Genomic DNA, 288,358 nt, shown 5'->3' with positions numbered 1-288,358 from the left:
TGTTGAAGAAACTGTCCAGTCATTAACAGCTTGATTTGTTGAGGTAACACTGACAACATGACATTTGATATTAGACAAAAATTGTAAATTTGATGTTAGAAAGTTTTGCCAGGTAAAATATATCAGTGCTATACTACTGAAATAATCTGTAAATAGTTCTTAAAACTGATATTAAAAAGTTATGACAGTGTTATGCTGGCCACAGTGTTCTAAGTGTCTTCTCTAATAAGCAAGGAAATTCATAGTTTAATTTAATAGTGTAGCATGCCCTGAGGAGAGAAAAAGTATTTTCAACAAAGAGAAAACATCTGCAAAGACACTTATTTATAGAGCCATGTGATAAACAGACTCATGTGCTCATTAAGTTAAAAAAAAATAACATTCTTTTCTGATGAATTAACAAAGCTACCATGTATCGTAACTTAATAAATCTGAGTTTCAAGATTTCTCATTTCAAGATTTCTCATGTATTTCTTTGGCTTTCCTTTCCTTTATATATCAACCTTCTCCGTACTGTAACATAATTCACTATTCTGGTTTGAAAAGCAGTCAGACATGTTTTTAATTTCCACCACAAGCAAACTAAGCTTTGTTAACAAGTGGACTTTCTTCTGTATAGCACTTTTAAATCAAAGATTGCAAAGGTTAGCAGGAGGAGAATCTACAGAGTCAGAGAACTGAAAAAAACCAAAATGACTATTTTTTATTTTATTTTCTTATGCAAGCTTCACGGCTGAGATCCAGTTCTCCTACTCTGAAAGCTATTCTGAGTCAACAACACAGTAGACATTTTGGAGAAGTTACAACAAATGAAAAATATGAATTCTTATTACTGCATCTTATACCTTACAAAAAGGTTCTGTTTCAAGAAAATTTTCACCAAAAGTTATTCAGAAAATACTTGCAAAACCAGAATAACTAAGAAAATATGCTTTTTCCTTTGACTTTTTTGGACACCAAATATGCTGTCAGAAGGCAACTGGCTAAGCAACAACTAGCAGGGTCATACATGTTTGCAGATATAATGTTTAGAATTGTAGGCAGGAAAAAATAGAAGAATTCAATAAAAATAAGGTAGATAATTCTCAGTCTGAAGAACAGGAAAAAGTTTCTCACATGTTTGGACTTCTGCTAAGGGACAGTTTGTCAAGGAATACAATTGCAACTCTCATCCTGGGGCATTTAATGTTCAAAAGCTGAATTACTCACAGTAAAGCACAGGCAGGGAGAGGGACTGCAAGGCCCAAAGACCCATCTTGTCTTCCATGACTTTACAGCAAAGTTACTAGATGTGAGTTCCAGCTCATCTCCCAGGTTTAATGAAGAATCAGAATCAACTGTTACAGAATCACCAGTTTTTTAGACACGTTCCTCCTTCAGACATACCATAGCTTTGGTGAATGCAGATCACTCAACAGGAAAGTCAGGCAAGTTTTGTGGGACAAGTGTTATCTTCTACAAGACCACCTGACGTAGCTGGAAAAAAAAGAAAACAACCAAGTTTAGGGCACACCATTATTTCTTCTGGTTTGAAAGGGCAAATAAAGGTTTGAACAAATGGATCCAAGTTTATTTTACCTATTTTTTAAAACTGCGCAATTTCGAAGAAAAATGTGATTCCTCTATGGCAAGGGAGAGCCAATGAGGTAATTAATATGGCAAAGAACAACACAGAGAAACAGAACTACTACTGGTAATATTAGAGGTTCTTGTGAAAGACAAAGAAAGAAATTATGTGGAAATTATTACAGATGTTAAAAAAAATTAAACACAAATAACCATCATGGAATTCAAATGTCATGAGACACAAAATTGATTACTGTTTCCAAGAAAATATCAAGAGAAATAATTTTTTTGGTAATTCCATTCCAGATGAAAGAGTGATTTATTAACACTGAAGAATTGTACAGTAACTGAGCCCTGAAACCACTCGGTAAATCATTTAACAGAGTTTGGCAAATAGTATCAGGAAATGCTTAAAAAATGTCTCTCCCCTTCAAGACACAAATCACTGCATTATGAGTCTGAGATACTAAAAAATTCTTTGTGTTAGTATTATTTATTATAAATAATAAATATGAACTATTCCAAATTTTATTTAATTTCAAGTTACTAAAACTTTTTCTACATTTTAAATTTATATCTTTTAATCTTCTTGTTTTATTTATTTTTCCCAGAGTTAAACAGTTGATCACATACCAACTACAGGAGCTGACATGGAAATGTAAGGTACAGCAGGAAGTGACATATGTAATTCCTTAGGTAATCTCTGATCCTCTATCAGGGTCAAAGCATGAAATTTCTAATAAAACACTATTTCAGAAACTAACATTTTTCAGATGAGACTAAGATTCTTGTCCTAACAGCTTCAGTAAATTTTAAGAAGTTATTGGAAGAGATACCCATTCCAATGTCAAGATGTGAATCTCATGTAAAGGTGCATTTTTTGTCTCTCAGATCTTTGCACTGCAGTATCAACTAGGCATTATGCATTAATTCATGTCCTAACAAGTCATGTTGCTGACATACAGCAGTCTGTTCCACCCCAAAGGGGGGGGCGGCTGGGGGCAAAAAACCTCAAGTGCATAATAAATTATTTAATAAATATATCTTGAGATGAAAGGTACATACAGAATGCAAGATAAAGACACATCTTAAAGGAAAAATGGCTTCCAAGATGTACTGTTACAAGTATAATCAAAGCCCAGCTAGGCCTTCAAAGACTGAAGTCATACAAACACAACCCCAGAAAGTCCTTCGGCACTGTGTAATGGAGGTATGCTCCATGGTAAATCTTACTTTATTGCTCTGTAATGGCAGTATTTTTCAATGTTGTACTTAGCAGTGCTAACACCATTCAATAAAATCATTTAGTACTAAATAGAGCTGTGTGAGAAACACCAAATAGCACCATGACCAGGAAGGACACCTGTCAAACATGTCACACTGTTCCCCTTATATATTCATCTTATAATGTGAACTCTGATTGTATTTATATTCTGTTGCTGTAAATTAGTTTCCTCTAATCAATATGAAAAGTTGAAGTTTTTCTATGACTTTTCTCTTTCCACAGAGCTTTGCTCAGACAGCCATTGGTCCATTACTGATATTATTCCACCGAAAGCACATTATCATTGAATAAACATGAGCTGCCAGAAATTGTGGATTTGCACAGAGGCATTGGGAAATCTGTGAGTAGGTTTTATTATATGTAAGACAGACTGCACAAAGGATCACTACTCAATGAGCCAAAACTTAAAATCTTAAGAGTTGCTTAAGAATACTTTTTGAGAATACAGATCTCTAGGCTTTGCTAATATGAAAACCTTATTTGAAGTATAGTTTAGCTATGATAACTTTATTATGAAAAAATGTTTGTTTTATAAAGATTAGGTATTGATTAAAAAGAGTTCTTTCGACAAGTATCAAATACATATTTGTATTACTTAAATAGACTGTAAACCAACAATGTAATTTTTCTTACTAAAACCAGGTTAGAGGTACTGTAAGGGTCCTGCAAGACACTCGAGAATACCTCAGCATCTTAATTCTTCTTTTTATTCTTTTCCAATTCTTCACTGACACGCTCTTGCACAACAGCCTCCTATTTGCCTTTTTTTTTTCTTTGTTATACATTTTCAGCTTGTACATCTCTCTGTAACTGAGTCAACTGGTTGCTAATACGTACTTAATTAATAATGTGAGAATGATGGATGCAGTTGCCTTTTACAAGTTCCTGGAAAGCTGTGGAGTTTTGATGACCTAACATTCATCGCAGACCTACACTTCTTTTGGCATTAGTTTTCTAACCAGAACTTGTTGGATAGGATTCCAACAAGCAGAGTGAACTCACATTGCAAACATCACCCTGAAATTCGTGCTTGGTAGTTAGCATGTCATATGTGTGGAATAGACAGTATTTGTGTGGTGAAAACAGTTTACTCATTTGGCACAAAAAGAGATGATAATGCCATTCATCAGAAAAACATACAGATGGCAGTTGGATTGTTCATATTCTATATTCTCTCTCTCAAGTAAAGTTGTCTTGTTTGCTTTTCATGATGATTCATCTGATGCTGCCTGGTGGGCAACTACAGTGCTAAAAGCCCTGTGGGCATAGAGAACACAGCCTGGCAGGCATTCCAGGACTTCTCTTATGTCCAAATTCACACTTTCAGTAAAAGTGAACACATTTCCAAATGCATTCTTGTCTATTCTGACTGCCTTTCCTGAGATGTCTGTGACATCTTTAATCCTATTGTCATCTGGAAACATTTTATGCTTCTGTTCGAACATCAGTTCATAAATCTCATAAATCTCTTTTGAAAGAAGGATCATTCTGAAGACATTTCTTGAATTTACTGTATCTGTTCTCTTGCTTGGTGTATGTTCAGTATGAGATCAGGAAAATCTGGAAGACTGACTGATTGACAGACTGACAAATTCTACCTAATTAGTACTCACCAGATTTAGCCCATCATCTTCAGCACTACAAGCAATATTCTACCAATGCAAGATCTTCCTTTTCTAATTCTAACTACCTGAAGATCTGCAAGAGTCAAAAAGAATTATTCAATGGTATTATGTCTCTCAACAAGTTTAAAGCTAAATCAAACCTGAAGTGAAAAAGGGATAGGATATAAACTACTCAAAAACTAAGCATGATATAAAAAAAGAGTGGATGTACAAGAAAAATAACATTATGGAGCACAATTTGCATTCTGAATACTATCTTGGAAAAAAACCAAAACTGTGAAAGATTATTACAGTCTAAAAACATCTGCCAAACAATACGAACAAATTACTTATTTAAGATAGGTTCACTTCAGAAGCGGTTTATCACCACCTGCAGTACTAGACTAAATAGGAGTAAATTTTTTTTAAAAAACCCACACTTAAAAAGACTTTCTCCCAGTTAGTTCCAACTAGGGTTTTTTTTTTCATGAAACCAAAACAAGAAAAAAATTGTTTTAATACACTGCCATATAACAAATAGGTAATGTACCTATTTGTTAGGTACATTACCACGCCCACCACCACACAAACTATATTGTTTCAGTATCAGACATACAAAAACATATTTGCAGTGGTTAAGCCAGAAATCAAGCCACAAAATGGCTTGTCCCATACAGCACAGGAGATCTACAAGAAAGGTAGGAATAAAATTAAATTCTTGCAAAAGACCCTGTTATAATCACATCATCCCCTTTCGGAACTGCTGTAGTAAAAAAACTTAATACAGACTCTTTTTTTTCTTTTCAAAAAAAAGCTCTAACGTAGGAGCAAACACTTCTGAGTTTTTGAAATGCTTTCAGCTTTATGCTTGCCTAAATGTGAACAGAAGTTGCCCTATAAGTTTTAGAAATACTTGGCTAGATACCAAACACTGCACTTATGTAAGACCATATAATCACCTGACACTTGTAGCTGCCTCGCTGATTTTCCAAGAATTTTAATCCTCTTTTCCTGAAACTATCCCTTTAGTGAGAAAATATGTTTATTCTATTACTTATATGCTTGCTTTGCAGACAAACAGTTTAATTTATCAAACAGGAGAATAATATTTTCCATTCTCAAACATCAGAAATCAAGAGATTTCTTTATACAGCAAAGTAGGAAGTGTGGCTTGTCATATACAAGGGCCATTCCTCAACTGTGCACTCCCAGGCTGCTTTTACACACTTAAAAGCCTTTCTACGGAATAATGAAGCTTCTCAGCTCTTCCCTTCTGCCAAGCAGCCCGACCATTCATGCCAGGAAGTAATGCACATGGCTGGTGCACTGCAATTAGGACACTATGCAAAGAGCAGACCAGAGACAGCTGTTTGATGTTTGGAGGCAGAAGTAACTTGAACTTTTATTATCAGAGATTTTGGGTTTATAGAATGTTTAAATATATAACTAACCTACTCACTTTGCTTTAATTTGATTTTTATGTTAGATAAAATCCTTAGCCCCATGAAGTCAATGGAAATTTCAACTTCAGACTTTGCAACTCTGTGACTATACAATTGGAGCTGTTAATTAAAAATCATTCTGGTGTCTGTTTTTCACATTTGTAATTTACACTTACATCCTTTTTAATAATTAAATGTCTTAAAGTGACAAAAAAATGTATCAAGAAGTGTATAAACCATGAATTGCAGGAAGTTGGAACAATATTCCAGGGAATTACTACTTCAAAAAGGATTATGGCATGCTTTTCTTACAACAATGGAATAACAGATTGGTTTAGACTGGAAGGGACTGCTGGAGGTCTTTGGTCCACTCTCTGATCGAGGAGAGTTACCTACAGCAGGTTGTTCAGGCCATATTGGCTCAGGTTTTTAATATTTCCAAGGATGAAGGCTCAACAAGCCGTCTGGACAACCTGTTCCAGAGTTTGACCACCCTCAAAGTAAAAAATATTTTCCTTATTTTTTATTTCAGTTTGTGTTCATTGCCTCTTGTTCTGTAACTTCTTTTCAGTGGTATCACCTTGTACGTATATTGGCAGAATATTTGGGAATCTCCACTGGTGCAAAACCACCAGCATAACTCCACTTCAGCTGTACAAAAGATCACTCAAAACATAATTCACTGTCAATAACTAGTTTGTCAAGGCAAATTTAAATTCCCACCATACTCCTACATAAGCACTTCCTACTATTACTCCTGCAAGCAGTTTTTCCCTAAAAAAACATCTATCTCATAACACTTCTACACTATCTGAGATTCCAGAAACCAGAAAGGGCTTGTCATACAAAAGGGGTGGAGGGTGGGTGATGAAATAAACTGTGCCTAGAAAGTCAGAGAAAATTCTTAGAAAAGTTTTACTTTTGTAGCAGCATGATCCATCAAGTAGGAGGAAAAGGAGGAGAGCATGAAATCAGTGGCTGGGAAGAGCTACTGAAAACTTTCAAGCAACTACTATTCTGTGCTTTCCAACACTTTCCTCCCTTAACATCAGCAAAGCAGCAAGAGGAAGGTACTACAGGCTGTACACGGTGCTGCAGCTCTTGCACAGATGGAACAAAGCGACTGCTCCCAGCAGTCACTGGTATGTGCTTCCTTTGCCTGTGTCCAAACGCAGACTTCCGTGGAAATTTCTCTAGTGAAAAAACAGCTGGTAGTTTATGGCTACACCAGGCCTTTCAGTGTCCTAGCACTTGTGCAGATACAACAGCTGAGGTAAGACGAGAGCAAAAGGCACAGAATAGTGCATAGGGACTTAATTGCCACTTTGTCCCATTCTGCTCTGACACAACTAGAAGCCACCAAAGGATGTGTTAAGGAAGCTTTCCTGTCTGACCATCCAGAAGCCACTCTGGCAGTCACACGTGCAACAGCAGAGCTGGGATCGAGGTGTCTTCACAGCTACACACCCCACATTCACAGTCAAACCAAGTTTCCTTACCAGCTCGACTCCAGGTTTTCCCATAGCAGAATCTCAGGCCTCTGGGGATCCCTAAAATATTTTAATCATGGTGCAACAACAGAATAACAACTCGAGCTGGTGCCTCCAAGGAGGGGTCCAAACAAAAGAAACCCTGGGCTTTTATACCCTTCCAATCTAACTGTGATATAGTCTGGGGTCTTCCAGCTGTGCCTGCAGCTCTTGCTGTGCCTCCAAGAGTCTGGTCACCTGGCTAGGCCACAGGTCCTCCTGCTCTTTGTTATGCAAAGGGTCAGCAGTTCAGGGCCTTTTACCTCGGGCTCCCCCCACCCAGAGCTCAACCTGCAGCTCCCACTGCAGCTGCTCACCGAGCTACCGGCACTGAGTATATTCCTCAACATATGGAGTACGTAAGGACAAAAGTCAGTCGCTTAAAAGCAAGTTACAACTGCAGGAATACTTCTCTGTGTGAGCATAAGAGAGTCCATATTCTTGTCTAACACCCACAGTCTCTAATACGGTGGAAGCTTTGGTGACCCAGAACTCAGCTGCCTTCCATGGGGATTATGCAGATCAAATATGGAAACCGTCCCATGGTACTTGCAAAATTCAAACTCTGATGACAAACAAAAGAAATTAAACTTGCAGTTATTTAGTAAAATTCCTGCCTAATTGAAACAGTTATAGGGTGAAAACAGTAAAAAAATTATTCTGTTGCTTCCTGTTACTAAAAAAATGTTTATTCTTTTTGCTGTGTTCAATAACTACACTGTTCTGCTGAAAACTGAATCGCCTTGATACCATATGCAGTTTTTTAAGCTTCATGGCCAAATTTACCATACTAAATAACTATTTGAAAAGTTGGCAACAATCTCCATTTTTGTCTGTAACTTCACTTTCCTATTAGTGCAGTTCTTCTGCATTCAAACATGTTGCTTCTGCGATGCACTATGTATGACAAGGAGTGATTAGAAAATTGTTTGCAACATAAGACCATTAGTTTTGTGCAAATAGAGCTGACTTCAGTTTCTTGCTTGAAAGATTTTTTTCACAAAAAATGCAGTTGTTAACTGCCAATTTTCTAGTGGGAAAACTAAACATAATTTCAAACTATGATATTTTGTTTTCTCCATCTCATACGAAACATTATTCCCAACTAGTTTAGTAAACACTAAATAAAGCATATTACATCAGCTGTTTCTAAATAAATATGAATAATTCCAATTTTAGGGATGTGTGTTTGCGTGTCTGTCTGTATCTTGACTGAGTGGTCAAAAATTTAAAAAAAATAACTTTTCTCTACCTGGAATAAAAGAAAAACAGAAATTGGATGCTGCCTTAGAAAAAGAATTTCCTCATCTCGTTCAGCACTACCTAACACCTTCCATGAAAACAATGGAATTTTTAATAAGCATCATGAATTTGCTTCACAATTAATTTTTAATTCGTCTTGAGCATCTTCACAGACTTTTTTTGTAGGGCCTGATCCTAACTCCAAGAGCCAAGGAGTGGAACTACAAGACTGTCTCTCCACTACAGGAGAAATAGCAGCGTCTTCTCAAAGGAGTATGTACTTTTTGATAGGGCAGTGCTAGTAGTTTGCAATATGGATTAAAGCAGGACTACAGACAAGCACAGATAATCATAATGACACTAACACTGATTGCTTTGGAGGAAGTTCACACACTCTATAAACAGTTCAAAAATTTCTCTTCTATAACCTCTAATATGCAGTAGTGACCCTGACCAGAAGACCCACTGCACACCAAGAAGCCGGTGACCCACACAGCAGTTAAGCAGAGTAGGTCCACCAGTGCCGTGCTGCACACCCAGTTTGGTCTTCAGACTTCCATTGTGCAGCACCTTCCCCTTGGCTGCAGGACAAACTCAACCAGCACACTGCAACCAACAGCTCCTACTTGGTACCAGTGATTCCACCACCTGCATGTCCTTCCCCTTATCTAAAAGTGCAAGTAGTTTCTGTTTCCCTTCTGTCAGACAATACAAATTATGAAGCAATGAATCAAGCTGCTAACTTGTAAGAAGAGCCTATAATAGCTCAAATAACTAAAAAGGGGCAAGCCTTTGAAAATAGGACCTGCACAGCACACTTCTCACCAATCACAGGGAAGATAATCCACTGACATTTTTGGAAGGCAGAAAAGCACACTGTACCACTTTTACAGACAGAAGTACAAACAGGGGTAAAAGCAGTAATTTTTTTTTTAATTTAAGGCAGTTATTACTCTCTTCATTTAAAACTCTTCTTGATTTTGTTTCAGAAAACACTAAGCCTTAGAGAAGCTAATGCAAATGTTTTTAAAAAGGTTATAAATACATTGTTCTGAGGTATAATACACATTTTCATGCATATATTTTATTTCAATAGGATAATCATATGAGAATTGTAGGAATGAGGTAAGCAGTGGAAACAATAGTGGAATCTAAGGTAAAACCCAGTATTCCAAAAACCAAAATTAAAAAAAAAAATCAAGTGACTCAAATATCTAAGACAATGACATCGTACAAGTCCTTACTTAAAAGCAACAATCAATCATTCTATAGGCATTGTTATTTCTTATATAAATCACATTAAAATTATAATTTTAAAGCAAGATTTCTTAATATAGTCATTCTGGGGAGAAGCTGTTATTTGCAGTAAGAATTGATAAAAGCATTATGCTTTCTATTGAGATCTACAGAAAGGAGGCCATTGTTGCAAAATGAAGCAGTACCAAGATTGAAGACTTGTTTCAGATTTACTGGTGCATATTATCATTCACATGCTTCTGTTTAGGGCAGGAAAGGAAGGATCGGAGGTTCCTTCCAGTTAACATTGCACTTCCAAAACAGTTGTGGACACAGGGAAATCTAAACTATAGTACAATCTGAACACAACCTATATTTTGCTTTAGGTGACAGCAGAGAGTAGAAAGCAGCCACATCCATGACTTTCCATCTTTACACCATCTGTAAAGAGGTGATTTCAGTGAGAAGAGAGACAGCTCAGTCCCACTAGTGTAACTACAATCAGAGATATGCAGGATGACTTTGGAAATGTACATTACCTACCTTCCCTTTTGCTTCCTCCTTCCTAATAATTACTTATTCTACCTAAAACTCCCCTCTACAAATACCTGATATTTCTCTTACAATGTAAGTCTTTTTCAATGAGAAAGACACTTGAATAAATGAGACTATAGGCTGACGCCTTCTTTGTTCCTCATTCTTAACAGGCAGACTCTGCTATGCTATAATCTATCAGCACATAGCTTATTCAGAAACCTTTCATTCTGATGTATTATTGTTTATTTAACCATAACAGTTTACTTAGCTACTATGTCTAAGATATGACTCAGCCCTACAATCATTATAACCTGCTTTTAAGGTTGGAATCAATTACTGACCAAACTATTTTGTTAATGATGTTGCAGAACTCAAAAATTCTGAGAGACTGTTACCCACAGGCACTAGTCCTGTAACCACCAGAGTTTTACACTAATCATTTTTACTAAGGTCATCCAGGTACCAAGAAAAAGAACCTCTGAGGGGGTTTGTTTTTTTTTAATAAATAACAGTATCATTTAGGTTAGGATAGACCTCTGAGATCATAGAGTCCAACCTCTGACTAATAACCACCTTGTCAACTAGACCATAGCACAAAGTGCCACATACAGTTGTTTCTTGAACACTCCCAGGGATGGTGACTCCACCTCCCTGAGTAGCCCATTCCAATTCTTAAAAACACAAAAGTTTAAAAAGAATAAAGAAAAACATGTTGCACCTTCTATTTCTACAATTAATAATAAATATTTACGTCTAGTCTACATAGTTAACTTTTGGCTTAGATCTACGTCCAGGAATTAAGGTGTTAAAGCAGTAGCAGCAGAAGGATGAAATATTACAGGAGCCATGAAACTTGACAGAGTGAGCAATACATCAAATCTCCACGGCTGAGAGCCCCAGGACACAAACCAAGCACTTTGTAAGATGAAGGCTCTGCGGTGTGTCACAAAGAAAAACGATGGTAACAGCTGGTCGGGTTTTCAGCTCTTCAGTGAAGGGTAAGTATGAACTGAGTGTAAGGTGGGGCTCTCAGGTGGTCTACCAATACCAGCATAGCAAAATGCAAATGTGAAACAGATCCAGCATGTCAGCAAATCCCTGAAAAACAGCAGGATAAGCTGTTCACTTAAAATATCATGATATTTTTTTATTAGAGGTAGAAATATGAACATAATAAAATATGTGAGTTTAAAAATACTCTCATATGCATGGGCTTATCACAGTCTTTCAGCTCTTCCTGGAAAATCAGGAGTTAAGGGACACAAATCATTAAAAAAGATCCCTAAAATGTAATGCTTATATATAGTATGACAAGGACAGAACATGTAAGAGACATGGGATGGGCTACTTACCACAGAGCCATCTGTGAGAAAGTGTGATCAGCCAAGACTCAATACGACTGAAACTTAGTACCACTGCATGGACAAATTACATCCAATATATGTTGGAGGAAAAAACCTCCAACTTGTATTGCTTTTTCAGGAACGAAAAAGAAATTAAGTGTTCCTTTGTCCCTGCATAGAATATTTGTGGACAACAGCCAAAGACCAGGTACTCAATTATCTTCTTGTATAAATATGGTGAAGGAGAAAGATAGATGGGAGAAAGACTGAAACACAATGTTCTTTATACAATCATGCTGAAAGGAAGAATTTGAGTGTTCATTTCTCTCCTGTAAGATCTTGTGTTCCACTGAACACAACTGATGTCTTTGGTAAAAGTGAAATAACGGTGTATATTTCCTGCAGCACGCCTGTAGAAAAGGTTGAAGAGATGTGGTTGTGATATCCTAGCCTATAGTGCACAGTGTGCTGCTGGGTGATGCTACTAATGCCCAAGCAGCAAACAGGACATAAGTAACAGTAAATAGGTACAAGCCACAGTAGAAAGGGGATACTGAATATTCAGAATAAGTTATTGCCAATTAGGTGATTTAACAAGATGTCTTCTGCCACCTTGACTAAATTTAAAGTAATCACTTTTTGTCCAGCTCAGATGTTGTGCACATAACACTACATTTAGTAAAGAGTACTATTCATAGTTTGGGGAAAAAAAATAATGTATTGTCTATTCTCATTGACATGAAATATTTGCCAAGTGCTCTAAAACCTCTGAAGAAAGGACACCCATTAGATAAGAAAACACCCATTAGATAAGGAAAAAGTGGATATACATGCAAACTCTATGGAACTCTACGGATAAGAAATATCTACGACAAGGAGTAGTTGCTCCTCTGATCCCAAAGACCTAGTCTAAGAAAAATAAGTAAACCCGAGTTTTGTAACTTTAACAACTCCTTTTGAATTTTAAAAGACTGATAACAATTTTATCATTATCTAGAAACTCAGTGATCTATCTAGTACTAACAACACTGATGTACACTATCTGGTTGTAGGCAAAGATACTTGACAATCATGGTCCATAGTAGGACACCCTTTTCCAGCCTGAAGTCCAGTCCAGTAGTAACAAATAAGGGGCTTTCCCTTTCACTTACCACTGTAAGTAGGCTGCCAAGTATTTTCTGATTTCTATATGCATTCCTTAAAATGTATTTAATTTACTGAAACTCTGAATTTAATTCTACATTTATTATTGACCACCCAGAAATGAGAGGTTTTTTTCAAGAGGCTAGATATTAGCATAATAAGCTTTTTTCATTCCTTCTCCCTTGGTTTAAGATTTGGTTTTACAACACAGGCATACTTTTAATGCAAATATGATGTAATGACTTTAATTCTTCTCTTTTTTTACTTTCTCTTTAAGAAAAAAGAAGAATAATTATTATAAATTAAAAGAGACTGCTTCTATTTGGCAAACTATATTCAAAACCAAATATATCTCAATATAATTTATCTCAGAGGATGATCATAAATAGATGCAAACATCCAGCTTGATAGGAAGGGATATATTAGAGAGCATATATATTCTCTCAGGGAATATATTAGAAAATATTAGAGAATATATAAACAGATACCAACATAAATTGTTCTTTAAATATCAAATTAGAACACAGAACACATACCTCAATTATTACCTTTTCTTTTGCTATACATTATTTTTAAAACAATCAGTTTGTACTTTTTCTTTAATGTTACTACATTAACACACAGAAAAAAAAGGTAGTATATGTAACATAACTGTTAGCCAGCAGCTTTCAGCTGAAGGAAAACATCCTGATAAGCTGACTTTTTGCTTTTTGCACACTTTCTTAGTGAGCAATTTTTATTAAAAAAAATCTTCTTTAATTGAAGACCTTTTAGTACTTCCTTCACTATTATTCTGGTTTTTGTTCATTATTCAGTTACAGTCCTGCACCAATAGCTCCTGCACTTTATCTCTTTAAATTTAGTACTTCACACCATAAATGCAATGTTATTTGAATAACTTCAATTAATATTAATAGGAGCACATATTCCACTGAATATTTAGCTATTTTATAAATCTGGATATTACATGCAACTCTCTCACCAGGCAACACTGGCTGAAGGAAAGAGTCCAATCAGTCCAAAGTTTCACTTCTTAAAAAAGACAGGCAAATATGACTTATATCTGCAGCTAAATTACTTTTTTAAACTGGAAAAAATTAAAACAAAACCTTCTTATCACATTTTTAAGTTTGATGCCCTGCACATGTAGAAACATTCAGCTATATTTTGGAATGCACAACCACATATCATCACATATGGGAAAAAGAAAAATACAATGAACATGAATAAAGGGAAATGAGTGACTTCACACATTGGTGTTTCCAGGATAGTCAGTGTATTTCCACAATTTCAAAGTATAATTGACAGACTTACCAAACCCCAGGAAGGCAGCAGCATTATTGCCACTCCATAGGAACTTAATTCAGATCATAACACAGACAACACCATGTGCTTAAAATTCACAGTCTAGAGTCCTCTTAACTGTAGAATCCAATTACCATTCTGTTAAAAAAAAAAAAAAAAAAAAGAAGAAGAAAGCATCAGAGCTTGTGGTATTCTGTTAAATCACAGCCAGGATAACAGAAGGAAGTGAGAAAACAAACGCCTCCCATACAGCAAACTATTGTTGCTGTGTATCCCCATTAAACAAAAAAGATTCAAATCAACATATGGCAGAAAAGTGAGTCTACCCAGCAAGAGACAGGGCTATTGGAAAAAAACACGATTCTGCTAAAGCTGCGCCACTGTGAAGCAAAGAATTCTGTCCTTTGTAGGAACAGAAATGATGTGTGAGAATTAGCCCAAGGAACTGGGCATTTAGCAAGGAGTGACAGATCCTCATCTCTAATTCACACTCCCAAGACTATTTAAACTCCTGCAGTCACTCTTTAAGATACACTACTTAGAGGAAGGTGACAAGTTTGAACACGGTTAGACAGAAACAAACTGAATCTTCTAACTCTCATATCAGTAATCTAACAGATAGGTTGTTAAATAAAAGGTTATTCAGTCTCTCCATCCTTCATGTTAAAAGCAAGCAGCTACAGCAAACTGAGAATCTCTGAATATGAGAGTGCCTGTTGTGGCCTGAGAACACTGACAAAAGAGTGTCCTTGGACATTTCAGCTGAGGACTGAGGCTGAATGGGAAATAGGTGCTAAACTGCTCTAGCTGCTGCACACTGAATGTGCACACAAGTAAAATCCAAGACACTCTAAAGATACAATTAGAACTAAGTGAGAGCCTTGTGATTCAAGGCACTTCTGTGTTAGGCAGCAGCTGTGTGAGCTGTCATCACATTTTTTAACTTAGGCACCTGAATTCTTCCTAAATCCTACTTTAGGTATTTAAGTCCTTTATAGGATCAAGCCAATAAACTCTCTCTCTGTCTTTACCTCCTTAAGTACTTTAGATCCTATTATGTTTTGCCTCCCTTTTTATTTTAATAAGATCTTTATTTTTTTATCATGTAGTTAATTATTTATCCCATGTATGGTCATTTTTTCTTATACTCACTAATGCATACATAATTACTAAGTGGAATTAAATAACTTACTATGGGCCTTTCTCCAAAAGTACTGAGAAACCATCACTCCAATTTTCCCAAAGGGAATTAGGATCCCTTGGAAAATCCACACTGCAGTGTTGTACAGAAATGATACAGTGGTAGCAGTCTATCTTTGTTCAGCTCACTTGAACTAACTTTTGAGACCAAGCTACAAATGCAGCTTTGTGGCCTTTCATACCTAAAAAAAATTACTCAAAGCCAACTTCTGCCCAACACTGTGTTGCACAAACAAGGATTAGTGTTTGTTTTACTGCAGTGATGTTGGGCATTTTTCCATTTAAAAATCTGTCAGCTGGAACTATCTCACTAAAGCCCTAAAAGTCTACTAAGCAACAGAGAACAAACTGAAACAAAACAAAACCAAGTTGGTTCTGAGCATTATTTCTTAGGCAAGGCTGAAGTGACTCAAACATCAAACATGAATTTTAATGATTTTTAGCTATTTTAGGACAATATAAATATGATAAAGCTGAGGCAAAATATTTTTATTCATAGATATTCACAGATGAAAAACAGAAAAGGTTTTTCTAACTAGATCTGTTTTTAAAAGTTGGAGATTACTGTAGGCTTTCAAGAAAAACTTGATTTTCTCTAATAATGCATATATATAATTGTTAATTTTGCATATCATGATTTATGTAAGGAGGGTTGGAAGCCAGAGCTGGTTTTGGCTGCTGATTTAATAGGAATTTGGAAGTTTTGCAACTCCAGCTACAGAAAAATGGCAGGAAGCTAGGCTATTGCTATGGAGCCAGGAGGTGACCTTTGACAAGAGATGGATTTCTCAAACTCAGTTTCTTGTTCCACAAAAGGGGTTTTACCAAATGAGAGTCGTGTGGGGACTACTCCCATGGTGGAGCTATTCTGGAACACACAGAAATCACCCATGCTATCTTCCTGGCTATTTGCAAAACACTTCTCATAAAAACCTATTCATGTTTTGTCACATTATCTGAACAAATACTGTCCTACAAAGTATTGCCTTCCTGATCAATGGGTAGGGCTAACTTTTTTTTTTTTTAATTTGAAAAAGTGTTGTGCTGGAAAATTTCAACTAGCTGTAATAGAAACTGCAAATTCATTTCACATGTGCTACCTCAGAGTCACCAACTGCATGCTAAATAAGTAAAAATTTATATTGTGAAGAAATCCGAGGCCATTCTCTAGCAGTTAACACATAGAAGGCATGAATACCCATAAACCATTTGCAAGTTGTTATGTTCATTTTCATTCTGAAACAATTACAAAAAATATTATTACAGTGATATTAAATGTGTCAGAGAAGCATTTCACATAGCTATTTTCATGGGACTGTTTATTTTGGTGTTTTGCTGTTTTCTTGTGTATGGATTTTTTTAAAAAAAACCCCAATAAAATGGCATTTAGCAAAAATTTTATGAGTAGTAATAAGCTGATGTCCCATGAGAGGATTCAACTTAAACTCAACCAGTCTTTCCCATTTAAAGCCATCACGAAAGGTTAAAGTATGGTCTGTTCTGTGCTTCACTGCATCCACTTAAAGTAAAACATGCTCAATTCAGCTAAAGGACTGAGAATGCCATTTAGTAGTGAAAAGTAAAAAAATAGTGGTTTAAATAGTCATAATCTAGCCCCATGCACAGGACTGAGCAACCCCTCTTGCAGAGATGCTGGTATTGCTTTCAGAGGACAGGGCAGTAGCTGTAAGCACTTCCTCTGTTGAATGCCAGCAGAGAAGGCTCAAGGTGGCTAAATTTGGATTTTGCTGCTTTCTCTCCCTATCCCATTTTTGCAACCACATAAGTAGTGGCTAACATGCATCTCTACTATACATGAAATTAGTATGGATATTTTGCTGCACTGACAACAGCTGCCTTCCCTGTCAATCCTGCTGGTGTGTCAGGTATTCTAACGTGGGCACGGGGTTAGGTAGATGCCTTATTTCTGTTGTCTTTCAATGAGAGAGATTCCCTCTCCTTCCCTCACACTTCTCCTAAAGTCTTCTTCTCAAAGTGAGCTTGTACTTTTTCTCAGGGCCTGGGAGACCTAGCAATAGTTCCTTTATTACCTTGCTGAAACCTTCACTGTGTAATAACAACTAAGTGGTGGACTGAATATTCAAAAAGTTTAGATAGCAGTTTGTCAACTGTTTTTCTCTTTACTAACTTGTTTCCTACTGATTTCTTCTGTGCTTCAGACTGAATCCAGCCCCCTGCCGCAACAGCCTAGCGTGTCAGGTAATCCCTGTCCTGGCATTAACAAGCACTGTTTCACAGTGTGCAAATCCTCCCACTGCTTCTCAGAAACCATCTCATAATCTCACTTCAGATTCTCAGAAGCATTTTCTTAATCTTTAGTCTAAATTTCTTCTGGTCATTAACTTTTTTCTCATGTTTCACTTCTTATCTGTCCTTATAGATCACTTACAGAGAGCAATCATGTTCCCTCTCCATCCTCCTTTTGGTAAGACAGTGGGGCAGCAAGCAAGTATTTCTCCAATTCTTGTTGTACAGTAAATCTTGTGTTCCCGATTATAATTTTGTTGCTTCTGTTAAAGTTTGTTTACAAATAACCTGACCAGAATCGTATGTTGTGTGCTTATTGACAGTTCACCAGTCATGTATAGCAAAATTAATAATTCCTTATCTCAACAGTAAAAAAAAAATGTAGTATTGTATCAGCTTTTTTATAGCTCTTTCTCATCTTCTATCATTTCCCATTAATAAACTCTCAGGATCCAGCAAAAATTTTTCTCAATAGATGTACATGCTTTGGCACTTGCACAACTACACTTTTTTCATTTCTATTATCCCAGTAATTGAGCAGGTCTGTTTCTTCCTGTCTGACATTTTTCTCTTCAGTTTATTGACAGCACTTTCTTACTTGCTGCCAAACCAAATGATCAGTTTCCTACCTTTTGTGCAAGGGTCACCGATGAAAATATCAACTAAAATTAGTACCATGGCTGATCCTCAAAAAATGCATATGAAGTGTGCTTCCAGACACAAGAAGCTCTTCCTATCGCATGATCCATTTCCATATGCCTCTTAATAGCATCTTTCAGATTTGACAACTTTTTACCAACTGAATCTTAACTGTTTTGTTAAAAAATTTCCATGTGGCTCATTGTATTAAATACTTTACTTAAGTCCAAAGAGACAAAAGCCTGAGCACTGCCTGTCTGCAGAATATAATTTCTGTTACAAGAACAAATGCAGACTGAGTTAGGTTAGCTTAGTCTATGTTCGGTAAATTCATGTTTTATTTTATCCTATAATCCATTTAGCTTCGTGTCTTTCATTAATTTTTCACTTGAAAATGTGTTCTACATCCCTAACACAGTATTAAGATCAGCTTAATTGGTCTGTACTTGGTGAATTCCATTTTCTTCCTTCTTGTAAGCAATACTGTGATTGCTGACCTACAGTCAGTGTCACAGATTTTTGAAAATCTGATGGTCATGGCTGTCAATTCTGTCACATTTGGAAACCTCCCCTAGCTGAGATTTTCTTCTATCTTTGAACAAAATCTGTTACAAACTTTCACACCCTTCATACATTTTACCTTTAATGCCAGAGGTCCCTCTTTGTCCTTTGTGTTTTTAAAACAAAGTATTGTGATCATAATCATCAAAGTGAGAGAAATCTCATTAAGATAAATCTCAAAATAAGTAGTTCCTGGATGGAGGAAAAAAAAGTCAGTCCATAACATTGGTATGTTAAGACTGAAAACAGCTGTTTTTGGAGATGAGCTGAGACTTCCCAGTACCACAGGCAAATTAGCATTCTCCTAACTGGGAAGAAGGGCTGGGGACCAGTATCTGCTATACAAATGGGAGGAGAAACAGAAAAGAGCAGTTTTGACACCACTCAGCTATGTCTCCTGCGCAGCTCAAATGACTCTCAAGACCACAACATGTGCTCAACTGGTGTATTGCCATTCTTGCAGTACCCAAAGGTTTCTTTGAGTGCCATAATAGAGCTGGGGAAGGAGGCTCCTATTTTTGCAGATGTCTGCCCAGAAATGAGTCAGGAGTTGTCTTGGATATCCCTAGCGCTCAGATGTCCCCCCATTTTACATCCCCACATCCTTGAAGTTCTCTGAGATCCATAAAGAGAACTATTTCTGTAAGTTTAAAGGAAGAAATTCCATTTAAGACATGTTTCAAAGCTTAGATAATTTAGTAAGCCCTCCAGATATGATAAGGAGTAAAGGCCAGGAGTAATGCAGTGGAGTAGAAAGGAGGGACTTAAGCTTTCCCTTTACCACTAGCAGTATGCATCCCTGGAACAATTAGAAAATATCTTACCCTTGTATTTATTCATAGAATCATAAAGGTTGCAAAAGACCTGCAAGATGAAGTCCAACTTCTGACTTAAAACCACCACGCCCAGTAAACCATAACATGCGTGCCACGTCCACATATCTTTTAAATACCTCCAGGGATGGTCATTCCACCACTTCCCTGGGTAGCCTCTTTGTCCTGGGTTACACAAAAATTCTGGTATCTACCTTTTCTTTTCTCTTTTCTCCAAAAATGCCTTTTTTTGCTTTTTGGTGTTCTGCCTTAGAAGGTGTCAAAGACTCCTGAAATGTCCCCTGATCCAGTATGACATCATCCAGTGCAGAAATCCCTGCGCCAAGGGAGGTACTTGGCATTGCTCCCACCTAGCCTAATCCCAATAAAAGACCACACTTGGATTTCACTCAACACTTGGTTTTCTTCCCTCACCACACAGGACTTTAATGACTACCCGGGACTTCCACCACACTGCCTCAACAGACCTGGACTGCGACCACCACTTCGACCAACAAACATGGAAATCGTGACAACCAAGTCTCATCTCTGGATCTAACAGGTGTCTTGAGGGTTCTTCCAGTCCCCTGGGGGGTCTGCAGCTCTGCTCCCACTGCCTGTACCAGCACTGCAGCCTCACTCCAGCGCCACACAAGTGTCTGCTGGTATCAAAACCCAGGTATCTGCTGTTTCCTGCCAGCACTGACTTTCCAACCATTCCTGTCAGGTTTTCTGGGTGAGAGAGGCAAACCACATGGAAGGGCAGCCATCTGGTGTCTGTCCAGTGGCCAGGTGTGTTTTCTCCGTGTGGGGGAGGCCAGGTGCCATCTCGATTTGGTTCAGTGGCCAGAGCTTGGAAGTTTCTCCTCACCGGTTGGTTTAACCCAGTTTTATCAATATCGTTATTAACATTCTTCTTGGTAAAGAGTTATTTTTGCTCTTACATCTGGGCCTATTTGGTCTCTGTCTATATTGGAGAAACCAGGGGTATTGAATCAGAGGGAGGAGACTTCTGTCAAAGTCTGCACCCTCCCAAACTGCCTCAAACCAAGACACTGTTCCAATGCTTAACCACTCTTTCAGTGAAGAAATTCTTCCTGGTATCCAACCTGAATCTCCTCTATTGCAACTTGAGGCCATTTCCCCTTGTCCTGTCACTAGTTGCCTGGGAGAAGAGGCCAACTCCCACCTAACCACGACCTCCTTTCAGGTAGTTGTAGAGAGAGAGAGAAGCTCTACCCTGAGCCCCCTTTTCTCCAGACTCTAGCACCCTCAGCTGCTCCTTGTAGGACTTACATTCCTTCCCCAGTTCTGTAGCTCTTCTCTGGACACACTCCAGCACCTCAATTCCTTCTGTGTGGAACTGGACTGGGTATTCGAGATGCAGCCTCACCAGTGCTGAGTACAGGGGGACAATCACTTCCCTGGTCCTGCTGGCCACACAATTTCTGATCCCACCAAAATCACACTACCTTGCTGGCAAGCCCCAGCCTTCATTCCCACCTGCCCTGCTCAGCAGGTTCTGGGCACCATCACCCCAAGCACAAAGTCACCCAGCAGGAGTAAGTTCCCAGGGCTCTCTTGACAAAGCAGGCAGACGCCCCCCAAAACTATAACTGAAATGAAAACAGGGCTGTAGATGCATGTCTCTGACTTATCTGGAGAGGTGCAAAGTTTTCTGGGCCAGGTGATCTGACTCCCAGTTGCCTTGAAAAGGAGAGCTACATGCCCCTGGGAAGAGACAAAACTCCTCTTCCCTCTTCTCCTCTTGGATTCCATCTGCCGGGGTAGGATTTAGCCCTCCAAACTCTGACAATCAAACCAAATGCCAACTCTGTCCTTGGCACAAGTGGGAAAGATCCTGCAGCTCCTGTCTCTGATGAACAACTTGCCCACTGCAATGCCAGTGAGAGGACTGGGGAGGCCATTCTGGGGCACCTGTCTCAACACTCCCCTGAGGTTTCCCCCCGGTTCAGAAGAGCCCACTGTACAGCACACTGGAGCACTCTACTGCGGATCATGCCTCCCAGAAACACGGCCTGTACTGCACGAGGTGTCTGGGTCTCAAAGCATGTCCTCAAGCTTTCCTTAGCCTTGCTGAATATGTGCCAGGACTGATATGGTTGACATACTTCTGTCATTTGGCATATGCAGAACCAATGTGCCTTCTTGCTGAAGTCTTCTGGAGGCAAAAAGAGGGAGCAGCAGGTAGATGCATGCCCTGACATCTCTTTCTGTGTTAAGTCTCTCTTATCAAAGTGGTGGGGACCTGAGGTCCCGAGCAGAGGGAACACAAAACCATAAAACCATTTAGGTCGGAAAAGACCCTTGAGATCAAGTCCAACTGCCCAGCACTGCCAAGGCCACCACTAAACCATGTCCCTAAGTGCCACATCTACATGTCTTTTAAATCCCTCCAGAGATGGTGACTCCACCACTGCCCTGGGCAGCCTGTTCCAATGCTTGGCTACCCTTTCAGTGAAGAAAGTTTTCCTTTAAGCCAATTCCACACCTCCTTTTGGGCCATTTGAGGCCATTTGCACTTGTCCTATTGCTTGTTTCTTGAGAGAAGAGACCAACCCCAACCCCCAGAGCATTGATCGAGATATGAAACCAAACTTGTCCCAGCACTGAGCTCTGGAGAATACTACTAGTGACTGGCTGCCAGCTGGATGTAACTTCATTTACCACCACTCTCTGGGCCTGGCCATCCAGCTTGTTTTTAACCCAGCAAACAGTGCACCAGTTCAAGCCATGAGCAGCCAGTTTCTCCAGGAGAATGGTGGGAAATGGTATCAAATGCTTTACTAAAGTCTAGGCAGACTGGATCCACATCCTTTTCCTCATCCACTGGCAACTGCCATATTATCATGCTAAGAAGTAGAATTCACATTTCATACTGAAGGAAAATCCCAACAAGCACTTGACTATTCAGTGGTTTATTTAGACAGTTATGGGTTTGTGCAGCAGAAGTCACTTCATTTAAAAAATGTCATAAAAATGCTAAAATTCTTGCCTTTGCCAAAAGAAAAAGAGACTCTTAAATAAGTTTTGTTTGTTTAAATTTCTTTTCTTTTTGGAAAGACTGGCCTCTGGGATGAACTCTACTACCCTCAGCTGCTCATTATAAGACTGATGTTCCAGACCCTTTACCAGCTCTGTTTCTTGGGATATATGTTGAGGCACTGTAAAAATGGGGCTCTGCTCCAGATTTTCAGTATGCAGGTATTAATTTCTCGGTCCACTGCTTATTCCCTTAGCCTGGCTTGGGTTTCCTTCATTTTGTTTATACTGCTCTTGATTTCTGAATATCTTAAATCAGAATCATTGCATATAATTTACCTAAAGCAGAGTCAAACACAATTTGAATCACTAATTTATTGTCATCTCATGTTTAACTGGGTTGCACACACTGCTCACACAAGGAATTGCTTGGGAAAACATCCAATCAATAGCTTAAAAAGGGTAAGAAAGGAATGTACATCTGCCTCACTGAAGGCACAGTGCTTTGCAGGTAACTTTCTGAATGAGGACAACCAAGACTTCCATAAGCAGTAGCACCATACTGCTCTACGGCATGAAGAGAAAGGACAATCCCTGACATCTTTCTTAGAATGGCCCATGTGAACTGCACAGTCGCAAGGTTTTGTTGCTTTAAAGTACCACTCATCTGACCCTGCAAGGGGGGGAGCGGAGATTTTTGTGTGCACTATTTTTAATGCAGTGGTGGTGGAGCTGTGTGTTATCTAATCTAGTAAAAAGTTGCATATCTTTTTTTCCTCTCTTACATAACCATCACATTTGATGGTAACACAGTGAAAGATGTGAAAACTGAGGTGGCTTTTTTCTTCAGTTAAATATGCCAAAGGTAAAATAATAAACCAAAACCAAAGCTTGAAGAATCAACTGTTACTTAAAGATATAAGAATGTCAGCACTGGTTAATACCAAGGTCCTACTAGGATCAGTACCATTTCCAACAGGGATAAAAATTAATGTCTAGAGAACAAGGACAAGGTGAATATATAGTCGGATTTCTCCCTAAATAATCTCCCAGATTCCTGACATCTCTACGGCTGGTTAGAGCTGTGTAAAAGGCCAGGTTCCCATCTATTCATCCATCCTACACCAAATCCCTTCTTTCACTGTTTCAGTTTTGAAGAGAAAGATGGGAAAAACCTCAACTCTCCCACTCCAAAACCTCAAGGCTGACAAAGCCATGAGTATTTTGCTCACTAGAAATTAAGAAAAATAGCTGATTTTGTTCATTATACTCATAACTGCTTGAATCATCAGTGTAAATGCTAACATATGAACTTTTATAGGAATCATCGGAAGTAGCAATGGTGGAAACAGGTTTTCATTTCTATTGTTCTAAATTTTTCCTGCAGAGGACAACCTGACTATCCTAATTCCAGTCCCCCAAGCCCTTGAACTTTGTCCTGTTTTATTTTTCTACTCTACTTCCATAGGTAATGTAATCTGAAATGCAAAAATAAAACTATTGCTCTCTTTAACAGTTCAGGTTTTACTTCTGTCCAATTTCTCTGGCTATCTCCCTGATACTTTTTGAGGGGTCAACTCACACTTGCATGTCCACACCAGAATCCATAACCCATTAAAACCATTTATAATAATTCAAAGCATTTTACATCATCCCATCACCATTCAAGTTCATACTATAAACATCTTTTCGATACTTAAGAGTGTAATTTCTTAACTCACTCCATTTTTTAATTAATTACTCTAAGAGACTATCTCTCCTGTCAGTGTTTAAAATATACTCACGGTCTCCTCATATTTCAATTACCATTACATCTTTTATCTTTTACTTTAGGAACTTGAAAGACACTGTAAAGGCAAAGGATGTAGCTTGGAGTGGTTGAATTCAGACAAAACACCTGGATGTAAATCCAGATGTGTCTGGTTATTTCCAGTCATGGCATCTTTGCTATAGCTCTCTTAACAACATTCAGCATCATCTTACAGCCTGTCATAGATGGAATACAAATATAGCTTTGTTCCTTTCAAAAGACCATAAATTAATTTAAAGGTACTGCTATATTTATCTGAAACGTCTGGATTTATGACAGCCTTTTAACTTTAAAAAAAAAAGCATTGTAGCAACTATAAATACATCGCACTTATGCAATAGGCTTCAAGCTTTCATTAGAGGCTGACATACACCTGAAAAGCCTAAACATTTCCCCCCTGTGACTACTTTAGGCGGAACAGATGAGGCACTTCACCAGAAGAGCTCGACTTGCCGTTCCACACTCGCGGAAAGCCCAAGCCTCGCTGCCCGGCCAGGCTCTGACAGGTCCGCGGCAGCGAGCGCATCGAGCCCGACCTGCGAGGGCTGGGAACAGAGGGGATAATGCATAAACCCTAAGGACAAACAACTTTTCCTTAACCTTGTAACTTTTATCGTGTCCTCCATTAAAAGGCTAACACAGAAGGGAAGGGGGCCAGCCTAAGCGGCCCGAGACGAGTGCGGGCACCCGCCGGGCGATGCCTTGGGGACCACGGCAGCTGCACACCCCCGTTCCCCGCTGGAGACCCCCCTCCCCGCCCCGGCGGCTCTATCCCTGTATCCCTGCCTCCCCCACAGCCCTGCTAACGCCCGACCCTCACCACAGCAGCCGCTCCCCAGTAGCCAACCCGAAGCTCGCAGGGCTGTCCCTCTTCCCCGGCAAACTCCCCCGTCCCCACTAAGGCGCTCACTGCCCGCCTCCCCCCGCCGGGCGAGGCTGTGGGAGTTACGTGGGAACCGGCACCCTCTGGACGGGCGTTCCCGACGGGCCCGGCCCGTCCCCCCCACGTGACCCCGCGCCGTTGGCGGCGGCCGCGGTGGAGCGGTGTTTTGTAACCTCCTCCGCTCCTCCCGCCCCCCGCCCGCGCCCAGCCCCGGAGCCGATCCCCGGCGTCCGCGAGCCGGAGCGCCACAGCCCCTTCGCCGCGCCGCGCAGCCGATGCGGCGTCCTCTCCCGCCGTCGCTGTGGCTCGGAGCTGCCGCGGAGCCGGGCGGCAGCGGGGGCCCTGGCGAGGGGCGCGGACGGGAGCGGAGCTGCTGCTGGCGCGACTGGTGCCCGCGAGCCGCCTGAAGGAAGCGGTGGGCGCGTCCCTGGCGTCGCTGTGCTCGGCCCCTCGGCGGCAGCGCAGCGTCTCGGGACCCTCGTTGGACTGCCTGGTGACTAACTACCGCTGCGGCAGGGGCCGGGCCGGGGCAAGGAGCGCGGGCCGAGGGGCCGCCGGCGCTGCTGCGGCTGCGGGAGGTTCCTGGGCGAGCCGGTGAACCGTCCCGTGCGGGCACACCTACTGCCGCCGCTGCCTCCGCAGGGAGCTGCGGGGCCCGCTGCCGCCGCTGCCGGGACTGGCTGCTGCCGGGGGGGGCACCAGCACGGCGCGCCCCGATGCGCACCAGCGTTGTCCTCACCGGCTGGCCGAGAAGTTGGTTCCCGGGCGAGTGCGAGAGGGGCGAGGGCGGGAGCCGGCTGGAGGAGCTGCTGGCCCAGGGCCGCTTCCGAGAGGCGCTGGGCGCCGCCAGCCAGGCCCTGCGAGCAGGTAAGGCTGGAGGGGAGGGGAGCGCTCCCTTCCTCCGCCCGCCGGAGCCGCGAAGTTCCGCCCGTGTCTCGGCGGGACCGGGACGGGCTGGTGGCTGGGCACGGCAGGCTCAGGGGGCTGGGAGTGTAGTGGAATACGTGGGTGTGCCCTCCCTCCCCTGCTTCGAGTCCGTCATGGACCTAAACGGGCCGGTAAAAAACGTCCGAAGTTTTCTCGAGTTTGAGGGAATTCGAGGAGCCTCTCCATTGGGAGAGCGGAGTGGAGGGCACGCGTAGCTGGTCGGTCCTTGGTGAGCGCCCGGCCTGGCAGTGGGGTACGCTTACTCGCACTTACTCCGGAGGTGAGGGGGAGCGTCCCACATGCGCTGCTTCGTGCCTCCCCCCGCACGCTTGTGTGGGACTTGTTTACAGAGGAGCTTGTGGGCTCAGCTTCGTTTTGTGTTTGGTAATCGCTGTGCGCGGTCAAGGGAAATGCAGTTGGTGTATTTAACCTTGTTTCCTGAGAGAGAGACCTATTTTCAGTCTTAAGTGTCACCAAGACAATTCCCAGCAGGCCGGGCCCAGTTGCATAAGCAGACAGGCATGGAGGGGGACAGGTTGTGTAATGGCAGTGACATCATAGGTGGGTGTGGTTGGAGTTTTATATAGTGTTGGAAGAGGGTGCAAAGAGGGAAGGTAGAGGCATGCTTTTAGGCTATCCTATATCCGTCACAATATATGTGTCTGGTGCCATGGACACTTGAGATACCGTCAATTTTTCAGAGTTTAGTCTTTGTAGAGGGAGTCAGATTTGTGTGATTGATATACCTAGATGGATCCAGTGACAGGTTCCTCTGTTGTTTTTATTCGACTGAATTTTATCACCTGGTGACCTGAGGGGTTCCATTTTGATTTGTAGCCGTTTTTTTTCCTGTTCGTTAATTTAAGAATTAATATTTTTGCAGGTTAAGCATATTACATTTATACAGTTGTCTGCAGCGGAGGGAAAAAACCCAAAAGCTTGCATAAGTCTAATCCTTCCAATCTGTTCTGGGGAGATACATTAGATCTAGTTCCAGAATAAGCTGTTCCTAATGTCGGTGAGATTAAATCGAAGATCTATTTTATATACTTTTTGGCAACCTGATTTAAAGAGGTTCACTTCTGACCACCAAGTCTATTTGCCAGGGTGTTTCTAAAGTGTAGGATATAGGATGGATGTGACCTGAGAAAATGGCTGATCTATTTTAAATCTTGGAACTATAAGATGCAGACTTCTTTCCTGAAGTTCAACATTGAGTCATAGAGGTCGCTCAGTGGCCTTCAGGGTAAAACTGATGAATCCATTATTGATCTCAAATGTTTACAGGGGTCCTGCTTCATGTTTCAGCATTGCTTTGAAAGAATAAAAGAGGCAATTAATTATACAGTTTTTGTTACTATTTCTTTTATGGATTTAGCGATATTATATAGATAACTGTGGGGAAAGAATTTTGATTCCTTTTTATGTGAATCTGCATCTTTAATTTTGGCTTTAAAATGGGTTTAAAATGTAAGAACAATTACCAGCTGTGAAGCTTAATCAAAATTTTATTATTTAAATTCAGTACACGTGCTAGAATTAAGTGCTAGAAGCTCAGTTTAAGATCTGTTGTACAATTCTTTCCCGTATCTCCCCTCCTGAGAACTATCAATATTCCATATATTCTGGTAATGATATTAAAGGACTTCATGAGTCAGAGTGCAGACATACATTAAATGTGAATTTAGAGATGTGGACTCACAACTACAAATCGAAGGTGATTTCAGGCCAACAGATAACAAATTAATAGCTGCTGATACACTTTCAATCTTCCTCCAGAACATGAATCTTGAAAAAACTTAGAGATTGAAAAGATGTGGCTTAAGAAATGTATTAATGTTTAAAATCATTTATGTTCTGTTTCAGTGTTTCCTTACTGCTGCTTCATCTATTTCTTTTTAATGCAAATAGTCAAAAAATTGCAATAAACATAAATCTGATGTCTTAAATAAGGCATTGATGCTAAAAGTTTACTCAAAAAGGTATCTTTCATAACTCTTCTACGTTTCTTGAAACATTTGAAAGAGACCTGTTTCCCATGGTACAGAAGTGACTTTTGAAAAACATGAGTAATGTTAACATATTCATGTGGTTAAAATATTCCTTGCAAGGTTTGAAACAAAATAGTTTAATTAAAGGAAGTATATTGAATTAAAATACAAGTATTGCTTGCCTTTAATCAAGCGTCCTGAAAAATGCAGCTAATGGGCTTGAGTTTGGTCTGAATCTCAGACTTGTTCCTGCTGGAGTGGGCCTCAGGAGGTCTGTTGAGCAATCAGTCTCCTGTTCAAAGCAGAACAAATACTGAGATTGGAGTAGCGTGCTCAAGTTTTTTGAGTTTTTGTATTGAATCATGAAAACCTACAGGCTGAAGATTCCACAGCCTCTCTGGGCAACCTGCTCAGAGGGTAATTATCCTCATGAAAATTTTTCTCCTTATTTCAAGTCTATTTCAGTTTATAACCATTGTCTCTTGTTTTTCCACTGTGCACTTCAGAGTCCTCTAGGTAACCCACTTTTGGATTCTGAAAAGCTGTTGTGTTCTCCTGATGCCTTTGGGAATTGTTTTCTGCTAAACAAACCCAGTTCTCTCAACCTCTTCTTAGGGGTTGTGTGTTCCAACCCTGATAGTTAGGGTGATCCTGTAGTACTGTGTTAATAAATACTGTGTCCTAAAGTTTTTCTACATAGTGGTTGTGATGTGCATGTCTTTTATTTTGAATAATTTGGTATATTATTAAGAACCATATAAAAAGCAGACAGGATCCACCAGAGGTAGTCCATTTGTTGGTAAGTTTATACTGACATTAGCTAGGAGCAGATGCTTTGGAAATAATATTAAAACCAAGAATGCATATTGAGTGACTTTTTGTGTGTACACCTCTTTACACTTTCCTATTAATGTAATAATAACAAGTAATACAGTTCTACCCTACAAGTACTTAGTGTCTTCTTTTCATTAAAATCGTTTGTCTTCAGGTATGCTAAAGTGAGGCATTTCAGGATTTACGATATATTTGGTTACTGAAATTGAAATTCAAGCACTAGTTGTGCTTCTCCTGTTTAGTCTTTGGTCTAGAGATTTGAAATTAGTTTACATCCTCTCTTTGGGTGGCAAACATTAAAATATATGCTGAAACATTGTGAAATGTTTTTATCATGGTTACAAAGCCTAAAAATTAAATTATGTTTACAAAATTGGATATATAAATTTAGATAGAACCAGAGAATTGTTTAGGTTGAAATTGTTAGAATTGACCTTTCAGATAATGAAGTCCAAGCGTTAACCCAGCACTGCCAAGTCCACACTAAACCATGTCCCTAAAGTGCCACATCTGTGTGTCTTTTAAATCCCTCCAGGGATGGTGACTCCACCACTGCCCTGGGCAGCCTGTTTCAGTGCTTGACAGCCCTTTTGGTAAAGAAATTTTTCCTGATAGCCAAACTTAAAGTCCCTTGGTGCAACTTGACACTGTTTCCTCTCATTTTGTCAATGTTACCTGGGAGAAGAAACAGGCCAGCCCTCACCTTGCTACACCCTCCTTTCAGATAGTTGCAGAGAGCGATAAGGTCCCTCCTAAGCCTCCTTTTCTCCAGGTTAAACTCAGTCGCTCTTCATAAGACTTATGCTCCAGACCCTTCATCAGCTTTGTTGCCCATCTCTGGACACACTCCAGACCCTCAATGCCTTTCTTGCAGTGAGGACCCCAAAACTGAACATGTTTCAAGCTGTGGCCTCACCGAGGCTGAGTACACGGGAACAATCACAGCCTGCTGTCCACGCTATTTCTGATACAGTCCAGGATGCCATTGGCCTTCTTGGCCACCTGGGCACACTGCTGGCTCATGGTCAGCCAACTGTCAAACAGCACCCCACGTCCTTTTCCACTGGGCAGCTTTCCAACCACTCTTCCCAAAGCCTGTAGCTCTGCATGGAGTTGTTGTGGTCTAAGTGCAGGGCTCAGCACTTTACCTGGATGAACCTCATACCAGTAACCTTGGCCCATCGATCCAACCTGTCCAAATCTCTCTGCAGAGCCTTTCTGCCCTCCAGTAAATCAACACTCCCACCCAACTTAGTGTTGTCTACAAACTGACTGAGGGTGCAGTTGATCCCCTTGTCCAGATCATTGATGAAGACATTAAAAGGACTGGCCCCAATACCAAGCCCTGAGGAACACGACTTGTCCTCATCTGGCTTTTTTTTCTTGGAAATATTTAGCTCCAGTTTGTTATATGTATTGATCATTCAGCGACAGTGTTTGTATGTTCAGCAGCGAGTTGGGGTTCCAGCTAAACTCCTTGGTTTAGTCTGTGTTTCGTACCAGTTCAGTTGGAATCATGCATTTGCCTTTGAAAAGGAAGTGTATAAAATGTCCACCTGCTGTAAACTTGAACTCACATTTTTATCTTCAAACCACCCCTCATTCTTCCCCTAGGAAAAAAGGATTGGAGTCCCTCAGGTCATGTTCTGCACTTGAAAGTCTGAAAAAGATGCGCTTCCTCTGATTCTGTATAAATAGGCAGCTTATCAGAGAACAAAGACTTGTACTTACTGCTACCTTTGAAGAAAGAAATTTGGTTTGATACTAACTCTGCTGGACACCAGAGCCAAATACACATAAAAAAACTATCTGAAGAGTTTGATCTGAGCTCTTACCTTCCTAGGCTATAGCAGTCACAAAACACAAAGCCACAGGAAACCAGGCCTCAGAGTTGTTCTGCTTGCAGAATTAGTGTTTGAGTTAGAGAGTTTCCCAGACTTCTGTTAAAACAAACATTTTATTATGTCTAAAATAAAAATGAAACAAAGCAGGTTTGGCAATATTTATATTTCAAGGGAAACTAACAACTCCAAAGACAGTTAAGGAAGACACTTTATTTTCAGCTGTGAATTCTTCTGTGATTTTTTTTCTTAACCCTTTCTCTTCCATTGAGATCTTTTTACATGTAGCACTGTGGATCTAAATACAAAGTGATGTGGTGGAATATATGGGAACATTGACCAGGCTGACTTTTAAATGTAAAACAGGCTAATGTTGGAAATTTATGAAAGTTTATACTAGACATTTAGAATAGGCTAAGATAGAATATCAAATTGAAATGATCGCCTCCCAGGAAAGCCTTGTTGAAACAAACTTCAAGGACTATTTGATTTTAGTATTGTTTACAGTAGACCAAGGTTTGGCTTGTTTATCTCACTCAGTGAAAAACAGGTGCATTTTTAAAAACAATAACAAAGTAGTGTGCTGGCATATTTTCTAAGCAACAACTGCACTTAGTTGTGTTACAAAACCATAGTTTTAGTGGCATGGAGATGGGTATGCTTCCCATTTGGAGGTTGCTATACTGAAAGTGCAAAATGCTGTATGTTGGACATGAGAACTTGTCCATACTGAACACGTTCTGCCATTTCCCCATTGTAGAAGTTCCATTAGTGCAGCTCCTTTCAACAGGGCTGCCAGCTGGTGTTAAAGGCTTTCTGGTATTGGCTGTCTCTTTTGATCACATAGTGATAAAGCCTACTTCTGGTACTTCCTAAATGGATAGTGCTGGGAAAGTGGCATCTGTATCTCCAGCCATAGTTGGAGGGGATTGGGCATTATAAAAACAAATTACAGTCTACAGCAAAACTTGGGCATTTGAAAATAAACTGTGTAATGCTTAGGCTTTTAATACAAATGTGCTGAATTCCCAGATTCCTGTGGTTTTGATTAGATGTATTGACTTGGTCTGCAGTTTTTGTTGTCACAGTAGTGCAGAGCAGTACTTTATCAGCCTTTCTGATATTTGAAAATATATTTTCTTGTTGCTGCAATATACATTAGAGGATCCAAAATTTGATTCTTAGCTTAAAAGACATGAACCTGGAATTACTGCCCCTTCTATTACCCAAACACTAGGGGTTAGGGGAGAATGTACTCCAGTAATTTTGGAAGTATTGTACAAAAAATTGTAATTATGTGACATCGCTATGAAAGCAAATCTAATTACAAATTTCTGATTTTTTAAAAATGTTATGTAATTTCTGTCTTCAGATTCCAGTGACTTGATGCTTAGGATTTACAGAGCTGAGTCATATGTTGGCCTCCAAGAATATAAAACAGCCATAGAAGAACTAAATTTTGTTATTTCTAAAATGCCAAATTGGCCAGAGGTAAGTTGGTATGAGCTCGTCATTTTCCAATACTGGGTTTATCTATAAAATTAATAAATTCTAAATTATACTTGAATTGTTTAAAAACCTGTGTCAGCTTCTTTAAATGTTATTTTGTGAGACGTGCAAAATGCTAAAAGGCACATTGAAAATAGTTAACTTGTATGAGACAAGCTACTGATGAGTATGGCAGGTTAGGGCTGGTTGATAAATAGAGTTGGGATGGTTTATGGTAATGTAATCAGTAACAGCTGGGTTGTGGGGCTTGTTTTGTTTATCTGTTAATTTTTGTTAATAGAAGGATGCTTTTCTTGGAAGTTTTTCTTCAAAAAGCCCAAAGAATCTCAGTGGGCACTGAGCTTTGCAAATAGTCCAGGCAACTGGGGAGTCAGTGGTCTTCAGAACCCTTACGATGCTGCATATTGTAGCACTGTCTAAACTGAGCGCAGCAGGAGCAGCAAGATCTTGCCACATGAGGGGACATTGCTGCTGTCTTGGTTTGTCCTGTCTTCAGCAGTTCAGTTGCTACTGCAAATTCATAAAGCCCTCCTGCTTTTCACCTCTCAGTGTTGGTAGCATTGTCTACTTTTTTCTGTATGTTTGGAAAGAAGCCTCACTTTGTTTAACTGAGCTTGGTTTGATGGATGGATTCCTATAACAATCCTTATCTCTGAAGGAAAATTAACTGTAAGAGGAGGATTAGCATGCTTCCCTTCTTCAGAATACATCTTAATTGAAACTGCCCAAATCCATCAAAGAGGATGCATGCCCTCATCTCACAGTCTTGTTGAACAGATGCTACTGTTCATACTGTCAGTCATCCTGTAGAAACTGCACTCTGGGGTTTGTTTGTTTGTTGTTTGGTTGGAGTTTTTTGTTTGTTTGTTTGTTTTTGAAGTTTAGTTTCTGGCCCATTATCCAAATTCTCGTGTACAGATAGATATTGTTGTTTTAACTAACTTTTATTAGATAACTGTTTTATCTAACTATTTATATTACTGCCAGTGCAACTTTTAAAAACTGAGATAAGTTCTTAGTGCCAACATCATCTAGTTACAACTAAGTTTAGCAAAATTCAGTAGTTTTTCTTCCACCTTTTTTTTCAGACCAAATAATATACAGATTTTTTTTTTTTCCTGTTGCTATCTAGTGCTCAAGAATAAAATATAGTTGGAGGAAGCAACTCCAAAAATGCATTGTTTTGTGTTAAGAATGTTTTGTGTCAAGAATGTAGATTGAGATGAACGTAAGGGATGTAACAGTTGTGTGGGTTGTTTTGTTTGTAGTCCATCTTTTCCTGCATGCTGGAACCATAAGGCTTTTAATGAAAGAGAGGCAAAAAAGGGTATCCTGTAAGCTCTTATGTGAGGTTATGTAATAATTTGCATTTCTCGTCCCCCTTCTTCTTCTCCAGAGGGTCCCAGAAGAGGGAAACTAAGGCCTTTTGTGCATTAAGCACTAGTCAGGTTTTTAACCCTTTTGTATAAGCCAAAGCAAATTAACTGGAAGAAGGCTATTCCAAAAAGCAAATTAACACCAGGCTATTCCATGACTCTTTTCAAACACTAGCATGTGTATGTTAGACAGGGCATATGGATTATCCACACTGTGCACTGTTGAAGAGCTACATTCTTTTTGTTGCGGCAGGTTCTAATTCTAACTGTTGCAATGCCTGTAAGATCAGTACTGCAGTTCAACATACTCTCTAGAAATGTCTTCGTGGTATCTGTTTCTCAGGTCTACTTCCGGAAAGGAAAAGTGCTGCAAGACTCTGGCTTTGTAGGTGATGCCTTACAGCTGTTTCTACAGTGCTTAGCCCTTGATGAGGACTTTCTTCCAGCCAAGCTAGAAGTAGAAAAGGTATTCATGATACTGGATTCCTATCTCTGGTTTGATTCCTTTATAAAGCTCCCATTGTGGTAGACTTTGAGCATCTAAAATGTTCATTACATACAGAGACGGTTTGGATGGCAGATTACTTTTAAGCTATATCTTAAATCATACTACGCTGAAGAGATATTCCCAGTGTAGGCATTTTAAATACATGTTTAAAAGTACATATGCTTTTGAAGTTACTATATGAATATCTAGAAAACTGCAAAGTAGGCAGCGTGTTAAAGTTTCTAAGTCAAAATCTTTTGTGCCCAGAGCACAACAGTTTTTCTTTGATAATAAAAATTTATAATGAAAAAAATGCATAATACTGAATTGATAATGTATAACTCTGTTCGAAGAGCTCACTAGCTTGTAGTAGAAAAGATTTCTAAGTAAATTTCTTTTTATCAGTGTAGGTATGTAGGTTTCTGCTTGTTTTCAACTCTGCTTTCTCAGTTACTGCTTAAATAAAGATCTGTTTATGAGGATAACTTCATAGAGATTTACTTCTTACTTTTGGTATGTAGTTTTATAACAAAGGTATGTCTAGATTATTTTTCTCTATTATTGACATTTAGCTATTTTTTCTAGACATTGTGTGATGTTTTGTCACCAGAGAAGCTAGGTGAGAGTCTGAAGGAATCTGCTTGGAATTCAGTCCATATTCGAAATAAACCTTTTCTGCTTGGTTCTGAGGTGACTGCATCTTACTGCAACTTACAGTTTTGTCCTCAGCAGGTAACAAAAATTCTAGGATAACTTTTGTTGTTGACTGATATGCAAACATTGGATGTGCTGATACCCTGATACTTTCCAGTGTAAATACTGACTTTCTGTGATTGAATTGGAGGAAGAGAATCATGATTTGGGAGGAATGTATTTTTATTTGTAGTGTTAAAACTCCTCATTCTAGTGAGCTGGAACAAGTAATAAAGTAGTACTTAAGTTTGATATTAGGGACTTCAAAATAAAGAGAAATACAATTTTTCTTCTCTTTGAAGCAGATGAAAATTGTTAAATTGGTAATGCTAAGCCAATTTGAGTACTGTCTTGACTTACAAGTTTCTCTAGTTAACTAATGAACTAACTGTGGGTATCAGTTTGGCTTATATATCTTTGCGTGGTCACATCTTACATACCTAGATTTGTGTTACTCTTAAAATACAGTTCAGTTCATCTCACTATTACAGAGTTCAGGAGGATCAGATGTACTGAAGCCTGTCAGTGGAGGCTTAAATCGTGCACAGTCTGCCCATGCTCTTAATTCAACAAAAGACCTTGCCAAGGAAGATGGCTTAAAGAGAGTGTCTTCTGAACCTCTTCTCTCTGGCCAAGGAAAAAGTGCTTTGTTAAAAAGAAAGCTTTCCTTTTCAGAACAGGATACAGTTGTATGTGAAGATGGAAGAAACAAACACAAAAAGCAAGGAGGTAAACAGTCACTTACTTTGAAATTTAAAGTATTTACTGCCTTGTGCCTTTCTTTGAAAGAGTATTTTGTCTTGCTTTTCTTTAGAAAGTACAAAAAGGGATGTGACACTGGCCTTTGGAACAATTCCAGGGGATTTGATTGATGTATCAGATTTTGAGTGCTCTCTATGTATGAGGTAAGATTTTGTCCTTGATGCAGTATTTCTGTTACAGATGCTTGGCACATATCTGTTACGTGTATGAACTGTAGGTTGTTATGAATTCTGCTATCAGTCAATAATTGCACCTTTTCTCTATCCCTGAAATTAAGTGTTTATTTAAATGTCACCTGCTACAACACTGTATACTATAGGACTATTTTAATCAAGTTGCCTTCTAAATTAAACTTGGCATTGTTAACTGGTAACCATAAAAGTACAGGGTCTTTTGTTGCTAAATGTTAGGGGGTTTTTGAGTCAATAAAAGTGTTATTTTGGAAAGGCTAATTCTCAGAAGCATTGCCTGTGAACCTCTTATTTGTCTGGGAGATGTAGATGCTTTAGAATGTTAGTTTACTTAAATGTAGCTGATGTTGTATTTGAAACCTCTTATTGAATTGTCTTGCTTTTCAGAATAAATTCTGTAAAACATATGGCGTATACTAAACTATCCATAGTTATGTTACTAGTATGTAAAACAACTTAGCTTTTCAAAGAATCACTCCATTTCGTGTATTCTGAGTCTCTAGCGAGACCAAAAACTTTGTGTTTTGGGATAAATGTTTAGGTACTTAAAGTGCTGGAATGTGTCCAGATTCATCAGAAAACAAAAAAATGAGTGATGAAGTAAATAGAAACAAACTGCAGTATAGAGGAAAAAGTAGAATAAGGAGACATGGAATTAATTTTTCTCTGCTTTATTGTAGTATACCTAGTCTTTTAAAGAGGTTAATCACTGACTCTTTTAGCAAAAGACATGCTGGCCATAGGATCTAAATTCTAATAATTTTGTTTCAGGCTATTCTTTGAGCCAGTTACAACCCCTTGTGGACATACTTTTTGCAAAGGTTGTTTGGAACGATGTTTAGATCATGCTCCACAGTGTCCACTCTGTAAGGAGAGCTTGAAAGAGGTATTGTTTCTCAGTAAAGCTTACAAATACAACTGTTGTATAATTTTAAAGGCTGCTTCACTTGAACCCAATAACTTGGTTTTGCTTGGCTTTTGGATTGCTCTAGAATGGAAAAACTTGAGACAAATTTTTTCAATACAAGTTGATTAGATTTACCTCAGGGTCTTAGGGGTTTTATGTTTCTGTGACCATCTTCTTTACTGGTGTAATTAAATCCTGTGTATTCATAAACTTTGGTAAGTATTCGGTTAAACCTCTCTGTGATTTCTGTACACTTCCCTTGTTTGTATGTCTGTATATCCTAGGAAAACAGTTCTGTCTCTGGTAAGCACAGAACTACAAATCAAGTTAGACACTAAATGTGTCAGACACTAAGAACTCACGAAGAGAATCTAATTTTCAAATATTGGAGTATCCTTAGGTGTTAAGCAATGAAACATAAGAACTTCAGAGCTGTAAGTTTTCATGGGTTTTAAGACACGTCATAGATCATATTTTTAAATAAAAGCTGCATTTTCTGAAATGTTTTTTTAATATATATGAAAAGAAATATTAATGTGTTTTTTGAAATTGCTTACAGTACCTTGCAAGCAGAAAATACAGTATCACAGAACTGCTGGAGGAATTAATAATGAAATATTTGTCTGACGAATTATATGAGAGAAAAAGAATTCATGCTGAAGAAACTGCTGAACACTCCAAGTAAGCTTACTGTCTTGAGAAACTTGAGAAATTAGTATGGAAATCCTTTATAGAAATGTTTTCTTATTTTTGTGGTTATTAATAATGGTATATTATGGATGCAAGAAGGAGTTTGAAGCTTGTCCAGGTCCTTCTGGGTGGCATCCCATCCTTCAGATCCGTCAACCACACCACTCAGCTTGGTGTCATCAGCAGATTTGCTGAGGGTGCACTCAGTCCCTTCATCTGTGTGATTAATGAAGATATTCAACAGTGCAGCTCCCCATATGGATGCCTGAGGGCCACCACTTGTCACTGATATCCCCTGGGACTGAGCCATTGGCCACTATTCTCTTGATGCAACCATTCCAACCACTTTCTTACCCATCTAACAGTGCACCCATCAAATCCATCTCTCTCCAGTTTGGAGAGACAGATGTTGTGGGGGACCATGTCAAAAGCTTTACAGGAAGTCCATATAAATGACAGCTGTAATCTTTCCCTTGTCCACTGATGCAGTCACTCCATAGAAGGCCGTTAGGTTGGGTTGGGCCAGATAGGATGGAGCTCTGAGCAACCTGGTCTAGTGGAAGGTGTCCCTGCCCACAGCAGAGGGGTTGGAACTAGATGATCTTTAAGGTCACTTCCAACTCAGGCCATTCAATGATTCTGTGAAATACGTTTTCCCTTCCATTCCTCTTTTTGCATGCACTGTCATGGAGCTTTGGTTTTAGCTTTGCTGTTCATGGAATTGTCCTCTTCAACTGACTGCAGAGTCTTAGAGACTTGAATTTCTTGCAAACCAGTTCATGAAGAGAGATGTGATCAAAAGAAATAGTTGGGATTTTTTTGTAATTGTGGTATTTATCTCACGAGGGAGAGTTCTTCAGATACATAAAGCATTATGTATTGTAGATAGGAATGTTGAAAAACTATTTAAAACTGCAGCTCATGCAACTTACATAACAGAATCCATCCAGTAGAATTATTTTTTACAGTCTGAAAGGTATTAAAATTAAATCTCTGGTAATGTTTTAATAATAATTTGTTTGTATCACCTATCAACTATACATACCTGATAAAATAGCATGAAAAAAATATTTTGTTTTTCAATTACATCTGCTGAAGCATATTGCAAGGTACAGAGTATACCCTCCTTGCATTTGTGATCTGGAGTCCCTCCTAGAGAATAGTCTAAATGGTGACTGTAGCTACTGTGTGGTTACTGCTACATCTTTTTCGTTCCAGGAGTAGTATGTTTCTGAGAGCATAATGGCTTGTATGGCTCAAAACAAAAAGGAAAAAAGTACCTAGCACTCCTGTCCCCAAAACTGAGCCCTTCATTCACTGACTAGATACTCTACTCAGTAGCTAGATAACTGTGAGGCTTACTGTCCAGTGTGTATACAAATCAGTATGTAGGTATTGAGTCACTGTTACATGTTTTTATTTTTTATGAAAGTTTCTACAAAGTGCTTAAACTTTGAAAGTTACTACCCATGCTTTATGACCTCACACATAGCAAACATACTGAAAAAAATGTTTTATCTTGGCATAGCTCAGTGTTTAGATTTTGAAGCCACTTATTTCATTTGATGTTCTCTTGAAGCTTGACCAAGAATGTTCCCATGTTTGTTTGCACTATGGCATATCCTACTGTGCCTTGCCCTCTACATGTATTTGAGCCAAGATACCGACTCATGATTCGCAGGAGTATGGAAACTGGAACTAAACAGTTTGGGATGTGCATAAGTGATTCTCAAAATGGGTAGGTTTACATTCTAAATGTAAGCTTCTTATCTCTTATGTCTTTTTAATTAAAAAAGTGTCCTTTCAGAAGTGTGTAATTGAATTACTTACAAGGTCTCTTTTGTAGTTTTGCAGATTATGGTTGCATGCTGCAAATAAGGAACGTTCATTTTCTACCTGATGGACGGTCTGTTGTTGATACAGTTGGTGGAAAGAGATTTAGAGTTTTACGGAGAGGGATGAAAGATGGTTATTGCACTGCGGACATTGAATATTTGGAAGATGTTAAGGTATCCAGAATGCTGTCTAAATATTTAGTAATATTAATATATAAAGATTTTTGCTTGATTTGTTCTTAAGAGCTCTGTTTCAAATTTTTCAGTCTCTAGACCGCTGGAAGATTCAGTGCCAGCACGTGGAATAAATGCTTAATTTTTTATTATAAAGCAACTAAGAAATACTATAGTTTTTTGTTTAAGCAGTAGTTTGAAGCTGTAACTTTAAAAATATTGCAAGATTTCTTTACTATTCAGTCATTGGTAATCAAGGTTTAGGAGAAAACAAGAAATGTATCTAAATATAGTTGAAATTGAATGGTTTTTTGATGTTAGTTTAAACACCTTATTGTTTCTTTATCACTAATCATATTTTCATAACTTTCCTCCTATAGGTTGCTGATGAAGAAGAACTAAAGAAATTGACAGAGCTTCACAATTTTGTTTACAATCAGGCCTGCAGTTGGTTCCAAAACTTAAGGAACAAATTTCGCACTCAGATTCTTCAGCACTTCGGGCCAATGCCTGACAGGGAGGAAAATATACAGGTGAGACTCAAATAATATCAATTATTAGGTGCTTATTTCTAGAAATAAAAACCCTGTTAACAACTGCTAAGCATTAAAAAAAAACAACCCACCACTTTTTTCCCAGCTTCAAAGGTGTTAAGGCTTGCACCTCGTTTCTCTTTTGATGAGCAACAAAAAGCAATTCTGTCACTGGTCGTCAGTTTTTGCAGGAAAAGATGGTATGCTGCAGTGGAGATAAAAATAAAACTAGTAAACTGAAAGCACTTTAAACTCTAGTAACATTTAAACTGTTTGTTTGTGTAAAGCTGTTAGAACTTAAAGTGAAAAAAACCTTGAATTTTCTTCCCTGTGAAAGTCAGGGAAGAAACTGAAACTGCCATATGCAGGCAAAGAGTTAATCACAAATAACACTTTCCTCCTTTCTAAGCTAGTGCCATAAACTTCTGAAGCTGCTAGGATTTGACAAATGTTTCTTAAGAAACTAGCTGCAGCAGTCTATTTTAATGGTTATAATGCAACAATTACCGAAGGTTTGTGACATCCTGAGAGACTGGAGGCTGTAGAAAAGTAATTAAAAACATGTAAAATTTGACCTTCAATGCAGAATTATATGTGGATTGGGATCTTATGGGAGCTTGTCCCTCACCCATCTGCTGTATACTTTTATGAGGCTATATTAACCAGTCTGGGAGGACTGTAGATGCTCTAGAGGCCAGTGCATGAATTCAGAAGTGATTTTAGAACAATTAAATAAAAAAATAGATTGGAAACAACATACTAGGAAAGAGGAATATATGTACAAAACTGCGGTAACTGGTAGGGCAGCAATACTGTGGGTGTGTACCTGAGATTTATAATAGGACACAAGTCAAAGCTGTGTGATACAGCTGAAAGTGAGGAAATATCATCTTGGAGTGTACCACTATTAGTAAATCATTTGAGGTGATTAATCTTTTCTGCAGTGATAAGATCTCTGCTGAGGAGTATTATATCCAGTTCATGGCCTGACATCTAATGCTTCGTGTTGGTAATTAAATAAAGTACAGGAAAAAGTTACAGAGTATGTTTTAACAGCTTAGAAGAAAGTGATTAAGTAGTGCTGCTCTGTGTAGGAGCTAATGAAAAAGGGAGTGGAATTGGGAGGTGATCGAATAAAGATAATTTTAATGAAAATATTAAGCTTCGTAAATATTCAAGCCTTAAGAATAGTAGGACAGGTATTGGGTTTAATTTTTATCAGAGAAGTTTGTTATTAGGTGACTGTCTTATACCTAACCATCTTTTCCCAAGGAAGCTGTGAGCTTCTGCTTCCTATGTTATATTAGAAATTATTGCTCTATCCAGCCTAGTTTAAGTGTACTTTATTTGACTTCTCAGTTGAGGAGGGATCAGAAGAGACCCCTTGAGCACTCTTCTTATCTCACGGATCTGGAATTCTGTAGTTAGTATCAAACTTTAAAGTAGTCTTGGTCATTGATGACTTTATCTTTTGATGTTTTCATGGTAGTCAACTATACAACATCGGTTATGGGTAACCAACTTATCTTTTATTTTTAGGCAATGCCCAATGGTCCTGCTTGGTGTTGGTGGCTTCTAGCTGTTCTCCCAGTAGACCCCAGATACCAGCTGTCAGTTCTCTCCATGATGTCTTTAAAAGACCGTCTGATAAAAATCCAACATATACTCACATATTTTTCTAGAGACCAGTCCAAGTGACTAACCGCCTGGGTCTTCCTGAAAAGTTACTCTGTTCTGGTTGTAGTAGCAGCTGGAATTTTTGCTGCCTTTGCACATTTAGTACTGGTTTGAGAAGTGTAATGGAACTGTTTTTTCTCTCCTCTCCACCCTCCCCACTTCCTGAACCACGTGGTTCTTTGAATGCACACTTTCTTCAACTATGAGAGAAGACCACTGACGATTGCACAAAGTCAATCCAGCTAGATACGTTTTTCACATTATCTACATTAAAATTTGCACTATGTAGAAGAGAACCTTTTTGAGACTTGATCATTTTAGCAACTGACTTTTTTAAGCTGTGGAAGTGCAGGACTTAAGGCTGACAGTCCAAGTTTACAGCACTGAGGAGGTATTAAAGGTTTTGCAAATGTTTGCCTCATACAACTGTTCTTTTGCTGTTTGCACAAATATTTGAAATATAGTATTGAATGTTACAGTTGGATATTACTACTCTTGTTGAATTATCTTGACCAGGAATGAGGCACAGATTTTTAAGTTTCTTGTAATTGTATGCATCACAAAATAGGTGACGTTATGAACTGTATGCTGAACTGGGAGCCTATTTTAAGGAACAAATGCAAAAAAAAAAGGTACTTCTGTCTAGAAATACTTAAACTGTGAATATGGTTTACATACTTAGGCCTGTACATGTTGAAGAGGAAACTGAAATCTAAATGCTAGTACCAGTTACATTTCTACTGGACTTTTCAGGCTGGCAGTTCTTCCAGAGCACACACTTAGTTTGTAGAGCTTAGAAGAAGAAATCTTAAGAGTGTGCGTGCGTGTGTCTGTTGGGGGTTGTGCATCCAAGATTCAAAAGCTTAAAGTTTTTATTTGAACTTTTTAAGTTGGTGCAAATGTGAGTTCTATGCCTTATTCATATCAATAGTAGAGCACACTGCAGTGGCAAGGTTAGCATCATGCTGCCAATAGGTACTTTTTGTAATTAAAGTTTGCATATTTGTGAATATGTCTGATACTGGCTTTCTTGTATGTAAATCATTTGTAAAATATTTCTTAAATCTTGCTTTTGCTAATATATTTAATTTTCAATAAAAGCTAAAAGTTTGTAATATTTTAAACTTTATCAGAAACTAAAAATCACTTTCTTTTTTCATATGCTTCTATTCTGGGATCTTAAGTACATCCAGAAGCTGCTGTTTAACCTACATTAAGGTTGTGAGCACTTCATGACGTAACTGGTATGTACATAATCTGTTTCTGATTATAGTACCTGTCTCAGACTGATTATTGGTCAGACAAGTTTTTTGCTGGTGGCCTGCTTTTCTATCTATTTTGTTTAAATCAGGTATGAAGTTTGCATTTCACAAAACTTAGAAATTGTGGGAATCTGTTCTTGCAGAGCAGTGAGGTATTTCACAGACCTGTTAGTCAGATGCTCTGGCCTTATTCTCTTCAGGGGTCCAAGGTTTGAGATATTACAGGCAGCCCAAAATCTGCTGGATCATTTCTAATGTGGTTTTCTATCTAGGGTAAATTTTCCGTTTATGGTACGAATAAAGTCCTGGATTAATATTTAGAACACTTTATTTGCATAATAAAAGAAGAAATGGAATCCTCTATTTCTCCACTTCCATATGTTGTAACTTTAGAAACTTAATCTTTGCATCACCATGATCTTCTTAAGAATGTAGGTGGCAGGATTTTTTTACCTTGGTGGCAAAAAGTCCCTGTAGCCAGGCTGGAAATACCCAAATAAACTAGTGGTAATTTTTTTTTTTTCTTACCAAGAGCTTGAGTTTTGAAATTCAGTATTCCCTACTCTGCTGGAAGATGTGGTTTCTAAATGTTTTTATACATTCCCATGACTTTTTAATAAGGTAAAAATTCAGATAAAGTATCAGTTGGCTTGCACTGTCCTGTGCCTAAGTGTGTTCTAGTTCTGGAATTGTATCAACTACGTAAGGTAAAACATTATTAAAAGGAAACAGCAACAAAATAAAAAGGAAAGTAACTGTGTTTAACACACGGTGCATTGAGGCTGGTTGTAAGTATACTCTTTGGTAGCTATTCCACGGATGTGATTATTGTATGTGCTCTTGGGAATGATAGAAAATTGAGAGTGGGGACGAAAGATTTTTAAGAGGTTTTTCAAGTTGGAATTTTTTTAAGTGAATGTTTTGTGGACCAGATGTTATCACTTTGTGCAGTTAGAATGAGACAGTAAAACAAGCTTGACTGAATGTTTGCATAGCCCTTTCAGTAAGTATCTTGGAGAGACACTATGTTGTACTTTGTACATCATACTTTGAATTTTGGGAGTATTTTCTTATTCTTACAATTATTTCTTTTATCCCCCCCATCACACAGCAAGGGTTCTTTAGCTGTCAAACAATAAATAGCAACTAAGGATAAAGTTTGATCACGTTTTATTATTATAATAAGGTTGAAAATCAGTGTAATTAGACCTGAGCAGAATGCAAGTGAACTAGGCATAGGGAAAAGGGGAAAGCTCACTTGCTGTGTAGGCAAGCTACAACACCTCTAATGATTAGACTTACCTGATGAGGAGCAACAGCCAAGAGAATTGTCAAGCTCTCGTTTTCTCTCATGACAAAAGGTTTCCTTCGCTGGGCAGCACCCTTGGACCAGCCAACGAAAGCTACCCCAAGTTATTGTTGGGGCACCTTATTTACAAGATTGTGCTTTCTTTCAGTCATATGATCGACAAGTTGATGGAGAAATGTTCTTTATGTAAGTGTGAGAACAAAACTAAATGTGTCTCAAAAGATTGGTGATCTGTAAATAGCTATAAGTGAATTGAATGTGCATGTATGTTAGTATGAGAAAGGTCCTAAACTTCAACATGAGGGTTTGGAGTCACTGTACTGAGAACTGTCTGCCCAGAAGTGATGTGTATTTTTCAAATGTTTCTGGCAAGGACCTGTTCCCAGTTTTGCTAAGTTGTGGCCAGAGATCTCGCTGAAATTCTTAGTTTATGATTAATGTTCACCTCTAGTCTCATCACTCTTACCAAATTTGTGTCATTTTCTGTAACAACTTTGAGCCCTTGGAGAGAACCAATGAACTTTATGTTTAGAAACTTCAGCTTTCTTGGTATGAAATGGCAACTTCACGTTTCTCCATCTAACTTGACTTTTCTTTTGGCAATTGGCAAATATTTGTCACAGTCATTCTAGCAAATCATTTCTCCATGGGCCTTTTACTGGTCCTAAGTTTCTTTAAGGACAGTATGCAAAGATAGTTGTAAGATATTGGTGGGGGGGAAACTTGAAGCTATGCTAGAACATTAGTTCTCTAGGAAGAAGTGTTTGCTCTGAACCCCACGAAAGATGAGGTCAGATTCAAACGTTGCTAGAGGCTTTAGAAGGCTTGTCATCTTTTTGGTTTTATAAGTGATCTAACCCATTCCTTTCAGTATGTGTGGGGTGGGGTAAATATCTACTAAATACTCAGATTTTGCTTTAGACTCACAATAATTACACGTGAGACATGGTAGAGTTGATCTGCACAACTGAGTCTTTTGGACAAGAGCATGAGGGAGCCTCGTAGTGCAAGGCTCTGCTCGCTTGACATTGGGGCAGCAGCAATTCCCAGAGAGAATGGTTAAATTTCAGCTTTGAGCAGGTCCTCAGGAGCAGTAGACAAACCACAACTGCCCGGCCTGCACCTGTGCAAGGCTAAAATGTTTCTTTTTCAGTACTGACTTTGACTGTACAGACCTGGCTATTTACAACTGGATTTATAATGGGAAGAAAGTCACTCCACTTAGTAGATAGGAGATACCTGTACAAGGAAGATTGTATCCATGCCACTTGGTATCACACTGAAATCTGCCCATTGTCTTCTCATTTATATGCTTTTCTAAAATTAAAAAAAAACAAAACCAAAAACAAAAACCAAAAACAAAAACAAAACAACAAAAAAACCACCAAAAAACCCACAACAAACAACAACAACAAAAAAACCCCAACCAACCAAACAAAACCAAAAAACCCCCAAAACTCCAAAGCTGTAAAACATTCAGTGCTAGGATATCAATTATTCTCAGGCATTTATCAAAACAAAGCAAAACAGAGTTCACTGAGCCTTGATTTTTTTTGTGAAGTTATACTTTCCTGGACACTCATAACTGTGACTGCTTTTACAAGCAAAGGCCAATAGTGGGATTTCACCATAGATTTAAAAAAATAATTGCACTAGTGATTGTATGATATAGCTTCATTGCAGTCAGGAGCGCTTATGAGGATGTGGCAGGCTCTCTAGGACAAAAAGTTTTGAATATTGGAGAGAAAGCAGTTGCTAAAGAAGTTGTTACACTTCTAGTTGAGGGGTTTGATTTCGTTTGGTAATTAAGATGGAAGAATGTCCTATATTGGAAATAACTTTTGAAGCAGACTGAATATGAACCTGTACTAGCTGGGAAGCTGGCCATTTACTAGATGTTTAGTGTGTTAGAAAAGGGAAATGATGTAATGGGAAACTGGAGGCTGTGCTGTATTAAGACAAATACAGTCACTTTCCAATCCAAACAGAAATTCTCTGGAGCTTGGCATCTTAAAATACTTAATTATATTATCTATTTGAGTGACTGTTGGTTCCTTGCACTCAAGAACTTTCTGGTCTGTCAGCTCGGAATGTTTTTATCAGCATAAAGAGTTATACAAGAGGCTTGGCAAAGTGGGCTACTACCTTGTTCCTAACAGTGCTGTAAGGGGAGGGGAGAGCGGTGATGTTTCTTTTATCCTTTTTTTATATTTTTATTTTTTCCCCTCTTGCATCAGACCTGACTCAGTTCTGACTGAGGGCTCCTTGTGGGGACTGCCACAGCCCCTCCTATTTCCCCTGCCAGTGTATCAGAACCATCTATCAGACGTTTCAGCCGACTGCTGCCTGCTAGATGAAGTCCCAAAGTCTGGGAAGCAATGAGTGCCTGTGAAGGACAGCCCGTTCTTTTCTGTGGAAAGCTCTGTCCTTGAAAAAGACTTGAACTTGATGCTTGATATTCACAAGCATCTGTTGAGCTTCTGGCAACTTGTTTGCTGTACTGTTTTTCAGTATCTTTTGTGAAGATACCCTCCTACTGGTGATGACATCTGTCAGCAGGAGGGGAGAGAGAAAAGCTGTTACACTTAATTCTTTTACCAAGTTCCATGCAAATACATCTTCATTCCGTCTTAAAAGACACTTCGAATTTTACCTTCCACATGGAACAACAAGTCTTCTAAGATCTTTACGCTCAGAGTACACTCTTCAGGAAGTAAATCCTGCAGAAAGCTCCCCACTCTAGTTGAACTGACATTTCGTAGTCGTCATGGTGTCCATACAGAAGAAAGTTAACAGAACCTGTCTGAGGCCTGCTACAAGACTCCTGAGGCAGAAACCCAAAGCTCTAGAGGCAACCTCTGTTGTGGTTATTTAAGGAAATAAACTGAGACAGTGTGGGGATAAAAAGGGAAATTAAGATCTTCCCTTGCTACAGGTCTCTGCATGCCTGTGGTGGTAAAAGCACTCTTCTAAGAATTAAGGGAAAGGTTAAGTTTTGTCCTTTCCCCCAGCAGAAAGGGGACCAAATTGCTTATAACCAGGATGTCTGTTCTAACATGTAGTAGAGTGCAGGTTATGTTTTGTGTATATGGGGGACTTTGTGTATCCTGATAAGGCTTTGATGAGTACCAGGCTGTTCTGCCTTGTTAAGACCTAAAGTGCTTCTGCAAAAGCAGAAGACTGCGGGTGCTTAAGTGACTTTAGGTCCCTCTTGCCCAGGGAGCCATTGCACAGCAACACTGAGGAGCTTTGAATGCACACACTTAGATCTGAAATGGAACAGGGATTTAGGAACTGGAACTGCAGCATTATTCTAGAGGTAATTAAACTATGCCAGAAATTCAGTGTTTGTGTTGGATTTTTTTATTTTGCTTTTTATCAACCATCTATGAAACTTGAAAGCTTTCTCCTCTTGTATGTACCTTGAAACAAGTCTTGATTGTTCAAACAACCTTTACACCTTATTTTTGTCTGAGCCCAGAAATTGATCATTCTCATGTGTGTGCTTTTGGAAGTTTTGAACAAGAAGTGTGCTCTGAAAATGCATGACATGCCAACTGCAACACAATCCAAATACAGTGCAACTGGCACCTCTGATTTTATTTTAAAACATGGCTCAAGATTTCCAACACTATTTCACAATTAAGTTGCATGGCTAAAGAAATCACTGGGGCTGTGAGAAAAGGTCCAAATGCCCACTCTAGTGAGGGAAGAGTCATGATTTTTCTTTGAGTATGAATTAGTTTAAAACAAAGACTGCCTTAATGCCATCCCCAAGAAGCCTAAAGCACATCCTCGGCCTTCAACTCACTTTTACAGCTCCCCCCAGGCAGTGGATATTGAAACCATACTTTCGGTCTTCCAGATAGGCACTTTGAGCTGTGGATGGATGACAAACCAGTGGGAGCTGTGACTTGATTTCCCCCTCATTTTCCTGAATGTTTTTTTGGGGGATTGGATTTTTTTGGAAACAAAGTGATATAAAAACTGAGCACCAGGTGCCACTCACCTGTACCTGAAGTAATGTAGGATGTAAACCAAGTTCTGCCCTCAGCACTTCCCTCTGCTAAGTCCAAAAAGTTCTTTGCTAATATCTTTAAAGAACATACACTGTTAAGCAGGCAACTCTGCTAATTAGGACATGATCTAATCCAGGGTCCTAGGTTCCACAGCGGATGCTCAAAAATTAGACTTCCATTACAGGTATTCCAACTCAATTTACAAAATACAAATAAACTTCGGTAACTGCTCTATGTAATACTTTCTGTGAAGATAAAAGCACTTTTTAAAGTAAGAATTTGCTGGGATTGTTTTTAAAATCCAAAAAAAGCGCAAGGGCTACAAGAGCAATTTCTGACTGAAGCAATTTTCAGGTTATTGCATCAATGTAATAGTTGAAATGCTGAATCAAGGGGAATTATGTTCATTTCACAGCAAAAACTTTGTGAAGAAGTTCCAGCTGAACTAAATCACTGAACATTTTGGCCTTTAGGACAACTACATTAAGTCCTTGCAGATATGATAGACTTTGCAGGTTTTGTCTGCTGATCACAGCAACACACAGTTTATGTTGGCTGCTGTCTTACTGCTTCTTTGCAAGGCAGCTGCTCAAGCAAGGATTTGCTTCCGAGAGTTCAGTACAGACTGCACAAAAAAAAAAAAAACAACAAGCAACCCACCCCATCCAAAAGCTGAAGAATGGCCATTTCTATGGCAACTAAAGCACTTGCATGCTCATGCCCAAGATAAATTGGCACAATCTTACAAATGAAGTTTGTATAATCAGAGTGAAAGTAATTTGAGAAAGGTAACTAGAAACTGAACAGAATATTCCAGGTGTAATACTCAAATCATCATCTGTTACTAATTTTTATTACATGGGGGAAGACTGTACAGAAAAAGCAAAACAGCACAGCAATGTAAGGTGGAAGAAGAGAGCAGTGGCTGGCTGCAGTTGTCTATCTCACCATGGTGGTAGGGTGGTCAGGTGACTAATAAGCTTGTCAGGTTGATTACCCATCAGAGCCAACACCCAGTGTAGTGCTGGCTAGACAGGAATAGGAAATGACACCTTCACCTCTTGTGTAACTTCACCCTCAGGCTGTGTATTGTTTTGTTATGTAGCTGAGCTAGCAGACTGCTGCCACCCGGAGAAAGAAGTGCTGCAATCTCCTTTAGAGTTGTTGGCTTTGGTGCTTGTCTGATTACAAGATAAGATGATCCAGTTCACTTACCCAAGCAAACTAAGAGCATGGAGTCTTTTCACCCATTAATTCTTCTAATAGGCAAAGTTAATACCACTGTCTTGGTAGGAGAGCTAGCTGACAGCATGCTTTCAGCTATGCCACGGTTAAGTATGCAGGCAAGTACAAACTTGGGAATAGTTTGCTCGCTGAAAAAAATTAGTCTTGAGGATCTTCACTTCTAAGTCAGTGATAGTATGCCACTAAGGAATTTCAACCTCTTTGTTCAGCACTAGCTCTCACTGTTATTGATACTTCACTTAAAAATTTATTAGAAAAGCAACTGCCCTCAAGCCTAAGAAGTGTTTTAGTTGTTTTGCTTTAGTGTAAGCTTTGACCAATTTAAACCCCTTGCATTTAAGGGAGCACTGCTCAGAGCTCTTCTATACAAATATGTCTAAGATGCAGTCCCTTCTGTGAAGAAGGCCAGCAGCAGCATTTAATCCAGTTTCTCACATTAGGGGTAAGCCTGAAGTACTACACCATCATAGAGCAGTACTTTAGGAACAAAGCAGTGCAGCTTCCTGTAACACTGAGACACTTTATCAATAGCAGAGTATCTTCCAGAAGGCTGTCACACAATAGTATTCCTGGTAGGTTTTAGTGCATAAGCTTTTTATCATTAACTTGAAGTCCTAAAGCCATATACCAGAGCTGATGGCTACTTCTGAGTGTACTTTTCAAGAAGTCTCCAGAAGGCAGCTTTGCATTCAGTAATTTATTTATAATTGTAAAAGCATAAGTGTTACATACGTTGAGTAATTGCATATTTGTTAGAATCGTACCTACTCATAAGACTCGTGTGTGCAAAGACAAGTCATGCTTAGATTTCCCCCCAGTAGTTTGTTGCTTTAGTATTTATTCCCCTCTTCAGTTCAGTAAAGTTTCCATAGAAACAGAGTGAGGAAATAGAGATATATAATAGCTAGAGTCATTGAAGTGTATGAAGACATAATCACATAGGCCCTTTAGAACTACTGAAAGTAGAGATCTACCTAGTATTTAAAAGGGCAAAGCCCAGACTAGGCAAAAGTTACAGCAAACAGGCAACAAGCCAAATTACAGGTCACTTAAGCCAGTTGTATTTATAGCTTCTTATGAACATCACATCATTCCAAAAGATAGCAGTGGGGTACATATACACACACATATTTTAAAAAGATACATGTATGTATATACATTTTTTAAATAAGGCATGTATTTATTTCAGGCTCTTAAAATATTTTTCCACCCCCTTTTCCTATTAATACAGCAGATGTTGCCATTTTATTGCTAAAGAAAGCATACCATCATTGCAAGCAGAACAGCATCAGCACTGGCTTTAGTCAGCAGTCCAGTTGAATTAATAAGGTTCAAGACATATTAATAGTACGGAAGAATATTACTGTTACAGAAATACAGAAGACTAGCTGAATTCTATTTGAGAGCACACCAAATCAGTCTCTTGACATTGTAGTATAAACTACAAAGCAGAACAGCACCATTTTGGAGCAACAGAAAGAGATACCTAAAGTACTACTTCCCCATCTCTACTTAGTTGTTATATTAAAAAAATACACAAGGGAAGGATGAGGACACAGACTTCATCTTCTGCTCTAACAATGCTTTCTTCTGCAAGAAATGATGCAGGACTTTTGAGCTCATTCAAATATAAATCCTAATATGAATGAATATGCACGCCGTTTTCTTTGTGTAACTAATAATAGTCACTTGTTAGTATGATTTACAAAGAGCACTCTCTAAGTTTTTTGTCAGCCTGCTTCAAGGAGATCCAGGTGTTTAACATGCTTGATCGCAGTTTGGCCCACACCAAATGGTTGTTTAACCCAAATATCTGGGCAGCAAACTGAGCAGCTCCTTCAGGTGACAGAGTAGTAGGACAGCTAAGACCTGCAGAGAAGAGAATGCCACTTATTAAAGCACAGCTTATAGTCAAAACATTGCCTCTGAAGAACAACTTAAGATTTGTTTCAGCCTCCAGGTGCAATGATCCAGTTTTAAAGCTAGTGAAGTACCACATGTTCCACTACTTCTAACATGACTGCTTCATGGCATTTTAAACCAAAAGCCATCAAACCAAATGACTCCCCTTATACCGAGGTAACGGACTTCTGGGTCCCCTGTTTGCCAAGCATCCATTCAAGTCACCAACAAAGTTAAAAATCGTAGAGGTAGCAATTCACTGAAGTAATATTTAAGTGTTGAGGTCTCACCTATCCTAGGTATTATTTGATCTTTGGTAATAAGGAAAACGCAACAAAATTCAAATATTTAAATTCCCATTAGTACTATTTCCAATTTCGTACTGGAATATTTAGCAAGGATAAGTCAAGGTTTATATTTTTCTAAAGACTATTCCTATGTAATCCTTGCTCTGTCTATTGGGCTTTTTGTCATGAAGAAGTCCAAAGACTACAAACAACATATTTTTAAAGACTTTGCTCAGTACTGGTCCAGCTACTTTTCCACATGTGTGTACACCAGAACAACAAAAACAGAGCTAGATCAGAGCAGGAGCGTAAGTTGAAGATCATCTTACCACTGGGTAGTCTGAGAGAGGACCACACATCCTGAGTGCCCCAGTCAGCTGAGAGTGGAGGGCAGTTGACAACTGGGTAAGCAGTATTACCAGACATGACTGGCCCCAAGCCATTGCTTCTGCCAGCGACTGCAACAAACACTGTTGGGATTCCATCTCCTGGTGGGCAGGAAGACAATCAGTGATAAGCAATCCACCTTGTTGTCTACCACCTGCTTTCACTGGAACTTTATCCAAGTCCACAGTTCTGTTTGCAGTTGTTTTGTCAATTCCATTACCTGGTACTAGAATTTTGTGTTCACCTCCCCCCTTTACAGAAATAGCTTCTAAATCTTTCAGCCTTAAATCCCACCAACTGTTTATCACAACTGAAGTTAGTATTTCTTACTCTGCCTCTGAGGGGAAATCTCAGTATCAGAGAAAGAGGTGCTGCTTAGCTTTGTAGAGAATATAGCCATTAAACCTCTGGCATTGTTCAGGTGTTCCTCTCCTTAAATCTTGAACTCGCCTCGAGTGTTTCTCAACTATGGTTACCACATTTGTAGTTTCGCTAAGTAGAAAGTATACTCGCACAAAAATAAATAGTTCATATCTGCTAGGCTATAAACAGTTTTGAAGAGATGTCAAGTTTTCTTGGCAAAGACAGTAATTTAAATCAAGCATCTTTTTCTCAGGACATCTAAAGTAATAAGCAAGAATATTTTCACAAAACAGGCAGGAAAGCATAGTGGGAGCAACATCTGCTTTGTAAATAACATAATAATATTCAGAGTCAACTAGAGAAACTGTCATTCCTCCTTGTTTCAGAAGGGCTGGAATCATCAACAAGATGCTACAATAAATGCATTAATGTGATCAAGGCTTGGGCAAAGCAGTTCTGGTACTGAGAAAAGCAGAGGATGGAAGCTATGGCTGGGCAGTAGGACAACACATTACTCTGAAACTGCTTAGAACAGTCTGTCATTATGCAATTAGCAAGTGTGAATCAGCATTGTAACAGCCTGGTGTTCTGTTTAACAGAAAACGGAAAAACCCCACATAAATCCTCAGGTTGCCAAGTCATTCTGGAACATGATGCTGTTTCAATTCAAATCAGTATTTCTTTGGCATTTACCTTCATATTCTGCTTTGATCCTCAAGGTTTCATCCGGCCCTTTATGAGCAGAGGTCACTCTTAATTCACAAGGAATTCCAAAGGTTGCACATGCCTTTTTTATTTTTTCACAGTGACTGAGGTCAGAAGGAGATCCCATCAACACCACAACTCTGCCCTGGCTCTTTGATTTCAGAAGCAGCTAGGGAGAAGAGTGGAGAGGGAGAAGAAAGAAAAGCAGTCAGCAGAATTGAAGACATGGAATTATCAAAGTCTAAATGTGTTGTTCATAAAAACAGGTACCTCCACTCTCTCTGAAACCCATTCGAAGTTTCTCTTAACCATTTGCAGTGCTTCAGGAGTCACTTCTTTCAGGTCCCGATAGGACTGAAAAGAGGAAAATAAAAATACTGAAGTGTTGTGGTTTAACCCCAGACAGCAACCAAGCCCCATGCAGCTTACTCACTCTCCATCATGGGATCAGGGAGAGAACTGGAAGGGTAATAGCAGGAAAACTCATGGGTTGAGAATAAAGACAGTTTAATAGGGAAAGCAAAAACCACGTATGCAAGCAAAGTGAAACACAGAATTCATTCACTGCTTTCCATGGGCAGGCAGGTGTTCAGCCATTCCCAGGAGAGCAGGGCCCCATCACATGTAACAGTTACTTGGAAAGACAAACACCATCACTCCAAATGTCTGGTTTTTCCTTCTCCTCCCCAGCAGTATATACTGAGCATCGTGTCATATGGTATGGATTATCCCTTTGGTCAGTTGGAGTCACCTGTCCAGCTGTGTCTCTCCCAGCCTCCCACACACCCCCAACTTCCTCACCAGTGTGGCAGTACAAAAAGCACAGAAGGCCTTGGCTCTGTGTAAGCCCTGCCCAGCAATAACAAAAACATCTCTGTATTATCAACACTGTGTTCAGCACAAATCCAAAACACCAGCCACTGTGAAGAAAATTAACTCAGCCCCAGCCAAAACCAGCATATGAAGTTAATGTGGTTTGAGTACACAAAGCACTAATTTTGCTACCATAATAGATAAGAATTATTATTACACCTCAACTGAAATATTTATGCAGTTTCTAGCCATTCCACAGGAAGGAGAACAGAGATTGGTACAGATATGGGAAAACTGAATATGGAAGACACTGGAATATATAAATATATTGGATATATAGAATATGTAAATATATTGGGATATAATTAATGAAGAACTATCTCAACAGGTATAAACAACCTCCTACATTACAACTTATGGCCATTTGCAACACAAAAGACTTTTAGCCATGAGGGCATCAAGGTTTTGGAAGCTTTCCAAAGGGAAAATGTAAGGAAAGACATACAACTTCTTTAATATTGGATTTGTAATGACATGATTGCCTGTACCAGCCAACCTACGTTCTACATCATGTTATCATGGACCTTATTTTAGGGAGTTGAGCAAAAGCACCAAAGCAATTCATTCAAGCATGCTACTACATAATTCAGGTCAAGTAAACAATAGAGTAGTTCTACTTTCCAGTTTAAAATTAATACCCTTCCTCCCATACACACTTTGGAAATTGTCCCCTGTGGCTTACAACCAGTTTCTCTCACAGTGTCTCTGTGAGAGACTATCTTAACATTGAGAATTGTCTTAACAACCATGACAAACTCCAGGGCAGAAGCATTCCCAAACCAGTTCTTTCATAAACTACTTACCTGGTAGTTCAGAGATATTTGAGAAGTATAACTGCTACAAGTTTAAATATAGGACAAGTTTTGTTTGAAATTTAAGTTTGCAGTCCTCATATGTGGGCACACTCTATCAGTAACACTTTTAGAGGCAACAATATTGAATTCATGGTTAAACAAAAATAAATAATGAAGAAAAGTATCCTCCCTGCAGTTCCCTCTTTTATGTATCACCAGATCTCTACTAGTAGAGGATACCACTCTGAATAAAGAGAGAAACTTGGAGGCAGATCTGGGAACCAAAGCTTCTATTCTTCCCACTGATTTGTTATCCAGATAATATTATTATTATTATTATTATTATTATTATTATTATTATTATTATTATTATTATTATTATTATTATCTGCACAAGTCATATTCTTATCATCCCTGGAAGCTCCACACTTTATTACAATAGCTCCAGTCAATAGTGCTGTTGGGTATTTCAACTGAAGATATACAGAGGATTTTTTTTCCTACCACAAACCAGATAAACTATTTAAATGAGAAGAAACTCAGACATTAGGTACCATATGAACTACTCTGCAACAAGATAAGACTATCTAGAAAAAGCCATACTGAAAAAAGGAACTCCTACAGTTTAACATCTGCTTCTATTCTCCCTCCCGGTTGACTTAGAAGGTAAAAAGATTAAAGCATTACCTGTTTGTCCTTCTGCTGGCTTCTGTCTCCTGCTGGCCACAGTCTCCATGAATCATTATCAATAACATCAGCAAGAACTATTTCTTTTGTCAGCATATTAACACCAAATTCAATCTAAGAAGACCGTAAGAATCCTATTTTAGTAAATATACAGTGACATATTTCCTGTCAGAACTGGGATCATAAAAAATGAAATTCTTATACCTTGAGGTCTACCAGAGTACAGTTTTGGGGCTGCCATGCTTTTTCCAGGATCTCAAAAATAGCTTGAGTAGAACGAGACATAATATCCACTTCAGTCTGGCCAATAGTAAGTCCAGCAAAACAGAATTTTGCTTCAATTATTTGCTCCTCAGACCACTGTGGATCGTTATTAGCATCATCCTTTTAAGAAAACCAGAACAAATACATCACATAATTTAAGCTTGCTATTAGAGGAAAATAACCATTAAAAGATACTAGGTTTTTCAAAAAGAAAATACAAGTTTCAAACTACTATTTTATGATTAGCATTAAAAAAAGTGACAGGATACAACAAAACCAACATTTTAGGTCACAATTCACAAGATACTTCTTTGAGCATGCATTTCCAAAGAATTTCAGAATCCTAAGTGACTAGCTAGCTACTTACCCTCACCGTGCAAGTAGTGTTTATTTTAATTTCTTCAAATATATCAACAGATCTGTTTCAACTGGTGCAGCTTATGCCTAAAAAGTTCTTATACCTACGTTTTTCTATTCTTACGTACAGTTTGGCTTGTTGTTCTTTGATGGCCCTGTAAGCCAGCATTGTATGCACTTTAGACAAAATAGCTGTTGGACAAGAATGCAAGAAAACATTAGGATGGCAAAACTACTGATACTGAGAGGGTTGGTCAGACACTAGCACTACTTGCTTCACCTGTCAGCCCTTTAAAGGAGATAGAGTTCTACTTCTGTTTAAGTTTGATTAACATCACAGGAAAGGAAACTTACCTTGTAAAACATCTCAATTTTGGGTGGGTAAAACTTATATCCTTCTTTGACACCAGGGTTTCTCTTGAGGAAGGAGCCAGTAGCAATTCTTCTGCACACCCATTCAATTGGGATCATTTCACAGTGAGCTGCTATGAATGCTGTGTCACTCTGTTTCCTGACAAAAGCTGTTTTGATTCCTAAATATAAAGACAGCAGCTTAGTTCCATGAGTAGGCACATTCCACACTTGAAACAAGGGTCACAAAATGATCTTTAATTTTAAGTACATCTGAATCTTGTTCCTCCCTGGATTTAAGGCACATACTGAATCTTTTGAGTATTTTAAACCTACCCTGGCCTTGCAAAAGGCAATCAGTGCAGTTATTTCCCACAAGTCTTTAGTTTTGCCAGTTTTATCATAGTACACTCACTTGTAGTTCAGAAATCCTGTTCTTGCAAATAATTTTGTTCACAAAGCCTTTTTTTTCTAATAAATCTATCCTTCACAATGTTTTTGTTTGTTTAAAAAGAAAAAAAAAATTAGCAGCAACCAAGTACCCAACCATGCTCTCTGGTGGAACATTCATTACACATTGAATTGTGTAACTGGAGGGTTTCAAAGTAAAGGGAGCATGGTAGTCTTCACTATTTTGCTTAATGAAGGAGGATGGGGCAGAGGGCAGAATGGCTTTGTCCTCCCTTTCATTGCAAACAGTTATTTAGGGCACTAGATCCTAAAGATTTCTTAGGCAAAAGACAATAAAAACCAGAAGCTTGTGTACCCAAACAAACCTGTTGCAGCAAGTCAGCATTTCTACATGGTAAGATGACCGACCCCATATTAAACAGGGACAGCCAACATGTTCAGATCAGCATTTTAAGTGCAAAATGGCTCTTTTTTCAAATTTAGCTCTTGAGGAAAGTCCCACCTTTCTCCCCACCCAAGAGCAAGACAACTGTCAAGCCCAACTGGCATCTGCCAGAAACAGAAGGCAAAGGAGCTGCATTCAGTCAAACTAAGGAGTACCTCTAATCCACACTACTTCCAGAGCCATAAAGAAGGAACTAAAAGGTCTTAAAATATAGTATTAACACTGACTCTTCACATTTTGTTGCATTTCCTTCAAGGGCAGAATGATTTAAATAATCAACTGCACATTAAGGCACTTCTAAATCCAGGCATTACAGACCCTGTATGGTTCACTACTACATTTTTCATCAGTGCAGATGTGCTTTTGCTGGGATGACATTAGCTCTATTATAAAAGGGAGAGAAACTTTAACAGAACTTCGTAAATCATCAACTCTGAAAGAGCAGGTTAGGAAGAGTTGCACAATAAGGCAGCCATATTATCTGCCATTTACACTCAAATAAGCAAACTGGAAAAGAACCCTGAAAGGTCTTTTGTTGCTTTAAAAAGCAGCTGTAGTTTACTCTGCATGTTTTTCCACAGCACCTGTGGAAGGTATGAGCACAACCCATTTATGGATTTTTGACAGGTCTACAGAATGGCTTCTTCATGTTAAAAGTTCACATTTCTAGGAAATGAAATATTTTCATTGTTATCTTAACTTGCCATTCAAAAGCTGGGCAAAACATTTCACTAACTGTTCCTAAACAAAAATTGGTAGTTTAAATCAACTACAGATATGATCAGATACCTTGGAGGCTTTCTTTGTACTCCTAAGAAAGCCAGTGACTGAGGATTACACTGAATTACTTGATGTATCTTTGTCTCAGTCCATATTTTAGGAACCACACACACAAAAACATGCAACTCTACAGAAACCATCTGTCTCTTCCTCACATATGAAACATACTAGGACTTCACTGTTTGTCTGAGAGCCATTACCACACCTTATAACAGATAATACAAATTCTAGACTAACTCAGATGGTACCCAAAGCAATCTTCATGTGAATGCTTCAAAGCGCACTGAGCACACAACTATAAGCAGTCTTGACCAAGTTTACTGGTGCTTGTACTACAGTACTGTTTGCAGACTCACCACCAGCACAAATTCCTCTTTGCAACCTGCAAACTTCTCAAAGACATTCCAAAATGCTTTCTCAAAGCAAAGCTACTGGCTCCATTTTTGGAAATGCAGTGCAAAACTTACCCAAGTGACTCAAGTTAGTTATGTATTCTGTGACAGCTCACTTTTAGCATCAGAGATATTTTGAGTTTAATTTTAAAGTAAGCTTTAAGCTTCTGACACATTCAATACAGACTGATAAATGTATTTGCAATGTGGTCCTCACATGCGTTGTAGAAATGTACAAAACTAACAGAAACTTTATGTTGCTATAACACAACTGAGAGGGGAAAAATACACTGTAATTTAATGTTTTAACATTCATACACAAATTTCACACAGCCTAGACGTAGTCTGACAGTGCCACTAGCTAGCAGTGACTTCTATGCAGGCAGATGTATGCAGAGGGGAGGATTAGGGGCACGTCCAAACAAGTAGGAGAAACTACTGTAGTTATCTGCCAGACTAGATTACTGCAAATACTCTCATGTTCCAAATGAACAAGTCGTCCACCCATCTCTGAAGTACAACAGAGAAAAGCATAACTAAAAACTAATAAAAAAGAGACTAAAAAGCCACCAGAGCCTCAAGGCAGGATAAACCCTTATATAGAAAAAATGCTGTTTTGCAACAATGTCTGGAACACACGGGTATATACTCTACCTTTAAAATACTTACCCGCTTCCTGAAGCAGCTGAAACACACAGCTAGTTGTTGTGTTGGAAATGGCAGCCTTCCCTTCCATTCGGTCCTTCCTGGCCGCATTTCCCGCCGTTATTTGGTCTTTTGACTGCATGAGAACACATCCCGGGATGTCTGGCAGCTCATACACTTCTTTCGTTTTACCTTCATTAACTTTTTTACCAAGTTTCAGGTCTACAAAAATTAAAAAAAAACACAAGAAATCAGTTTAGCACTGTTTAGACTTGTTTACTTCCGCACGCACGCCCACAACCTTCTCGTCCAGAGGGGGACCCAGCAGGACCCCGCGCTGCGGTCAGAGATCACGAGGAGCTCGCTAAGCCCCCACCCACGGTGCGACTTGGTCACGTTCCCCCCGATCAGCGAGGCCGAAAGCCATCGCTCCCGGCTCCTGTCCAGGCGGCCCCGGCTCGCCAGGGACGCGCCGGTTGCAGGCGGGCAGGTCCCGCGGGAGGCGGCGATGCTGCCCGGCCGTGGGGAGCCGGGAGCTGCCGCCGGAGCGCTACAGGCAGGACCCGCGCCGCTTTCACCACCTTTTTTTTTTATCCTTGGGACAAACCCAGAGCTCCCCGATCTGAGCGGCGCGGGGTGGCAGCCGCCCGCAGCATCCTCCACCTGGAACTGCCCGTCGCCGTCTCTCTGGCGGGACGGGGGGCAGCCGTGCCCACCCTCGTGCTACGAGCGGGCACCACAAGAAAAATTATATAAATCAGAACTACGCGAGAAAAAAGTTGGCTCCGGAGCACTTACATCCCGAGCCCGCTAAGCGGACACTGGCCCGCGGGAGCGGCGCCCTCGACCCACCCCCGCGACGGCCGCCCGGTTACCTGATGCTGCGGGGGCCATGGCTGCGGCGGGAGCGGGCGCGGGCACCTAGAGCACAGAGAGAACCTGAGCGCACGGCGAAGGCTCGGCCGCTGGGGTAAGAAGGGGCTGGCGGAAGCGGGCGGGCAGGCCGGGCGCTGGAAAAGCGCCGCGCCCGGCCAATCGCCGGCGCCAACGCAGCGGGGCGGCCCGCCGAGCCCCCGGCGAGCCCCGGGGTGGCAGAATCTCTCCCGCCGTCCCGAGCAAAACACGCCCGCGGCCCGCTGCCCAGCCAATGTCGACGCCGCACCGGCGCCCGGCCCAGGCCCCCCGCGCCCCCTGCCCCCGCGGGCAAACATCCCCGCCTTGGTCTGGAGCGCCCGCGGGCAACATCCCCCCCCGGCCTGGAGCGCCCCGCGGGTCGCGGGGCCCGAGGGAAGCAGAGGGGAGGCGGGGCTGAGCGAGGGGCGGTGCGGGCTGGGTGCGGTGCTCGCCCCCCCCGCATGTAAATGAGGCGGGAGGTTCCCGTGGTGGCCGCCGGGAGCCCCGGGCGGGAGGCCGCTGTGGGCTGAGCGCGCTGCCGGCATCAGTGCGCGAGGCCGCCGGAGCGGTGGCCGGGACTGAGAGCGGTGGCCCGCCACGTGCTACCCAGCGCACATGGAGCTTGGAGGAGCTGGGCATCATGGAGGAGTGCGGCGTGTTCGGCTGCATCGGCCTCCGGCTCGTGGCCCACGGAGCTGGACGTGCCCCATGTGCTCACGGCTGGGGCTCCTGGTGGGGCTGCAGCACAGGTAAGGAGCGCCGCGGGGGGGTCGGGGTCGGCTCTGGCCGGACGGGCCGACCGTTCTCGGAACCGGCGGCTCGTGTCGGGGCCGGGGCCGCAGGCGGCGTGCCCCGGGGGCCGTCGGTCCCGCGCCGGCACGGGCCCTGGGAGGTAGCGGGCGCGGAGCGGCTGGGATGGGAGAGGAGCGGGCTGGTACAGGAGTGGGGAGAACAACGCGGCCCGGGGGCCTTCCCGCCCCAGCCGGTCCCTTCCGCCCCGCGCTGGCGGGGAGCCCCGGCCGTATCCCGGAGGCGAAGCGCAAGGAATGCCCCGGCGCCTCCCGCCCCCTCGGGCCGGCCCCGCCGAAGAAACAGCTCTCGGATGCCTTTGGACCTCGGCTGCATCTCGCTTGGGTCGCATCCGCTGCCGGGGCCGCGCCGCCGGCCCGGGCGTGCGAGCGTATCTGCGCGGAGCCCGCGGTGTCGCCGAGCCTCGGGCGGCGGGGATGCGCCCCCTGCAGCGGGATCCGCTGCGGGATGCGCAGAGGGATGCGGGAAAGCGCCCGCCGCCCCGTCCCAGCCACGCTGGGCGCTGACCTGCCGGCGGCTCGGCGAGGCCCTGCCATCACTCTCGAGATGCTCTCGTTAAAAGTGTAACTCACAGAAATCGAGGTTACCGAAACCGAGCAGTACTTGAACGTTTTTAGGCGCCTGCTAGCCATAGTGGATGGATCTATCACCATAATACAATAAAACTTCTACCTAGCATGTCTACGGCAATGTACAACAGACCTGACTCGCTGTGATCCATGTGGATGCAGAGTGCAGAGTGAAGTTTGGGTTCTGCTTCCATTTGGTTGGCATCCAAAGTAATAATGTTATGGTCTGACATATACTAATCATTTTTTTAGTGGTGCCAGAAAGGGATATCCTCCTTGTGGGAACACGTGCACAGACAAACACACACATGCTCGCTTAGTGTAGTACATGCTGGGCTTCTGTTTTACACACAGCCTGTATACTGTGCTTATCTACACAGTTGCAAAAAGTGTGCTAAATAAACACATTCCTGACAGTCTGCGTAGGTGGGCTTCTCCGAGTACACATGCACTGAATAGATCAAATATGTTCTTTGTATTTCTGAGGTCACAGACATGTAAAGGTTGCTTTGAAATTGTTTTTGGACCAACAACAGGAAATAGTTTACGCATAGATTTTATGTATATTACAGTGGAGTTTCATATACTTTTACTGGTGAAATGCTGCATCCCTACATGGTTCTTGTATCCTAATAATTCAGTTTGGGCTGCAGGTGTGTAATTTATAAGCTATATATATTTGCCAGTGTCCATCAAAAAAAATGTTATTGGAAGTTATAGAGCTGCAGAATTTAAGGAACAAAGCCATGTAATTAATAGTCTCAATTCAGGTTGTGCCTTTTATCTGTAAGAAAATCTTACTTCATTTTTTGCTTACAGTTGAACTGGTGGACCTGGAGTTTCTTAGTTGGAAATAAAATGATCGATGTATTTTCATTACTTTCCTTTTCATTATCTCAATTTTCATTGCAACCTTATTTCATGATTTTTCAATATGCATTTTTTTCATATTTTTTTTTCTTTCTGATGGGCACTTGACAATTATATTTAATTTGCATGAGCTTTTTAATATCAGATATCCCCTGTGGAGGACACAACTGTAGACTAATGTTATATTGAAACTAAGCAGTTCACAAGTTCTACAAGGAGCTACACACCTAAAGACATACATGCACTGCCTCTGATTCTAATTTTCTAACTCAACAATTGTCAAAATTTTTAACAGATGCTTTCTTAGAGACATAAACATTCCATATGTAAAGTGAAATTGGGTATACCTTTGCAAGCACTCCATAAAAGTCTGTTAAATAGCTGATATGTTAATTTTCCCATTTCCTACTTAAATGTTTCTCTCTAACCTCTTTGCATATTTCCTCCTATGAGGTATAGAAGAGTTAGCATCCCTATCAGGAAGTAATAAGACAATAGCTATTTTTCTTCCTACTTTTTGGAATGTATATTGAAAACCAGAATTAAGATTTAGCATTAACTGCATCAGTAAATTTCATTAAGCCCATTGTTTTAAAGTTAAAAACTAAGACTTGTCTCTTAACCATAGGGCTTTAAAGATAAGTAAATATGAAAGAAAATTGTAGTAAATATTAATGGGCTGTCCAAGTCAGGCCTCAGTGACTAACAAATTTGACTGGCCACTAGAAAATACAGTCCTTCAGTGGGGATGTTTGCAAATGAAAACTTGAAACTCTGTATGCTGGATCAGGCTATCAAAATATTTAAGCATGTATTCAGTGGGGTGTGTGTGTGAGTGGTGCTCAATGCTGCTCTGAAAAACTATTCTGCATGAAAAATTGGAGTGTATATGTAAGCAAGGCTCTGGAGCCCAGAAGTAGGCATATCATGAAAGATAAAAGAGTTGAAATTTCACTAACATGACATAAGCAGAAACAACTTTAAAAGTTGTTTTGGGTTTTGTTGGGTTTTTATATATATATCATTAAAACGCGGCTGCTAGATCGTTGAGGCTTAAATTCACACTCCTTTATAGCAAAAGTTAGAACATGGCTTTTCATTGGCTCTTACTTTATGATGGTGAACTGTGAATTAAAATGAAAACCAGTATATTCCTACTCACAGGCTAACCAAGGCCTTCCACACACTAAGAACATTTTATTGATTTAACTTGACACCATTTTAACATTTTACAGCTATGTTAGCAGCGAACGTTCATTATGTTTGAAAGTTTCAATTCTGCTAAAGCTAGTGCTGTTACTCTGGCATCAGCATTAAAAAGGCTCAAAAGTAGATGTTCTAAATCATCTCTGCATTTTGAAAGCCAGGGAACAAAGTCTCTGCAAAATCCACTGACAGCGTGCCAAAATAAAATCAGAGGATATTGGTAAGGAGAGAACATTCTTGGGGGCGGCAAGGGAGGGAGGAGGAGTTACTCTGAGTTACAAATCCATTAAACATCATTTGAGTCCTTGACCAGGACAAATTTGCAAAGTTAATCTTCGAACAAGTGTGATTTCTGTTAACTTTTTGCAAAATTCCCGAGAAAATATTTTTGGCAGTAATACTGTGTACAGAAACCTGAGTGCATCCAGTGTTGTACTGATTTTTAGAAAAAGGCTTTGAAAGGCCTCTTCTATGCAAGTGGAAGTCCTGTTAAGTCAAGGAATAATCCCTTGTCCCAACTCAGCTGGGCCCGTGTATGAAATTTGTTGAGTGGAGGCTTTGCCAGTGTGCTTTTTGGTACCTTTCCTGTTACTGTACACTATTAAACACACCATCTATAACACTGCTGACGCTTTTGAGAAAGCACGCAGGATCACTCTTGAGGAGAAAAGATGGCGCAGAAAGAATCGTGCCTTGCAGAGTGTACCACTTGGGGAGTCTTTCTGCTGTGCCTTTTGCAACCGGACATGCCTGTCTCGTATTGGCCTTTTTAGCCACCAGCGCGCTTGCAACAAGCGTGGGTAGAGCCTTCCCAAATCTTTGTTCGCAAAGCCCAGCCATGACACTATTAAAACCCACATAACAGAACCCAGATAATTGCCAATATAATTCAAGAATTTTTACTTCTCTTTCAATCTAGTTTTTTTTACTGGTTGCTTTCCATTAGCCATCATTCCAAATACCTACACTCGACACAGCGTAATCAAAGTGCTAACCTTCTATATACAATGTCTTGGCTACAAGATAGGGGTCATTTTAAAGGCCATTTAGCAAGCTGTTGATATCCTGACTTACACTTTGAATCTTCCAAACAAAAAGCTTAAAATTGTGATAGTATTTGGATGGGAATTTTCTGAGGAACACAGATATGCTACACATAATGATTTAGAATGTAACATATATACCTCTTCATTTCGTTTCAAGAGCACATTATGAGTTCAGCAGACCCTCATTCCCAGGTGCAAGAACTGCAGTGTTAAATGTTTTAATTGTCTAAATACCAAATTTTATAATTAATCATATTTCTATGTAAATTCCCTATGGAATATATGGGGTAAGATGTTCGTCTAGCTAGTGATTGAGTCTGTATGCTGTTTTATGGGAACATTCCTGCTGTATGTACTGGTAAAACATTCCTGATTACTTTCAGAGACACTGAATGTGGATGTAGAAACAGTTTTATCTTTTAGTTCTATCTTGGCTTAAGTTTTAGGCCATTCTGCAGGTGCTGACAGCCCTATGCTGCAAAGCTTACTCCTGCAGGAAGAGAGGAGGAGCAAGGCCTTTCTGCTGTGGTGAGCTCTTATATCTGCTCAGTTGTTTTACATAACATCCTGCAGGGCTCGGGTTCCTGCAAGTTCATTTTTGAGAAAGTGAAGATAACATAGATTTCCATTCTAACCAGGTTCAGGCTGCTTAGATGTACGTGTCACAAAATACTTTCAGTATAAGCTCTTATCTTTGGATGTGGAGTAAGCAACTGGAACAAGATAATGTAAGACTTCCCATTGCATTAACCTACCTATGGAGTTGGAGTGAGACTCAGCATCATACAGCTCTGCAGTAATTTTCACAGATTATTCTGTTGACTTGTCTGGCTATACCTTACATTTTAGCCCCATGCATGGAAAGAGGGTTGTGCACAGCGTTGGAAGTTCTGACTGGGTAGTGCAGTTCCAATAAACTGTCCTTCACTATCTGCCATGTTTTATATTACCATTCCCAAAACACTGAAAACAAGAAAAAAAAAACCGGGTTTTTTAGAGGGGCTTTTTATTAGTTTAGTTTTAATTTAAATCAGTTCTGTCAGCTAGGCAACCACTTGACCGCATAAATGATTGTGCCAACACAAAGGAGACCTTGCCAAATAAGAAGCAAAGGATGACTGGAGGCAGATTCCTTTAAAAGGAGAGTTATGCTGATAGTGCTTGTGGATCCACCATCAGTACAAGCATTTCTGCTGCCTGAAGCCTATTCTCAAGGTGCTTGGCCTAAAGAAGTGTAAAGTGACGCATTCATCTTAGTGAATGAGCATACTTTGGAGAAGAATGGAACTTTTTACTGTAGGTCAGAGTGGTGATAGCTCTGCTTATCTGATACACCTCAAAAATTTCAGTATTGCTGTTTGAAGATGGGAGGAGACAGATTTGCCCTCACACTAATCTTGATGGCCCTCTGGCAATAATGCAGGTATTTGAGGAGGGAGAAGAGCAAAGATCTCTGCTTTTTATAGGATTGATGCTCTTGCCATCATCGCTTGTGGCTAGTTCTGATTTTTAAGATGGACCATGATGTGAGTTATATTAAGATTCCCAGGGTCAGTTACATGGTCGGGCTTTTGGATCTATGTCTTAAGCTCTCCTCCCAAACCGCTGCAGTCCTGTGGTAGTGCCCTGCACATAACCATTTAGCATGTGTCAGATGGTGTCCCAAGTTCCATTTAACTGGCCCAGTTACTGTGTCTAGACTAACTAATGTGTGACTGTAATAAATGCAAAGCTGTGATGACAGCAGAGCCACAACAGAAGCTCAAGTGAATATAAAAATACACTGGAATGATGAGTTGGATTAACTAAAACTATTTTTGAAATTACTTTTCTGAGAAATCCTTCAACCTAGCAACATTCTATTTAACCCATTGTCACTACCCAAGGAGATGCTGTGCCAAGGAGACAGATCATAGCTCTGAACAACCAGAATTCTAAATGTACAGCATTCATGTAATTTTGTCTCTAAGCAAAAAGTGATGTGGAATCATAACTACAACTGCAGTGAAGAAAGGTTGTCTTGATGCCGCTTTATGTGTCTCAGCAGCCTACATATTCAAGTAAATTAATTGTTTTCTGTGTAAATGGGAGTAGGATATAGATGTTAGATGATGCCAAGTGCCCCATTCTTGCACTTGACATCTGTTACCATCTTCAACTGACAATAAATGGACAGCAGGGCAGGAGGAGACAGCTTTATGACAAAACAATTACAAAAAGCAAGGTCTGCTTTGCAACCACAAAGCAGAATAGAAGTGGAATCCCACACAGAGGGAAGTCCACCTTCTTTGGACATTTGTCAGATAAATCCTGCTCTCTGGAAAGTTTTCTGAGGAAAAAAGAAAACATTTACTTGGAAAGCCACTAGTGATGGGTTTTTTTCTGCCAGTTCTTGCTTCATGTCTACCACCTAGTGTTGATAGGGACAGTTTCCAAGTAAAGACTGCAAGTGCACTCTGCAATTCTCTGTTCTGACCCGCTAAGAATTCAGTGAGTCCTTTGCCTCAGGGCATTTATGCCGTTTTCAACTGAACAACAGCATCTAAAAATAGATACATATTTCTTGAAAGGTCTGCTTATTTCAATGAATAAAAGGTCTTTATTTGTTATTTACTGGAAGAAGACAAAGGGTTTTTTGGGGGGACATTGTACTGAATGACAGCAAGGTTGATCTAACCTGTTTAAATGTACTGAATCAGGGCTGGATCACACATTTTTCTAGTTCATGTGTGGAGGAAGTAAGCTGTGATTTTAGTACTCTTGGGAATAGCGACATCTTCAGCTGGCTTAGCATGTTCTGTACCCAACTGTTGTCATGGCAGGGGCAGACCTTGTCCTCCTACCAAAGACAGCAGTTCTGTACGCAAGTAATACTATGCAAGTTCAAGGATGTACCTTTGAACCAACTCGTTGTAAAGAGAGAAGAAAGATTTTTAAGGCAAGGATGATACTGGTAGTACAAGCCAAAGAAGGTTTATACTGAGAAATCAATGTAAAATGTGAAAAGTGGTAGGTAAGCATACACTGGAACAACTGTATATCCGTGTCACTGTATAAATGAATATGATCAAAAAAACTATGATTTTTAGGGATCTTTCTCTTGATTTCTCAGAATTGTGTTAAAAATACTAGTCAAATGACAGATAAAATCCACCTTGGTGGAAAGTGTTTGCCTTAATGATGTCTGTGATTAAAGAATTGACAAGAAATTAATTAACCATAGGGCAGGAAATAAAGCATTATATCCAGTAATATTTTTGTGTAAGGTTTTGTGAAGAGGGACTTGGGTGGAATTTAGGCCTCTGTGTATAAAGAAACCTGGTGGCTGTTGCTTCTGCAAAAAGGACTTGACTATTTGACTTCAGTTGTGCCCTTATGTGTGCCTGGAACTAACTTGGCTTTGGCAGGGAGGTGTAGGTCTATGCCCAAACATGACTGAGATCCAGAAAGGAGTTGTTTTGCTTGAATACACTGAAAGGAAAACCCTGCAAGTGCAAAGGAAAACCCTGCAAATGCATGCCTCCCAGGCAATATAGACTGTAGAGTACTTACACAATCACCAAATGAAGTAGTGTGTAGTAGGATTTTGCAGAAGTTATGGCATGGCATTTGTCTCTTACCATGTCATTGCTCCCTGCACTGTTTCTATGTTTTCTGTACTTCAGTGGTTACTGGGCAAGGCAGACCCCCTGCCCAGTACAGAACAGGGCCCAGAACCCAAGCTTGCCCCTTCTATATGGGCATCAACTCTGCATACTTTCTTTCTGGCTCACTGAATTCTCCAATTCATTGCTGCACAGCACCAAGCCTTCAGTGGGCAGATGGGGATGTTCCCCCACACCAGCAAAGGCAGGGGGAGAGGCTAGGAGGAGGGTAAATGCTGGCAAAAGACTTAAGAATTGTGTTTTCCCCACCCTGCCTAACTAAAAAGAACAACTAAAAAGAACTTATGGCTTCAACTGTTTGGTTAATTGCAGAGGACTCACTTGTTAGGAGGACCATAGAGATGGTAACTGTAAGTAATGGGATAAAATTTTAACTGTACCTGTTTGATCAATAAAAGTATTATTTTCTTTCAATTAAGCTTGTTAATTGTGGCATGTAGGTGAGCCAAGACATGTAGGCAGACATAGTGTCTTTTATTAGACTGGCATTACTGCTAAAAGCTCATAGCTAAGGATTATGATGGGAACTCATACCTTGTTTTTAGTTTAAGTGACTGAAGGTGGCTATATTAAAGGGGGGAAGCAAGCATGTATTCATGTGGGTAACTTAGACTTATTTCATTTCTTACTACCCAAGAGAATCTATTTGCATGCTAATTTCATAGAAAGTTCATTAAACCAACCTGTTTTATGGCTGATGGATCAGCATAGAGCTGTGTTCTGTTGAGGTCTTGCATTTCTTCCTGCTTACAAAGCCTTTCTAACAGCAACTTTTTGCCTTCTGTTACTGTGTTCGCTCTCTCTGTTAATAGCTTTTGGAAGTGGAGTATGGTGTTTTCAGAGGCACTTTTCTTGAGTGGAACAGTTGACACCTCTGTGGACAAAAGCAAAGTCTGTAGTTAGAGTGCACAAGTCAACTGCTGACACTAAAGTTTAGCACATGCTAAATTTTCCTAGAGCTGTTCTTCTGTTCTGCTCTTTTGGCAGTCTTGCCTGCTGTTGTATAAGGGGTCATTGTATAATGGAGAGTAGGAATGCAGCAGACCTTGTAAAAATCACTTACATGTGAAACTTTCAGTTTTGCCTAGCTACAGCCTTCTCCAAGATGTACTTACATAACAGACAATACATGAAAGTATATTTAATCACACAGAGTTAGTCTGTTAGTACAGTTTGTGATGGTGAACTGAGCAAGCTGTATTCAGAAATGTCATTTTCAGATCATTTGTGTTCATCTGTCTGTAGACAAGACATCATGTTAGTATTAAAAATAGGGGTGAGCCTCCTAAAAACTAAGTTTGTCATCCTCCATTGTTCGACTTTCCCATTATTTAGGGATTGACAATTCTGCAGGAAGAAAAATAAGCTCTGACCTTTCCTATATCAGATTGCATGCTGTGTATTTCTATCCTTCCCATCACCTTTCTCTCTCCATGATTGTGTGCTGTATCTTCTCTTTGGAATAGCTGTCTTAACCTGTTTTCTTGTCTACAACACGTTAGTCATTACATGTTAGACATGATATGTCTAAATGTAATTTCTTCTCTCATTTACAGACACATAGTGTAATATGAGGAAGTCACATCCATGACTCTGATACTGTCCCTTTTTTCCCCCCAAGCAACACAGGTAATTCAGATATCTTGCTTTAAAAATATTTTTATCATTTCTTTGCACATGATTCTTATGAATCAGAGAAGTATTTTGTGATGTTTACCTCATTTATACCAGGGATGAGGACTGAAATAAAGAAATGGGAGTTTTCCTTAGGCCCACATTTTTATCAGAACTCTTCTTTTGCAGATTGTTGTGTGTGAGAGAAGGTTGGTTTGGAGCTTGGTGTTAAGTTCTAGGATTTTCTTTAACTGTTTGAATACTGGAAATGAGAATCTGGCATCCAATTCAACAGCAGTGTATAGATGCTTTTAAAAGTCAGGGGCTCTTACCATCATTACATGTTTTTCTCTTGATACTCAAGGATCCTGTGTTTGCTGTAACATCTCCCACTGAAACACAGAAGAGAAAAATAAGGTGACTAAGTATTTTGCAGAGATTCTCAGGGCACAGTCAGTCACACACCAAAAAGTTTTATCCTGCAAAAGCAAATACAGTGGGACAAGTGACCTGGAGCAATAAGAATATACTAGAAAAGTTAGGTGCTGGCTTGGCACACAAAATCAGAGTGGAGACACATTTATTTGGCAGATGCCTCAAACAGATTAATAACTAAAGCTTCTTTTTTAACATTATTGTTTTACTGTCTGCTGCATCAGCATTCACAGCCCAGATTACACAGTCCTTTTCTAGCATGGTAAAATGTAAACCAGCCAGTTTGGTTCAAATATTCTTGGTGCTGACAAATCCCACTCATGGAGAGCAGAAATGAGCAGTGATATCTTCAGTTTCTGCATTTGGAAGAAAATATGTCTGGAGATTGAGATTGAGTACAAGTGTTAGGCAGGGGAGAAGCAGTGTGTCATCCCATAGCTGTGTGGATGTCATTCCAGCCTCAACTAATACACTACTGTATGGTGCCCTTGGACACCACATTAGGGCTCTGATTCTTGACTGAGGACAGCTGACTTAATAAATTCCTGCTCAAGTTGTTGATCTAGCCTCTGCTGCAGAATGGTTCAAGTCCTTAACTAACATTTGTGGTGTTGCAAATTATCATCTAACATATTGAGAACAATCGGAATTAGTTCTGGTTTACCATAACTCACTGAGCTCTAAGCTGCAGAGGTTCAGTTGCTTCTACAAGAGCATCTCATCTGCCTGGAGCAGGGGCAGGTGCCCCGATGGCTGCAGCAGCTGGCCAGTCATGAGAACCCTTATAGCAGACACAAGATTAGCTGTGTGGTTCCTAGATCACAATACTTTTGATACTAAAATAGAAGCAAACTCTGTTTTGAAAACTGAATCTGCTTTAGGAAAATCAGTATATTTACAAGTGCTCAAATAAACATCACTGTCCTGGATTTTTCTCTCTCTTGACTGTGGTGTGAATTGAATTAATATAGTTTGGGTTTTTGGAGTCCTTGCACTTGGCTTGGTTGCTACAGATTTTTGCAGTTCTAAATGGTACGAGCTTGCAGCTCTCTATCCATCAGACTTTACATGCCTACTATATGACCTCTAGAACCCGCCATGTTTTCTAGCACCATTTCATTGTGTCTCACTTGGGCTTCCAAAAGCAAAGATTCTCCAATAAAATCACTTTTTGTAAATATTCTCACTTCTACATGCCTGTAGAGACCATCTGTGTTCACGAGTATACCCTATGTAACCATGCAGATACAGCTTCCTCAGTTATTTCCCCCCCCCAGTTCTGGCCACGTGTTTTACCCCTACAGCATGGCTCAACAGGCAACCTTAAAACGTTTCACTTTAAACACTTTATCTCATCACTGAAGTTTTTAGTACCTGATAGGACACTTGAACTTTCACATCCCCAGCTTGAGGGACCCAGAGGCTGTCTTCTTAAGATACAGTCAACTTCATCGTAAAATCTCATTTTTCTCCTGGGATTTCCAAGATGCTCATTTTCTTTCTGCAGTGCACGGTATTCGTATTTTAGGTTCTTGTACTTTGTGCGACATTGTTTCCAGTCTCTGTCTATACCACGTTTCATTAACCTTCTGGCAATTTCCTCAAAGATTTCTTTATTTCTTGTGGCGCCTTCAAGCATTTGTTGTATCTTTTCATCTGACCATATGTTTATCAGAGCTCTCACTTCATTATCACTCCAGTGCTTTCCTGCTCCAGTGTCATTAACTGTAATAACTTTAAAGTGATTTTGTGCTTCTTCCAAGTGAATGTGATTGTCTGAAAATATAAACAAAACAACTAGATATAAATGCTATAAATATATGCTAAATATACATATATTAAAGCATAATTGTAACTAATGATTCTTTTAACTTTACAATATTAGTATCCACGGGTGATTACTTTTCTCTTAAATATGCAAAATATGTAGCGAGTGGAATCTCTTATTTCTCCAAGGCATATAAAAGTCAACATTTTGTCAGTGTAATTTTGTTACTGTTGTCAAATTAAAGACAGACGTTATATGTAGGAAAGCAATAGCCCTTAAGCTTTAAAGTAAAAGACTTCAGCATTGATAAGAAAATGGCTTTCCAGTGTGGTTTCAAATTAAAATGGCAAGGCAAAATATCATGCAAACGAAAATGCTACTGGGGATTCAGTAGAAGAAAAAGAAATCTTCAGATGTAAAAATATTCAGAAGTAGGCAGATGCTGCTCATCAGATGAGTACAGACGGCAAAGTTGTACTACAGTATTAATACAAGTTTTGCTCATGACAGGGAACAGAGCTATGAAACTAATTTTTAAGTTTAGTAATAAAGCTAGACTGGAGTCAGAAGTAGAAAAGTAGAATTGTTTACAGTAGAGATTTGGTTGCTCCAGCTTTGGTACTGAAATTACAATGTGAATAATTTCACATTGTAATGCATAAATGCATGGAAATTAATACTCACCTGTTTCGACCATCTGTTTTGCTACTGGCGTACAAGATCTGTCTTCTGAGGTAGTGCTTATAGAATCATCATCTATAGAAACACACAGTTCTAAATAAAATGGACTTAGACAAATAAATTGCTACTATTAGTGTCATCCTCTGTAGGAAATACCTACTTCACTTAAAAATGTCCTAACCCCTTAGTCTGACCTATTAGTTATAGAATTGTAGAATCACAGAATCATAGAATCATTTAGGATGGAGAAGACCTCTGAGATCGAGTCCCACCATTAACCCAGCACTGCCAAGTCCAGCACTAAACCATGTCCCTAAGTGCCCCATCCACATGTCTTTTAAATACCTCCAGGGGTGTTGACTCTACCACTTCCCTGGGCAACCTGTTCCAATGCTTGACCACAGTTTTGGTGAAGAAATTTTTCTTCGTATCCAATGAGGCCATTTCCTCTCATCTTATCACTTACTACTTGGAAGAAGAAACTGACCCCCACCTCACTACAACCTCCCTTCGGGTGGTTGTAGAGAGCAATAAGGAAGCCTCCTGAGCCTCCTTTTCTCCAGGATAAACAACCCCCATTCCCTCAGCCACTCTTCACAAGTCTTGTGCTCCGGACCTTTCACCAGCTCCATTGCTCTTCCCTGGACTTGTTCCAGTGCCTCCTTGTCTTGCTTTCAGTGAGGGGCCCAAAACTGAAAACAGGATTCAAGGTGTGGCCTCACCAGTGCCAAGTACAGGGTGATAATCCCTTCCCTGGTCCTGCTGGCCACACTATTTCTGGTACAAGCCAGGATGCCATTGGCCTCCTTGGCCACTTGGGCACACTGCTGGCTCATGTTCAGCCAGCTGTGGACCAGCACCCCCAGGTCCTTTTCCACTGGGCAGCTTTCCAGCTACTCTTCCCCCAGCCTGTAGTGCTGCAGGAGGTTGTTGTGACCCAAGTTCAGGACCCAGCACTTGGCCTTGATGAACCTCATACCATTGGCCTCAGCCCATCGATCCAGCCTGTCCAGAACCCCCTGCAGAGCCTTCCTGCCTTGCAGCAGATGAACACTCCCACCCAACTTGGAGTAGTCTGCAAACTAACTGAGAATTCACTCAATCCCCTTGTCCAGATCATTGATGAAGATATTAAACAGGGCTGGCCCCAACACTGACCCCAGGGGAACACCACTGGTGACTGGTCACCAGCTGGATGTAACTGCACCACCACTTTCTGGGCCTGGCCATTCAGCCTGTTTTTCACCCAGTGTAGTGTACACCTGTCCAAGCCACAAGCAGATGCTTTCTCCAGGAGAGTGCTGGGAGACAGCATCAAAGGCTTTGCTGAAGTCCAGGTAGACAATATCCACAACCTTTCCCTCATCCACAAAGTGGGTCACCTTGTCATAGAAGGAGACCAGGTTGGTCAAGCAGGACCTGCCTTTGCTAAGTCTGCGCTGGCTGGGCCTCATCCCCTCTTTGTCTTGTACATGCTATGTGATTGCACTTAAGGTGATCTGTTCCATAACCTCTGGCAAGGAGGTCAGGCTGACAGCCCTTCTTGTAGATGGGTATCACATTTGCCAAACTCCAGACAATGTGGACCTCCCTGATTAGCCAGGACTACTTGTAAATAATGGAAAGTGGTTGAGTGAGCTCTTCCACCGGCTCCCCGAGTGTCTTTGGGTGGATCCCATCCTGCCCCAAAGACTTGTGTGTGTCTAAGTGGTGTAGCAAATTGTTGACCATTTCCCTTTGGATTATGGGGGCTTCCTTGTGCTCCCCATCTCTGTCTTCTGGCTCAAGGGGCTGGGTACCCTGAGGACAACTGGTCTTGCTATTAAAGATTGAGGCAAAGAAGATATTAAGTACCTCAGCCCTTTCCTTAAGCTTTGTGAGTATGTTTTCCCCTCCATCCAATAAAGGATGGTGATTCTACTTATCTATCCTTGTGTTGCTGATGTATTTATAGAAACATTTTTGTTGTCTTTTACAGCAGTAACCAGATTAAGTTCTAGTTGGTTTTAGACCTTCTCATTTTCTCCCTGTATAACCTCATGATCTCTTTGTAGTCCTCCTGAGTTACCTGCACATTCTTCCAAAGGCCATAAAGTCTCCTTTTTTTCCTGAGTTCCAGCCAAAGCTCTCTGTTCAGCCAGGCCAGTCTTCTTCCTCACCGGCTTGTCTTTTGGCACATGGAAATGACTTGCTACTGCACCTGAAAGATTTCCTCCTTGGAGGATGTCCAGACCTCCTAGACTCCTTTGCCCCTCAGAATTGCCTACAAAGGGACTCAACCACGTCCGAAACAGGCCAAAATCTGCTCTCCAGAAGTTCAAGGTGGCAGTTCTGCTGACCCCCTTCCTTACTTCATCAAGAACTTAAAACTGTCATTTAGTGCCCAAGAAGCTTCCAACCACCACATCTCCCTGTGGTGGTCCTTCTCTGTTCACAAACACCAGGTCCAGCAGGCACCTGCCCTATTTGGCTCCCTCAGCAGCTATGCCAGGCAGTTGTCTGCCATACACTCCACGAACCAACTAGAGTGTCTCATCTCTGCTGTGTTGTATTTCCAGCAGACATCTGGTAAGTTGAAGTCCTCCCAAAGGATCAGCAATTGTGAGACTTTTCCCAGCTGCTTATAAAGTATTTAATCTGTGTCTGCACCCTGGCTGGGTGGTAATAAACTCCCACCAGGATACCTGTCTTGTTGCCTTTCCCCAATTCTTACCCATAAACACTCAACTCGATCAGCACCATCATTAAGCTCTAGACAGTCAAAACACTCTCTAATTTTCAGGGTACCCTAGAGCTTCTCCTTTCTTGCCTATTCCTTCTGAAGAGTTTTATAGCCATCCATTGCAGCACTCCAGTTTGTGCGAGTCTTCCCACAGTGTTTCCAAGATGGCAACTATGTCATAGTTTTCCTGCTACACATTGACTTCCAGCTCCTCCTGTTGTTGCCAGTGGTGTGTGCATTAGTGTAGGTGCACTTCAGGCTTTTGATCCCACCACCTTTTTAGGGGGAGAAGCGCTGATACCTACATGGCCATTCTCAGGCGCTTCTGTGGTTTCTAACACATCACTAAATCCCTGTGCCTTTGCTGCCACATGGATCTCTATCCCCTGACTACTGAGACAGCAGATCAAAGGACCTCTGTAACACACCATCCCTGGTGTGCTGCCCTCAGGCTTATCTCTAGAGAGTTTGGTTTTATCCCTTTCTACCTTCAAATATATTTTAAAGCTCTTTCAGTGAGCCCTGCTAACTCCTGTGCTAAGATACTTTTCTCCCTTTGAGACAGGTGTCAGCAGGTCTGGTGTCATGTTAAGTGGAACCATGATCAAAAAAATCAACATTTTCCTTGTGACACCAGGCTTGGAGCCAGGTATTGATCTGCTGGCTCTCCCCATTTCTTCCCTCATCATTCCCTGCAACTAGGGGGATAGAAGAGAACACTACTTGTGCTCCTGATCTCTTAACCAGTTGTTCCAAGACCTTGAAGTCTCTCTTGATTTCCTTTAGATTTCTATCTGCAACTTCAGCAATGTCTACCTGAAAAATCATCATTCTTGAAATCATCTATGGATGTCAGAACCCAGCTTTGCTGGTTTTGGGCTCATTTCCTCATGATTGGACTTCTCTGAGGCTGAAAGTTCACTTTTTTGTGGAATTACTTTTAGGTTTGGGAGGAAGAGAAAGACTAGTTCTCATTGTTTTGGTAGGGGATGTCATAGACCAATTATCTTCAATACTGTTTCCAGTAAAGGGTAGAAGTAAATATTTGTTATATGTTTTGAAAAACTGAGTGCTTAGTTTAGGCTCTGTCAGAAATAAGAGATAGTCTGTAAATAAGCAGATTCTTTTGATGTGCTTTCCATAATGGTACTTGCCAATATATGCACAGAGCAGTACCTGGAATTCATATTTACTCTATAACTCGTTTTCTCTTAAATGATTTGGCAAATACTTTTTTTTCATAAGCATGTGCAGGAATAAATTTTATACCTATGGAAAACTTAGAATCAGAAATTATACTCATAAGCATGTCTGTGTGATTTACTTGGGGTACTAGAAAAAAAGTGTGTTTTTTTCCATAAATAAGCACCCTATAACTTTCTATAACTTTCCTTGGGAAAATTCTTGCATCTTCCTTATCACTTTCAGCTATTGGAGATGGGCCAAAATGGAGCTGTAGGTCTGCTCCTAGGCTCTTAATGGCTTTTTTTTTTATTATTTAAACTATTGCCAAAACCCCCCATGGCTTTCATTTATGTGCTCATTCTCTCAACCATACTGTCTCTCTAATCTCTTTCTGTCTTTGGCAATGGCACTTGTGTAGTGCTGACTTGCACAATTACTGTCCTCAGTTGGGTATTATATGACAGGAACAGGGAATTTGTGTGTATAAGGCAGTCAGTTGATCTTCATGACATTTTATTCTTTGCTTCACATTTGTGTGACCTCACTATGTCTCAACTTTCAAGGTCACAGATTAACTTTATCCTCCATGTAACTTGTGTTTCTGTGTGTCATTGTTGTGATGGCACTGCTCTGATGTTGTCCTCAGTGTCATACTCACCACAGTTGTCTTAAATAGTCAAGATCAGCCAATGCAAACAGTTGTAAAGGCTGTGTTGCACTGGATGTCTCAACACCCAAATTCCAGATAACATAGTTGCTGAGAAGGAAGCTTTTCCCTGGTATGCCTGATGCATACAATAGAAATGTTCTTATGGTAGAAACTTTAGGTGTCAAAGGTCAAAGAACTGCTGTTCACAGAATCATTATAATTGATTTTTTTTATTTTTTTCCATTAACTTCTGCATACAAACAGCACTACTGTAGAGTATATTTTGATCCAGGGGGTCAGGTCACTAGATTTCAATGTCATTAATTATTTCCTCTGATGTATTTTTTTTCGTGATCTTCGGTGGTTTCTATGCTCATTTATTCCAGAACATTGATATCCCTGCTGTGTTCTAATGTTAAATTTTAACACTTTAAATAAAACAAATCTCCTGATTACTTGTCATTGAATATATGATTTCTTCATATTGCTGAGGCTCTGACTTCAGTTTTACTTGTGAAGTTTGAAAATACAGACAAGGTATAAAATATTCTGAGTTTCTGAGACAGCTATTTAGCTCTCCAGTTTATCCTCTCTAGGAACTGTGTAAAAAAAACTGTATTTGTGTCACAATCAAATGCAGACTAATCACATCTAGCATAAAAAGAGGCATGTTGTCTGGGAAAATAAGATTTTGTTACAATTATGGGAAAGAGAAATAACAGTTCATACATTGTTGCACTATGAAATCAAGCAAAAACCATATTTTATCATCACCAAGAAGTAGATAAGTATAATTTGCCAGGATAACATATGAACCTTAGAAATCTGCAATTCACAAGATAATCAAGACAAAGTCTTGACCTACCTATGTCAATTGTCTCCTTCTTTATTTGTGTGGCTTCCAGAGCTGCCGGGGTGGAGTTGGCAAAGTCCCCCTCATCCTCAAGGATTTCTGTAAAAAATAATAATTTACAGAGTTCTTATTAACTGAACGGGTCTTGAGTGATGTCTTTAGAATCACCAACTTCAGAATGCCATTCAAGATTTCCTCTCTTAAGACAGTAAAGTTGCCATTTCTCTGCAGAAGTGGGCTTAAGAGCAGAGTGTACCCACTTATTTATTAAAGTACATCCAGAATACCACGTAACAGCTGCATAATATAAGTTTATGGGATAAATGTGCAAACTCTTAAATTATTTAAACCTGGATCAGGATTTGTAGATTGGTTTGCTGATTGTGGTTGAAAGATATATAGTAACTGGCAAACGTGTGGGCAGCAGAACAGGCAAGACAGTGAATTTCATAAGGGGTGCAATGCATACTGAAATTACTGAAAGACTCCGAAGTGACTGATGCCAGAAGTGTCTGAATCAGCTTCAAAAGGGGCAAGGGCCCTGACATTGCATCAGGGTGCTGTGCCTGGACAACTGATCTGCAAGGCTGCCTGCCTGCCTGATGAAGACAATGTCCTAATGCCTGTCTGAGAGCATCCCCACTGCTTCAGCTTTCGAGGAGTTTACATGACATGGGTGACAGAAGTGTCCCTGGGCTCTCCTCCATGGGGAGGAGATCTCCGCTACTCTGCCATTGGCCCACTGCTGTTTAAGGGAGAATTCCACCCCTCAGGCAGGTGGATGATGCAAGCGGTCTAGCTGATCCTCACTTCCAGGTGAGGACACTGCTCTACAGAGATTAAATGGTGAAGGCCACACCACAGATCAATGACAGCAGTTTATGGCTCCCAGCCTGTTCTCGGTCCACTCAAGAATATTACCCCTAAACATTGAGCAATAAAGTTTAATCTAGAGCCATTTTATTAAAAATTACCCCCCCAAATCAATACAGCCTTGTTTGCATCAGATGTTCTTTACTATGTGACCAGCATCATGTGCCTTTTTATTTTAGTTTTTTTTCCTTAGTGAGCCAAGAATGTGGGTAGGGAGCCTGGCTTTTTTTCTAAGGCACCTTTCAGGGTTTTGGGTGGGAGGGCACGAGAAGAGCAAGACTGAGCCAAACAGAACAAGCCATCGACAATTTCTGGCATGGATAAAACACAGTGGCTCCATCTGCATTGTTCAGTGAACCTATAGACAGTTGCCAGCAAATATGCTTAATCTCTACTTTGTGTTTAAAGCATTGCTCTCAAGGCCACCAGAGCAATGCCGTCACAGTCTTTCCTTTTACCCACTGAGACTGATACAAACTCTGTTCTCTTTTGGCACTCTGTCACTACCACTAATTATCCTGTTTTCTGGCTCATGAGGCAAGATTAGTAATTTGTCTCCTAATCCTTACTCTCATGTGTGTGTTATATAATATAAAAGGGAAGTGGGAAACTTCAAAGCTACGGAAACTTTTCAGTGCATGGCTTATGTTTACTCTCCAAGAGTTTGCAAAGTTGCTGCCATCTTTGTCATACAGATCTATGAGTGTGGATACGGAAAACTTGAATGCACAGTTAATTAAGAGTTTGTGTCTGCAGCCCAAATATGCTTAGGCTAAGCCAATCATCAAGAATTTTTGGTTTTGCCCATCTCTGAAACACTACTTCACGCTAGCCCGGGACATATGTATTAAAATATTATCTTTTGGCTTTATAGCTGTATGTTTTAAAATTCCAAGCACACAGCAGGAAGTTTTCAAGCCAACATTAAGTACCTGAGTATGGACTGACTTAAGATCTTAACTTCAAAAAACAGATTTTTAAAAAGCCCTTGCTTAAGAATGTATCTTGGCAATGTCATGACTTATTCCAAATTTGTTCTGAGAGAGACATATAGTAAGTGTGTGGGGCACCAAAAATCCTAAAAAATGATGACAAAAAAAATAATTTGTTTGAAGCTAAATACTTACTCTAGATATTTTTAAGAACATCAGGCTACTGGCATTCCTTAGAAACCTGTTTTTATCTCCATTGTTATTCCCTGGCACTTCAGATTTAATCAGAACAGCTATATGCAGTCTGTGGTCTGTGGGGATTGCTGTGGTGCTCCTGCTCCCCCAGCTGGGCAGTGCTGACAGCGACATGTCAGTAACAGTGACAGACTGTGCAAGGAACTGTAAGGATTTATTTACCTCTGTCTTTTCCTTGTCAGGTGGGTATATGCTGCTTTTTGAGTAACAAATACATGTGGGCAGAGGAGAAAAACAATACCATGACACATGAAATAGCTAGGTGCTTTCCTGAAACTTGTGTATTTGTCTTTTGACTAACACCATCTTAATATTTTCCTTACTCTAGAGTATGGCAAACCTGATTAGGCTGTTTATAAAGATTGGCAGTGGTTACAAAGTTACTGTGTCTCCTAATTCAGATTCACATGTTAGATCTGAGAAGCACATGCGATTCTGACTCAGCGATCGTGAGTCAGCTCGTGTGTCTGCTGTGCATTTACACAACCACGACTGCCAGAAAGCAGATGTCTGCACAGGCTAGCTCCTATGTGTGTAGCCAAGTGCATGTGTAACTCTGGCTGCAGAGTACATTAACTAAATACACTGTTTAGGAAGATCCCCTGATACGAGGTTAACAGAATTTCTAAATTCTTCTTTATGTCAGAATGGTGTTTTTTACAGGTTTTTTTTAAATGCATAAAAACATATAAATTTAATGATTGCATGCCTGATGAGAAACCATTTTCTACAAAAGTTGTGTTAAATATGGAGTAGCTTTTATAAAGTCACATCCTAAATGCTACTGATTGTCAGACATTACTGATATCAAAGAACCAATGTAAGTATCACTGCCTGATTGCCTTTTTCACTATCTATCAGCAAGTAAATTTATGAGTATAGAGGTACATCCAATCTCTTTATTTACCAGTTTCTCACTTCAAAATTATTTGAACTGTCTAGGAAAATCATCTACCACAATGAGAGAACAAAGGGTCTTCATGATATTCTAGACATAAAAGTGTGCATCATTTCTCTGCCTTATGCAATACCTAATTATGTTACCATTAATAACATTAAAGTCGAGATGTCTTTACCACCTGTGATAAAAGTATTTGAGTATGTATTGTTTGGGAATGAGGGAAGGAATTTTGGAAACTGAAACTGTTACTGATGAAGCATAGTTTTGCCCTTTTCCCCCCACAGAAGTTTGAAAAGTAGTCCTTAGAGTGGATAGGCTGAGCCACAGACACTTCTGAAATACTTGCTATTTTAATATTTCCTCACAAAATCAGGACATTTATGATTACCCAAAACAAAATATGCAGTTAAAAAACATATATTTGAGAAGGGAAATGGTAACCAAGGTAAGCTATAGACATCTTAACACCTACTCTTACCCTAAAGGAATGTTAAAGTGTCAAAAATACATACTCAGAATTTTACTAGAAGTGTTCAGTAAACTTCATCTTAAATAACTTCTTTGGAGATTGCAGTCTAGAAAGTTACAATATACAAAATACTGCAGGAAGTTGAAAACTATGTCAGGTGACAGGTAAGGGGCAGTGCTGAATCTGTTATTACAGTGTCTGTAATATGGTCATATATATGTGGTAATTTTACTCGTTGATGGGGAGGAATGGAATTTGATGCATTTTACAAGTAGTCTTAACTGGATCTCACAAAGAGCTGTTTATGATTTTTTTCAAATTTTGTCTCTCTCAAAATGAGGCCCCTATAGGCAATGCACTTTTCATGACAACCTGTTTTTCTCCAGTGAATGCGTCAAGTGCCCATGGTGATCTGGTAAAAGGCCAGTTAGTTTTTTTTTTGGTTAGTAAATTTAAATTCATAAATGTAATTTCTCTTGAATGAAAAAACCAAAAATACTACCATCTGGTATACCTCAAATTACTTCTCATGATCAGTCATGTCTTTACTTACTTGTCATAGCTGTTTCTTTCATTATATGAGGAGCTGCCCGATTCTCTGAAGTAGTGTTTACAGTAACATCACCTGTCAGAAAATTTTTAATTTGATATTAAAATCTTCAAGTTGATGTTAGACCATTTTACATTCTGTAAGACTACTCCTTAATGCCTAATTTAGACCACATTTTGCCTTACACTACTGAAAGAAATCATGAAGTGCTTTATTGTGGGGAGTCAAGTCTGTCAGCCTTCGAGACGTTCATGTGTCTCTAATTGAATGTTAAACTCCTGCTTCCCCTGAAAGTTATGCTTTCAGATGTAAACCATAATGTTTCTTTGTAAAGAGCAGAGTTTATGACCTTCATATTCAGGGCTAGTAGTGAGACTCTTAAATGAAGTTTTCATCCCCTGACATGAGCATTTACACAATTATATTATATACTGATCACATTATATTGTGAAAAAGAATGCTGTAATAGTTCATGCACAGGAGACTGAACAATTGAGAGTACATAGATTAAGTAAAAGTAAATGCACTAGTACGTTGCACTCAGCTTGCTTAAACCAGTAGTCTCTTATTCTTTACATCTTGGGTCATGAGTCTTTGAAATGATTACTTACTATACTGTTTTTATAAAATTCAGCAGCACATAAGCATGTGATGGTTTTCACTATGACACTAGCTCTCGCTTTTAAGTTTTTTAGGTCTGTGCATTTTCTAACCATAATTACAATCTGGGCTTATTTTAGAAATAATTCTTAATTTAATAAATTTAGTTATTTATATAAAATAGAAGACTTTTCAGTTTACCTGAATCAGAAACTTTTTTTATATCTGCAACCTGTAGGTCTTCAGATATATTGCTAACAGAGTCCTCTTCACCTGTGTCTCCAGGCATTTCTGTGTAAATAATGCTAAGTTAATTAGGGCACTGCATTTGTGTACTACATAAGAACAGCTGTGCTGTGTCAAATCAAAAATTCCATTCAACCTCAGAAGCTCTTTATGCCAGCAGGCAAAGTAGGTGCATTAGCAAAATGTCTAGAAATGGCAACTGACAAGTGAATCTTCCCTCAAAATGTTCTCAATAGTTTTCAGACAGAGATTGTCTTTGTATTATATTTTTCTTCTTTCATTACTTTACTAACTTCTAGTCTTATATTTGGCCAACATAATATCAGCCCCTGTGTAGAATCTCTACTGCCTAGTAAAGAGTTTAACATTTAATTCTTTCTTAAACACCAAGCATGTTTCAGGTTGTACATAGCAACAAAAATATTTTAACTCCTAGGTAGAGTGCTCACATCAGTTTACTCTAATTCTGCATTGATCATCCATTACCAAGTTAATTGAAAATAATCACCCAAAACCAAAGGCAAGTTCTGCCAGCATTCTTGGTGCTATTCCTTTCACTGTTTTGACAGTTCTCTCACTAGCTTGGGAGTCTTGCTCCAAAGGCTAATAAAACTGAGATATTTGGGACCCTAAGAGACAGTATAAATGTGGAGTTTTTTTAACCAATGTCTATAAATACAGATTTGTTTGGCTCAATCTCTTAATTTTTCCAGTAACATAGTCTGACCATCTCTCTGATCCATTTCTTTTATCTAAGCTGGAAACAGTTTCTTCTGACATGATTTTGACTGGAATTGTCTCTGTATCACTTTAACTTATCCTATGTCTTCATCTTTTCTTCCTCCTTTTGTCTCTCAGTGCTTTTAAAAAAAGTGCAGGGCAATCACTCAGTGTGGAATAGTACCTTATAATGTAAGACAAAACTACTAGACAAAATAGTAAATTCCCATTCAGTGTTCCCCCCCCAGCAAATCAGTTAATCCTTTTGGTTGCTTCTTTTGAGTTCTTTTAAGGTCTCTCTAGTTCTGGAAAACTAAAAAATTTAAACTATATATGGATGGTTGAAGTACTTACCAATGGAGTCCTTTCCTGATTTTGCTTCTGTCCATTCTGGAGGCCTCTCACTTTCATCATTATCTGATTTGCTCGCTTGTTCCATGGTGCAGTGCCCCAGAATAGCATCCAGTTCATTAAAAAATCTCATACCTTTACTTGTACTCCCTGAGTCTTGGGCACTTTTTACACTCTTGTATTCATGTTTCAGATTTTTATATTTTGTCCTGCACTGCTTCCAGTCCCTGTCAATTCCAAACTTTTGAAGTCTGGCAGCAACCTGCTCAAATATTCTTTTATTTCTCACTGTCCCCTCCAGTTGTTGCTGGATATTTTTGTCTGACCATATGTGTATCAAAGCTCTGACTTCATTAACAGTCCAGTGTTTTCCTCCTTCATTTGCTACTGTTGGAATAAAAGCCAGTGGTTTGGAAGCCTCTACTGCTGATGCTGGATTACCTGCATTATGTGGGGTAGGGGAGAGACACAGATATGGGTTACCTGCATTGGGTGGTTGGGGTGGGGAAAGGATAGAGAATGAGAATGAAGTATACTGTTTCCTCATTACTTGTCTCTCTGGAGAAAGATGGAGCAGAGGTAACATTAAAATCCCTTAAAAACCATTATGAATGGTTATGAATTTGTCAGCATTTTTGTTAATTCTGATATAATTTTTGCCTTCTCTTGATGACCAGTACTCAGATAGCACATGTACATTTAATTAATCCAAGAGGAACATTTCTTTCTTCTGTGCCTTGATACACTAAACTTTTAATGCCTTTGAGAACAACAGATAAGCTGTTCTGGCCTTCAGACGTTAGAGAGAAGACTGCTGATGAGGAGATTGGATGTGCTGCATCAGCACAATAATAAATCAGGCCCCAGTCACTGACACTAGCATCAAGACTTACTTTCTGCATTCATGCCATACTTTTGGTTTTACACAGATGGAGAGATTTAAATTTGGTAAGGATCTGAAGAATCCAATCTTTAACTCGTAACAAAGCACCCTGGTTGCAGGGAGCTGAGGGAGACTTTTGCTTCAGTCGCTCAAGAATATTTGTGTGATAACAAACTCGATTCTCATGGCACAGGACCTCCACCTTTCTCAGAGTAGGTCAATCAAAAATATGTGGGGTTTTTTTGGTAAAAATCAGAGTTTGAATTATCTTTCTCTGCAAAACTAAGATATGTTTTAATTTTCTCCAGTCTTCAATTTTATTTTTTATTATTATGAGGTAAAGGTTGCCACCCATGCAATAACTTAAAACACTGAAATATGATATCTTTCAGGTTTTTAATGTTCCCTTGTTTCTAATTATGAATTTTCTGTAAGACTTCCTTTTGATTATCAGATTAGTTTGGAAAGTGGCTTCCTCATTCATTTTCCAAATCTTTGCAAAAATAATGATTTAAAAAAAAGAGCAAACCAAAAAAATCCCAAAACCAATTCCAGGGCATCATCATGAAAGAGCAAACATGAAAGTGCACTGTAACTGACATTTTTTTGTAGTCATACTGAAGTGATAAATGCCTTTGCCAGTGTCTTATTCTACAAGGGCAAGCCAGATTATGAGGGTTGGATACTTCATAGTCGCAGAGCTTTGTGTGATGGCAGAAGTACCTGACCTTTGTTTCTGCACAGAGCTTCAGTGGATCATACTTGTGCATAATAACCTATCTGGGGACTAACTTGTCCTAGATAGTGCCATTCTTTCCTAGTCTCCATAATTTGTTCTAGTTGTGAATAAACTGTACTAACAGGTATAATTTTTTTTCCCTGATAGTCCTGTGTTAATCAGGACTCTGCAACAGACAGCTCACTGATAAGCAGTTGAGGAGGGTAATTTTCAGGTGACGCATCAATTATGTTTTCTTCATTTTTTCCTGAGGGAGTGAAAGAAAATGCTGATTTACAGGTGAATGAAACCATAGGAATTGCCACAGCTGATAACTGCCAACGTCAGATAGGCCAGAGAGGAAAGGCCTATGGGAGGAAGCTCATTTCCACCTGAGCTCACTTTCAGTTGTGGATATTGGTTCACATGAGTTCTGGTGACTCAATATATTGCTCGTTCATACGCAGAGTAGAAAATGGTGGGTATGTTTGTTCCTCATATACTTTAAAAAGCATCATAACTCTAGATATCCTTCCTACAAGCACCGCTTTGAAACAAAGTTGTTATAGTCAGTGGGAAGATTTTTCTTATGTCTTAAATGTATTTTCGTTCTATTTTGTTTTTAAAGCAAATTGTTAGGATATATATTATTACTTTATCTGAAAGACGCATTTATGCCATATTTAATTTCTTTCTAAGCTTTCTCAAACCTGAGAAATCTGCTGAAATAAAACCAAAATATTAAACAATATAGAGACAAAGGGCTCAACATTTTTCTTTCAGTGATGTCTAAAATAGTGCCTGAAACCTAAAGACTAAAAGAGGTACTAGGGGAAGGAATTTTAGTACTAGTACGTACATGAGATTGAGAGCCCATGCAACTGAAGTTTTGTAGAAAGCAGCTTCCTCAGAACTGAACTTTTCTGCTTGGCAATATGTTGAGCACTGAGAAACACAGGAATATTTACAGACATATTCCTGTAAAATTTAATTCAGATACTTTCTGCAAGAAAAGTTTTGTTTATGTGCATGAAGTTTTTTATGTGTGCATAAATTCCATGTGAGATTCTGGTCTCCTCCTTAATTTCTTTTTATGCCAGGCAAGAGGGGTGCAGTGTGTAATATAAGCACTATAGGCTTAGCCAGGGCCTTGTTTTTTTCCTGAATACAGCACCGTGGAGATACTGTAATGAAAGTTGTTCTAACTGGACTGTAATGTATGCGAAGGCATACAAGGTATATGAAAAATGGAAAAAGCACGTAGGAAATTCAGGACAGTGCTGCTGTTCATCCAGGTAAAGAATCAGCTCATCAGCTGCCTAAATCTGCCTAAAATGTATTTCAGTTTCTCCATTCCCTTCAGCCATCCCTTGACGGGGCTCACACCTAGGATCCTCTTCCTCCTTCTGGCTTGCCAGGTTTGTGCCTTCACTCTGTAATGACTTTCCTGAGCAAAACTACTAGAGTAGTACATTTTCTGAATAAGTTATTCTGTGGTTGGTTGGACTGACCACCCCTTCCATGGAGAGACCACTTTGCAGTTGCATTGGAGACCACTGCAAATCTGGATTGCTCTGCATCATTCTCCTGGCTCAGGCCACTTGCTCATGCTGCTTTAAGCATCCATGCTTTAAGAAGATATACTAAGGAAAAGCCACAAGTTGATATGGGTATCTACACTACTATTTGGCTTACTTTCCAGTAGCATTTAACAAAATTAATGTGGTTAATGCAGTTAATATGATTAAGCTCTAGCATGGGATGTGTTCTGGATGGTAATGGTGGTCATGCAGGTATTACACCAAGTACAGTGGTCAGTGTCTAGTGATGCACGAGGCTGCTGAGTGCTAACACTGGGAAGAAGATGGTGCAAGACTGTGTCTGTATTAAAGCTGTGTTGATCAGAACAGAACGACAGCATACTCAAGCTATCAGAAAGTGCTCTGACAACCCATGCTGCCTTTTGGTTTTTCGGTTTCTCTGCACCATCATACTATACCTAGTTGAACTGGTCTGACATGAGACATAAAGAGTAGTGGATCTCCTGGAGAGTCCTCATCATCTTCTAAAGAAACTGATAGTTCACCTGGGAAGGAAAGAGTTTTTAGGTGAAAAATAGATATGGACTAAATTAGCTTAAATTGGTTTAAGTTAAAATGTCTGTACACAATGAGATGATCTTGATAATCTCTTCACTTGTAGTTAAATTAAATTTAAAATTAATTTTGCCTGTCCCCTTAAGAGGACATGACTTACAGGAGGTAAATTATTTTATATCTTGCATATGAAGCCTGTTTGAAATGCTTTTTAAAATTCTTGTAGAAACTGACTTGATTCTAGTGACTGATATGCTCTTCTGACTCAGTGTTCAGGGTAGATAGCACATTAAACGTATAGTTTGAAAGTAGATAATGTAAACCAAGAGACATAAAGGCAGACATTGCGTATGGATTCAGATAACCACAAATCCATTTATATAATAAAAAAAAAATCATTTTTCTTCAGAGTTTGAAGAAAACAGGAATGTTCTGGAAGGAGTTCTGGAAATATATGAAATTCATTAACAGTATAGAGAGACTGTGAAAGTATATATTGTGACTTGAGAACAGATCTATTTGGAGCTGACAGGATTCAGTCTAGCTTTTTCAAGCATAGCATTTCTACGTGTTTAAAGAGCAACACTATAGCAATTGCTATGTAAGTTTAGAAAGCAGGATATATGTAAGTCAGGTTCTGAACCAGCTTAGTTTTCACAGAGGACAGACTTTTTAGTTGGCCAGTGATAATACGCTGTATTCAGCGTACCATTTTGACAGGAGGTTTGAAATGTTGGTGCACTGTACAGAGAGCTGAGCTACTGCGAGCTCCAGCCAGGCAGGGCACACAGATCAAAGCTGCCTGCTCCAGGGCTCTGCGGTAGTGCGTCACAGGGAACAGTAATGAGGCGTGGTTAGGATGCCACCTTGTATTCCTGACGTAGGTGAAACTGAAAACTGCATTTGAAAACATTATCCTAAATCCTCCTGACTTTCAGCAAGGCTCACAATGACTCATAGATGCAGTGGCCTGATCTTTGACTGCTCCCAGCTGTCCGCTTGGCTTCTCTGGCAGGAGCTGCTGCTCATGCCTCCACCTCCAGCGGCAGGACTGGCGTTTTAGCTGCTTAGGAGCAGCAAAGCAAACTAGGGAAAGAGAAATAAATTCTCTGTTGGAAGCCTGCTGAGTGTGCCATCGGCACTAGCATGAGCAACTTTAATTACACTGTCATACTAAGAGAGGAACAACTTTTTAAGTAAATAAGAACAGTTACCACAAAAAGATATTAGTATCTTTGACAGGGAAAAAATAAAAGCGTTTGAAGAGCAAAAAAGTTACTCAATATGAGTACTGGACACTTATTTTAAAAAAACTATATAAAATACTTGTCAGTGACATGTTTAAAGTCCAGACATGGAAAACCATGTATGAGTGGCACTTTCAAGTCAGCATTTCTGCAGGATCTTTCTGCATGATAATACTGTTATTATGATGCATTTCTGCTCAGACTTGACAATCTTTTTGCATTTGCTGAGGTAAACTGAAGGTCAAGCAAGGTGACCACTGCCTTAGTATTTAAACATAAAGAAAGAAATATAAAAGAGAATAAGAAACATTAATTATTACATGAGGTTTACTTTTTCTGTAGATAATGTACTGATTTATTAATACTTGGTTTAACTTGAAACAATCAAACTGGTTAACAAAATAGGAAGGTCATTCATTTGAATTCTAAGGAACAATACCATTTTTCACAGTGCACCATCACTCTACATGGATTTTCTTGGTTGTTGATTACTGGAATAATACACAAACTACATTTTAAGAGAAGTGAACATGTTTACTTATGCCATTTTTAATGATTATTTAAGCTACAACTCTGCCTCTGAAAACGTGTTTTGTGAGGGCAACACGAACATCTCTGCTTGCACTTCTACATGTGCTTATGTATAAAGTGTCATCTTTTCATGAACAAGCTGTATGTTGCTACCAAGTTTGTCTGAAGACACTCCTCTGAGATTTGATTGAGATTTTCAGTAATAATTTCTTCAACTACACTTTCAAAAGAAAACTGATTTTACCAGATAAGGAAAAAACCAAACCTCAGCGAAACACTATAGAAATACCACTCAGTCCTATTAAAAAAGTAGTCTCTTTTCTTTCCTTTCTTCCTTCCCCTTCTTCGCCCTCCCCAGTAATCTCCCAGTAGCTGAGATAATGCAAAGACGTGCTATGTATCTTTACATTAAGGATGTGTATGAATATTGAGACTGTGGCTAAGCAGAATGGTAAATATATAGTGATTTCTTTAGGAGCCTGCTCAGTTCCTTGTCATGCTTTTTAACAAAACAAGTTATTATTGCAACCAAGTTCTTCAAATAAAATAAGATGTGCAAGGTGAACAAGTATTATTTGTCACAGGTTTTTGTTTGTTGATGGCATTTTGTTCTTGCTACCCAAGTCACAAGCCTAGACATCCTTGAATTCCTCCAGCCATGTCAAAAGGAGATGTCTCTGCCTCTTTCAAAAGAGAGGAAGGACCGTTTTTTCCTCCTCTCCCATTACACTCTGTGATTGAAAGGGAGAAGCCCAGGAGGGGACATGCAGTCCATACTGGGGCAGTGGCAGTGGGCTGCCTTTGCCTGTGCAGGGATTTGCCTTTTCTTCTGAGGGAGCAACACCATCAGATCTGCCCCCACAACAGAACTTGAGAGCATCAGCTGCAGAGCCACCAATGCCATTTTAGCCTTAAAAGTGCCCTTCAAAGGGCAGGGCACTGGGCCCCTACTGGGCCGGGCAGGCAGGTGGAGTGGGGCTGAGTCTCCAGTACAGTGTTAGTTATTTGACCTATATTCTTAAATGAGAAAGTTAGTGATCTCACAGTTCCCTCTGCCCCTTGTTATGGATGTGTGCACACATTCTGCATAATTGCAGGACACATTTCTAGCTTTGTGTGTTTTCTTTGTGGCTGAATTGTAGTTGTTGTGAATATCTTTCCATTTTGATTTTTGCCATTAGTGTTTCAAGTATTACAGTTAGTTGCATTTCATTTTTTTCTATCTGTAAAACTTGTTTGTTGGGTTTTTTTTTTTGGAGGGAGTAACAGAAATGCTTGTGCATTTAAGGGATATATTTAATTATATAATCTTTAAAACCAGACTGTCCTAATGCTTCAAAATGAGGCGTGTCTCACCCAGAGATAATTTTTTTAATATATATTGTACTTTATGATTCACAACTTAACTTTTGCTGATTTAAATTTGCTAGAGGTCTAAGGCAGATAAGAATTAGAATTACCAGGTGCCAACTACAATAAAACACAGAGGATAATCTAATGGCTGATCCTCAGATGAAGGACACTCTCTTAGTTTTGTGTAGTCCTCAAAGTGTAACAGCCTTGTATTAGCCTCAGTTCTGCACGTTTAAAAATAAAAAATGGATTGCAATATGCATTGCAGAGAGCACGTTAAAATATTATAAAATTGCCATTTTAATTTGAAGTGATTTTGACAGATTCGAGGCTTTCTGCTGGTGATGACAAATTAAGGTCAAGCTTTTTGTTCAGGTAAACAATGACAAGAAAAATGGCAATTTCTTTTCCTCAAATCTGTAAAGCATTGTGAAGGGAGACATGAAAGGGTACCAGGACAGGCTAGATGTCCAGCTCCTCTCTATGCCTTTGACAATTTCCCCTGACACTAATGTTTAGTTTTTTGTTTTCTTAAAAAAGATTCACAATCTTAATGTAAATTGCCACATACCGTGGGAACAAACAGCTAAGCTGTTAATTTCTCTTTTTTGTCATCTTATTTTGGTACTTTATCATCAGGACTTATGCTTCAGTGGCATTTAGGATGTGACAAGGAGATTTGAGTGATGTCAAATAGCAGATTGACCCTAATAAAATGTTAAGCAGAGCTTAAATGCGTATGTAGAGAAGGTTGAATAAAACAAGAGATGCAAATAATTTAGCGAAACCCCCTTCAGAATAATTCGTTTGGTCTGCCTCAAAATAGTCTGACAAATATGATTTTTTACGTTCATTGCTAAATCAGAGTTTTTAATGAGACATTATTAAGCATCTGTTTCTCCAATATTTAAGTAAAACTGCTTACAAAATAATTTAATTTACCTGAGTTTTCATACCCAAATATTAAGTTACAGAGAAACAAGAATAAAAATCCTAAATTTCACCTGTATTACAAATAATGATTTTTTTAAACACCACGACAGTTTTAACCTTTTATCTATACATTTACATCTGAACTGTAAAAACCTGCTTCCAAAGTACTGCAAGTGAACGGCAAAGGGAAAGAAAACAGCTCTTTTTACTTCAGCGTTTCAACCCAGTGCACGAGCCTGGACACCAGCGAGTACTCACAGAAGCTGCAATACAGGCAGTTAGCATAATTTTGCCGGAATTACGCTGTATTTACAGACTTCGACACTGGTGGGTGCTAACATTTTATTCCCCTGCGCGAGGAGTGCATCCAGTCACTTCTAACAGCGCTGCCGGGGCTGCGCAGCCTCAGCTCCAGCGCCAGGGAAGTCGGGCTTCGGTTTTGTTCCCTTTGGTTTTTAAGCAAAGAGAGAAAAATAGAAGCAAAAACAGGTTTTTTACCTTGCGCGCTGTCTGTTGTGGGGCTTGTGTTCAGCTGCGTCTCAGTCGCAGAACACCTGCCGTTCTCTTCTGCTGCTAATTGTGTGACAGGCTCATATCGCAATATGGCATCCAGATCATGGAAAAACTTCATGGTTTTAGTGACATCCCCAGAGTTGTGGGCATATTTAACCGTTCTGTATTCATACTTCAGGTTTTTGTACTTTGCACGGCACTGTTTCCAGTCCCTGCACACTCCCAACTCCTGTAACCTTTTAGCAATGTAGATAAATATTCCTTTATTCCTCAGGGTGCCGTGCAGTTGCTTTCTGATATTTTTTTCTGACCAGACGCTTAACAAGGCTTTAACCTCCTCCTCAGTCCAATGCTTCCCGGCTCCACTCTCCATGTTGAAAGTGACCTGGAAATGATTCACTATTTCTAGCCAAGATTTTGTTTCCTAGGAAACCAGACGGCTGGTTGTCAGTAAGCTCCGCCGAGATGAAAGGATCTGGTTTTACTGGCTCAAGCTGCCAGAGGGGAGTAACTTGAGACACTGCCAAATAAGCAGGCTCGGGGCTGGAGCCCGGCGAGGGAAGAGGCTCCGGCGATGGGGAGGGGAGAGCTCAGCCGGGCCGGGGCTGCTTTAACCCTTGTTGGGGACGAGGGAGTCGGTGCGAGCACCGGGGTGTGAGGAGAGAGGCAAAAAGAAGAGCCGTACTCTTTCGTTCCTTTAAAAAAAAAAAACAAACGAAAACAAAGCAACATGACATCCAGCCACCCCTACACACACTCTTCTGGCCTGTCCTTTGCCAGGTGGGTGCAGAGCATCTCCTGCTCCCGTGGGGGCACCCCCGCGGTGCTGAGCCTTCCCCCAAACAAGTGGCATGTCAGGATCACCCTGCCTTACATCTTCACATCTCCATGCACTATTTGCTTTTGAACTGATGGCCATATATACACGGTTTTTAACTTATATTAGTGGTGTTTTAATAAAAACCGGTATACTTAAAAGTATGGCTCAACTAGTAAAGTGATGGAAGGTTTGTGGTAATGACACTGAGCTCCCATGTCTTTTGTTAGTGCGACATGTAAGGTGTAACCCAGCACCTTGACCAGGGCTTTCCTTGGGGTGTCTGCTTCCCTCTTCCTCCCTATTGATTTTGTTAATATTTAAAGGGACTCTGACAGTATTAAAATTGCCTGTAATATTAACATTGTGACTACAAGTTGCTGAATGCAGTGTATCAACCCTTAAGTTTTACCACCAGTCTTTGTGTTTATAGATAGGACATCTTCCTGAGTTAAAGTAAATGGCTTTAAGAATGATTTTTGCACTGAGAATGATTTTTACCTGAGACTTGTTTTACTTGAGAAGTGGAGGTGCCCAACATTAAATTTATGCAGTCAAATGCTTTTATCAGAGGGTCTGTGTAGCTTTTCCAGGTGTAAAAGCTAGCTTGTCTGCTGAAGTGCAAAAATGCAAAAGCTTCTGCATAGGTGATCAGTGGAAAAGATAATCCATTCCTGTAGGCAAAACCATTAGTTTTTAATAACATCCCAACCCAAAGCAGAAATACAATAGCACTATAGAGCCTACTACTGTCGCCTAGACCACTATCCCTTTGAAAATGGCTTTTCAGATCAAGCATCTGTTTTTATTTTATGCCCTCACTGAAATAGGACTGCAGCCTGTGCCAGTGCTTATTAGTGGAAAGATTCCCACTGAATTCAGTGGGCTTAGGCAGAAACCTTATGTGACTGTTTTGAAACAAAGCATAACATGGGCAAGAAATCAATTGCAATTACACATCTGCAAAATAGAGCAACAAATAAGCCTGCATTAAAATTTCATTACAAAATCAATCCATTGTATGTTAAAGTATTTCATATTTTAAGCATTTCAGTGCTTTATGTTAATTTTATTTTGTTCTCAGGGGCCAGGAGAGTGCTGGAATTGTGACAAGTGATGGAGAGTCATCCCAGGCATTCAAAGTGCACAAGGTAAAATCCAAATGAATGTTTTGTACATTCTTAATGGAGATGCGTGAAAGTTTGTTTCTGCTAAGAAACAGTATAATTAAAGAAAAGGTAACATGTTTTGATGGATTGTTTTGGTTTTGTCAGTGAAAGTATCTAATTTTGTTACTTGTGTAATTTCTGTCTTGAGAGTATGCTTAAAACAAACATGCCACCATTGTCCTGCTGGGTGTATCTGTGCATACACACCTGCTGGGTATATCTGTGCCACATACAGTGGCAGACACACAGAAGTTATCCAGATCATGCTATTGATGTCACAAAAACTACTTACCAAAGTCACGCTGCATCTCAGGTGTTAACTGCAGATTTAGAAGAGCATTGATGCAACTTGATCTCAAGAGAAAAGAAATGCAGTTAAAGGTTATGCACAAGGAAAGGGATGACTAAATCTTATGTTAGCAAGACTCAAGAAGTGGCAACTACTTTACCCATAGGTAAAGATAAGCAGAATATAAGACTTAATGGAGGCCTGAGAAGGTCACACAATCTTTCTCAAGCCAAGGGAATCCCAGGGGATGTTACAAGACACAAAATGACCACAGCCTCTAATGTATTATGTCAAGAGAATACCTGTATGCTCTGGGGATATTTCTGTTCATTCCGTATAAAATAGTGATCAGGGAAAAAAAAAATAACCATCCTGGAAAAGGAGAGGATTGGAAATAAAAATACATCAGCAAAAAAACCATGGGGTAATTAAATAAAAATACATCAGCAAAAAAAACATGGGGCACTTCTTGTTGTATGTCCTCTGACCACAATCAGAAAGCATTCAGAGTTCTCAGAGGAAGATTAATTGAGCTGTTCAAATCAGTCCAAGACTAAGAACCGCTCTGCTGCAGCAGCATATGTATCTATGCATGACTGCTCAATGGCTCATATAAAACCTTTTCTCTCAAGCATCATGTTTGTCCCCTCTTAAGGCACTTCCCCCCTCCTATCTGTTATTTACAGCCTGATTCACACACACACACACACACATACACACACACGCGCGCGCACTTTTAAATGCACCTTCTCAACTTTAGCAGCATGTTATCTGTTCTTCATTCCTGCTCCTGCTTGAGTTTCGGTTTTCCTTCAGGTTTACAGGAATTTCAGTTTCCTGTAAAGCGGGCTGCTCTAGAAATCCCAGTAAGTGAAAAAGTGCTTCTCAGAATGAACTTCCACCAGGTGATATAATAATTTGCAGTATCTCCATGTTACTGAGCTACAATACTTAGCTGTCATGCTAAGAATTTAATTGACTATCTCATCATATCAGCTTTGATATTTTAAGAGTTGGAGAGCATGTGATAGTTTCTTTTATCCTTGAAATGTATTTCTCAACTACAACACTTTTTAAAACTGTAATAACCACAGTGTATTAAAGAGCCTGTGTAGTCCAGTTTATATGACCTGGTTAATCCTGGAAGTGGTGCTAACATAACAAACATTTGTGTCTCTTACACTGGTGAAAGCATATTTAGGACTCTGACTGAAATAGACAGTGCAGTCTATTTCAGAGGAGTATTTGAAACTGCAATTAAAAGATTATATACTTGTGTAACCAAATTGTGTAAGTTACTGCAATACTTAACTTTGCCACATCCATTAACCTGTGAACCGGCAGATCTGTCAGGCTAAAGTTGGCCTAAATAAAATAAGAATGCATGACTGCATTTCTGTACATATATGAGCACACAGCTTTAGACCACCTTTATGTCACCTGTGAGACCACAGATGATAATTGATTTGGGATAAAGTTTGCTGACAATTAAAGCAAACCCATACAAGATTGAGGCAGTAACTTTTTAACATGATAATAAATATCCTAAAACAACATACGCAACCACAGCCTCTTGGTATTCTGACTCTACAGCAGTTACAGCAGAAAATACCCTAAAGTTGAGCCTTCTTTTTTGGTTGAGCTCTGAGAACAGCTCAGCCAAATTCCTTTCTTTCTGTTCCATCTCAGTCTCCTGTTGCTGCATCTGCAGTACAGGTTATGAGACATTAGGAGCTTCGGACCTCTCCTGTGTATCTTTGAAGGTCCTAGAGGAGTGTTACCCGTCATGTATACAACAATTACCATGCCTGATAGTCAAACCAGGCATAGAAGGATGTAAATATTTTCCACAGGCAGTGGCAGAAGCAGGAGTTTATAGGAGGGCCTGGAATCCAGACATAATTTGTACTCTCGGTGCAGCTTTTCAGACTGTTTGTGCAGCTAAATTGTCTCCATGCAGTGCTCGCTTTTGGCTTGTTGCCAAAAGAAGCTCCTGTCCTGACGTCTGACTAAAGGTTTTGATGTATTTCTGCTTTAGATATACTTGGCTATATAAAAATTGAAAGTAAACAATAAAATCTCTTGGAAAAAACCTTTACTTCTGACATTGTCAAGAATGATAGTGGAATCTAATAAACATTACCGTGAACCCGCTTTAAAAGTTAATCCAATATACCACTACATTGTAAAAGATATTCTCTGCCTAGAACTTCTTCATGCAACTTTTTTCCTTCCTTTCCTATCTTCTGGCAGTCTTTTTTCTGGTGTTTTTAAGCAACACGACAGTTTGGTAGTGTTTTTCAGAAGATGTATTTTTAGTCAGGGAATAGACTGTTCCAGGAAAATCCTCAGCACAAAAATGTACATTGCTTTATTTAAAAACAGGATTAATGGGATCTGATATACCACTGTGACACCTACTCAGCTTCTTTCTTTCCCATGTGTTCCAGGTTATTTGCCTTTTTCTTTAAGTTCCATTAATACTGCACCAAAACCAAACAGAAGAAGAAATGAGAAAGTTACCAGGAAAATAAAACCAAACAGAACCTTTTTTTCTTTTTCTCCCAAAGGGAATGGGTCTTATAAATCATGTCTTCAATGCAGACAGCCTGAAGAAGCTGTACCCTTCAAACCTTGGTATTGGGCACACAAGGTACTCCACCTCAGGAATTTCTGAGCTGCAGAACTGCCAACCTTTTGTCGTAGAGACTCTTCATGGGAAGATTGCTGTGGCACACAATGGGGAGCTAACAAATGCTGCACTGCTCAGGAGGAAGGTTAGTACCTCCTTTGGGAGGTTCTGGCATCATTTCTTTCTGAGTGTGAGGCATCAGTGAGCAATAAGGTTGCTGTGACTTTTCTTTAATATCAAACTGTTTGGGGTAAGGAAGGAGTACCCTAATCAAAATAGATCATTTTGGGGGGAAAAAATCCTGTGCGGCAGATTCTGCCTTGATATCTCTTTCTGGATCTGCTTTAGGCAATGTCATATATTCGTATTTTACCTCTCTTCCCAGAGCATCCACAAAGCTAATTAAATGCCCCAAACATGAATTTGTGCCCTGAATATTGGTGGCATTAGTTTTGGTTGCATGTGGAGCAAAGGAATAAAAGGGAAAAATTTAGTGTAGATGATTGTACTACCTAGTTTTACATAGTTGGTTTGTTGGAAGAAACTTGCCATTATTATGACAGGATCAACTCAAGCACTGATACTTTTTAAAATATTTGTTCATCGCACAAAGGTGTTGTTAGATTAAAATCTGAGCAGTGTTATGTGAAATGTTTTGATGCTGGTAACACTTTTGGTTTGTGTCTTAAAAGCTTATGCGGCATGGTGTAGGACTGTCGACCAGTTCTGACAGTGAACTGATCACCCAGCTGCTGGCTTTCACACCTCCTCTAGAAAATGATGACACAGCCGACTGGGTGGCAAGGTGAGGAGAATGGGTTTCAGAATCAAGAACAGCAATTTGATCTCGGCATGATATGCAGCTGTAAATGCACACAGCTGTTCACATGACACAAGGTTATATTCACCTATGTCTCATTCCAGAATAAAAAACTTAATGAAGGAAACTCCAACTTCATATTCATTGCTAATTATGCATAAAGACATAATCTATGCAGTACGTGATCCATATGGGAATCGCCCGCTCTGCATTGGTCGCCTTATTCCAGTAGGGGACCTGAATGGAAAAGGTAAACCACATATATATCAATATGCATATACATAGTTTGTGTGTGAAATCACTGATATAAGTAATTAAAGCTATACTTACTGAGGTGTAGGTAGGAATATGTGATGCAAAAGTCAGTTTTGAGAAATCAAAAAATTGGCAAGGAAAAAATAATTTGTAGAAAGTTTGCAAAATTCTGTTCCCAGATAAAGGGAATCCTAGTGGCTTGGTGACTGCCACAGTTAGGCAGCCTGGCTGTAATACAATATTTGTGAAAATTTAATTAAGGTCTCATCGCTTAAACAGGAAAGCAGGGATGAACAGCAGGGTTGAGGTTGGAAGGGGGCTCTGAAGGTCATTGGGCCAAATCCCCTGTTCAGACAGGTCCACCTAAAGCCAGTTGCTCAGGATTATATCCAGTCCAGAAACAAGCCTGGTTTCTTTCTTTCTCCTATAGTAAAGTGGGAAAAACGTGCCAAATTGCTCACAGTGTATTTCTGAATTCCAATCACCCAGCCACATGTAATACAGTAATGGAACACTATACAATCAGTTTATGGGAAAAATTCCTTGTGTTCCTGTTTAGCTTGCAAATTGACATTTTCTCTTAAATGAGATTAAAATATCTTAATTTGTTTAAAACTAAAATAATTCAATGACTAAGTAGTAAATGCTTCCATATCTTCACAAAACTGGGTAATTTTAACCACAAGAAAAATTACTAAGATTTTTCAAAGCATACAAACATTCCTACCCTACATAGCACAATTTGATCTTTCCTGTGGTTGCCTCTCAAAACTCTCCTTATTGGAATTCAATCCAGGATCCATTGTGTTCAAAAGCATCTATCTGTCAATGCATAGGAAAAGTAAAGAGTTTCTTGTGTGAACAAAAGTAGGTATGTATATCTAAATTTACTGAACTAGAATTGTAAAAGTTTGAAATACCTGAACTGTCTCTCTTCATGAACTGTGAATATGATGCTGTTACTTCCACTTCTGCCTAGAACAGGTTTAGGATGTTTATGTTGTGGATTTGCTTGGGATTTTTTTAAAATAATATTACAGAAACGGTGGAATGCTTTACCTTTTAGTTAAAAATTACAGTGGTCTTTAACTGCACACTTGGCAACCTAAACCATAGCAAGCCAGACCTGCAGCAGAAGTGCAGTTGTGGGTGGTCATAGTTGCAAGAACTGGGGACTCTAACTGAAATCTTTCATTTCAGGAAAAGATAACACTGAAACAGAAGGATGGGTTGTCTCCTCTGAATCCTGTAGCTTTCTGTCTATAGGTGCAGAGTAAGTGCCCTGATTTTCACTTTATCTGAAAGGTCTCCTCAGGCAGTGGTTAAACATTAAATATCAAATTGCCAAATATCATAATTTGTAACAACATGAAAGACATCAAGGATTAGTTTGTTGTGGACGATTTTTTTTTTCTGCCAGTCCTGGTTCTTAGCAGTTTATTTTCTCAAACAGATGATTGTAAAAGAAGAATTATATAAGATAAAAGCAAATTGTCATGTTAGGATGTTCAAAAGCATTTTTTCCTGTAAGATGAGACTTATTTATACTTCAAAACTATCATCCACATTCAGGACATTTCTAACTGCTATGTATTTCTTTTTCAAGGTACTATCGTGAGGTCCTTCCTGGAGAGATTGTGAAAATATCCAGACATGATGTCCAGACACTGGATGTTGTACGAAGACCTGAAGGAGATCCATCGGCATTCTGCATCTTTGAATATGTTTATTTTGCAAGACCAGACAGTATATTTGAAGGTACGAAAATGTAACGTACAGAGCTCTTCCCTAAATAGTGGGAGACGTTATCCTGGAGCACATGTGGAAATTATCTGCGATCATAGTAGAGTACCACGGAATATAAGCTTGCCGAGCACAGCTGGGATAGAATGGGTTGGCAAAACTTTTGAGATAAAACTCATCAGGAGGAGCAAACTGGAGCTGAATTCTCTGTGTAGTGATACAAATGTGAAATGCTGGAATATGACAGTATAGAAGGAAATAAAAATGACCTTATGCAAGTGATTGCTTATCAGTTCTGGAGCTTTTCTAACTTCTATGCCTGCAACTTGCCACAGAAATTTGTACAGCAAAGCAAGAGGAAATCTGAATTATGCATACCAAGAAAAACACTTCTTGTTCTTAGGTCAGATGGTGTATTCAGTCCGGAGAAGATGTGGACAGCAGCTTGCTATTGAAGCACCCGTGGAAGCAGACCTGGTCAGCACTGTCCCAGAGTCTGCAACCCCAGCAGCTCTTGGTTATGCTCAAAAGGTATATGTTACTTTTTTTCCCCCCCAAGCATGTTTACACATATCTCTTTTTGTAATGGACTACGATGATATGGGCTGCTAGAGTTGTGTATTGATAAAGCTTTATATCTTCTATATGCAGGGTACTCCTGTTGAGTCATCTGCCTTGTTTTTTCTGTCATTATTCCTTTATGTTAAGGTATTTAAACGTTTTTTGGTTACTGTGAAGTCATACTAAGTCCTAAGATTGCTTTAAAAAAACAGTAACTGAGAATAACAAGTCTTATATATTAATTCTGTTTAACTGTCTCCTGTTTGCAGTGTGGACTACCGTATGTTGAAGTGCTCTGTAAAAATCGATATGTAGGGAGAACGTTTATCCAGCCAAATATGAGGTTACGGCAGCTTGGTGTTGCAAAGAAGTTTGGTGTTCTGTCTGATAATTTTAAAGGAAAACGAGTTGTTATCATTGATGATTCAATTGTGAGGGGCAATACCATTTCACCCATAATAAAACTACTGAGAGAATCAGGAGCAAAAGAGGTAAGGTAATTTTAAGTCAGTACATTAGAGATGTAAATAGAAGTTGATGGGAGGATAAAGCACAGGGGTTTATCTTTTTGTCTTAATTTGTACTATACATTGCTTCCTTATTTAAAAGGGCAAGCGTGGAGAAAAACAATGGCTAGTGCATGTTTACTGTGAAGATGGGTTAAGAAGGTTCTTTTGTATGACTGTGACTTTTGGGAGATTAAGATGGAGAGGAGCAGGTCTCCACTTAAAAAGCACTATCTGGCAAATAACAAGAGAATGGAAAAGAAATTAGTTAAGATCAGAAAACCAAGTATTCCTGATGTGTAACTTGTGGACCTGCATAAAACACAACCACATACTGCTGTAAATACCACATGCCTTAAGTTACCGGAGCACCATTTTTTTAATCGGTAAAGATTTTTTAAGCAAAACGGTGTGCAAGTCAGACACTGGAGCAAAATGTTACACAAAATGGTTGACTTTGTAAACTGAAACTCGTACATCAAAGACTGAACACCACAGAAGAAAAGCAAAATCAGGATGGAACCTTTTAAGAACATTAGGAAATACTGTAAAAAGTTCTAAAGCTGTCTTTCTTTCTCCACCTGTCTTGACATTTGAAAAAACTTCATCTTCCTTTTAACCCTTTGATGGTTTCTGTACAGTGCTGTGTTTTGTTCTTCATTATCATTTGCAGAACTGGGACTTAGCTGTTGTGTTATAATCTGCTGACTCAGTTTATAGTAGTCTGTCTTGAAATTATATTTTTATTCAGGTGCATATCCGTGTGGCTTCACCTCCCATAAGATTTCCTTGTTACATGGGAATAAACATTCCAACTAAAGAAGAACTCATTGCCAACAAACCTGAATTCCGTGATCTTGCAAACTATATAGGTAAATGTTACTTGGGTTTTTGGGTTTTTTGTTGTTTTTTTGTTTGTTTGTTTTGTGAGAGAGATTTCAGTTATAGGTATTTTATAGTCTACTTTAAAATAAAGCCCAACACAGCAAGGCAATTGTAGCAAAAGTTACTAAAAAATTGCAAGGCTGATAAGCTAGGTCTCTGCATTGTGAGTGCTCTACAGATCAAACCAATTTAGCTACATACTTTTTTTAAACAGAGTTAGGGAGGGAGCTGTATTTCTCAAAACAATAGAAAGTATTAAAATAATTGCATAAGCACAAGTTACAAATAAAGTATGACGACAAAGCGCTCCAATACTTAAAAGCACCTTCCAGGAACCTTCACAATAAGGAGATACCAGGAAGAAAATAAGTCCAATGATGAAAAGCGGATGTAGTTTCACTTTCATGAGACATTCACAAAAATATATTCAGAATTTTTAAGCATGCACTGATTTTTGTACAAATTTAAATTTATATAAATAATTTAAACTGAATTATATATTTCACTTTAAAAGAAATGATATTTGAAACCAAGCAAAGAATGTCAAAAAACTTCTAACGTTTGTAGCAGAACAAAAGAAGACTCAACAGTTTATGTTCCACTGTAAACTCTGATTTCTTGTGTTAAATACTTACTCTCACTGTCTAATACCACAAAATTATTGTGAAGGCATGCTGAAATATTTCAAGTTTGTAGGATCTTATTTTTAAGTGTCATTCACTACATAGTGTCTGCAAATGATAGAAAACTAATGATCTATCAAACTTTCCTACTGCTAGGAAATTTGCATGAACTGCATAATGAATTTTTTTGAACATGATGGTCTTCCCCCCTCCAAGTCCCAGTGAGGTTTTGTAGTCGTCAGTGCTCAGATTTGGGAAGCAGCAGCCACACACACATCTGCTTCCAGACCTGAACTAGGGTAGCTCTGGGATACTACAGGGAGTTTAAGGAGTCTTAATACTGGACTTTGCTTCTGTTTCTGCAGTATGTGTGATGTATTTGTTCCCAACTCAGAACCTTCTGTCTAGATTTTAGTGAGTTTGCTCCCTGCACAAAGCACTTGAGAAGGGCAAGGCATATGACGATCAGATAATTTTTCAGTCATTCTCTTTAGGTAAGGTGATCCACCTGGCATCATAATCCTTACGATAATGCAGCTGCATTTCCAAAGAGCATTGCATTTGGTACAATACTGCAGTTTTAACCAATGAATTCTTCATTTCCTCTAGGAGCAGACAGTGTTGTCTATCTTTCTGTAGAAGGGCTGGTATCATCTGTGCAAGAAAGCATCAAAGAACGACAAGAGAACAGCCCTAAAAGCCAGAAGTCATTTATTGGAAAGATTGGTCATTGCACAGCATGTCTTACTGGAGAGTATCCTGTAGAGCTAGAATGGTGAATTTTTAGTGGATGGACATAATTTCATCTGTTGTTGAATGTACCTTTTTCAGTGATGCCTTCTTGTTAAATAGCCTCCTTGTATTTAGGTAATACGTAAACCTTATTACAGCTAACTAATTACTGTTACTAAAACACATGTTTAAGTAAAGATTTACAGAAAGTCTTATGTGCTGATGAAAACAATGTAAGCAGATTAAAATACAAAATCATGTAGTTTTGATGCACAGTTGTGCCTTCCGTTTTCTCACAAAATGCTATAAAAACCAAAGTATTTTTAATTATGTAGCAGTCCCAGATTTTGTTGCCTCAGTCTTGCCCCGAAAGATATCTCTGTTAGACTTGTTCACAAATCATGAATTTTGTGGTGTAATTTCAAATTATCTTAATGCAAAGGCATCTGAAGTTTGCTTTTCTCCTTAGGAAAAACACCAGATTCTGAAGAATCAAACTGCTTCCTCAGCAGTTCTTGCTTAGGCTTTTTAAGAATGGAAGTACCTAAACAGCCTTTATTAATCAAGGCCTTTGTAACAGATTCTATGCACATAATGTCTAACATATAATTTTAAAAAATGAAGACTCAGGGAAATGCTCAGCCAAAAGCTCTCTAGTTTCGTAATTCTAAAATTCTTTTTTAGAAGTCCAGTGTAATTATATTATCTTTGTGTGCTTCTATCAGTTGGCAATACAACGTGGAAGGAGAAAAAAAAATACTTGGCACTGCCTTTCTGTTTTCTGTTTTACATCTTGTGTTCTCCAGGATAAGTCCTGACAATTTCCTAAGTCTGAGCTAATGCTCAGTGTGCTTTTCATGTGTCAACGTCCAAAGCAAACTAAAAAAAATAAACGTAACAGTAAAAATTAATTTTAACAGTGAAAATGATATATCAAACAAAGACTGAGTTGTTGTAGGAGTAGTCCTGTTTTACTACATTACTGCTGTTAGAATAAATGTAATATTTGAAAAAAAACAAGTGTTGTGAAGAACCAGTAGCTGTTACATGCATTGTATTCAGTTGATCACAATTACACGGTTACTTGTATACAGGAAGATCACTTGGACAATGAACCACTAGCTGAAAATGGAAAAGCACCTTTTGAAAACTACTGCAAATTTACGCACAATTGTAAAAATATTTTGTATACCTCATTTTTTTTTCACTGAATACCAGCAACTTAATTTTAGGTTTTCTATATAATGTTGTGTATTTTGGCCTTATAATTGTTTGTGACGCTGTTAAAAAAAATAAACAGAAAAGTTTAAGAACTTTTTCCTTCCCCATCATCTTCCGTAGAGATGAGAATTCCATTACTGGTGATTAAATTCAAAAGGGAGTTTTCTTAGGTGGGATTTGTAGCAATTGTGCCTGATGGACAATCACAACACAAAAGTGCTAGTTAGAAAAAGAATGTAAATACATTTAATGGAGTCAAAACTGTGTCTTGTGCAGTGGAATAAGAACCTACTTGCAGTCAAGCCCATGGGAGAACTCAGATTTGATGAGCACTGGGCTTTTACTGTGCATTCTTCACCAGAGCCCAGGTCTGCATATTGGGGGGGATGTATGAGGATCTCCTCTAATTAGCAAGTTTGTTTTTTAACAGAAGCATAACAGTTCATCTGGACAGCAAACTGAACAAAACCAGAACAGGTTGGACACTGACCACCCCCTCTTCCAGAGTAACCAGGAAGGAGTATAAGAAAACAGAAAAACTGTTAGCAACATTTTTCACTGTTCTTCTTTCCTGCCCCTCGAAAAAGAAGAAATATTTTTTAAAAGAAGAGATAAGTTGAGCCCTTAGGTTATAAATACATGTGAGGAGCCCTTTCTACTTGAGATAAACACTTAGGTGCACAGTTTAAGAAGGCTGCAAGCAGAAGTTGGTCTGTCTGAAATTGTCCATAGGACAGACTGTAAGTGAAACTTGTTCAAATACTCTTTCAACATGTTTTCAACAAAACTATTACTTTTGAAGTCCAATAATAATTTCTTCAATGTGATTTGAGCACTGGGTGGCATAATTCTGATTTAAAAAAAAAATGAGTCCTATTGTCTTTTCCCCCCTTCATGTTAGACATGAGAAGTTCTGTTTGCTACTGTGAGCACTGTAATTTTTAGATGCACTACATGCCGAATCTTTACTACTACATATTTTTCAAAACCTTAAAGGGGAGATAATTCTCAAGTGTCATTTTATTCTGACAGCTGGACTTATGCTTTAGGTTACCAGGCCTTTTTGATCACATACAGCCAACACACACATACCAGTGAGTATGCTGAAGGAGAAAACTCTGGCTTTAGGTGTTGCTATTTGTGTTAATGTTTTACTGTGAAACCGTTTCTGCTGTATTACCAATGTGCAACTATGCCAAACTTTCACTTACAGAATGTGACAAAACAGTGGATAGCTGATGTTTAACTTCTCCCCTGCCTAACATTAAAAATGGTTGTGAACTGGTCTTCTCGTTCTCTCTCCCTTTGCGGGGCTCGCTGGCAGCACACACAGAGGCTTCTTTAATAAAGTCACCTTGAAAGCATCTCGGAGCCGGAGCAAATCATTTACCGTGAGGGTGCTGAGGCACTGGAAGAGGTTGCCCGGAGAAGTTGTGGATTCCCCGTCCCTGGAGGTGTACAAGGCCAGGCTAGATAGAGCTGTTGTCTGTGAGAGGTGTTGCTGCTCATGGCAGGGGTTGGAACTAGATGTGATAAAGGTCCCTTCCAACCCTTAACATACTACGATACAATGATGTCAGGCCACTACCAGTACCCCCTCCGAGCACGGCTCCCGCTCCCGTCACCCTCACTCCTTAGTGGCGGCCCTAAATCGCATCCGGTGGGCAAAGTCTGGCCCCGACCGCCCTCGTTGGCTCCGCGGGAAGCGGAGCGGGACAGCCCGGCCGAAGCGCAGGGCAAGAGCTGCACCCCGGCTCCCGCCCGGACATGACATCCCCGGCCCGCCCACGGCGTACCACCGGCAGGGAGGCCCGTACCACCTCCTGGGGCGGGGGGGGTACGGACACACGCCGACGGAGACGAGTGAACGGTGAGCGTGGCGGCGGAACCTTGCCCTTCGCCACAGCCACCTGTGATTGTCTAGCCCATGTTCCATGTCCGCCGGGGAGCTGGGGACAGCGGGGCAGGCTCTGGCGCGCCCGCTGTTCCTCCCTCCCTCCTTCCGTCTCCCCCTCGGGAAGCGATGATACCACCCAACGTGGGACTCTGGTGGAGCGGACGCTACTTGCGGATGCCCAAACGGCGCGACGGCTGCTGGCCAATGAGAGCGCGGTCTTGCCAGGGTCCAGCCAATCGGAGGCGCGACCGCAGCTGGGGGCGGGGCCGAGAGGCGCCGGAAGTGCCGCGGAGCCCGCGGAGTTCCGGGAGTCGCCGGGCCGCGCTCATCCCGAGTGGAAACGGGAAAACCTGGAAGGGGCGAGCGGGGGCACAGCCCAGAACGGTCGGTCAGCCATGCGGGCGTGGCGGGGGGGCTCGGGGGGGAGAGAAGGACACTAGCACGAGCAGTGCAAAATGCAGAGCCTGGGCAGTCCATGCGTCGAGGTTTCTGTTTGCAGAGGAAGGATTCGTGTTTCGCTGTTCCACTGAAAGAGTTATTAATTAATTAAAGTTTGCTAATGGAGATATTAATTCAGTAGTTCCCTGCTTTAAAAATAAAGATGTAACGGTGAGGAACAAACTACCTATGTACAATGAAGCCTTAGTGCATTGCTGTGTCCTGGGCTTTAGGATAAGACGGGCAAATGAGTCAAGAATTCAGCTTTAAAACATTGCAGTCTAAGGTACAATCGAACTGTGTGTTCTCTGCCATGGATCTTTTTTTCCCTTCTTGGTAGTGTTTTGTATGCGTTTATAATTTGGCTAAAGTGTTAGAAGTAAGGAGGTGACAGTATATTTTGGTCTGTTATTCTTTCAGGGGGACTGGAGCTGCGCGGCCAGGATGACGCTTCAGGAGCTGGTGGCTCGGGCAACCAGCCTGCACTCGGATAGAGCAGCAGTTTGGTTTGATGAATGCACTGGGAAACCTCCAGCTTTCTACACCTACGCCACAGTGGTTGAGCTGGCCAGGGAACTAACAGCTTTCCTTCAAAAGTACTGTGACCAGCAAGGCAAATGTGAAATAGGCCTTTACTGCTATCCAGGAATAAACCTGCCATCTTGGATCTTAGGGTAATGGTTTGAGCGTTTGCAATGTGTGTTAGGTTTTTAAGGGTCATCTGTATGAAAGCAAATGTTACAGTTTGTTTAGATTTTTAGTAACAGCAAAAATACAGTAATACCACAGTAGTGCAATTAAGAGGTGCTGGAGTGTTGCATTCTTTAAAGAAAAAGATGGCACTATTACAATCTTTTGAAAAGCCACTGCTGAAAAAATTTTTGAATCTTAAGTTCTAAAGGTCTGAACAGTCTGTAACTGTATCCTTTTTTAAAAAGCAATTTAGCATATTTATAGAAATACCAAAAAATTGATGACTGGTATTTTTGTTCTACTTGTTTGAAAAACTGAGGTGATCTGACAAATATCTATTAAAAAAAGGACTATGCAGGTTTTTTAATGTATTGTCTTGCTGGCAAAAAAGATGCTCTAAAAACAAATTCCATGTTTTAAGCTAAATGAATATTGTTTAATGTTCCATTACAAATATTGCAGAAAGAAGTAATGAGCAATGCAACACTAAAATGATACTGATTAATGAATGGCTAGGAAGTTGAAATGTTTGTGGTCTAAATACTCATGTTAATCCTGCATTTTAAAAATACTGCTTCTGCTGATTAATTGTAACGTTTGTATCTTTTATATACGTATCTTTTGTATCTCTAGCATTTATGATGTATTAGAGAATCACAGGATCACAAGTATATTTTCTTCAGCTGATGTTTACAGCAGCAGTTGTGCTTCCTGGGGGAATGGTCTGTGTCAGTATTTTTCTGTTGTCACACTGCATGTAAAATACACAATAGCACGAGAAGAGGTACCACAGTGGAATATAAAGATTTTAGTGGAGTGAGTGAGCTCTGTAATCATAAACCTCCCATAAGCCCTGAGAAACGTTCTCACTGATCAGGAAACACTTCCAGTGCAGCAGTGGAGCAGAGATGTGTAGGCACCATCTCTGGAGGTGTTCAAAGTTCTGAACAGTCCAGTCTGATGTCAGGGCTGGCTCTGCTTGAGCGGGAAGTTGGACTCGACATACTGAGGTTCCTTGCAGCCTGTTTTATCCTGTATCCCAATGAACTGAGCAGTAACACAGTTTTCTTTTGCTCTGTGAGCAGGAGCTACTGGGGTGCTTTGATTTCCCCAGCTGTCACTGCCGAGCAGCTGACTGAGATCTGATGCAGGGCAGGTTTGGGTGCTCACTAACACAAGTGGCTGTTCAAGCACATAGAGTGCTGCTGTTTCCATGTCTCCATTCGGGATCTCAGCATTACTGCAGTGACAAACCACTTGCACAAAGAGGAAGTATAACTAATTGTACATACAGTACAGAACCCAACAGTAGAAGAAATGTGAAGATTTATGGGGACCGTTCATGTTTTAGTGGCCATGAACTCACCTTGGCGTTTTCTGTGGTGGTAACGAATTCCAGGGCTTGTTGTTATCCAAGGGCGCCGCTAGAGGTGGGCAGTGAGCAGCTGCCGAGGGCACGCTACAGGGCAGGGAATGGGAGCACAGAGGTAGTTGGTGCTCCCCTTGTTTTTTAGGGAAGGCGTTCCAGTTATGTGCTCAGATTTTCTTGCGCTGGATTGTTTAGACTCGTGGTAGAGTGTTTTCAGCGTGCAGGCTTTTGCTGTTTTTTAAAATGTGTTTCTGCATGTTGTATATCTATAAAAAGCTTATTTTTCATAGAATCATAGAATATGCAGAGTTGGAAGGGACCATCAAGATCATCGAGTCGAACTCCTAACCCTATGCAGGACACCCCAAGAGTCACACCATGTACCTGAGAGCATTGTCCAAATGCTTCCTGAACTCAGACAGGCTTAGTGCTGTGACCACTTCCCTGGGGAGCCTGTTCCAGTACTCAACCACCCTCCGGGTGAAAAACCTTTTCCTGATATTCAACCTAAACCTCCCCCAACTCAGCTTCACACCATTTCCTCAGTCCTGTCAGTGGCCACGAGGGTGAACAGGTTGATACCTGTCTCTCCACTTCCCCTCGCGAGGATATTAATTTTGGTTGCTAGTCAATAGCAGAAAGTTTTAAAATATGGTGCTGTTGATGTCATATCTTTGTCATCACTTACTTACTTGGCCAGAAATAATATTGGATGTTTTCATCTAGCTTTCATTTTTTCCCTTGCTGCAAAATACCAAAAGGCAACACTGACTATTCATTCTACTTTATTACCAAAAAAATCCTTAAAAGTCATGTTGTGACTATATTTTCTAGCTCAGCCAACTATAAAAGTTCAAAAGAAATGTTAGTGAAAATTTAGAGGATTTTCTTAAGTTTTTTTTTAAAAAAAAGTTTAAAACATTTGTGTCTTGTTAGAATCCTTCAAGTTCCAGCTGCCTATTCACCTGTTGATCCAGATGCACCACCAACCTTATCCACTTACTTCATGAAGAAAACCAATCTTCAGTATATTCTTGTTGAGAATGACAAAATAAATGTAAGTTTTCAGACTTCTACAGGAAGCAGTAAAGAGCACTTTGGATGTGTAGATATTCAGATTGTATTCTGTTTTAATAAGCTTGGATGGGGTGCTTTTGTTTCTTCATGCCAAGAGGTTGTTTTTCTCATTCAGAAAAGAACGTCTTTAAAATTAGAAGTATGAAGTGCTTCTCCTCCTCTTCATAAAAATTGCCTTCTTTTCTGTTATGCTGTTGTTCAGACAAGCTTGTTGGGTACCAGCGTTGGAAGACTTTTCCAGACTTGTTTCTTCATATGGCAAAGTTAAGAGTTGGAAATCTACAGTAGTTCAAAAAAACTCCTGCATTTAATACTTTAGTTTCTTTTTGTCCAACTCCTCCCAGATTTTATACCCTCACTCATTGCAAAGGGAACAGACAAGATGGGACCATTTAGTTATAATTCAGTCGTTTGTCTTCTGCAGCATTCTTTTGTATATTTTCCTTTTCTTTTTCTTGCTTAGAGAATTGTTTATTTCGTGTTTATGAAGTCTATGTTCACTCATATTTAATATGTAAAAACACATGAGCTCAAAACTGTCTGATGCTTGTCCTCCAAAAGTAGAGGCATAAAAAATCACAGCTTTTTTGTATGAAATGCTGTTTCCTATTTCATTGCATACAGTAGAACAATAACAGTGCATCCTGACTTCTACTGTTTGAATTATTTATTTTCTCTTACAGAAATTCCGGATGTCCCACGTTGGGTATTTTTCCCATGATTCTTCCACAGTAGAACATATTGGTTTAACTCTCTTCCAAATGAGCTCGAGCAACACTGATTTAAATTCACAAGTAGATGATACGAAAAGTAAATGTGAACCTTCCAAAGCTGTGGGTAACTCACAGCCAGAATATACCGTTTGTCCAGATCAAACCGAAGTAAAAGCATCAGAAGGAGGATCCATGGACGTCAGACAGAAAGACATTTTAGCGTATGTCTTGCATACATCAGGAACTACAGGGATCCCCAAAATAGTCAGAGTGCCTCATAAATGTGTAGTGCCTAATATTCAGCATCTTAAGTAAGTGTGGTTTTCAGTTTTCCTTTCAAATGCTTTTACAAATTTGATGTTTAGGGAATTTTTTTATTTTTCTTTTAATACTTCAGAGGAGTGTAGGTAAGGTTTTTGCTAGCACAACTTCATTTCTTCCTCCTTACCTGTTTTCAGATTTATTTGTATTTTTTTATTTTGTTTCTAAATAGAATCATGTAACATTTTGTTTAACTGAGGGCTGTGCTTCAAATAATATGCTGTTGTTGTAAGTATTCTGGCTTGTGGCTTAAAAGAAACAGATAACAATATGAATTAAAATAGATAACAAGATGAATTGTTTGTTCACAGTTATATTCACTGTGTTCTGTAGGCTTTTAGTCCCTTTTAGGATACCCAGGTTTCTTACTGCTTCATTTAATACTTTAAAAAAAATGTATTATGGAAAATACCATCATTTTTCTTTCTTTTTCTTTTTTTTTAAATGTACATCCGTTAGTTGAAATATGCCTCTCAGTGCATAACTGTATTAGTGCATAACGTGGTGGGTATCTTTGTAGATGACAATTAGTTAAATCAACAGTTACAGTTCAGGGGCTCGTGCTCCAGTTACGTGGCCTGTATATGCCTACATATTCAGAGCAACCCTTACGATCTGAGCTTTGCTCATATGTATTTCTTTCATGCTTTCATTTTCTAGTTTGGAAGTGGCTTTTGAAGGCATGCTTCAGATTTGTAATTCCTAACTTTCTTATTTCAGATCCATATTTGAGATCACACAGGAAGATGTGCTGTTCCTGGCTTCTCCTCTAACATTTGACCCGTCTGTGGTTGAATTGTTCATGGCTCTGACAAGTGGAGCCTCTATTCTCATAGTACCAAACACTATTAAAATGATGCCTCTGGAGCTCTCTGCTGCTCTGTTTCACCACCACCGGGTGACAGTGTTGCAGGTAGGCAACACCTAAGATAAGTATCTTCAATGTCTTGCTTTGCACTTTTGCTAACATGTACTACTCTTTCATCAGCCTAGATGCTGCTGTTAATGGGAAAGGAGCATTCTTCCTCAAAGGCAGTAGCTATCCTTTGTGTTGTAGAAAATTACCATTTGATCAAAACCTCAAGCATTTTGTGATAGAAAACAACTAACGATTAGTTTAGGAAACCATTAGTTATTAAGAATTAATTGAATTATATTGATTGAACTCTTTATTCTGAAGAATCTGATAATAGAGTAAACTGTTATAGACATTTTTAGCACTTTTTGATGGACTTGATCTTAGAGCCTTTCCTCATAAACAACTTTTAAGTTGTAATGCTAGTCTTTATGCTAAAAGTACAGCTAAACCAGTGCTATATATAGGGTGATAAAATGTCTATTGTTTTTACCATAATGAAAGCAAGAGAATAATTGATTTCACAGCAACACATTGTTTTCAGTTCACCTGTTTATGTGAGTCTTCATGTGTCTCTTATGTCTTAAAATAGGTCATCTCCTATATGATTTCAATTTTAATAGTTTTAAAGTTTGCAAAATTTACTTGAAGCATCCAGCATGGCTGAATAAGCGTAGCCCATGCCCTGTAATCCTGTCCTGTTCCTCTTATCCTGTGACTGGTTGCCTGGCAGAAGAGGCCAACCCACACCTGGCTACAGCCTCCTTTCAGGCAGTTCTACAGAGTGCTGAGGTCCCCCCTAAGCCTCCTCTTCTCCAGGCTAAACAACCCCAGCTCCCTCAGCCACTCCTTATAGGATTTATGTTCCAGACCCTGTTCCATTTCCTTTTCTTTTGAAAGAATGGTGCTAGTTGAGATTGTAGGGTATAAATTTAAGATTAGTGAGTGGCTAACTGAAGCTTCCATACCAGAAAAAAATCAACTAATTAAAAATCTGTTGTAATTATTCTCTGCTCCTATTTTTGTTTGTCAGGATTGCTGTAAATTGCAGTAGTGTAGAATTTCCTGTCGTATACGAGTTTCATGATCAGTTTAGCTCACTTGCTTTTAGGAAAAAAATCTGAGATATTCTCTCTATTTAGCACGATTTTTTTTAAATGTGTCTGTTAAGACTTTTAAAGATATGTTTTTTAATCATGTTAAGCAGTAATAGAGAAAGGCAAAATTTGGTGAATGAAGGTATTTAGATATCTTTCTCAGAAAAGTTTGATTTTGTGGGTTTTTTTTGATCATTGTCCTAATCAGTGAAGGAAGGGCTTCTCAGCTGAATTAATGACAGAAATGTTCTCCTTATAGCTTAACTGATGATTTTATGATGTTTCTTAAATTATAGAAAGACATTACCTTCCCCCCTTGACTTTCTTGAGCAGACTTGAGAAATCTAAAAAGTGATTATGAGGAAGGGAAGAATATAAAATTTTTCCCTATTTTTTTTATTGCTGTTATTCACTAAAGTTAAAATTATCAGTTGAAAAGAAATGGTCTTCATCTATTACTTGAAGAAAGGAACCTGGTAAGCAATAATTCCATTCTTTTTCCAGTCCTCTTAATAGAAAAGTAGGCAAGAATAAGAGTGAAATGTGTCTGATAACATGATTCACTGTTTTCCCCTCAGTGAAAGGGCTCTACATCACCAGTAGTTTTATAGAAGTAGTTGCTTAAGGAAAGTGGTTTGGGTTTGAGGGGTTTGGTATTCGTTTTTATCTCTTTTTTTCCTGCTTATTTTAGAGTGTGATGTGAAAGCTTTCAGAAAAACTAATTCTTGTAAACTGTTATATTTACACAAATCAAGGACAATGCAGAATCTGACATCCTAGGAATTTTTAGTATTACGTAAAGGTCTTTACGTGTTCTGTATGCAGGTGAATCAGATGTATAGATAATATTTTTGCTGTAACATTCTGAATAAAGAAGAAACTCGGCAGAAGAACATTGATTATTGCTGATAGTATTCATTAAATGCTTCTTGTAAGAAACAAAGCACCACTGTGGTGTATACTGGTATCAGATGGTTGATGCCATGTACTATACGTAAATGTTTTAAAGTACGTCCACAATGCAGCTGTGCAGTGAATATGATAAAGCAGGAAGAGATGTACACATATACTGAAAAAATATAACAAGTCTTTGTTTTTTTTTTTCCTTTTTCTAATATGTGTTACTCAGGCAACACCAACACTTCTCAGAAGGTTTGGAGCTCACATTATTAAATCAACAGTGTTGTCTGCAAATACTTCACTTCGTGTCTTAGCCCTTGGTGGTGAAGCATTTCCTGTACTGAGTCTCTTGAAAAGTTGGAAGCACAAGGAGAACAAAACAACTATTTTTAATCTCTATGGTATTACTGAAGTGTCAAGCTGGGCCACTTGCTACAAGATTCCTGAAGAGGTTTTTAGTGCCAATTTTAGGTAGGAAAATTCACTGTTTTCATGGCTTGGCATGTGAATGATGAACATCACCAGAATTAGAATCTCAGTCTCATGTTACTAGAGCTATTGAGTCCTCATGTGTGTTTATACTGGTAGAAAATGGGATGTTTCAGACAAATGATGTGCTATATTAACATAGTGCTTAAACCCTTGAAGACTGAAAATGCTGGATGGTCATGAAGCGTTATTAAATTCTTATGTAAAACTAATTTTCATTCTGGTTTCTCTGAGTTCAAATATGATAGAAATTGAACTGGAATCCATGCAGAAGTTATTTAAAGTTGCTTTACTTTTTAAGTTTTGCTTTACTAAAGAAAATATATTATTCTATACTTCCACTCAGAAATAGCATTTATATTCAATATATGAGGTCCTGCAAGTGCATGAAGAGGCTGGAAAATGAAGGGAAAGGAAGGAATCGGTCTGCAGTTCAACAGAAGTCTATAGTAGATACATGACATTGAAATTACAGTTTCTTGTATTTCAGTCTTTTCTAAAGGAGTCAACTGTACTTATTGCCAGAACATCAGTAGTAAAATAAAGGCTCAAACTAGGTAAGACAGGGAAAGACTGAGTTAGAAAGCAGTTACACATGCTTAAATTGGTTGACTTGATGGACATTTCAGCCTGGGAGACAAAAACTAGCTGAAGCTCTTGAGGTTCTCTCAGGGTATTTCAGGGTCCATTCAGGCCTTATTTTCTGTCACACAGCAGGCTTTTTTGGTATATGATAATGAAACCCATGCACATTGATGAGGTTTTGAATTTTTAATAAATTGATACATTTTTAAAGAAAAAACTTTTGTAGAAAGGAATCCCAGGCGTCTACTTTTTCTTTAATACCAATTTTTTAAAAGATTGTATGCTACCTGATTTCTGGAACAATTTTGTTCAGAAGGGAAAGATTTTTACTGTTTGTCTCTTTAATATATTTAGAACAGATTTTCCTATACCTTTGGGATCACCGCTTCTTGGAACAAAAGTTGAGGTCAGAGATACCAACGGATCTGCAGTTCTTGAAGGCGAGGGACAAATATTTATAGGTTGGTTTATATTTCTAATTCTTCTGAGATGCTATTATTAATTGATTATTTTACTTAGTGTTTGCCTCTGATATACAGGTTAATATAGCATTTTAAGTTTTGATTGTGCTGGGAACCTTCTAATGGTATTTTAGGTTTTTGGAATGATTTTATCTGCAGACTGTGCCTTCATTATATTGACTTTTTTTTTCCTGCTTGCATTTTGAAATTATCAGCTGAAGTAATTTCTATGTAATAACTTAACTACATAGCCAAATCTGTACATTGTAGAAATTTAGGTATTGATGATAATCTTATAGTATTTCTTATAGTGCTACACTTTTTATAATTTTCATTTACAGTTAACCATTTAATATATAAGACCACAATCTTTTCTTGTGTAGGTGGTGAAGAACGAATCTGCTTTCTTGATGATGAAATAACTGTACCACTGGGTACAATGAGAGAAACAGGGGATTTTGCAAGAGCACAGAATGGGAATTTGTTCTTCTTGGGTCGGAAAGACAATCAGATTAAACGTCATGGCAAACGTTTTAATATTGAATGTTTGCAGCAGGTAAGTGCTCACATCCAGTGAGTAGAGTATGACAGTAGAAAAAGGCAGGTATAAGGAACACATTGTTATCATCAGAAATGGGTATTTATTTATTTTCTCCTGGCTTTTAGGAGTCTAAAAGGAATTTGCAGGGTGTAATATCAAAAATCTAGTCAAATAATTTAGGGAGGAGTTTGTTCTGAGTTCTCGGGAATCTGTTTTATTGTGTTGTTTCTTCCAGGTGAATTGAGAACTGTATAAGGACCTGAAAAGTAGTGAGCATTGCACTGCAGTGCTTGTACAGTGATTGTTCTACAAGATTGAGTTCAGACTGTTGGATCATTTCTCATTCATGGCATTTTGGCAGATAATACATATATCTCTAAGGTCATTTTTATGTGAAGAAGTACAGACTTCAGCTACAGGATGATTTCATAGGATGTTCTGTAGAAATGTGAGACAAATGTGATTTTTAAAGGTGTGCTTTTTTTTCATTGTGTTTCTTGCTCCTTTTACTCTATTGATGAACTGCATTTCAAAGCAAGACTAATATCTTTTAATTACAGGCTGCTGAAGATCTTTGCCAGGTAGAAGCTTGTGCGGTAACCTGGTATCAGCAAGAAAAACTTATCCTGTTTGTTTTACCCAAAGATGATTTAAAAGAGAGGGAAACACTTAAAGAACTCCAGAAGCATCTACCAACTTATGCAGTCCCTGATGAGATTATAGTTATTAAAGCTTTGCCTTTAACATCACATGGTAAATGAATTTATTTATTAAGAACCCTTGACACTTATTTTAATGGTATCTATTGCTTTTTTTTTTTAATTGACCAAAATTTGGTACCTGATTCATGCTTTTGAAATGTGTACATTAGATAATTAACTCCTAGTAGGAAATCATGACCATATGCTATGTTTTCTTGATAATGTTTCATTTTAGAGTCAAACAGTAACGGAAAAATCAGTTTAGTTTTAACACTGCACATTTATTTTCTCAGTCATTCCTGTTGCAGTCTGCAACAGAACCCTGACTTCAGCTGGGGAAAAATCAGGCCTTGAAGGTGGGGTTATGTGGGAGGCTAGAGTAAATTTTCAAAAACCTGACTGGGTTTCGTGTAGTTGATCAACTGGGTAAAAGGATACTCATGGAGTTGAGTATGAATAAGGAAATATGTACAAGAATAAAGTGACTATTTGTGCAGAGCAAGTTTTGGAAGGGTAAATGCTAAAAGAGCAATGAAAAAAAATCGTACTTTATTTTCTACAAAGGCAAAGTTGATATATCTGAACTGAGCAAGATTTACCAGAACCATCTAAACTCCAGAAGGCGGGACAGTAAGCTGAGTGACGCAGAGGAATTGTGGGAAAGATTGCAGTATTTATGGAAGGTAGTATTTTGAGCTGCCTTTTTATCTTTGCAAGTGGATCATTATACATGTGTCAGGAATTAACAGTTCTGAGAAGTGTGACTAATGCAACCAGAACATTCTAGCTGCTTATAGATTTAAGCAGTACAGCTCTTTCTGTTCAGTTAATACTTAAATATGATCGCTCTGCAGTGTCCAAGAGGGAGTCATTTATATTTTTCTATCAGATAAAACTGTGGGCTATGAGGTGTAAGCAATTAGCATGGGAAGGATGTAATGAGTCAGTAGCTTTTTGAATTTTGCATTGAAGAATCCTTTTCTTAAATAGATGGCACAGTTGCACAGTTGTCTCTTGGACTGTCTATTATTTCTAAACTTCTATGCTAAAGACTTGTTTTTCAAGGTATTATAATGTGATGTCAAACAGTACTACTTTTTTTTGAAAGGTAGACTTCCAAGTTTCACCTGAAAGTGGGATTAGCTGTGGCTAGGACTTGAACAAGTAAATGCAGTGAAATTATTTATGTATGCTGATACTTACTGTACTGATGGCAATACAAATGGTAACTCAGAGGGATGGGATGTGCCCTAGGCCCATTATGGACAGCAGAAGGCAATTTCCAAAACCAGAGGATTTGGATTTCACAACCAGTCTTAACAAGCAGAGAGTGCAGTGAGAGGAGACACAGTGATTGCTGTTTGTTGTAATAACAGTGCCACATCCAAAATCCTTCATGAATTGAAGGGGTTATAACTTCAAAAGTAGGTAGGTAAATAGGTTACTTAAATAATTCAGAAGTAAAAGAGAACAGTTTATATAAGTTTTATTAATAATATAACCTACTTAAACCAATGTTATCAAAAGGCATCTAGGTTTTATCTGCAAAGTTGTCATTGATAAATGGTACCGAGATTGAAAACAGCCAATCAATACAGAGCACAAGTTGCTTTGATTCCTTAGACTGCAAAACTGGAATTGAGTAAAACATTTTGTAGTACAGAACTACTTTCTCCCTTCCTCCTCAGCTCTTGTTCCATCACTACCTCTGTTAGCACTAACATGTTTCATGTGATATTTTTTGCAGAGTAGTGAATTTACTAAGATGTTGATTTTTAGCAGGACTTGTAGGTGTTCAGGTGGATTCTACCCAAACTGAGTTTTTATGTGTGTGACATGGTGTGACACCCATGAACTGGTACTGGTACCTCTTTCCTTCTTCTTTTCTCTAGTCTGTCCTCGGTCTTCTGGGTGATTCCACTGAAATTTCTAAAGATGCAGTATTTCTGTATAGTGGTGGAGACTCCTTAAAAGCTCTACGATTTTATGGTGAAATTGAGATGCTTGTAGGCAAAGCTGTGCCTGGACTTCTTGAAGTTATTCTCAGCCGCTCAATTGAAGAGGTTTACAGACATATTCTTAAAATGCTCAATACAGATGAAGACCAATTTATGAATCCTGACAATGTTGTGAAAAGAAAATTTGGTCCAAACAGTGGAGAGGAATTCCATGGAAAATACATTAAACTGACATCTGAAATAGCTCTTGAGGTTACTTCAGGATTAATTCCATTTATTGCACTAAGCAGAGGAAATCATTTTTTTCCTGTGAATTTCACCAAGTCTTTTATGGAACCCAAAAATACAGTACAAGTAGGAGTGGACATGCTACAGCAGCCATCCTTTCTGCATTCCAAGGCTCCAAGTATAATGAAAAGCCACACGCAAGGGTATGAAATGGGAGAAAGAATTTTAACAGTTACAAACAAGGCAAATAAAAACGACTGTTCCAATGTGCAGCAAATCCATGGAGGATGTAGTCATGTAACAATGGCAGAGTTGGCATTGTCCGTAAGATGGAAGTCAAATACAAGAAAGTGTGTTGATGCATCACCACTAGTTGTAATACCATCTAAGGAAGAAGTATCTGCATCTGTGTATGTTGGCTCTCACTCTCATGCAATGCAGGCAGTTGATCTACATTTGGGAGAAATAAAGTGGGAGAAGACCCTTGGAGACCGTATTGAATCTTCTGCCTGCGTATCCAAGTGTGGAAATTTCATTGTTGTTGGTATGTCTTTTGTTTCAACTTTCATTTTAAATTATTTTTTCTGCTGAATATGAGATGAATGACAGAGAATCGTATTTCTTATGTCTAAATGTCCTCCACCCATAAACATCCATACCTGCCTCGGAACCAGTTTATTGTAAAAAAAACAGGAGGAAGAAGTAATTTAAGTTTCATGATAACCAGTGATGGAGCTTATCTAATATAAACACTTGTGGCTTATTATATGTCAATTTATCAATGAGGAGTAATCAATGGGTATGGGGTTTTTTTTTAGTGGTTGAGTAAAGTGTGACCTTAATGGGTTGGTTTTTTTACAGTATGGAAAGGTGATACAGTCTCAGAATGTCTTTAAAAATGGTACCTCATATTATTTTTCAGAGTTTAATTATCTGACTCTTCTTTTTGGAAAATGTGAAGGATATATTTGGATAATTTTTTTTTTGTTTTATCATATCCATTGTCAGCGGAGTTGCTATTATCTTAGTGTCAACTTTTTAACTAATGCATATACATCACTGGTTAGCACAGAAGTCCAGGTGGTGCATTTTTTTATGCAAAGGTAATGTTTTTCTTGAATTTTGATTTCTTATAGCTCTGATAACAAAATTAAATGTTTCATTAACACTGAAGGAGTTTCTAGAATAACAGTTTAGTTTGCATTAGAAAACATACAGACTTTATTCTTTCAGTACCTTCATTTTCAGAAAGGAAAACTAGAGAAAGAGGTAATTAAAAAAAATTCATATTCTCCCTTTTCAGCAACTTTCCTTGTCTTCTAATATTATTACTGTGAAATCTGATAGAAAGGCAGTGAAATAAGTATATTCTAAATGTAACTTAGAAAGAACACACAAAACAATCAACTTTGAGTGTATTAACTATCAGGAAAGACTTTGAGCTAAAAGAACAGGAGAAGCTTTAGAAAATGTTTTGAAACCCCACATCATGAATAATCTTATTTCTTTCCAGCAGTGATGCAGCTAGCAGTATATATCACACCATAAATGCAAATAACAATTCTTTTTTCCTCTGTCATGTTTTATTTCACATAGGTTGTTATGATGGCTTAGTATATGTGCTTCGAAGCAGTGATGGAGAAATACAGTGGACTTTTGTCACAGAAGACACTGTGAAAAGCTCTGGAGTTGTAGACCCTTCTAGTGGACTAGTCTACATTGGATCACATGACCAACATGTGTATGCTTTGGATATTTATGTAAGAACACTGACTATAGAAGAATAAATATCCAATTTAAACCCTATTTGTAGTACACCAGAGGAAGCTCCACTGGTGTTAGTATTCTTAGGAGTCCACAATCACACTTCTGAAATAGGCCTGCTTGAAGTGGGATTAGGATTATGTGGCAGCAGATAGTTTTAGTGGTGTTCTCAGCTGCGGTTCTTGTGTTACTAATCCTGGTTGAAACCAAATCTTAAGTTTCTTAGTTATTAAATTCTCCATGGGTGTTTCAGAATAGGGTGCCTATGGCTTTATGACTGGAGAAAGAATCTAAATGGGTAAATAAAGGGAGATGGAAAATAAAAGGGGCAGATACTGCCTTTTCATTAGCCGAATTTCTTTTATTTACTGGAAGAGAAAGTAGCCAACATATGTGTTGCTCTCATAGCACGTAGGTTATATCTTCACTTCTTAACTAGTGTCTGCTGAGTTAAACACAGTGTTTCATAAGGTTTGACATGCAAAGGTCTTTGTAAGCGTGATGAGCTCTAGCTCCAATTGAAAATTGTTTATTAATGTGTTTTCTTGTGCTTACAGAAAAAGGCATGTGTATGGAAGTCACACTGCGAAGGTGGAGCTGTGTTTTCATCTCCTTGTCTAAGTTCTTTTCCACATCATCTCTATGTTGCTACTTTAGGAGGACTACTATTGTGTGTTAATCCAGTATGTACCTTTGTTTACTTGTCTTTGAGCCCAGTCTCAAATTCAAATGAAACTAAAATGTATATCTGAAGTTAAAATTTCTGATGAAAGGAAAGATGACCATATGTTACCATAAAATATTTTTTGCTTGGGAACCTTATACACAAGGTTACCATAATAATTCCCATGCTTCAGAAAGCTATCCGGTGATAAAGAGAACTGAAATGACTTGCTTGAAATCACATGCTGACTGTAGACCAAAATTGCAGTCAGTGTCTTCTCATTCCCATATACTACTTTATCAGGTTGACTAGTGAGTGAGAGCATGTCTGTAGATTTAGTTCCCCCACGCCCTCCCTTTGACAGAAGGATTGGAAAAAACATACGCAGAAATCAGAATAGAATCCAGAAAGAAGCCCCTTCATTTGTTTTACTGTCTGCCTGCCATCATCATTTAAAGAGCTGTCCTCTTAATCTCAGACTGCAGTTATGTTCTTTGCACTGGGAAAATGGTATTCTTAAAAGATGTGGAGCAATTTCATGGGTTTCTGAGGCATTGTTTGCTTACAGCTGGTCCTGCCTGATAAGAGAAACAATGACTTAAAGCAGCTGTTAGCATTTTTGTATCACACAACCCACTAAGCACCTTTACCTCCCACCCACTACAAATGTCCTCAGTAATAATCAGTGTTGTATTAGAAAACCAGAGTGTGGTTTTGCATCCCTAGTGGACTGTGCTTAAGAAAAAAATGGGATTTTTTTATACTGTAATCCAGAGTAACATGTAGTTGAGAAACCCAGCTACAAATGAGCCTGCACATTCCGATTTTTATAAATAATGATAATTCCTGAGGAATTTGCAGGATACATTATGAGCATATGGTGACAATCAGACTGTGGGTTGCAGAATTTCCTACAGTATCAATATGACTTCATTAGATATCCTCTGCTTCACTGGTCCATGTCACACATACTGAGGAACTGGGAATGGAGTAAAAAACTGAATTTGGCATTCATTAGAACTACTACTACTACACTATTATCATCATTACTTTGCCTAGGAGGAGGAAGAAAAGGGCAAAAATGGGTATTGAGTATCCTATGTAAAGCACTAAACATTTTGTTAGAGTAAGATTTGAAGAGTGGTTTTGCTTCTAGTATGCATTCTGGATGAGAGAAACCTGCTTCTCTTTGATTTTTTGTTTGTTTGTTTTGTCTGTTTGGAGGTTTGTTGTTGTTGTTTTAGTTTGAGTTTTTGTGGATTTTTTTCCCCACACTTCATAACAACCATGTCAGGCCGTGACAGAAGGGTTCTTTTGTGCTGCTTCTTACAGTTGTGTTAAGCATCAAATATTCAATGCTGCCACTTACAGGTGACGGGGAGCAAGCTTTGGAAAAGCTTCCTGGGAAAACCACTCTTCTCCTCTCCTCACTGCAATGAGAACTACGTCTGTGTTGGGTGTGTGGATGGAAACTTATATTGTTACACTCATTCTGGAGAAAAGGTAAAAATCGTGTTGTTTTTTTATGTCCATACAAAACCCTGAATAAGATGCTTTATTAATACTGTTTTCTGAGGTTTAATGGTTGACATATACCTTTTTGTGAAACAAATAGAAGTGTATGTTGTTAGAGAGGGGAGAAAGCAGAAAAAAGTTTACCTAAGGTAATCTATGCAGTTCATGGCAAAACTACAAACTATCAAGTTGCCTGATGCGGTAAGAGAATTTTTAGTCCAGAACTTATACCCAGAGTAAATTGTGAAGTGTAGTGCCAGCAAATGAAATGGTTTCATTTGAAATTTTTCAAGCATGTTTAAGCCATCTCTTCTGCAAGATGGTTGATTATTCAGAAGCAAAGGTTTCTTAGAATGTTTTATGCATTTATCAAAAAATTGCCAAATCATAATTCTGGCAAAATATGTGTCAGCCTTCACATTGAATTAAATGAGAGTATTTTTTTAGTTCCTCAGAGATTAATCTTGTTTGTATCTCGTGTTAAGACAACTGACACCGTTTCTGTTTGTTGGCCTGACATGCAGTATACGTGGCAATTCCTGAACCTTTTCTGATTATAAAATATATGTTAGCTTATGCCCTGCTCTCTGTCTGCTTGCAGCGGTGTTACAGAACTGATACTCTCTTGGGGGAGGGATCTGCACACCATTAGCATGAGGAAAGGAAATCTATATTACAAAAGGAATATCTGCCTTTCTGGCAAAGAATGGCATATTAACAGGATTCTTTAAGTTCATTACTAATTATGGTACAACAACCTAAGAACATCCTTTTCCCAAAGTGGCCATCTTTATGTGGGCTTCACATAAGATAGTAACTTTTCCCTCTTCCACATCTATTTTATGAGACTTCTATTGCTTACTCTGTGTGTAAAACTTGACTTATAATTTGACAAGGATTTACCAGCCCTCACTGAAATCTAGTACATCTTTGAAATAAAATGCTCTCCTAGACTACAACTAGTCTATTAAAAAATTATATGAAAAACCTTTGATAATGTGTGGTTATGTTCTTTCTGTAGGTTTGGCAGTTTTCCACTAATGGGCCAGTGTTTTCATCTCCATGCCTCTCAAGTTTAACTAAGCAAGAAATATTTTTTGGCTCCCATGATTGCTTTATCTACTGCTGTAACATGGAGGGTAATTTACTGTGGAAATTTGAAGCCACTTCAAGTGTGTATGGAACACCGTTCATTTTCCAAAGTGATGACTTAAGTAACAAAATTCTTTTGGCAGCAGTATCTACAGATGGCAAAGTGTGGATCCTGAATGCCAAGAGTGGAACAGCAGAAGGAGTAGATAAGCTTCCAGGAGAGGTTTTCTCTTCCCCTGTAGTATGGGGAACAAAGCTTGTTGTTGGCTGTAGAAATGATTATGTTTATTGCCTAGATCTGTATATAACCAGAAAAAAATAACAGCTAAGTTGTTAGGCTGCTTTATTTTTATTGTTTACATTTGTAAACTAAGAACTCACATGTGCCCTCTACCTTTCTGCCTGTTTTTCTGCAGGCAAGAGCTGCTCCTTGCAGGCTTATCAGGTAGCATTTTGCATCAGACAGTGTCCAGGTAGGCTGTACTGATGGAAGGAGAATGGCTGCTCAGCAACCTCCCAGAGAAGGGAGAGTCTGTAGTAAGATGCCATACCCTGCAGCTTGAAATAGCATGTTTGTCTCTGAGGGATGAATATATTGCTTTCTCTGAGTCCAGCCTAGCCTGTGCCTGGCTCTTCCATTTATCAGGCTAGTGTCTGTCTAGTCTAGCAAGGTTTCTGTGCCAAGGCAAGGTAACCCAAGTCATTTTTTGAATCTAACTTTTAACTTCATTTCTGAAGACATAGCCTGCACTGCATATACCTGGTAGGAGTGACCTGTTTACTATAGTTTGTACAAACTGAATAGTTCTTCTTTTGTAAAGGACCTAGGCCGTCCATGACTTCAGTTCATTCTAGCATATACTTAGACTCCATTGAAGTCAGTAGGAGTTACTTCTTGTATTCTAAAGCAGAGAATATACTGTATATATTTATTAAATTCCAGTGACAGGTACAGTATGAGTTCCAAGATGAAGTGTGCACTGCTCAAATCAACCATTGTCAAATAATTTTTAAGTGATTTCAATGAATGCTGTCTACATTGTCTTTACAAGAACTATTAATAAAAGGTTGTGTAAATTGTGTTTGGTTGTCTTTAACATCTTAAAAGTAAGTACCAGTGGCCTTACTAATGCAAATCAAAAGTACTTACAGTGACTAAAGTATGCTTCCCTGAAAGCATTTCTCATTATGAGTCTTCTAAAAGAAGTATAATAGGAACTATTATCTTATTCTCTCTAATGAGCCATCTACTTTGAATCCTATATTGCTTTATCACATTTGGTTCCTCCATTTTATTATTAGCAGAAATGCGTAAGCAAGACACATGTACCTCCGTAAAAAGTTCTATTTGTAAAGCAAATCCGAACTACATGATTTGCAAAAGGAGACACACAGTACATACATCGATTAGATAATTTTGACTGGGTTATAGTTTAATAAGAATTAAAATGACATTAGTATAATAAACAATTGCACTTTAAAACATTTGAAAAATTAAAAAAGTACACAACGAATACCCCACAATTGTACATCTTATAGTTTTTATACATTACTATATGAACATAGAGGTTAATCATATATAACCTTGTCAGAAGAAATGGTATTTTGTGTTTGTATAAGTTACAAAAATTTGAGACAATATACTACATAGTGGCTTGTTCAGTTCTTAAAATATTTTTGCTGTTTTAAGCTGGGTAGTAATGTTCTGGGTTTATTTTTACAGATTTCCAATACTTTATCAGAAATGGTTGCAACAAAGCTAAAGCAAAGTAACACTTCACTTCGTTGGTATTTAGTGCAAATTTTTGTTAATTTAAAATGAAATGTCACTGTTGCACGTGTACACTTTAGAAATGTTTCCATCGAGTACTGCACGTAACAGTTTCCATTGTTACACTAGATACCTTTATGGTTGAAAAAACCCTCTGGTTTGAAGCTTCAGCTTAAGACCATCCTTAATGAAAACTTATTCTATGTGCTGTAAATGGATTGTATTGGAAAATTGCATCCTTATGTCATGCACAATAGCACCTAACTTTGCTATGCTTTTCAGAGTACCGGTATTTTTAATCCTGATTTACTTCACCTTCTCTGTATGTCTACCTGGCTCCCCCTCCCAAGAAATAATTGTAAAGATGGGTTTCAGGCAGTTTAAATTACAAATAGGTACTGCAGGCAAACAAACTTGGAAAAAAACCTTAAATTTAACTTAAGATGCACTAATTCCTGGTGCTAGCAGAGCAAGAAGAATTAAGGGGCCAATTCTTTCTTCAGATATTGAAGACATTAAGTTTTTTTTTCCCCTAAGCATTTGAGAGCAGCATTGCCCTGTTTCTGTTTAAAACATATTAATTACTTATATTAACAGTAAAAAGTTACTTTAGAGATTCTGTTTTAAATATGAAACTGAGCAAAACTGATGGCTTTTGACCAAGAAAGCCCATCTTGCTGCTGCATATCTACTCAATCTAACACATCCACTGTGTTTGTGCTATTGTAACCATGATAGGGAGCCACTGTTTGGTGGGAAAGGCTGTACTCGACAGTGACTTGCTGTTTGATTCTGAGAACAGGAGGATACAGCAGGTTTCATTCTGTTTTCTGCATAAAGTGCTACTCCTTATGCTGCATACAGCAGTTTGGCTAAAACACTTCCATGAAGCATATGTGGCATCATTCTATAATGATATGTCTTCATTTTATGAAAATGTCTCCTTTTATGATGTCGTAGGCTTAAAGGTTCTTTTAAGCCTTATGGTTATAAGGAGACATACAGATTTTTTAAAGTCTTCCTTGTAAAACAAACTCAAGTGAACTATTTAATAGCGTGACTTTCAAAAATGCAGACCTAGCTATTTCTATGGGATGTTGAGGATAGCGACATTTTTATTACATCTTGGACTTTATCCTTTTTTGTAAGAGAGAGGGAGTGAACATTTTTATTTTAGTTAGGTGAAGTAATAAAGTTTTCAATTGCCACAGCAGATACCTGAGATGGGGTAAGTAACCTTTTCTGAAGTGATCTGGCTGTATTGGTCAAAGTACAGGAAGTTATCTGAACTACCTGAAGTTGCATGTAAAACTGGGAGTAAAATCGGGAAGAATGCCGAGTTAAAACTCTCACTGACTTAGCTTTCCATTCTCAGTTAACTTCAGTTCTGCCAGTCTTACTCCTGTGGGAACTTACTGAGACAAATTCCATAGCTACATTTGCAATGTAGAACAGTTTAATTCCAGTCATTCAATTGATTTAAAGTTGTAATCTGCAATCACTGTCTCTATGCATCTTAAATATGGCCAAGCACAAACAGTGATGCATTTAAATGACTAGAAGAAACACTGACTTCTTGGCTTCTTTTTGAAAACTTAATGATATTTGCTTAAATAACTGTGGGGTTTTTAAAGTAGGATTAATTGTTTTTTTCCTAGGAATGAGGGAATATAGATGTAGTATATTAATACTACAATGGAAGAAATTACCTCAGCATTTGGATGGTACCATCTTTCTGCTTATTATTTGCATGTGGAACGGTATATCCTGAAGTTCTTCATTAGGGAAAAAGCTTTCAAATAGCAGGCAGAACTGACATTTCATACAGTTTAACATTTTTTTTTTAAATTATGAATAAGAGAAGGGAACATGCATCTTGCCTTAATTTTAACAACAGACTGCTGAAAGAAAATTCTGAGATCTCGATTAAAGTTTAGAGATCTAAAATTCCAGAACTGAGTACCCACAGAATTTAAGAAGCATCTGAACTGAAGTTCTGGCCCTTATTATGATACTCACTAAAATTTACATCCAGTATCTGAGCATTCTTAAGTTTTTGAGAGTCTGGCTGTGAAATTTTTGCCATGACCTCATTTAGCTATTTGTCAAAGCAATGGAATATATGACTTGAGTAGGCTTAACAGTGAGCTAGAGCAAAATGGTAATCAGTTCAATTTTCAGTCCTTCCATACATGCATTTTCAATTTTGTCATGTGTAAAATGCAGAATAAATAAAAGAAAGCAATTAATAGCAATAGAGATGTAGTTTTACAGTTTACTTTATGATCTGTGGACAATCACTCCAGGCTTTTGCTTTCCTCTTGGCTAACGCAAGCCAGGCTGGTTCTGTTGACACAGGGTTAGCATCAGGCGTAGAGAATCTCTTGGCCACCTCTTTTGTCAGTGGGGTTGATGGAACAGAATCTGAAATTTCCACTGGAGAGGAAAAAGAAAAAAACATTAGTTGAACCCTGTGCTTTCTTGCAGGATTCTAAAGGTTTCACTTATATGTGAAGATGAGCTCAGTTGGTTAGAACATGGTGCTGATAACAACACCAAGATCGTGGGTTTGATCCCCTTATGGGCCATTCACTTAAGAGTTGGACTCAATGATCTTTCTGGGCCCCTTCTAACTCAGAATATTCTGTGAAACTCAACCAAACTTAGTATCAGATCATGCCTTCTTAACTGTTGTTGATTCTATATTCTGAACCAACACTTGATATTTATTTCCAACACTTTTAGGTAAATCTTACTGTATTTGCATAATAATCAAGTGAGGAGGAGCTGAATTTCCTTTTTCAGAGGTGACTCCAAGTAATCCAACTCACAAAACAGGGACAAAATTTTCAGTCTCTGTGAGAGCCAAACATTTCCAATTTGCCAGGCTTCCTCTTTACATAAACTGTTTTAATTACATCTGCAACATAGCAAACAATGGGAAATAAAGCTAGGGTTTTTTTCTCTTTGGTAACACAGCTGCTGCACATGTTTAAGCCAACTGCATTCAATAGGATTTAAAGTCTCTCTTCAGATTAGTGTTCTTAAATAAACTAAGAGAAGAAAGTGGTCCTATAGTTACCTGCCTCAGTTAACCCTGCCCATGAGACTATCCTGAAAAAGAAATAAATCTGCTTTCTCCATTAGCTGTTTGACACATTTTCTTCTAAGTAGTGTCTTTAAGACAAACAGCTGTCTCTGCAAGAAAATGTGTTGAATAAACAACTGATTTCTAAGAAGCAACTTCACAGAGCAGAACTGTAGAATGTATCATAGTAACCAGATGGGAAGATTAATTCTGAGACAGTGAATGCCCTTGAAAGCAACCTGGATAGAAATGAGTCCTGTCTGAAACCTATGGAGTAACTCTAAAAATCATAGTTACAAAATAACTCCTCACTCATCCTCCCCCTTACACATTTTCTTTTTTTAGAGCCAAAAAGATTTTTTTTTTGCTAAATGTTCAGATTCAGTCCAAATTCCTTTAGTTGAATTTCATTTTCAGGTTTTTAATGTTTTAAAAAGCTTTAAAATTCCATGGATGCCAAAAATTGTTCATGCTTTACAGCATTTTACACGTGCCTTACAGCATTCCTGTCAACCTGTAACAGGGCTCTATTGCAACCCTACTCCAAAAGATTCAGCGGTGTGATGTTATGCTCTACGTGGTCAATTCTAGCGGAAATCAATTCTTTCTATTACGTCTTTAATCATATATTTTTATCTGTAAATAATGAACCCTAGCACAGCTACTACTGTAGATGGATACTTTGAAAAGCTAATTATTTTAAATGCTATGGTAATTTATGCTATTTTAAAGGTTAGACACTCTTATCAGTTCCTGTTGTACAAGACTCAAGTGCAACTCTGAAATACACCTTCTTTTAAGTTTTGGGTGTTTTTAATGTCCTTAAAGGAGAACTCAACAAACTCATTTTAAACATGTCCTAGGCTGGTCTTCTGTCTTAAATGCTCTTCTAACTGTGGGAAACCCAAATTGGTCCTGTCATCCATAATAAACAAATACTTGTATGTAGATATTTGTGTAGTTGCTAATGGCTGCCTGGCTCCAAATGTAGCCAGTAATCACAGGGAAATCCAGTCACTGTTCCCTTTAGGGCCAATAGAGTTATTTCACTTTAGGTGACTGACAATTGGTAATTCCTCCTCAATTTCCCCCTGAACTCTCGTTCTAGTGCAGACAGACTGATCCTGGATAACTGGGGTTTGACCCTTCTTTGGTCTAATTTGGCATCATCTGTTGTGCTGGAGTTTGATTTCCGCTAGAATTGACCACGTAGAGCATAACATCACACCGCTGAATCTTTTGGAGTAGGGTTGCAATAGAGCCCTGTTACAGGTTGACAGGAATGCTGTAAGGCACGTGTAAAATGCTGTAAAGGTTGAAAATTTTGGGCAATCTATGTGAGATGGTTTGAGTTGGAAGGGACTTTTAAAGGCCCTCTAGTCCAACCCAAGATGTTGCAAATTCTCAGGGACATCTGCTCTGGTGTGCAGCTGCAGTGTGAACATCCAGCTGCTGAACAACTGAATATAGACATGCACAGGGGTTGTTCAGCTTGGGACAGTCTGTAGTGTAGGAGCAGCACTGCTTTTTGTAACTTTACTGTTACAAATCAGATAAATGAATCACCTCATTGCTTTCAAAAGTTGCATTCCATAGTTCCTGGCTTGGAGTGGTACTGACTAAATGCAACTGATACATGTATTTACTTTCAAAGAAGCCCATGATATTTACTGTGCAACTTGTGAAAAGGTTTCTTCAACACCTATCTGTACTCTTCTCCAAAACCTTTAGCCTAGGAGTACTGTTAGTTAGAGAAATATTAGGCAAGTTTCTATTTCAACAATCACTTTATACCACCCCAAATATTATGCCCTGTGGGGAAGTATTTATTTCAGTGTGCCTGCCTTTTGAGTATGGAATTTTTTCAGCTTAATTGAAGTGACAGATAAAGCAGTAGGTTCTGGTTCCAACCTTCCATACCAAATATTTGACTGGTAACAGGCTTGCTTCAACTGAACTGATTCATTTTTGCGTTTTTCAATGAAATGGGAATACTCATTTCCAATATTGTGGGGTGAATATTTCTCCTTTACAAACTGGGAGGTGTGAGAACACAACATGCTTCATTTCCTACACAAATACATTTTGTAGAAGTTAAATATCATTCCACTTCTGTGCTAACCCCCAACCTAAAGGCAAAACAGTACTGCAATTTCAATTTACAGTAAATCTGATCCCTCTAATGTGCATTAGTCATGTTCCAAAAATACTGTTGGATATGGCTTGGGGAGACAGCCTAATTTTGTTGACTTGAACTGGGGCAATTCTAAGGAACTGCAGTAGGGCAGCCTTAATAACTGGGGAACCTGCTGAAAACCTGTTAAAATTATGTATTTCCAGCATACTGGCCAGCACATCAGACAGGGACAAGTTGTGTTGTTCTGTGCTGAAAGCAAATTCATTTGTAATTCTAGGGGTACTATATAAGGAGAAAAAAGTAATGTGTTCACTTTCTCCAAAACATGCAATACCATTTCTGAAGTGCAATATTTCTAGAGTGAATCTGAATCTCTCACTGTACCTGTCACAGAAGTTGGAAGGGTGTTTGACTTTTTTAGCTGCTCCCTTCTTTCTAGTCTTGACACAGCAGTCTCAGTTTTCTTCTCCCCTTCTTGAGTTGTAGATTTCTGCAGTGTGCTCGTTTTGCTGCTGCTACTTTTATTATCTGACTGATTACTTACGGCAGCCTAGAACAGAGAAGGAAAACTGCTAAATGAGAAACAGTCTGTCATGTAATGGCTACAAGTTCGAGATGACACACTTGGTTCTTTCATTCATCACCTGGCCTTTCTTTAACCTTCCTTTCTGGCAAAGGATCACAACACTCTGATACTTCTAGAACCAACAGTTATTAGAGACTGTAAAACAAACCACCACAAAGTTAAATTTGTCATGTTGTTACTTCAGTCAAAATACTGAACAGTTTGAGCCAGCCCTGCCCATTAAATACAGCACTGAAACACACTGTGCATCTACAGGCAACTTCACACACACTGGTTTTCTTCTACCAGTTGTCTGTATCAGTGGTTGTACATATATCCATCAGAAATCTGGGTCTCATAACAGACATCAAAATATATTTAGTTATCCATGTAATCTCCCTGTTTACCATCTGTGATATCTATATACAGCATCACCATTTGTGTAGCATCACTTTGGTACTGTAAGTGGAAATGCTTTCCTTACTAACATGAAGAGTAAATAACTATTTGGAGAATAGGAAAGAAGTGATACTTGAATTCAGTGCCTGCTTAAGGCATTTGGATGTATCACATGATTGTCCATTTCTTTAATTTATCTGTATTTTATCCAAATACTACATGTAACAATAAAAATAAATTCAGACTTACTAATATTCACCTATAAAGGTGTATTCCAACTGTTATTCCCCAAGCATTAACATCTTATTTGCTCAAGCTCTAAAAGAACACATTGCACACAATTTTTCTGTTCCATCACCTGCACACTGGTTTTGCTTATGATTGCCATTAACTACCACCAGATATCATCAAAGTTTACAGTAAAATTGTCATATTGTTGTGAAGTATTTTTTCTTAGAGGTCTTGGTTTTGCAAAAGCAAACTCTGGACTTTCAGACTACTTTTTACTCACTGTCATTTTAGCTTTTATTAAATCTTACAAACAAAGCATTAAAAAAATGCTCCACATAAGAAAATTAGCTAACAGTTATAATCATGGTATCAGTATTGTTAATAAGCAGGTTCCTAAAGATTGCTTACATTTTCTTTAGCCAGCTTCTCTGCTTGCTTTGCCTCTCTGGCTTGTCTCCTCTCTTCCCTTGTGGCTTGCTGCTCACGAAATCCCTTTTGCTTTTGCAGTGCCAATGTAATCCAAAGCGGTTGTGAAGTTTCCACTTTTTCCATCAATTTAGAGCCATCTAAAGAGTGCCTGCTCTGGAGGACAGGCTTTTCTGAAAGAAAATATGACAAGAATTGATTGAGTAATGCACATCTCTTGTCTCAAGAAAACTTCTGTACCTTGTGGAAACACTGGAGGTAAGCCCGTTGAATGTCAGGTCAGTCACAGACCCTTGTGGACTGCATGGAGAATCCTGAAAAAGATTTTATGCCTCAGGAATAACACCTAATTTGACACACTCATACAGCTGGCAAAATGTATCTTTTTTTTTTTTTTTTTTTGTGAAAAAGCCTACTCCAGAATTACAGCCTTATTTACTACAAATATTTGCACTGTGTGGGATATTTGGTGAAAGTGATATCTTTGCCTTGATTGTTTATAACTGATAAAAGGGATACAGCCACTACATACTGCAGTTCCCTGGTTTTTCAGCCGTAATTTAGGGAAGAAGAGTGTCTGAACTTCACACAAAAGAAGGGGACTAAAATTACATACCGCTGTAAATTCAGCCTCTGTTATAAAAAGTTTTTTAAATTGACACTTGAGCATTTGACTTTCTCTGCTCTGAGTGGATTTGGAGCTAGCACCCAGTATAGAACTGTGAGTGTCAGGGAGCAGCACTGGGTTGCAAAGGTGCTTCTGCAGAGCTCAGTGAGCACAGAAACTCTCAGCTGGCCCTGAACCTGCTCTCCCATCCAGCAGCTATGCCTCCAACTAGTTTCCATAAATCCACATTTTAAAAAAATGGAAGTCAAAAGAAAAAGTGTAAAAAATTGAAAAGAAAAAAAAAAAGGCAGCAGTTCTGCTGAGAGATGGTTTTAGACATGTTCTGATGCTTGCAAAATTCAAGAATGAAAAAAAATTAGGATTTCCCAATGAAATGCTGAATTCCTGCCTTTCTCTTTTGGGTGTCCTTATGCTGAAAGGATGTTTTTCTTTCTTGTACAAATTACTACTTTCAGCCTTTCTTTAAAGAGTCACTATGACTACTGTGATTGTTTCTACTACTGAAGAGTAGCTCTGAAACGCAGACTCCCATGCTCAGCTATGCTGGGTTAGATAGAGAATTTGCCCAGGATAAGAGGACCTAAATCTTATTATTTTTAAAACTAGATAACAGTTCCCTAAAAAATAGAAACAATAGAGTATAAATTTTAAAAATTACAGCCTCTGCTCTGCTGACACCATTACATGTGGACCATAGAGTCCATCCCCTGACTAACCAGGTAACATCTCTACGAGGAAAACACACTCACACACTTCTGTTACCTCCCTGAAATTAACTTTCTTAAGCAGGTTGCACCAGTCACACTGAGTTTGTGCATTTCTGAATTAAATTGTGGGGATAGGAATTCCCGCTCATTCAGACAACCCTAAGCAAAGTAATGGTCCTCCACAAATAACATGACAGGTAAAAAATATAGCTTAAGATCAAACATCTTCCTCTGGACCTTCAACATCTCATTTTGGAAGTGCAAACAATAGCTAAATATGCTTTGAAAAATACATACCTTTCTTCAATGGCTCAGGCTTTTTGTCATTTTTTTCTCTCCATGGAATACTTAGAGATGGGAAAAATGACTTCTTTTCTTTGATTTCTTCCTCTTCGTTTTTGTACTCATCAGATGGTGTGGGCTGCACTGCATTTGCTCTGTCTTCTTTTCTCCAGCCACCATCTGATTCAGCTTTAGCCACCCTTTGCCCCAGCATTTCAGATAGGTTTGATCTGTTCATTTTAGAGAGAGGAGATGATGGTGGGGTTTGGCTGGTGGGCTTCGGAGCTATAGCAGGTTTCTGTGGGACCACTGACTTGCATGCTGGTTTCTCATGAGCAGGTAAAGCACTCTGGCCAGTGGCTGGTGGGATCACTGGTGTGCCCACTGGCTGTGAAAACTCAGTCACAGTAATTGAAGAGTCTTTTAAATTACCAGGGACATTTGCTCTCCCCACGTCGGGGGAAGTACTCTCTTGTGGAGCAAAAACAGTGGATTCTTTCTCACCTTCTTTTGAGGTGAGTGGGTCAGGCACACCGTCAAAACTGTCTCCTGCACTGTATCTTTTCTTTTTCCTTTGCTCTGCTTGTTGATCATAATGGAAACGTAAAGAGTAGTTTGTCCTTCGTAACTTTATCCCAAAAGGAGAAACATTTTCTTCTCCATTTGGTGACGGTTTATCTGGTTTTTTTGTGCTGTTGTTTTGCTGATTTTCCAGAGCACTGGGAAGTTCTGGCTTAGGTAATTCTTTACCTGGAGAATGAGGAAAACTTGGAACAAGGAAAGATGGAAGATCTTTTGCAAATTTACAGCCTTCTGTATTGTCTGTCACTTCACTATGGGTTTCCACTTTCTCCTTAGCCTTTTCAACTAAATTTTCCTTAAAAGTGGTAGCCACATCCTCCTTCAAATCAGCGGATGAGCCAGTGTTTCTCCCCACAGCCACTGTTTCATTGCCTTTTGCCACACTTACATTCTCAGGGTCTGAATTCATTTTTGAAACTTCTGAAAATTTCTGCCATGCTGGTGTTATTGAGAACTTTGCATTTGCAGAAAGGGTTTTCCTTAAATTACCATGGGGAGCACCCTGTCCTCGGGGTGTCCAGTCGTCACTGTGCCTGCAGGCACTTACTCGGTCTCTCTCATTATATTTGTTGTTTTCTGCATTCTTCAGTATTCTGGAGCGAATAGAGGCCCACTCAGCTAGTACGGCCTGGTTGTTCAATGTCTCTTGAGCGTGTTTAATTTTACTGCTGCTAGGTTTGAGATCCTGTTTTTTTTTCTGGGACTTCTCTGGTGAAGGAATTTCCACATTTTTCCTCTCTTCTGTTAAGCCAAGTAATGATTTGCAAGCCGTGTCCTTAATCTGGTTCAGGTTAACTGCTGTGCCACACAGCTGTGCTCCAGTAACCAAAATAGCTGTGTGGGGCACACACGCAGATGATGGGAGGGTGTGAGAGCCCTTACTGATGGTGTGCACCCTGCAGTCTTTGACAGATGGAGAAGAGAGTCCTGTTCCTTTGATGGGTGTGACAGGACTCAGATTTACTTTCTGAAATATGATCTGTTTATCTCCAGAAGACACTTGAAATGTGAAGGGTCTGGATGCAGTTTGTCTTTCATCTACCTCTTGCCACCGAAGTTCTTCCCCTATGCGCTTTTGCTCCTGAGCTTCAACATCTCTCTTCAGTTTCTGGGCTAGCATTTCTTCTGCTGTTTTATTCCCTTTTTCTGGCTGTTTGAGATTTTGGGCTCTTGTTCCTTCTTGGAGCTTCTCCTCTGTTGGATGCCTATCAGCCCCTCTGGAACAGAACTGATCCTTGTCTTGTGGCTGTTCCAAGGATATTTCTTGGGTTTGCTGAAGATTTTGTCCTTCTGTGTCTGTCTTCTGCTCTTTCAGCTCATTCCATTCTTGTCCATTTTGTTCCTTCTGCTGCTTCAGTTCATCTTGTGGCATACCCTCTGAACTTTCCATGTGCATTTGTTTTATGAGCTTGTGTTTCCTCTGCTCTTCCCGTTTCTTTTTCTTGTCTATTACTTGCTGGGGTTGTTCCTTATCTGTCTTTTCTCCTTTCTCCTTCAAATACCTTTGTTCCTCCTGTTTCTTCTCTTGTTTGAGGCTCTCAGGTTCTTTCTCCTTCAGTTTTATTTCAGTGACTTGAAGCTCTTTCTCTTCTAGGTCTCCTCTCTGTATTTCTTCCTTGTTTTGTTCCTTGAGTACTTTTGGTTCCTTCAGCCAATTTCTTTCTTCTTCCTCTTGACACTCTTTTTCAGTCCTGTGTTGCCTTAATTCTTCCAGTGCTATCCTCTTCTGCTCCTTCAGCTCTTGTCTCTGTTTCTCCTCCAGCTCTTTGCACTTCTCTTCCCATTCCTGATGCCTCTGCTCCTCCAATTCCTTATGTCTCTGCTCCTCCTGTTCCCAGTGCTTCTGTTCATCTAGCTCTTGCCTCTGATGTTCCTCCCGTTCCCTGCACCTCTGGTCCTCCAGCTCTTGTCTCTTTTGCTCTTCTTGTTCCTTGAGCTTCCGCACCTCCAGCTCTTGTCTCTGTTGCTCCTCCTGTTCCTTGAGCTTCCACACCTCCAGCTCTCGTCTCTGTTGCTCCTCCTGTTCCTTGAGCTTCTGCACCTCCAGCTCTCGTCTCTGTTGCTCCTCCTGTTCCTTGAGCTTCTGCACCTCCAGCTCTTGTCTCTGTTGTTCCTCCTGTTCCCTGAGCTTCTGCACCTCCAGCTCTTGTCTCTGTTGCTCCTCCTGTTCCTTGAGCTTTTGCACCTCCAGCTCTCGACTTTGTTGCTCCTCCTGTTCCTTGAGCTTTTGCACCTCCAGCTCTCGACTTTGTTGCTCCTCCAACTCCTTCTGCCTTTGCTTCTCCAGTTCCTGACACCTCATCTTCTCCAGCTCTTGCCTCTTTTCAGTCTCTGTCAGTCTTCTCTCCTCTTTATAGCATGTTTGCTCTTCTGTTTCCAAAGATATCTCTCTCTCAAGGAGATACTGCCTCATCTCTTCTTCACAACACCTTTTCTCCTGTTCTTTACGCATCTGTTCAAGTTCTTGGCACCTTTTTTCTTCCATTTCTCTTTGTTCATCCATTTCTACAATCTGTCTTATCCTTTCAGCCTCAAGGATCCCCCAGTGATCTTCAATTCTTTTCTCCTCTGCAAGCTGAAGCTGCTTCTGCTCATTTCTGCCTTGGATTAGCTTGTCTGCTATGAAGTGTCCATTATAACCTGGATATATGTCCTCATACAGCTGAGTTTCCAGGTCCTCTGGCTCAAATTCTGTTATTGTTAAACTTTGTGATCCCTAAAATTAAAAGACATGTTTGAAGTTACTGAATATTGCCTATTGGCTTGTTATTCTTTATAGTGATCAAAGAGTTGCAAATGCAAACCACTTTTTTCTGAACAGTGATTTAGATCCAGAGCAAACACACCCACCCCAATTTATGAATCACATCATCTTAGATCTCATGTCTCTCACCTATTTTGATGAGAGCCTTTAAAAGAAAGAAAACATCCCAACAGTGATAACAGTATAATGCTAAATATTGAATCACCATTTGGTGTACACTGAGACCTGACCTTTCAAATTTACAGAAGTCCAAGGAATAGAGCACAAGTTTCCTAAGCCTGTCCTACTACTTAGAACTCCATCCTTTAAGCCTGAAACAATTAATGCCTGCTTAAGGGCGTTGTTTTGCCAGTTCTTTCATGGCAAATCTATCTCTTACTTGCAGAGACGGAAGCTGTTGCCTGCAGAGATGAGCAATTGTCTCAATGGTAGCCAGGAAAGAACACTGCTCAGGAAAACACAATTTGCTGCTTTTCACAAATCCTGAGCCAGAATATCTTCCTCATTAGCTGTGCTGAGACTCCAGTACTATTGCAGGAACCGTGGGAACATGCATGGACAGCCAACCTAGAGCTCCCCAGGAATATTGCACTGTTCTGTGATCATCTGGTCAACTGACTGGTTCTCCATGCCTGCCCTACAGCCCTGGCATGTGGGTGCAATACCGGCAACAAACTGCGGATCTTCTTCACAGCTTACTCCTTGTCTCTGTAGCAACATGGTCTGATGAGCTGTACCTGAAGAGCACTTCCCAGCACTTCCCTTGAGGAAAACAGCTCAGCTAATGTCCTGTCTAGCTATCATTTTTCAAGCCATCATTTGGCTCCACTTAACCATTCTGTATAAACAAGAGGTTTAAATTTAATGTCTTTATTGCAAGAGCGATAAACGCAAATACAGTGGTGCGGAAGAAAGGACAGTGGCCTCTCCTGAACCCTGTGTAGTTTAGTAGTCTTGTCCCATTTACAAGCACTAGTAAGATGTCAGGATAAAAAACAAGAAATGTGCAGTAAGCGTGCAAATCTAGAATTTGATAATTCACTCTATAGCTGTTGCAAGAGCTACATTACTTAAGTCTTATTCTTTCCTATAGGACAAGGATATTTTCCCTGTCAGAACCCACATCAGTTTTGGAGAATCTAATTTTTTCCCAACCAAGTTTTGCACTACTAATTGCCTTTATCAGAGCTGCATTAACAGTGGCAGATATCTTCAGGCCTCTATGATGTAAAAATTTTACTAGAAAAACTAGACTCAGAAAGCTCTCCCAGTGTAAAATCCTGGTGGAATTACTTCAGGTTTAAGTAGTGTTTGTCTCAACTGGCAATATTATAACTTCTTTGCATCTTCTCTCCAGCTCATGTTTCAGCTGTAGGTCTCTCTCTTGACTTTAAGTAACACTGTAAATCGCATCTTAAGTTAATAACAGTCCTATGTCTATAGCTCCTGGTGCACTCAGTTATGGTTATTTTACCCAGCTTCAAAAGTAATCCCCCTTGTCTTGCTGTTTGGCCAGTGATTTAATACCTTTGTTAGTCTCTTGTGCTTTCCTGATACCCTCTGCTTTTTTGGCTTCACTGACAGCTTGTGCTTAGCTGCACTGTTGTCTAGACGAGCAACAGCCTGGGGAACTGAATCCAAATTGATTGTTTCAATTGTGCCAGAACAGGAAAATTGTCTTTTTGGCCGAGCTGATTTGACTGGAGTGACCTGTTTGTATCACAAACACAAGAAACTGTTATTAAGCTATTTGTTCCATAAAATAAATAAATAAACAAGTTAACAATACGTGTGCATGCACACACATGCACACCTTTGGAGTTTTGAATTCAAAGAGTTACTAGCAGAAAAGATTTGAAACCCTGGTTTTCAATTATACAAATCACAAACTTTGGACATGAAAGTTACAGCTGTAATATTTTCCCATTTTCAGTACTACACATTTTTACAGTTGTCACATTAAAATTACTTATACAATTCTAATTGAAGTTTTTTCACAGTTTAGCACCACTCTGAGCTTATTGGGAATGGGAAGGGCCCAGGCAAGGTTTTAAGCAATATCAAACACTGGGACATTTTAAAGTTTGCTTACTGTGAAAAAAAGATTTACATCTTTAAATAATTTAGATCAAACACTTTAGGCAAAAGGAAATCAGATTGACTTATCTAAGCATTATAACAGAACAGGTACAGAACTGTATTATCTGCATGGGAGATGACTGCAGTATGGGATGCCAGACTGGCATAGTGCCTGCAGAAAACCTTCCCTCCACAGTCATATGGAGTTGTCCAAGCAAGCACCAAATAGCAAAATATAAAATAAGACAACATTGACTTTGACGGGCGCTTTTTTTCTTGTGCCCTTCAAAATACTTGGGTTCCGAAAGTGCAAATATAAGCAAAGTGATTCAGTGAGATTCCTCTCATGAATAAATACAGTGGAACTGTATGTCTAGGCGTGTAAGCGTGAGCTTGTCATCAGTCTCCCCCATAAGCCACCAAGCTATCATCCCAAGACTTGTATTTGGCATAATCCAAATGGAAAAAAAAGACAGACAAAAAAAAAATAGAAGGGAGAAAACATCTTCTGTAAGGAAAGAAAATCACATACATTGTTTTCAAGACAGCTCTGTAATCTTCTGAGGTTAAACACATGATAATCATGGAACCAATTACTTAAAAGCTGAAGGAACATTTTGCATATGCTTATTGAATTACATGCAGGCATAACAAAGTAGTAGAAGTACTTATGAAAATTATAACTCTGTGATTAATTCATCAAATGTAGGAATGCTGCAAGACTGGCAGAGACCGATTCCTGCTGTTTCCTGCAATCAGCTCTTACAGATTTCTCAATCTTAGTTATTGCTTATGTACTAGCTCCAAAACTGCACAACATTTACAAAATCTTGGATGATCAATGAAACAATGGAATATGTCCAAAAGCAGAAACTGTCAGGTTTCTGCTATTTCAAACCAGAATGTAACTCAGTGCAAATCAAGTGTAAGAGTTTTTTTTACCTTTTCTTCCACTTCATGTCCTGTTCCAGGCAAATTTAGCATTCTCAAGAAATCTGGTGTGTCAGTGGGCTAGAAAACAAGATTACCACAGACATGTATTAAAATATAAAGGATCTAATAAATATGATTCAAAGGAGTTGCGAAATCATGCATATTAGGATAGGATTTTTACCCTGTTTCCTATCACTGCAGGACTGATGGATAAACAATTCTTGTTCCTACATGCTATGAGTTTCTCTTCGCTACTCCTTGAATCATTGCTGTCTACACAGAGGCAGTTACTGCTACAAAACACTACAAAAGGTAAAACGCTCAGGCTTTCTTAACAAGGTAAACAGGTTCCAAAACAAAGAGTACAGTTCTGTAGGATTTTGGTCAGGTCTTACAACTTTATTTTCTTCTGACCTATGCATAAGGAAAAAATATAGTAACCTGATTATGCATTATCTCTGCTGCAAGGAGTTTCAACTCCATGTGCTTGACAACTCTTCTTACAGAGCTAACTGTCCCCACAGAGTGATGCAAGCCTGGAGTACTCAAACTCTTAAGCTACTGTCCCTCTCCAAGCCATTCACAGCAGGGAATTTTTAAGGCACAGAGGTTGAAGCAGCATTGATCACACCCAGAAACATTGGTTTTAATCATTCTATCACAGTATTACTTCATAACCTAATGAATGTTGGGATCCCAATACACCAGGCACACCTGATTGTTAGTATGAAACCTAAAAAATCAGCTTCACAAATACAGGTTAAATTAAACCCAGACCTCTTGCTATTGATCCAAGTAAGTCAGACAAGAAAATCAGAAATCACAAAGTATCACAGGAAACCTGTTTGAAGTAGACCAACACTATGTGGTCCTGGCCACCAATTCTTGACAGAAGCCACCCCATCCCTCAGGACCTATGCAGACAGACACACCGAGGAGTTACAAGGCCAACAGAAGAGACAAGAGCAGAAACTAGGGAAGCTGCCATGCTTCCCTAATTTCCCTGATTATCTCTGATAACACAGGTAATGAGTAGTGTGCAGAAATGAAAGGAAAGTACTGAGTGCTCTGACTGACACTACGCACATAGAGTTGTTTTGGTTGTGTCTACAATTGTCTCTGAGTAGGGATGTTTGCTCCTTCAGTATTTGGAAAAAGAATTATGCAAACGAGTGGTCATTTTGTTTTTAAAATGTAATATTTAAAAGAGGAGATGGTAAGGATTGAATTTCTCCCTCTTTATTACACAAAAATACTGTAGTGTTTTTTTAGTGCTTGAGCTATTGTCTCCTTCAAGCTGGAGGTCACAAGGTGACATTAGTGTCTCCTACAGGACCCATCAGAAGGCTGTCTGAAGAGAATCTATGCTGGTCTCAAACACAGACTTGCACCTAGTACCAGGGTACATGGGGTAAATAGCCAAAACCTGTCCATGGGCCCACCTGCGTATTTTGAGCTGAGGCACACAGGATGCTCTTGATTCACCTTAACTGATTGCTTCAGAAGGGAGTATTTGTGAAGCAGAAAAAATATACCTTACCTTGGCTTCATTTTTATCCTTCCAGACTGCCGAGGGAGAGGTGTGAGTGTGCAAGTCCTACCTAAATGCCTGGCTCCCTGACAGATCTGACCACAACCACGAAGGAAGTGGTCACAGAGGAGCTATACTGCCCCTTAAAGACTGATGAAGAATTTTGGCCACCTTGGCCATAAATCTGCCTTCTGTGTGTTTGGCTGAATATAGGCATGAGCTGCAGTGGACACTTCCTGCCTTTGCCTTTCACATGGCCAGCACTAGTGTTAGTGAACATGAGTGGAGGCTCATGCCCTGCTGTCCCATCGGGATTTTGAGGGCTGCATGTACATGATGGGTTGCTGCATGCCTTTTCCAAAGGTTCCCAGGCACAAAGTCAGCCTCCTCCAGGCACAGAAGGATGTCCTTCTGTTCCCTGTGCTCCTTGCTGGCATTACAGTGACACACAGGACCAGCCTTGCCTTAGAGGATTTCCAGAAACCTTTCCTCACTCACTGTGTTTCTTAGCTGTCTGAACAAGACTCTTCTGGATGCCTGAATGCCCACAGTTCCTGATATCAAAATCTTCATGAATAATTTGAAGAATTATTTGAATTATACTGGACATTTGGATTTAGGGAGCATACAAAATGCTTATCCCTCTTTGCCTCTGGTTCCTGTCCATGAGAAATATAGATACTTACCCTAAGACCTAGGATTTTACAGATTTAGGCTCCAGACCCCTCTCATTTTGCAATGATTTTCCTTTTTGCCATTTGATGCTGTGAGCAACTTTCCTTGCTCAGAAGGCCGTATCTCAGGATATTTTCTGTCTCAGAAAATTCTCCTGTCTTCTATCTACACTGCAAATGATGTCTACATTGCTAGAAGTTCAGAGCAAACACTCAAACCAGTAAATCTGTGTGACCTGGATCAGGATGCCAAGAGCATGCTTCCCACCAGTCCAAGAAGGATGAGCTGAGAGAACCCTCTCACATGAAACAGCCCAGTGAGTTCTGCTGCACCTCACTGGAGACATCTGCTATTGCCCAGTGAATTTTACTGCTTTAATACTGCTATAATGCCATGGACACATCAATTTGAAGTGCTTACTTTATTACCACTGCCTGAGATCACTGTGACCTGCTGAGTCTCAATCTCCATGGGGCTGCTGAGCAACACATCCTCTTCTATACTAGTGTTTGCTTCCCCCATTGTCCTTGCAGAAACTGTCATTTGTGGAGGCTGCCCAAATTTTATATTCTTGGCCAACTGTTGCTGAAAAACAAAAAAAGGAAAAAAACCCCAACAACAGTGATAAGCAGGTATTTATATTATGAGTAAAATAAGACAAGTTCAGCATGCACCACAAAGTGACCAAGGTCAAGAATTTGCTACATGATTTCTGATTTTGGATGATCAACTTGAGTTCTTGACAGTGTTGCCAAGTTTTGCAAACTTACCGTGAACTTCGAACACTCCATCTCTTTTTTTAATTTATGTTCTAGGTTAAGACTTTGATTATAAAAGCTAATTATGATGCCTTATTGTTGCGAAGAAATATGATTACAAGCCACATGTACACCGGGAAACTAAAACTACCCCAAAAGGCAACTTTCTCCAGCCCCCAAACCCTGCATCTCATACATCTGCAGTTCTGAAAGATATCCTTACTGTAATGTTTAATTATAAGGTTTAAATGTTAAGGGTTTGGCACAACCTGGCCTTAGAAGAGGCAAAGTCTCAAAGGAGGGTAAGCTCAGCTCTTTTAGATGCTTGATCTTGAAGGAACAATATACAAACTCCTGTCTGCTCAGGCCACTCACCGCTGTTGCACAAAGAACTTCAGGCAGGGAACATGCAGTAGATGAATGAATAAAAGAGCTTTGCCACCATTTATTTTTCTTTTTGAAGTAATCTTCTCTCAAGGGTTACGAGAAAGTACTCTTGAATTACATCAAGTGTAAGATGAATAAAATAAGTAGCATATAATATCTGTCCCCTGATAGAGTCAGTTAGAGAAATTGCAGATTTTAGAAGTAGTTATGTAGTGAATGTAGGTTTTAAATGTAACTGTATATCTCTCATTCTTTAGAACAGCAGTTACATATACCCAACCCTATTACCCCATTCCCTATCAATTCTCCCTAAATTCCAGTAGCGTATTTAGTCTCTTTTTCAAGGTAGGCCTTAATTCTGTTTAAGAACATCTGCACCCTGGCCTGGACAACAAGATATCACCCAGGCAAAGCAACCTTCAAACCCAGGACTTTGGAAAGCCTCCAAGAACTGTAAGTGCTCCAAAGAAGATGAAGATGAGGAAGAGGGAATCCCAAAACTCCCCCAGACTCAATTCCCGAGGAGCAGGTCGGCAGGTGGAACAGGGCAAAGGCCAGGGGGTGGACGAACAAGGATTGGATGGACATAATTATTTCACGCATTACACTTGAAGAAAGTTTTGGGGAGAGTCTAAAATAGAAGAATGGTGAAGAAACATGCTGTAAATGGATTTCTAGAGATGTGTATTTGCAGCGAGTCCAGACACAAATTAAGATTTTAGTATACAGTGGCAATAGATCACTTAGAGAGACCTGTGTAAAGAGCAAGACTTTCTTCAGAAGCCTGAAGATACTGCATCAGTGGCATTTGTCACCAGAGTCTCTCCTCAAGCAAGGCAGATGCAAGGAAGGAAACAGTAGCTCATTTTCAGGGCTTACTATGATCATAGGTAAAAGAGAATCTGCCCAAGAAATGCTAGAATGATTAAGAAAATAAATAAATAAATTCAGTTTATAAAGTAAAACCAATTTTCAAATATGAGGAAAACAATTCGGCTGTAGTGGCACTAGAAAATATTAGCAACAAAGACATTAATTGTAAGAAATACAAAGTTAGGGAATCATGCAGTGAAAATTCACTCCCAATTCTGAAAAATGCAGAGCATCAAGTTAAAAGATAAGAGCTTTGAGGTTCCGCAAATGACTTTGAAGACTTGTTGAGATCTGTGCAATATCAAACAGAAGCAACGATGGGAATTGCTGGTACAGATGTCCCCAGCACAGCAGGGGAAGCACTGGCTTGATCATTAGCTAAGATATGCTAATGACTAAAAGAAATGGAATCCAAAAGTGAACAGTTATTAGGTCTCATAGGAAGAAAATGATCAGTGACATTCATCATCAGAAAGCCAGGGAAATGTGAATTTTAAAAGTGGTCCTTTAGTATTTGACCAAGAAGTGGTTTTATCATGATCAATATTTGTGTAATAAATGAGTGTTTTATAAATTTACAGAGCAGAAGGTTTGTTTGTTTTAAACCACATGGCCACATGAAACAGAAAGGAGGTAACCCTGTAGTTTCTAAATGCCATAAGCTATACGTCGTATTCAACCTTTAATATTTCTTGCAGCTGACTGCTGCAGCCTCACAGATGCCAGATGACCCAAAATACTTGGAGTGAAGGCAAGAGCCAAAGAACAAGCTGTTCTCCTGCCTCCAGAGGCAGCAGCAGTACCACACCACAGTATTGTCACAGCAAAAGGGAGAGAATGGCTTAGACACTTCAGGATACTAATGTTCTAAACAAGGCTTCATTTTACTTGCTGCAGTTTTTGCAGTCTGAAACAAAAACTGTCTTCGGATCATTTGTTGACCATTTCTGGCAAATGTCAGTGGTAGGAAGAAGAGTCATAGCTAAAAAATATGAGGAAGTAGTTCTAAGGCACTTCGATGGAAGAAAAAAAAACACTAACCTATGAAAGGCAAGGATGTAAAACCAAGTTCCCAGAGTTTATTTTTTTTTCTGACACACTGACAGATTTACATTTTAAACATTCCTGGTGTCTCATTCACAGTCCTGTATGAGAAGCAGAGCAACAGATCCCCAGAAACTAGGAGTTCAGCATTAAGAGTACCAATGCCTAGATACCACCTCTTTGTGGGGGCAGGTTCGGGCTGGCTTTCTACACTGGATATTACAAACTAGGTAATGATAAATCTCAACAGATCCAAAGGACATGGAAAAGACTTCTTTTATGACAGTAGATGGCTTGAGCCAACATGAAATAACTTCAGGATACACAAAGGCTATTGGAGGTTAACAAGAGGTCGGGCTTTTCTCAGCCTGACTTCTAGCACACACTAAAACCTTTGAACATAACCAAATCCATTTACAGAAAGCATGATAAGATGAATGCTACCAATCTTAAAATCGATAAAAACAAATGAGGGCAATTCTAGAAAGAACTGGTTTACCTTGCACACAATCATAAAGAGAGAATTCCCGTAATAAGAAGCTGAAACAGTGCACATGCTGGCCAGATGCCCAGACTACTACAGAGTTTGCACCATTACACAACATTTTTTGTGGGTTCATCAACACTCCAAAATCAGCAGAAAGGCGAGGCGAGAAGGGAGGAACACTTTGGCAGTTCTCAGAATGATATCCAGCACCATCAATATTAAATGGCTTGCATCATTATTCTGACTTCAAAACCCTTTTCATCATGCTATCTGCTAGGTTTGTAAGCATGGTGACTTTTAAAAAAAACAGATTTGAGTTTTCCAGGAGTGTTTACTGTACCATACAAAAAAAATCCTGAAAAGGGTTAAAATTTGCCGAGCTTTTGATCTCTGTTTGAATGCAGCAAATCCGGAGTCAGCAGGAGGCACTTAATCCTGGCAACAACTCTTTACTGAAGAGCATCTTGCTGGTGAATGGAAACTGGAAGGGCAGTGCTTCCACTGTGACATACAAGCCTGGGCAAAACCACAGTAATGCTGGTGGCAAAGTAATGACTTGGGACTGGGAACAGGCCTCAGAACTGGCTTTAAGGAGTAGAGTGCTCTCCAGAAGATATGACTGTCTCCTCTTATTCCACCAGTTTAAGAAATACAGATGTTCCCAGTTGGAGTGAGCTTACAGAAAGGGTCTTCAAAGTAGATACAAAGTCCGATAACAGGAGACTGAGTATCAGTGTTTTCTGTGACCAGAAATCACACAGCAAATGCTGTCTCATAGAATACTACAGCAGGAAAAAAGGATGGCGTATGGAATGCATAAAACCTTCAGATAGGAGCGATAGTCAAAATAACTCATCAGACCTGGGACTCAACTGTAAGGTCAACCTGAAATTGTGCAATGGGGTTTTAGCATTATTTTGTCCTAAAACTCAGGGATCAGTTGCAGAAATCATGGCTAGGGAAATTGGGACAGTTACATGCTGGGCATCAGTTTTTACAGATACAAGAGGTAGCCCCTAGTCTTGTTATAGGGAGCCTTTCCATGGGTTTATGAAAAAAATCCATGGAGATTTAGATGAATATATAACTTCAGTGCAAACACGTAAATAGCTAAAAGCATCATTTACAATTTATTATTCATTTCCTTTCTGAATGAATTAGTTGCTCTCACCATCATCAGTAGAGTGGAAAATGAATTGGGTATGTTACAGGCTGGGTTCCAGCTATACTAAAATGACAAAAATGAACTACCATCCTTCAGTTTTAAACAAAAAGGCAAGAACATATTTGACTTCAAGCAGCTGAAACAATACTTCCCCTTAAAATACATACAAATAACCACAACAAAAAAAGGCTTATGCAAAGGCTATTTATTTTGTGACTTTCAAAGGGAAGTATTTTGCTTCAATTTTCTTGATTTACCATGTGCTTAGTGAAGATGGTTCTTAGCAACTGCAATAACTATACTTTTTATTGGGTCTCTCAGTTTAGTGAAGGCAATAATTTTCACTGGGAATTTTAAGCTGAGTTTTGAAATAAGAAAAATGAAAAGTTATTCATAGAAAAGCTAACATACGGAATCCAAGACAACAAATCCAACAGATAGGGAGGGCACACCTCCTTGAAGAAGCTGAGTTTTTTTTTTTGGTTTTGCATTGAAAGGACACTGCAAAACAGGCCCAACTACCTCCTGTCTTTGCCCAGAGTCAGCAGTCATTTTAAACACAATGATTTCAGACTGGAAAGTAGCATGCATGGAATCTACCTCGCCCAGGGAAATTTAAGCTGAAAAACCAGCACAGAAGAATTGGAGCTGCCCTAGCGTGGTTTCTACTTCAGAGTTCATCTGCAGTCAGCACAGCCAGTGCTGTTCAGCTGCTCTGCCTGCCTACAGCACCAGCAGGAAGCAGGAACAATTTAATCCTGAAGGTCAGAGCTCTCTACTGAGCATGATCTCTCACTCACCAGAAAAGATGGACCATGGGTAGACTTTGGAGGTAAAAGAAATCAATGGTATTTTAGTAGTAAGCCTCAGAGTAACAGCACTTGCACAGAATTAAAAATTTATAATCATTTTGACAGGACATGTCAGCATCCTGAGCAATAAAGTGCAATGTGCTTCTGAAGAACAGCTCTTTCAAGATCTAGAAAGGCACAGAGATGGGAATCTTACAGATGTACAAGTAAAGCAAAAAATTAGTTAGAGTGCTAATGGGAGAGAGTTCTGGAAAAGAAGGAAAAGCAGGTCATGTAAAGCTGTTTAGAAGCAAAACCCAAATATGTTGTTTATGCTTTGGAGAGATAAACAAATCCACTTTTCATGAGAGTCATTGAAAGGACAGCGAGAAAAAGGAGAAAAAAATGTAAAATATATAAATGTATAGTGAAATGAGCTTTACAAAGAAGTTCTCACTCTACATACCATTCCCTACCACCAACACCACTCTCATTTTTTCTCTCAATACCACATCTGTAGGACTCAGGCATACAGATCAGGACACACTAAAACCACGAGTTCAATTCAAATGAGTTCCACAAGACACGGATATTTCTGCAGAAATGTTTGCAGCATCACTGCTGTAACTTTCAAGACCAAAACCTAGAACTTCTGCAGATTATCTGAATTACATGGCTTTTGGCCAGACAACTTAATATGGCTGAGAAATTTCCTGAAGGCTATTGGAAAAGCAAACCATCTTTATGCACATATAACACATTCTGGAGACTCTTTTCCCCTACATTTTAAGTATTTTTCCCACTTACAATTTCTTACCTGAAGAGTTTTGACTTTTCCTAAAACGTTCTCCTGTGACATTGCTTGGATGGCCTGTTCACCCTCTGTTCTCCCATCAGGTATAAAAATACTGTCATGGGAAAAAGCTCGACTGCCCATAGAATAATGGGAGGATCTGGAAAAAAAAAACAGTTAAAAAATAAATAAGCACTGCAATGAGTTTATGAGAGTGACCCTTCATATCATAACTGCCCTGCTGTACAGATTTTCCCTCCCTCTTGCCTTCTACGTAAAAGTTTTGAATATTCTCAGAAGAAAGGTATCCAAACATGTTTAGTTGTTAAAAGTTTAATGGAGGTGCACAATTCCTTCACATAAAGTCTTCCTCCTTGGAAGGATCTAGAGTTAGGTATTTTTAATAGGCGTGTTGAGAAGTCCAATTGATTTTCCTCATAAATCTCAAATCTAAATGTTACATTTAGGATACAGAGTAAGTGACTATGATGCACACATTACCAGACTACATGTTTAAGAAAGCCCACATTGGTGCTTAGTCCCAATGCTTGGGATCTGCTGTCATTCTTGGTCAAAGAAAACAGCAGGTCCCAAACAAAAGGAGCTCTATAACACAAAAAGAGGTAATACACTGTAGTAACCAACCTCTAAAGAGCTACCTCGTTTAGCTGGTTACTCAGCTCTTCCTATCACCATGACTATGATCACACTGACTATAAAAGGTTATCATCAAACCCCTGAACTGCTAAGAAGCTTATTGCACCAACCTGAGTGGCTTTGATTAGCAACAAAGAGCAAGAAATGCCTGTGTGTTGCTGTTAAACTGAATACTAATGCCAAGAAGAAGGGTGCATCATGAATGACCCAGTTATATGGCTCTGATTGAAATCCACAGGCAAAGAGATTAAAAAAAGAATTGTGAAGAAAATGTAGAATTAAAAAAAAAAAAAAGGAAAAAAACCTAGGCTTGTGGGTTGTTACTTGGGAGTTTGGGGGCATTCTGGAGAAAAAATGTTTGAATTTGAAAGTCATGTTTTGTCTCACCTAGAATATTCCATGGTAAGATAAAAGCCACAGTACAAAACCCCTGGAAACTGAGACATCTTAAATCTCTCCTTTTAATAATATGTTAACAACTCTACAGAACCCATTTATAACTTAAAAAAAAACAATCTGGAGGAAAAAAAAGGTTTTGTACAGATCTAACCAAAACAACCTTCTACATTTGATAAAACCATTATAAACAAATATTTCAGCCACAGCAAGGAAGATGATACTTCCAGAGACAAGTGTAAGTAAAACAACAAGAAAAATTAAAGCTTCACATCTTTAAGAAAATCAGTATATTATCTTTTTCTGCCTTTTAAAATGTACTAATTTTTCATGAAGTGTTCACAATATTTCTACTCATACTTTGGAAACAAATATGTTTGGAATGTATTTATTACACTTTCATCTCATTTTTTTTCCTGGGTTATCAACATACTCTTTTTAAGTAAAAACAATAATCTTTTCTTACCAAGGAAGACTTGTTATATAGGGTTATATTATCCTGTTGAAACGGATTAGATAATAGACTATTTGTGACTTTTATAACAGAATTTCTTAGAGGTAACCTGAAAATAACAGGAAAAAAGCCCCCTAAACCCTCTCTCTCTAGTTTATATATAAAACTTTTGCAATCCACTCACAACATATTCCAATCTTTTGAGTGAACACACAGAGCCCTCTAAATCATTTTATCTTCAATATAATCACAAACTAACTGAAAAACTACCTTTTATCCAGAATTAATATTTGAGCAACATGCTTCATTTGAAACAAACCAGCACACAATCAGTCAAAGAGCTGGTCAATATTTCAGAGCAGTTTTAGCCATGAAAGAGAAGGAACCTTTAACTGATGCTATATTCTATGTTAGATTTTTGTTTTATAAAAAACACAACTTGATTGCCTCTGGCTTCTAAAGGTAATACACCTTCTTTTAGAAACCTTTTATTAGAGAAACCATAAAAGTATATTTTTAAACCCTCTTCTAAAAAAGCTTCTGTACTGAATCTCTGTGACTCAGCCTGTACACATAACTGCGGTAAAATCGCATGTCACTGAAATACATCCACCTTCCTTGGCCACCCAGGAATCAGGCCGTGACCCACAATTTGAGAAATGTCCCTTAAACAGAGAGTGGTTTGAAGCTGAGAGAAAGTTGGCTTTTTTTTCATATAACTGTGTTGGACTGTTTGAACTGAAAGCTCCAGCGTTGCATTCAAAAGGTGGGAGGGTAGGGGGGAGAAGTCTGTAGTCACAACTAAAATGGAGACAAACATGCAAAATTTGGAAAACCAGTCCATGGGCACCCCTCCTGCCATTTGCACTGTTCAGTATGTGAACCTGCTGCAGATGTGGAAGGCAAGGCCAGTGGGAACTGGTGGTTTGTTAATTACCTTTGAGCTGAGAGATCTGCTGAGGATGTATAATCCAGGTCATGCTGTGCTCCAGAGACGATCCTTTCTCAAAGATTTTTCCAGCAATGCTGTGGCTCAGATACTTGTGGCTTTGTCTCACAGCTACTTTCTGTGCATACACCACTATCCTCCCCTTTTACTGTCCAGTGGGTTGGAGTTCTCATACTTAAAATCAGACACCTCATGTATATTTGTGTTGTTTGTTACAACTAATTAGTAGGCAAAGATTGCAATTCAGGCACAAAAGTGGCTTGTTTGCAAGTTGTTTTTGACCTTACTAATGAATTGCTAATATTTAAGTTGGCAGCAGCCAACTGGCAGCTTTGAAACTGAACAGAATTTGCTAGCAGTTCAAACTCCAAATCTGCATTTGACCAGCTGCAGGGATGCTCTGGTAGTAGGAAGGGCCCGATAAAATCTGAGTCCCTGAAACGGAAGAAAAGAGCAACTTCTGAGGTCAGTGCTGGTGGACTGTCTGGGACAGGGCTGTGAGTGAAGATCTTCCCCATCCTGCTACAAAGCTGAGGACACCTTTGATGATCTAGTCTCTCCTCCTGCCTATGAACTTATCAAATATCATTTAATCTCATTCTTTTGGGGACACCAGGTCACATGAAATAGCTTCGGAGCTCCATGTGACCTGCAATCGTAAGTACATCACCACTGGAAGTCCAACCCTGCCTTTGACAAGTGCCCACAATGGTACCAGTGGCAGGTACCAGTAGCACATACAGCATTTCTGATGTTCTCCCAAACACCAAAGTGCTGTCTCTCTCCTTATTACACGGCATCACATATTTCTGTTTTGTAGAGCTTAGGCCAAACATACCTGAAAGGTTTTGTCCAGTTTTGTTTTCTTATTAACTTCCTAACAAAACAAACATACTCCAAATTGTCAGAAGACATGAAACAGTCACAGGAAACCTTGCAGTGCATTAATTCAAGATTACTCTCTACTGTATCCCTTCAAAATGCTTTGCACATATAGTGAATATTTCAGAATTGGGTGAATGAGCAATTCTGCTAGCCACATGTCCAACAACTGGTAAAAATAGTTTAAGAATTTTGCTTAAATGTCTTTGTAGACTAAAGAACATAGGAAAAAATATTCACACATTGTAGTAACCTAGTTTCTTTTACAGGAGAGTTTAAATACTGTTTAAGGTGATTTCCAGGCTATTGTACTTTCTGAAAGGTCTCTTATTTTACTCACTTGGAGCCCACAATCCTTTCACATCTTTCCAGCTGTGAATCTGACAGATTATATCACAAAGGTCCTTTCCCCCCCTCTTTTTTCACTTTCCTCATGTTCTACTTTTGGAAAGACTGAATTTCTTTTAAGTCATAATACAGTATGAATAATTGAGCTTCCTTCACTGCTAACCAGCATTCCCATCTTTGAAGTTTTTCTCAGAAGTCTTTATACAAAAACATCCTCACAATACACGTCTACAGTCTGTGCTCCCTTCGATTAAAAGGCATGTCAACATCAGGAGTGGATTTCAATAGATTCACGGTGTGACAGAGACCCAGGCTACAGTCATAGCCATGGCTGAAGGTATTACAGCTTCAAGCTGCCATATCACTTCCAAGAAATGTGGGAAAACAGTGCCATCAGTTTATGAGCACTTCTGCTGACAATTCTGATGATGACACTTCAGAGGCTGTTTGTACTGAAAATAACTGAATCATCATCTGACTCACTTTCAGAAACCTGACTAAATTACATGAATTATGGATGTGCTATATCAAAATACGAAGCACTTTTAGCAAATCCTTAAAGATATTCCCTCTGAAGATGTGTTGCAACCCAAGGATCATGTTCCAGTTTCAGTTGCAATACACAGATTTTCAAAACTAATTTTCCCATACTCAGAGCAAAGTTAAATTGCATTTGCTCTCAGAGTTTTCGTTGCCTCACCTGTGTCCATCTTCAGATACCTGAACAGGTTGGAATACTTGGTTTCGCAGCAACACTAAAAACTTACTTTTCACCTTCTTTGGTCAGGATGAAATTGTCAATAACTACTACATTTTTGAGAACATATGATGGGCTCTGTGGTACATGCAGGTTTTAGTGGGAAAAAAAATACACCAGGATTTGTCCTTGTCTTGAGTGTGCCCCAAGAGCTTAAAAGTATAGCAGAGCCAACCATCCCACAGGATTTTTACAAATAATGACACCAATAGTGTCAAAGGGATGGGAAATAGAGCAAGACACAGAGTATGAGGACCCCACCACATCCTGACCATGGAGATGACTGGACTCCTAGCCCAGATTTAACAATATTTAGCTGTAAAAGAAGTTGCCTCAAATACACATTGCCCCTAATTAGGTTTCTTCTGCATAAAATTAATATGCTTCTCGGACTCATTGTTTAATTCAGTGCTGCTGATTCATTTTCCTGGACAGGGAAAACACCTGTTTCATTTCAGACTTCTGGAAGAATCACAGAAAACCACCAGTAAAACAGATTACATAGATATTGGAGTATCAATATGTGTATGAATTTGGCTTGCAAAAACCTCTGTGTGCTAACCCCTCTTACCATTACTCATTCTTGCTAAGGTATCTGTGTGTGCTAAGAAATTAGAAAATGTGAAACAATTCCCTTACAGCAAAATAGAACCACCTTGATCCTACAGGTGAAGTCTTACTCCTCTTCCATGAAGACCAACAAACAGAGAGATTGCTCTTTGGACCCTCCCCCAGCCATCCACTGCTATGCATCATCATCTACTTAGGATGTGATTTTCCATCAGTTCTAGATACATCAAGTCAGGACAGGTGAGGTGTCACCCTTTCTCTCTTTACTCTCCTCTCTGTGTGTTCACATCACCTCTTTTTTGCCTGATTAGTGGTCATGGTTCACATGAAACAATTCAGAGATGTTCTGGTAACTAGAATAACTAACTGAAAAAAAAAAAATCCCGAAAACCATCCAAACTCAAAAACCTACACAGCTTCCTGGTTTGCCTGAGCAAATCCTGACTCAAGTTTCCATGCTAGCTGCGTGCCTAGAGAGCTGTTGGAAAGAGCCAGACAACTGCAGTCCAGACATCAATCAGCATATACTGCTGTGGAACTGCACCCTTAAGTACATCAGAGCATGCAAAGGAAAAATTTTACACAGAATACAAGGTTAAGTTTATCTTGACGCTGGTGGCTATAATGTTTTAAATCCCATTTTTCTCCAGAGCTATTTCTCCTCTCAAAGACATATGTGTGGTCATTAATAAGGGGAAGCTTTTCCAGCAGAGAACACTGAGACCTCAGCTCTTGTATAATCCCATGTTGGTGAGTTCCTGTAGTACAGAAATTTCACACCACCAGTTGCCTCTTTGGTGTGTCATAAATGTTCCTCCCACTCTGTTATTAAAGAGTTAGAAATAGAAACTGGAAAATAAAGGGAAAGAATGAGTTGTTCTGTTCTTTCTTGTTTGTAGAGACTGACTCCAAAAAACCCCGAGTCTCATGACTTTTAGTTTTCCATTAGAAACTGATTCTGTAATCATTAGAGATCAAAGCCAGTTTTTTAACATAAAGCCATTTTTAACATTGAAAAATTCATAAAGCATGTAAAGCAAGAATGAATTTGCTTTAGCCAGGTATTGACCCTCCATATAATCTCTTCAAAGGGATCTGGGAGTCACTTCCCAGAATAATGCCCCAGGGAATGACAAGTGCAGTGATAGGTTGCCTTTACTTATTGTTTTGTTTTAATAAAGAAATCTGATTCAACACTTTGCATATCCCATGAATGTCCCCAGGGCAGATAGAGATGAAAAACATAAATTTCATTTTCTACTCATTCCAGAGATGCATTAATACGTAAAAGATGAAAACTAACTGTAATTCTGATATATATTTTTAGTGTCCTCTCTTTCGTCTCTCATACTGGAATGTGAGTTTTGGTTCTAACTCACACCTGGATGGGGAATACTGTGTATGCTGTAACATAACTCTGATTCTGAGCTCTGTCTAAAGATGTATTTGTATCACCTTCAGGAACTGTTGAATTTCAGGACACTCCCCCTGTTATGCCCCACTCGAGTCCCATTGATGCCAATGATCAGTTGTGCAGCCCTGCTGTCAGTAGTCCTGCTCATTTCAAAGGTATCACACAACATCATCTTATATAAAGCTCCAGTCTGGTGTCATCAGAGGATCTGTAACCTATGAACTTACCATAGTTTCATTTCTTCTTACAAGCAGGGATCAAGCTTAGCTATAAGTAGCTGATGCATCATGCTAATAGTCTAACTAAAATTATGATAATCAAGGGCACAAAAATCAACCATGGGAAGTATCAAGTTCCAGAGAGCACTAATGAGCTTTAATGTCTTTGACCAGCCTCATCTGGGAGCTCCACCCACCCACATGGATCCAGGAGCTCTCTTTAAGATCACAGTTGAGGCTTTGGTCCCTGCCTGAACTATGCTGGAGGAGTACCAGTCTCCAGTTCAAAAACAACTGTCCCTGGCCACAAAGATCCTTGATCCAGACCTCAATTTGCAGACTGTTTTCCTGGCTTGCCCTTAGCTCTGCCTTCTCAGCTGTGGACCTGCAGCATGATCACAGATCCACCCTGCTTTGGGATTTTCTTGGTGTCCTGCTTGCCTTCCCTGAGGGAGCAAGAAGGCAATGAAGTAGGACTACACAGTTCTTGACACGTGAGTTTTACATAATTATTCACTAAATTGTCTAATCTCAGAAAGTCTCAGCATGTACAGCAAAGAAAGGCATCACTCTGCTTTCCAGTAATTCTGCAAGAGAACCCTGATGCAGTTTGAGGATGTGGACATTCACCAGTTAGCATAGAAATATGCAGATTGGTAGAAGGAACAGGGCTCTAAGTGGTCCAGCTTTCACACTTGACCTGGCAATCCATCACATGTGACACTATTCTGTCAAATAGCAGCATATGTTTATGCAAAATCTGCTCTAAAGTATGGCAAAACGTCAGAAAAAGAAGTGAAAAGTCTAAGTTAGCCTTGGCAGGAATAAGTGTTATATAGTGACTGCATTTAGCTGATAAGGAAGGAAAGGAAGAGGAAATAAGACAGTATATTATATTAAAGGTGACAACTCTGTATGATACAGGAGCCTAGACCTCATCCTTATCAGCTGCTGAAAATGACAGTTGCCATGCAGAATCTGGAAGGAAATCAAGTATATGATGATTAGGAGGGGGAGTGCAATGAAAAAATCCAAAAGGGAGGCAAGGGAGAGGACAAGTGGACAGTGAGACATCCTAACCTTCAAGAGAGACTAAAGCTTATGTGATGGAAAAAGTGAAGACCAGAGTAAAAAAGGTTCTGGGATTACTGATGTGAAAATAAAACTAATAATTGAGGCTGAGGACAAAAGACAAGTTAAAAAGGAGAAACAGAGTGCAACCTAACATAAAATGTTGAGGACTTGCAGAGACATGGCCTACTGAAGGGCTCTCAGGATCATATACAAATTACAGCACACATAATGAGGCATCTTTGCACTCAGCTGAAAAAAAAAAAGGCAAGCTGATGGCATTTTGTGCAAATTTCTACTAAGTGATAAAATTGCAACAAGTAGTAAAAAGTCCTAGCTCACGTACCTGAGAAGAAAGCTTCTGGAGCTCAAAGACTTAAGCAAGCTGGGAACAGAAGGGAGGACACTGAGAGTTGAGGTGTCAAGAAAAGCTAAGGTCAAAAAAAATAGAGTATGATATTAGTCTGATGTTCTGCCAAGGCAGCTGGAACCACTTCAGGAAGGCTTTCTCCACTCCTCTGCTCTGACCACATGCCACTGAGTACACATCAGAAATGGCCATTCATAAGGTGGTTGTGGCTCCTATTTCTGTGCTATTCAGCTGCAATATAAATTACAAGAAAGGAGAAACAACTCTAATGTCACAAAAATTCGTAATGAAACTTATAAAAAATCCATGCAAATGGAAAACTGCAGAGGGTAAAGCTGTTCTTTGCCACAACCGTTTCTGTCTTGGAACATCCTTGGTTCCCACAACACATCTCATAACCCAGAAATAAGAAACCTGTTCCACATGGATCCTTGTCAGCTGAGATAAGAGAGGAAAATCCAAGCTTGCTTTGTTTATAAAAGCCTTACTTTTCTCTGCTTGGGCTTGAAGAGATACTTGCTGACATCTGAGTTCTGATAAGATGAAGTCTCCAGAAGAAGGTGGACACTAAGCAGTACTGCAACATAGCACTCTCACTGGAGTCAAGAAGGCACTCAAAATGAGCCACTTCCAAAGAAATTAGTAAAGTGACAAAAGCCAATTGCAGAAATAAGGCTAATAAGCAGAAAAAAATGCCCAGTGTATGAAAACTGGATGTGACAGAGAGAAGGTTTCTTGGGAGCTCCTTGAAACTCCGGCTGGGTAGACGGATCCCTTTTTTCTGTTGATCTAGATTGTTTCATATGGAACTGTACAATGCTGCAAGTAAAGGGGTCTCGTTTCATGGAGAGGCACTGTCAAGAAACTGAAGTTCACTCACAGACTTTTTGTTGGAAGAGGATCAGTGCTGTCACACTTGACTCCTCAAGACCTGACAGGTCTAATTTCAGGTCCTTTGACTGCATTCAGTCGAAGGAAAGGCACTCTACTGTACCCCCAATAAGAGAAATTTAATTTCCCACTGCCTCTGCACATCAAGTCAGAATGCCAAACTTTTGTAGGGCACTGCACAGTGCACTTTCAGGTATGTCCTCACAATGCTTGCTTAATGTCAACTGTGACAAATTAGACAAATATAAAATCTTGTAAAGTGCCAAATCGTAGCCTCAGAACAGAAGCTTCTGGAGACTTTAGTGAAGGTCCACAAACACAGCTTAGCTTCCTTGTAATAAGCACTTCTATCTCCCAGCCCTTACGGTTAGGACATGAAGTTAATGAATACCATTTTAACTTTGTAAACTCAAGAAGGGCAGTATAAAAGTGGGAAAAGGAATTCCAGTCTTTCACAAGGCAGAGCAAGACAAACTGCAGTAGGATACCTCCCACCTGGGTGTTGCAAAACAACATGGATGAATAAATAGGCTGAAGTGTGCATACATCAGGATACCAAGCAAGTTATTTGCATCTGATGAATCCAAGATGCATCTGTAAGAATGGATGGACAGGCAGATCTCTCAGGCTGCTTCCAACTCAGCTAGTCAATCTACACCATATGCAGATTACCTAAATGGCTCCAGGGATGTCTGCATCAGCCAGTCGGTGCAGTCTCCATTAGAGATTTCAGCGCTAGCTGTGAGCAGGCTTGTAAGCCAATACAGCACTCAGTGAAATACTAGCTTAGGTCTTGGAAGCAATACAGATGTCTTCTTTAGCCTATATTCATTCATTTGCTTGTCTCTACCTTCTGGAGGCAGCTTTCTCCCTTAATATCTGTTCAAAACAACGACCTCCTCTACCCAAAACAAAACAAGAAGTCCACAAGACACATCTGCAGATAACAAATTCATGTACTTTGCAGGCTGAAAAAGAAATATAGCTCTCTTAAGGGAATGGGAGTATCCCTGAAATTTTATTGCAAAATTGGAACATTTATTAAGTTTTTGTAAATGTATGGTTGTTGTACATTCTTAAAGAGTTTGAAGCAAATGGTTTTACAATACTATTCAGTTTTTTGCTTATATAAATATACTACTTGATATTTATATTTGCTCTGGTCTATTTCTATAGTAATTGTGGAAGGTATGGCAATGCATCTACTGTTAGACAACTTTTAAACAACTATGTGTATTATTTCACTCAGCCTCTCTCTGCATTCAATTCACAAACATTTGAAATTACAGTAAAGGCCAAAAAAATATAATGGATGGAAGCCATACTGAAAACAATGAGGTAGCCAAACTAAGCTCCCCAAAGCAATCTAATGCACTGCACTGAATATCTATGCTTGTTGTAAGATGAGCAGCGTGATAAACACTACCTGCAAACTGAAAATTATCATCAAATCCCACCCACATTGCACCATAAAGCCTGAGAGGAAAAACAGAGGTTCGACTTGGTATTTCTAGCAGACTAAAACAGAACCTCTCAGGAGTCATAGATGTGTTCCACTTGAGATGAGGTGTGGGACCCTTCACCCTTGCTAATTCCCTGTGATTTAAATCGTGCAGTCTGACTTATTATACCAGAAGCTTACATTTAATGCCTTTATTAATTAGAAAAATTAATATGTTTAAAAATGTAAGCATTTAACAGTCTCACCAGGGTCGGCCACACCTTCCTGTCACTGTTGGGGAATGGGACAAGTTCCCATATCACTGTTTGTTTCTAGGTGCAGCACCACCTTTTCGGTTATACTGAATGGGAAATCCCTGATAGCGAGATGACGCCCTTTAGTTTGCTCTTGAGGGAAAAGGCACTGAAACCTCCTACAGACTTTTGGCATCATGCACCCAGGTAATGCAATGCAACAGCAGTCAGCCACACCTCCAGCTACACTGTGGCTATGCTCAGTATTGATTTTCTGAAAAGCTGGGTTGGGCAAAAGAGGTGTATGAGATTGCACTGCAGAAACCAAAAGGAAACCTAGAACTTAAGGAATTTCACAGAATGGCACAAAAAACTCAAAACCTTAAAAAAACACCTAAATAAATAATTTTTAAATCACATTTTTGCACCTATTATTTTGCACCACTGGAAATACTGTGCAGGGTAATGTTTCTGCTACAAATTTTGGCATGTTTTTTTGTCCTCTTGGCTGTTTTGTTACATTCAGATATTCACACTCCACAGTGCAAACAGTTTCTTTTTTTCCAAAGCAACAGGCTTTGACCAGGAGTCAGCTAACCTCTCTGAGACTAGCAGCTGGAAAGTGAAATAAGTATTACTGACACCATTAGTTTGTGCATCTGGCCTTGGGGTTTTGTTGCTGTTGGGGTAGGGGGTTTTTTGTTTGTTTTGGTTTGGGTTGGTTTGGTTGGTTGGTTTTGGTTTTTGGTTTGGCTTTTCTTTTTTTTTCTGTTCCCAGTTAGAGATTGCTAACTAGTTAGCTCTGTGCAGTTTCTTTCTCCCACCATTCATACAGAAAATTCTCACACTGTCCTTTTGTAATCCTCTGTTGACACTTGAATATGATCTGATTTCCAGGTGCTTCTCTCTGCTCCCTTCCTTCTGCTCTACATTCAGATCAAAATAAAAGCAGCCTATTTGTTGACCCCAATTACAATGCAAAAACTGTATGGGATAGACTGAAAAAGGATGTTTCTGTTCTGACCCAAAGATACCACCTTGCAGGGAAATGTGTGCAATAAAGTATACCAGTTCAAGTTTCCCTTTTCACAGTTTTTAAAAACATGCATGCCATTAATACACGTGCTCAAGGTTCTCCATGGATTCTGTTAAATCACAGAGCTGGATTCAAATTTGTTTCTGCTTCACCCTGGGAATTCTTTTTTGCAAACCAGTACATGAACCCACTTTGGAGTCTAAAGCAGCAGGTGCCATGTTCAGAGGAGGGAGAGAGATGCATGCACTTTGTAAAAAGCCAAGTAAAAATTGCTGCCATTTAGCATAGGGAGAATTTAAATTTAATTCCATTAAAAGCAGGGAGAACAAGCAGTGTGTGTGCACAGGCTGGCAGCAGATGCATGTGCGCTTACCTCAGCCCACTGTTTGGCTCTTCATCGGAGGAGAAGGTGCCGTTGCAGATATTGCTGAAGGAGTGGCTGGGCTTCAGCTTGGGTTCCTCACAGTCTGAGGCAGGCTCTCTTTTCTTCCTCTTGCTGAAGAGCTTCTTGAAAGGCTGGAATTTGCCTGCCTTTTTCTTGTCTGCGGATGACAAGACAGAGCAGCGCGGGGCTGAGGGACGCGGCTGGCAAGCACACGCCGCGGCAGCAGGTTCAAAGGAGGAATGAGGTCAAAGAGCAAGTCACCAGCCCGGAGCAGCCCAGCACTTGAGATGTAAATGCCGGGCTGCAACTTGCTGTTGATGCGTCATATTGACAAAGCAAAGGAAAGTGCACTAAACATCTGTTCTTGGGTTTAAGGATCTGTTTGGAGGTGTCAGCGCAGCTGACCACTTTGAGGAACAGAAGAGATAATTTTGCATAGCCAGAATGTAACACTGCAGCTCATTTTTAGGCTTTACACCACAGTTTTGACCATTTTACCAAAAGACAAGCATTGCTTTGGTTACCCCACTTTGGAAGGTGCTGGATCCTCTGCCTTGAATTAGAAGCAATTGAAACCAACCAGCTGTGTTTTAGTTATGTGTCTTCATAACCAGACAAGACAATTTATAAATGAACAAACAAAACAGGATAAAGTTCTGTTGCTTTGCTGCTGGGTTACTTCAATAAACATCCAGCTTTATATCAGGAAAGTCAATACATTTCTCTGACTTTTTTTCCCCCCAGGTGACTGAGGACAAAATTTGACCAAGCATTTCTTCCTTGAGACACTGAAATTTTCAAAGCTACACCAAAAAAGCATAGCAAAACACAAAACAGACATGAAGACAGAAACAAGAAATAAAAAACTTAACCAGGAAAAAAAAAAGTAACCTTTTTTTCCACCAAAGACTGGAGAAAATAAAGGTAGCTTTCAGCTACTATCCCCACAACTATTCAGAAGAAGTACCATGATTTTCTTGCGAGCCACTGTCAAGAAAAGATTAATTTCTCAGGGCTGGGATGCATCAAAGAATATCTGAAACATAATAACGTTTAAAAAGAGTTTTATTTCTTTTCTGCTTCACTTTAATTTTGCATTGAATCTACTTGGAACAAGCTAGTTTGTTTTTTTTTAAGGAAAACCCAACTCTTAGCCCCCTATCATAATCTAATTTGAGAAGCATCATTTTGTACTGGTGGCAAATATTTTCATAAGATCTTTAAATTCCTGTATGTGCTTTTCTCACAATCTGTGTGCATATGCACTGCCTCAGCATGCTCCACTCTTCCTATGGGCTGTGGCTCAGCAGAAAGCAGCGGTTTGGTTGGAAAGTATATGGAGGCCCCTGTAGGAACATTTGACCGGGAAACTTGGACAATCTTATGTAATGCAATAGCACTCTTCAGTTCCACATTAGGTTTTACACTCCACTCTGCTATACCTGAGCATGGCAAAGCCAAATCTGGGTAACACTCCTTTGTAGTTGCTGGAGGCATAGCTGCAGAGTATTCAGAGAGAGAAAATGTGCCCAAGCACATTGTGATCTGCCTGCTTCCTGTGGTAAGTGGTTTCCAAACCAGCATGGTGCCAGAGAGCCCGAATTGAACTCAGAGTGGGATCAAACTTACACAAAGTGAATCTATCTGTACCTGATTACAGATGAGGTAGGACACGTAGACTGAAATGATGAAGTCAAAGACGCAACAGATAGTAATTCTGCATTTCCTTTAAAGATCCCTAAAAAGTTCTTACAGATATAATTCCTCACTTTGGGCAGTCAAGACACACAGCATTTGTGCGACTTGGTTAAGACAACAACGCATCCCAGTAGCAGCATAAAGATAAAAAGCTGAATTATGAACCTCAAATTCAGGCCCAGCATTAGAATTTTTTGATTCAGAATCACTGACCCACAATGAGCAGATGAGAAAAACAACAAGCGCTGAAGCAGCAGTTTTACCAGGGTAGAAGAAAAAGGGGTACTCAACCTCTCCCTCAGCTCTGCTTTCCATAAGCTGACCAACTCACATCTCCAGCCAGACCAATTTTTTGCTGCTGAATTCTGACTTTGGAGAAATATATTCTTACATGGAACCCCTAACAGACAGGCAGGCAGTCATGCAGAGAAATAGAGAAATTATTGCTCTTGGCCAGAGCTGATCCAACCCTTCACACACCTCAGAAACTGACTGGAAAACCCCATAAATCAAATGGTAGAGTATACAGAAGAGAAAGCATCAGCACTGGACACAACACTGGGTGAAAGACCTATTTGTCCACAGTCCCCACCTTGCTTGTTTGTTCCGCCTTCTTTGAAAGGGAAGACTGTGCCATGCCCTTTCTGCTGGTTAATGTAATTTACTGCATAAATCAATTCAACTACAGCATTTTTAAAAAAAGGTTCTTAGCATGTCATTCATCCCCATTAGCCTTGTCCCCTCCTCTTCTGGAGGTCTTCAGACATAACTGAATTTCCTCACTGACTCTAAATCTACTGTACTGATTCACCAACTATGAATCTAGGTGTTGAACAAATATAACAGGTCAACACAGTTTTCATTTCATGAAAATGGGTGAAAGCCAACACTCCTATCTCCAGCCAAGATCTGCTTTTCTCTATATGATTTAACATGTCCCTTAGCTGTTTCTGCTGCATACCCCATCATCACAGTTGTCACATTACTAAGCATGAATTCTTTAAATTAGGCTTTGTGATTCATTCCAAAACCAATGAACGCCCTTCCCTGCACAGGCTGCGCACACTGTTCCCCATTCTGCCAGCAGCCTGCCCTTCCAGGTATCTAAGGAAGGAATGCCTGACCACTAAGACAAAGTCTGTTTACGTAAATTTTTCACAAGATTTTATGGAGGAATTTACCCCTATAGGGTAAAATGCTTCAGTAAACCAGTAAACCAGTAAAACAAGTACAAGGAATCCAAACATCAGCAATGCAACAGACAATGCCCTGCACAAAAGCCTTTTGCATCTCTAATGCTCAAACACAACTCCTCCCTTCCATCCATCTCTAGTGTTGAGAAAAAAAAATGGGATAGGAAACGCTGAAGGTTAGGACACCCAATGCTGTCAACTTGCAGCAAGGACAGTTGCTGGAAGTGCCAGGAAATAAGTCTGCTTACATGGGACATTTGCTTTTCTCCTTAATCACTTGAATGGGAATCCTGTATATCCAGCCCCAGGAGACCAAGGGAAATTAGTAATTAAATGTTTTTTCCTGTCTGTTTGACAAGTCTATCTTGTTCAAATCACTGTAAACAGTTAACAGTAAATCAGTTTTGAATCACAGAATAACATAAGGTGTGAAGGCGACAGATAAACAAGTTTGGATACACTAGCTAGAATAACACAGCACAGATGGTACATGCTCCCATCTCAGCTATCAGAAGACTAGCAGAACAGATTAGAATAATCTTTAACCTGTCATATAATTTGTCAGATGCACGAAGACACACAGTGCCTAACATAGAGCCAGCGGAGAGCATCAGTATCATGAAGGCAGCACATGGTCCTTCTACTCCCAGTGACAGAAGGGAGCAGCTTCTCTCATGCTCTCTCTTTCATGCTCTCCAAGAAAGATGAAGGCGGGTGCAATGGGCATTACTGCCAGTAAATCAGTCACAGCCTTTGGACTCCAGCTGGCAAAGTCTTATCAATGTGCCAGCTGAAAATTCCCCATAAGACATCTTGTTATTAAACTGCTCGAATGTCACCCAAATCCATTGGGATTCCTAGGCTTAATTCCTCCTTAATCCATCCCATCAAAACCAGCACAGAGTCCTCAACACAAGCACAGGTCAAACAAAGACTTAACTACCACACTTCGAGAGGGAAGAAATTTAAATGACTGGAAAGAGAGTGAGCAGTGTATCCCAGAAAACAGGATCAATGCAGGGGTGAGGTTATGCCAGTGGACGGGACAGAGAAGATGCCAATGTCATTGGAAATATCTGAAAAATAATTTTCAAGCAAAGCAAGCTTCACATAAGAAACAGAAAGACTCACATAATCGCAGAAAAGACACCTAAATATTTAACAAGGTGTAGGTTCCTTGCTTTTCCTATTTGCTGCAGTGCTGGGGGCACTCACAGTACTGTGGGTGAGGAAACCTGCAGGGCGAGACCTCTCCAAGCACAGCTGACCAAGCACATGCATCAGCTGGTAGGTAGGAAGATGATCGTTGAGGGGAAAAACAAATAAAACCAGGATTCATAATGTCAATTTAAAGTTGAAGTTACTGTGGCCAGGATTTTTCAAGCCCCAGTTTTGAAATGGGATTTGCAGAGATTTCACAGACTTTATTGCTCATTATATGAGATGCAGCATCTGTCTGTAACACTTCTCCTAGAATGAGATATTGCACAGGACCTCTCTCCAGAAGAATGTGTTCCTTGTTATTGAATTTAATGGCTACAAAATATGGTGTAATAAGCTAGATTAATGAGAATATAAATTATTAAATTGAATAGAAATTTCTATAAAGAATTTAGAGAACGAAAATCCATGTGCATGCATCATTAAGAACTGCGTGGCAGAGAGAGGGCACATGGATTACTGGTCTGCAGGCTCAATACAGCAGCCAAGGCAAAAAAGGGAACTAAAAGATATTAAGAGGGTAAGTTGACTGACATCTCTAATTACATCTCTACAACAGAAAAAGGCTGTTATGAAACACAATGCCAGTAAAAAAACCTCACCTTGATTTCAAGCTAATGATATTTCTTATTGATGTTCTTTTTAAAATAACTCAGGATGTATCCACTACAGTAAGCAGTGCCCTGCTGAGCTCTGGGTTGGCCATGCACCTGCACAAACTTGTTTGCTTTTCAGGTCCCCATCAAAAAGCCACCCTTCCCTCCCCCTTGCCCAGTCTGTTCTCACAGGCCATAGAGCTTCTTTGTACAAATCAGGATTGACACTTGCCTCCAGCTTTCCCACCCACTCCACGACTTGGCACATCCATTTCTATGAGTCCCCAGAGATGCTCGTTACTGATATAAATTTGCAGCACTCCCTGGAGAGGTGTTTCTACTCCTCCAGGAAAGGAAAACAAATTGTTTGGGATCATGGAGTAGCCTCTGCTCCACTTAACCATGTTCTCATGTTTTAAAATAGGTGTGAGCTCCTGTACCTGTTGTAGTTCATCAGATTTCACAGGGAAAATTGGTTTCTGGACATTTTCTGCCTTCATGACCTGCCCTCAGTCCATTGCCCTCTCTTCCACATGTAGCTAAAAAGAAAGCTGGGGTTGACAGATGAATATATAGATGCAGTCTAGATATACAAAGCAGAACAAACTAAAAGAGCCCAAAGAAACATTTAAGAGAACATGCACAGAATAAAGATTGACATAAAAAAAGACTGACATTCAGATTCAATAATGTAACTTCCCAGCAATGAATTCAACTCTGTGAGACATTTAGTGATAGCACATAAAACTCATAAAGTGGATAGTATGCAATAGTCCCATGCTGACAGAGATGAGATAATATGACCTGACATCAAATCAATACCTGAGAAACATTAAATAAAAACAATATTGAGAGGGATCAAAAGCATTAAGTTGGTGTAGCCACAGTAGTCTAATGAAACACGCAGGCAAAGAAAAGGAAAAATAGCATGCCAATGCTTGCCTGTTTTTCCAAGAGTATCAAGTGATCTTACAGAGATACTATTTCTTGCAAACCTTGTCCCACAGAGAGGATGAGGTATTCTTGGATTACCTGATATAAACTAGTAATACTACCTAAAGTATCCATAACACAGCAAAAACAAATCTTATTTTCCAGAAACATCTATTTTCCCTTGCCACCTGCAGACACAAAAACATTTCCATAAACAAAAGCTGATTTTTTGATTTTTCTTCCTCCCAAAGACTGTATCTTCCACAGAAACCATATGTAGCTGAGATAGTCAGCTGTTTGGAGACACATATGAATTATCATAATAGAGTCCATTAATGTTCAAACACCATCTAGTACACTTTATCATCCGGAGCAGGGAAACAGATATTTCAACACTTCTCTTGATACACAACAAGGAAATAACAGGGAAAGTGAAAAGTTACGTCATTCACTTAAAGGCAAAAGGATTTAACCTCTACTACATGAGATTTGCCTCAGTGGTCCTTACAAGCAAGAAACAAATACAAATGGAGAGGAGGAGTAAAGAACAGTTTAAAAATGTTCAGATGACATTTTAGATGACAACAGAAGAACCAGAGCTGAGTAAATACTGGTCCTCTGTCCTGTGAGACTAATTCTTTAGTCTCATTTACTCCGGCAAGAGTCTCACTTCCCTTCATTGCTGAGCTCCTGTTTTCCTCTTTTCCCCATCTATAAATTAAAGTCTTCCCAGTCAGACTTTGTATTTCTGTATCTCTGTTTTATCATTTATCACAATGAGTGGTCCTTGAAGTCAGAAAGCCTCATTTACCCAACGGTTTGTTTTAACATTGACATCCTGCTGCCTTAATCCATCCCGCTGACACCCTTGGGCAGCACCTTTGGGATGGAAAAGACACCACCCTCCAAAAAACACAACCAGACTTAGAGCAGGTAGGTCACTTTGGGAATGTGTGAGGTAGGCCGGGGATAGTACGGACTCCCAACAGGGAAGACAGTATGAGAAGATCAGTATAAACTTTTTCAAGAGAAAGCCCCACTTACAGGTTACACAGTGAGTAGCCAGGGGGTTTAAAGCAACTTGGGAGATGCATCCTGAGCACAGTGACAACAGGTAGCAGAGTTCATACATAAAAGGACATTTGCAGAAGTGTTAAGTTAATGGGATAGATGTTACTGAGGTGCTGGGCTGCATTGCAGAACACATGCAATAAGATAGAACCAGCTTATTATAGCTCCTGGCTCAGTGATGCATGTGAGACTTTTAGAAAGGAATGGACCACAAAAGGTTCTGATTCACCAACAAAACATTCATTCATTATGTAACAGAAGGGAGAAAATTACTAGGGCAAGAATTATTAACTCAAGGTATTAATGACAGGAGACCCTTTTGGTATGCTGGGTTTTATCTGAGGTTTCCAGAGATGCATTGAACACCTGAGGTCAATGCAGTAAAGGGATGTTGGCTTATTATTTCCTTCTCAGAGAAAAAAAACCCTGTAAAACATGGGTTTCCCTTAGGAAGTTAATTTCTTACATGGAACAATTCCTGTTTGAAAGCGTTTAAAACCTATCCTGGCCACACTGCATATGAAAAGATAAACTCTCAAAGGCCAAGCGACTTCCCTGAGGCCCTGCTGCAGAGCAGTCCAAAGTCCAAGGAGTAAAACCTGCACTGGACAAACAGCTCCCCACTGCCCCTCCCCAGCTGCTGGCAGTCATTTATACCTCGTCAAGGCTTTGTACAAGCTGCTGACGGATCAGGATTCTACACTCAAATCACTATTTCTAAGATCATTTTTGCATGGGATTGTGTTTCATGAAGTTTTTCCTGCCCCTGCAGCCCTAGAATAAGTCCTGTATTGCACTGGTCAACACTTTTGGATCCATACAATTTCCAGTTTTCCATCGGTGAGAGAAGGAGTATTTCATCCTCACAGAAACTACTGGTTTACCACAGAAAATAGAAAATGTTAATTTTCATGAAGGTAGCGTGAAACTCATAGACCAAACCTCCTCAGAGATAAGGCAGAAGTGCCAACAGCATGCTGCTGAATTCTATTGATAAGACAAACCTGAGAAGTATCCTGACCTCCAAAGACAGTCAGAGTGCCAGGCCAGAAGGACTGGATGGCTGGAGGACTGGGATAACAGAAATGAGAGGCAATGCTGCAGTATTATGTACAAACTCATTTGTTTAGGGTATATTGTTCAAACATTCTTCTAATAACTTGGCCCAGATCAGCTAGAAATGTGCAAGAAGACAGACGTCTGGCCACACCAGCTGATCACAGGATAATTATAAACCAGCAGTGTGGTGCTGCTACAAAAATTAAATGTCATCCTATGGAAGGGGCTCCTGGGACTGACAGGGGTTACTATCCAAGCAACGGGGTGGAGACCCAACTTACTAATAAATCATTAGGAGCTCATAAATCAAGGCTGTAAGCAAGCAGGTACATCCAATATATTTTAGATTGGGATTTGGAATTTTTCCTTCTTTTATGGTGGAAACAACAAACTAATACATTGCTGAGTCATTTTGACACAGAACAATTGTCTCTTGAACGTCACATAAAAGCAACATTATTGGATAAAAATTTCATGTCGTGGTGCAAAATCAGATGTATTATTTCTGCTTTTGCTGCCTAAGACAAACTGAAACCAGTAAGGACATAGATACTGTGACATACAGCAGCTGCAAGCACTAAAACTAGTAATATAAGGAACACTTTCAAGGCAGTATCCTGCTCAGAACAATAACAGCCAATAATTGAAGAAAACCAGCAGATAAAAATGGCTTTTTTGGTTGTTGTGACTGGTGAGTATCAAAGAATTACTTCAAACTCAGTGAAATCTTATAAAATTTTACAGTTTTGACCAATTTATAGGTATCTAAGAGATAAAAAATTTGGAATATTTTTTGTCTGATCTTTGAGAACTAACAATATTCACTTCATAGAATATTCAAATAGATGTATTTTACCATCACATTTATTTGGCTAACACTGAATATACAAACATATAACACTAATGAGTAGAAGCAGTGCTATTTTAAATGCCAGTCAAGTAAGATTTCTACTACAAATATAAATATAAAGGGCTCTTTATAAGTTCTGTAATATCAAAATAGAAAAAAACCCAAGCTACTACAGTGATGCTAAGTGAAATCTCCCCCTATCTGTTCTATTTTATGATGCTAGAATAAAATCAATTACTCATGAAGAAGCAAAATTAAAAAGAAGAGAAGCAGCCATAAAGAGATGACACTCGAGCATTTATAAACTTAAACATTTCAAAAATATCTAAAATAATTCAAATATAAAATGGCCTTTTCACAAAAGAACAACTCTTTCTATCCCTGAACTAGGAAAACCAGACATTTCCTTTTGAAACATCTTTCCTTTAGGCAGTGGGAACAAAAAGAAAAAAATCTGTTCCCTATTTTCATGCTGTTTCGCTTCCAGGCAAGGATTTGCCAGGCCAGGATGTGACTGATCACACTCATCACACACCATCTCACTGAGCAGAGATTACAAAGCATTATCACCAGTAAATCGGGAAATATATCAAATTTAGCCACACAAGCTGGGCATGATTAAACTTTGCTGAGAAAGAAGATGCTGCTTTTTCTACAACATACCTGCCCACATCGGAGTTTATTTACCATGTACTATGTCCCAGAATGAAACAGAATGGAGGGGACTCAGATGGCCAGGCAAAGCACAAGACCTTTTGTGCTAGTGCGGATGGTTAAATGTAACTACCATTAAGGGAAATTAATGATTGTATGCAGTTTGTAAACCTTGGAAGGACACTGGGAGCATAGGCTGTGTCTGTTGTACTCTGAGGAACTACAGCAGCCCTGACACCCAGGGGACCAGCCAAGTGTTATATCTCACGATGCAATATCATCCCAGAAAATGTCACTTGTACAGGGCGCTTTCTGGCAGATCAGGTACCCTCCACCTGTTCCAGTACAACAGCAAGAACAAGGAACAGAAATTCCTCTCCTGGTACTAACTAGTGCCGGGGTCTGTTTGTCAAGCAAGAATGGAAGCTGGAGTCACTTTCAGCAGCTCTGAACACTTGTTCTACTAGGTGCTGAGACACATTTTGGATCCCTGCAAGCAGCTTGGTACAGGAATTGGTGCCCTGCCTGTCCAGTTAAGGGAAGCTCACAATGAGAGTCAGGGGAAGCCCGTGCTGACCAAACCGTATTTAGCTCCCTTCCTTAACTGCTTCTTGACACCTTGCATAAACACACCTGATACCATTCCCACACTTGTAAAATCAAGATTCAAGAGCACTTGGTGTGAAAGAAATTGCAGAGAGCAGATTTGGGAATGGGCTGGGAGCAGAGGAGAGAGGTAAAACATTCACCAAGTTTTAACCGTTTTTATTTGCTTTAAAGGTATTCCTATCTAGGCTACAAGCATTCAGCTGAAGCAGTATTTTTCCATCTCTGTAAAGACGAGAGATGGGTTACAGCAGTACACGCAATCTTTAAAGAACAGTAACAGTACAAATATAATAAACAAGTTGAAATAAAAGTTTACAAAAATAATCAGTTTCCATTATGTGACCAGTGGCCTCAAGAGATGCCCTCATCTCTCTCATTGACACATTTTGATGCTAAAATACTGCAAAGCACCTGAAAGCAAATTCAGGTTGCACTTCTTGAAAATTTCCTCACATGAAAGTTTCTGAAAGATTTGTCAAATATGAGTTTGGTAACCAACGTAGCTGTTGCTTTGCCCTGTGGGCACAGAGAAGGTAAAAACTAACACTTACAGCTAAAAGTCCTAAGTGAAGAGAATAATCATCCCAGTGCTCCTTGTTGGCCCTCTATCAGATCCTGAGATCCTCATACCAGGTTTTCTTCTACATTGTCAGAAAAATCCTGATGCTCTAAATGACTGTGCTAATCTTGATACCTCTTTAAACAGTTGAGCTAAAGTCCAAAAGCCATATGTGCACTAACACCCACCCAGGACAGTCAGAGGAAAGAACCACTTAATTTAGGTATATGAAATGACAGCACTGTCAGTTATATGAGGGTAACTTTGCACAGTGTAAAGTTAAGCCTAGGCTTCTCCCACCTCTTTATCCCATCTTCTTCACTTTTTAAGACTAAGTCTTACATATTACATGGAAGAAAGAAAGATGCCAGTTGTGCAGCAGAAATACACAGCATTGTGGTGATGCAGAGAAGCATTTTCTCCAGGAGGGTATGTCTCAATTACAAGAGAAACCACATTCCCTCCTTTTAATTTTCCTGCTTTTCTACCATGGATTATTTGGAGCCAAACCATAAAATGAATAATCACACAATATCAGAACAAAATAGGAGAGTCTCCAAATATTCTATTTTTTTAGTTTGGCTTCATTTATCATATGTGTCTCTACCTGATGGTAGAGAGATGACATATGTCACAGGGTAAAGATTGTTCATACTGTGTTTGCAGAAAACATTACTCTGAACAAATGTAATTTGATCTGATTTAGTCACAGTTAATGTTGAGATTAAACTCAACATATATGAACAGATATTGAGTTTAAGTGTTTCAGACTGTAAACTGAAAATTATCTGATGACAACTAATCTGCAGTACCACCTGAGAATTCACTGGTTTGCTGATGTTAAATGAAGATGAGCAGATCACTGATGAATCTGGAAGAAAACCCCACCTGGACAGAACACATACAACTACCTGGCATTATAAATATCCATATTCATTAATGGGAGGGCAGTTGCTACTTGGAAGGTGCCAGTTTGGAAACCACAGTCAAGCATGTGACTATAAAGTGTTCAAATACATGTACTTGGTTTTGGTAAACTGATTCCTATGAGGGCATCACCCATCACCCATATTGTATCCTAAAGCTTCAGTAATGGTAACACAGTCCTGATAGCATTGTGTAATAGGATAACCACGTAATCAAAAAAGGGAAAATAAGAGAGCAGTGAGATTTCACTACTTTGTAACAAAAGTTATTTGAACGGCTTTTAAAAATACAATAATATTTTTTACTAAGTTCTTCCAAAAGCAGAGGGAAGTTTTTCCCATTTTTTTCAGCACAAAGTGGAAGGAGACACTGGATAGGAGCTGAAACAGATTATCTATCTGTAACTGTTCGTCCTTGAGGTGCCTTGGTGACATGTACATCCGTGGAACTGAAAATAGTTTTTGTTCCACGATACACAGGGGGAAAAGCAAGGTGGCTGGAAGTCCCCTGAGGTTCTGACGGGCAAGGGCAAAGTGGCCGAGGCAGCCTTACAGGGCTTTGCTCTCCTCTGCTGGAATGGGCTCCATGCCATAACTAGTAAGTTTTGAGGACCTGACCTCATTGTAAACAACTGTGTCACTCTGTCCTGCCCTCCTGGACCATGCCATCAGACTGGTAAGGTTTGTTTGTACCTGTTCTTCAGGATGCCCCAAGCACCCTCTCCAGAGTCAACCTCTTATTATCCTCCAGCACTCCAGTTGTCAGCTGGGGCAAGTGTAGCCAAAGAGCAGCTGGTCATCCCTGCTTTAGGCTATATTGTGAAAAGGGACAGGCACTCTGTTCTATAGATTAAAGAGGACACCTCATTTAGGGAAACAACATTCCAGAATAAGAATTAAATTTCTTCTGTCATGGGAGAAAAGGAACATGAAGAGATTGTATCTTTGGAGTAAGGAGACAAGATTTTAATCTCACTATATGATAAGAAACCAGTAGACAAGAGGACAGAAGTCAACTGTGTTGAGATATCTAATTAGTTCATGAAGCATTTTACTAGAGTATAATTTTGTATGTGTAACAAAGCAAAAGGTACTAATTAATTGCAACTCATTAAGTGCAAGTTGTTTAATAATTAGGAAAAATGAATGCAGGCATGCCAAGGTTGGTACAGACAAGAATTCCATATAGCTGAGTGTTGCATTTCCAAGAGCAGCCAGTCTGCTCAAGAAGCAGAGGAGTAATTTGAAATTCAACCTTTACCCATGGGGTCAATTTTTTTTCCCAACTTTTCTGAAAGAAATCTTAAAGGACAAAGATAATGAATGCCTTCGCAACAAATGACTGGATTAGACAATTAGTGTCTGTCTCCACCCATGAGCAATTAAAACTTCATGTTCTATGTATAGAAAGCATTGCTATCCCATGTAGAGTGCTCATGGATATATAAATCATCCATATTCATGTTCTCGTCTTTTAGAGTTCTGCTAATACTTATGCAGAATCAAGGTAAGTCAGTCATACTCATCTCTTTGTAAATCGTATGCTTCTTAGGGAATCAGAAACAAACATCCGAAGTAAGATTTTAATAGCATAATATTTTCAAAATTTGCTCTTTACCCTGTGAAATTGTGCCAAGGCAGAGAGAGTTCAGAAACCACTGCACATACTAGGATAGAAAAAGACTGAAAGCAAAGGGACCACAAGCAAAGTGGTTGTAGGCAAAGATTTCCTAGAACAGCAGCTTTCAGCAAAGTCTCACATGACAGTGTGAATGTGCTCATCCCCTACAACTGTGTGCTGGGGATTTTTAAGTCTTTACCATAGTACCATACAGTGATTGACCATAAAACCCAGTATAAGGCAAGATGGCGATACACCATTTTATTTGGTGGTAGTTGTAGAACAAATGGTTTTCTACAAAAGCAGGCACCAAATTCTGGGAAAGTCTGGGCCTGGAATTTGCAGCTCAGTTATGGCTTAACTAATAATAGCTAACACAAGTGTAAAAGTCACATGAGAAACAGTTTCCTTCCCACAGTGCCACTGGTGAAGCATACAAAAGGAAAACCAAAAAAGTCTGAAAACTTCACACAAGTAAATTTTTTTCTTTGTACTGAATGGATATGCTGTACTCCCACTGCTTCACAAAGGAAGTTAAGAGCTTCTTTATATGTCGAGCCTACTCCGTTTTTCTCAACAAAATACAAATGAAATGGCCATGTCAATTATTAACTGATGACAACAGAGAGCTAGTCAGGTATTTCAAACACTTGTGTCTCTTCTTCCCACATGAATTCCTCAATAGTAAATGCAAACTAAGTCTTCTTACTACTTTAAATCATCATTTAAATCCATAATTAGAGACTATTAAATAACTTGTTGAGAAGTAAAGGCTTTTTTACATTCCTTCCTCTCTCCTTTCTTTCCCTGGGAAAGTATTTGACCTGACTGTCAGTGACAGGGTGACAGGGGGACTTCATGTTCTGAAGGGCACTTGGTGAATCTAGTCAGAGCCTTTTCCCCTCTTAATACCTTTTCAGTACCGCAAGCTCATGTGGAAAATCATGCAATCCAGTGGAAACAGAGACACCAGGTATAAAACGGGGAAATCTGAAAACAGACTAAAACTTTAGTCATGTTATGATGTTAACCATCATCTTATGTTGAAAATAAGTCTTGTTTATTATAAATGCTTTGGCCAGGCTCTCCTCCCACATCTCCCTCCCATCCCCAAACTTCACCAACAAAGAGGTGAACAGGACACCACCACATGAATCCAGCACCATTGCTTGACAGCATGCTTGCTATTTACACGTAAGTACAAACTTAACACTGCTTCAGTCCATTCACATCATTTAACTCAAATAAATTCTAAATTTGTGGAAGAATCTCTGCAAACCCAATGTAATCAATAAAAGTGAAATCATATAACTTAGTATCAGTGCAACTGAAAGATAATTGAGAATTATCATAGGAAAACCTGTCAAGATTAGAATTACCATAGTAAACTTTAAAATGGCAAACTTTTTGACAATTTTGAAAAATAATCCATATGATCCTAAGTAAGCATGTACTTTTCTATTTACTTCAAAATTTAAATCCATAAATTCTAAACTTTCATCAGCTAAAAGGACCATTTCAAATAGTATGGTAAAAGCACAGCATCTGACATAACACAAATTGGGGGAATAAAGTTTCCCACAGTGGAACAGGTAGCTCCTAGTAATGCCACAGGAAATTACCTGCAAAAACATAAACCAGAATAATCTCTGGTTTGGATTTGGCTGAGCTTCACACATACACTGTTTATTCTGACTGCCATAAAAATGGACAAAAGCAGCACACACATTAGCAGCAGCTCCTGCTTAAAAACAAGAAGCACAGCACATTTTCCCCTCAGCCAGCTCCCCACTGAAAGTATTCCAGACTAAGCCACAAAAACTTAACAGTGAACTTTCAAATGACAGGACATCATGTGCTCCATCAGTCAAGTACTTACAAGGTTTCTTAAACAAATTGATCATGCCTACAATTTCAGACGAAGTCAGAGAAACTCCAGACTTGATCTTCTCTGAGGAAGAAACAAAAGCCATGAAATCACCAAAGAGAAGGGTTTGTTTGGCTTTTTTTTTTGTTGTTGCTGTCTTTAAGAGAACTCTGAAGGACATACTGTAACATGATAGGAAGCTTGTAGGAATAGCCTTAGAAATAAGGCTGGGTGTGTACTTCAGCACCCTGTTCTTAGCACTCTCCCTGGGGAAAATGCTAAGGGAGATTTTAACTAGCAAGAGTCAAAGTGATTTCAGATTGATAGCTAAGACCTCCCAGGTGATCTTACATTTGATATATTAGTTTATATAATTGCTTTTTGCTCAGTCTTCCCCAGCTACAAAGCCAAAAATAGCTTACTTGTCCCACAAGAGAAATAAGGTATACTGGGGATACTGGGCAACCCTTTATAGGTGTTATGAATAACAGCAGTGGTTTTAAAAAAGTAAGGAAATTCCTGACATTATTATCCATGTTTTTACTTTTACAAGAACAATTTAATGTCAATAGCTACCATGAAATCAGGAGGCTGCATTTTCCAAGAAAATTTGTGCCAGACATCAGTATTTTCTGAAGCATCCTATAGTAACATGAAGTGGAGACAAGCATTAAGCAGACTTTATTCACCATAAAAGAAGCAACAATGATGCAAATTCCTCTTAGAAAGCAATAAAATTTGGAATATAAAACCCCAAAAAGGCTTCATTATGCAGTTCTCAGTCAACACCAGTTGAGCCAAAGCCTACTACAGTACTTCTCTGTGCTCTGGATAAAACTTCCCATGGATCCAGTAGCTCCACTCGCAGAGGTGCCGGTCTTCTACAAACACGCATTTGCAATAGGATTTAAGGGAAAATATACCCAGTAAAGATAGGCTCTCAGATCTGTAGTTTGGCATACAAATGGAGGTCTAATTTTCAATTCTCTTGGGAACAATCATGCAGTAAAATCCACAACAGGAAATGAATGTTTTAATGATGTCTTTTCAATTCTTGCATGGTGTTTGTTCAAAATCATGTATTACAAGTTTTACCCAAAGACCAACAACAAGTGTTTATGCTTACACTTTCACATCCTGATGGTGTTAAGACCAAAAAGTGCTTCTCAGGAAATTCAAGATCTAGAGAAAGACTATACTTTCTCAATGTGAAACAAAACTTTATGGTTTTTATCCAGTTTCAACAGAGGTCCTTGGCATTTGCATATCAATTGCGGAGACTTTTTAAGTCAGAAGATAAAGCCTTTAACAAAGGAAAATTTTGATTAATCTGTTGTACATAGTGCATTTACTAATATCTGATTTCTCAAATCTCCCTCTGTCAAGTCAATTAAAAATATGTATTTGGAAAAACATTGAACAATCTTAGGCTGCTTAGCGACCCCTTCTTTCTAAGCACTGGAAATATAGACATACAGAATAATTTGCATAAAACACAGACAAATGGGATTGAACTGTAAATGAGAGAAGATAAAATAAAAAGCTTGAGAGTTATATCCCCCTGTTGCTTTCTCCACTGAGGCATCTCATGCCAATTTTTTTTTTTTGGGTAGATATATTAAGATTTATGTGTAATAATGACTTTAGCAACTTCTTTCTTTAGAGACATTTTATTTCACTAATGAAACATTCTCAGGAACCAAGAGAATCACTTCTGCCCAACTTCATTTTAATTAAAAAGAGCTAAAAAAAAAGAATAGGAAGATGAAACTACTTTGGTTTGACAAAATGCATAGCTTTTTGACCCATCTATAAGGGCTGCTTACGCCACTCCAGCAGCTGACAGACCAAGATTCTCTGCAGTCAATAAATCACCTCACACAGCCCCCTCAAGCCTTCCTCCCACAGCGCTGCACTAGATCTAGCATCCCTCCAAATAACCAGCAAGCCAGGATTAATTCAGACCATGAGAGCTTACAGAAGGGCTCAGGATCATCCAAAAGACTGCACAGGTACCTGAGCAGAAACTCTGTGGATCATAGCTGTGGTCACTTCCCTGAACACATTCTGCAGCTGTTCAGGTCCTTTGCAGTCTTTTCACTTCAAAACCAACAATGGACATTACAATATTGAAAAGCATAGGTGTCAAGAGGTACCTCTTACAGGGATAACATAATCTACCATCAAAGTTGGAGATGCCTGAATGACCATGAAACAGCCTACTAGGTGGGGACAATTAGTACCATTTAGTCATCACACAAGGTTATCAAAGGATTTTTCATAGCAACAGCTGAGAAGCAGCATCACTCAGACAACAGACATGAAGATAAGTGGTGGACAATCTGGCAATGAAGAGGCAGAAACCACTCTCCCTATAACTTCCTAATATCAGCTTTATCTCAATCACATCTGAACTGCCTGCCACCATTGCCATAGCCTTTCTCTGTTTAAGCAGGGTTGAAAATTGAAACAGATGCTTTTGTTACATGTCAAAATATTAAATGAAAGAGGATTAAAAGGTGAAGTGACAAAATTAAACTCAATGTAAAGTTTAAAGACAAAAATAAAATGTTTTCCTTCAGCTGGCTTACCTGCAAATAGGTCTTGATAGATGAAAAGTGTAATGCAGTAGGCATTTAAAAGGTCCTAGTTATTCCCCAAACAACTCCAGTTCATGTAAAGCCCCTAAAACACACATGGTGTGTTTTGCTTTTACATTATCTTATGCAGATATTAATTACATAATTCACATACCTGAACTGGCAGAAATGCCATCCACTGATGCCAAACTAAAATTTTTGCCCCTCTGGCCAAAATTTCATTTGGAACTATTTTCAATGCAACAGGAAATGGAGGCAGTGGAACTGCTAAAAACTTGTTATATGTAATTGTAGATAGGCAGGTTATTTATGCAAGTATAGATTTGGCATAGGCACTAGACCTTTAACTTAGGAAACACACTTGGTCAGAAAACTTACCTGCTCAGTAAAAACCCCACAGATCACCAACTCACTCAAGTGCTCCAGAGCTAAATGAGATCAGTAGAGAATATTGAAGCTAGTACAAGAAACCAAGAGAGAGCAGCAGAAAATGAACCAGGCAAACACCACTGGAGCCAGGAAGTTTCTGATGGGTGGTTAAGGATACAAAAGATGGGATCCGTTATTTAGACAAGCATGTCCCACAGGAACAACTCAGGAGGTGATAGAGAGCTCTCAAGCAACGGAGTTGCAATCTTGTCTCTCATGTGTCCCTTAAATGCTGGAGGTCTAAATGGAAAAACTTTCAAGTTAGCATATAAAAATTGTCAATATATGGCATTTGCAAGGGGATATGCAGTCATCCACCTCTAATCTGTCTCTTCAAAGAAATTCTACTCAGTACGACCACCAAGGCTGCCTGGAGACCACCGAGTGAACTTTGAGAAATACTTTTTTCTTTTCTTTGTGAGCGGACAGGTGCCTCATTTCCAGATAAGAGTCCCAACAGCACAGTCCTCAGTGACAGCAAAAGCAGAAAGTACTGAAGGGAGCAGTGTCTCCCTGGAGATATGCACCTCTGCCCCGGAACAAGCACTGATTGCAGAGTGCCAGTGCTCCCCAGGGCATGCTCTTCTGAAGGCAGACAGGGAACGCCAATTGGCCGGAGTGTTCAACACAACACCTCTCTGAAGTTCTGACTGTGCAAGCAATGGAAAAATGATAATTTTTTAAAATGTCTTTAACAGAAGTCTTGATTGGAATGAAACATCTCTTGCATTAATCAACATCCTTGCATCAAAGTAAAATCTGGCAAGTATCGCTTCTTACTCTATTAAGCCACAAAACCTGTTTAATCTTGCTCTATTATTGTCTTATCTATGAGCAGCTAATTTCTGCCAGGTTGGCTCAACTAACCAACTTATGTTGCTATGATTCTGAAATTTAAAAAAAAAATCTGTTACACAACCAGAGCAGAAATAAAAACACTCGAGCAGCTGAAAGAGCAGAGCTGAATAAGAAGTGCTACAAAAAAGGAACAGATTTAGGAATAATGAGGTCACCTCACACCTCAACACACATGAAGTTATTCTGTTCACTCAAATAACTTCACGTACGGTAATAGTCACAGCACAAAATACCACACCATTTTAAAGAGACAGAAGCATTTTCAATACTTTGGCTAATTAGAAAAAAAATTAACACAGAACAATACCATCATGTGTTCCCCTTCCAGCTTTCTCCTGGCTTTACAGATGAAGACAGAATTAAGCAGGGTGGAAAATGTTCCCTCCCTCCTCACCTCCTCTAAGTGAGAGACCCCTAATCTGGGCATGTGGTTGAACCTCCAGAGCATCAAGCAATAGTGGCATTTCTGGTGCATTAGAAGCATCTTGTGCCTGCTCAAGCAAGCACTCAGATGCTGCTGTGGTGGCAGCATGAAAGATCTCCTTCTCACCAGGTATTTTGGCTTTTCAGCCTATCTTATTCCAGGTACCTGCAGTTTGTTCTTTACTTAGCAAGGAAAAGACATAGTATTAGCTTCCCTCCAAACTGTCAAGTCAAACAAACCAAAATTCAGAGCCATGAGGTCTGGCAATGCCAGTGTTAAGGTTCCCTGGGAGTGGGGAGGAGGGGAGGACCAGTGGGAGGCAGGAAGGCAAATAGATAGCTGTTCAAGTGACCGAAGATGAATGAACAACTGACAAGTAGACAAGAAAGGAAAATGATTAAACCAGTCTGACTCTTCATCATATTGGTGATATCAGTGCAGCCAAGAGCTGGGGGGTTTGTGTTGTTTTTTTTTGTTTTTTTTTTTTTTTTTTAAAAGCAAACCTAGAGAGCATGATTTTTTCAAATAGAGAGGAGTGCAGCAGTCAATATCTAATAAAAGAAAGTTCTAGATGTCAAAATTGTTCAAAAAGCATGACTACCTGCTGAGCTAAAGCATGATATTGCTATCCCTAAAAGGGAGTTGGTATCTAAGCAAATACAGGCTGGAATCACTGACTCATCCACCCTGGGCCTTTAAGGCAAACTGATGAAAAATGAAGGGCTGACAGAAGGAAAAGAGGGGGGAGGAAAATAAGGAGGCAGAGGGAATTTGAACAAGATTAGCTACATGTGAATCCTAAATAAAGATTAAAATCAATGCCTAATGGATTTTGGTATTTCTGAAGTCAAGATAAAGAAATTGGGAGAAAACTGCCAGTTCATAAGCTTCTATGATGACTTTTATTGGGACAACTTTCAGCAGTATTTTAGCCTTTAAGAGTTACAATTGCATACTTCTTCCACACTTCTTAAAAACATAAGGAGAATCTGGCATTTAGTGCAGGCATCTAAAAATCACCATTCCCATTCCATAATTAGCTCAGCCACCTATTTTATTACAAACAGAAAGTCTTTCCCCAATTTCTAGTTTTATACATCCTGCTACTGCCAACAGAGTCAAGCGCTCATAAGAAAGGTGAATAGCCTGGGTCTATTCTGTTGCACTTATATGATAAACATCATTGATGGAATGATCTTAAATGATCTTGTTCATCTAGCTTTTAGTTAGTTGATACAGATTAAAAACCTTTAAAGCCAGAGAAAACACTATGAACTTCTGCTTCTGTAACTAGTGCTCAACATAAATCAGATTTCTTTGCAGATTAAGAGGCATTTCAGTCTTCTCAGGAAATGTTTTATACTTTTTAGAATTAAGATTTCTGTAAGAAAGTTCATTATGTCTTCATTCATATATATTCTTCTCTCTCTCAGTGGACTGAACTGTAGGCTTGTCCATTTACAACTACTTCATATAGACATCACAAAGGCTATATAAATTTCCTTTATGTATTTACTATGAATTACAAGTTATTAAGCTGCAGGTGATGAGGAGTGCCTTTCATTTTCATGTGACAATCTTTTAAAATTTACTTTCTGGTCTGTTAATTTTAAAGTTGCTGAGCCAGTTCCCCTGGAAAGGTGCTAGCTTCCATGATGGCAGGCCTATTTAATCACATCAGCAGAAGTAAAATCATTGTTTACACTAATGATGTCTACAATTAAGACACCAACACCCCAACCAAAGGATTCAGTTTAATTTATCCTCAAGCAGCTTCTGGAACTGGAATCTAAAAGAATTTTTTTCTTTATGATCTTATTTTCCATAATTCCTTCCTATGTTTCTATCACTGGAGATTTCCCTATTGCAGCTTTCTTTTTATACCTTAACAGAGGAAATCCTGTAAGCTTGGGAATAGAAAAGATTATATTTTGAATCCTTAAAGATAGTTTCAGTACTAAACTCTGATTTTTGCTGTGAGGCTGTAGAAGAATGAAAGGAGTAGGGTTGTTTAGGAGTCTCCAAGTGTTTTCTAGGACAAACTGTTGCCAGAGAAAGTTTAAATTCAGTATCAGGAAAAGTTCCTCAATAGAGTATATTAAACAACTGGACACATAGAAGAAGTGCAAAAACATTCACCTTAACAAGGTGCTCAGAAATATCATGAAATTAACAGTCTAACACTTAAAAGAGGAAAGACAAGACAAACTGAATACTTCTGTATTGTTTCTTAGAGACTTTCTAGGACTCTCTTATTCACCAAATACTAGAATTAACCTGAACATTTCTACTGCTTGAAATAACGGGGGGAAAAAAAGAAAAAAAGAAAGGGAAGTAAGGAAGAAAACACTAAATCAATTCCTGATGTAAAATCCTGTAACCTAGAATCCCTACACAAATACTTGGATAGTGTTAGACCAAGCAATCAGATCTGCTCCAGACCATGTAAGAAAGACACTGGGTGACCCATCGGCAGTAAGAAGGAACTGCAAGACCAGCCCAGTCAAATCTACATTTTTCAGACACAAGCAGATTCCTTGCAGTAATTTATGAGGAAATAATAAACTGAAAATGTGTTCTGTCTCTTTAATTTAGAATCGAAACCCCAGTTTATTTTTACAGTACCTGAATCGTCAGTAACCAGTACCTCGGAGTGAACATTTTGATTAGCATCACTTTCAGCTGCAGCCATGGTTTTTTGTGGGTAGGGTTTTTTTCGGGTTTGTTTGGGTTTGTTTTTTTTTTCAAATGTTACTGAAACAAGAAGTATAGCACAACACATTTATATAACCACTGAGATTTTGAAATCAAACAAGAGGTTAAACTTCCTTTATCTTTAGATCATCATTAATGCCCTAAAATGTATTACATTTTAGGCTGATTTGGAACTATGCAGTGGCACTATCGTAAAGGCACAACAGTCATTACATTACATTAAAATGGAAATAACTAATAATATTGTATATTTATTTAATAAATGCTTTAAATAATATTTTCAGCACTTCTATTTAACACAATAAACAAATAGTGTCATACATACACACTAAATTAGACAGTTTATAGTGTTAAAGAGTATTATAGTAGAAGCACTGTATTAGCTATCTGCATGCTGCAGAAGCACAAGGAAATCTTTTACAGGATATTTTTTTCTTCTGACTAGATTATCTAGTTGTATGTTTTCCATATTCTAAGTTTCACCAAGGAATAAACACCTACATTTATGGGCTCAATAAAATAAAAAGGCTCAATAGGCACTTTTACTGCCTATGTTACATAGGAGCATTATAATGGTGCATTATATCTTCCAGACCTAAAAATATGACAGCCATTAAAAATTACAGCATTTGTCCATCTGTAAAACATATAGTTCAGATTCAAATAACAGCTTAAAAGTCCTTAAAGGACTTTTCTAGACAATTTGCCTATGGGTCATATATTTTTCGTACTCTTGCTTCATCTCCAGAACCATTCTTTATTTTTGGGAAGAAGTCTCACTTTTAGAGAATACACATGTAATATGAAACCAAAGTGAAACACAAACCAGCACTATATGACCTTGTTTTATCCTAAGTTTTATCAACAAAAATTAGTCACCTCAGTAGGATCCTGTGGTGGGAAATGTTATCCAACATCGGCAGGAGAGTTCAGCTCCCCTTTTTACTTACTGATAAAAATGATGGAGCTGAAGAAGGACCTCATCTTGAAGAGACTTCTGCCTACTGCCAGCTCATGACATCACAGATCTCCAAGAAGCATTTTAAAAGCTGCCTAAGTTTCTGAGCTGCATTTCAGTTGAGAGACTCATTCAGGTGGAGTGGAGGAAGGTCACCGTCTTTGAATACACACCAGCTAGTCAGTCCATTGGCATAACCGAATTTAACATGCCATTTCATATCATAATTAGCTCTGATATCTATTTGGATGTCTTTTCTTCTTAGAATTTCCTGAAGAGTTTTACTTCTCTCCATCCTAGTCAGTCACTGAAGCCCAGGGTTATAGTGAGCTTTCAGCTCAAGGAAGCACTAAATCATATTAAAATTAAGCATTTGATTGTCTTTTCCTGAAATAGGGCTTCTAAGGTTATTTAGCCACAGCTGGATGCCTAAGGCAGGACATCACAAACAAAAATATTGCTTTAGCAAAGTCAAATCAGGATTTGTGTCAATTTTTCCTGTTTCAATCCTACAAACCTGAATTCCTAAATACTCTTAAGATTCAAATTTGAACTTTGAAACTGTAATGTAGGAGCAGCCATAAAAAAAATTAACCACAGGGAATACTTTAATTCACCCAGTTCTGAAAGTACTAGAAGAAGCATAAGTCACCTTCTGCCCTCAGATAATTTTGCCTACAGCACGCTTCATTGATATTTTCACGGAATTCATCATGGAAGAAATAAAAAGAATGTAGCCTATGGAATTACTAAATCTGGATCAATTGTATAAACTCTTGTCATCAGTAGGATCACAAAAATAAAAATCAAAACAGAAACTAATCTAAATTTTGTAAACGTGGCTCCTAGCCTTGTGAAAATATTGACTTGACACAGGAAATTCTGAACACGTTGAAAAAAATTCAAGAACCAGTCAAGTTTCATGGTTTGGACCCCATTTTGAGACATAAGCAGCCCCAAAAAACTTTCTTGCAAAATTATCAAGACACGTTTTTCCATACTGGGCAGCTTTCTGGGGAAACAGAGCAGACATAAAAGGTAACTAGTTCTGTTATATATTGGGAGACTTAAGGAACATGAAAACTGTGACATGACAACTTGTTTTGTTCTGTTGTTGTTTTATTTATAGTTGTCATGCCATTATTTCAAAGAGAGATGATCAACTATAATCCTGTTCTTCAGCATACCAGTATTACCTTTCAAAGGAAATTTCTGCAGAAGGAGCTTGTACCTTTTGCTTCACTCTTTCCAGGCTCTCTGAAAGATCCCAAAATTGTCAAGTATAGCTTCCACATTATAAGAGATCTATCTACTGCCCTCCCACTTCCCTGTCAATAATAGTTAAAAAAAGCCAAACCTCTCAACTTCCAAAAGCTTACAGGTTGCCAACCTGGTAAATCTTAGGCACGGATCTCACGACTCTTAGTAAGAGAAGGACTAAGTGCCTAGACTCTAAGCTGGTAACCTCCAATTCCCTACATGATGGCCACACAGAGGAATACACACAACCAGGAGATTCCCCAAATGATATATAAAACAAGTGTTTGGTATTTACAGTTTACTTTTCAGATCATCAAAATCTTTAGCATTTTTACAGTAATTATTGCCCCACGACAATCAGCAGATGGATGTAACCACCCCAGTTTTCAACTCCTGCTGCAACGTTCTGCAGACAGTGTGATATTCAGAACTAATTCATTAATTGCATATCAGAAAATACTTTCCATTGCACTGAAAACATGATTTCAGATTGCTGCGACTCTCAGGTCATCTTTTTGTTTGTTCTACTTCAATTATGGAGGAGACAAAGACGTTGGTTCTTTCTAAGTACGATAGTGGGGAGGGCCACACAGTGGACAGACATAGCTGTGGTAAGGATAGGTGAGTTTTTTAGTAGAGTTTTCCACATCGTGCAAGGATGGAGCTATGCAGCTGAGCTCTACTACCGACCCCAGGTCCCAGCCCAGCATAGCCAGAGGCACCAAGTGAACACACCACAGACTGAATAAGCAGTTTTCTCTGGTGTGTGGGGTCACTCCCTCACTGGACTAGAATGAGGACACGACATTGTTCTGCACAAAAGCAAGCTAAAGCTGAGTTGCCTAAGAGCATGAAATCAGAGCCCATTTACAGTGAAAGACTCCCTGGCTGTTTTTGTGTTATTAAATTTGAGAAGACTTCCAATTCACCCACATTACTATGTAGAGGGTTAAAAAATCAAGGGCCTTTTCACATTGCCGGTTATTCTAATGGTCACTAAAATTCATTGCAAGAGTAATCTAAAAATCTAGAAAATTAATCATGAACAATATAATGTTGACTAAACCAAGGTCTCTGTCCATCTTCTTCGTTGAAATAGGAAATAGATTATTCTCATAGTTAGTTACTGAACAGTGACTTATTTCAGAAAATCCTTGCTGTTCTTACTTCCTCTGTGGTGACTTGAAAGAACACAATCAAATGTATCCATAGTCATCAGTTATTGTAAGAAAGAAATCTGAACTGGAAAAGCATAAAGAACAGGAGAAGCAAAATCAAGAGAACAAGAAATTACAGAATAAAGGGGGGAACCAGATTTGGATTACACAAATGAAATAAAAACTTTAATAGCATATAAGATAAAAAAGGGTTTCCTCTTCTTCCACTTTTTTTAAGAATGAAAACAAAAAGTGTTCTTTAAAGGAAAACTGAAGTCTTGGGGGAAGCAGGGTAGGGTCACCAATAAATATGATCCTGAAGCATTTTAACCTAGAAAATGTGAAATGGTAGAATCAACTATAAAAAAATCTTGTATGTATTGGAAAAAACCCCAAAATATTAGACTTCAATAACCTTGTTCAAAAATAGACTAACGCTACACTTACAAATGATTTACAACAAAAAGAATCTTATGGATTAAGCAAAATATCTACTCATAGTGCAAATTCTTTTCTAAAAAATTTTGGACTCATTTCTGCAGTAAAAAGCAGAATATTCTAACAACAGGATATGTGGGTGGGTTATGAAAGAACACTGGGTACACTGTCAGAAAAACAACCTAGCTTTAATTCTCTGGGAAGAAACATTATATGCAAATTCTAGATATACAGATGTATATCTTGCATATTTTACTTATGAAATTTGTATTAGTCAGTCTGGAGATCATCACACCTGACCACTGTCCTAGAGTGCTCTTTGAATATTTGTATTTTAAGCCAATGGGTATTGCATTTTACGTGGCAAAGTATAAAATGTTCTATTTGAAAAGTGCCATACTGCTTGCTCAAACTAAGTCTGTTCAAAGGAAACAGAAGATAGTTCAGAATCTGTAATCCTCACACACAAATGGCATGGAAATATGAGGTTAGAGAGCAGGTAGGAAGCATCCTGCATTCACAGAGCATTTTCCATTGGTGGTGGCACATTTCTTATTTTCCTGCTTTGAAGAAATACGAACATATCCCACCTGTAATACATTAACAGACACCATCTCACAAAGAGGTATTTCACAAACACCTGTGTACCTTCAGCTGAGGTGTAGTAGATTTTTATGGCAGAAAAATGACAACATTACTATGACCATCTCAAGAAAACAGAACCTTTTTTTCTTATAAGTAAGCCAATATATTTCAGCTGATCATTTCAGAAGAGTTTTTAATGATGTCTGCTGGTCGTTTATTCTCTTGCCACATAACACACCAGCCAAATATACATTTTGGCAAGACAGTCACAAGTAAGGCAGGACTTTTAGGTAACCAATAGTCTTTGTGAATTTGCAGGGTGTTATGAGTTAGACAGGACAACTTCTCTAAAACCACAAAAATAACTTCAAATAACAGAATCATATTGTTTTGTGCAAAAGCAAAGACAACGTTTCTACATTAGATAGACACCAAACCCAGATTTACAGAAATGTGGCGTAGACTGTTTGCAAATGACATCACTGATGAACACATTTGCCCTAGAACCACATTGCAGAATGGCTGCTATAGAAAGAAGTTATTACCTATTGTTTGGAATTCCAACACTCTTCCCAGAACAAGAAAAGAAAAAAGGATGGGGGGGGGAGAAAAAGAGAATCTGAATAGGAAAAAACCTCTGCTGCTGTTATTCCACTTTGAGAATGCACAGTAAAGTATGTTTTAACTGTTTTCAGCTTCTTCCAATACCTTTTAGAACTGAAATGTCAAAGGAAGCAGAGTTGTAAATATTTTACAAATAACCAGCCAATCCAAAACCTGGCAGAAAGGAAAATAGTGCAGATCTGTCCTGATAAAAGCACAAATGGTAGACTACTACTTAGCATCAACTCCCAGAGGCAACATTCTACAAACATGCTGTGTATATGTCTTGGCAAAATGAGAGTTGTGTGGTATACCAGAGACTACATAAATCTTTGCATGGCTAAAAATAACTTCAGTGCTTGAAATGAAAGATAATATTTGCTGTTTTGCATAGCATTTGTTTTCTTTTTTTTTTCCAAAAGACACATAAAAGCTACAAAGCAAATAGTTTTAAGCTCAGAAACACAAGAATTGCATTCTTTCTTCAATAAAAAAGCATCTTTTTTTCTAAGTTAGAACATGCAGGGTAAAGAAATACTTCAGTGTTCAATTATTATCTAAATATTCACGTCTGCCTTCAACTTAATGGATTGTTAAATGAAGACAACACTTATGGTGTTAAAGGATTAGCAAAAAAACCTCTCCTTACCTTTTTTTAAGCTGGGGTGTGGTATTCTCTACTTTCACACAGTCTTGCACTCTCTCTGAAATGGGTATTTTTCTTTAATATAAGAGATCAGAAGTCAGGATACGCTGCTAGGGACCGGTGGTTAACATTCTTCTCCCAAACTGCCTAGGTAAAAGTGGAATAGAAAGAATTTTAGTTCAACTTTTCTAAGCCAGCCTAGGAGTGGGTTTTTTTTGTTTTCACTCTTTTGAAGGGTGTTTATAAGCTGAACAGTTCCTGTCTGCCACATCTCTTGTAAATCGTTTGAGATGCTTGTAGTCTAAAAAAAAATAAGGAAGAAAGAAAAAAAAAAGATATTGCAACCTGAGAAATTTTCATTAGCTTTGGACTTCCCTCTGAGACTTTCATACAAAATGGTCTTTCTTTCCTCGTTCTAACTAGAGAAATAGCAACACTTTCTTATTTTTCCTTCCAAACACTCACGTCCTGCAGTTCTAAATCAATTATATCTCAAGAAAAATATATCACCGGCTTTACTGTAGTTTGGCTGAAATAAAAATGTAGTATTTTCATTTCTCAAAATGAAAAACTAATAACTTCTAAAAGTTAAAATGTGACCTTGTCATATCTTTGATTTTCCTTCTATTAGAATGCACAAAAGTGAGTTTTAACTATTTTCCTGGCAAAGAACATTAAATGCCTTTGTTTAATAAAAAAAAATCTACTGCCAAAAACTGAAATTATAGTAATCTGTTTGAATACACTGCAAAATAGAAAAAATTTAAACAGATGAAAACAACTTGCAAAATTAAACAAAGCAACCATTTTTCTTCTGGTTTTACTAGTTTTACATTTTACCTTGAAAAATTTAACTGTAATTTTGGAATTTTGATCTTGCACAATTCAAAATGTACCTCAAAAGTTTTATGCTCATTTTAGGGCTTGCTGTGCTTCATTTTGCACTGAACTCAAAGTAAATATCAGACAGGAATTTTGTAGCATCTAATCTATTCCCATACTCTAGCAGTTATTAAATAGTATTTGCTATATTCGTTTATCCTTACATCTTCAGGCAGCTACAAATAAGAGTATTTTGTTGGAACAATGTAATTAGTTTATTGGTTAAATCATGTTCCATTTGACAAGACAAGGATAAGCGCATGTTTGACTCTTGGTAACCAAACAGAACAGCTTGCAGGCATTAAATAATGGGGTTATTAGCCCCAGTATTCAGCTTCTCCTGAAGTTCATGGGCTAGTGTTGGTGGGCACTCTCAGGCTGACAGAACAGATGATGTAGATCCGTGGTTTTCCCAGCAAAGGCACCTGAACAAGGCAGTCTGTTTAAGCTGAGAAATTAGCACTCATTTGACTCTGCACCACTCATAACATTCAGAATGTCTTGAAGGTGTGAGTGAGAGATTAAAAAGTGGTATGAAAAAATCCTGAGCTTGTTAGGTCAATTCTAAAAAAAAAAAAAAAGAAAGGTACTCCTAATTCATATGACAAAATGTGATGGTCTCGAAAAACTAGTACTTGAGTCTAACTGGCAACTCCAGGTGTTAGACATCTCATATATTCTCATCAACCTCAAGTCTAATTTTCACATGTAGACTCAGCACTACCCTCTTGTTTCTGGGCATAAGATGCAGCATTGACAATAGCGTGTGCTATAGTCTGAGCATGGAAAGTGTGTGGCCTGCATCAGGATATCAGGTCAATGTTGTTCTAGCACAACAGGCAGGAATGTATTCGCTTTTTCACCAGAAAAATTTTCCACAAAATCAATTGTAATCAATTGCCAGTGCAAAGATCTCTGTTAATTCACAGCTGTAAATCCTGCACGCAACCAAAATCCCTCTCCAACACAGACTCTCTGATTTCCTGCCCTGCAGACATCATGCTGTTAAATGGCAGAGCAGAGAACATCTCTCAGTGTGCTAATGTCACATATTTCACTGCCCCTTCTGCACCTGAGTGACTTATGCTAATGGCCATGGCACTGCAGACACCAGTTCACTGCACCTGCAATAAGGAGCCTGCTGTAACTGAGAGACTTCAGGTCTGTCGTCTTGTCTGCATACCAAGGTATGCAGCATATCATCTACCAGTCCATTATGGAGAGTCAGTTTTCATTCTTCTGGGTGAGGTTTTGAAGCATGGCAGCAATGGGTCAACTTCTGAATTATTTTATTATTCTTGAAAATCAGAATTCAAAGCACTTTGAGCTCCTGAGTGTAATACAGACCTTCACTGTTCAAGGTGCGAGAAAAGCAAACTTAAAGCACGGACAGTGTTAACCACTAAGCTCAAGATGCATCAAGGAGATATGCCCTGGGAATAATAAGCAAAGAGAAAAGGTCTTCCTTCTATTTACTAACACTCTTTTTCTTCTCGGGGAAGACGCGGAGACAGATGGATAGGGAAATACTTCAGTGAAAAGGAAATTCTTGCAGACAGGCTACCATGGAATATTTGGATCTTGAAAGATCATGTCAGGAAGTTATTCTATTTTGTACCCTTCCAACACAGCCATCAAACGCAATACAGAATCAGAAATACATATTTCCAACACAGAAAACTAAGCAGACACATACTCTGCATACACTCAGGGAAAATTACTACATCCCACAGTAATAAGTAACTGACAGAAGCAATGATGCCAGGCCCATGAAATTCTGACCAGAATAGAAATCAGGAAACAAAAAGTTGCTTCAGTTTTCCAAGGTTTTTTTTTGGACACAGACCTTTCTATTCTGCGTTTTATTTTTTCACATCTACCTTTTAGCTCATAGTAATAGTACAAAACTTTAGAACAGAGATAGGCCACTATAAAGCAGGTCACTGAAAATACCTACCATAATGCTAGACTTACAAGTGGTAAACTGATCAACTGGTCTATTTTCAGCATCTCAGACTATAGTTGTTCTTGTACATAGTCCACATGGTTGTTATTTCGTCACACAACACAAAACTAGCAGGCAATTAAGCATGACAAACTATCAAATATTTGTCCACTAAAGGACCCTGCTATATCTTCTCTCCCTCTTTATTAAGTCCCTGTTCTTCTAAATGCATGTTTCAACCTCTCTCGGGATAGCTGCCTAACACTACAAAAGGAAATATGCTGTTCAGCATATCACAGGTAAATATAAGCAACATTACTCACAGAATACTTCTTCTTTTATGCAGAGAAAACTCCTGATTTGAAGAAAAAATAAATTATCATCAGATAGAGAAAGCCAACATCAACAACTCCGGAAAAAAGCAAAAGAGTGTAGGGATATCTGTCAGTTAAAATACCGAAAGGTGTGACTCAGTGTTTTGTACCATGAGCAAGAAGATAAACCCCCTATGACTTAAATGGTTTCTTTAGAACCTCGTAGACCACTCTGCATTAGAAACAGAGTTAACACATTTCAAAATGTGATCCTCAGATTAATTCTGATAACATCTATAATACATTTGGTACACATATAAAAATAAGTGGAATATCAATCAAAAACTACATCTTTTCCAGACTACTTACAGATAAAAGTTTGCAACAAGTAGTTACCTATGACTCATAAAATCACAGAAGGGTTTGCATTGGAAGGGACTTTAAAGATCACCTAGTTCCAACGCCCCTGCCATGGGCAGGGACCGGTTTCACTAGACCAGGTTACTCAGAGCTCCATCCAACCTGACCTTAAACACTTCCAGGGATGGAGCATCCACAACTTCTCTGGGCAACCTGTTTCAATGCCTCACCACACTCACAGTGAAAAAATTCTTCCTAATATCTAATCAAAACCTACCCTCTTTCATCTTACACCCATTCCCTCTTGTCCTGTCACTACATACCCTTGTAAAAAGTCCCTCTCCAGCTCTCCTGGAGGCCCTCTTTAGGTACTGGAAGGCTGCTCTAAAGTCTCCCTGGAACCTTCTCTTCTCCAGGCTTAACAGCCCCAACTCTCTCATCCTGTCTTCATAGGAGAGGTGCTCCTATGAAGCAGGAAAATTAGTACTATTCAGTAAAACATTTTTGGCACAGTCAGTCTTCGGAAAGTAGTTAGTATAAGTTGTTTTGTTAGTGAGTTATAGTATATTTTGATACCAAGGTTTAGTTTTAAATTAAATCCAAACCCAAAAGAATGCTGATGCACTTCTTCGGTGGTCAATAAAACCTTTCTTTCTCTGTACCAGATACTGAGGTTTTTCTGTGTTGTACATCACACAAATCCATTACTTTGGATTATTTTCTCTGATAATGTATCATATAGTATCCACAACTGCTCAAAGCTAAGAAAATAATCTCCAGAGATCATATCAGATCAGATATTTTATCATGGTGCCAAACTTGAGTTTGACTCTCTAGCCCCTGCAGGGAGCATAATCCCCAAACATCCACATGTGTATGAGCACACACTCACACACACAGCCTTAGAATAGCAGATTAAGTTTATATAACATTACTTCCTTCCCAGAGGTTTGGACCATTCAAGGGGAACAAATCCCCTCACTGCAAGGGAGGATTGCCAGGACTCATTAAGAGAAAAAGAACTATGCTATCAGATATGATCTGGCCTGCCCTTTCCTAGACACATTTCTTTACCTAAATGCATATTGGAGTGAATTTTATTTCAAAATGGGCTACTGTAACACTAATAAGTGTACATCTCCTATCCATCCACCCAAATGAAGTGAGCAGATAATTTCTTACTCTATATGCAGAAAAGAGTACCCAAACACAGTGGGCAAATAGTCTTCTCACTCCTCAGCCAAAATTAAATTCTGTTACGTTTTCATGAGAAATAAGTAAAAATCTAAACATTTAGAACTAGCAATTAAAAGAACTGCAAATAACAGAAAATGTAGAAATCATTCTTAATAGATAATATCTCATAATGTAGCACAGGAATGCTGGGATAAGGAAAGCTTTGGTAAATTAGCACAACTATTAACATCGACATATATTCTGCCCCAAAACACTAGGATAGCGCAAAATGTCACTTAATTCATAAAGCTGCTTGGTGCTTCATGGAAAAACAAGCAGTAAAAATGTTCAGCTCCTAGTTTTCAGAGGTAGGAGTGGCAGAGGTAGGAGTAAAGACTTCTCCCAGATTTCCTTATACTGTTATTTTAAGCCATGCCTTGCAAGGAATCCTCTTCTGAGGTGTAAACCCAAGTTAGAAAATGAAGAAGAAAAAAATTTGTTGCATGCAAGGGCATGCAATAAGGTAGAAAGATGTAAAGGGTGCAAAGAAGGTCACACTCTTCCCAGTGACACCACAAGGGGTAACAGGTCAACACTGAAACTCAGGAGGTTCCCTCTGAACATCAGGAAACATTTTTAACTGTAAGAGTGACTAAGCACTGACACAGGTTGCCCAGAGAGGTTGTGGAGTTGTGGTGGGTTGACCTTGGCTGGACACCAGGTGCCCACCCAGCCGCTCTATCACTCCCTTTCCCAGCCAGACAGGGGAGAGAGCAAGATGGAAACAACCCATGGGTTGGGATAAGGCAGTTTATTAAAGCAAAAACAAAGCAAAAGCAAAGCAAAGCTTGGGCATGCAAAAGCGAAGTGAAAGATAGCAGGGTTTATTCTCTGCTCCCCATGAAGCAGGGCTTCAGTACGTGTGAGGGTTCCTCAGCAGGCAGCCACTGGAGACAATGAGTGCCCGCCCTCCTGCTCCTTGCCTCAGCTTTTGTATCTGAGCTGACATGGTATGGGATATCCCTCAGGTTAGTTCAGGTCAGCTGGCCTACTTGGGTCCCCTCCCAGGATCTTGCCCTCCATTGAGGAAGGAATGTTACCGTGTTGGTGCTGTGCTCAGCAGAAGCCAAACATGGGTGTGTTATCAACACCCTTCTAGCCACCAATGCAAAGCACAGCACTGTGAGGGCTACTATGGGGAAATGAACTCCAGCTCAGCCAGACCCAATAAAGGAGTCTACATCCTTTGGAGGTATTCAGAACCCAAATGGACTGAGTCCCGGACAACGAGATCTAGGTGACTGTGCTTTAGCAGGTGGGTTGGATGAGATGGCCTCCAGAGGTGCCTCCCAACCTCAGCCAGTCTGTGATTCTGTGAAAACAGGTGGGAAAAAATAGAAAAGTAATTGCCATAATTAGGAAACAAACAATTAAAAACTTTTTTTTTTTTTTTTTAAATACAACCCTAGTTATCACAAGCCAAACAACAGCATGAGTAAATAGGATAAAACTGGATTAACAGACCTGCAGAACAATTGCTGTAATTTCCCTGGGTCATGCTGACACCATTAAAAAGTCATTTCTCCAGTCAAAGTTATATAGATAAAATCCAAATGCATGCAAAAGACTTAGTAAGAAGAAAGCTTTGATCTCCCAAACTACAAGGTAGGAATATTTTCCTCAGAAAAACCTGCCAGATCTTAATGTGAAAAATGTAGATTTTGCAGGGCCAACCACCCCCTGCCCTGCAGCTGTGGCCCTTGTTCACCTCTGCACTCCCTCTCTTCCCTCCAGCACAGCCAGAGGTAGCAAAGGTCAGCGGCAAAGCTGCATTAAAAGACACTGGGAGACAAACAGATGGGTAGATGAGGCTGTTTAACCTGCATAATATTACTGCTGATGAGGAATGGAAAAGGGAAAACTCACTTGGTCTCAGGGGAGCTTGATGGCATTGCAGTAGGAAGATGGGAGTATTTTTGCAATGCACTAGTGCACCACCGTCCTGCAGCACAGCCAGAGCATGCTGTAGTTTTACCTTCACTTATGTTGAACAGCAACTAAATCAAACTAAAACTGTAGTCCTCCCTGTGTTGTAAGGTGTTAAGAGAGAACTTCTCTATCAGACTATTCAATCCAGCTCTCCAGTCATGCTCGGCTAACCTCAACCCGCCCTAGACACAGGAAGCTTGCCCAAGTGTGAATCAAAGTACATATCATTGCAGTTTAGTTATACTTACTAAACTTACATTGCAGTTTACTACATGTTATTGCAGTTCAGTTATACTTACACTGTCGGAATGTAAGTGTAAAATGCCAAGGAATAAATGGGAATCCAACCTCTCTCTGTACTTTGGTTTCTTTTCCATACACTTTATATGTGTGCCTTAAGAAGACTTTTTTTTTCTTTTAAAAAATAATGTAATGTTCTTTCTCAAGTACCACAAACATCTTCAATTAGAAATGCTTCTAATATACTCTAAAAGATTAAAATGTGAAATATTACAATTTCTTCATTTCACTAACAAAATATATGTTTTTGCTTCTCTGTTTACTATGCCAAGTATAACCTCTAACACCCAGGAAAAAAAAAAAGATAAGGTAGGTCATCAACCATTGCAAGATTATTTTATGATGGCACAATCCTCTGGTTACTTTCTGTTCACTAAAAGTGCAATTAAAACCAGTGTTCTATGGTTATGTGTCATTCCTGACTATATAACCACACTACTTCCGAGCACAGCTAGAAAAATTACCTACAATATTATGTGACCAGTTGCCATTCCCTTTACTTGATCTCAATTGAATTCTGTGCTACAGGCTGACTTAAATGAGGCTCTAAAGTTGTTTGTGGAGTAGGATTCTGCTCTACAAGAGTAAAAGTTTGAAAAAACCAAAAAACCTCTGTCAAAAGAACTTCAAAGAAAAAGAAAAAAGGGGACAAAAAGCCTGAGAAACTCCTATTTGAGGAATATCATATCACAAAGTGCACAGACAGCACAAGCCTCATTGAATAATGATGCCTAATCTAGTGTATGTCCAAGTAAGGAGAGGAAAGAGATTTTCTTGTACCAACTCCTCAGTCTGCGGAGAAGTCAGTAATAGTTTGTTTCAGGTACTCGTTCATGCAGAGATAAATTTACCAGCTGCCTTGGAAGCTCTCTGAAGAAAGGCACTATAGAAACATAAATCATTAATGAAGCCAGTGACCTCATCCTTGGGTAACTAGAGAAGCATAAAACCAACATGCTGTAGAGGTAGAAAGTTTTCTAGTCAGCAGTGCCATGCACCAGCGGGCAGTAAACACAAGAGCATCCATCTTGATGCCATAGCTGATTCCTTTTGACAGGCTTTGTGTTTTTATCTCAACCACCACAGGTCATAGGTGGCAAAAAGCAGAAGCTTCTGAAGACAAATGAGGTCATAGTTCAATAATTAAGAGGGGGAACCCTGCTTAATCTTTTCATCTCATCCAAGGCTTTCCTGAAGTGAAACATTTAACAGATGTAAAATATATTTTGTTAACTTTAAGAACATGAGAAGAGTCATTGTGCCAAGGTCCAACCTGTGGCATGCAGCAACACCGTGGGGAAGATGGGGACCAAATGTGCAAAAAGAAACTCGGCTTTAGTAACCACCCAGCTCTTTCAGCCTCACAGGGTGACAGAAACTACCCCCCATATGCAAAGGAGCGGGAGCAGTCCAGCTTTTTGGTGCTCTATCTTTCTCAGCCCAGCTCCTTCACCTTTCAGTGCCTATGACTGCAGCTGCTCCAGCCAAGCTCAATCTCTGTCCCATGGGCATGGCAGCAGCATGGAAGTCACAGGACACAAAGGCTGCCAACAAAAAGGCAGGACAAAGGGCAGCTGCTGGCATGAAGTCAGACAAGAAAAAGGCTTTTGCACAAGGGTGAAGCTGCTACTACGTGATGTAATGAGTGACCATAGATCCAGAGTACCCAGATCCAGGTCCTGTGAGCTCCAGGTTGTGGCATTTGACAGGGACTTTTACAGTCCATAGAACAAAAAATACAGTTACTCCAAATTTTCCCAATAATTACAGGTGTCTTAATGGCATCATGAGGACAGCAGTCCTTTAAAGAGAATTTAAATGAGACAGGATGATGACCGCAAGATCTTTTAAGGAGGCTGTTTGACATACAAATAATCACCACGGAGGGAAAACAAAAAAATGAAAAACTTGCTGTGGAGAAAAAAAAAAAAAAAAAGAAAGAGGTTTGTCCTCTGTCAGAGAAGAAGAGATGTTGTCTCCGGTAAACTTAGCCAAATGAACCCATGCTTCACTGTATGTTTCTTTGGGTCCAACAGCTTTGTGACTGACATGTTATTTTTTTTTCTTTTCCAAAGAGATAAATTACAGAGGGAGCATTTCACTGGCATCTTCATCCTGCTAACACAGCAAGAGAACTCAGCTGAGTGTCATGCCAGCTGCATGTGGTGATTTTAGCTGACAACTGGCCTAAGCTGCCTTTGCTGTTCATGTGATAACTTGTTTTCCAACTAGCTGTACAAGCAACTCAAGCATTATATTTTCCCAGCTTCTTCCAGGTAGTTTTTCAGCCTGTTCTAGTATGACAATTTGCCTCTGAAACCATGGCCGATGGTTACTGGCAGGCCAGTACCTTTGTCCTGACAGCTTTTGGTGATTGTCACGTGAAGTTCACATCTACCTCTCTCATACTGATGTATCGTTGCTTAAATAGTAGAAAATGGCACAGAAGGGTTTGTGCTTTCTCCTCTCTGGAAATTAAGAAGTGAGATTGCACAGACTTGATACTCTTTCCCTGCAAGAAATCTATATGCAAAAAGCCACACCGTCCATACAAAATTAATATTACTTATTTATAAATCAATAGTTCCATGCCTGAAGAGATTGTAACCTTCTAAATTTTTTTCCTCACATATAAAAAGAGAGAAGGGAGAAAAATGGAGTGGTGGCGACCAACAGTTTACCTAATTGTTTCTAATTATCCTAAGGATAGAAAATATGAGCTGTACTAATGTCAAAAGACAGGAAGGGATGATAATAAAGGAAATAATTTGCTGTATGAAAGTTTGACAGTCTTCTATCAAATACGAAGATATATAATTTCTTTTTTAGGACTTTCAGTATTTGTTGTGTTCATTTAATAAAGCACTGCATGTAGTGAAAGACAGAAATTGTAGGGGTATTTGTGAGAAAGCGGCTCTGTAAAACTGTAATAAAATCAAAAGGCTCAAAGGAATAAAAAAGAAAATTACTTAAATCATGACTCTCTAGTTTACTCTCCACTTGAAATAACCCACACGAAGTACCAAGGAACAATTTTTCTTTCAATTCCATGACACTTCCATGGACAAAGTATATAACTTCTCCAGAAAGCACATTAATACCTGTCCACTTGACAGGGAGAACTGCGCCTTAACAGCACCAAAGCTCCCAAGCTTTCACTAGTGGTGATAAAAAACACTCACTGTAAAATATATATGTGTACAAAAATATATATACTCCCGCCTCAGGCATACACACACAACCAGTCTTCAAGTTTTTATAACACATTAAAAAAAGTTTCAAACTTCAAAGAATTTATTTGCCTTTCACAACATACTCTTACCTGAAAATAAATACAAAGTCCCCAACATCAGTCAGCAGAATTAAATAAAACAGCTAATAGGGTAAGAGACCCTTTATGCAGCTTAAAACTAATTAATACCTATTTAAATATCAAATGTTGACTTTAAAGAAATGACATCTCTTTTAGAAATTCTGTCTTTTTTCCCCATGTCATCTGTTCAGGGGGCACATCTTGGAATATACTTGAAAAATGCCAGTTTAGCATTTGTTGTTTTGTTGAATTAAACAATAAAATGAACAAGAAATATTTTAAAAGCTTCTTCTCCCTCCTCCCCAAACTGTAAGGCCTTCCTGCTAGGTTTTTTTTAATCTCAAGGAAATGCATGCTGAATTTTGTATAATTATTCAAAAAGTCATCTTCTGGAAACTGTAGTGGGCTACAACTCCAGTTCCTAGAAAAGATGAATGTGTGCTACTAATTATTCAGTGTTATGCTGTTTCTTCACTTAAATAGCTCCATCTCCCAGCAAAGTGAAGCAAGAGATGAATATCTCTGCTGTGTTTATTTTCAAATTGGAAAATGCATTTTTTGCAGAAGGTTTTATTACAAAAAGAAATATATATTAGATGTAAAAGCCCTACTAAAAAGCAACTAGTTGCAAAGTGAGTTCATTATTAGGAATTTATTAATAAGATCTATATCATAACATTTAATGGATTCTTATTGGATGCTTGTTCTAGTCATAAATTTTCAGGAAAAAGTCCACTGGATTAAGTTTGTTGTGCACACCACACATTCTATCAAGTCCGTGGCATTTTAAAGCAGGTCAGATATCCCTTTTCTGGATTGGCTGGCTGTGCCATTACCACACAAGGTGACAGACAGAAAATGTATGAAGAGTGAAAGAAACATAGCTGTGAAAGTACAGCATAGCAACAGCAGTATGTGTTTGCCTTCTGCATTTTGGGACACTTGAATAAGTGTTCACCCCTGCAGATAATTTTGTTCACCTGGAAACCTTCATGTTTTCTCTCTCCACATGAAAAGAAGTATGGATTAGGAAGCCTTCTTATTTTTTCTTAATTTTCTAGGCTATTGTTGCTATAATTATATGGTTTGCATGTTCTTTTGGATAAGCACTGTGTCTTTTTCTAAGTTTGAGAAGCATCCAACGTGTTTCTGGAACTGCTGCTATCCCAGAAGTGAGAAGTTGTGACAAGCCTACAGATCAGTTCTGTTTCTCATACTTTTCCACACAACCTTAGAAGGACAACCCTACCAATGAGATGGAAGAAGGTAAATATGTCAACTGCCGGTAGCAGAGACACTTAAATCCACTCACTTTCTTGCCATGAGAAAGCATTGGGAGCCGGAAAATGGGCAGAAATTTTAAAGAAAACCCATTCAAGTAGCATACCCTGAAGGGAGAGGAAGGGAGATGGGAACAAAGGCTGCTGTGATATTTCATGGACACATGTGTCCTACCTGGCATTTCCAGCAACACAGCAAACCGAGACCGCAGCTTCTCTGGAGAAGCAGGTTCTCCTGGTAGAACTCGGGGAACATCAGCTCAGCTCAGTTACAGGTTCCACCTTCACTGAGCTGGGTCACATTTTGTAGAGCTTTGTAACATAAAGCAGAATGCTTTTTGAGCAAACGTTCATTTAATTGTTGTATCGGGATGCCATTTTTGTAATTAAGCAGGAAGATAAAAAAAAATCTTGAGAGTTTTGAAATGTTTATTCAATGCCTGTGTATGAGAGGAGCCTGGGAAGAAGCTGTTGGGAGAAGGGTATTTTCTCCTCTGTCCTGTTGAGGAGGGAGAAGGAGAGAGGGGTCAGGTGGGCAGCTGGCCGAGGTCAACCTACCACAGTTTGTTACTGAAAGGCAAAAGGTTCCTCACTGCCAAGGAAATGTTCCAAGTGTAGATTCACTTTTGGTTGTGCCCTTTTAAACTCAGAGATTCCAGCTCTCTCATAAGACTTTCACTGCACTGATCCTGTATTTGTTTCTATCTTCATTCCCCTCTTTTCTGAGAGATAGGTAAGTATAACAAAATGAAAGTGATATTAGGCACCAAAAAGGACCCCATTACAAACCATTTCTCCAAATGCTTAGAAATAGTTTGAAGTTTGGCACTTGTGATAGTGGTAGGTTGTCACATCAAAAACCCGAAAACTGTTGCAATTACTTTCTGCATTATTTCACTTCAGTATTTCAGGTTATTGCCCAATAGTAAATAAATAATTTCTCAGTGGTTCTGCAATGATCACAATGGTCACTAGGAATTAAGAAATCCAGTTGATGCAAGTAATTGGATTTGAGAGAACCCTATAGGAAGTAAAAACTTAGAGGAGTTGTTCAAACAAATGAGCAGGGAAGCAAAACTAAAGAGACCTGAATGCCAGCTACAGAAGCTGCATATACCAACAGCAGGAAGCATGGGGATCTGCTATGGAAACAAGAGCAGGTGAGCAGATAGAGTAGCAGAGCCAGTACTCACTGCAAGCAGATGAATCATTTGGCTATAATTGGGAATGTTCTTTTCAACATCTATTTTTAAATAAAATGTTGAAGAAGCTTTCACAAGATTTTGCATGCTCTATTTCAGTTTCCAAGAAGTACCAAAATACTACCAGAAATTTTGGTCCCAGAATATTGCCTCAAGGATCTTAGAATAGAATTCCCCAAATTTTACATAAAAGCATGAAGTGAATGTTTCCAGCTTGTTCCATCTTTGTTTTAGGTTCATTGAGCCTAAATAGCCAGTCTAGCATGCATACCTAAGGCAAATGCAACTTCAAATCTTTGCTAAGTCCATCTGCCCTTAATATTAAGAAAAAACATTCCCTATGCTGGAAAGAGTGAATGTTGGAAAATACTTGAAATGTCATCAAAAGACAGCTTGAGAGGGATAAAAGTTCATTCATTTGAAATAGAACAAAATAAAAATCTGAGAAAAAATCTGAGAAATACTAAATTTTGATAGCAACAGAGGTAGTTTAAAGAAAAGCCATGATCACAAACAACAAAAGTATGGTTTACCCTGACTGTCAGTGTGGCTGACAGTTTTCCATTTAAAAGTAAAAGCCTAAGAATTTGTCCACAGCTTACTGTACACTAAACCAGATATATCAGGAAAAAAGTCAAACTCTTAGTTTACATGAAAGGCTTTATATATTCTTATTGACAAATGCCACAGTCTGTCTCATACCAAAACGAAAGATTACAGAATTTTATTCATCCAATCTGCATTAATTTTCTTTGGAGTTAAATTACTTCATGTTACATTCTGCTACATTGTGTAAAACTGCAATAATATTTCCACGGTTTGGTTTGAAAGGAAACAGTGGATTTGCTTTAGTGTGCTAGTCATGGACAGGAATGGCACACTCGGCTTGCTTGGTCTAAATGTAATCATCACGCTTCCCTCTACAACTCTGATTTGGAGTTAATATGTGAAAGCTATGTTTATGCCTTAATAGCATGAGTGCTTAGTTTTAGCCTTTTGTTGGTCAAAAAAAAAAAGCCTAAAAAGCAATCCTCCACATGCTTTCTGAAATTGTTATAAGAGAGAAATCATTCAAAATGTTCACATAAGCAAGGTACACAGTTGTACCTTTTAACTGAATGAGAAACTGTTCCCTTAGGTGTCTTTAATTTATAAATTGCAACCTCCTGGTTGTATGGTCTCTTGGCATGAAGTTATTAATAGAGACAGAACTTTGAAGAAACGTTTTAGAAAGCTTCCCTGCCCCTGGAGACTTGTCCTGAGGGATTACGCCAACCAAATGAATTAAGGAACCAGTCATGTACTTTCCAAATGCAACCTGCATGTTTCCAAATAATTCAACTGCAGCCAGACTATTTTAGCTCAAGTTCCTTGTGCCAGAAGAGCTTTGTCTCCTTGCCAGAATTAGTCACCTAATTTTGGAAAGTTCACCACAAAAACAAAGGGAACCTGTGAAACTACAAAGGAGGTGTTATCACCTCTATTCAACATATATCCCTTCTTGCCAAATTGCTGTAGCTGTGCATGGAATTTTAATTTTGAGGCAGCTATTGGATTCTATGGGCAAGTATGATTTAGAATTGTAAATCTATGAAATTCTGAACAAGTGTCAAATGTCAGCAAGCTACAAGGAAACAGCTTTTCTTGACTAAGGTAAGTCTTGTTAGATTTTTTAATTATTTTATCTTGCTAAAATGCAATTTATAAGTGCCTTCCAAAGTGCAATGAAATAACTCTGAACAAGGGTAGCAATACTTGAGCAAATAGTTGCAACTCCTAAACCTAAGTTGTTACAGTGTAGGCCAATTATCTAATTATTACCTATTTTGGCAAATGGTAATTGTTCAATCTTCTTTTCTTTCCTTCAGTGAGTGAGTCCATCCTCTTCTCCCTCAGAAGCTGCTCACTTCAACCCTGGCAGATTTAATGTCTCTCTTTCACTGGAGTGTGATCGCAAAGGTAGACAACCTTCAGCACAATGATGGCCACAAGCCATGGGACAGGATAGAGCCCAGAGAGGAAACTAAGAACATTCAATATTTTTAAAATGCTTTCCTGCCTTGCCTCCAAATCAGTAACCATAGCACATACAAGGCAAATCAAACAACTCTTATTTCTTAGCAGACAAGTGAGGCAAATAAATGTGCTGTTCCATGGACACAATTTAGGGTTTGATGACTGAAAAGGACAGAAGGGAGCCTTACATCTAGGCAGTGAAAATCTCTATGGAGGAACAGTACTGTCCAGAGCTACACTGCACAAATCCTCTAGTGACCTGACTGAGGTAGGGCTCTAACATCAAGAGTTCTTGTTTTAAAAGTGTTCATTTTTTCCTCATTATTCAGCATGGCACTCATGTATAACTCACTACACAGAATCCACTCTGAAGAGAATTATTAAATTTTCCAAATCCACTTGTTCTGAATGTTTGCTTGCCCTCAGAGCTGTCCTCACAAAAAACATTATTCTTGAACAGTTAACATGAGAATAACATTTTAACTATGGCCTTGGCAGCAAAACACCGTAAAATATTTTGTATATTAACGACAGTCTGAAAAAAGTCTGGAAGATGTAGGAAGCACATCTGAATGCCAGAATATAAAGCAATATTGGGAGAAAGCTCTGCTGATGCCTCCTTGCTCCAGTGTAGCCTGTGCACAGATCCACTCAGACATCATGAGAAGTTTGAGGAGGCAACTATTGATGTTCTCTCTGGAGAATATCACAAGCACTGTCTAGTAAATCCTAAATGAATGTGCACAAACTGTGATCTGCAGACATGGAAAGGGAATGAGGCTCTTGGTAGGTTTTTTTAGTGAGGGCAGTAGAAAGAGTCATGACATCACATCATGTCTCTTACTGCATTTGAAATCCTGACTCTAGAGCATGTAGGTTTTCCTCCCTGTTACCTAGATTGAATTCCCCAAAAGTGAGAAGTCAATTTCTTCTGAAACACTTCATAATAACCTTCAGGACAAAACAGGCTGGGTGAAAAATGTCAACGAGGGCAAGCAAAGTTGTACAAAACTTTCTTGTCATGACAATTTGTGCAAAATTAACTGCAGATCTGCCGGGAGAGAAGCAGCCAAACTTCCAGGAGGACACAAAACCTTAGTACACAATGCTCAGGCACAGTTCGGCTATAATAACCAAGTTCTGCAGTGACCCTTCTTTATTCTGATTTGGAGAAGAGCTAATGTTAGGACAGGTTTTTATTTTGTATGTGGCTTTTTTTTAAAAAACACTCCAACTTAGATCTCTATTTCATTCTGTCAGACTCCTGCAAACTGGTGGGGAGGGAAGGTCAAGGGGATGGAAGAAGACACTAGAGGTAAAAGTTTCTGTATCTGCCCATAGTAGATGAACTGTTCTCTGCTTTCTGAGCCAAATATTTTTCAAAATACCATTGCTAAAATACCTACTACTCAGCTATTTTCATAAGTGTTTTATGTTTGACTTAGTTTCAGTTCTAAGAAAGAGTAATTAAATTTTTCATACAAAACACTTCCCAAGAGTTTCCACTGCCTTCAGCTCCAGAGATTACAATCTCACCTTGGCAGGCAGGAGATATTATCAACGTTCCCTATTTAGGCCAGTAGCAAGATACTTCTGTCAACTCATCTTGAATTAACTTTGGCTATCATGATAGGGGTACCTGGAAACAGCTCTTCAGACAGAAATCCCCAAATGCACTCACAATGGGAAGGATTTAGCACAAGCACGTTCATCTTCATTACTGGAAACATAATAGGAACTGCAGCACTTAAAGACAATATGTGAGGGTATTTAAACAAGAATAGCTCCTGTGTGCAATAAATACTTTGTGCTCACATGAGTCGTATGCCTACAAATCAGCTGCAGCCCACTGAACCATCTGCTTTCACAATAGCCTCCAGCCTGCCTTTCTCACTGCAGTGCAGTGTGGGTTGTGCTGCTCCCAGAAAGGATTTGGGTTGAGCTTGATCAGATAAGGAGAGCCCTCAGTGGCTGGTACATCTAAAACTGTTTCTAAATTGCACGTCAAATACTTGTCAAATTACTATGTCCTGTAATTGGAATTACCGAAGTGGGAAAGATAGCAGGTAAATGGTTAGGATAGTATTTGTAGGTTCCTCTAAAGCTTACTTCTGATGATAAAGTCAGTTCTTCCTGCAACTGAAATAAACTGTCCTTGTCTCGTCATTCCTGATGTGATCTTGCACAGCTCAGACAAGAACGGGGTCTTTATTCCACCACGTCTGAGATAACACTGCAGGAAATGTGACACAGAAGCATCTTTGTGCCGAGCTAACTTGTGTGCTGTGTCAGATGTAAGGAGCATCCAGCTGCTTTCAGCTTCCATGGAGCCTAGCAGAGGACTAACCAGACTTTCCTACACTGCAAGGCACTCACATGATTTGCCTAAGAGGGTCATGGCCAAGAATTTTCCCCAAATCCTGTGCCGTGACATTGGCAACTGCTGCAAAAGGCTGTTTAATAGGTGACAAGATCACCTAGGAAGCTCTCTGTGAGAACAGGGACTAACCTTCTGCCCTTCTGAGTGGCTCCTCTGGATGAGAGGTGTAACACTGCTAGTGTGAGATGCCGAACAGTAACAGCAGGATACGGCAGGAACCTAAGAGGATCAGGGCATGTATCATGTCACAGGCAGGAAGGTAGGACAGCAGTAAAGGCAGCAAAAAAAGAAAGCATGTGGATAAAAGTATTTTAGTTCTCAATATCCAGCTAAGTATTATGGGAATTTCGGTACTGCCCCAAAACTTTCCTGCAGTCAGAAAAGTTCTGGAAATTTGTTTCAGATGAGTTTATCTAAACATCTAAAACATCTAAATAATATCTAAAATATCATAATTGCTTAAATCCAATTACAACTTAAATATTATTACAAATTAGATACTGCCCTTCACTATATGCTGAGCTGCCTTGTAGTGAAGTTGCTGGAGGTGGGTACAGACCTCAGGCTGTTATTTCTCCTCTCTTAATACTCCAGACACTCTGTGGTGTCTGAAGGATCTGTTATCAAGACAGAATTAGACCAACAAACTTGACCCTTTAACATTAAAAATTAAAAAGGTAACAGAATATCACCTTAGATGCCTTCAGTGCTATAAATAGACTATTTCATGCAAGAAAGCCTAGACATTTCAACAATAAACCATTTCTAGAGGCATCTATATTTTCTTCTGCCATATTAACTGTCACCAAAGATTCAGGACCTCCTCCCAGGTGAAATCAAATCCTTTATATGAGCCAGAAAACTGCAATTCTATCAGAGCATAATGCAAATAAAACCACAGCAGATACTATTAATGGTTCCATTTCAGTGCATAATAGATAAAATAGTATTTTTCATCAAGTTACTGAATTTTGGATTATATCTATGCTACAAAGTTTGCCACTTCTAAGAAAAAAGAATAACATCTTCTCTAGGCTGTAAAACCATACAGACAAAGCCTTGCTTCTTTGTAATACTAATGCTGGAGAAAGAGTGGGACAAACACCATATTTCCCAGTAGTTCCATCCAGTATTTTCCAACCACCTACATATTGTTTGTTGTTAGGAAAATAAATGCAAAGATCTGTTACTCTCAAAGACTCTTAACTACCCTGATGGCTAACAACCAGCAAACTGAACACTGGGAAAATAAGACTTCAAAATGGGAAAGTCTTTTCAGAATATTGAACAGGTTCTTAATGCTTGCCCAAAAGATATCTAAAGAAACTTTACACCCTTTGAAAACTAGCATACCACCTTCTGCCAACAGTAAGGAGAATATTTCATTTTAGTTGCCATATTGGTTTTTTATACATTATTCTGTTTCTATACCAACACCTAGCAAATGTCTGTATTTATGTACCTATCTTCATCTTGAGTCACTTATTAAACATGTCCTTTCTTAAGACAGAACAGTGGCCCCAAACAGTGATCCCTGAGCAATAGCCTTCTGATGGTATCTGTGGCCAAAGAAAGTTGATGACAGCAAGTAAAAGAATGTAAAGCATGTTTAGCAATACTGAGCTTCTTTGCTCACAAGCCAATGAACCACAAGGCTTATGTCTGTGTCAGCACTTCAGATTTTTCAATGAAACAGTTGTTTTTTGACAATATTAACATTTTTCCCCTGCATAAATAATTTTAAACATGAAATGTCCCTAGCTGTCCTGATTACATGACTCGTTACAGCCTGCTGGACACAAGGACATATTATTTAGCATTCAATGACAGTACATTAGAATACCCTGTTTTAGCTCTGTCACTTTTTAAAATTCTTTAAAAATTATTTCAATAGTAAGTCTTTGTATAACAGTATGTGACTCTGATGTGACAGATCTATGTTTTTCTACATAAAACAATCTACTATGCTGCTGAGAAAAAACAAGTCAGCCTTTTCTGAGCCATCCAAGCCTTTTGAGGTCTGAGGGCTTGGTATACCACAGTTGGGCAAATAGCAATAAGGTAACTTTACATTAAAATTCAGATAAAAACCCTATGCAATTTTTCAAGCAGAGAGGTGGTTATACAGGTCTATTTGTTTTTCATGCATCCAATTCTGTTCTCATTTGCTCTCTTGAGCAAATAGATTTTGCACATTACCTGTGCTATGTGTAAAGTCTCTGAGCAAACAAAGCTGAACCTACATCTGGTACAATGAACATGCTTTAAAAGCATTATGCATCTCCATTTAATATTGGGATTCTAAATATCATGAGGTTAGCATATTTGGTGTATTTCTGCTGCCCATATGAATGAACTCCAGGAAATTTTCAGCTATTCAGCTACATCTGCAGAGACTGAACACCCCAAGCTGAGAGAGGTTTGAGGGACTGGGATCCAGAAACCAATGATGAATGAAAACCTTGGATCAAACTTCACCTCCCTCTTAAGCAGGTCCTTTTAGTTGAGATAGTTTCTTTTGTGTTAATCTATGTTGAAACAGCCATTGACAGGACACCTTCACAAGTGACAGACACTATATTTTAAAAGAGAAAGAAATAAAACCCAAATGCCAGAGGAACAGATTCCTTGCTGAGTGGGTGGCAGCACGCAAGCAGCACAAGCCACTGCTTTGGAAGAGAATGGAGTGATCTTGTGGTAGCTAAAGATGTTCTGCTTACATATGTTGTCATGAGCAGTGAGAACATACAGGATTCATCTGCAAATTTTGGTGCCGCTCTAACTGCCGTGTGCTCCCAGCTGTAACCACTGCTCAGCACATCCAGGTTAGCGGCAGTCCAGAGTCGGTTATGAAACTCCAACCTGGCCACACCACTAATCTTTAAATTGCAGGAAAGGATTACTAACCATGATGTAGTTAAGCATTTAAAAGGTGATGCAGCAAGAAAGGAAGCAAATCTAATCCTCATATTAAGCAGCCTAATTATTTTTAGGAGAATACATCCTTATGCTTATCCTATCCATGTAGGAGGTGTCTCCTACATGGAGCCACCCTCTTGCATCCTAAAAGGAGGTATATTAGCGTGACCATATGCTTTGAGGAAGACTTGTCAGCTGAGGCACAGAAGTGCTGCTTTTGGTTCTGAAGTGGGATAGCTCCATGCCAGCCAAAATCTTTGTGTATGTGTCTGTTCTGCAACACACAGTGGGACAACAGCACAGAAACCCCAGATTCTGTAGTGTGGTGAAACTAGAGCAAACAGAGAATGGCAGGGATGTCCTAGAAACACAGCAGAGAGGTAAATGCCATAAGAGAAAAGTTAATTTAAGATAATGGGCAGCTTGAATGAGAACCAATATCTATCCACTGATCATGAGGAAAAAAACAAAACCTCAAAACTTCCCTCCACCCCCACCCCCCAACATACAAAACTGTAAGAATCTGGAAAAAACTCACACAACGTATGGAAGCAAAAAGCTGGTAACCAGTTTCGAAGCTGGAGTGTGATGAGTTCATGAAAGCAATGCATGACATTATTGCCCATCAGATGAGTGGACTGCAACTCAAAGGCTAAGGAAGGCAAAATGCCAAATTATTCCTACACAGCACCATGCAAGTTGTGTACTGAAAACATATGAAAACTGAACAAAAAAAACAACAAACCAATGAGACAATAAAAGTATAAACATTCTTTAGCCAGAGATAGAATTTGAGCAGCATTCTAAATGAACCACTGGTAATCCCAACTATATTGAATAAACACATACTATTTTCTTGGCAAGCACTCTAAAACTGGCAAAGTAGTGTCTCACAGTGCCAGTACTATAGTTAGGCAAAAGGTTGAAACTTCTCTGTATGTGTCAGCCAAGCACCTTCCTGATTAGCAAGAGAAACCCTTCTGCAGTTGACCACTTTGCCTTTATTCTTTTACCATTCACTGTCTAACACTAAAACAAATCATATTCTGCATGTACATAATGCATTGTAAGATGTTTAAGGCTTAACCTTGTTCTGACACTTATTTTGAGCCTTGAAGTAATTTATTCAGACAGTTTTTCTGTTCTTCTATAACCACTTAGGCTAAGCAACAGGATTCTTAGCTCCTCCTGCAGAACTGGCTCAGGCAAAAGGAGGCTCTTCCCATCTCCTGGGGCTCTATATCAAGCCAGTATATCATTCCTGTAACGTTCTGTTATTTGCTGTAATAACATGAAAGGGAGAAAATGCATGCAGGGGAAAGAATTTCACAGAGTACAGTCATCACATGCAAATTCTATATTCTTTTCTATTTGTTTGAAGGCTAGAAAGGCAAGCTATTTTAAAGTGATAATTGACTTCTATTTCAGCACTGTAAAGAAAAGAAATGTCATCCACTCTGCGTAATTAATTGCATTACATATTCACATACACCCACATTCGTTTGGAGCAGGAAAATACAACTCTCTGACAGTTACACTGTCCTAAAAAATAAAAACCCCACAGATATATTTAGAGATTTTAGATCATCCAAAGGAAACCAGACCCTAATTTTAACGACTAGTACTGTCAGTAATAACCTTTAACTAACAATTTTCTTTCTAGAAATTTATTGATGAGCACAAACCAGTTTTTGCTTCTCACTTCATAGAGCTCAGTCCTTCTGACTACACTTCAATCCAGAAGAATATGTTCACTGTTTTAGGGGATTGCCATCTCCAGTTCATTTGAAAGAACTGCTCAGAAGAAGACTAGAACAGAGCTTTTCACATCCATAGTGAAGCAGCTCTAAACATTTCTTATGGTTAGAAAAGAAGGGTTGGAAATAGAAATATCAGTTAAAGCATAAGCAAATAATCAAGAATGTCAGCTGTTGTTACAAAGCTAAATTCATTCCATGTCCTCTTCATCTTTCTCATTTTTTTGGAAGGGGATAAATTGGCAAATTGGTATTAAGTTGGGAAAATTTAAGAGTAGAATTGGTAAAATATCTACAGCTTGGATTTCTTACAAGAGTTTCTATATCATTGCACTAGACTCTGAGACTCCTGGCATTAACTTTAATATTGACTATGTTTTTCCCTTTCTTCTGAAACAGCTACCACAAAAGGAAGTTAACTACAGCTGCAAAGGAAGAGTAGAGGTCCTGCCTGCTCCCTCTAACAAGCTGCCATCTCTCCAGACTCACATAACTTTCTGTGATCTCCACAGCACGCTGAACTACTATGCCATCATGCACAGGATAAATCTGTGTCTGTAGAATCAACACTCTGAGCAGCATCTTACCTGCTAAGGGGCAAGGAATTTAAATACTCTTAGTTTATCATTAAAAATAAGGCAAAACACAATTATACCAAATTCCACCTTTTAACAACACAGGCAATATATTTTTGAAATGCTTATTTTTAGAATTCTCAGCCTTGGTCAGTTCTCCACTATTTGCAGGCACTGGGGAGTGAAGGCCAACCCTTGCTTCTGCTTAGGAGTAGATGTTGCCACCATTTTCCTTTTCTCTGGGTGGAGAGTCAGAGCATCTTTTTCCAGGCCCTTAATTTTCCAAGTCCAACTATTTCCTTTTGACCCATGACACACTTAGAAAGATACCCTAAATATCATTTAAAGGGACTGTTAATTTATCACATTGAAACATAAGTAAAAATCTGGTTCTCAAGGCAGTCCATGAAAAATATATGATGCTGCACAACTCTTTCTATCCTGCCTTCACACCATGATGCTATCCAGTGGAACCAGCTCCAAAGGGGAGGAGTTGGAAAAGGCCACAGCTCTGGAAGCAGTCATACATGGCAGTCCCTGTCCTCCTCCTCATTGTTTCCCACTTCCTCCAAGAGTCTTAGGTTCCTGGAAGTACAAGAAGAAACTAATTTGGCTGATGAATAGCAGAAGAGCAAAAAGGCGCTAAATCTTCAAGCCTACTTCTCTCTACTTTGTGTACAGACCCAGTCCATGAATTCTTCTCTTTCTGTGGGTCAGTGGCAAACACCTGCAGATTATCCCTGGCTACAGTTGCAGGCACTCAAAACATGCTGCAGGATTTGTATGGACAAGTAGTAGTGTCCAAATTTAGTTCTAAGTTCTTCAGAAGTTTTTCCTTATATAAATCAAGAAAATCTGGGATTTCTTATTTGCAGAAAAATATTACTGATAAAAATCAAGCTAAAATTTCATACAACAAATCAATCTTTCCTTCAAGGAAAGTCATATAGTCTCTAATCTCATCATTCCCGCAGCCAAACCTCAGAGGGCATCATGGATCCAGACGGCATTCTTCAGTATGGCAGAGCTGGACCACATCCTGGGCAATATGAATGCATACATAACTTCTTGCTGCCCAGCCTCTCTTTCACTGAACCTCTGTGCTGCATTTCCCAAGTCTGCTGTGGCACAGATCATGCTTTGTTTGCCTGCCTAAAGAAGTCTCTCATGCCAGCAGACACATAGAGAGCCCCTTCTCTAATTCTTGGAAGTCTATAGAACATTTGATGAGAATGCTCATATATTAAGAATAAGACAGCATAATCCAATGAGGATTGAGGCCCATAGAATTACCAAATAAGACATGCAGGTGTATGTTGCTGCTCAGAGAGATCACTGCTTTGGGGAAATCATAACACAAAAAAGAGGCTCAGCGTTCAACACAGAGAGTATAGCACAGTTTGGAACAATTACCTCAAGAAACTGGAAAGGAATCTGTCACCAAGATAGATGCATTTATAAGATGCACTTATAAAATGCATCTCAGGAGACAGATTTATGCAGATTGAAAGTGTCAGATTTGAGTCAAAAGTGTCAGAACTGAACAGAAGCCCAACATGAGTTGAAGTGATACTTGTTCACTCATCTATGTATTATTTTATGTTTTTTGCTACTGAAATGAATTCCTAAGCTTCCATCAGAGCAGAACTGGATGAAAGCTCTAAGGCATTCTAAGATAAAATAACCAGGACCAAAGCATCACATTTAGAGATGCAAAGATTGTCACTTGCCTAGAATCATCTGAGAGTGTACCCTTGTGAGCAAATAAATGCTGGCCAGCAATACAAAGGAGAAGCAGGGAATGTTTAGGATTCATTTAGCTGCTGGCCATAATTGGTTTATGATGCCTTTTATATAATCCCAGAAATTGTAAAAACAGAGCTACAGGAAGGCTTAATCTTTATTTGTCTATTTCCATATTTAAGAAAAAGAGACATTTCATATCTATTTAAATACCTGGTTAATTATTGCTATACAATGTCTCCAGCCAAATGCAGCCCCATTTAGACGAATTTTTTTTTTTTTTTGTTCATAATGTTCCTTTTAAGCAGCAATCGTTTCCATTCAGTCTCAGACTAAACAGCTTCTCTGGAAGATAGCCCAATTAAGGAGATTTTCTCATTAAGCATGCCCCAATTAAGTGATGTACATCACTACCAGCTCAGATACTATATGATTTTTACATACTGAGCAGAACACAAGAAAGTACATGTTCACATTATTTTTAACAAAACAATATTAAAGGTATGAAATCTTACCTACTAGGAAGACTTTCTGGTACATATATTAGATTAGATACCAGTCCTTCTGTGGCAATGAAATTAAAAATAAATGCTGAAAAGATAATCTAATTAAAAGTGGTCACATGCTTTAAAGAGTGCTTAGTTGTGCACTGAACATTACTCAGTACTGACCTTAAGTCCTTACGTGTTGTTTCAGTACAAAATATGACTTTCTAAATCCAGTCAAGCAACTGGCATCATTTTGGACATCTTTTGGAAATGCTAAATAAGTTATGCCATAAAACAATTTTCTGACTTGATTTTTTCATCAACTGCAAGTTACGTGGTACTGAGGAGGAAAACCTGACTGGCACTATGTATTGTGTTTTTTTTTTTTGGGGGGGGGGAGTAATAATTTCCAATTTAATATCATTATGTGACTATGTTAACCGAGTTTTCTCATTTTATTGTAATAGTTCAAGCTTTAAGTCCAAACATTATTCTCTAGTTTGAAAAGATGCAGCCCTTGTGCCAAAAAGTTAAATGAATTACTTTTGTACCATCGGAGGTTGAAACACAACCATCTGGTCCACTAAAATTGCTCCGAATTTTTCAGTATTCTTTAAATGGCACATGCTGAGAAAAAGCCTGGTCCAACTGAAGTGAGTGGCACAATGCCCACAGAATTATACAAAGCCAGAATTTCATCCAGCATACACCAGTGAGAACATTTTGCATTTCTGGACTATGCACAGGTTTTGTACTGGCTACAACTCTGTTGGTTGGGTGAGAGATTTTTTTCTTTCCACAGAAACAATAAAACCAATTTGTGAAGAAATACTCAAGGTGGACAGAAACAAACACTGGCAAGCAGCACATTTTCATGCTGGTGTTTGAATAGCAGGAGATGGAGGATTGTTCCCCTGAAGGTACAGGGAAAGGAATACACATTTTTCATTTTTGTCAAGTCCAAAGGGTTGACAAAATACTGAGAAAAATCTTTTCCCAGTGTAATATAACCTCTCATTGACTGTCAGCATGGATTTCAAGTTTCCTGAACTGGACAACTAATATACTGTTCTGCTGGTAGCATACTTCTTCTAAAACATACGCACCAAACGCACATCTCACAGGAGGATCACAGTTTATGAAAGCAAATTATATATTTTAGAGTAAGGCAGCGATATTTTCACAAGAAATACTCTGCTGGAGAATACTGCTTGCAGTTGTTTCAGGTAATTTAATTTGGTTTTATTTACAGAAAAAATTCTCTAACTCAGATAGCAAAATGCTAAATGAGCAATGGCTTCTCATGCAGTGCCACCATTTCCAGAGACTTTGTCCTATGCTTCACAGCGACAGGACAAAGTCAGGCAGCCAAGCTAGCACAAAATTCTTTTTGTGGAGTCACAATAAACAGATAAAGACAGAAACTTGTGCTTTCCCTGGTCAGTTGTGGTTTACTGGCCAAATACGTAAACTATTTCCAGATTATTTATGTTACTGCTTACACCAGAAATAAGGTAGCAACTGTGTAGATGTATATAAGCATGCCTGTGCACATATTTAGATGTATATTTACACAAGTGGGATTGCTTTGTAAATAAGGTTACTCTGAATATTTTTAGATGCAAATCAATTCTATTTTCCACTCTACCGGTAGGATTAAATTTCTGACATTGATGAAATCCAAAGACACTAAGTTTAACTTGGTGATTTGAGAATGATTCATAATGAAACCCTTATTTTTTCATAGCAGTGGGATGCCACCTATTTCATTCTGTTTTATTCTGAAGATAGGAATTAGAGGGTACCCACGATGAGTGGTAATAACAGTCAGATTTCAGTAAGCCTACCAGATACTGATACTTCAGCCATGCTCTGGGGGAGGTGGAGAGGCTAAAATTGGGAGCCACAGCATTCCATATCTATTGCAGAAGTACAACATAAAAGAGCTTATTTTTACAAGCATACCTTTTTACCATTGACAATTTCTAAAAAAATATATCTGTGAGTTTTTCAGTGAAGAGAAAAATAAATATCAGGTCTTTATGCTTTAAAGAACTACTGAATAATAATTTCTTTGAGGATAAAAAAATTAAAGAAGAGCTGAGTTTGGACTAGTAATTTGGCTTTTCCTTACAGTATTTTTTGTAATGAAGATTTCTAGTTCCTGTTACGGGTCAAAAATTCCAAACATGTATTTAACATAGTGTCATAAGTCTGTAGGCATTGGTCAAGTGTCTCTTAATTAATATGCCTACTATTGCCTAGCAAGTAAAGATTGTGAACTGTCCATATGTCATCAACAAACACATGAAGCTGTTAATTGTATTAATTTTCTGTTATCACATTTTATATCTTTTAATTTGGGGGGTTTATGTATTAGGATTAAACATTTATTGTAATTTTGTAATCTTTACTGCTAAAGATTAAAACCAACTGAATTTTCCTCAACAAGACAGATAAAGGCTGTGTCAAGCTGCTTTCCTTGAGGGAAAAAGTTGAAACCAAGTTAAACAGAGATATTTCCGTAAATTTGTTTTTAAATAAAATAGCTAACAGTTATTTTTCCTTCTAGTTTTAAATTTGAGCAGTATTATACTTCTTTGCAGACAGTTGTCTTCACACAGAATCATAAATATGCTGAGTTGGAAGGGACTCATCAGGATCACCAGGTCCAACTTCTGACCCTGCACACATAGCTTAGCTGATGCTGATACCAGAAAATTCAGCCTGTAATCATGGAAACTAAGGGTTTCCAGTCCTCCCTCAATAGTTGCATCATATAAATAGAATTTACATTAATTTATAACTGATATAAATGTACATATATATATATATATATGTATCTCACACTCCTTTCTTAGGATCTGGAGTTCTACAAATGAATGCAAACTATACTAGACCAGTTTCCTATGCTTTATCAAGATATACAAGAATATCTTCGCATGTAAAATATATGGCAGCCCTGAATAATTTAAAAAGGCTCAAATGCTCTGCTCTCTTTGATATCTAGATCTAGAGGAAAATACAAAGAATATGTCTTCTCCTCTTTGAAAAAAATAATAAAAGAAGTATCTTTAGTGGAACGTGAGTTTTATTTAGACCACATACAAGCAATTTGAGGGAGAGAGGAAAGGAGGAGCTGCTCAGGCATGTTATGATTATTCCCAGAACAAATATTATGCTCCCAGAATTTTAAAATAGGAGAGATCTTTAGTAATGGTCCAGTCACATTAGGACAAAGATACTGATAAGTCTACCCTGCAATGACATAGTAGCAGAAAAATTAAGATGTATTTAAATAAGTGCTTGATTTTCCTTTATACAGTTTTGCACAGTATTCTATCCATTTCATGGTTTTCACTTAAATCTCAATGTCTAGATTTTCTTCCATCTACTGATACAATTTTTCATACCCAAAGATCATTAGTATTTTAAATGCTAATTATTTGGGAGTGCTTTACACTTGTAAAAGTAATTTGTTAAATAATTTATGGTTTATTGAAAGTCAATAGCTCATCATCCTCCCATTCAAAAAAGTTCAGACCCTAAAGAGACAAGAACAATTCTAAAGGAAGGGATTTAAGCAATCTTGAAATACTGTCACCTTCAAACCCATTTTCCTCTATTACTTTTCATCTTATTTGCAAATTAAAATGGCAAAATAGGATTGAAGACAATTTGGTTCCAATTATTTTTTTTACCATGATGAAGCAAAGGGAATCTAGTCAAGAGTTATGATGAGCCTGAAACAGAAGTGGAAGTAATCAGGGATGTAGTGCCAGGAGATGCCATATACTGTTTCATTTGAATTTTTTCATGTAGACAGTGGGCTGTTTGAAGCATTATGTTAACAAGATCAATACATTTGTACTCTTAAAATAATAATGTTTTTGAGTCACCAGTGTAAACAGAATGTCCTAGTTCTGGCCAGGATGACATGACGAGGTATAGAACAACTTCTATGCCCTTAGCCATGTCCCCTCCTGGCTATTGCAAAAAAATAACCCTGTCCTGGTCAAAACCAGGACACAGAATCATTCAATCATAGAACAGTTTGGGTTGGAAGTGACTTTAAGGATCATCTAGTTCCAATTCCCGTGCCTTGGGCAGGGACAGTTTCCTCTATACCAGGTTACTCAGAGCCCCATCCAACCTGTTCTTGAACAGGGATGAGGCAGCCACAACTTCCCTAGGCAACCCATTCCAGATTTCTCCCAATCTAAACCTACCCTCTTTCAGTTTAAAGCTTTGTAGTATCATTACATGCTGAATCATCGCTACGTACAGAACTATTTGTATTATTCAGTTTTTAACTAGGAGATTTTTTAAAATAATTCAGTATTTTTATGTCTCTTGCCCTTCATAGGCTGATATACAACATTCAGGAACAGTACCTAATAAACTAGAATAATAACGAATAAATGGCTCTTAAATGAAACATTTAATTACAGCATAAAAAGGCAAAAGAGAAAACATTGTTACTGGCTTAAAAAAAAAAGACAGATTTATTCCCAGAAGAGCTGACAGAGTGCTCTCAATTACCGGCGGTTTGTTTTGAAATACAAGATCTTAGAAGAATATCAATCTTACACTGAAAGAATATTAAAGTTCAACTCAAAGATGAGAAACTGGGCAAGCATTGTGACAAGGCAGGTTCAGACAATCTTTAAAACCAATTAGAGTCATCTTTGTAAGCCTTTTCGTCAATGAATCATCATATTTCTCACAGATAAAAAGGCAACAAACCCTTTGACACGCATTTGTTGATAGTCAATGGAGATGTCTTAAGGAAAAGAAAACATGTTGGAAAGGAGAAATGCACAAAAAGAAAAAAATCACACCCCCCCCATAGGTCTGAAGCTTTCTGCAACATATTCCAGGGTTAATAGGCTGTCCACATTCATTACATTGGGCCTTTTAGGACTGGAGGGAACCCAAAAACCAGAACTACATTTCTGCTTCATTATGATAAACGTCTACCACGGAGTGTGATGCCACGCAAATTCAGAACAGTACCCTGCATCAACAACATCTCCACATAACTTCAGAGGAAGTAGGAGGTAACTTCAACAGCAGAGGAACACAACCCATCATTTCCTTTCAGGTGCTAACAGACCTGGTCAAAGCTAGCTACTGTTCCAACAGCAGTTCCAGAACTGTAAGGAAAATCCTATGTACAAGCAGAAGCAAAGGTCACTTATTTGTAACTGTTTTCAAGCTAAATATTTTTAAGCATTTCAGCACTAAATATGCCCAAGCAAAGATAGCCTGGACTACCACACCATTTAAACCTCGTCTCTGAGTGGCAGTCTCACACTCCCTGCTGACCTCACAAGCTCCTTTCCCACCTTGCCCCCAGCAGACAGCTGATAAGAGTGCAGGCAGGAAGCTGGGCCACACAACTCGAGTGCTCCTGTGCTCCCAGCTCTGCAGGCACTGACCCCATCAACCACAAGGCAGAAGTCAACATTTCCCAAGAACGGGCTCTTGTGTTGCCTGCGGGGATAATAATCCGAGGGGAGCCATAACAGACATCATCTCTTAGGCTGTCCTACTCCAGCTAGGTTGGCTCTCAACAGGTTCCCACAGGCTTCTGGAAAACTGTCCTTTCTCACAGATTAAAAATGAGAGTGCTGGTTCTTAAAAACACTACAGGATGCTGCCCCACCTAGTGGGAGCATCAGTGTCCTCCCCTCTGCCTCCCAGGCAGACCAGAAGAATTTCCTATAAGGACACATTGTGTATTTCTAGCAGAGTTTGTAAAAGTTTTAAAAATTACCTGAGAAACAGATGTGGGAAGAATTCTACACGTGGTTTAAATTAAAACATACTGAAATCCTAAAAGCTTAGAAAAGCCTTTACTGGAGGGGAAAATATTAAATAAATGCTTCCTACATCTCAAATATTTTCATGTGCAAATACTAACTCATTGTCTATTACATTATGTTAAGCAGATGTAATTAGAGAGGGAACCTGCAGCATAAAAAGATAAACCTTCTATCTTTAATGCCGTAATTATTTCATATTTATTGGCTAGAAGCCAGATGCACTCATGTTTATTACAAATTCAAGTTGAAAATATCTTATTTAGCTATTTGAGTTGCTAATATTTGCCTGCTCCAAGTTTTCATAAATTTTGTAAGTGCTGCTGAAAATACAAGACCAAAACTTTGTCAGTTCTGTGTAAGTAATAAAGAGGTAAATAAAGAGGTAATGTGACTCCAGTCTCTCATTTTCTACCATACCTCACAGCTGTATCCAATGCCAAATCTACTACCTGCGTGGCTGCACTCTCAGAGAGTGTGAACTGGGTATTTTTCCCCCACATTTTATATTTTTCTTTCCGAAAAACATAAACCCTCCATCGTTGTTTATGAGTGAAACACAAAACTAACAGCTATTTTTAAGTCAGAATTTCACTAACCATTCTACTGTGCATAGTGGAGCTGGAACCTCATTCACTTCAACTGCTAATATCCTAATATCCTGCACGCAGAGCCTGAGCAGAAGTCAAGTCTATGTCCAGTCATGTCTTTTTGGACCCTTTCAATTTACCTACTGTATTCTTCAAAACCTACACAGGTTTTTATTTCAAGAGTCAATCTTAGGAACATCCTAAAAATTAATGAATTTTAAATTTTGCGAAGCAAGTCCTTAATGGTCTGTCTTACCCTCCCAGAATGGCAGTGCAGCAGATAGAGGGACATCCCCTGCCTCAGATGCTCAAAGTATGATAGGTCTCTGATGCAATCCTCCACCAAAAGAAATCCTCCCAAAAAAAGTGAGAATCCAGCCTTTTGACTCCAGCCTCTCAGTTCTAAAAGTCCCCTGATCAAAAAGCTACATCAAAGAATATTAAGTTTACTTAAGTTTACCTGAACAGCTAAATGCAATTTAATTACTTAACTCCCAGGGCTGTCTGACAGCTTAACTGAAGCAATTTAATTAAAAGCAACAGCTTTCAAAAGAAGATGCTATGAAAGTTCAAGCATTTCTCACCCAGACTAACAAAAGTAGTAAGTACTTCTCCTCAAGACGAGATTGGTCTCTGCCCAGTGTTTTAGTCAGCTCAATACCTACCTTGCCCCATCAATGACCTACCCAGTGTATGGCTGGCATAATATAACAGTGGTGTTATCTCTCCTGGACTCCCCAGCCATGGTGGTAGACAGCTGACCCTAAATGACTAAATGGATATTCCACATCATATGACATCTGATCTGATGTAAAAGCTAAGAGAAAGGAGGGGGGTATTTGTTATTTACAAAAAAGTTTGTCTTTTAGAGCAACTACTACATATATTGAAGCCCTGTTTCCTGGGAAGTGGCTGGACATCTTTTGTTGATGGGAAGTAGAGAATAAATCTTTTGTTTTCCTTTTCTTGCACATATTGCCTTTACTTTGGTTTATTAAACTCCCCATGAGACTTTTTCCATCTCATTTTCTCCCTTGCCTTGTCCTGCTGAGGAGGCATCTAATAGAGCAGCTTGGTGGGCACTTGGCATCCAGCCAAGGTCAATCCACCACAGTCCTTTTTAGCACCCAATGTGGGGCATGAGGAATTTGAGATAAGGAGTGAGGAGTCCTAGTCCTGCAGACGAAGGAGCGGCAGTGTCAGTGAGTGAAGAACTAACCTTAGCCCCGATTCTGTGTCCCCCTGTGCCTCTGGAGGGGAGGAGGTAGAGATTCGGGAGAGAAGTTAAGCTCTGGAAGAATGGAGGGGTGAGGGGAAAGTGTTTTAACATTTAGTTTTTATTTTCTCACTAACCTACTCTGATTTGATTGGTAATAAATTAAAAGAATTTTCATAGAGTCAAGTCTGTTTTGCCTGTGACAGTAACTGCTGAGTGATATCTCCCTGACCTTACCTTGACCCACGAGCCTTTCATTATGCTTTCTCTCCCCTGTCCAGTTGCAGAGTAATAGAGCAGCTTTGGTGAGCACATGGTGTCCAGTATCCAGCCAGGGTCAACCCACCATAGGAGAAGCAATGGAGAAGTAAGGAGCCCTGAGCTGAGGGGAAGCACAGACAAAAAAATAATGACTATCTCTACAGCTCTGACTGCTAATGACATCCAGAAAGTTGCTGTTAGAGCAAAAGTACTGAGAATTGTCTAACTAACCAGTAGCTATACAGGAACTAGAGGGGAAAAAGTTAGTCCCCTGGGGCAACCATTACAGCAATTGCAGCACGTCTGAACCACCGAGGAAAGGAACTGCTTGTTCCCTCTCATGGCGTTGGCAACATAGAGTTCAGCTCTTGAAGAGCACACGGAAGACCTTTTACACTGAAGGTGAAGTAAAAAAAAATGCTCTCTTGTTTGCTCTTTTTGATCAGTATTCCAAACATAATACATGCTTTGTGCAAGAGCAACAGAGGATTGAGAAGGCACCTGAATGTAGAACAGACCTAGATGGAAAATCTGCTTCAATTTATAGGACAAGCTTGGATGATCCTCTCACTTTTTTTGTGAAGAGCTAAACTCTCAGCGTGCTGCTCCCAACACAGTGTCCCAGAACATGAGCCAGTGCACCAAGCTGACAAACTGTGAAGCAGAACAGAGCAGTGTGGCCTGGAAATACAGTGATTTGGAAAGGGCACCTGCAGATACTTATGGTACATTTTGTAGGCTGTCTCTTAGCAATGCCCAGCTGCAGGTCAAAATCAATAAGGATGAACATGTGACAGCTCATTTCATCCAAAGCCAAGGGTAAACGCCTGTATTCCAGAAAGCTGAATGGCTGCCAGGAAAGAGGAGACCTTCACATACTAAGTATGAGAGATAGCCACCAGCAAAAGACAGTCACATTAAGTTTGACATTATGATACCAAGGTGTGGTATATTGTCAGTTCTCACAGTGACAGAGCCCCCCATCAGGCCCAGCTTTGCCATGGCAGAGCACGTAGAGACCTTGTGCCATTTCCAACAGGAAGATGCTTTCTAGAAATGACAGATATTCAAGCTATAATAAATAAACTATTTTATGTATTAAAATAAGACTAGTCTAGTAGATGGGAGGCAAGGCATTGATAGAATAATAAAATTTGACCAAAGCAAACTCAAAAAGAGCCAGACAAATTCGTTGAAGCATCTGCATGAAATGTCAGATCTCAGGAAAAATTCAGAGCCAGTCTACTGGCCCCTGACACACAGCAAGTAAATGAAACCACACCAGTTCATTTTGTTCCACAAAGGATTTCCCCTTTTTTGTCAGAGAAGCCATTAAGGCAAGCATTGCTTTTGCCTCTGCATTTTCAAGTTACTGAAATCTTAAGACTTTTTCCTTTCACTAAGCATTCCAAACAGACAGACAAATTTCTGAAAACAGAGCCTATTTACCTGACCTACAAGGAGACTGGAAGATCACATAACACAGAAATCTTAGAACTTCTAAGATCTTGTCATCACCAGAGCACAGACTCTCCCAGGACTGGGCTGTCAGTAGGTGTAGGAATTGCCAGCTCCAAATAAAACCCACCGAAGCTCTCTGATCTCCAAAGCACGCTCTAGCAACCAGCTGGCTGTAAGGATCTCAGTCCCCCAGAGCTATGTTTGCAGACTTGTGTAGGACCTAGTGGGTTACAGCTGCTGTGTTAGCTTGGTCCTCCATAGTGGGAGAAATGGCAGGCTCAACCTGTCCCTCTCTACTAGCAAAGAGAGCCAGCAGCAAGTGGAGTTACATACTGCTCTGGGATGGGAAAGGAAAACAGAGAAACATGGGAAGAATGGCACTCCAGGCAAGCAAAACTTTAGAGAGAAGTGCATAACTTGGATCCCGCAAGCAGGAATATGAAAGCATCCAAAGACTGTCACCAAGTAGGATTTGCAGATAGGCTTTTCTAGGGCCTCCAGTTACTCTCCTGACAACTGATAATTATATTATAAAAGACACTTGACTGCACACCTTGCTCAGCTGCATGAACTTCATCTCCCTTTACAGTCACCATTCTTTAACTGAAGGCAGACATTTGGGGGAAAGACAAAGCAATGTTAACTGTTTGTGAGCATGCAAACAACCTTCAGATTAAAACCTTGATGGTCTAATAGGTTGTTTTATTTATATTCTGCATTTTCTACAAAGAAAGGATAATTTTTTCAAACTGAATAGATTTCTGGACCGTTAACTGATCTTCCTGTAATCATTCTGTTAAGTTTCTGCTTTCTGAAAAGGGAACAACACTGCAACTCCAAAACATTTCAAAGTATAAACAGATTTCCATGCATCCAGTGTAATAGCACCTCAGAATCACTTAACCTGTGATTCCAGATCTGTTCTGTATCCTACACAGTTGTACACAGAAATGATGACTGATGTTGCAGGTAACTGAAACTAACAGGGTGACACCATCAGGTAACATGACATCCTCTATACATTTAGTACCTTGGTGAGGACCCATCACTCTAGTAAATACATTTCACATTTGGGTAAGAAATCAGATATGACTTGGTATAAGATGATAATGACTTCATAATTCTTATAAAGACAGTGAACAAAATAATCGGCTTTTTCTAATCCAAAAGATGAAAATACAACACAGCACTTGTTTAAATAAAGGATTTCCTACTCAGGACTGTTTGCATTTACGAGGACATAGTGCAATAATCAAAGGCAAAGAGGACGCAAGAAGGATGATTAGCACAGAACAAGATAAAATACTTCTGCTGCATGTTTGTATTCTTTAAGGAGGTCTTAAAGCTTTTATAAATTTTCAATGGTTTACTGTGCTGGAAGAGCATAATTCTGACCCTTTGATTAAAAAAATCAGAATAAACCAAAATACTCCTTTAAGGATTTATTGTGGTTGTTGTTTTATCATGCATTCAAAAATCTTCTATATGCACAGATGGTATTACCGGGAGTTAGCACACCCTAGCATCCTCAAGCATAAGAAAAAGCAAGAAGTTGTTTCAAGAATAGTTCCAGATTTGGAAATAGACATAATCTAATTGCAGACATTGCCTATTAATTATTAAACTTACTGAACACCTTTATTGCAAACTCTTCCACAGTGGACATGTGAACTCTGAAAACAACTCGCTGCATACAGAAAGGCAGACACAGATATATGCAGCAATATTTAGCAAAAGCATCTAAAAGTATATGAAAACTGTCTGGAAAAGGACTTTCATGTCCTGATTGAACCACTAGCTGCCTAATGACAATAGACAAGTCTTATTTTTTGTTATTCCCCCCCATTTTCACTGATAGTTATGCAGATAAAAGTATTCATGATGAAACACTCCCACTCACGATAATATATTAAGGACACATTACTTATCACTTATATAACACCAGGATTATTTTTTTTTAAAGAGGATTGTGTAATACAAAGGATTACCATTCTTCAAAACAGAAAGTACATGCAGTACAACAGCAGTTAGAGGCAGACTGATCAAATGCTTCTTCTGGCTAAAGTGCCATCACTTAAACCCAGTCAGCACTGAGTAAGCTGGGACTAAAGGAAAATGCATGAGGTAACTGCTATGAAAGGCTGAAAATCTACTTGATCTACTAAAATACACATCTAAATAGCAACAATAATAATAAATTAATGAAACATTTAAACTGTTGCATTTTTTTTTGACCTACCACTGATGCCACTAAATATTCTGCTGTGGAAATGGGGTTTGGTTAATAAAACAATATAAATTTACCTGCCCCCTCATGTTGTGCATGGTTATTTCAACATCCTTCCTCTCTGCTGGGGCAGCTGGCAGCTCTGTGCTGGTGGCTTGCTGGAACTTCAGGAATTTAAGCTGACAGAGAGCATTACAGTGAACAAGGCTTTATAACCTCTCTGAATTCTTCCACTTTCGAGCAAAAGCTTTGCACTCACCCACCTTTATTTTTGTCACAGTTGCTAGGATGCCTTGGCAACAGACACTAGAAATATCTATGATTTGGAGACAAAGCTGGAGGCAGGTGTAATCTACACCAGACCAAAATGAGGGCAGGAGGCTCATGCCAATGATCACTGCACTAGCACAGATTCCTTGCAGCAGTGTAAGTGCTACCTGGGATGGAGCAAATCCACTTGCTGCCATTTCAGCCTCTTTGCATCTCGCCTGCCTCCCTGGCTGGACACAAAAAACAGATCTCAGCCTCCCACCACTGGGGAGGAAGGAAAAGTGCCTCTCAATCTGAGAACTCACCTCAGTTAACAGCACTGGATATATTCTGCAGTAAAAATAGATACTGCACCTTTACTGCTCGGAGCTGTGCTAAATTCAACTGCGAAATCCGCCTCCTGCATGGGATGTTGCAATCAGACACTGCAAGTCTTTATAGAGGAACAGAGGTGGCCAGAATCAGCTTCCAAACACCCCAGCAACGCTTTCTTGGTGAAGCTCACACAGATGCTGGCAGAGACTGTGCTAGAAACAAAGCACAAACGATGTATGCACTTGTTTAAAAAGCACATACAAAGAGGGCTTTTTCTTTTAAATGTTGCTCATAGACTTCTGCATTTTAAAAGGCAATCACAGTAAGGCAATTATTTAGAGTAAAATATCATTTTTCTGGGTGATAAATGAAAATAGTTTCATTAAGTATTAAACATCTGTTTTGAAGGAACTGCCCCTTATTTACATAAAATCTGTGTGTCATTCTACAAAATGAATGCTTTCTCTGCTAACAGTGTTGTGGAGGAAAAGCTTTGTGGCATTGGATTCATACAACCTTACTTGTTTCACTTTCTTATTGAAAAAAGTTTCATTGCTAGATTGACTATAGTAGGAAAATTACAATGTAATGCTACAGTACAGTTAAAAATCCTTTTGGTCTCTAATGTTAGATGGAAAAATTGTTCTGAGAATAAAAGAACAGATGCTGACAGCCATAGCAATTCTTGATGCTCATGCCAGTGAGCCATATTTACTTGAAAAGGCTATTCATAACATGAATAGTGCTTCATCTGACGAGAACTCTGTCATACGAGCCAGTATATATTTGTAGCAAAAGGGACCCCCAACACACACCCCCATTGATTTTTTTCCTTTATCCAGATTTACTTGTTTTACAACCTCTTTTTGTTACATTATCTGCTTTACTGCTCTGAACACTTCTTTTTTACACATTGCCTGAAACAAAAACCACTAAGTAATTCATAATATAAACTGGGGAAATTTATTAGCAGACCAGTATAAGAATCCACAAAATGTTACATTTTAGAAGATAAAATTCCAATAAATCTGATCTATATATTCTTTAATGATCTAGTTCTCCCTCTAAAAGCATCCACTGGTGCTGACTCCTCATGCCCAGAAACAGGAGCATCAGTTGTAGCACTAGTGTAGATAGACCACTGTAGCCTTGACATAGCGTTTTCAATCATGATGTTCATCTAGACTCGACAACAATAACAAAACATATCAGATTTTCCCAATCTACAAAGAAAACAAACATTTCCTTCTCAATAGAAGAAGTATTCTGCACACTGTGCAAAGTAGGACTGTACTCTATTACTGAGCCATGCCAGATGCATCTCAGTCACATAGAACATTCCTCCTGCCCATGTTTCTGCTGACAACAGGATGGTGCAGATCAGAGAGTACATGGGTAGCAGCCCAGTGAAGTTCCCCACCCCGGCAGGAGACTAGGTTCATCACCTTGGTGAAAAGAAGAGGGAACATCCCTGTGTCACTAATCAAAAATGTCCTGCAACCGTATATTCCCATCAGCTGGAAATCTGCATAGGTGGCCACAGAGCAAACCAGCTGGGCTTGGTCAGAATTTGCATGCACAAGTTGCCTTATAAAAGTTTCAACAATTTAGGAGGGTAGCTCCAAGTTTCACTGCTCCACCATCCCTTTTCCAGCCAAAGCAGGATGCAACCCCTTGTTTCCCATGGTCAAACAAGAGAGTGGAAGGCCCTATTTTTTTTCCTGCACAGCCCTTGGAACTACATCTGCAAGCTTCCACTCATGTGTGAGAGAGCTGCACCACACTTATGGCTAAATTAATCACTGAGAAAGGACTCCAGTGTATAAAGCACTAACAACTTCATAAGGGCTGACTAATGGCAGCTGAAACAGGATTAAAACACATATTTAAAAGAAAGCAATGTCATGTTAAAGTGACATTTTCAAAAAGACTCACATATAGGAACTGAGCTGAAATGTATGGGATATTAAAAATTCACACACAAAATCTTTCTCTCTTTCATATTCTCCAATAACTCTACATTTCCTTCTTTACTTCCACACATAACTTCTCTTTAGCAGTTGCTTCAAACCTTTTGACATCTATAATGTAAATTATAGAATTAGCTCTTATAGTATACAGAAAAGAAAAACCTCATTTTTAAAATTTAAGTTTAGAACTTATGTTCCAAATAACTATCAGTGAACAGGCTCCTGAATTAACCAGAAGTGTATACCTGTGCTCAATTAATTTCTTCTGCTACCTGTGTTTAAAAATCACTAGAAGATCTTAAATGCACAGAATAACCTAATTGAATCTCTGTTTCTCTGAAACTGCTGAAGATTTCTATCCAGCTCCTTCTGTAAATACACAGAAAAACTTATTAGAAGGATTTTCCCTTAGAGAAGTAAAGTTTTTTTTGTAAACATTTGTTATTTTCTTGGATTTTTATGTCTGTTTCACTGCACATAAATGGTGCAACATCAGTGTTCCCGTTTTCAGAAGATTAGCTAAGATTAGATTAGAATTTGGCCTTAAAATTTGACTACCAGCAACATGTCATGGGTCTAGTCCATCCCATCACATGTGTAATACTCTGTTCTGATACAGGTATGATGAAAGAAGAAACTAAGACGGGGATTGCGGCCCCTGTCATAAAACTGCCATAACACTACGTGGCTCTATGAAACAAATTCTAAAAAGCTGGGAACTTCCACATGTGCTGAAGCATGTTACTGCTAGAATAACACTTCACAGATATTTAATTTGCAATATGGGTATTACCTTACCGTGTCCCTACTGAAGGGACAATCTGAAGCTTGGCAATCAAGGACACGAAAGCAATTTTCTTTTCCTACTCCTGTTCTCATCCTAATCTTAAATTTGACTACCAGTACACAAATTAACCATGCTGAACTCAAGGCTGCAAAAAGTCCAGAAACATGTATCTTTGAAATACCTGGTTCATGATAAATTCAGTTTCATACATGGTGACAATTATAAAAAGATGAGAACATTCCCCTATCCTCCATCACATAAGCATGCATTTTCTACTGGTCTGAGATACCATATTCATTGCAAACCAGACAGCATGCTTCCTTTTTCAAACTTTTTTTGTTGAAAAGCAGTTCTTAGAGCCTATTAATCTGCACCTGCTTGTAGCATTTTAGAAAGAATTGGAGAAAATTGTCTCATATCTATCTGGACAGAAAACTGACAATATTGATAAATTGCTGAGTAAGGCTGATCACCTCGTAAAAATCTCAGGCTAACATAAGGTTTGAACAGCTTAATTGTCCACCAAGAACAAAACAATCATTTTTATATGGCACGTTTGATGTAACACTCAAGCTCGCAGTCCCTATACATGGCATAGTGACTTTGTCCTTGGGGTGACAGAATGCATTTATTTAGATTCTAGTTTGTCATACAACATAGTCTCATGCCCCAGAGTGGCTTGATTTATTCTGTTTTGTAGCATAGCACAATAGTTGCTTTCAACAACAACACTGTTTTCTGACATTATATTTTGCTAACTCCATTTGCAAAGAGCCAACTTGAAATTATTGCTGTGGATGGAAAGTACAAGTGGCAAACTGGGTCTGCTTGAACAGCAAGCCTTCTTTTGAGAGCAGGGTCATACATGCACTGCCAAATTTTGTAGTTTGTCACATCTAATCTGTAATGTGCACAGCAAATCACTTAAGCACAAAAAATGTCATAAAACCAGTAATGGCTTATGATGCAAGTTACAAAGTCTACAATGTTTTGAAAGCTCTTCATTTGCAATGGGCAGCTGACTCTGCTTGTTTGTCATCTTGCATAATTTTTTTTCCATAACTTTGTCTTATTCATTACATGCATTAGATGGTTGTCTCGGGCAATAAAAAGCAGAACAGTGTTTCACTAGTCCAGCAACATTAGACACATCATACCTGTGAAAACATACTCTTTATACTAGAGAGCATCACTGCTCCACTGAAGTCCTGGGGACCATTGCAAACCATTTCAGAGTAGAAACAAACTAGAGGACTGGGCAATCACCAACCACAGGAAGTTCAACAAGGGAAAGTGCTGGATTCCGCACCTGGGATGGGGCAACCCTGGATGTACGTACAGACTGGGGAATGAGATGCTGGTAAGCAGTGTCGTGGAAAGGGACCTGGGGGTCCTGGTCACAAAACAAGTTGAATATGAGCCAGCAGTGCCCTGGCAGCCAGGAGGGCCAACCGTGTCCTGGGGGGCATCAGGCAAAGCATCACCAGCCGGTCAAGGGAGGGGATTGTCCCACTCTGCTCTGCACTGGTGTGGCCTCACCTTGAATATTGTGTGCAGTTTTGGGCACCACAGTATAAGAAAGATATTAAGCTATTAAAGAGTGTCCAAAGGAGAGCAACGAAGATGGTGAAGGGCCTTGAGGGGAAGCTGTATGAGGAGCGGTTGAGGGCACTTGGTCTGTTCAGCCTGGAGAAGAGGAGACTGAGGGGAAACCTCATTGCAGTCTACAACTTCCTCGTGAGAGGAAGAGGAGGGGCAGGCATGATCTCTGCTTTGTGGTGACCAATGACAGGACCCAAGGGAATGGCCTGAAGTTGTGTCAGGGGAGGATTAGGTTTAGAAAAAAGTTTTTCACCCAGAGGGTGGTTGGGCACTGGAACAGGCTCCCCAGGGAAGTGGTCACAGCACCAAGCCTGACAGAGTTCAAGAAGTATTTGGACAACACTCTCAGGCACATGGTGTGACTCTTCGGGATGGTCCCATGAAGGGCTAAGGGTTGAACTAGATGATCCTTGTGAGTCCCTTCCAACTGTGATTCTGTGAAGCATTTAGAGAGAGGTCTTCAGAAATGAGGCTAAAGCACAGATGTTTGAATTAATCTTTCAAATCCTGGAAATTCTTGAGTGAAAAATAAATAAATCACTGTTACTACTGAAAAGAATCCAAGGGCAAGACTCACTGATCCTTGAAGTGTGACGCTATGTACAGGCAGGAAAATATACCAGGTTTGTTATGAAGACAGGAAGAGGAGATGCCTGTTTCCACACAAAAATTACTAAGAGAGATAGGGATTAATTTTCACAAATTCTGATGCACTTCTGAGTTTAAGGCCTAAAGCTGGTGCTTCAAGTTTTCTGCCTTAATATAGATGTGCTCAGTCAATGCCTGAAACCTTCAGCAGGACAACAGAATAGTTTCTAGAAAGTTGTCTTCTTTTCTGCTTCCTCTTCTTAGAGACAAAGTCAGCTTGAGGTCAGCATAACTAAGACTGACTTCTTGCTCCCAGGCATATCGCTGTGACCTCTTTTTTGTTTTAGACAGTAAATGTAACATCTGGTGTAGACTGTCATAACTAAGTCATCACTTCTTCAAAGTCCTAGCAAGTATCAGATCCCTCTTCATCTACAAACCCAGAATTCTTGTCAGTCAAGCCTTGTTATCCCCCATACTGATCAGAGAAACTTATATTTTACTGGTCTGGCACAATGTAGTTTCAGCCTATTGCTATTAAGTGGCAATGCTCGTAAATTGGACACTATCAGAACTGATCTGTAATGCATAAAAAACACATGCACACACAGACATATACAAACGTATAACCCAAGATGCAAGAACATCTTCAGAATCCCCTCTGATTTACACATGCCTTCAAGAGAAATTTAACTCCGGTTATGCACCACCAACAGATCACTTTGGTTGAGAAGCACAAAGGCATTAAACAATCAAACTGTTGAGTTACCAGATGAAGTAGCACAGATGTTGCTGCATATATTTTCACAGATAGTCAAGCAGAACAGTTGTTAATGGCCTAGTCTAAAATTACACATGTTAGAGTCAAAACTACAAAAAAGGCATTTGACTCCAAACCAGTTCTGTATTTGTTAGTCTTTCGTCATGGTCAACCTCGTATTTGCCATCCCCCACTGGGCATTAAGTCAATTGCATTGCCTTTCTTGAATCTACACATAGATAATCTTTGTCTGCATGAAAAAAATGCTATAAACAGTTTATGGACTTTAATTTTGAGGTAACCTAGATCAGTTACAAAAGAATATCAATTAAGAAAAAAAAACAGAAAAAATATTCCTGATACCTTTCAATTTAATCAGCTTTAAAATATCTTCTCAGATCAAACTGCCACCCACTTTTCTGAAAACCTTTTTCTAAAGCAGAAGTGTGAGCATTGTTCTTCAGCAATTAGTATGTATAGAAAAAAATACAGCTCTTGCCTGAGACAGCAGACCTATTTCATACGATAACCATCTCAATTTTCCTTTTTTGACAAGAATTTAGCTTTTTCAAGGAGCCCACAGCTCTCTCACTAATGAAAAACTAGTCTTTTTGGTTACGTCAATAAGGAGAAAAAAAGGGTAATGTTTACAAAACAGCTGTTTGTGCGCACACACACACAAGGACAGGAGGACTCCAGCTCTTCTGTTTATGGTATATCATAGAGTTCTATACCATTCTGTATTTTCTGATGCACTGGAAACCTCTTTTCTTGATTCCAGATGTCAACGACCTCCACAAATACTCTTCCTTACTCCAGTACCTGAATCCCAGGCTCTTACCACCGGGAGATCTGCCAATTGAGATAAATCAGAGTGCTGCCTTACAAACATAAGGAAAAAGAGGTGCATGCTTTTCAGTATTTGGGCACACAGTGTGACCAGATCTCCCCTGCCAACTAAATGTCCATTCCTTTGGGTCTGGAGGAGGTTAGGTACAAAAAAGGACATACACGCTTATACTTCTAAAACTAAATGTCTGTTTCTGGGTTAAACTTTTGATACAAGAGGAAAGACTGCCATTTGTCAGTGGATATCAGCCTTCATACAAACATTAGAGGCAACTCCAATAACTCAGTAAAGGACATGAGAGTGTGGCTAGGAGGCTGGAGAGCTTAACTACTGGACACAAAGGACCCTTCACACTGCCACAGCCACACTGTCCATGCATCAGATAAACAGAGAAAGGTTCTCTTTTTCAGATAGCCCACTGTATTTGCTGTATTTCCTCTGCAGAATAAAGGTCTTCAATCAAAATTGTTTTAATTGGGCAGTATGAATGACAAAGGTCATAACTACCTGTGAGTAGAGGTTGACCCCCACCTTGCTAGAGTCTCCTTTCAGGTAGCTGTAGAGAGTGATAAGGTTTCCCCTGAGCCTCCTTTTCTCCAGGATGAACAGCCCCAGCTCCCTCAGCTGCTCCTCGTAAGACTTACGCACCACAGCCTTTACCAGCTTCATTGCTCTTCTCTAGGCAAAGCACTCAGAAAGACTCTAAAGCAGTCATGCAACTTTTGGACTGAATTTTGGGGGTTTTCTTGGTGTTCTGCCAACTTGGAAACAGCTAGAGTTCACATTTACCTACGAGAAACTGCAAATAATCTGAAAGGCTTAATTATCGTGGCCCTTTTGCTAGCAATGAAAACATAGTTTATATTGCAGGGGGAAATATTCCTATATTGTTTCTTGCCATGCATGATGACAATAACTGGCATGACACTATTGCTATATTAAACTGTTCATAATTAAAAACAGACACAGATGTAGGAAGAAGATTCACAGAGCAAAAAACCATCTGTTACTTTTAGGAAAAAGGGGGTAGAATCTGATTAGGTACAGTCTACTTGATTTTTGAAGGAAGTTTATGAACCTTTTCAGAAAAGGTTTTCATATATTACAAAAGAAAAAAAGCTTCAAGCAACAGATGCACCTAAACAAATAAGTGTGTATTTGTATATGCATTTTACAAGACATAGTAATAGTGTAGGTGATTAGGAAACTACTTACAGAAAGCAATGGTGACTAGTGCCTTTGGTGGACAGATCTATTATAGTTTATATGTCTATTATCCTGACAATTATCCAAGACTATTACATATATTTGCCTTAGGCACTAAATATACTTTATACACCCTTTTCAAAGTATTTTCATATGAAGCAAGGAACAAATGACTTGCAGAGTGAAAACATTTAATTTCATGCCGCATTTTGCATTCCTCCTCTAGATGTGTTGTATACAAAAAGAAGAGAAAGTATCCACTTTGTAAACACGTGTATATTTCTATTGGCCTTGATCCTTACTGTGAAGTCTGCTGTGAGGCACAGTACTTATTTACACTCTAAAGCACTGGGAAGAACCTGAGGTTCACTGTCAGTCCCAGGGTTACCTCAATCAGAAAAATAATTTGGTTTTAGACCAACTCATCTCCCCAGGCATAAAACCAATGTACACACCAACAGTACAAAATAGTAATTAATAGGTTTTTATGGCAGAATTAATGACTGTTGATGAACAATAGTTCTTCAGATATTTAGAAAAAAAGAGAATATTTTGCAAGGCAAATGAGGGACTGTTACTTGTCTATTGCTAAATAAAAAAAAAAAGTTAATAATGTTGAACATTATGACACTGGAATCCCGGGGAAGATGCAAAATATTAGTGCAGCTTGTAGAAGATAAAAGAAAAGCATGAATACAAATTATTTTTTGATAAAACTCAAAGAATGAAAGTATCATGGTCGGTCGGGGAAGACAACATATGTGGCTGACAAGAAGACAAATCTATGTGCAGCACAGTGCTGCTTCTCCTTTTAATCTTTTATAAACTTAGCAGAGCGTTTTGCAGGGAGGATAAAAGCCACTGACCTGTGGAGCCATCCCAGCAGCAGCATTCCCCCACGCTCGGCAGGGCTTTACTGCCTTTCTATCAGCTGGAGTACTGGGGAACAGGGCCAGCAGCTGCCTGCGCCAGGATAGGGGCATCTATGCAAGAACAGAAACGTGTCCCATACTCTGTACTTATATCAGAGTTGTTGCCATTTAAGGGAGAAAGATGTCATGGCTTTTATTGCTCACTGCATGCATTTTGCCCATATGTAAAGTAAATATACCCTTTATCAGGGGGATCCAGGTTCAGCAGCACAGACCAAGATCTTACCTTGAGAATTACCTGAAGTGGCAAACTGCTGCTTTAAAGCCCAGTCCCTATGCCTTCACACTTCTTTCTGCCCAGCCTGACCACACACAGTAAATTAAAATGGCTATCAACTGAATGAGAAGCCCACATAATTCTCTGTCTGTGGCAAAGATGAAGGACCAGACAGATCATGCAAAATTTATAGCCTCTCTCATGCTAACCTTAAAGCCTCTCACTTTGTGCAGTGAGGTTGTCCTCCCTGTTTTTTAAACCTACTAACCACTTGCAAGTTAATTTGGCGAAGGATAAAAAAGCCCAACAAAAAATACCTAGGAGCCAGACCTCTACCCAAGCACAAAATGCCCCTCTAACCAGGTTCATGAGGCTCTTGACAATGAGTAAAATGAAAGGTCAAAGATGCTGCCCTATCATTCATATCTAGGATGTATACATGCAAGTTGTATTTCACACTAGTATCGGCTCTAATAGGTGATTTATACAAAAGTAACTAAGAAAGAATAAAACACTACCATAACTAATACAGGAGGGGAAAAAAATCAATACATGACTTATGAGACATTCAAAATCTCCTTAGAAAAGGATGAAAGGGTCAAAATGCGAGCTGGAAAGCAATGCTAAAATAAGCAAGAAACTGGCTAGTTTGAGTATTCATATATTCTTAAGTGTAAGAGTATTCTGCAAAATGAATATGACTCAAACTATCTTCCTAGCAATGGCACTGACAGTAAGTGACAGTAGTGTTTTGCTTTCCTGAAGCTCAAAGTTGCCGCCAGATTTTAATTCTTCTACTAAATCCAAAAACTCACAAAGCCAGAAAATGCAGCCACTTAACTTATGGATTCATCACATAGGTATTTCAACATATCAGCGTTATTCCATTCCTGCTCTAAAAACCTTCATCAGAACTCAAGAGCCAACTACCAGACACCTGTAGTTGTTTGCAGCCATCTGTATCTGCTTCCCATTTCACAGGGGATCTCTGGTAGCGTTTAACAGAAATATCTAAGGTAAACATCACCGGAATGTTTTTGGAGGGCAACCTTTGAACAGTAAAAGAAGAAAAGAGCTCACTTTCTTCAGTTACCAACTCCAGAAGATTACAAGGTGCCAGCACATGGTGTAATCAGTCTGTATTTTCTTGATTTAAATCACCAGGTGAAAAGCCTGAAAACAGCCATTGAGCTTTTCATTCCTCATTTTTTTAATTGAAACAGAAGACTGCTTCCCAACCCCCTATATCGAGAGGTTAAAAAAAATATTAATAGAAGTTTCTCAAAGAAATTAATGTCTTCAGCTGCTCACTTCCCTAGAAAAAGTCACTTATTTGCTTACCTATACCATGTGAACCACTACATCATTCTAATCAATGCAGCATATTGCTTATCATGCAACGTCACTAAATATTTTGGTTTATTATTAATACTATAAATAATTGCAAATTTAGAGCTTATTTATTGAAATTTTGTAGGTTAATTATTTAAATTTGCAAACTCATTATAATGAGTTTCTTCTGCAACTTTAAAAGATGGTTTAGAAAAAAAGCCCAAGCTGCCTCTTTTCTACTGGCTCAAACCAAGAATACAAGGTCTTACAAATGTAATTAATAGGGCTTTAAAAAAAAACACACTTGCACTTCAGAAAGGGCATAAAACAGAAATCCAAGTGTCCTCTTTGTTTGCAGACCGACAATTTAACAAAAACTTCTGAGCTTAAAATCACAGGAGAGAGCTGAAACTTGTAAGCGATAAGAGAACAATGAGTAATTGCAATTAATTGCAGAGAAGAGCAAAGCTGGCACTGCGGTCCCTGCAGGCATGAGGAGCAAAGCAGAATTCAGCAGGAGCTCCAGCCATGGAGCACAGAGACCAAAGCAAACATATACCAAACAGCACACATGAAGGTCACCAGATAACAGTGTGAATGACAAAACACTGCTGGAGACCTTCCCCACCACTCCCCAAGCACCATTTGGCTTGCCACCATTTGTAAGTCTTACTTGTGATGGTACAAATACCTATTTCTTTAAATTTTGGCACCAGCCCCCTTCCCCACTGGACCAAATCTCTCAGATATGAGACCACAGATGCTCTTCAAAAAACAGCAATAAACATGTACATAGAAGGGTAGCTCATGGTTCCCCAGAGACCGAGCTGACTCCACCATCTCTTCGCAGACCTCACTTTTGAAGTATGTAATAGAAACACATACTCCTTTTGCCTCTTTCCTCAAGCAAATCCAGCACCGCTCCAGTGAACATCAAGTGAAACCTTGCATGTGCTGCCTCTGCTCCCCTGCTGGCATGTACGTCTCCCTGCTGAAATCCCCTCTCCCAGTACCAGCATTCTGGGATGGCAGCGCAGTGAGGTGGCTCTTTAAGCAGATGCTTTAGGGCTGATATTTGCACAGGGACTGCAGAAATGAGATTAGGCAGGTTAGTGCTGGTCCATGAAATTATGATCCATGAAGTGATGTCCCTAATTTGTTATTTGGGATAATAATTAATTATACTATCTATTACATTACATTTAACAACATACTTGTGTATTTATACATACACACACCTTTACTGTGTTATAATATTTTAATAAATACATTATTCTATACTTCGATAGCTCCTAATAACTAGAACCACAGATGTAGAATGGAAAAATACTATTATAGTGCTAGAATTCTTTCTGTACTTATATCTTTGTTGAAGGAAAAAAGAAAAAAAAAAGGCAGGATTCTTTGTGGAGTGAGGGTTATTTGTTCGTTTGTAAGAGAGGATTGAAGGAAATTAAACTGATTCACTAAATGACAAAAAGAAAGCCAAGTCAAAGAGTTTCCTAGGTTGTTTCCCCTATTATTCCCCTATTATTTTCCTTCTGTTTCATTGTGGATAAAGCAACTTCACAGTCTGAAAATGCTGAATTTACAATTATGAACCCAGTATTGTATCCTAAATGATACAGCATTGCCAAGCTGGAGTGAATATTTTTAAAAAGCCTTGTCAACAGAGTTTTTTGTTTGTTTTCTTTACTTCTTTGCCCACTAGAAAACAGGGCTGAGATTTGGAGTTTAAGAAATATTTTTTTCTTTAGGAATCAAGTCCAATTTCCTTCAAATTCAGTTAAGGTTTTCTAAAGTTTTAAAAAAACTCCTATTTTAAAATGAAGTTTTTCAGTAAATCCTAAATGTCTCAGTTTAGGTATTTAGAACATCAATTGTCTTTCAAAAACAATAATATTCATATTTTGCCCAACTCATTCTGAAGCTTGAGGTCTTTTGACAGGACAAGAAGACACAGCCTCAAGCTGTGCCAGGGTGGACACCAAGATGCATTTCTTCACTCAGAGGGTGGTCAAGCATTGGAATGGGCTGTCCAGAGAGGTGGTGGAGTCACCATCCCTGGAGATGTTCAAGAAATAACTGGATGTGACAGTGTAATGTTTGGCCAAAGGCTGGACTCAATGATCTTGGAGGTCTTTTCCAACCTTAATGATTCTGTGATTCTACAGCCCAAGTAAAGCAAATGCATTAGATGAAGAGTAAAGTGAATTATGGGAGGCAGCTATAAGGACCATAAGACATCTACTTGACAGTGTCTAACCAAAAAAAGCAAATCACGCCACAGCTTTATCCAATGCTAGACAAACACACACAATATTGCACCCAAAACATTACTTAAATTATTATTATTCATGAGATAAGAACTAACAGGTTAGAGAATGGAAAACTGAAGCTGACTTAATGGGTAGTTAGGCAACATTTTTTCTTTTTGTTTAGAAACAAAGGCTTGATTTGCCACACAACAGTTTTGCTCTGCAGACTGAGTGATTCATTTCCTCACAAACCTTTCTGGTGCAGTAAGTATTGTATCATCAGTATGCTGCACATGGGCTATAGCCATGCAGATCTAGACACAGATCTACAGTATAAAAATACTCAGAATTTATGGAACATATCTTTCTATATCTAGAAAAATTACTAAATTATGCTCATTATTGTAGATCTGCAACTGAAGTAGGGTCAAGCTTAAGAATGGCACCTTCCAACAGCTACGTAACATGAAAAGACTTAACAGTGCTACTAATGTGGGGAAGTTACATTAGCAATTTGCATGTAGTAAAAGTAATGAATTGAAATTTGTAAAAGCTACACAATAATCATAATCATAATCAACAGCAGAGCCCATGATACCATCTGTAAAGAACTGATGGCATATACATAATAAAGAATCATTGCTTAGGCTTTTGTGTATTTACTGCAGGACACTTGGAACTCTGTCTAGCATTACAGAATACTGCTATGCTTGCCACAGGCAATAAATTTCTGCAAAAAGAAATGTGCATGACAAATTTGATATGCAACTCAGTTGTGTCCCTGGGCAAAATTGAGTGAATCTGATCCCTGGGAGAAGTCGGACTGGATACCTATGGTCAATTGTGCTCTGTGCCACAAAAGTGAGTAGCAATACTAAAGAGTGTAAACTTCAGAGAGCCAAAGGTTCCCTAAGAAAACGGCCAGTGAGACTGGCTGGACACAGGGACAAAAAAACCTTGAAAGGAAGAGTCAACACTGCAAAGCACCCTATAGGCAAGGAGGATGTTTTTGTCCCATGTGGCAGAAGTAAAGCCACATATGAAATTATATCAAAAATGTAGACACCAATTTTTAGTGTCTAATTTAAAATACCTATGCTTGCTTTTTTCAGACTACTTAATTCTATGTAGTATTGACACCTTTAAAACACAACTGTTGACTGCAGTCAGTTGTAATGTTCAGCAATTCTATTAATTGGATTTAATTAAAATTATTAAAATTAATTAAAACTCCTAATTGAGGCATACACAAAATGAAAAACATGGAGTTTAGGACCCCATGTGAACAGGTTATTTCAAGAGATGCAGAGGTACACAGAAAATTCATGGAGAAGGAATATCACCTAGCAGTAACTGGAGTTTCTTCAAGATATAGTGTTTTATATGCACATTCACATACTCAGTGTACATATCATAGAATCACAGAATGGCTTGCATTGGAAGGGACCTTAAAGATCATCTAGTTCCAACTCCCCCTGCCATGGGCAGGGACACCTTCCACTTGACCAGGTTGCTCAAAGCCTCATCCAAACTGGCCCTGAACACTTACAGAAATGGAGCATCCACAACTTCCCTGGGCAACCTGCTCCAGTGCCTCACCACTCTCACAGTAAAGAATTATTTCTAATATCTAATCTAAACCTAGTGTACTCTTTCAGTTTGAAGCCATTACCATTGCCCTACCACTACATGCCCTTGTAAAAAGTTTCTCTCCATCTTTCTTTAGGTCCCCCTGAAGCTGTCTCTTCTCCAGGTTAAACAATCCCAATTCTCTCAGCCTTTTCTTGTGTGAGAGGTGCTCCATCTCTCTAATAAACTTGGTGGCCCTCCTCTAACAGGTCGATGTCATTCCTGTGCTGGAGACCCCAGAGCTGGATGCAGCATTCCAGGTGGGGTCTCACCATAACAGAGTAGAGGGGCAGAATCACCTTTCTTTACCTGCAGGCCAATTTTCTTCTGATGCAGCCTAGGATACAATTGGCTTCCTGGGCTACAAGTGCACATTGCTGGGTCATGTCCAGCCTCTCATCCACCAGCACCCCCAAGTCCTTCTCAGCAGGGCTGCTCTTGATCTGTTCATCCCCCAGCCTTGACTGTTACCATGGGTTGCACTGACCCAGGTGCAAAACCTTGCATGTGTTCTTGTTAAACTTCATGAGATTTCCATGGACCACTTCTCAGGCATGACCAGGTCCCTCTGGATGGCATCACATCCTTCATAAGTGTCAACCACACCACTCAGCTTGGTGTCATCTGCAAATTTTCTAAGACTGCATTCAGCCCTACTATCTGTGTCATTAATAAAAATATTAAATAGCACTGCTCTCAGTACAGACCCCTGAGGGACACCTCTTGCCACTGATGTCCATCAGGGCTCCAAGCTGTTGAGCACTACCTTCTGGATGAGACCATCCAATCAATTCCTTATCCACCTAACAGTCCATTCATCAAATCCATCTCTCAGAAGGATGTTGTGGGGGACCACGTCAAAGGCTTTACAGAAGTCCATATATATAAACAAACCCTTCAGTAAAAAAACCCCTTTGACTCTGGCATTGAAGGTTGCAGGAGACCAGAGGAATGATTGACTGTCTCAAAACAACCAGGTGGGTTTTTCTTTCTTTTTCTTCTCCTAACTTCTTCTTGGAACATATTATAAGCCGGACTAAAAAATTCCAGTCAATGCCTTAGTAAGTACCTTGTTGTGTCTAAATAAGTTAAAGCTGTCTAAGTCAAAGTTTGCTAAATTAAAGTTTGTGAAGTGCCTTGCTTTATCTAGATGTTGTTTTAAAATTTGCCAAGTACCTTATTCCACCTTAATGTTCTAAAGTTAGCAAGTAAAAGTTTGTTATTGAGCCTCCTGAGAATTTTGTTGTTTCTCCTGTGCACTGCCCAGAGTGAATCAAATTATCTTCCCCTACAACCACAAGCGGGCCGGGGCATTACAAAGGTGATTGTAAACCAATTTTACAAATATTTACAATATTTTACAAATATTTACAAATAAATACACTGCAGATAAAATGAGGCAAAATGTGGTCTAGTAGCTAATGCCGCTGTCACCCTTCTGTTTGACAAACAAAGACATTCGGTGTCTTGTCAGAGTCACAAATGGGTCTTCGTCTTCTCTTTCACTCTGACAATGTAGAAAACACCTGGGCTGAGAAAAAATTACTTCGATGACCCTTCTGGCTTACAGCCCATCTGCCTCTTACTGATGAAGTCTCTGTTTGGAAAAGCTCCCGAAGAATACCAGGAGCAGTGAATTTTAAGGCAGCAGGAATCCAACCCTTAACTGCTAGAAAGGGTGTTCCAGCAGGCAGGTGTACGAGGGGATGTAACTCTGGACCAAATGGAGTACTCGCTCCACCTCTGAAGAAACGTTTGGTGCTCCGAAGCTTAACGACTTTTTTTTCTGGCATCTTATCCAAGGAAACACAATCACCCTAAGCACGCAGTTCATCAGATATCAGGTGTTGGTATCCGGCTACCAGATCGCAGTAACTTGTGACAGTGTTCAGCAGGCTGTGTGGGTGGATGAAAGATTAATCTACTTGGCAGAAAAAACATAGCAGGCTCCCTAGTACCACCCACCCTTGCACTGTCAACAGAGGATGCTGGAACAGGGTGGTTGGGAAGAACATCAAAACCCACATGTATGAGCTGAGGGTGCCTGTCCTTCCTCCAAACACAAGCAGCAGATGAAGCAATAACTGCCAAGGATTTGAGACTGAGAGCGGTATGGCACCGTTCATCATTGTAGCCCCCAGATGGGCCAGCGTAGGCTACTGCAAAAGCTTGGAACAGGATTCAGAAAGACAAGAAAAATCAGCCTAATTTTTTTTCTTAGCAACTTACGTACTCTGACAACTCCATAAAGTCTGAATACAACATTTCTTTTCAAGAAAAGCATACAAAAGGACCTTGTTATGAAAGTGTTTTATTTGCTGCTAGAAGCAGAAAGGGGACAGCCCTTATCTTTTGATCTTTTTCCCATAAGAGGTAGCTGCTTTTCATGTTGTTTACAAAGGTTGGGGAAGCACTAACCCTTCATACTGGGCTAGGTGGGAAATAAGACCTGACTTTTTATGAACATTTTTGTAGGTTTTGGCTGGGGTAGTGTTAATTTTTGTTATAATAACTGGTATGGGACTCTGTTTCGGATTTGTGCTGAACACAGAGTTGATGACACAGGGAGTTTTTTGAACTGATTGCTGAGCATCACTTACAGAGAGTAAAGGCCTTTTCTGCTCCTCACCCCACCCCACCAGTGAGGAGCACAGGGAATTAGGAGGGGACACAGCCAGGACAGTTGACCCTAACTGCCCAAAGCGATATTCCATACCATATGGCATCATGCTCAGCATACAGAGCTGGGGGAAGAAAGACCCAAGGAGGAATGTTTGAAGTGATGGTGTTTGTCTTCCCAAGTCACTGCTACACATGATGGGGCCCTGCTTTCCTGGAAGCATTGAATTAATTCCTTGTTTTGTTTTTGCGCACCTTTACCTATTACACTGTCTTTATCTGAACCTATGAGTTTTCTCACTTTTCTCATTTCTTCCCCATCTCACTGGGAGGGAGTGAGCAAGAGGTGGGGTGGGGCTGAGCTGACAGCTGGAGTTAAATCACAACCACAACACCGTTACCTACTGAAGCAAAAAATCCAAATATTTTTAAAAGTCAGAATTGCAATAGAGAGCATTAATTAGTTTTTGTTGCCAGTAGCTTTTCTTTTGAGTGCATGAAAACAGTTTTAATTAAAGCCTCCTTCTGCCTCAATTTCTCCAGATATCTTCCTGTTTCTGCAAAAGATGCCACAGATGCCAGAGACCACAGCTTCCTTCAGTACACATCTGTGATTCACACTGAGGACAGATCCATTCTGTGCACTCAGTAAAGCTTGCCTTACATGAGCAGAAGAAAATTCAGTAATATTGTTATATCAATATTCAATTAAAATAAATACATGCAAAAAGGCTAAATCTTTACAAGGCAACTTCAGTTCTGGCACTTCCTTTCTTTCACTTGCAAACTTGTCAATCTCCTTTGTAAAAATAAATAAATTGAAAAATGCTTTTTTACATTTTTTATTTTGCTCACCCTCCCAAGAGCAGTATGGTACAGAATAGTCTCTACATCCCCAGTGCGGATCTCTAGTACCTGATTGCAGTCACAGATGGTCAATCTCCACTTTAAAAGACCAAGAAATCACTTATGATGTGTCTCCAAAAGCACAAAATGCTAAGACACAATCGGGGGCTCTCAGCTAAGATTTAGAAGACCATGTAATCTTGAGAGAGTAGACTCTGCCATTTTCTTCCAGTCTTTAATTACTTCCCATAGTCTCCAACATAACTTTCCCAGTCGTGCAATTTCATCTCCATCAGCTCTTTGGCATCTTCTCCTTACTTTCACAATTCAACTTTGCACTTGTCACAGCTTCTTCTATACTGCGAGTCTCTGCCAGCAACCTGACTTTCCATCTACTAGCTTACTCTATATCCTACTCTTTACCAAGTCCCAGTCATCTGTCCCAAAGTCTTAGCTCTCCTTCACATTTGTCATTTCCCATGTTCAGGTACTATTCTACTAGCCCAGTTTTTTGTGAAATCTTTACCCTTGTTCCGCAATCCTTTTCTTTCCTATGTCAGTTGGCTTTCAGGCTTCTCCTAAGATCACATGGCCCTTTGAGCCCTCACACTGTCTGCCCAAGCACCAACAGAGGAATCACTATGAAAGGACAGAGGAATGGATATCAGAGTTAGTCCGAATCAAGAGATTTCAGCAAAAGCTCTGAACTGCTCCACTCACACACCTGCTCCCTTTGGAGACATTGCATTCAGGCAATCCTGCCAGACAAAGCATGTGTGAGGGGACAAGGTACAATCTGGTTAACACCAGGGAGCATAGATGTTGAGGATTCAGAAAGCTAGAAGAGAGCTCAAAGAGTAATCTGTTCCACCGCGTTGCTGCAGAAAGAATTCAACTGTATTTATGTTGTTCCTGACTAACATTCAAACAGCTTTTAATGATGCTAAAATCATGAAAATCCAAATTCAGGAATCTATTCTATTGCTTCAATTTCATTAATGCTGAACCCATTACATATCATCTGGTTGACCACAGGTATGGACAACATTGCTTCACAACAGCTTTGTGACATTAGAAAGTTATCGTGTCTTGTTCATCCTGACACTCTTCATTCATTTGAGCTGAAACAACTTCAGACATTTCAATATTCCTTCATAGGTCATATTTTCTAAATCTTTTAAATATTTTCATTCTTCTCCTCTATATACTCTCCAATTCATATACATCTTTCTTGAAGTGTGCAGCTCGATCGGGCATGGGGTTACAGCTGAGGAGGATTTCTCACGCCTTCCATGGTGTCATCCTATCTATATATCACAATACAACATTTGTCTTTACTGCAGCAACTCCTCAAGTAATCTACCATAAAGCACAGCTCTTCCAAAGAATTACCACCCAATCCCTTCCTTATACAGTTGATAACTACAGTATCTTTGTCCTGTCGAACAACTTAACTTTAATTCTGTCTCCATTACAGTCACAGTCCCTCTCCGACTGGTGCTGCAGATGTAGCAAGGACTACTGAGGTCACTGTTAAAAATGCACTGTAGTACTGGGCATTGAATGAACACTGAAAAAATATTTGCTAAAGTTTTCACAGGTGAATGGATGAAAACTACAAAATTTGGAAGACATAAGACAGAAAATTTGGGCAGGTTTTCATGAAAACATTAAAAATGCAGATCTTTGACAAAAGGACAGTGCCTCAGCAGGACCTAGAACCCAGCTAAAAACCAGAATGACAATACCATGTTTCTGAAATATCTTAGGAATTTTTTTTCTTTAACAAGGAAAATCAACTAGTCTAATTCTCAATTAATTAATTAAAAGAAAAATTAGCCTGAGTCATAAAGACAGGTGATGAACTATAGATTATATGGCTAAAATTTGCCAAAGTTATGAGAAACAGAAAAAAGGTTCTACAGCAGGAAAAATAGTTCAATTTTGTTGGCAGATGATGCCACTCAACCTAACTATCTCATGTGTGCTCCAACAGACACCCATAGATACCGCAGATTCACAGGGCTTTCTGTCACTATTTTTATCTTCTAATCCAAACTGTTCCACAGATCACCATAATTGTACTTTTTTTCTTTCTGCTAAAGAGTTTCAAAGGGGCTTTCTTAAAGGCTACAGAGAAAGAGAGCATGTTACTTTGAAGAAAATCAACTTTCTTTGAAGAACAACATGAAAGTCAGAATCTTGTATGGTTCATTTCACTTTAATTCTTTCCATCACACTCCCTCCACATTTCAACTTAACAATAAACATAATCTTTCATGTGCAGCATCCTCCTACAGAAACCTCACCACAAATCCCTAGGCTGAGCTGCTTTATGAAGCTGCCCAGGTCTGAAGGCTGATTTTCAAAACATGCTGAGTAATGAAAGAGATGGTCAAGCAGGTCAGCAGCGTGCACAGCATTTTGCACTCCCAAACACTGAATTATGAGGAAAGCTTTTACTTATTTGGATAATTTTCACACTGTTTTTCTTAAGGCAATAATGGTGAAGAAAATAAAACTTCCACACGTGTTATAATTAAAACTATAAGCTTAACCATTTGGAAGCATCTTTGGGATGTGAAGCAATTGACTTAACTGATTTGACTGTATGTGTTGGTGATCACAAATAAAGGTAGTTAGCAGAAAAGTCATTAACTACCCTTACTGAACTACATCACTCAGTCCCATGAACTAAAATCAGCTGCATATGATGGTATTTTCTTAAACAGCCTTATTAGAGGCACAAAACTATCATTCCTGTAATTTGGCACACAACATGCATATACAAAAGAGAAACTGAACTATGTTTAAAAAAGTATTGATGTACTTCATGCTTTTTTAGTAGCATCTGAATAATCTTCACTCAATGTGTGGCACAACAGCAGCATAAGCCCCTTGCCCAGGATAATAAGCATCAAGATCTTTACATTTTTCTTCCCACTAAATTTAATTACCAAATCACTGGGATTTAGCCCATGTGATACATTGGCTCTTGACCAGTATTAATTAAAAATTATTTGCTACAAGTCAGTTATATTTCTTCATAAGGCTTCACCATTTTAACCCTAATGCTGAATGTAAAGCAATGGCAGATGCTGCATGCTTCTACAAAAAATATTTTACCTCTTAAAGAGAGAAAGCCTATGATATGCAATGCATAGAATCAAAAGGAATGAAAGTCCCTTCAGGAAGTAATGAGAAACAATAAGTGTAAGATCTACACAACAACTCACTGTTTCCTAAAGACAGAAATCATGGAGTCTCCACGGAAATAAACACAATTTTATCCATCAATAATTGATTTAAATAATAGATAAAAAATAGAATTTGGTCCCTCCAGTGGAAGCACTAATGTAATTAAAGTTAACCCTGTAACTTCAGGTTGCCTTCTATCACATTATTCAACACCAATTGATTCCACTTTAACGTGCACTTTATACAGCTTTATTCTTTTTCAAATTCATCGGAACAATGACAATATGCAGATGTTTAGAGCATCTCACCATTTACATCATGCTGATGGAGCTATTGTGTAACTACAATGCCCTAAGTCTGTTGACTCCAAAGAAATTGACTGAACTTTTTTAACATGAAATTAGTAGGCTTATCCATTTTTGCTACAACTCTCTTATTTAGACCTTTATGGAATAAAGACTGTGCACTGATCTTGTGGGAGGGGAGAAAAAATCCCTCAACAATCAGAATCGGTGCTTTTCAAACACGAATAATTCAGAATATAAAAGAAAAAGGTATTCTCTTGGTTTGTGAGGAAAAAAGTCAAAACATAGTCATTCAAGCTTACACTGCCTATATAAAAATTCTGTTTATGTTAGACTTCATTGTAAAACAACAACCAAACATATTCATATTCACAAACTCATCATCACATTTCAGTCAACACTTATTATGCCATGTGTTTCTTATTTAAAAAGAGCTTACCTGACACATCTATAGTATGAATATTGAAATAACCCTAAACTACATTACTCACACAAAGACATCCATTTTCATGACAGAGATACCTGGCAAAACAATAATCAGAGTGACTAAGAGCCGAAGCAGAAGAAACTACAAAAGTTATTCTTACTGCTGTAATCAGACGTGTGAAACCAAAAAGGGTTGCATTTTAGTACCTGCATTTAAAGTGAAATCTTACGGCCAAACAGTACTTTTTAATAGTAAATAAATTTTGTTTCAGTATTCGGGAACTGTATGTTAAAAAAAATATTTTACTGAATGCATTTGCAGTTCACAACTGCTACTACCTGCATAATCTCACAAGAAAACTGACGAAAATAAGATCTATAAAGAACAAACTTGGGGGGGAAGAAGGAAGGAAGTTAACATTTTAGCACAGGACCCAGCAAGTCAATCATGCTTCAAAACAACTGTGTTTGCTACCAGTGCACTTCTAAAAACCCCATTATATGGCATACAGGAAAAAAATAATAATTGCTCTTAAGTCTCAAGGAATTCTCTCTAAAATGTAGGGTTGCCCAAATGGATATTACAACAGGATGCGCTGAGACACATTCTCTTATTGGAGAAGAAAGACCCAATACCAATCAGCAGCAATCTCTCTACTACATGCCATATTTATTAAAAAATATTTCAAGGTAGTTCTTGTAATTATCATCCAACTAGAACATAAGTAAATATACAAATCACTTTCATATAAAGTTTTAATACACCTTATAGTGTTAAATTCAAGCCCATTGTTGCAATGAAATATTCAACCACAAACACAAACTGTAATCTGATAGCAGCCAAGGAAGAGTTGAATTTGCCCATTAGATGAATTTCTGACCTGGATTCAAACCACCTAAAAGAAGTTATGTACAGAACTGCTAACTACTCCCTATATTAAAATACATCAATGGTTTTGTTAAAGAAACTCACAATAATATTTATGCCCGCTGATTAATGTTTTGGTATAGTTAGAAGACTTAATTGTCTATGCAAGGTGCAATTAAAGTTATTTCGGATGGTAATTTCTTGAGTGTGCATTACTAAATACCAAATAAAACTCAGTTCTGACTAATTTTTCATCTTTACTCTGTTAAAACATAGAACCTGCTACATGTTACTGCTATCGGCTAGCTTATATAGCTCAGAGTCTTAAGAAAAGAGCTCTTTTCATACAGTTGCTATACACTGTTTAAGGTATGTACAGAAAATCTGTTTGAGAATATAACAAATTAGATTATCTATGTATCTATTACCGACAGAATATCTGTTATTGGGCCTGTGGTTGTAAATTACTCTTCTCTTTCTCCATGGCCCCATCCCCCAGCAGCAGATCGTTTTCAGTGCCATTATTGTCACGCATATTAAATTTTCAGGATGCAGAGTTGTGGTTTCCAAGTCTCTACTTACCCCTTGAACTGTCTTTTTACAGGGCATTTTTACACTTAAAATGACAGAGCAGAGGCATAGTAATGTTTTATGTACTACAGCTAAAGAGAACCAGATCTGTAACTGACTTGCGGCAATCCCAGCAAAATTAATTAAAAAAAACCAAACCAAACCAAACCAAAAAAACCCAAAAACAAACAAACAAACAAAACCTCAAACCGTCGTTCATTAAAAATGTCTCCATGAAATAGAAAAGATGCGTGTTACACATATTTCTGTCCCTGAAATAGACGTTTTCTAACTGACGAGATCATGCAAGAAAACGATTTCCCATGTGAAAGGGTATTACCTCTAGTTTACCGGCTCCAGCTGCTGGGAAAGAGTAAGGAAGAGGGACGCGGCCCCGCTGCCTGCCAGCCGCGGAACGCAGCCGGCTCGTTACAGCAGCGCGGCGGCACTTGTGTGACAAATGGCTTACGGGAGCTCGAACAAAGCGATGCTGCTCTGGAGAAGCATCGCCGTGAACAAAGTCATCTCTCTGACAGCTCCTGCTTTTCAGCGAAGCTGAAACAATACAGGACTCCCTGGGAAAACGCGAACAAAGGGAAAGCAGAAGGAATTGGAGAGAACCAGCCCAGCCATTGAATTCCGCGGCAGCAACGAAGTGACACCTTCCGAAAATTACCCGCACGCCTCCTTGCACCTTCCACCGAACAAAGGCAGCCCAACAGCGGCAGGGAACTACTCACGGGGGGGTTTTCTGGCCGTCCTCCTGGCACAGCCTCCTGCCCCTCGCCTGCTCGCCTCTTGCATCGCCGAGCGACAGGGAACAAGCAGCACAAAGCGGCAGGGACACTCCCGCACGGCCCCGCACAGCACCGGGCGACCCCGCACGGCGAGCGCTCCCGAGGTGCGGCCCGGGCAAAGCGCAGCCGCCGACGCCGGAGCGGCGAGGTCGGGATGCGGAGCCTCGAGGGGGACGCGGAGCCTCGTGGGGGGATGCGGAGCCCCGCGCTGCGGCGAGGCTCCCTCCCGCTATCGGCACCGCAGCGGCCCTTGCGCGGGGGGGAAGGGGTGGGGCGGCAGGGTCCTTCCTACCTGTGCTCCCTCTCCCTGCTGCCAGAAGGGAAGAGCCGGTGGCTGCTGCGGGCGCCGGTGCCGCCGCCCAGCCGTCGGATGCCGCCCCCGCGGCGGCCGCCCCCATGGCAGCGCGGCCGCCGCCGCTCACCGGCGCCCCGCAGCGCCGCGCCCCTGCCGCTCCCGCATCCCTGCCCTCCAACTGGCAGCGTTCGGCTTCTCTTGTTGGGAAGGAAGGGGTAAGGCTGGATTTACCTGGATTCACCGAGACCCAGCACCGTTGCACTGCCCGAAGAGGAGAGTAGCTCCGGAGGAGAGGAAATCCACAGCTCCGGCTGCATCCCGGCTCTGAAACCCCATTTGTTTTCTTCTCACAGCAAGACTGAAGTCTGAATCCAGTGTCTGGCTATTGCTATAGCTACACAAATACTTATCCCCTTCCTTTCCTAAAAAATAGGAGGAACTACAAGAAATAAAACAAAAATCAGCTGCTCCCCAACACAGCAGTAGAGAAAGCAGCCTCCCTTCTTTCTCATATCCTTAAATCCCGTATTTGTATCAGCTCTTCTGGGGCCCCACTCTTTCAATTCAGGTATCAATAGCAAGATTTTACCAGTGCAGGACACCTGTTTCCTGAGTTTCCCAAAGAGAACATGGTAAAAGCAGATGCTGCATTTAGTTCCATCCAGACTCTTCCACTTTTTGAACCAAAATGTGGATCATGTGATTCATGATCTTCCAGTGCTGAGAAAGATGTATTTTGCCAACCACTTCTCCAGATTCAGATGCTCCCTGGAGAATAAGGCCTTACAGCTTTGGATTTTGCCTGTTTTTCAGTGTTTTGGCCCAATCAGAAGTGGTCCTTCTGGTATTCTTAAAAAGAACTAGGTCTTACATGAAAATGACACCCAGGCTGGGTTGGACCAAAGAGCTATCTCATACTTCTTTTGTCTCTGACTGTGCCCAGTAACAGATGTTCTAAAGGAAGAATATAACTTTAGGCAGGCATTTACTGATACTGTCCCCCTCCTTAGTGATTTGTAGCTCAGTGAATTCCTGAGTCAAAATGATACTTGTGAAAGAAACTAGTCTATGAGTCTGAAATAAGTATCAATTGCTAGGAATCACTTTTTCACCTGCAAGCTTCTAGAGATGACTAGTCATACAAGGCCTGGGAGGTGCAGTCCATTCCGTTTTCAGTCCCTTCACAACTAAAGCTATAGGACACAAGGCACAGATAACTCAGAATTTTAAGCTTATGTACCAGCTCTAGTATTTTGGTGGTTGTTAAGTATATTGAATGCTATCTTTACATTAGCAAGAGCATATACATATATATATACACATATATATTTAGATCCAAAATATATGAATACAAAGCACCTCAATTACCAGAGTTGAATTTGGTAAAACTCCTCCAAAAGATTCAGGGGTTTTGCTGTGTTTTGCCTTGTTGTTATTGCAGCACTTACACATTTTTAAGAGGTAGAATTGGATGGTACAGAGAGAAAACTTCATAAGTAGCCACCAGGAAAGAGGTGAATCCAGCCTTTGCCAGTTCCTTCAGATCAGTCAAATTGCTCAACTACATGAGACCTTTCTTGTCTGGAGCAGAAAATAAGTTAAAATGAGATTTTTTTTTTTCCCCTTGAGAACTGACAATTTCTGTAAAGTAATGCAGTCACAAACCTCAGTGGCAAAGTGATAAATGGGCTTCAGGCACACGTAGCTTTATTAGCAATTTTTTCACTTTGGGTTTAGTAGATTTTATTACTGAAATATTAGAAATCTAGAATTTCTATGGAGAAACCCAAACCTGTCTAGGATGTGCCATGATTGCTTGAAAAGACCCAAGTCCACTAGGTGGCACAAAAACACCATGTAAAAGCCAGGAGCAAGCCAGGGGTGCCTACCTCCCACTCAACATCTTTATGCATTTATCCAGAGCAAATGGGTACTGGTAAAGATTGCAGACACAGCTATAGTCCAGCAACCCACTCAACTCTTTTAAAATAAAAACAAGCTAAGATGTCAACATGTTCTTTTGGACTTAGAAGCTCAAAGAACTCAAACAACACCTCCCTCAAAAGCAGTATCTGCTCCTGCAAACCTTGACTGACTCACAGCTGACTAATCACACTGAAATTAATTTCTGTGGTTTTGTTCATGAAAATACAGCTGTCTCTGCTCAGGAGTACTAAAACTGAGAAGAAGCCACTGACATTCTCATTTTTCCCACTTTCTTCCAATGGCTATTTTGCCATTTTAGTTAGTTTAACTCCTGTACCATCACCTTGAAATGGTAAAGGACACACCTCTGACAATGCTGGTGAGGCAGCTCTGCTTGGGTGATGTTGAGCTAGCAGCAGACACAGGTGGGATAGGCAACTACCATAATAAATTCCAAAACTCATTTGAGCTCTATTGTAGATAAATCTAAATATGGAGATAAAACAATGGTAATTATTTTTATACTTGTAATTTTTCAAAAGTCAAACATCATAATATAGATAATAAGAATCAATGTCACCACACCCGGATAAGTACGTACCTGATCACATTGCTGTGTGGAACTGTAGGAAAGTTTCCCGCAGTCACAGAATTGTTGCCCCTCTGAAGACTGCCTAGTCCAACCCTTGCTCAAAGAAGGGTCATCTGCAGCACGCTGTCCAGGACTGCCCCTCACTGGGTTTTGAATACCTCTGTGGATGGAGACTCCACAACCACTCTGGGCAGCGTGTTGCACTGTTTGACCACCCTCACGGGACAAAAATATTTCTTATGCTTAAATGGAATTCCCTGTATTTCGATTTGTGCCCATTGTCTTGTAACTCCCCTGAGTACAACTGAGACGAGACTGTCTCAGTCTTTTTACTCCCAGCCACTTTTTATTCCCACTCCTGCCCAGTTATTTATGTATATGGAGATGTTCCCTCCCTCAGTATTTCTTTTCTCAAGGCTGAGTAACCCCAGCTTGCTCAGACCCTTCTCTTGTGAGAGATGCTCCAATCCCTTATCATTTCTGGGGCTCTTTGCTGGAGTTGCCAAGAATGTCCATGTCCACATTGTATTGGGAGCTTTATGGAAGACATCGTGTGTTGGGGTTACCTTGGCCACGCCATGTCTGCAGTCCATATGCTGGAATGGGCTGCCCCTGTGCAGGGAATCTGCCAGAGTGCCCCATGCTGGTTCTGCTGTGTGTTGGTGGATGTTGTGGCAGAGGTAACATTGCAGCCTGACAGAAGACATATGAGTTCTTTGCCTTTGTGGCTGAAACACTGCATTAATACACCAGCCACTGATAATACTCCAGTGTTTCAGCTATTGCTGATCAGTGCTTGCACAGCATCAAGGCTTCCTCTCCCCCTTATCATTTACACTGGAGGATGAATCATCCAGGAATTAATACTCCTGCAGCTATTATGATCTTTGTGTGACCCATAAAGGGTCAGAGCATGAACTGAAACTTAAATATCTGTATACACAAAGTTATAAGACCAGGGTACCAAAACCACATACCACTGGTTTCTTACGCTGTTAAAAAAGAAAAAGTATAAAGTTCTGTCCCAATGAATGATTTAACAAAAACCCCAAAAGTCTGCAGTCCTATACAGTCATTTAGGAATAATAGCTTTTGTTTAATTGAGCAATTTAGGTTTTCATACACTGAAAAAACCTATCCTTTTATTATCTCTAGTTGCCCCTGCTTCTGACAATAGACTTTGTTTCATAGAAAAACAGCCCCAATGATTATTGCTTCACCTTTATTATTTTTCTAAAGTTATTTTTCCCCCCTCCCCAGCTGCAGATAACAAAAGACAGATAACCTGAGTATACAGAGTTTTCCCTTAATTTCATGTCTGCCACACTCTCAACTCACCCCATCTGAGGACTACAACAGTTCATTAGGCTGCCTTGTGCTTTTGATCTTTCAGAAGGTGAGGACTGCACAAAAGCTTTTTGGAGCAGAGTCCAGAGAGTCACATGAACATCCTGACTCACATAAGGCTTGTTTCATACATGACATATACAGTACTTCACAGATTTAAATCTTCTCCAAATTTGTGCTTGTTTTCTACTTCATGAAATGAAAGACTTGATGTTAAAGCAAGGTTGTATAAAATTTATTTTTGTTTTCTTCTAGTTGCTTACATGTATATAAAATAATAGTAATTAGAAGGAAAAATGACAGCTATACTACACTCTGAATATTAGTAACGTTAGAAATCTGCGCAGGCTTTGGTCACTAAAATGATACTATTTTTATTATAATAGCTGTGCTCAACGAGCTGCTAATTCTTCATAATTTATATCCATGTAGGAATTACTATTAATTGAAGTGTTATGGTTTTAATTGTAATGTCAAAATATACATTTTTTTGGTAAGATGAAATATACTGTTTTCAATACAATGGAACACTTGCTTTTTTAAAAACTCAGATTCCAGTTTAAGAGGGTTTATATACAAAATAAGATATTTAAAAGTCACCACTGAAGACATCAAGAGCAGAACATGAGTTTTCTCCTTCTTACTGAACTGCTTCAGCCTGAATAATTAACGCCAATTAGCATCAGTGGAAACCACTGACTTAATTACAAACAGTATTAGTACATAAGTAACATTTAGAGATGACAACTTCCCCGTTCCTGTACCTGGCAAATGAAAGACCTAGAAAATAAAATGTATGAGATGCACTCGCTATGAATATATAGTTCCTTCCATGGCTCAGAAACCTAAAGTGATACAAGTATTTTCAGAAACGGGTGTTCTAAGTTGGCTTTAAGTAATAAAATTTAATATATATGACACAATATTTCCAGTTAACACAATATTCTTCATAATTTCTAAGTGTAACAATCTTAGTGCAAAATGGACAAAATCTAAGAGCAAAAAAAGGATTTTTTTCCATGTTATTTAATGTGTGGCTTACACTTCAGAGATGCTTGTAATGTTAACTGGTAACCACAGTTTTTTATTGAACATGAGGCAAGCAGAACACAACCTGTTGGCCAGTACAAGGATGTGCAGCAATGCACATCCCATTTCTAGTCCTCTCTATAAGTCCTATGAATACACAACATGTCAAGCTGATGGTGTGTAATTATTAGAAAACTGCATGTTCTCAAATAGAAGAAGGATACAATATACAATTATTTGCATAGATGGACGTTAAGAATATATCCTAAGATTGTGATCACTAATCACATCTTACTTCAAAGCCCAAGTTTGAAATGCTCCCCTGCTAAATACACCAGATATTTTAAAGATTAGTTCTCACTTCATTTACCTAATATGTATGTCACAACATAAAGTCCTGTGTCACCTCTCCAACAGCTTGACCTTAACTGTGCAAAGGATTCCAGGTGTCGCTCTGAACTTTTAAAACTACCATTTGAAAAATATCTCCAGATATGATTCAAAAGTTTCAATATAAAATACTTTAGAATTTTATAATATTTAAAGTATTTCAATAAATCTTTAAAATGTAATTTTTCTCTTCACTTTTTACTTAATATGGGGATATTTAAAATGCAATTTCACACAAAGATGAAACAAAAGGAGACAAATTAGTTGACAAAAAGTAATAAAGGCTGATATATACTTTTTATTAAGAAAAGGTAAACAAAATACATTCACAAAATAGATAATCAATACTTTTAAATACCATGAAGTATGATCTGTAAACAGAAAACACTTGTTAAGAAGTTTAAATATAGGAATTCATCACGGGTATAAAACATACACTGGCTCAGCACTTGAAAGATAATTGTGGATGTTATTCTGTTAGCTCATATTAAGATGAATGAAGTTCTGCAATCACATGAGATAAGCAAACAAATAAAATAGTAAAATAAAAACAAGAGATTGTCAAATCAAGTACTCATTTCCTTCTTATAATTACTATGTTTCCAAAGTTGTAACAAAACTTAGTTAGGCTTGATACAAAACCTGTCAAACAGCCAGCAAAAAACACCCCCGCCAGTTGGGAAAGTAGAATTTTGCAAAGTTGATTATTTCACCCTTTCTCAGAGATTTCAAAGGTAATCAGTGATTTGAAGAAAACAGAGGTAGAATACAAGATAGTCTTCATAATTAAAAAAAAAAAAAGTCTTTATAACAAGGTAATGCTTCAGTTGCTTAAGTACTGGTTATTCCTTGAAGCTCACATTTCTGGTGGAGAAAGAAAAAATGTCAAAATAAAGTTAACTACTTTATTTTACTAATTAATATTGGGATAAATTGTAACAATTAGCTTCAGCCTCCTCATATTCTCTTCTGTTATTCCTAAATATCAACTATTAGCATATTATCTAAAACTCTGCATTCAGTTCATTGACTCATTTCTCATAGTAGAAGGGAGAAAAGGAGGAAGAGAAAATTTCTTGAGAAGATGAAATCAGATTAGAGAAAGACACAACAGAACAGTAATTACAAAATACACTGTACTGTGGTAAGCTCCCAAGAAGAAATAAATAAGCAGGATGAAAGATGGTGACAGTACTGCTGAGATCATCCTACCATAATGGCCCACTGATAGGTTTAAAAGGTAAAACATACATAACAACTGCATGTGAATTCAGTTGTTAAAAACCACTTTCTTTAAATATATATACTTAATGAAAATGGGATATTTTCTGATAAGATATGGTACAGAGCTGTCATTGTTAAAGTTAAGAATGCAAATATTAGGACAAAAATAGTGCACTACATTGTATTCTTCAAGTACAGCAACTGGACGTTTTATTGCTCTCGGGACTCACTATAACACAAGGAAGACTACAGACAACTCTTTACTGATGATACTCTTTCTCAAAAATATATTATCTGTCATCATCTCAGTCAAAATGTTGATTTGCAACATTACAGGGTGCACCTAATGGCTCACCAGTAAACCAAGAGTCATAACTGCTGTTTCATCCCCACTGACAACATCACTTTTGCTAGTTTCCGTTTTTTGCTTTGCCCAAAAACTCACAGAAAATTGCTGACAATGTGGGTTTATGCCATGTTGACCTCAGTTCTCAAGAAACCTGTGTTTTTGTTAACAAAAGTAAGCTTATGAACAAGCCATATTTACCAACAAAAATAAACTTCAAAATCTGTCAGATTCATGAGCTGTTACAGCACACGTATTTCCTACAACAATCACTGTTTACCTCTCCCTGTCCTTCCTCTCTTCACTGCAAATTATTATGCAATATAGGACAGGCAGGATATAACGCCAGTAACCAGGCCTGTAACATAAAACTGACGAAATCTAAAACAACGATCTCTAAAAGAACAAAAATGTCAGTGAAAATGAACAGGTGAGAGGCTGATTTTGATTTCCTTTTTATGAACTCTAGTAATCACAATCTTAGACATTCATAGATTCAAGCACTAACAATGCATTCACTGTTTTTATGCACTTGTTTTGGAAATAGTTTCATCTAATGCATAATGTTCAAATGCATTTTAGTTGGACTCTCTTTTGTGGAGTGTTTGTCCCTCATTGCTGTACTTGAGAGAATTTCACAGCTTTTCTCTCAATGCGAACCATTTATTGTTTGGAGGTAACTGTTAACAATAATAAACTGGCAAAATATATTTGCATATAAGTAATGGCAATAATAAGCAGGCAACACAAGCAGCTGTCAGCTTATGCAAGACCATTAACAAGAACAGGAATGAGAATCCATTTATTATATGGTCTTTGGAGAGTACTTTGCATCTACTGTTTTCAATCAACTTTTTATAGTAGGAGAGAGAGCAAAAGCAGAACTTAGAAACACTTGAAGTATGAAACAATTTCAAATAATTAGAATGGTTTTATTTAGAAACAATTTAAACTTCACTCTTAAACTGAACCAATCTGCTAAAATCAAATCACTTACTTCTCAGCTGATGCCTGGTCAGTTGTCCTTACAACGCTCCGTTCAGGAGAACGTGAGGGAGACCTGAATGTTGAACTGAGAGGAGGCGAAGCGCGTAATGATGATGTGGAGAGACCATGTCGGCGCATTTCCTGAATTGCACGTTCTCTGCCAACAAACAGCAATTTTAGTTACACAGCACTTAGGGACTGAATGATGTTAAAAGCAAGAAAAACGTAACTTTTCTCTGTATTTTTACTTGGTGATTTTTCGCAATACTTTACAGTAAGTTTTGTTTTCTTGTAAAGTTACTCAATTTTATTCTTGTTTTCATGAGAAGGAATTGTTTTACTTTTAAAGGCAGTGGTTAACATAAAATTTACAAGAAAATTCAGAAACTGTATAAGATTTTTCTTTTTTAATTAAGCAGTTTTCAAGAGGAGCATATTATATTTTGCACAGCAAATGGAAGTCTTCCATAAAAGTTTCTCACTATTGAAAAAAAGCAAGTTCTAAAAGTGAGAAAGAAGAAATGAGAAGAGTCAATTCACTGAAAAAGCAGCATCTTACCGTTCAAATCGCTCAGTTGTCAGTTGTCTTTTTAAAACATCACAGTCAGTCTGCAGCTGTGCAGCTTTACTTCTAAGTATGGAAACCTCTCTATTATGGCTGCTTCTAAAAAAAAAAAATCACGAGAAGCAACAAAGTTTTCTTTGAACACCGTCAGCTAGGAGCTTAGATAATTTAGAGCACAAAAAACCAAAACCAGATACTAAACATGTTGCTTCACACAGACCAGATCAAAGACAAATTAGAAGCAAGAAAGCAAGAACCAAGTGAATGTAACACAATGTTTCATGAAGAAGTAAGGTGAGAATGAAGTGAGAAGCTCTCACTACATCCTAACTACATTGTGTTCTTTTTCAGACAAAGGTAAACACAGACATGTTTTATAAAAACAGACAAAACAATTAAAACATTAATTTATTGATTCACTACCCTCTTTTGCATGTGAGATGATCTTTATGTGTACATTTAAAAAAAAAAAAAAAGAAGAAAAAAGCAGTAAGTATCCACATAAAATACAAACGTAACAGTAAAAATTATATCAAGTAGCCTGGAACTATGGCTAGCAATGAAAACTACTGAATCAAATCTACATAAAAAATATATTAATGCAAATACCAGACCAGCACAACCCAGAGTCTCATGGCTTGTCAACTATAACCTTGGTATTTGGGCCCAACTGTTTCAACTGCAAGAATCAAAATGAAAAGCAACCTTGAAAATCTTAACTAACATAATTAAGCATACTTCTCAGTAAATCATCAGCTTGACCAACCCAATGCTTGGTTGCAAAATACTATTAATTCTTTATAAAGGAAGAAAAAAAAACATTGAGTGTAAAATAAGTTGTCTAAATGAGAACCGAGACAGCTGTGTTATTCCATACAGTCTTCAAAGCCAGTATGAGGCGGAGTGCTCAAAAGTCACTTCTGGAGAAGTAAAGTTGTACTAGTTTATTGCTAAAGCACTGGACTGGAATTCTGAAAAACAATTTCCACTCCTAGGTCAGTCACAAACTTCCTGTCTGGCACCCGCTGGTCTTTGACTCCAGGAAGATGCAAACTACTCAAGAGATTTGTTCCAAAAAGAACCGTAGAATATTTTTTCCCATGTTCCCTATTCATCAGTAAAATTCCTAGAATGGTATCTTGATCCAGTGTGTTGAGAACAGATGCAGAAGACAAGAGATCTCGATGATATCTTATTCTAAGTCCTTCAGAGACAGGCATATGCTTTCAGGATGGAGGTAAGAATTCAGGGCCCAGTATCATTATTGTAAAATAAGAAAAGAAAGCGAACACTTTGTGAGTTCTCAGGTTATTCCATGTCAATGACAATTAAAATTAAGAGCATGAAGTAAATAACTCAAAATTTAGAAATATTTTAATTTGAAACCCTTATGCACAGTAATCATCATTTAAGTTTACATGATTATACACAATTTTCACAGGAAATCTGTCTCTTTCCCAGTTACAGATAGCTCTCAGTAAGTAGTGTAGCTATTTCATATTCTTTATTTAATACTTTATTCACCCTAGAGCCTCAAGATCTCATTCACTGTACTATCACCCAAATAGCACTCCAAGTAATGCAACTACTCACTCTACAGAGCTCATAATTACAGCACTGGAGAATTTCACAAGTTAAATTTAATTCTGAGAATCCTGAAGTCAGAGGTTGTGGCCAAGCCAAATGAATTTTTGTATTTTACAATTTTTGTATTAGACACAACCTAATTGTCACATACTTCAGTCACAGCTATGAGCATTTAAACTTCCTGTTCTTTAGAGTGCAACTACTACAAACCAAATAGTAGAAAGCAAGGTATATACAACTAGTTCTCACATGTGAACATTTGCCTAGCAACATGCAGAACCTTTGAGATAAACAGAGGAAAACAATTCAACAGAATAGCCACTCTTCCACCAAGACGTTTTCCTTCTTCCTGCAGTATCGCATACTATTAACAATGCAAGTACTGACATTTACAACAAACAAGAAATGAACCCTACAATGTGTGCAGAAGAAAAATAGTGAAAAAATTACTATGTTAGTTGAATAGAATTTTATAATGTTTGCACACAAAGTAGCTGAATTTAATTTAAGTTAAAACCTCCTTCTTTCCTGTTTTTTGGGGTTTCTGTTGGTTTGTGTTTTTATTAACTTTCACATTTAACTTCATAATCGAGACACTGCATTAGCTTATGTTCATTGTATGCAACTAATATTTTTCCCCCAAAGTAAACCAAAATCAGCAATACTAAAACAGGAAGCAATTAGTTGCACAAGGGTGATTAATACCATTGTCATCTACAGATCCATAGAGACTGCTGCTACTTGAGGTGGACCATCATCAGCCCTAAGCTGTAGCCTCTATGTAAATCAATCAAAAGCATTTTTCTTGCACATCTGTGTCACCAAAATACCGGACAGTTTTTACCTGTTTAAGGTTGCTATATTCTATATCTCATAAGGAGCATTATCTGTCCTATTACCTTCCATACATTTTCTTTCTCTCCCTACCTTAGTGTTTACTAAGTAGGTGTAACTGTTTTCCTTTGTCTGAAATTCTACTTGGACTTTACTCTTCACTACCATCTCCATTCAGCTGCTACTCCTCCTTTTTGCTCTTTAATGCAGAGCTATCACTACAGTCACTGGTTAGTGTATCCCTTGGAGAATTATCATGTCATGATACTTGGCAGTTTTACTTAAACAGTTTGACTTGGTGATCTTAAGAGTCTTTCCCAACCTAAATGATTCTAAGATGACACATGTCATGGACACTTCAAATTCCCTGCTTCATAACATGAAGAAAAATTTTTAACCCCTCTGCTTCTCTTGTACATGAATTCCACATATACAAAATATCCCCCCCTTAACTTCATTGCTCCAAACACATTAGTCTTTCTTCTGCAAGTGTGTTTAAAACTTATTTCTTCTGCAGGCAGATGCACAGCATAAGAAGTTGCTCGCCACATATAGTGTAGGTGTCAGATTCAGTTCCGTTTGAAGTTCAAAGGAACAATAACTTGATAAGGACTTTTTCCTTAACAATTAATATCGACCGCAGCAGAAGTACTTTTGCTTTTTTTTAAGCACTATGACTTCACTATTTATTACGTGATTCTTACTTTAATCAAAGTAAGGATAACAGGCATCTTCAGTAGATAAGCAATTCATATTTACCATGGATTTAATATACTTTGTAATTTTTTTGTGAGTTGTAAACATATGTTAAAATTTTATTTGGAGAATGTTTCCTTTGGAACTCCTGTTTAAGTTTACTGCTTGCACTAAACAGATGTCCACCAAAGTGCTGATTAATGAAAGCAGTATGAAAGATATGTAAAGAAACTAAGTAAATGATGACATGAAAGGCTAAAAGACATTGCTGCAAAAATCTGCTAAGCCATACCGAATATCCAGATTTTGTGAATAAGTATTGTCACACAGAAAAAGTTTTTTTGTAAACCACATAACACACAGACACTTGTTAAAACTTACAGTTTGCTCTCAGCAAGTGTTAGCTTGTCTTTCAGTAATTGAATTTCGGTATCTTTCTCTTGGGATGTTAATTGGTTCTGAAATTCTTTGTCTCTACTAGTAGCCAGTAACGTTTCAAGATTCTGAACTGTAAGTCTCTCACTGGATAACTGCTTTTTCAGCAACTCTACTTCTGATTTTATATCTTCTAATTCTCCTAGAACCTAAGGCACAAATTTTATACATTATTAATACACTGGTTTACAAACACAGACAATTCTATTTTGTGAAGAGTTGCTATAAAAACTGAAATGATCGTCTGATAAAAAAGAACAGGAAACTGAGCTCACAAAACAAGTTAAAGCTACAATTATTCTAAACTATACTTAGTTTAAAACTATTCAAGCTGTACACCTATCAAATGTTTTACTGTGAGCTGGATTACATAGTGCTAGAAATGTTAGGTAAGTACCAGGAACACTAATTGGCTTTTAACAGCAGTAGACTTTTGCCCAAGTTCAAAAAGAGTATTTACTATTCATTCTATTTGACTAGCTCAGCTCACAATTAGCTTCTTGGCTTTTGCTTAAAATGTAGGAATACTTGTTTTCCTCACCAGTTTTATGAATATAAACAAATTCTACTGTTCTTGAGGTCTTGAATATTACAGTACCAGAAAGCCTGACCAAGTCACTAAATAAAGACAAAATCAGCTGTAAAGAAAAAGGTTCCAAAAATATGAATATTCAGAACTGTTTAAATTATTTCAAAATATTTAATGAATTTCAGCTGTACTTAAATTTCAATTTAACTGAAAAAAGCCATTAGGAAATGGTCTTTAATATCTAAATAAGAAGTGCACTATTCGCATTTGGTAAGTTGAAAATTTGAGTAAATTAAAAAATAATAAAAAACCCCCATATAATTTGTCTCTGGTATCACAAAAACTACAGCTGCAACATTTTGCAGTGATAATGAATGAATGAAACTCCATCTTTTTGTACAAAACTCACAGATACAGATCTATATACTGTAAAATTTATAATTTATATAAAAATGGGAAACTAGTGATGTAAATTAACTTGGCTTGCTCTCAGAAGTGATTCTTTTCTCCAAAAACCATTAAAAGCAAAGGAAGTTATTTTATTATACCAAATTAAATTTTCTGCTTACCCTTTCATAATCCATGCTTTTGGATGTCAACTGTCGAGATAAAAGATCTTTGCCAGACTCAAGTTTCACGCAGAGTTCCCTCACAGAAGTCAGGTCTGCTAACACAGCAGCCTTATCCTGATTTTCATGTTTAAGGTCCTCTTCCAATTTGGACATGTTTTTTGTAATGGAGGAGATCTGAGATTCATATACTTGATGTGCAACGATATGCTAAACAAAGACAAATACAGATACACCTTCAGTGTTAAATTTAACAGTTTTCTGTTGAATAACTTGGGCTCTCTTAATACTTTAGTTTCTCTTTAAAATTAACTTTCCCTATAAAACTAACTTTATATTACACTCCTTCCCTTTCCCTAAATTACAGCTGAGGACAACTAATAAACCATTGCTGCAATTTTTATCACCATCTTGAAGAATTATACAAGTACTATAAAAGAGTGGAATGAGGTTGTATTCCAGCTTCAGAGAATTAAAAAGCTTAAAACCCCAAAAATACAGCCTATTGTTTACTCAGCTTACAATATAGTCTCTAACACTTTTTGGCATGAGACAAAATGTAGCCAATACACAACAATTATACTCTAGAACTTCACTGACCTCCATGAAGTTATTGCTTCTAAAATATAAACCTCATTATGTTCTATGATACTGGTCTAGGTTTCAGTATTATGGAATCCTGATTCTGGATTTGGACTATGTCTACCAGATTTTTACCTTGACTCCAGCCACCAATGCTTCAAATACCTCATTCAAAGCTTCAAAGAAACAAAAGATCTAAGCTTAGAAAGTACTCATAAAGCTATGTGTAAACATTTTGAAGCAATATACAAAAGTTTCTTACAGAGACAGTATCATAATAGCAATAATAACCCAACAGAAGAATTCCAAAACTATCAAAACATATGCCATTAATCTAATTTTGGGAAAGCAGGGAGAAGGAAAGCACATCTAAACAAAACCAGTTACTATCTCAAAAACTCAAGTGTCCATATTTGAAACACTCACATATAGAAATTCTTTTATATTAAAATGTTAAAAATACCACACTGACTTTATTGAAAAACACCTGAATGTATCTCACTTTCCTTGAGAGAATTTCATTGCACAAGTTATTACCCCTTGAATCTCTTTTTCCAGAAGTTCTACTCTCTCCCGAAGATGTCTCCGGTCTGTGTCTACTGAAAGGAGTTCAAGTCGTATTGAGCTGCTTTCTCCTTCAGCTTGATGAGCCTTCATTTCCCAGTCTTCAGCTTGCGTATGGAGCATTTGGAATTTCACTAACAATTCTTGGTTCTCTTGTTCCTAAAAAAACAGTAAATCACTCTGCAGTGATCAACATACCTTCAAGTTGATTGATCTTATTTCATGCCTACTCCCTGCAATGTATGTTTGGTTTTTTGTTTTGTTTTGTTTTTTTTTCAGAAAAAGTAGATCTTTCTTCATTTTCTTCATCCTGCTATCTGGCAATTACTAAAGGGTATCATCCCTTTTGCAAATCCAGATAGCAAATAAATACAGTGATGGCATCCAGTTTTATTAAAATGGAAGTACTTACATTTAGAAGTTGTTAATGAGTATCAAGGCTCCCAGGAGAGGGGCTATTTTAGATCTCTCTGCATTGTCAAGGGTCACATAACTGAGATATACTGAGTGCTGCCCTTTCCAAGAAATTCCAGCAGAACTCCATTTTCAGCTCTTTTACTTACTGTGCTCTTACACATATTTGTATTACAGCAATGCCTGAAACACTGATAATCTATTTGAGCAGTCTATCACACAAGTACAAAACTGCAAGCTTTACCATTTGTGCAGTGAGAACAAATGTTGCTTGTGAATTTTAATTTGGCCAAACTGCAAGTGTATATTATAAAGCAGTGATTAATTTTTCTTATTTACCTACATTCCCTTCTTCCCTGCTCACATAATGTGCAGCAGGATATGCATGTTGCTAATATGAGTCAGATTTACCTCATGAGGAAGGCTACTGTTTTTGAAATTCCTTCATATTCTGCAGAACTTGGAAGGTACAGAGAGGATCAGGCAGAGCATTAGGAAATAGAAACTCATGATTAAGCAAGTGAACCCTGTGCAGAAAAGTAAATCCTTGTCTCCATAGGCATTATCCAGATGTAATACTAGACAAAACTCTGCAATCAAACTATTCGTAACTGGTCGCTGTCTGTATATTCTACAGCTTCCTGGTACACACCCTGGATAACTGGATTCTCATTTGCCAAAGCTGTGGCCAATCTGTAGCTGAAGTACTTTGGACATATGATATATTGTAAGATTTTTAAAAACTAAGTTTTAAGTGTTTTAAATTGATAGTTCTAAGCTAACATACTACTGACCTTAATTTTTTTTTCCTAAGCTTCAAGTTTCTACATGTAAAGAGTGGTTGAATTTACATGCATTCATAAAGTTGAAATTAGATCAAAACTCATTCCTCCCATTTCAAAGTCACATAATAAATTTGCCAGTTCATGTCATCTTCACACCACTTCTATTTGTTTTAAATGTTTATAAGTTTTAATTCATATACATCACACTTCTGAATCCAAGCATCAGGATAAAATACACTTACCAAGAGCATAGTCTTGGCAGTACTATTTTTATACTTTCACACAGAACTAAATAAAAACTTTTCTTTTCAAAAAGGGTAAAACATTTAAAACCATTATATAAGCTGATTGTTGCCTACAATCATGAAACAGTACCAGATATTTTACTAGTTGCCTTGTCAAAACTCAAAAAACAAAACAACATTCAAATATATGTTTGTTAGTCTCCAGCACTGTGGCCAACTGGAACATGATCAATGAAATTGTCATGTGCTAGAATAATCAGTGCTTCAGATCTACCAAGGTTTTATATTTTACTATCCCCACTAGTAACTTGAAACACTGCAGAGAAAAGAAGGAAAAATAAAAGAAGGAAATGGGACAGGCAGGGATGACGGGACCCAAGCCACACAATTCTTACTGAAAACAGTAATGACTGCCTACAGGTTATGTTTTTACCTTCGAAGCCATCAAGGTCTCAAATCTGGAAACTTCAGTTATATAATTATGAACCCTGGTTTTCATTTCTTCTTTTTCACGTATTGCATCTTCAAGCTCAGTACTGATAGCCTAAAGAGGTAACATAAAGGTAAAATTGTGCAGTATGGTAAATTAATCACTATATAATACTCTATCAGATTAAATCAAAGTAATTGCCTATGCCCTAGATTTTTTTTCTATTCTACCTACAAAAGCCTTTGGGATTTGTGTAGTTCAGAAATATCCCCTATCACCTTAGATACACCAAAGGGTTTCCAGGCAAGAATAATCAGAGAAAACAATGACTATCACACCAGCTCATAAAATATGCAGCTTCCCTGATGACACACCATACTGATCTTTGGAAAATTCAACATACTGATGTTTGGAAGCTGGAATTTTTATAGCCATAAGATTCACTGTCCCTGAGTGAAGGCAAGTTTTAGGTCACTAGAAAATCAATTTTATAACAAAAGAACATTTACTTTAAAGTGGAATTGCAAGATAAAAAACCTAAGTGCATTACTAAGATCATATTTAGACATCAAAAATGCATTGTGGAACTTGTTTTAGATATTTGAACTACTGACTCTGGCCCTCTCAGGTTCAACTCTCACCTTCCTCTGAGTCCTCTAGTCCAGAGAGCCAAAAAGGAAGTATGTTTTGCTATCCCCATGATCAAATGTGGGGGAAATAAAGGATACTGCCTTATTTCTTCCCCTTCTTCTCTTTGTGGTCTATTAATGTTCATTAGTGGCAGCCTTTTTCTCTGTGTGCTTTATTTAGCATACAATAGAATCAGTCTGCTTATCTCTGTGGTAGCCTTCCCAAACACATTGGGAAAGCTTTAGTCATCACGTTATGATAATATTTAACATTTCATCTTATTAGATGCCTGGGAATGGCAGATCTAATTTCAATAATACATCCACACACTTACATATTGCACTATAGGTTTTGCAAGAACTATTCAGGGTACTACATCACTTACTTTAAAAATGTTGTTATATTGTACTCTCTAGCATCAGACTCAGCTGGGCCAACTGAGGAGAACTGAAATAAATGTTTTAGCTAACAAGGTCCTGATTATTTTTAGTGTTGGCATTTACAGCAAATTGAAACAAACATTTTAATCTCAGCATCAAAATTGTAAAGCTATTGTAAAGAGTCTCATGAGGAGCTGCAATAGTTGTATTTGTGTGATAGTTTTCACCCTAGGCCTTCCTGGAGACCAGCTTGTATCTATCACAATCTGCTATACAAATTGAATGTAATGAGTTGCAACAGCATTTTGTGCTAGCTCTCTAGATCACACTCACATATTCTCTACACAGTCTTTGTAATGCTTAGCTCACTAAAAAATGTTACTTACCCTATAAACCACTTGACATTTTTGTTATATATTGTCCATATGCACATTCTATCCTACAGGGATATCCATATCATGTACTTGGAACTGGGAGGCTTTTGGTCAGCAGTAACTAGTTGGTGCACCAAACCAACTCGTTATTCCTCCAACTGAGTGAGGGATTAACAAGACTGAATGCATATCAGGTTGCCCAAGCCATGGATCCCAGATCCAGAGAATTCCAAGGAAGAAGAGATGGAGCAATGATGATTGCAAAGAGTGCAAAGGAGATATACTATATAAGCCCCTTATGCTTTTGAAAGAATGAGCCTTACACACCAGTGGTTGGTTTAATTGTGAATCCCTGGAGAACATCTACAGATGAAGATATCACAAGAATAATAACAATGATGGCAATTGAACAGTCTAATCCACTGAATCTTTCAACTATTTCAGTCGTGCAAAATTTTTATTTAATTTACATCAACTTCAGATAGCTCATCTTTCAATAAAATAGTCAATGATAACCTACAGAAATGGGTTATTCCTCAAGACTTTCAAGATTTTATTTCAAGTCTGATTCTACAACTGACATAAGTTTAAGTCATGCCTTTATAGTGTGCACTTTGCAAGGAAATGGATTTAGCCATGAGCAGCTGAGAGGGACTTGTGTAATCCCCAACTAGAAATCTGACTGTGAAGACACATGAACCACCTCAGTGGCCACTGGGCAATCATAACTCAATTCCCAGCTGCTTTCTGGCCTCAAGCTACTGATTGGTCAGCTGTTAGCATTGTACATTATGATTCTAAACTACTAGAGAGCTAATGAAAGATAAAATCAAATAAAACTAAACAAATAAAAATATAAAACTCTGCAAGCAGTCAAATAAAGCACCTGAACAGAATCTCCAAAAAACCCAAAATACACACACAAAAAAAGCTGCAATATACAGTTGAACCTGTGTGTATATATATTTCTATCTATAGTGTGTATATATACACACGACATCTACTTTACCTATGTAAAGATAATCCAACAAGAACATTTTTCCAGGGAAATAGATGGCACCTTTGAATTCACCATCTAAAAAGCTCACACAGTCTTGACATAATGAAAAGGGAACACCTCCTGTTCTCATTGATTGTGAATCTTTATCCATTCCTGAAATCAGGTAACAAATTCAGACTATTCAGGACTATCATACCCTAAAAATAAGTATTCTTCAATCCCTCTGTCTCTTCTAGCTGTTAAGCCCTCTTATACTTTCTCCTCCAACATTAACCTTTTCCAATTCACAAGTGAAAGTAAAATCCCTGCAGAGAAACACACATGAATGGCCACTAACCTTGCCAGGACTAAAAATTCAAAACTTGCCAATAACTCTTTACAGCCACTGCTACCAAGGCTCACAGAACACAAACATTAAATCTACATTCCAAAACATCCTAATCTCAAAACATGGTAAAAATCCTCATTCAATAAATCCAATGTTTCATGGAAACTAATGGATGAAATTAATGAATTACTATGCACCAGAAAGAATTCAGATGTGCTAGCAATCTCCTTCCTCTCCCTTTCTGACTAACATTTTGATGTCTGCTTTTTTGGTTCCTTGCTCTCTCTCAATAATCAATTCCAACACCATTTTTATCAATTAAATACCAACTACCAAGTGATAAAACCAATTAACATAATTCCATTATATTAAAAACAATTATGTCCTAGATTTATTTTATTTAAAACTTTATTTAGATTTCTTTTTTAATCTGGGGGAGGATAACTAAACTGAAAGCTTGTCTATTTCTCCCCCACTGTATTGACTACACTTATGTATCTGAAGTAATTGCTTTTACAATTTCAATATCCCAGTGTTAAGAAATACCAATAATTAAACATACCAATCAAGACTGGGGATATAGCAGTTTTGATGCAACACTGTATATTAGCAAGCAATAAGTGGTTTAACACACTAGTATTATGTACTGTACCTGGTTTTCTCTGGCCATTGTAGCTAGGTCATCTTGCAGTCGTCTGTTTTCTTTCAGAGCCATGTCCTTTACTCTTCCCATTTCTGCAAGCTCCACTTGGGACGTATCAAGCTGGCGTTGTAAGCTCGATATCTCACAGTCTCTGCTGCTCAGCATGTCCTTCATCTGGCTATCAAGTGAAAATATTATTTAAGTTGTTCCTTCTTGTACTAAACCACATAGTGCTGAAAATTATCAGACATGGATATGCAAAGGCATTCTTGCTTACTGAAGGCTGATAAACTGAGTTGAAATATAAATGTAAGTCAAGTATGTAAAAGTCAATATGCAGAAATAAAGTGGAAATAATTTTCAACTTTGAAGATTTATTTGGTAAGATGAAACTTATTATGCAAACAGCAATTAAAGATACTTATGTTTATCTGTGTTTGCTAGTGGTTACAGTGTGTTACCCACTGCATATTTTATAAACCATAGGAGGAAGAAGATAGCTTACACTTGAAAGACAACAATCAAAAGAGTAAGGAAGAGACTAAACAAAAAAGTAGAAATAAAAATATGTGTGAATTTAAGTAAAATTTTTCATTAGTTTTTTGTCACAAATATTTCATGTATCAATGCAGCAAATATTCAGTTACATTGGTCTTTAAAAGTTTAAATATTGGTGTTTAAATATTTTCTCTTAAAAAGCTATAGTTTTCAAAGTCATGCTTAAAAAGAGGCAAGAATGAATGATTAGATGAAGCCCAGCTAAAAACCACATAAATATATTTTAATTAAGACTGTACTAGTAGCTTATGCTAGGACTAGATTGCCAATAATTAAGAATTTAGCTGTGAATTTTACCTGGGTCAATCTAATAATATCTAGTGGAATACTAAAAAGCTACTTTTTGATTGATAATTAATAAATGTTACCAATTTAGGTAAATAAATATAGACCAACAACTGTTAATGGTTGTCTTAATAGTGTCCTAGCAGCCTGCAATATAATTGCAGAGGAGGTCTCTTCAAAAGTTGTGTACGTCTTTCTCAACACAGTACACTCCTTAACTTGACTTAAATGGAATAACTAAAATAGCCATATACTTTCACTTTAAAACCACTAGGTAAAATAAAATCTCTGAAGAAGGTATCCTAGTCTTTACTTACTCTGTTGAGGACTCCAGCTCAGAGAGAGTGAGGCGTAAATGAGTAATTGTTTTCTCCTACAAAAATAAAAACAAAAGTTCTACTAGATATCATTATATTGCAACATAGTAGATACTTCAATTTAAAGAACTTTTCATTCAAACCTTTATTATAACTCTTTGTCAATAAGTAATTGCATCTTTGCACATTCAAATTTCCAAGCTTCTTTTCTTTACTGAGAAAGGATTGTCTTGTCATCAAAAAAGATGGAAGCTACAGATTTTGTCACCTCAGGCTAGAACCTTATACCTCAGTAAATACCTCCACGTGCAAAATGCAAAAAAATACTTCTTTGTATTCTTGGTGTGTTTAGGGAATACAGTAACATTCATAATGAAAGTGCTATTGAGTTGGCAAATGACTCTTTGCATTGGCTAGGTCCAAACATAGCGTCTATATGATGCCTAGTGCTCTGCACAGGCTTTGCCATGAAGGAAGAATGTCTCCTTAAAAATTAACTGCTTTAAAAATCCCCAAATGGACTGCAAAGTAGTACTTTTACTGCACATACCTTGTTAGCTAAGTTGTCATCTAAGCATGCAATTCTTTCTGTTTTTTCATCCACGGTTTCTTGAAGACTGTCCTTTTCTTTATCCAAAACAGTAATAGTACTTCTAAGCACATTGACTGCTTCATCCTGTGAAGTGCTCCTCTGGTTTAACCTATCTATAAATAAAAGAATAAGTGTTTTCTACTTTAAAAATAGAAAATAAGTATAAAAATAACTACTGATTACCTATTTTCTCCTTTAGCATTACAATTTCTTCCTGAGCTGACTGCAGATCATCCTTTCTGAGGGACAAGCGGTGCTGTAAATCTTCAACAGACCTCTGGAGCTGGTCATTTAAGAGCCTGGAAAATCAGTGTACAGTTGAAAGAAGTTTGGGACCTATTCAAGGTCTTCAATTTATGGCTCTTAAGCTGCTTGAAGTGTTGGCACAGTTCCAGCATAACCTCCTGACAGGGTTGTATCATACCAACCTGCAGCATGGGGTTGTGTCATATAACCAGCCCTCTCCCTTGAGAGGAGGACTTAAGGATTTCTGAAGCCAACACCACCTGTTTGCTCTAGAGCCCTGCTGCAAGTCCACCTCAACACCATTACAAAATGGAGCAATGGAACCTCAGTGGGACCACCACAACAACCCGAAACACTCACTTCCTCTGATTTCTGTTACTCTTGATCATGTGCCTCTTTACTTGTGTCTTTCGACTGTTGCTTTATAAAGATTTTGATATGTAGCTCATAGCAGTGATTATCAGTGACACAACATTTTAAAAAGCAACCAAATTGACAAATATAGTTTTGATCCTACTTTTAAGAAATACAAAGCCTGAAAGATACATGAAACATCTACCTACATAGTTGATTTTCTTGGAAAGAAATATCAGAGAGACTTAGGGAAAAAAAAGCAAAACGAAACTCGAAAGCAATTAAATGGATTCTTTATGAAACAAGTCAGGAAATAAAAATCCCTCCCAACTGGAATCCTACAAAAGCTACAGAAGCTTTTCATTATTAAGAAAACCCCACCACTCCAGAATATTAGCATATTTGCAGATAAAGACTGCTCTCACTGAGTTCAGAGTGAAACTTTGGAGAGGAAAAAAAAAAAAGCAGGTGGAGGAGGAAAAACACAGTTCTAACAAATTGCCACCATGCACAAAGTAGAACCAAATGCTGAAATGACTGTAGCCCTTCTATCCTTCTTTTCATAATATCAATGCTTCCACTGAAATTATAAGGAACCTTACAAGATATTTCATTTTTATTAATGTTGTCACAATTTTACCAACAAATATACTAATTGTTTTACCAAGAGCCCTCTTTGTGCAATCGGGAGCATTAAATGAACTTCCTGCTTCTCAGCTTCGGTTCTTCACAGTTATTCCCCCACTACTGTACATTGCAGCATAGTACTGTTCAGGTGGGGAAGGGAGAATAAGACACAGACCCTGTTTTCCCTTGTAAAACATTCAAAAGATGTCATCTACAGCATTATCTATCCTGTAGTGATCTCTTACATCAAAGCCTCTCACTTCTACCTGTATTTTCAAATTTCTGCCCAGAGTTTCAGTACTCTGTTTGTACTTTCTCTAAGCCTTTTCCTTGTTCTATGACATTTAGACAGCTGATGGGAGTTCTTTTCTAAAACAACTTTAAAAGAGCACAGCAATGATCCTGCACGTTTAAACAGACCTTAAAAATACATAGGTACACTTGACCCTCCAGTTCTGAGCAAGTTGGTTAAATCCCCACAGACTGTGTCTATGGATCACAAGATGTCAGCTCTCAAAACTGTGGTATGCATGTGATAGCATTAGCATATGAAAGAGAGCAATACAAGAAAAACAGCTCATGTAAAATGCCATTACAGAATGATGGTCCATGAACCACTCAGTTGTGGAATATCAATGCCTGCTGCTGGGCATAAAATTTTCACTATTACTGACAACTTTGTAAAACTGGCACAATCTGGCTCTACTGCTGCAGTTTGTAAAGGCATCTGTCTTCCTTTCAACAAACAGCATTTGGAAAGTCTTTTAGAAATGTTCTGTTCTGCTACATTCATAAACAGAGAACATGATTATTACAGGAAACTATTCTAGAAGAAGGAGAAAATTTTCATTCACAACCTGCCATAAAAGTTATAGGTATATCTGGTCATCAAATAAGTCCAGGGGGAGCTTGCTGTGAAAAGCCACCACAGCACTTTCCTGACTCACACCTACTTTTCCATAAGACACAAACAGTATAAGTGATTTTAAAAATATTTTATGGTCTTTCCCAGGAACTCAACTGTTATAGAGTCATAGAATAAACAAAATTACTTTAGCATCTCTGAAAGATCACCACATTTTGTATCAGACTTACTGAAGTGAGCAAATCTCAGCTTTAAATTGAGAAGAATCATCAGAAGTCTGGGCAAGTTTACTGGACTTCAATTTTAATTCATTTTCCAAATAGTTTGTTCTTTCTTTCAGAATGGAGACTGTAGACTTTAGTTCACACTTTTCCATCTCAAGCTGCAATTTAAAATAAATAACCAAACGTTATTTTTGAAGAAAGCTATCACATCTTGGTTTTTAAATAAATTTAAGTTGAAAACAGTTAATAAAATTAATTGCTGGAACAGTCTATCCTATTTTAGAAATAATAAAAGCTTACTTCCTAAAAAGACACTTACTCCTTGAATGTTATTCTCCAGTTCTGAAATATCATGCTGCATCTTTGATTTTTCAAGGTTTGCTGTTTCTTGCTGAATCTGAGATAGAAATACAGAATTACGTGTAACAAGGTAGACATTTTTAGATTTAATCATAGAAATTTAAGCTTCATGTTTAAGAAAACATTGCTTTACATTCTTTGATGAATGACCAAATGCAAAGCTCTCTCTGTAAAACTACAGAACATTAGCTGAAAATACACCACTGCAGTTTAATATAACATCACTGAGTTTGGTTTTGGTTGTTGGTTTAGATTTTTTTAAATAGTATATTTATATTTGGATCCAACTAAATTAATATTTGTGATTTGCTGTAGAGTTTATTGAGCTACAGGGTGCATGTATGTATAGCTTAATGCCCTAAGATGTTTTAAATTATTAAATTATCATTAATTACAAAATATAGGACAGATTACAAAGCTAACAATATATTGCCCTATATGCATCAAATATATTGTTGTTTCTCTCTTGTGAGTCAAGTGCATGATTTCTTCCACAACAGTGACACACAAGCATCTTCAAAGCAGTGTATACCCACAAAAATATTCTGTGACTGGCACTTCATATCTAGATTTTTTACACAAGGTGATGTCATGCTTGCCCTCAAATACTTTAAGGAGTTCCTCTCCTCCTTTCCCCAACAAGAAACTATGTTTACAAGGGAAATTTGATACAATTCAGTGAGCTCTCTCAAGCAAGTGTGAAATCAAAAGTTATTGAAAAGGGGAACTGACAGACAGCCAAATACAAACACAGCACTATTGTATAAGCCTTCCCTATATGCCACCTCATTGTAAGCAGTGAAGCTATAAAAGCTCACCTTTAATTTTTCTCTGAGGCTTTCTTTTTCTGCCATTAGTCTTCTAAAGTCAGTCAGTGCAATGTCTCTTTCTTCTTCCACGTGACTTTGAGAAACTAAACTATGCTTTGCTTCTCTTCTCATCCTGTTCAACTCACTTTGAGACTTAAAAAGATTATTGTTTGTTAGCATCCATGGACTGCAATATAGTGTACACACTAACAAAAGAAACTTTCAATGCTGTTATTACAACAGAAGTTCTATCACAGTCTTATTTTTCTCTAGATAACTAAAATGTATTCCCTAAATCACTCAGTGGAGTGACAATTTATGCTGACTACATAACCATCATTCTTCTACTGTTCCAAACATAGACTAACTTGGCTCTGTTCTCTTATCTTTACACAACTTTCTCATGCATTCTATTGACTTTTTCTTTATCTTTCTGATTTCAGAATGCCAGTACAATAACTTATTATGTCATTATAATGGCTTTCAAGTTAATAAACTAAGTGGAATACATAATTTTATTAACAAATAATAAAAACAGGTATATATTTTATTAGCTTTTATTGCATTCTAGTAGGTCTATACTCAAGGTCTATTATAAAGGTTTTTCATTTTAAACAAGCCACAGTACAACAAAAGCTAATTGGTTATTTCACTGTAAATTACAAACAATCTCTTCTTACCTGCTCATAAAGAACATTTAATCTATTTCTTTCTGCAGTCAATAATCTGACATTGGACTGAATTTCTATCATGTGTTTTTCAAATCTGTCTAACATGGACCGTAGCTCATCTCTTTCTCTGGTGATCAATTTAAGCTCTTCGCCCTGCAAAGTGACCAATAAATTTATGTTAAAATAAGCTAATTAAAATATATGGATAATTAAGACCAAAAAGAACTCATGCTAATAGTAATACATAAAAAATACATACAAAATAAATTTTCATTGCAAGGAAAAGCCTGGCATTGGTGGTATCATTTAAACAATAAGAACTAACTGTTAAGAAGAAAGAGTAAAGCAGTGAAAAGTAAGACTTTAACCTCTTTCTGGTTATTATCTAATTCTATTTATTTCAAACAAAATGATTAATACTTAATCAATATGTTGCTGTAAAATGTGACTAGGAAAATAAAATGCAAGTTCATTGGAGTTTCTCTCAGTTGGTTTTTTGCATTAAGAATGTAATTTAGAAAATTACTACAGTCATTTCCCATCACTGAATTTGAAAATATATTTGATGGTTTCTTAAATGTTTCTACAGTATTTCCATTATTTTTTCAGCTTGTCCAGACAGCAGGAACTTTACCTTCTCTGGAGTCCTGCGGCTTGGGCTAGGCCTTCGTCTTATCATTTTCTGAAGATATTCTAATTCTCGCTTATAATAATCTCTGTCATCTTCTAAAGTCTTCACAAATGCATCTAGACGAGATGGAGATTTGTCTCCTAGGGCTATACCATATTCTACTCTCATTCTTTCTATTTCTAGGACAAGTTCTCGTTCTGCAAAAGAAACAAAACAAAAAAACAAGTGTATAGGACAGTCATTAATTTCCTCAAAGACACTTGCATTTGGGATGGACTAACTCCCAGCAACTGTTGAAGCAATCCTGCCGAAAAAGATGTAGGAGTACTACATCTACTGGTTAATATCAGATTAAACATGAGTGAGTAGCATAAGACCAATAGAGGCCTCACAGCACCTTGGGCTGTATCAACAGAGACAGACTGAGGGATGTGACTATTCCCCTTTAATTAGCACTCATTAGACTGCACTTAAAATACCGTGTTCAGGTTTGTCCTTCCTAGTACAAGACAGATGTTGATAAACTTAAGTCCAAGGGAAGCCCTCCAAGCTGGTCAGGGAGCAGAACACTTGCCCTGCAGGGAACAGCTGAGGGAACTGAGCTTGTTCAGCTTGGAGATGAGCCAGAGACCTAAGAGCAGACTGACAGTACCAAGAGGGAATTATACACAACATAGAGCCAGTTTCTTCACAGAGGTGCATAGTAAGTAAACAAGAAACAATGAAGATTAATTGCTACAAGCAATTACAAACAATACAGGGAAAAATATTTCACTCTGAGAATAGACACACACTGGAATGAGTTGCTTAGAGATGATGGAGAATCTCCACACCTGGAGGTTTTCAAGATCCAACTGGATAAAGCTCTCAAGAAACACAGTCTGAATCCACTCACTCAATGACAGAGTATAAAAACAATTTTGAAAATGACATGTATGAAACTGCCATAGAATTAATATAATGTGGGATCACAGTAAAAAGCTCAACTTTCAGTTCTCACATAGAGAATGAAAATATCTCTCCATGACAAAAGTTTTCACTTCGGTTATGACTGAAGACCTACAGCTTTCTTTTAATTTACATATATCAAAAGTCTTTCAGTATTATTAACTGTATCTTAACTAGGAAAGTATTCTATTTCAAAATTTACAGGATAATAATTTGCAAGAATTTACATTTGATGATTTACCTTTTATTTCTAAGTTCTCTGTTTTTTCTGTCAGCCTTTGCTTCTCTTGTTGAAGCTGATTTAACACCACCTCAAGATTGTCTTTATCACCTGTTTTTCCAAAGAGTTCTTCATTCAGTCTCTCGTTCTCCCTACGACATGAGCACAACTCCTGAAGTGACAAGTATTATTATAAAAATTAGAAGTGCCAATAAAGACATTTGAAAAAAAAAATTAAACAATTTGTTGAACTTTTAATATATAACACTGTTTACTTCTGTTTAACTTGGATATTTTATGCTTTAACATTTGTTACAGATCATCGTTTTTATACTGGTTTTTATTACATCAAAGTAAACATTACTTTTGACACAGTTTGCAATGAGCAACAAAACAAGGGAGATTAACACTTGTTTAATTCAAGAAACCAACCAGTAGGATAGTGGGATACAAACATGCGAAAAAAAAGTAATAACTAAAGTAATAAATAATTTTTAATGGCATTTGGTAACACTGTTGATATTAAAGTACATTACAATACAGCATCTCAGTCAATCCAACCCTGCAGCTAATCAAATGCTATTTGGCATATCTTTCCTACAATGTGATGCCCTGAAAAGTAAGTATTTTTGTATTTGCAAGTTCACTAGATACACTAAAACACTGTACTCAGCTAATACAAAACTAGGTATATGCTATATGGAAAGAGTTTGGTCTTCAAAGAGTTGATAATTCCAATGTTTTTTTATCTGGGCCACTATGTTTTGCTTCTGAGTTGCTTCCATAATTATTCACAGGTTGAGATTTCTTTCAGTTTATTTTTCCAACAAAATGATGCAGCGTCTTTAGCTTTTTCATTTCTTAATTAGTAATTTTTTACAAAATAGTTTTGGGCTACTACAAATGTTCTCTTGTTGATTGTTAAATTGATATTTTTTACAATAAATGACTCACATGGATGACACTGTGATAGAAATGCTACAAACAAGAACTGAAAATATTTTTACTTACTGATTTAAGCTTTGTTATTGTTTCTTGAAGATCCTGTATTTCACTGTGTTTTCTTTCAATTTCTTTCTATCAACCAAAATTAACCTATATGTTAAGAGTTACATATTCAAAATGACAACAATTCCTTTGTTACAAAAAAAAAAAGAAAGAAGATGACTTTGGTAAGAAATAAAGTATAATTAGCTCTCTGAAATAAAGTAGTGAAGTTCCTATGAACTGAAAGCACAAAAAATTTGTGGTATAAACACACATTGCTCTTTTGGAGCACAACAATTAAATGAATCGCTGCATGACGACTCATAAAGAAAAACCCCTCCAAACATACACATTGCTGTTGCAAATATGTATTACCTATCAATACTTTTAAGTATCTCAGGATTTTATTTCATACTAAGCTATTAGAAGAAAGACAGATTGCCACTCAACTAAACTCATCTCACCTAGTACAGTAAAGAGACAAAAGAGTTGTAGTTAATCATCCTTTAGTGAGAAATTCTGTATAATATTAAGTAAACTGGGAAAAAATATCTTTTACTCTTCCTTTCACATGCCAATAGGTCATTCCTTGCAAGTAGAAGACATAAAGCTAAATAAAGTTGAGCAGATCCTTCACTCTGTGACACGTTAGTGGTTACCTTTGCTTCTCCTATTTCCTTATCTGCAGTCTCGAGCACAATTTCCTTGTGTCTTTCCAACTGCTGTGCCAAGTGATCTATTTCATTCAGTTCTTGACACAGTTCTTCATTTTTATTGCTTAAATGCACTACCTCACTAGTCACATTTTGTTTCGTGTCCAAGAGGTCTTGAATGCGATTTTCAAGTTCTTTGTTTCTTTGCTGAAGATACTCAACCTGAAAGACATTTTTCATTAAAATATTAATATGCATTGTTAAACTAGGTAGCAAAAGTTCATCCCAATCTTCTGAAATATAGTATCTCTATATCCACGGGAAAAAAGTGATATCCTGCTAAAAATGCCAGTATTTTCTATTTTTAAAACTTAATGTTTATCAACATGAAAAAGAAATTATTTTACGAAGGTGCAAGGTGAAGGAATGTATTACTACATCTTTCTTTATCTAATTTCCTGAACCTGAGGTTTACTCTAAAAGCAAAATATTGAAGAGCAGAGATCTGTATAGAAACCATTCTTGGGCATCAGGATGGTAGACCCAGTGTAATCAGTTTGCTAAATGTTACAAGATACGACAACACATTCTTCTCTCCACATCTGTGGTATTATTTGATAGGTTTAGTCTCACTGTTACTCCTTCATCAAAATGAAGCCTTATAGACCAGATTTCTAAAACCTATCTTGCCCCTAACATATTTCAGCACCTTAAACACAGCCTCAGAAATTCTGCTCTACAGACATTGTTTTTCCCAGTATATCATTCCCTGAGAGCAAAGTGAAGAGTAGAAATAACAAATATACACTGTAAGTTACACTACCCAGGAAATGGGAGCCTTGAGTGTCTTTAAAGATTCAAGATAACAGAGATTCTCCACTTCTACCTCCACACAACCTTCCTCAAAGGTTGTAGGCACAGAAGAAAATCTGAGTTCTCTCACAGTCTTGAATACTGCTATATGAAGATATTCATACATTTTTTGTCAGAGAATAAAGGTGTTATATTGGGACTGAGCCTGAGAGAATAGTCTTGATGGTCCAAAACCAGCCTCATGCAGCTCTGGGTTCACTCTTTGTACAATCAATTTGTGTTCATCATGACTTACTAATTCAGGATCACTGAACACAGCTGTACTGCTTCCAAGACACAGCTCATTTTGTATTTTTGCAGCACTGAACGTGAGATAATAAATTGTCCAACGTGGCTCCCACACCACTGTACATCATGCACAATCAGTATACGAAACATCTAACTCAGCTGGAAAAAGCAGAGAATTGATGGTATAAATCCAGAGATGGGCTTTACTTGATTTGTACCCCAGCTCACCTTCTATTTTCTCAATTCTCATTCTGAGACCGATATTGAATGCATGATAATATGCACAGTAGGCACAAACATCTTTAGCCTAAGCTTATCATTTCCTTACAAGTCTTTGCTGGAATAAAGGCGAGAACCATTTGAATTCAGTGAGGAAGATTTCCCACTCTCTGATGAGAATATCTACAGGATTACTCCTTATCATAAGCACATATACCATTGTTAGTTCCTAAAACATAAATGGCATGTACATTAATAAATAAATACAAATATTTCCAAATTCGGTGAAAACAGGGTATCATACAGAAATTTGCTGAATACTTTCAGATTAACATACAAAGTACACATGTGAGTTAATAGAATTCTTTACCAAAACCTTTCTGACAGACTTTTAAATCAAGAAATTAAATTTTCTTAGACAAGAAACACTGTCACCTAAAAAGAAAGGCAAATTAAATTAATTGATTTAACATCTATAGTGATTTTATTTGAAGAGTTAGAAGTTTTGTGGGTTTGTTTAAATTGCTAATATTTTTAGTTTTGACTAAACAAGTGTAATAAATCCATTACCTGCAAATTTAAGTGGGCAATAAGCTTCTCATTACTTTTAGTTCTTGATTCCAGAGAGAGAACCTCATGAGAACGGCCACCATCCAGAGCCAGCAAAAGGCGCTCAATTTCTTTGTCTCTTAGCTCAACCTTTGAGGAGGAAAAAAATATTCTATGCTATCTTATATACCACTTAATAGACCCTTTGTTTAAATAAACACATATGTAACATTCAGTAAAAAGATATGCACCTAAAAATGTGATTTCTACCTTATATATAGACATATATATTTTAATTCTGGATTTTTCTGAAAAAAAGTGATTGCTTTGAAAGAAAAACAAATTAATCAAACAGAATTAGTAGGGAAAAGCTGAAACGAATTCCACTAGATTTTTTTCTTGAAGAAATCCAAACAATTTCCATTTAAAGTGAAGTTAATGAATGTTACAATATAAATGTCTGAGACTAGCCCTTAAATTTAGGGAAAAATCTTTTAAATAAGCTACCTTAGTGACTATTCCAGTCACTGAAAAAAAGAAATACTAGAATGGGAAAACCAAGATGTGAAGGAAAAAAAAGGGCATGGTGTCCACAAATCCCCAGATATTGAAAGACATAACATATGTACATTTTTTGCAGTTCCATCACTTTAAGATTGTACACATCTTATCAATCCACTCCAATTAAAATATTGTTAAATCTGCTGTTCATAAATTAACTATTAAAAATTTTAAAAATATATTCAGTCCAAGCAGTGAAAAAAACCATTCGAAGATATCTGTAGGTCAAATTACTATTTTGGAGAAGTTAACACTTATGCACTAAAAAAAACATACAAAACTTCTATCTGTGATTGTCAAGTTTAGCTTATTTAATGTAATTTTAATACACAAAATATATCAGCAAGTATTTTATCATTGCTGCTGTCTTCAAAAGTGGAGGAGAGAAACAGCTCAACATGGGCAAGTTAGAATAATTGTATTTTACAAGCCCTACAGTGCCTTCCCAACAAGGTTTTTAAAACATGAAGGCCATTGCCATGCTTTCTACAGCCAGATAATAGTACTGATACTAATATCAACAACAAAAATAATGATGATATAAACGTACTTGTTTGCTATAATTTTTCATTCCACATTCAGATATCTCCAGTTTTTCTTGTAGCTCTGTTACTTCTGACTGAAGTTCATGAATTCTGAAATGTAGCAATATATTGTTTATGTGAATTCATGGAAGAATTGTATGTACACAATTCAATATAAGAATTTTCTCTTTGCTCCTGAACTCAAACATTTCACAAAGAAATAGTTTTGTTCATACAAAATACGAATGCAAGGTCTGTTGTTTGAGATATTGTAGCAGCATGACCCTGTCTGGTTGCCAGACCCCCACCCAACTCTCTCACTTCCATTCCTCAACAGGACAGGAGAGAAAAGGTGAAAAAGCTCATGGGTCAAGATAAAGACAGGGAAATAATCTACCAGTTCATGTCCTGAGCAACACAGACTCAACTTGGGGAAGACTGATTTATCATCAATTAAAAAGAGCAAGACAGTGAGAATCAAAGGTACACCTATACTTCAAAACAAAAAAGTTCTTTACAGTACCGATTATCAGCCACTTGAAGAAGGTCTGCAATATAAGGGTCCTCTGGCTGAGGAACTGGGTAGGCACTAACGCCTGATGGGGGGACAAGCTGGTCTATCTGCATGCGCTGACGCCTGAAGGGAATGCTTCTTTTTCTGCCTCCTGAAAGCCCACACCCAAAGGCTTATTACTTGGAGTTAAAGCATGAGAATCATCTTCTTTAATACAAATTTATTCTTCCTATTTATTGTACTGCTTCTGAACACGCACATTTCACCATTTTAATCTTTCTGTAATAATTTGATAAAATTTATACATTTTAGACAACACCATTCTTGCAGGTTTATATCAGTTTTAAACTTTACCTTTATAATTAGGAAACACACAAAGTTCAGTATAAGTAATTTTCCCCACTGTTCAAGACCCTAAATAATTTACAGTTCAAATTTGTTGAATCTGTTAGTGATTTAGCTTATGAAGAAAGCTAAAACATCATAAAAGATGTTTTTTCCTCCCACATTTAAGAACTATTTCATGACTGAACTGACCTCTGCATTGTTTGGTAATGTTTTTATTCTTTCTATTCTATTGTCATTTCAGTGAATATCATAAGCATATCAAGCAGACTTTGTTCTTTCATTGCATGGTAACATTATATTTTAAAAAAAGTAAAACATAGTATCATTTCCAGATGAAACAATTACTCTTCAACAAATTATTAAATAAGAACATACAGATGATGTAGTAAAGAAAAATCCCAGAGGACTGGTGACCAAGGAGCAAGTATGCAGGAAGACAGACAAAGGTGTAACATGTCATCTTTGAAACAGAGGACATGAAGTGCAGAAAGGTGTGGAAAAATAAAGAGAAATTTTAATTTTACCTGATAATCTATTAACTTTTATCAGATGCCAAAACTACATAGATAATTCAATGACTTAGAAAGAAAAGACAATTTCAAAATTTCACAAAATAATTCTATTTCACTCAGCTTGAAAAAATTTTAAAAAAAAGGAAACCCTACAAAGAAATTAAGTTGAAAGTAACAGCCAGAACATTTTAAGCTAACAAAAGACCCTTTAAATACTGTAAGCTTTCAGAGGGTTGGAATATTTGTAGATGTATTTTGCATCTTGGTATTTTTAGATTTTTGCTACAAAAATCTCAATTAGTCACTTTCACAACACCAATTACCTGTCAAAAATATTCAAGTGTCAACAACCTGCCCCTGACTACATTAGGTGCAGCACCAAAAAAAAAAGCTGTTAATTAATAGTGTTTTCCAGTCATGTTTTAACTTCATAGTCTTCTACTGAATCTAAGTTTGCATTCAAATTTGTCCCTAACACAAGTGATGACCTAATGAAACTTCATACAGAGAAATGACTGAATTCAGAGTCAAACATTTTAACAGATAATGTTGTTCTACCGGATATTTTACTGCAATAACTTCTCTTATTAGGGAAGAAAATATTATGTTCTGCAGATCCAAAAAAGCCCAGAGAAATGTTAAAATATCTGTGATTATTTACACTCACCAGGTGTTTGCACCACTGCTTGCAGATTCTTCTCCTGAAGCTGCTGAATTTTTTCAGTCTTGGCTTTGTTCTCTTTTTCCAACATTTTAATTTTATGTATATATTGGTTATTCAGAAATTTCAAGTCAGAAGTTCCATGTTCAGCCCTCCTTAAGGAGGCTTTCAAGTCTTCAAGGGAAAGAAAAGCAGTATTATCTCTCTTATTCACTATTACTTTTCCTAGTTGCACCAGAACAAGCATAAAGAAAATCCTATATTCTTTTTCCATAGCATGAAATTGTCAAATACGCATACATATGTGCATATATTTACACACAAAAATATATATTTTTACATGTTTTGCAAATAAACCCTTACTGTGGAATAAAGACACATTTAACAGGAGTATTTAATTTTAAATTAAAAAGTATCAATTCAATGTATGAAAGTATATGTTAAAATTTCTAACATTCTCATGTTTGGTTCAAACAATGATTTGCAGGACCTCAGAAGCTTTTTAACTGCAAAAGAAATGTTTGAGCATAAGCCTTAGTTCATTAAAGGCACCAAACTCAATGACCACTCCCACTCAGTTATAAGTGCAGAGATAAATGAATCTGAAGATCAAGGATTTGGCCACAATTCTATTTTGGCATGGAAGAATTAAAAAAGGTATCATAATTTTTATATTACCTTTAACATGACGATCAGACCGCTCTTTCAGTTTTAATATTTCTAAATGTAGTTCATTATTTTCCCTGGTAAGTTTGGCATTTTCTGTTTTATAAGGTTCCAAAATAGTATCATAATTGCTGTATTCTTTTTCAGTTTTTCCAGCAGATAACTTTGCACTGCGCAAGCTCTCAGTTGTATGAACTAAGTCACTGGAATAAAGGAGCATCAGATGTGTTAGCAATGTTATCAGCCTTTATACTGCAGATGCAAACATTTATTATGACCTGAGAAACAGAACCCTTTCTCCAAGAGGGGGAACAAATGGGTTCGAACAAAGAATCAGAATATTCATGTAAGAGAAACTGAAAGACAGGAATCATTTGTTTAAAAAAAAAAATAATTGGAAAAGGCAGGACAAATACAAAAAATAAAGACAGTTAGAAAGCATATCAGGAGTTTAGATCCAATAATTCAATATACTCTCTTTTCTACATAAAGTGACATTTGGCAAGATGATTTTTTCCCCCAAGCACTTCACAAGTTCTAGCACCACTTACCACAGAAGGTCACAGGTACTTACATGGGGATTAGAAGTACCATAAGAGAGATTAGTGGTACATAAACTATAAACATTTTTGTAAAAATAGTAACAAAGCTAGGCATGGAGAAAGTAAAACTATCTTCTAGACACCAGAATAAGACTTTATGTTGAAGGCAGACTACTCCACACCCATGTCCCTATGGTTCTTCCATCTGTATTACATGCTAGAGAGCAACAGAACCAGAATAGCTACATTTGCATGTATAGCCAAATATAACTGGATTAGTGTGGAAATTACTATGTTCATAATCACACTGAAGCCATGAAATGGCAGATATATTAAGAATGTCATCTGAAAATTTGTTTTTCTTCTGTTATCTGTCCTGTAAAAAGTGCAGAGATAGCAAATTTAAAGTTCTCTAAATGAGATATTAGTAAACAGAGATGTGAATGTTTGAAGTCACAGATCAGATAACAGACTATTTTTTATACAACCAGTTAAAGAGTGTGTCCTTTAAGCACATATCAACAGTGACTATTTTTTGCTCTCTTATGAGGTTAGAAAAGTTGAATTTTCCTAGACCATAGAAGTTGGATTAAATTAAATCTTAAGATGTTCTCATCACTTAAGCAAACACATTTGACTTCATCATACACAGGAACTTAATGTTAGCTCTGAAATAACACTGACAGAAAGTGATCTTCAGACTAAGCATTCTTCCTTATATGTCAAAAGTCAACAATACCTACTACATGATTACTATTTTTTTAATTAATTTCCTTTTGAATACCTAAAAAGCTTTTCCACCAAGGGCAAACTCTCCACTCCCAGTGGTTGCCGATAGCCCAGCTGATCTAGACGTTTCCTGAGATTAGTGAACCTTCGCTCTGCATTTGTACTCATTGTAAACACACCTCCAAAGCAGCAGCTTTTGTCACAGTCAAGAAAAGTGGGACACCTGCAAAAGACTGTTGGTTACAGCATTAGTCCTTTAACGAAGGAATAATACAGAATAAAAAATTTATGGAAAAAAGCATTTTTTTGCGTAGAAAATACAGTGCCTAAGCATGTCCTTAAAACTTAAGTAAACCAAACGGGATCACAGAGCAACTAAAAGGTTTTAAACATATTTACATATTTCTTTAAAAAGAAATATTTGCCTTGGCAGTTAGTTTTATTGTTTGATTCTGACTCTTTTGAATCATGGTCATCATTGTATCTTCCACAATGCAAAGTGATAGATAATTCTCAAAAAACCTATGTATTTTTTTCTTTCATATATAAATCTTACTTTCAGAGTTTACCAGTCAGTACTTAACTTATGCCAATCATTTGTAAAATTGCATAAAATGTGTACAATGTTAAAGACAGATTAACTTTGAACATTTATTTTCTACGATGAAAAACAGGGAAGAAAAGAAACCACTGGTGTAGTTCTACCTGCATCATTTTCTAGAATATACAGTTCAAGGATCAGAGGGTTGGTTTTTTCCAAATGACTAATTAGTTATCTTTTCATTATTAAACTGATCTGAAAGGGATTGGAGCAGCACTACTATATCTGAATCCAGATGATAATCTTGGTTTTGCCATGTACATTTGAGGGAAGAAGAACTTTTACATGGTTAGGTCCCTCTGGATTTAGACACGAAATGAGAAAAAAAAATCAAATACTAAAGTTGATGTTTCTTAATATGTTGTAGGAACCAAAAAACTATATGCAGAAGATTTACTCGAGGATAAAAGAATTTTCACTCAAGGATGGTTTTGCTACTGGGAAAGGCCCAGCATGGGAGAAGCTTCTTTCCCATGAATTGCACTGTATATATCTCTCCGCCTGCCTGTTGGAAAAGTAGGATTCCTGTGAAGAGATAGCACAGGATTTTTGACTTCAGAATAAACTGTTCCTTAATACCATAGCTATGGTTTAATACCTGGGGTTACCTGTATGCATATTAACTCTTACATACATGAAAACTTCTCTTCAATAGTTAGAAATATCTTTGAAAAATAGTTACTTTTGTAAAACATTTTCCCTCTCGCTTCTTCAGAAGTTTCAGTATTAACCTACTGGCTGCAAAGACCTCAGCAGACAAACTACCAATCTGAAGAAGTGTTGTTTGCATCTCATATAAAAGGGACAGAATATAGATATCATCCAAACCATGCTCTTTCACAATCCCCTAGATTTAAAAACATATATTAAAGAAATATATGCAGGTATTTGAAAATAAAATTATTTATTTATAATAAAATGAGAAAACATGCAAGTTTCTCTAATGTCGAAGGCTGGAAAAATTTAATCTCATTGTATTAAAACACTACGACTCTAGCAACAAGTCTGAGGTTGCCAGGTACTGCTCCATGATGAGAAAAAATCACCAGTCTTATAACCACAGCATCTGTTCCAGGTGCTACCAAAAGTATTTGCTTGAAGAGGTTCAGGATGTTGAGATATTAAGTAACCAATGGCAGGAAGAACAAACCCTTACATACTGTACTGGGATGGCTGGAGGAGGCAGCGGTACACTTCTGTCCACTAAATGGTAACTGTCAGTGCACTAAGTGGAAATTAATGTCCTGATGTGCAGTTAATGCTCTTTGTACTCCTCTGGAAGCCAAAGATTAAAGCTAAAAGCAACAAGATCTTCATATTTCTGCATTAATGTTGAGGATTCTGTACTGAATTCAGGAAAACAGTGATTGTTACTGTGTCTAGATTTAGGCTCAGGAATACATCTTACACTACTGCAAGAGTAAACAGATAACTCCTAAGCCAATCTTCTCCTTAAGAAGAACTGTATCAGTTAAAAAGATTAAATTACTTTAAAATTGTTAATCAGATTTCGTTTTAAAGCTTGTGCTTTAGAAAGAGCAAAGTTTTTTTTACTAATCACATTGAGACAGTTTTACAAAAGAAACATCAAGAAGAAAACTGCATCATACCTTGTACAGGAATAAAATCTTTCTGCAGTAACTGCAGAGAAAAATAAATGGACAGATGTTAGCATTCCAGAAACTGTGGCTAGGAAGTACATACAGAATCTTGCTAAATCACTGCAATGGGTACTTAAGGTGGTGCTACCTAAACATACTCTAATACTGGGAGGTACCAACAGCTTTCTGGTGGAATCCCTCTCCTTCCTAAAGACTGAAAATTTTAATTCAACTCATTATTGCCACCGGAATCAAACAGGAAAGGGTATTATCTTACATTCCCTAGAGTCACATCTGACCCTCAATAAGCCCAGGAAATTAATAGCCGGAGTATAGGTCCCAAAGGTGTCCAGGAATGAAAATAAGAAGAATTGGGGGTTGTTATTTCAGAGAGCTTAACGCAGATATTAAAGTCTTCAAAGACAATAACTGTTGTCCACACTTTGTTGGAAAGAAATGATGTGTCAATAATTCCAGACCTCTGTCATTACAGACCATAACTTAGATCTCACATCCTAAACTTAGTCTATCACTAGTCTCACTATGACATCAAAAACCATCTAGTAACTTCTCCATCAGGAAAATTTGTTTTCCTGGAAATATAAAATTAATATGTGAACTGCTGTACTGATTCAGTTGGATCCAAGACCTGTCTGACCCAATATCCCATATCTCTGACAGTTGCCATAGCAGGAGCATAAAAACCTCAGAAACATGAGTTAAATCTTACGCCTACACACATTCTCTTTCTCTAAGCCTATAATGCAGGGATTTGATGGGCCTAAAGTTGAGCTGAAATCATTATAATAGT

At 38.6% G+C, this 288,358-nt stretch overlaps 8 protein-coding genes across 19 annotated transcripts in view; 3 read left to right on the top strand and 5 right to left on the bottom strand.

The window, feature by feature from the left end:
* The window catches only part of TRMT9B (tRNA methyltransferase 9B (putative)), a 126,698-nt gene extending 100,070 nt beyond the window's left edge, over positions 1 to 26,628 (bottom strand). For both annotated transcript variants that reach the window (XM_018069479.2, XM_018069474.2), the window contains exons 1-4: positions 26,609 to 26,628; positions 14,242 to 14,370; positions 4,465 to 4,549; positions 1,387 to 1,476 (exon numbers count right to left, since the gene is read on the bottom strand). The gene's annotated coding sequence lies outside the window, so the exon portion shown is untranslated. The remainder of the gene's footprint in view (positions 1 to 1,386; positions 1,477 to 4,464; positions 4,550 to 14,241; positions 14,371 to 26,608) is intronic.
* On the top strand, positions 24,947 to 42,958 carry LONRF1 (LON peptidase N-terminal domain and ring finger 1). The gene is given in 18 exon segments (XM_018069466.2): positions 24,947 to 25,069; positions 25,617 to 25,720; positions 25,722 to 25,771; positions 25,774 to 25,914; positions 25,917 to 26,005; positions 26,007 to 26,060; positions 26,062 to 26,275; positions 32,374 to 32,492; positions 34,230 to 34,352; positions 34,959 to 35,105; positions 35,558 to 35,795; positions 35,881 to 35,971; positions 36,791 to 36,905; positions 37,486 to 37,607; positions 39,196 to 39,354; positions 39,463 to 39,625; positions 40,006 to 40,158; positions 41,698 to 42,958. Coding segments are annotated over 18 exon segments (2,364 nt in total). The 3' UTR covers positions 41,857 to 42,958.
* A 7,394-nt stretch (positions 42,959 to 50,352) lies between these two features.
* Positions 50,353 to 60,312, bottom strand: PAICS (phosphoribosylaminoimidazole carboxylase and phosphoribosylaminoimidazolesuccinocarboxamide synthase). The gene is made up of 9 exons (XM_018069455.2): positions 60,189 to 60,312; positions 59,338 to 59,535; positions 56,644 to 56,822; positions 55,873 to 56,052; positions 55,669 to 55,782; positions 53,585 to 53,668; positions 53,303 to 53,483; positions 52,189 to 52,347; positions 50,353 to 51,539 (listed from the first exon to the last, which is right to left on the bottom strand). The coding sequence occupies exons 1-9, from the start codon at positions 60,205 to 60,207 to the stop codon at positions 51,373 to 51,375; spliced, it is 1,281 nt and encodes a 426-aa protein (XP_017924944.1). The 5' UTR covers positions 60,208 to 60,312; the 3' UTR covers positions 50,353 to 51,372.
* An 8,720-nt stretch (positions 60,313 to 69,032) lies between these two features.
* Positions 69,033 to 92,913, bottom strand: LOC103760950 (trihelix transcription factor GT-2). Of its 2 annotated transcripts, XM_018079547.2 has the most exons (10): positions 92,437 to 92,913; positions 87,778 to 87,864; positions 84,181 to 84,618; positions 83,062 to 83,151; positions 82,264 to 82,335; positions 78,293 to 78,379; positions 72,875 to 72,946; positions 71,797 to 72,198; positions 70,320 to 70,379; positions 69,033 to 69,247 (listed from the first exon to the last, which is right to left on the bottom strand). In XM_018079547.2, the coding sequence occupies exons 1-10, from the start codon at positions 92,822 to 92,824 to the stop codon at positions 69,033 to 69,035; spliced, it is 1,911 nt and encodes a 636-aa protein (XP_017935036.1). In that variant the 5' UTR covers positions 92,825 to 92,913. The 2 variants fall into 2 exon arrangements, with proteins under 2 accessions (XP_017935036.1, XP_017935110.1); XM_018079621.2 differs by lacking the exon at positions 87,778 to 87,864.
* Positions 92,914 to 93,025: 112 nt separating this feature from the next.
* Positions 93,026 to 103,796, top strand: PPAT (phosphoribosyl pyrophosphate amidotransferase). The gene is made up of 12 exons (XM_018068579.1): positions 93,026 to 93,105; positions 94,353 to 94,419; positions 97,297 to 97,503; positions 98,051 to 98,163; positions 98,283 to 98,428; positions 99,634 to 99,706; positions 100,040 to 100,191; positions 100,580 to 100,707; positions 100,828 to 100,884; positions 101,007 to 101,228; positions 101,995 to 102,115; positions 103,361 to 103,796. Exons 1-12 carry the CDS (start codon positions 93,026 to 93,028, stop codon positions 103,528 to 103,530), a joined length of 1,536 nt encoding a protein of 511 aa, XP_017924068.1. The 3' UTR covers positions 103,531 to 103,796.
* A 3,106-nt stretch (positions 103,797 to 106,902) lies between these two features.
* Positions 106,903 to 125,143, top strand: AASDH (aminoadipate-semialdehyde dehydrogenase). 3 transcript variants are annotated; one of them, XM_018069441.3, is made up of 15 exons: positions 106,903 to 106,985; positions 107,460 to 107,713; positions 110,038 to 110,158; positions 110,862 to 111,202; positions 111,933 to 112,125; positions 114,295 to 114,536; positions 115,494 to 115,600; positions 115,984 to 116,156; positions 116,702 to 116,894; positions 117,407 to 117,525; positions 118,735 to 119,572; positions 120,625 to 120,788; positions 121,350 to 121,475; positions 122,828 to 122,959; positions 123,993 to 124,385. In XM_018069441.3, the coding sequence occupies exons 2-15, from the start codon at positions 107,484 to 107,486 to the stop codon at positions 124,383 to 124,385; spliced, it is 3,372 nt and encodes a 1,123-aa protein (XP_017924930.2). In that variant the 5' UTR covers positions 106,903 to 106,985; positions 107,460 to 107,483. The 3 variants fall into 3 exon arrangements, 2 of the variants coding, with proteins under 2 accessions (XP_017924930.2, XP_017924925.2); XM_018069436.2 differs by lacking the exon at positions 106,903 to 106,985 and adding an exon at positions 106,998 to 107,152 and having other exon boundaries at positions 123,993 to 125,143; XR_001920238.2 differs by lacking the exons at positions 106,903 to 106,985; positions 123,993 to 124,385 and adding an exon at positions 106,998 to 107,152 and having other exon boundaries at positions 120,625 to 120,769; positions 122,828 to 122,924.
* A 327-nt stretch (positions 125,144 to 125,470) lies between these two features.
* Positions 125,471 to 250,248, bottom strand: KIAA1211 (KIAA1211 ortholog). 7 transcript variants are annotated; one of them, XM_018069417.2, is made up of 13 exons: positions 249,639 to 249,716; positions 188,786 to 188,929; positions 176,122 to 176,193; positions 161,241 to 161,409; positions 149,184 to 149,319; positions 143,282 to 143,446; positions 140,665 to 140,733; positions 139,171 to 139,353; positions 136,906 to 137,595; positions 134,313 to 136,809; positions 132,663 to 132,853; positions 131,444 to 131,609; positions 125,471 to 128,270 (listed from the first exon to the last, which is right to left on the bottom strand). In XM_018069417.2, the coding sequence occupies exons 3-13, from the start codon at positions 176,144 to 176,146 to the stop codon at positions 128,110 to 128,112; spliced, it is 4,452 nt and encodes a 1,483-aa protein (XP_017924906.2). In that variant the 5' UTR covers positions 176,147 to 176,193; positions 188,786 to 188,929; positions 249,639 to 249,716; the 3' UTR covers positions 125,471 to 128,109. The 7 variants fall into 7 exon arrangements, with proteins under 7 accessions (XP_017924906.2, XP_017924900.2, XP_017924915.2 ...); XM_018069411.2 differs by having other exon boundaries at positions 134,313 to 137,595; XM_018069402.2 differs by lacking the exon at positions 249,639 to 249,716 and adding an exon at positions 249,873 to 250,248 and having other exon boundaries at positions 128,110 to 128,270; positions 134,313 to 137,595.
* Positions 250,249 to 255,213: 4,965 nt separating this feature from the next.
* On the bottom strand, positions 255,214 to 285,563 carry CEP135 (centrosomal protein 135). Of its 2 annotated transcripts, XM_018069379.2 has the most exons (25): positions 285,401 to 285,563; positions 284,087 to 284,277; positions 283,415 to 283,582; positions 281,897 to 282,038; positions 281,400 to 281,484; positions 280,310 to 280,438; positions 278,426 to 278,641; positions 277,791 to 277,856; positions 276,801 to 276,951; positions 275,615 to 275,808; positions 274,990 to 275,133; positions 274,319 to 274,462; positions 273,460 to 273,537; positions 273,147 to 273,298; positions 271,008 to 271,123; positions 270,783 to 270,937; positions 270,233 to 270,288; positions 269,082 to 269,250; positions 265,721 to 265,831; positions 263,817 to 264,002; positions 262,698 to 262,907; positions 261,546 to 261,748; positions 258,042 to 258,146; positions 257,493 to 257,639; positions 255,214 to 255,789 (listed from the first exon to the last, which is right to left on the bottom strand). In XM_018069379.2, exons 1-25 carry the CDS (start codon positions 285,511 to 285,513, stop codon positions 255,768 to 255,770), a joined length of 3,453 nt encoding a protein of 1,150 aa, XP_017924868.2. In that variant the 5' UTR covers positions 285,514 to 285,563; the 3' UTR covers positions 255,214 to 255,767. The 2 variants fall into 2 exon arrangements, with proteins under 2 accessions (XP_017924868.2, XP_017924875.2); XM_018069386.2 differs by lacking the exons at positions 255,214 to 255,789; positions 257,493 to 257,639; positions 258,042 to 258,146 and adding an exon at positions 258,178 to 259,270.
* Between the last annotated feature and the right edge of the window lie 2,795 nt (positions 285,564 to 288,358).

The sequence above is a fragment of the Manacus vitellinus genome, unplaced genomic scaffold (assembly GCF_001715985.3).
Source record: "Manacus vitellinus isolate BGI_N305 unplaced genomic scaffold, ASM171598v3 scaffold_0_pilon, whole genome shotgun sequence".
Classification (NCBI taxonomy): Eukaryota; Metazoa; Chordata; class Aves; order Passeriformes; family Pipridae; genus Manacus; species Manacus vitellinus.
Note: the sequence above shows the minus strand (reverse complement) of the source record. Positions and strands in the feature narration are given on the sequence as shown.

What these genes read in the sequence shown, in the direction of transcription:
- LOC103760950 (XM_018079547.2), bottom strand. Translation starts at nt 92,824, where the DNA reads ATGGAGAGTGGAGCCGGGAAGCATTGGACTGAGGAGGAGGTTAAAGCC. An exon ending in GAAAGAAACAGCTATGACAA is followed by an intron (nt 78,380 to 82,263) that starts GTAAGTAAAGAC and finishes TATTTTTTACAG; the next exon opens with AAATCCTTGAGGATGAGGGG. An exon ending in GAGAAAAACATGTAATGATG is followed by an intron (nt 69,248 to 70,319) that starts GTAAGAGCCCCT and finishes TTTTGTCCACAG; the next exon opens with AGGTGTCAACTGTTCCACTC.
- PPAT (XM_018068579.1), top strand. Translation starts at nt 93,026, where the DNA reads ATGGGGAGGGGAGAGCTCAGCCGGGCCGGGGCTGCTTTAACCCTTGTT. An exon ending in AGGCATTCAAAGTGCACAAG is followed by an intron (nt 94,420 to 97,296) that starts GTAAAATCCAAA and finishes TTTCTCCCAAAG; the next exon opens with GGAATGGGTCTTATAAATCA. An exon ending in TGATCTTGCAAACTATATAG is followed by an intron (nt 102,116 to 103,360) that starts GTAAATGTTACT and finishes CATTTCCTCTAG; the next exon opens with GAGCAGACAGTGTTGTCTAT.
- CEP135 (XM_018069379.2), bottom strand. Translation starts at nt 285,513, where the DNA reads ATGAGTACAAATGCAGAGCGAAGGTTCACTAATCTCAGGAAACGTCTA. An exon ending in AGGAAATAGGAGAAGCAAAG is followed by an intron (nt 277,857 to 278,425) that starts GTAACCACTAAC and finishes TTTGGTTGATAG; the next exon opens with AAAGAAATTGAAAGAAAACA. An exon ending in ATGACAACTTAGCTAACAAG is followed by an intron (nt 270,289 to 270,782) that starts GTATGTGCAGTA and finishes TTATTTTTGTAG; the next exon opens with GAGAAAACAATTACTCATTT.
- AASDH (XM_018069436.2), top strand. Translation starts at nt 107,484, where the DNA reads ATGACGCTTCAGGAGCTGGTGGCTCGGGCAACCAGCCTGCACTCGGAT. An exon ending in ACCGGGTGACAGTGTTGCAG is followed by an intron (nt 112,126 to 114,294) that starts GTAGGCAACACC and finishes TGTGTTACTCAG; the next exon opens with GCAACACCAACACTTCTCAG. An exon ending in GTTTTTAGTGCCAATTTTAG is followed by an intron (nt 114,537 to 115,493) that starts GTAGGAAAATTC and finishes TAATATATTTAG; the next exon opens with AACAGATTTTCCTATACCTT.
- PAICS (XM_018069455.2), bottom strand. An exon ending in GTACTCTGGTAGACCTCAAG is followed by an intron (nt 55,783 to 55,872) that starts GTATAAGAATTT and finishes CGGTCTTCTTAG; the next exon opens with ATTGAATTTGGTGTTAATAT. An exon ending in GGGTTTCAGAGAGAGTGGAG is followed by an intron (nt 53,484 to 53,584) that starts GTACCTGTTTTT and finishes TCTTCTCCCTAG; the next exon opens with CTGCTTCTGAAATCAAAGAG.
- KIAA1211 (XM_018069402.2), bottom strand. Translation starts at nt 176,146, where the DNA reads ATGATCAATTTGTTTAAGAAACCTT. An exon ending in GAAAAGTCAAAACTCTTCAG is followed by an intron (nt 143,447 to 149,183) that starts GTAAGAAATTGT and finishes TTTGTTTTTCAG; the next exon opens with CAACAGTTGGCCAAGAATAT. An exon ending in GCCTGAGCCATTGAAGAAAG is followed by an intron (nt 132,854 to 134,312) that starts GTATGTATTTTT and finishes ATTTTCTTTCAG; the next exon opens with AAAAGCCTGTCCTCCAGAGC.